General features: G+C 55.1%; 8 protein-coding genes across 14 annotated transcripts in view; 4 read left to right on the forward strand and 4 right to left on the reverse strand.

Annotated features, from left to right (window-relative positions):
• The first annotated feature begins 2,665 nt into the window (after positions 1 to 2,665).
• On the forward strand, positions 2,666 to 63,896 carry DAGLA (diacylglycerol lipase alpha). 2 transcript variants are annotated; one of them, XM_044259428.1, is made up of 20 exons: positions 2,666 to 2,741; positions 38,888 to 39,026; positions 39,415 to 39,626; positions 40,984 to 41,085; positions 41,506 to 41,644; positions 44,959 to 45,046; positions 47,054 to 47,188; positions 47,725 to 47,802; positions 49,610 to 49,734; positions 52,442 to 52,595; positions 53,005 to 53,088; positions 53,195 to 53,272; positions 54,277 to 54,357; positions 55,235 to 55,377; positions 55,695 to 55,763; positions 56,110 to 56,182; positions 57,446 to 57,642; positions 58,295 to 58,424; positions 58,922 to 59,106; positions 60,462 to 63,896. In XM_044259428.1, the coding sequence occupies exons 2-20, from the start codon at positions 38,932 to 38,934 to the stop codon at positions 61,423 to 61,425; spliced, it is 3,132 nt and encodes a 1,043-aa protein (XP_044115363.1). In that variant the 5' UTR covers positions 2,666 to 2,741; positions 38,888 to 38,931; the 3' UTR covers positions 61,426 to 63,896. The 2 variants fall into 2 exon arrangements, with proteins under 2 accessions (XP_044115363.1, XP_044115364.1); XM_044259429.1 differs by lacking the exon at positions 2,666 to 2,741 and adding an exon at positions 4,316 to 4,367.
• A 5,132-nt stretch (positions 63,897 to 69,028) lies between these two features.
• MYRF (myelin regulatory factor) lies at positions 69,029 to 100,723 on the forward strand. 3 transcript variants are annotated; one of them, XM_044259430.1, is made up of 27 exons: positions 69,029 to 69,102; positions 80,992 to 81,079; positions 81,185 to 81,445; positions 83,600 to 83,661; positions 84,536 to 84,815; positions 85,722 to 85,972; positions 86,068 to 86,191; positions 87,854 to 88,049; positions 88,996 to 89,072; positions 89,245 to 89,355; positions 89,700 to 89,790; positions 90,168 to 90,368; positions 90,593 to 90,704; positions 91,219 to 91,328; positions 91,968 to 92,128; positions 92,201 to 92,273; positions 92,544 to 92,632; positions 92,926 to 92,994; positions 93,412 to 93,492; positions 93,643 to 93,731; positions 93,840 to 94,031; positions 94,278 to 94,529; positions 96,063 to 96,165; positions 96,382 to 96,456; positions 96,783 to 96,888; positions 98,356 to 98,430; positions 98,634 to 100,723. In XM_044259430.1, the coding sequence occupies exons 1-27, from the start codon at positions 69,057 to 69,059 to the stop codon at positions 98,712 to 98,714; spliced, it is 3,456 nt and encodes a 1,151-aa protein (XP_044115365.1). In that variant the 5' UTR covers positions 69,029 to 69,056; the 3' UTR covers positions 98,715 to 100,723. The 3 variants fall into 3 exon arrangements, with proteins under 3 accessions (XP_044115365.1, XP_044115366.1, XP_044115367.1); XM_044259431.1 differs by having other exon boundaries at positions 93,646 to 93,731; XM_044259432.1 differs by lacking the exon at positions 93,412 to 93,492.
• A 1,062-nt stretch (positions 100,724 to 101,785) lies between these two features.
• On the reverse strand, positions 101,786 to 104,906 carry TMEM258 (transmembrane protein 258). The gene is made up of 4 exons (XM_044259435.1): positions 104,807 to 104,906; positions 103,194 to 103,303; positions 102,480 to 102,616; positions 101,786 to 101,889 (listed from the first exon to the last, which is right to left on the reverse strand). The coding sequence occupies exons 1-3, from the start codon at positions 104,807 to 104,809 to the stop codon at positions 102,490 to 102,492; spliced, it is 240 nt and encodes a 79-aa protein (XP_044115370.1). The 5' UTR covers positions 104,810 to 104,906; the 3' UTR covers positions 101,786 to 101,889; positions 102,480 to 102,489.
• An 11-nt stretch (positions 104,907 to 104,917) lies between these two features.
• Positions 104,918 to 108,884, forward strand: FEN1 (flap structure-specific endonuclease 1). Its single transcript, XM_044259433.1, has 2 exons — positions 104,918 to 105,256; positions 106,987 to 108,884. Exon 2 carries the CDS (start codon positions 107,008 to 107,010, stop codon positions 108,148 to 108,150), a length of 1,143 nt encoding a protein of 380 aa, XP_044115368.1. The 5' UTR covers positions 104,918 to 105,256; positions 106,987 to 107,007; the 3' UTR covers positions 108,151 to 108,884.
• A 2,590-nt stretch (positions 108,885 to 111,474) lies between these two features.
• Positions 111,475 to 125,512, reverse strand: FADS1 (fatty acid desaturase 1). 2 transcript variants are annotated; one of them, XM_044259437.1, is made up of 12 exons: positions 125,244 to 125,512; positions 123,138 to 123,248; positions 122,184 to 122,381; positions 121,406 to 121,507; positions 121,171 to 121,299; positions 117,839 to 117,899; positions 116,441 to 116,517; positions 115,110 to 115,207; positions 114,812 to 114,908; positions 114,462 to 114,541; positions 114,228 to 114,353; positions 111,475 to 113,883 (listed from the first exon to the last, which is right to left on the reverse strand). In XM_044259437.1, exons 1-12 carry the CDS (start codon positions 125,433 to 125,435, stop codon positions 113,832 to 113,834), a joined length of 1,323 nt encoding a protein of 440 aa, XP_044115372.1. In that variant the 5' UTR covers positions 125,436 to 125,512; the 3' UTR covers positions 111,475 to 113,831. The 2 variants fall into 2 exon arrangements, with proteins under 2 accessions (XP_044115372.1, XP_044115373.1); XM_044259438.1 differs by lacking the exon at positions 125,244 to 125,512 and adding an exon at positions 124,977 to 125,150.
• Positions 125,513 to 204,933: 79,421 nt separating this feature from the next.
• FADS2 (fatty acid desaturase 2) lies at positions 204,934 to 236,226 on the forward strand. The gene is made up of 12 exons (XM_044259436.1): positions 204,934 to 205,249; positions 212,785 to 212,895; positions 214,587 to 214,784; positions 214,896 to 214,997; positions 219,994 to 220,119; positions 227,402 to 227,462; positions 227,870 to 227,946; positions 232,791 to 232,888; positions 233,096 to 233,192; positions 233,459 to 233,538; positions 234,012 to 234,137; positions 234,486 to 236,226. Exons 1-12 carry the CDS (start codon positions 205,043 to 205,045, stop codon positions 234,535 to 234,537), a joined length of 1,335 nt encoding a protein of 444 aa, XP_044115371.1. The 5' UTR covers positions 204,934 to 205,042; the 3' UTR covers positions 234,538 to 236,226.
• A 4,468-nt stretch (positions 236,227 to 240,694) lies between these two features.
• Positions 240,695 to 254,215, reverse strand: FADS3 (fatty acid desaturase 3). Its single transcript, XM_044259439.1, has 12 exons — positions 253,860 to 254,215; positions 246,133 to 246,243; positions 245,416 to 245,613; positions 244,965 to 245,066; positions 244,711 to 244,833; positions 244,384 to 244,444; positions 243,801 to 243,877; positions 243,324 to 243,421; positions 242,824 to 242,920; positions 242,644 to 242,723; positions 242,312 to 242,437; positions 240,695 to 241,027 (listed from the first exon to the last, which is right to left on the reverse strand). The coding sequence occupies exons 1-12, from the start codon at positions 254,064 to 254,066 to the stop codon at positions 240,976 to 240,978; spliced, it is 1,332 nt and encodes a 443-aa protein (XP_044115374.1). The 5' UTR covers positions 254,067 to 254,215; the 3' UTR covers positions 240,695 to 240,975.
• A 5,080-nt stretch (positions 254,216 to 259,295) lies between these two features.
• The window catches only part of RAB3IL1 (RAB3A interacting protein like 1), a 21,088-nt gene continuing 2,497 nt past the window's right edge, over positions 259,296 to 277,886 (reverse strand). The window contains exons 2-11 of one of the 3 annotated variants that reach the window (XM_044259442.1): positions 268,623 to 268,875; positions 268,148 to 268,243; positions 267,975 to 268,052; positions 267,511 to 267,729; positions 266,436 to 266,582; positions 265,816 to 265,944; positions 265,608 to 265,720; positions 263,971 to 264,070; positions 261,163 to 261,229; positions 259,296 to 260,347 (exon numbers count right to left, since the gene is read on the reverse strand). In XM_044259442.1, coding sequence (XP_044115377.1) covers positions 260,265 to 260,347; positions 261,163 to 261,229; positions 263,971 to 264,070; positions 265,608 to 265,720; positions 265,816 to 265,944; positions 266,436 to 266,582; positions 267,511 to 267,729; positions 267,975 to 268,052; positions 268,148 to 268,243; positions 268,623 to 268,875 — 1,285 coding nt within the window. In that variant the 3' untranslated portion in view covers positions 259,296 to 260,264. Of the gene's footprint in view, positions 260,348 to 261,162; positions 261,230 to 263,970; positions 264,071 to 265,607; positions 265,721 to 265,815; positions 265,945 to 266,435; positions 266,583 to 267,510; positions 267,730 to 267,974; positions 268,053 to 268,147; positions 268,244 to 268,622; positions 268,876 to 277,548; positions 277,590 to 277,886 lie in introns of those variants that run through there. The other 2 variants (XM_044259441.1, XM_044259440.1) reach the window with 2 other exon arrangements.

Raw genomic sequence — 277,886 nt, forward strand, 5'->3', positions numbered from 1 at the left:
GGGCATTGGAGCAGAGAAAGTTCAACTTGGCAGCTGGACCAGGCCAGGCCCCTAGGGAATACGTGCTCTGAACCAGACACCTGTTCTGGTATGCTTCTTCCAAAAGGTCCCAGAAGTGAGGGTGGAAATAATGGTGGTGACTCTCGCCATCACCAGAATGCCTTCTGTCTGCTTCCTGTTCAGACAGCTCTGGGTTTTGATTGTCTTTAGAACTGAAGGAAGGAACAGTTCTACCAGGAGGCACCATCATGGCTCCATTGAATTGGAAATTGAGACCGCCACCTGGCCATTTGGGGATCTTAATCAGACACACACACACACACACACACACACACACACGGAGAGGGTGTAGGGGTGGAACCAAGGGTTCCCAAGGAGCACCTCCTACATCATCCTGCCCAGTGGTATTTGCAGATGGAAGCAAGTCGTGATGCTTTACCGCTGGGATCACCAATGGCTACGGCCCCCAAGGATGAAGACAGGTCAGTCCACCAGGAGAAGAGCCCTGACTAAAGGAGACCCAGGAGGGAGGCCAGTGGAACGTGAAATAAGGAGTCAGAGGACAGAAGTCATAAACATCTTCTAGGAGTTTGCAACTGTTGCAAAAATAAAGAGTCCCGCCCCCTCCTTATGTTTTCTTCCTGGTTACTAGGGTCGCTGAGGATGAAATCATTAAGCCCTCCCTCCATTTCTTTTTAAATAGGAATGATCGCAATTAAAAAAATAGTTTTCATGTCTTTCCTTTTCCTTCCCCCCAATATTTATAATAACAGTTAAGTCAAATTTATATTTATATCAAACTTTAATGTACACACAAATCGCCTGGGGATCTTAACCTGCTTAGATCCCTTGAGCCTGAGAGTCTGCATTTCTAACACAGTCCAGATGGAGTCAATGATACACTTCAATCAGGAAAACTGAAAAGACAGGTTGTTGGTGGTTAAATGTACCCTTTAATTCAGTTGTGAGATGCCCAGACGGACTCACTTGAGGAGAGTAGACTTGAGGAGAAACGGACATTGCCTTGAAAATCTTGGACTTGGATCTTAATCATGACCCTGACCATGGAATATTGGAGCTCGTTTGGATAAATGGAAGAAGGGTGTGTGTGTGTGTGTGTGTATGCATGTGAATTTGTGTGCACAGGGCAGCCAAGGGGTGGAGTGTAGTTACTATGATCGACAATGGTCCAAGGTGGACGAATAGGATTCTTTCTTCTGGGAATCTAGAACTTGGAACCAAGACACAGTACATTTGGCAGTTTGGATTCTGATTAATTACAAGGCTCTGGTAAAGGTTCCTAAACTGTTGGTGATACAGTCAGTCCTTATAGCCGCCCTGATTCCTGTCCTTCCTGAGGCTGGGTGTGCGTGTGTGCGCGCGCACGCACAACATTTCCTTGAGTCCTCTCAGGAACCCCACCCCAATATTTGTCCCCCCACCCATCCCATTCTCTCTCTTTCTTTCTTTTTTAACCTAAGCTGGAGTTTGCCTTCAAAATAACAAGTAACACAGAGAAATAGCTTCTGCACTGGACTCAGTCTTCAGACCTGAGTGTCCAGGTCATTTCAGATTCTTCACGCCAGACCCCTTTACAGCTGCTTCTTCTCCACCGTGGCTTTGCACTGAGCCACAATCACCCTGTTTTCCTGGGATGGGAAACACTTTCCAGGGCCCAGGAAACACTTTAGAGGCCTTTCCCCTGCAGAAACACACTACTCCCCTTTCTGCCTCTGAAGAATTTCTACTGGACCTTTGAGACCCAATTGGGTCATCCAGTCCTCCAGACCCAGCTCCCTTCCCCGGGGCTTGCTTACAAGTGTCCCTTGTAAGGAGCTCTCTCTGCTTAGCTCCCACCCACAAACACCTGAACTGCGGCTGTCCCCCCTGTACACTGAGCTTCCTGAGGGCAGGGACTGGCTTCTGCTTCTCTCTGCCCCCTCACTCTCCCCACTCCCCACCCTTATTAGCACACGGGGACCATAGTGCTCCCATCTCAAGAGTAGCTCTGAGGGAAGGTGTGTTAAGTGATTTGCAGCTTGAATGAATGGGTATGTGTGTGTGTGAGGCCAAAAAGGAGGGGAGATTTTCTTCATTTACCAGGAATTCACAATTGACGAAAGGCCCCTTTGGATGCCAGGCAGGATGCTGGGCACTCGGGGGATGAGGAATGGGGGCAGGACACAAGTAATGGAGTGTTCCGACCTCACACGGACCACTCAGTCACCTCGAGAAGGTGGAACCCATCTCTCTCTTTCCTCCCCCTAAATGAACCAGTTCTCCAGTGATCCTACTTGCTTTTTTACCTCTCCCACGCTAAACCCGGTCACGCGGGGCCCGAAGGAGGTGGACCCAGGCGCTCCTTTCCCCGCGTGCTGCACGGCGGGTCCTGCCCCCTCTGGCCGCCTACGGAGCCCCAGCTGCAGTCCGAGCCCAGCGCCCACCGCCCCCACGCCGCGGGCCGGCGCCTGCGGAAGGGCTCGGCTCGCCCCGGCCTCGGCGCCGCTCCCCTCCCTGGCACCAGGGGGCGCTGCCGCCCCACGACCGTCGCCATGGTCACCGCTGGCGGCGGAGAGGGGTTTACGTAAAGGACGCAGCGTCCCCCGGGGGGCGGAGGCGGCCTTCGCGCCGGCGCCGGCGCCCTGCGGAAGCGGCGTTAGTGAATCGGGGCCTTGGGGAGCCCAGGATGGAGGTGGCGGTCGCGGCGGCGGCGGCGGGCCGAGCCCTGCGGAGGGCGGGAGGTAAGGGGGGCAGCGGGCGCGGCACGGCGGGCCGGGCCCCGGGCGCGGGCGCGGTGCGAGCGGCGCCACGGGCTGGGCAGTGTCCAGGGCGCGCGGTGGCCGACCCGACGGGTCCACCGGCAGAGGTGCGGCTGCCACGAGCGCCGGAGGCAGGTGTGAGATCCATGGAGCTCCTGGCACCGGTGCGGGGATGGTGACACCCGTGGCGCGGGCGTGGGCAGCGTGGGGCTGGCACAGGCAGCGTGGTTTCCCTGGCACGGGTGTCAGAAGACTCACCCCCACCCTGGTGTGGTGGTGGCCACCCAGGTGTAAGGCGGGTGCCGCCCTCCGTGCAGGTAGGTGGTGGGCACAGCACTAAGACCGATTCGGGGTGACAGTGGCCAGTTCGTAGGCGTGTGGCGGTGCACCTGGAATGGGTGCTAGGGTGTTGGATGGTTCTGGCCTGACATGGTCTGGCGTGACGGCACTTGGACTTGGAGAATTGGTGTCCTCAGCATGACAGGAGTTCCTGGTGTGACTGTGAGAGATGGCCTTGGCACCCTATGGTGCCGGGAAACTCCGTGGCTTCCAGAGCCTGGTGGTTGGGAAGGGTAAATGTCCATCCTGCCACTTTAGTGATGATGAGGGGCATGGCCTCTGTCACTGGGCCCCACTTTTAATGCCTCTTGGGTACACCGGACTGAGGAAGGAGAAAGGCTGGGAGAAGGTACTGGTGTCCTTTATAATGGATCTGAAAGAGAGATGCCAGGAGGTGCTTCTACCACGAGGAACCAACGGTGACCCAGATGGAAACCTGACCAGGTACTAGCATTGTCCTGGGCTCATGTGTTCATCTGGCTTCAAAGAAGGAGGAAGGGAGGGGATGGTTCTCAACCATGAATACTATACTTGAACATGGGTCACGAGGAATGTGCAGGACTGAGCGGTGACCTGTGTCAGAGCACGGGGAAAGGTGGTACACCATCTGTCTGTCCTGTCCGGACCCGTCTTCACTTTGGGTTGATGGTTCGCTCCGGGGTATCTGAGAGTTGCCTCTCTTCTTTGATGCTTGGAAGCCTTTGGGTCCCGAGGATCGTTGCGGGGCTGGGGGGGGGGTACTTGAAAGATGACACTGCACCCAGTGGGCGTGTGCCAGGATGCATCTGCTCCCACCGGTCTTTTGGGAAGCTTTGGGTGAGGGTCTCACTCAGCGTCACGTGGTGTCTACCTCACAGAGGGGCAATTTGCAGAGCTCCAGGGAAGTCTTTGGATGCGGGAGACATCTTTAGGACTTTGTGGCTCTCTGGGGGGCAGTGGAAACGGGGTAGAAGAATCCATGGGGTGAACTTGGGCCGGGCCTGGGGAAGGCCTTTAGGAGTCCAGAAGAACGATGCAGAGGGTGTGGGAGATTAGGGTGGTCTCGTTTGCTAAGGTGGGCGCTTGGAGACGTTGCTGAGATTCCTTAAAGCTGGCGTGTCGTCTGGTGCACATGGAGCCAGAGGACTGACACTCCTGTCTCAGCTGTGTGACCTTGGGCGGGTGACTTTACTTCTCAGATCCGTGTCACCAAGTGGTCGCGGAGGAGGAAAGGAGATGGTGCTCATGGAAACAGTGAAAGGCTGAGCAAAGGTCAGGGATCCTTACCAGGTAGGGTGGCCAGGGTGGGAGGTGCTGGAAGCGGAGGCCTGGAATGTGACTGGGGAGGAAGGCAGCCGGAAGGTCCAGCGCCTGTCACAGGGAATTAGAGGCCCTGAATGTAAAGGCTCCTGGTGGGGGAAAAGTGGGATCTGTTGACACTGTGAGTCAGCTGCTGAGCTGAAACCAGGCCCCAGGTCTCCCGAGGATGGTCCCGAGCGCGTGGCCGCAGCAGCGGTGCTGTCTGTCCTGCAGGAGCGGCCCGAGCAAGAGGAAGCCCTCGCTTGCGCTGCAGATGCACCTCGTGGCCGCATAGGGCCGGGACGTGTCTGTGGTTCACCGATCTGGGGGACACGTGTGGCAGGGAGACTTGGAAATGTGTGTGTCCTCTCTTGAGAATTTCTTTTGGCTCCGGCTTCTGAGGATGGGGGCAGGGAGCCGTCGCATCAGTGTTCTGGGGGCTGTGGCCAGCAGAAAGCAAAGGGGGTCAGAGCCACAGAGTGGACACAAGGGCTGGGTGGGCCAGCTAGAGAGGCTGGGGCACTGGGGGGGTGCCAGGGGACACGGGGACAAGGAGAAGGGGAATATGGGCACTCTCTGAGGGGTGTGGCGCGGATTCCCCAGGACGTCTCACCCCACATGGCCCCACTTGTCTGAAGGGCCTTCCCACATGGAGAAGGTGAGGGAGGCCGCGGATTGCTTTGCCTCCTGCCGCCTGGTTCCTGACAGCAGACCCCACGGGGTCAGACCCACTGCTCAAGCCCTCCACGCAAGGGACTGTGTTAGCCAGCAACCCAAGCTCCTGCTTGCTCCACGAGGCAGAAGGTTTTTGCCCCACGTCCAGGCTGCAGTGTCAAGCCTCATGGGTAGAAGGAGGCCAGAGCTCCGCCAGACCCGGGATGGTGAGCTGCCTTTTCCACTCTGTGGGACTGGACTCACCCTGCCCCCGTGGCTGCTGGGCAGACACAGGCCTTCCCAGGCTGGTGGGAGGGAGGGGTCCGAGGCCGGTCTCACAGGCTCCAGCGCCCTTGTCTGCCTCCCCTGGGAGTGGCCCACACTTCAGCTCCTGGCCTGGGGAGCTTTCCACTAGGTAAGCCGGTGAGGAGGTATGCCTGGGGCCTCTCCGTTGTGAATATTCAGCACTCACGGTCCTCAGCTCGCCCTCCACGCCTCGGCCCGGCCCGTTGGCTTTGATTTGTGGCTCAGCCTTATGGTCTTGGGCTTTCAGAGCCCTTTGCAGCCGCCCCTTGCCATCTGCTTGCGGTGCTGGGACTCTGCACAGCGGAGCGGGGTGGTAGGAGGGGCAGCTAGGAGACAGGGAGGAGTTGGCGTCTCTTCCCCAAAAGCAGAGCTGAGCTTTCTTCCGAGTCTTCAGGGTCCGAGCCTGTGGGGAGTCCAGCCAGGTCACCAGCCCTTGTCTGGGGGGCACAGATGCTGCTTTTGAGCAGATCCCAGCTGGGTCAGGGGGCCAGTCCCACAGGCGTGGACCTCAAGGGCAAGCAGCTCTCAGGAGCTGAGACGTTTTCAACTCTGGTCCTCAGTGCTGTTTCCATTGCTTTGTCCATGTTTCTCCAAAAGTTGCTTAAGTCAGCTCCTGGCAGCCCTCGTTCCTCAGCTGCCTCATAAATCGTGGTGCCCAGTTCCTCAGCTTCGGGGTGCCAGGGAATCGGGCATCTCTGGACAGAGGATTCTGGACCAGGGCTGAGAGTGCCAGGCCAGCCGGCCATGGCCAAAGGCACCGCCTGTCGCTGGAAGCCACTCCTCCGCCAACCCTCCTGCCAGGGACCCGAGGGGGGCCTCGGGCTGAATCACCTGTTGGCCCGGCGCCCCACCTGAGTGCAGCTTCCCACTGGAACCGCTTTCCGTTACGCGCTAGTGGACTGAGCAAGGAGCGCTGGGGGAGACATCAATGAGCGTGTGGTCAGAGGAAGATAAATCTTTTAGAACCACCAAGCCAGCCTGGGACATTGCCGGATGTGGTTACCTCCCCAGCGGGCGAGGCTGAAAACCGTTTATCTTGATTTTCAAATTTCCTTTCTGATGCCAGCTCTGACTGGGCTGGATCTCTCTGGGGCGGACTGGGGAGTGTGCGTGTAGGTTAGGAAGACCCAGGAGGCGGCCGGCAGGACCCCTGGGGACCCTGGCCATGGAGGTGGAGCGGAGTCTGTGGCCACAGGTGAGGGTGTTTGGCGGCACGCCCCAGCCCCGCCCCAGCCCCGCCACAGCCCCGCCCACAGCCCCGCCCACAGCCAGGGCCCGGTGGCTGAGAGGAGCAGGGGTGGGGCTGCCCGGGATCGCACGTGTGTGGAGCCGCGTGTGTCCGTAGCTGTCTGTGGGAAGTGAGGGCTGAGGGGGTGTGGAGCTGTTGGTGTGGGAACTTGTGGGCTCCTGTGTCTGGCTGGCCCGGTGTCAGTGGGTGTGAGGAGCAGGGCGTTGCTGGTCTCCGCGGAGCAGGAGAGAACAGTGGGAGCAGGGGTGGGGGTGCCTTCCAGCTGGGGGGTGGGTAACGTCCCCGGCTGTGATTCCTCCGGGAGGAGCCTTCTTGCTTCCTCCGTGTTCCTTAGAAGGAAGCCCAAGCTGGAGGTGCGGCTCTTCAGCGCCGGTATGGGCTCCCTCACGCTCGCTCCCGGGCTCCGCGCGAGCTGCCCTGGAAGGCAGTTGGGGATGGTTCGCTTGGGTGGCAGAAGAGAGCCTGGTAGCTGTGAGCATTAAGACTTGGGGCTCTGCAGTCAGCCAGAACCGGATTCGAATCCTGGTTCCTCTCTATACCTCGGTCTTGTCATCTAAGATGGGGACAATAAAACCTTCAACCAGGGTGGTTGGAAGAATTCCACAACCTAGTAATGTCTGGTGAGAGGAAAGATCATGCTGGAAACAAGAACACACACACACACACACACACACACACACAACGCTCTTATAGTCAGAATGTTTTCTACAGAAAAGCAGTTACATCATGATCTGCATACATTAGTACCGAGGAAGATGTCGTAGGTCATGACCTTTTTCTTGATAAGGAGAAGGTAGCTCCACCCAACCCTTGGCGTGGATAGAATCTTGTTTATCTGTCAATAGAATCCTGCACCGGAATAATGTCAGGACCCCTGAGGACAGTTTCCACTTGGAATTCATCAGTAGTCCTCTCTCGAGCACCTGCCGTGATTTGGGTTCAGTGGGGCCACAGAGGAGAATTCAATTTGGCACCCCAGAGCCTGTAAGATACAGACTCTGCCTCCAGGCATTCAAAGCCTATTGAGAAGTTAGGGAGGTGAAGGTCTCTGTGGCAATTCCAGGAGAGGGGCCACTAGGGGTCAAAGGAGAGTGAGGAACTTGAATGAGGGAGGTCAGCAGAGACTTGGGTGGCAATGGCCTTTAATCTGGGCCATCCAGGTGATGGTGGAGGAAGTGGCAGCAATGGGAGATGTGGCTGGAAATGTGAGGCACTGGCGGGCTGTGGTCTGGCTTGAGTGTAGGGCGCACAATATGGAAGCAGGGGAGGCTAGGGTTGGCAAAGTGACTTGGAGCTGGGTCCCCGGGAGCGTGACAGCAGGGGTGTGGGTTGGGTCTGTGGAGGACATGGGGAGGCACCAAAGTGTTCTGAGGGAGAGGGTAGGGGCAGGTAGGTACCCCCCACCCTCCATAGACGTCTGGCAGCAGGTGCCGGGCGGAAGGAGGCCAGCTGGCGCTAGGACAGTTCCCAGGTATGGAGGGCCCTACGGAGGAAAAGGGAAGGACCAGCCTCCCTGATTACGGAGGGGAGATAGAAGCCAAGAGATCTGTCAGTTTGGTCAGTGAGGGTGGCCCCAGGGACGGGCCTGGAGGCCAGGCCGCGGATCAGAGCTGGGCCCCGGAGTCTTGGCCCAGGATGCATTTCCCTACATGTGCCTTTCAGTTGTCTTGATTCCTGTCTGTTCCAGCCTGGGAGCAGGAGGAGAGGCTCTCAGGGACCCCTGTGAGGCTAGTTGTTCTGCCTGCAAGGCTGTTCTCATCCCTGAGGACCCATTGAGGGGGTTCCAGTGTTCCTGGCATTTATTTCCAGGCGTTTGATCATTTTCTCACCAAATTACCCCTTGAAATTTCGCCTGCCTGAGTTCAGCCCAGGAGGTTACTATTCTGGGAAGTTTCATCAAAACCCTTGCAGCGTTTGTGAGTTCTCTGAGCCCGGGGGGGCAGGTGGGAGGAGAGCGGGGCTTGCCTTCACCTTTGTTTCGGGGTCCGCCACTCCCAGCTCCCCGAGATGCTCCTGGCCGCAGAGCCTGCTCTGCCGGGGGCTGGGGAAGGGGAGGCAGGACAGAGCTTCTCATTCATCCCGAGAAAGCCCCTTGTCGTCGCCTCTCCTGAAGCCATTTAATTAATTTATGATTGATGTTCCTGGACTTACTGGAGGTTCATTTATTATTGATGTGCCTTCATTATACCCCATTCACTCTGTACTTTTGAGCACACGGCTGCTCCTGCGGGCCGGCCACATGGCGGGCTGAGCTCTATGGGGCTGCTGCTCTGGTCCTCACGCCCTTCACCCCGGGGACAGAGCCCGGCTTTCGCCAGACTCTCTCAGGTCTGGGGGTCCAAGCAGACCCCAGGGCTTCTGTGTCTGGGAGCCTTTGCTCAGCCACAACGTGGTAGTAATAATAATGGTTTTCATTTTAGGAACCTGGGGGACCGAACGGGGCATGGTGCGTTCTTGCGCACTCTTTCGCCTCTCTGGCTTACAGGAGGCTCAGGGAGGACACGTGGCAGGGAGACGGGGAACCAGGTGTGAGCCCAGGCCCCTCGCCTCCCCTCTCCAATCCCTGCCTCTCCTTTGGGCCCCACAGGGGCCGTTCCACTATGAAGCCTTTCTTCTGCTCCCCTGAACTCCAGTGCCGGCCTAGCTAACAGTGGGGCCCGCAGCCCCTCGAGAGTATGTGTTGTTAAATGTTGGTGGCTTGTCCCCCTGTGTAGCCCATGGCCTCATTGAAGACTAACAATAAGGGCCAGATAGTGCTTCCTGAGCAAAGATGCCAGCCGGCCCGTGCTAAGCACTTGTCATGCATTAGCTCATTTAATCCTCATGACCGCCCCAAGGGGCAGGTGCTGTTAGCCCATTCTGTAAATGAGTTAGCAGCATGCTCTGGGCACTCAGCTAATAGGTGGCGGAACCAGGATTTGGGCCCTGGCAGCCTTGAGATACAGGGCACTAAGTGATGCTTCCCCTGCATTCCCTCTCTCTCCATCTCCTTGGGCCTGCTTGTTTGTGAGACGTCTGTATGTTTATCCAGTGACCACATCGTCCTCCTTCTCACGTCTGGCCTGAAGTGTTGGCCTGCACGGGGGCCAACCCTCCCTTGCTTTGGAGACCAGGAGTGCCCACTCACGTGGGATGGGTGATTTTAGGGAGACAGCAAAGCTTGTGGAGGGCCCTGGGCGGGGATTCTGCTCCTGGCCCAGCTGGGCAACTTCGGGTGAGTCATTCAGCCTCTGAGCCTCAGTTGCCCTGTTTGCATCTTAGCAACGGTGGCATTTCTTCTCTCCCTCACTGGCTGTGCCCATGGTCAAAGGTGATGCAGGGTAGGAAGACGCTGTAGGAATCAGGGGTTGGACTGCTTGTGCGTGAGTTCTGAGAGTGGGCACAAAGGCCAAGAATACATCAGGCCGGACGCAGAAACCCAGGCCAGGGGATCTGTACCCACCTTCTCAGCCGCCCTGGGTGGGCTGATGCGCTCCGTGGCTTGCCGGCTGGCAAGGACTTGCTCCAGGACCCCTGCATGGCCAAGAGCTGGGCGGGAGGTCCCTAGAGTGGGTGCCAGGCCGCAGTGTGGTGTCTCAGTTGGCTGAATAGTCCCTGGGTCCCTGGAGGTGGTCCCTCGAGCACTGGGCCCTTGGGCTGTGTGCAAGTTCATGGGACCCTGCCGGCGGCTCTGGGCCCTCCTACCCCTCTTGTCTGGGTAGCCTGACTAGGTCAATTCAGGCTAGGTTTGGTGAGGGAGGAGGATAGCTTGCCAAGCAGCTGCTGGACTTCCCCTCACCCCTCAAAATATGCGGAAAGCCCGGTGAAGAGGTGAGCCCTGCGTCTGTTCCGGAAAGCGGTGAGGCTGGCTGCCTCCCCATGGCAGGGTTCCCAGGGCGTTGGCTAGGAGTCCGCTGCTTTCTCATCAGCCTGGGGAGCACGGCGCGGGCTGCCAGGGCCCGCAGGGCCTGGAGAGGCGGGCAGAGGTCTGAGACAGTAGGTGGGGGTAAGGCAGGCCTGGCATGGCTGTTGGAGTCTGTGGCCGGGCTGCTGGTGGGTGACGTCCCGCTGCACTTCCCGTTTTGGGGATTACATCAGGCTCCCCGGGGCTCGCCCTTTGGCCAACTCCCACCTCATCCCGGCGCCCACGCAGCCCTGGGATAGCTGTCCGGCTGCAGCTTCGCGCCAGCCGCAGAATCTGCCAGCAGCCCTGGGCCCCGCAGCAGACGGGGCTGTCCGGGCCCGTCCCAGCTCAGCAGCGGGCACCGGTTACCCCGCAGAGGTGGCCTCCCAGTGCGCACCTGCCTGCCGCCACCCTCCGATTCCTTTCATTACCCATCTCTGACTCGTTCCCGCTCTCTCTGTCTCTCTCTCAATTCAGCGTAGCAGAGGCCTGCAAGCGTGGACTTTAGCATAAAGATGGAGCTTTATTTGAGTCCACTACTGCTTGGGCAGGTCACTGGACCTCTGAGCCTCAGTTTCTTCATCTCGAAAACGGGTGCTCTCGTGGAATATGGCACATGGGGCCGCTGTCAGGCCCCAGTGAGCTACCACCTTGGAAGTTCTGCCCGGTGCCAAGAACATTGCATGGACTCAATAAATGTTACCTCCTGTCACTAATCACCATGACTGTTTCGGTGCTTCTCAGTCAACGCAGGTGGGCGCGAAGCTGAGAGGACCCTCCCCTTGCTGAGGCTGCTCCCTTTCTCCTCTGCAGCCGGGCAACCCTAACACGGCTCCTACGATGCAGGCCGGCCCCCTGGGCTTCCGCCTCTCCCCTCCTGCTTCTGGGTCACTTCTCAGGGCTGGCAGTGTCCCACCTTCCCTCTGGCATCTTACCCTGTTCCTGCCCCAATCCTCTTTTAGGCTGGCTCCCATCTCCCCTGCCCTCCCCCTTCCTTTTGTTTCCTCTCCTGTTTGGTTTCCTTTCCCTTGGCACCTGTTCCTTCCGGCCGCTTTTCTTTGTACATCTTTTCCTCCCCCGAGGCCTCTGGGGGAAGAGACCCTCCGACCCTCTTGTGCAGAGTGGCGGCCTCTGAGCCTCTCCAGTTGCGTTCGGCGGTGGAAAGCTGGCCCGGGGGTCCGACTGTGCATCCTGAGGGTGGGGGTCGCGACTCTGCCCCTTCAGCCAAGAGAATTGGCAACCTCGACCAATCCAGACTCCCGTAGCGTCCACCTCCAGGCCTGGGAGCCTGCTGGGCAGACCGCCACTCCCGGGACTGCAGGAGGTCCCTGCTGCCAAAGGGAGCGGATGGGAAGCCCTGGTGAGCCCACCGTATGGGGCCCCAAAGCCCCGACTGAGGCTGGAGGTTCCAGTCCCAGCAAATCCTCTTCGGTTCTAAGGGCAGGAGGCCAGAGTCAACCCCCAGTTCCTGGAGCCAGAAAACCAGGCGCATCTGGAGTCTCTTTCCTTCTGGGAAGTCAAGGAATTTGTCTCAGGAGGTTGCTTTAGTTTCATACCTTTGACAAGAACTTGGTCTTCCTCCACCTCCTTCCCTGTGGCGGAGGCCACGCTGGGGAGAATGGTTTCCCCACTCTGTCCACCGGGGCCCCTGGGACATTTCTCAAGCACCTGCTGCAGGCTGAGCTCGTGCCTGGAGCTGGGGGTAACAAGTTGTCGCCTCGTCCTCAGGGAGTTCCCAGGTTGGGGACTGAACTATAATAGGACAGAGGAATAAAAGCAACGTGAGCACACATTTCCGGCCAGCCCTCTCCGCCGGGTGCCGTACTGAGTGCTTTATGCTTAGTGGTTTGTCGAATGCAAAGACCATTGACAGTGGGCAGTGCCCACTGTCAGGAAGGAGGCCCTCGTATTTTGCAGGAGAGGGGCAGGCCAAGGACCTCAGCTTCCTCAGAGAATTGAAGGGACCCGCTAAGGGCTGTAAATTTGCCACTGGCAGACTGGGACTCAGACCCTCAAATGTCTGGGCTCACCTCGCATCCGTTTGGGGGAGCCTCTGAGCCTTGGGATGAGCGGGCTCCTACAAAAGGAAGGCTCTCGTTGGCCACCCTGTTGCTGGGAGAGCAGCCTCCCCCACCTCCAGGAAGCCCTGTCATTCCCCTCGTGTAGGCCATCGGGGGCTTGCAGCCACGTCCCCGTCAGACCACCCCTGACCCCTCCGGCCTTGGCAGGTGGCTTTGGCACACACAGGATTGTTCCACTCATCCCGCATGCCCCCTGCCAGTAAGGTTAAGCTGTCGCCTTCTCCATGCTGCCTGCCTGCCCTACTGTACCATCTGATAAATGGGCTAATGGAGAGCCCCTGTTCTCTGGAGCCGCCTTCCCCACTTCTTGGCCCCTTTGGAGAGCCCAGCTCCCTCCCTCCCCCGGGTGAACCCTATTCAGCAGGCTTCCAGGCAGCGGGTCACTAAGCCGGCGCCCAGCCCACCACCTGCTCAGTACTTTATAAAAGTTTAACCTTAATGGTGTAACGAACTCCCATCATAAAGCAGCTGGAGCAGTGCATCCTGGGATGCATACATTATAGGAGCCCTCTGAAGTTGTAATTGGAAATGGCAGCAACTGGAAGGTTGAAAGAGGCCGGCCTCGTTGGGCTGAGCCCAGCTGTTCTCTACTTCCTTTCAAAAGGCACACAGAACTGAGTCTGGCTGTGAAAAAAGAACGTCCTCAGACCAAACCGAGTTCCTGGTTCCTCCGCCCCACTTCCCATTTCCTGCCCCCCAACTGTGTCTGCAGAGCCTGTGGGCTTCAGAGGCGGGACCCGCACACAGGCCCTGCGCTCTGGCTCGGTGCCGGTGTGGTGCAGAGGGAACGCAGCTCGGCACACGGCACACACTCGGCGGAGGATGGGGTGGTGCTCAGGTTTGCTGTGTCCCAGGCGGAGCTACCGAGCGACTTCCCCAGTCTTCCAGGTCCCTTCCGTAGAGTGGAGAGTTTGAGCCCACCTGGGTGGTGAGATTTCAGCCAGGAGCCCCCCGGGGAGTCCTGGGACGCAGGGTTAGGAGCTCAGGCTCCGAAGCTGGGCCATCTCTTGCGCTGCGTGGCTTGTGGTACCTGAGAGACCGTAACCCAGTCAGTCATTGGACCTCTCAGCTGCACCTGTAAGATCAGGGAATCACTGACCTACTTCTGGGGACTGTCAGGAGGCTGGTGTGGGATGCTGCTTGTTAACGGCTCAGCGTGACGCTGCCTTAATGGGGGCACACAGATCACCTGGGGAGCTTGCAAACGCAGGCTGGCTGGGGTCCCAGATCTGCTCCGGGGATGCGGCTCATGGACCACACCTTGAGTGTCTGGGACATGGTGTTTGACCCATCGAAGAGCTCCGTGAGAGCTAGCTGGGAGTATCCCCCCAGGCGAAGCGCCCCACCGCCTGTACCTGCTGCCCTCTTGGCTTTAGTTCGGTGCTCCTGAGTGTGGCCCGTGGGCTGTCAGCAGCAGCATCTGGGAGCAAGTTAGCGACACAGAATCTGTGTCCCCGGGGACCCGTGGTTCACTCAGCTCCCGGGTGCTCCTTGTGTTTGCTGTGGTCAGGGAGGCACTGCTGGGGCTCAGTCTCAAGGTCAGGGCTTTTCGGAGTGCGGGCTGGTCCACCCGAGCCTTGGAACGGCCTGGAGTCAGCCATGGTGGGGCTTGCTCCAAATATAGATCCCTAGGCCCTACCCCAGACCAGTCGATTCAGAATTGCTCAGCGGGGCCTGGGAATATGCATTTATCCATGTCCTCACTGGCGTTCCAGGTGAGAGTCCCTGGGACTCGCTGGCTGCCTGACAGTCACTGGGACTCACCGTGGAGAAGAGCAGGGCCCCCCCTCCTGCCTCACCCCTCCACTTTGTACAGGAGGCTTTGCCTTTGCTTGGGGGGTGGAGAAGGAGTGCTAGCTGGGCGCCAGGAGCCTGTCCCACCTGGGGGCCAGGAGCTGCTCTGTTTTGGGCCCAGTGACGGGGTGTTTGCACAGTAAGAAGAGGGGAGCAGCCACTGGTGGGGAGTTGGTCTAATGAACTCACGTATGCCGGGCACATGGTGTGATCTACAACGATGAGGGGCTATGGGGCCAGGACAATGTTTAATGAGGAGAAACGTTCACCTTCTCTACTCTGTGGGAAAAAGTGGCAGGTACAGAAGGATCCCATATTTGGACAGAGGAAAGATTAGACGGATGTTAATAGTTAATCATTTTCCTAGGAGGATCATGGTGACTTCTATTTCTCTCCTTCTATTTTTTTGTTTCTGTTTTCTACAGAGAACATGTATTTGATAATAAGAAGAAAGAAGTAGACACAGATAAGCGTGGGTGGCCCAGGGTCCTCGGGTCACCTTTGCCAGTGACAGGCACAGACTGTCACGACAGTGCTTCTCCCACTGGAGCAACCTGCTGAGGTGACTTCACCATGGTCCCCCTCACCTCCAGGCTGCGACCTCAACACCCCTGCCCCGTCCTTCCCAGTGTTTCTCCCACTTTTTTTTACTTCCTTTCTGCTTCGAGTCTTCCCTGGCAGTGGCAGGCATGGAGGGCCCTTCACGCAAGGGGAGCCGGGAGGGAAGTGCACAGGGGGAGCCCCTCCACCCCCGCCCCCAGCCTGCAAGCCTCTGGCAGAGTTTGCTTTTCATCAGGGGATCACCTAGGAAGGCAGAGTCTGGCACACAGGACGTGTTTGGGAAGTCGTGGTGGAATGGTGGTTTGGATGCGGGTGGGGACTGGACAAGACGCATAGCACGCCCACAGTCTTCTCTGGGCTTAGGGTTTTTGTCTCTAAGATTTGTGGAGGCTTGAGCTCTGCTTTTCCCCAGGCCCTTCTGGCTCCAGCCTGTGGAGAGTCATGCACCTTCCCACTCCTGCCCCCCTGTGCCTGGTTTTCTAAGCAAGTTGTGCTGTCCAGGAAGACCCCACCTGTCTGTCCCAGCTGCCCCGTGAGAGCGTGTGCAGAAGCAGCTGCGCAGGGCCGGGCCTCCAGGACAGGGGCAGCGGCAAGGAGGGGACCCGTGGTGCTGGGGAACAGAGCAGGCCCCAGTACCAGGGGGCACTGGGCAGTCCTGAAGCTGATGGTGGTCTCTTGTGAGCCCCGGGTAGCCCCTTTGCTGCCTGTGGGTCTGGTGTTTGCTTTCCAGCTCCTCCTGGCCCGGGCTGCCTTGATCTCAGTGGCCCCTGCCTGGCTTGGCGGCCGAGACCCGCTTCCATCAGGCCCGGGCAGCGCCGAGTCTCTGGCCCTTTCAGCTGCTGTTTTCCAGTGAGTGGTTCAGGGAGGGGGAGGGTGGGAGAAATCCATTCAAGCCATTTGTTTTAAAGACATTTAAGAAAACCCATGGGGTTTGTGTGGCCACATCTTTTCAGTCTTCTTTCAAAGAAATGGATGGGTTTCTGGGCCTCTCCCACCACCGGCTTGCCTGCCTGGCCAGTGGAAGAGGCCCAAGCTTCAGAAGGAATGGTGGAGAGGGGAAGCCCTGCCAGTGTGGGAAGATCAAAGGGGTGGGGAGTGGGGAGGTAGGGGCAACCTGAACTTGAGCTTCATTTCGCCACCTGTGGAGGGTCACCTGTCCAGGTAACACCAAGGGTGCGCCCGCCCTTCATGCCCTCCTCCTGAGTGTGTTTTTCCTGGCCCAGGGAGCCTGTAGAAATCAGCTTTGTCACCCAGCCAGAGGCAGGAGTTGGGAGCTAATGGTGGTGCTCAGCACACAACCCTGCCAAGGCAGAGGTGAGGGAGGCAGAGCTCTGTGCCCGGCTGGGGTCTGGCCCAGGAACAAGGTGCATTTGCTTCCGGGGTTCTGGGAGGCTTTCTATGGGACAAGAGAGAACAAGTGAGTCTTACTTTCCTGCCTTTTTCTTCCTGGTAGTGATCTGTTCAGCCCCTAGCCCCAGTGGGAAGACCTCTCTGTCCAGAGTGGGGCTGACGGGGTCCCCAGCATCATAACTCATGACCCCTGGCCTGCGTGAGGGTTTCCTAGTTCACTGTGAGCTCCTTGGGAATAAGGCTTGTCACCTCTATGTTCTAATCTAATCTAATCTTTCTAATCTAATCTTTTAGATTTTTAGTTTATTTATTTGAGAAAGAGCAAATGCGTGAGTAGGGGGAGGAGCAGAGAGAGAGGGACAGGCAGACGCCGTGCTGAGCACAGAGTCCACTGTGGGACTCCATCCCATGACCCCGAGATCTTGATGGGAGCTGAAACAAAGAGCTGGGTGCCCAACCCACTGAGCCCCCAGGCACCCCCCAGAATCTCCTTCTTAAGGTCCCGTTGAATGCATCTGAAGCCCCAGCTGGCAGTCCTAGGCCCTGGGTCTGTTCTCCTGCCCTGGTCTTGGAGCCCGCTGAGGCAGTGGGGTAGGGGGAAGACATGCTTAGAACAGCCCGTGTCCCATGCCTCGGGCAGGAGTCCGACTGGAAGGGAATGAGGGAATGGGGTGGACAGCGAGGCACTGGCCAGGATGTGCCCGGGGACAGACCCAGCCCGAAGCTGTCCCAGGCGGACCCCCTCCCCTGCGCTCAGACAGCCTGCAGCCGTGAAGTGGCTGCGAACACCAACCGGTCTGGCTGGTTTGTGGGGACCAGGCCCGGTTTCTTGAGGGACAGGATGTCCTGCTGGGAGCAGCCTTTGTGCCTGTTCTTTCTGGCCTTCCCCTTTCAGGCTCTCCGGCTGGCCCTGTTCTGGCCTGTTCTCCTCCTTGCTCTCTTGGCCCTGTCCTCCTTGAGCTGTGGGGCAGCATGTGGTGGGGGTGCCTGGGCGGGCGTCAGAGACCAGGGCCTCCCAGGCATGAGTGGTTGGGGTGGTGTCTGTGACCCAGGGGCAGTGAGACCCTGGGGGCGCCGAGACCCTGGCAGCAGGATACCCAGTGCCTGGGGGGGACAGGTCCCAGGACAGGAGCCGCAGGGGCGTGACAATCACGCTCCCATCTCTTCCCCTCCCCCTGTGCAGAGGGTAAGGGCCCGGAGGCTGAGGAGGCCTCCGAGCAATGGAGAGGACCAGGCTTTATGGCACAGCTCCTTGGCACTATGACTCCTCCCTGCCACCACCGCGCCGCCAGGCTCCCCTCTCAGGGAACAGGAAATGGGGGTGGGGGAGCCCGGGTGTTCCTCTCGCGCCCTCCACCGGGAGGGGCTGGGCGCCCCACTCCGTAGGTGTCGGCAGAACTGTCACCCGCTGCGGGCGCCCGGCTGGGATTTCCCCGGCTGACTCACCCCGGCCTGGCTGTGCCGCGGCCCAGGCAGGAGTGACTCGTGGAGGTGTCTGAGTAGCGGGGCGGGGTGGGGGGTGTCCTGGGAATAGGGGGTCCTGTACCCCCAGGGAGCGGGAGACCCTAAGCTCTCCATTAAGCACAACGACCGGAACTCCTCCTGACCAGGGAGGACTGGTGAGGCATCTTGGGGTCTGAGCCCCAGCAGGGCTGCTCCCTGCCTCCCTGCAAGGGTCCCCCTCACCGCCCCCCGGGGTGAAATGCCTTTCTCCAGAGAAGAGAGAAGCCATTGATTCCCTCCATCCCCAGGCGCTTCACAGACAGGCGCCCAGGGGAAGAGGGGGACAGTGGGAGGCAGGAAGTCGGGCCAGCGCAGTGACCCAGCCAGGGGCCAAGGACCCTTGGAGAAAGGGAAGAAACTTGTCTCCCCCGCCTCCCACCAGAAGAATTCACAAAAGTCTGTGAGGCCCACAGATGCCCTGGAGCACATCTCGGGGCCCTCCTCGGCCCCAGCTGCTGGAGCCGCCCTCAGCTGAGAGCTGGCAGCGGGCTGGAGGTGTCACAGTTACGGTGTTGGGGGGGCCTGGGGGAGGACTGTGCAGGCAGACAGGCGGAGCGTGCGCCTTGCGAGCAGGCCTGTGGGGGTGGCGGCAGCAGAGCTGCGTAGGGCAGGCTGGCTCGGGGCTGGGGTGGGATGTACTGTTCGGAATGATTGCCCCAGAGTCCCTGCCTTCCTCTTGCTGATGGGAGGAGAGTCACCCCCTGACCTCTCCGGGCTGGTCCCGCGGGGGCTGAGCTGCCAGGGCTGAGGTTCAGTGGGTATCATTTGGGTCCCTGGCACAGCTCAGTCCCTGTGGATGGACTCCTCAGCTCCCTTCTCACTGCCTGGCCTGGTGAGAAGTTGAGCCATTTCTGCTGGCCAGGTGCCACAGGGCAGCCCCAGTGTGTCTGATGAACAGGCCACTTAAACCCCTGCAGGCACGTCCGGCCCCTTTGGCCACACTAATCCCTCCATGAGCAGTCACAGGGCAGGGTGGCCCAGGGAAGGAATGTGGCCTGTGAGCCCAGCCTCCTGAGTGACAGCCTCCTAGGGGTGCACCCAAGAGGGCAGGGCTGCAGTGAGTCTGACTGGCTGTGGCGTGGACAGGCAGAGTGCAGGGGAGGCCAGGCCTGAACCGCTGCGGGCCCTGAAGGCAAGCCCAGCCCTGTAACGGCAGCATTCTCTGAAGGACACAGGAAAGCCCTGCCCTGGAGCCTGCTAAGGACCCGGGAACTGGGCAGCGGGGCAGGGTTCCAGGTTGTGCTCCTGGCCTGTGGCTGACCTCTGTGTTGCCTGGGGCAGGGGATCTGCGTCCTTGGCCCCCACCTTCCTTCCTAAAATGATTGTATGTGACTTGGGCTCAGAAGGTTCCTTCATCGCAGATGTTCTCCTGTCATTTACTAAGCCCCCAGCATTAGAGAACCAGGGAGGGCCCCAGGACCTCCTGGCACCTAGATAGCCAGGTACTTACACAGTGAGGGGCAAGACAGGGATACCCCCACTTCCACCGCGGCCCCTTGGACTCTTTGTCTCCTTCTCCTTCTTCTTCTTCTCTGGGGTGATGAGACAAGTGAGCTGATGGCCCCGAGGTCCTGCAGACAGGTAGTTGGGCTGGAATTGTACTCTTGTCATCACCATTATTGTGGAGTCGCCTCCCTAGAGCCTGCAGGGGAGGCTCCCTGGAGGAGGCAGCATGGCTTGTGTCCTGGGCTGACTTCTTTGCCCCGTGGTCAGATTAAGTAAGTGGCAAGAGGTGGGGGGGGGCAGCCGGGGGCTCCGGGTGGGCAGGAGGGGGGCCCTGGCACCTTTTGGGCTTGGCCAAGCCACCGGCTCCCATCTGCAGAGGGGCGGCCCACCCTTCATGAGTTGGCGGGGAGACCTCAGAACTGAGGAGTGCGTGTCCCCAAACATCTTGTTCACAGCAGATGGCAGCCGCAACTCCCCTTCTCCCTGCAATGCCGGTTGCATTTCCCTTCCCTTTGCTCACCCTGCCTGTTAACTTTGGTGTCTGCTCTCCAAGTTGGGGAGGCAGCCCGCAAGTCCCCGGAGCCGCCTATGACTGTGGGTGCTCAGATCACGGACAGTCTCCAAAGGAGAGGAGATCATAAGTCCGCACTGGCTTGTCAGGGAAGCCAGGCTTGCCCTATTTCACGTGTGCTGAGTCCCTTTGGCCCAATGGGCAGCAGCAGGATCTCAGAGGAGAGAGGGAGCGGGGGCCCGGGGTCTGGCCTGACGTCTCAGGCAGCTGCTGAGCACCAGGCCCTGAGCCAGGTGCCGAGGACACAGGCGGAGGGTGCAGTCCTGCCCTCCGGGAGCTCCCAGCATAGTGAGGACCCAGGGTGCTCACAGGAGGAATGCAGGGACACGGATCAGGTCTGCTCTGGACGTCATAGGCTTCTGGAGGCTTCATAGAGGCTGTGGTGTTTGGGCTAAGCCCTGAAAGGCTGAGGAGTTCCCAGGCGAGCAGTATTAGAAAGGGGATTCTGTGCAAAGGCACAGAAGCATAACGAGCTCTGAGCCCGCAGAATGCTTGGCTGTGGCAAAAGGCTGAGCAGAGGAAGGGTGAGCTGCCTCCTCAGCAGGGGCCATTCAGCCCCAGGGTGGGGTCTGCAAGGGGAAACCTCTCTCCCCCAGCTGCTTGTTGGGTAGGGAGCCCTGTACGGGGATCAGGGGTGGTGCAGGGACTCTGGGACCTGGCTTGCGGCCGTGCTGAGTGGGGGCCTGTGGGAGCAGCCGCATGCTGCTGGAACAGTCACCCCTGGACAAGTCTGCCTTGGAGGCTGAGGCCAGGGGATCACAGAGTGGCTGAGTGGGTATGCCCTTGGAGGCTGAGCTGCCCCGGCTTCCAGAGTGCCGCCCCCTGTTCTGGGACCTGCCCTGGCTCTACCCTACACCCGTGGGGCTCTGGGCACAACCTCCCTGTGTTGAGACCCTCATCTGTGCCAAACTGTGCTCAACATGTTTCCCTCATGGGCCTCGTCCCATTTGCCCTTCCCGAGGGCTGCTCGGGCGGGCGCTGCTCGGCCCGAGGTCCTGAGACTTGTTCCGAGTCCCCCAGCCAGGCTGTGGCCAAGCAGAGGCTCCAGGCCCAGGCCAGCCTGACCCTCCCCAGCACACGTCCTTCTGGGGGATGGTCCCTTTCCCCTAGAGAAGGCTCACGGTACTTGGGGATTGGTGGCCAAGCGTGGTAAGCCCAGTTTCCTGCGGACTTGTGCCCTGCCCGTTGGCCTCTGCTGCCACCCCCCCTCCCCTCACACTCGGGTTTCTCCCTGGGGGCCTGAGCAGCAGTGGGGGCCATCCCGTTGGGCTGCAGGCCTGGCAGATCGGGGGCCTGCGGTGTTTGCTTTGCCCAGCCCTGCACCTGCTGTGTCAGTTACACCTGCTCCCTGTTTGTCCAGGGCTTTGCCCTCCAGGAGGATGGGGTGGAGTGAGGCTGGGAGAGAGTGGCAGGCAGGTGGTCCGCCACTTCTGGGCTCCCGGCTTTTCTGCATGACCCAGGAGGGCCGCCCTGTCCGTAGAAGCCGCGCCCTCTGGGCCCGCTACTGCCCCAGCCAGGCCTGGCCTCGCCCGCGCGGAGCGTGTGACTTGGCCGGGCCAGGCCTGGCGTGCCTGTCGTGCCAGGACAGCAGTGGCAGCTGGACAGGCAGCAAGGAGCAGAAGAGGTCCCCAGAGCCCTTATGTGGGGCACTGGCCTCAGAGTGTGGGGGCGAGGGGTGGCGTCAATGGGACTTTTGTGTGCCTGGGGCAGGAACATGGGGCCCAGGCCAGGAGTATCCTGCACGGGCCATCTGCCCCCCTTCCTTCCTGGAGCTGCTCCTGCTCAGCGGTCCCCGCCCTTCCTCCCCGGGAGGAGAGCTTGCCTGGACTCAGCCAATCCCTGCCCTGCCCTGCCCTTTACCCCTTCTCAGATGAATCAGCCCCAGAAACTTGACCATTTCTTCCTGGGCCCTGGCCTGCCTCTCTGCCTGCCCTCTTGACATCAGGCTTCCAGCATTGTCTCTCGGCTCTGACTGAGCTTTCTGCTCTGTGGGCAGTCACTGCCCACGGGATGTGCTGCTGCCTCCTTGAGGCCACGGGCCTGATCCTTGCGGCCGATGGGAATAGATTAGGTAGACTGAGGCAGGGGGGGTCTGGCATCCCAGGAAAGAGGCCCTTTCATCACTGCAGCTGGGGCCCCAGGGAGAGACTGGCCTTAGCTGGGTAGGAGGCTGGCACCTCCCTCCCGGCAGTCCTGTGTGCAGCCAGCCTACGGAGGGGCTCTGGTCCTGCAGGGGTGCGGAACCTCGGCCTGCCATGGGGCACCTGCTTTGTGCAGTGGCATTTAGCAGACACACTGCTCTGGCCCGTGGTCTCCCCACCACTTGACACCCATCAGATGCGTTGTGCGCGCAAGCAGGCTGTCACCAAGAGGCTGCGCGGCCCCCTCCATGGGTAAAAAGCTCCGTAAACAGAGAGCGGCCCAGCGGGTGTCATCACTCAGGCCTGGGGACAGCCTTCCTAGGTGGGCACAGCTTGCTGGCCAGAGGTTGCCTGGTCACGCCCATCCTGGCCCTTGGGGAGCCGGCCGAGTGCGTGCGGCTCCCAGCTGTGGGGAGCCCAGGGCCTTCTACTGCTGCCTCTGCGCTGGGGAGGATGACCGACGCGGAGCAAGGGCTATGACTTGTTTAAGTCACCGTATCCGCCAGGCCCTGCATAGCCTTCCCTTCAGCAGGACAGGGGTGGTGCTGCCCCAGGACGGACAGTCCTCATACACCACATGCTGTTCCTGCGACAACAGTAACAACCCCTGAAGTGTGTCATGCCGCGCACCTGACCGTCGCTCCTCCCGGCGACTCTGTGGGTCCCGTACCTGGCGACCCCGTTCCCAGGGAAGGAAACCCCGTCTGTGTCGTACTTTACCCCACATCGCTTAGACATTACTGATCCCCCTTTCGCAGGAACCGGGGTCCAAGGGGTGGCGACTTGCCCACATGTACTCATGGTTGGGCCCAGGACCAAGCCTGGGTTCTCGGACACCAGGCTCCACGCTTGTCTCTGGCCCTTGCAGTCTCCACGCTTGTCTCTGGCCCTTGCAGTAAATCGAAGTGTTAATAAATGAGCACATTGATACATAATTAATCCCACCTTGGATCCCTCTGTTCTTTTCTCTCTGGGGAGCTCTGAGCACTTCCCAGACGTGATCTCATGCATCCTCCCGAGGCCTGGAAGAGGTGGAAGGAGGTTCTGGGCAGAGGGGGGTGGCCGAGCTGGCCCAGGGGGCCATGGACCAAGAAACCAGCCCCCTCACCATCCAGGCTGCCCCTGCCTCTGGTCCTTCTGGGGTTGTGCCTGTGTGAGCCAGGAGGAGAGAATCTGGCATAAGGTCCCTGGGGGCAGGGATGTAGAGGCGCAGGGCTCTGTCTTTAAGGGAGGTCATCCCATTGCCGAGGCTTTTCCTAGAGTTTTCCTTCCAGGAAGCTCCCGCTATGTCCTGCTTGCTCTCACACTCCGAAGAAGTGGGCAGAGAGCAGACAAGGGTCATAGGGAGGGAAGCAGGATGAGGACCAATAGGGCAGGCCCTTTACCAAGGGCCTTTACCTTTATCTGCTCCCCCGGTGGCCCGGGAGGCAGCCCCACTCTTGTCTGCGTTGTCTGGAGAGGAACCCAGGCAGAGAGACTTCCTGCGGTCGCTCGGTCACGGGCAAGTCAGCAACTGGTTAGGGTTTGCACTTCGTTCTGGCTGACCTCCCAGGCTGGTACGCTGAAACCGCTGGGCTGTAGTGTGGCCGTTCTGGCCCGTCTCCCTCCCGGGGCGCCGTGAGGGGCTCCAGTACGTCTGAGTCTTCCGAGGGGCTGCGTCCCCAGGCAAGTCCTGGGGAGAGTGGAAATGCCCCTGTCACTCACCTTGTTTTTGGATGAAGATGCTGAGGCTCTTAGAGGGGAAGCCAGAGCCTCCCTTTCCTTCTGGCTGACAACAGGCAGGCTGGTTCCTGGGCTGTAGGCCACAAGGGTCCCACGGGGAAGTCTGGCGCTGGGAGACGGCTTGAGCACCCGTGGAGGTGCCACCTTCCTCCCCGCCGTGTGCTGTGAGGAATTGGGCCCCATACAGAGGGGCCCCTCACAGGGCAGACCCTGGTCATTGCTCTGCTGCGCTCTCTGTGTCCCCTGAGGATACCACCCAACACCCGCTTCTTGCCAGTTTTCTGCATCCGCAAAGTGAAGATGGTACCTTTCTCCCCTGTCTCACCCACGGCGTGGTCGTTGGCTGCCAGGGAGGCCCGGGCCCACCTGCTGCTGCTGGAGGGCCGTTTGGGATGGAGCTTGATTCCCGCAGACGGGGCCAGTGGATGGGGTGGAGCGGGCCTGGGGCTGGAAAGCAGGAGCCCTGGGTTCCCGCCTGGGCTCTGCTCAGCTCCTCCTCTTCCAGCAGCAGGGACTCGGGGGTGGGGGGGCGGGAGGGTCCTGCCTCCTGCAGGTCCTCTGCCCTGGGAGCCACACCTGTGGTGGGGGCAGGTAGTAAAGAGGCTGACAGACTGTAAACCCGAGTGCTGGATGCTGGTGAGTGTCCAGAGCAAAATGCAGGAGGTGATAGAGAGGGGCAGGGATGGGCACACCTGAGCCAGGGCAGAGGAACGAGGTTTGAGCTAAGAACTGAGTGACAGGACAGAGCCAGCCACACAGACATGGCAGGGGGCAGGGGGGATGTCCAGGCAAGGGGAGGCCTGAGGGCCTGGTTGTTGAGACACGGTGCACTTGGCTGTGGGAGGGGCAGAGAGAAGGCCCGATCGCTGGGGGGTGATCTGCAAAGGCGGCCTGGGAAGAGGGGAGGGCCGGCAGGCCCACGGGAGAATCCCTGTCTTCATTTCCTGAGTGGGGAGACTGGAAATGGTGGCGGTTATCCTCTCTCCGAGCCTCTGTTTCCCCTCTTTATGTGGGCTTGGCATCAGCTCTGCCATGGTCCCCCACCTGGGTGACGGCCCCTCTCCCCGTGGTCGTGTTTGTGGTCAGAGACCGGTGGCAGGAGCAGTAAGGAGTTGAAGGTTCGGGGGAAATGCCTCCAAACTCTAGCTCAGTACCTGCCCCCTGAGCAGTGGGAGCAGAGCTGACGACCCCCCTTTGAGCAGGTGCGGGCTGGCGGGCACCTGGGCCTGCCGCCCACCTGAGGGTTAGACCAGGCTGAACTGGAAGTCCAGGAGAGGACATAGATGTTGGGGTGCGGAGGGCTGCCCCAGGCCTGAGTTCGAATGGTGCTCCTCCGGAGTCCGGGAAAGCCAGAGTGCCATCCATCCTTCCCTGTCTGCAGGCCGAGAGGGGCCCCTGGAGTCAGGGTCACCTGGTGTTTGTCCAGTTACATGGACCATCTGGCTGGGGCGTCCTTGACAGCACCCTCTCCCTTGCTGCCCCGTCCCATCTGTCACCACTGCCTGCTGGACCTCAGTGCGGGCCCCCACTTCTCTCCAGCCCCACGCCTGCTATGGCCCGTGTTTGCCTGCTGTTCTCTAAATAAAGCTCAGACCCACTAGGCCCACTGGCCTTTCCACCTCGGGCCTCCTTTTTGCTTCTGTCCCGTTCATCTGGTCTCTGCTTAGTCCTTCCAGGTCCTCCTGAATGGGCCCTCCTGCTGAGGGGCGTCCCCTGGGTCGCTCTCTCCTTGTGGCCTCTTCCCTCTGGCTTGTCCTGCAGACCTCAGCCCCTGCTCCCAGTTCTTAAGGCAGCTGGTCCTCGCCTCCTCACTCAGGCTCTGATGGGTCGCCCCCTAGGAGCACGCGTCATGGAATTTTCCCCGGCTGTATATAAAGATTAGCTTCAGGTCTTTATTTTTTTCTGGCCCATGGGCTCTGAGAAGCCTGGCCCCACGTCAGCCCCGCCGTGTGGCAGGTACTCCGATGACTCGCTGGGTGGATGGGGACCCGCCGCACGCACGCATTTCATTTTAACTAGCTGTCCCCTGTGTTGGCGCTGCCCGGAGCCCACCCCTGGAGCTCCTCCTGCTCCTTCTTCCTCTTTCATCCTCCCTGCCCCGAGCCAGGGAGCCTGGAACCAAACCCTGGCCGTGTGGGAGGGTTGGGGGTTCTCCTAGCTGCTGGACCTGGGGCCACCTCCTGTCCTGTGCTTCTGGGGTGGGCAAGCCAGGGGCTTGGGGCCTGGGCCTTCTCTGTCACGGAGAAGAGGGCTCTCTCATGCCAGCGGCTGGAAGAATGAACAAGGGCCACACTTTCTAGTAAAGCACTACGAGGGCTACTCCAGGAGGCTTCCAGTGTGACGAGGAGTCAGAAACCAAGTGGAGTCTCGGCGTCATAGTGGGACCATCAAGTGGGGGAGGGGCCCCAGGGTCAGGTGGTTTGGGAACCTTCTCTCCTGAGCTTGAGGCCAGAGGCGGGTGGCCTTGGGGCTGAGTCGGCAGCCTGGAGCACCGCATCTCCTTTGCCGGCTGGCCGAGACTTTGGTCTGCTGGGACCTGGTGTCCCTCACTTGCCATGGGAGGCTTGGGCCCGGAAGCCACAGCTGTCTCCCTCAGTGTTGGGGCTTTCCTGTTCCTGGCCAGGGCCCTGCTTCATGTCGGCCGGCTCCCAGGCTGCAAGGATTTTCTAGTCAGACAGGCTCGGTCTAACTGGCAGGGAGGGGGTGCCCGGGAGGCCCCAGAGCCCACGATTCTAGGTCATCTCCTGCAACATCCAGAGGCAGGAATGATATTTATAGCAGCCCGTGGCCACCAAGGGTGGGGAAGTCAGCTGGAGCAGGGACGCGGGCCACCCCCCTTCAGGTCCCCTAGCTCTCCCTGAGTCCCTCACTGCCCACCCCCCACGCCGGAGCCTTTCTGGGACGAGCAGTGAAGGGCTGGGCCTCCTGCGAGCGCAGACACGGTCACCCTGCATCCCCAAGCCCTGGAGGAGATGCGGTGCCACTTTCTGCCCGGCAGGAGCCCCGGCCTCTGCCTGTCTGGTCAGGACCTTGTCGGTCTCCACGGTCCCAGGTGGGCCTCCTGTTAGCACTCAGCGCCTGGCCCTGCTCTTCTCTCTCTGTGCTGTCAGCTCCTTGTTGAGAAGTTCATCCTTGGAGCCCCCAGCGGCTTTGCTGACCTTCCTGGAGCCAGCAGGGGTCAGTGAAAGGCCTGCCTCATCTCTCCCGGTAGCAGGCAGGTCAGGGGGCGGTGGATACCTGCCCCACGCTGGCTGGGAAGAGGCCCTGCCCGATGCCTATTACCTCCCTGCTGTGTCCTTGTGAAGCAGGCTAGAAGGGCAGCGGTCCTAGCCCGGGGTCCCCAGCTCTGTGCAGGGCACACAGCCCCAGCTCCCCCTCCTGCCACACCCAGGGAGCAGGCCAGGAAGCAGAGGCCACCGAAGTGACAGTGTGACAACGTTCAGGCCCCAGGCCCTGAGGGTGAGTCCTCTGGGAAAGAAAGTGACGCCAAACTCTGGAGTCCTGGGTCAAGCCAGCCAGGCCCCGCTCTCTTGGAGCCTTTACCTACCCACGTACAAAGCGGGTGCTCTGGTCCTGCCCAGGGGTGAGCAGACAGAAGAAGGCTGATGCTTCTCAGCTGCCTGATGCGGTCACCCCCGTAGTGGGGGCCTGGGCTCCTCTCCCAGGCTTTCCCCATTTCCAGACTGTTGCCTGCAGCTTCCAGGCCCATCCCCCCAGGCCGGGGGAGAGGCAGGGGCTGCTGCGGTTTCTCCCAGGGAGCCCGGGCATGAAGGAGAAGGTGCTGCAGACAAGACCAGGAGTCCGCAGGAATGGGGGCCTGGGCTCCCCAGCCCTGTCGTGGGCTGATCAAGCAGGGCAAGGGCCCTGAGCTTGCCTAGGGAGGGGCCCCTGAACTGAGGGGGGCCAGCTGGAGGGGAGGAAACCCCTGGGCTTGCTCTGTTCCCAGCGGATGAGAGACAGAGTCAGGAGCAGGAAATGGGCTTGTCCGATGGGCAGAGACGGGCGGGGACAGGGGTTGGGGGGGCCTGGGGGGGGCGGTTGGAGCTTTACAGTCAGTGGTGGCAGCTTTAATCTTATTTAAAGGGCATTTCAGAGCCATAAGATGCTTTTGAGTAGGGGGTTGATTTCATTAAAACTGTTAACTGTAGCTAATTCCAGCAAGCACCTCCTCTGGGACGGCCCCTGCTCTCAGCACTGCCCAGCTGTGTCCTCACAGCAGCCCTGGGGAGGCACTGTGAGCACCGTCCCCGTTTACAAAGGAGGAAGCAGAGGCTTTGTAGTTGATTTGTCCTGGCAAGTGGTCCCTGAAGGTCACAGCTCAGTGGACATCTGAGTGAGTGGAGGACAAAAGCACGTCTCGCCCTGCCCTCCATCCAGGGGCAGAGGACCTTCTGAGCCCCTGCCCCTTCCTGGAGGCCCTGGAAGTAGCTGGGGCTTGGGTCTAGCTCTGTCATGCCATGGGAGCGGGGAGGGGTGTCTGCCAGGGAGCTAGTCAGCTGCAGGTCCCAGTCAGAGCTCCTGCTGCCGTGTTTCCTGTGACACCCCCTTTTGCTCTCAGGGCTCAGGCCAAGCGGACTCTCGTTTGGGCTCCTGCCTGGAGCCCCAAGACCCTCTCCTTGGCGTTCTACACCCCAACCAGGTAGAATTCCAAAAGTCAAGGCCAGAGAGGACCTGAGAGGTCATCCTGTCCATTGCCTCTCGAATGTTTTTAAGCACCGAGACTGTTTTGTTCCAATAAAATGTTACAGGGAACCCCCACATGTAAAGCAGCTAACATCAACTCCGACTGACACAGCACGCCAGCCCCAGGAAGCCCCAGCCCTGCCTATTTGGCCACTTCCCCTTATCTGGGGGTCCCTGAGGGTTTCTAGAGCCCCACTTGGAATAGTATGGACATCCCTTCATTGGACACAGGAGTGGAGGGCCCCTAGGGGCGGGGCCCAGGCCTGGGCCTCTATGCTGTTGAAAGCCCCCCCCACCCCGTCCCTGCCATCCAGGTTCTTTGGGGCAGAAGACGTTGGCTCTTGCTGTCACATACGGGAACCCTGCAGATATCCTCCCCCGGGAAGGAGCTAGTATTACGTTGTCACTCGATGCCTGCCTGCTTCCTTGATGCCCAGGGAATGGTAGAAGTGAAACCCAATCGCCCAGATGGCTGTCCTGTGCCCTAGATGGCCATGCTGCCCACAGAGGCGGCCCCGGCGTGGACCCATGGCCCATGCAGACTCTGGGAGGCCTTGTCCCCAGTGCAGCCCCAACCCTAAGACCCAGCGCACAGCCTGAGGAGGCGCAACAGGACGGTGCCACTTGGGGTTCGCTGGGTGTGGGGCGAGCTGTCGGGCTGGGTGTGGCCCACTGAGCAGTCTCATTAGCAGCCTCACGAGGGGACCTCTAATGAATCAGAAGGTGCTAATTCCTCTCAGAGGTGTTGCCAGCACCCGGGACAGGGAATCTCCTCTCTGGGAAGCTCTGAGAAGCCAGACCTGGGCATTGCTTTGAACTGTCTGGTAGAGGGTACCGTGGGGGGCGGGGGGCTCCCAGCAAGGGGCTTTCACGCAGGCCCTGCGGGAGACCAGACAGGGAGGGGTAGGGGGTGGCCGAGTAGGATGCTGCACTGAGCAGGGGGCCATGAAGAGTGGGCCTCTGCCCCTTGGGGTGTCCTGAGTTTGAGCAGTGGGACGTCCTGAAACCGCACAGAGATGCAGGGAGTTCTAGCAAGAGCACACAAGCACATCCTTGGCTCAGCCCCGTGGTACAAGCTGATGGGATGGAGAGTCCCACCTCCCAGGCTCGTTTCCGGCTAAAGGAGGCGGGGCCAGGGAAGCCTCAGGGGGAGCAGGTGGAGGTCCCAGGAGAGGGAGACCAGGGCAACACGGAGGCTGGCAAGGGTGAGGGAGATGTGGGTCAGCCTGGTAGCCAGGGATAGAGCTGGGCCCCCTCTTTTTAGGGGGGTCGTCTTAGATGGCAGAGAAATTAGCGCCTCTGCCCCACCTCAAGGGGTAGGGGCTCAGTGCAGGGAGGAAAAGGTCTGAGCACTCAGGAGACATGATGGATAGAGGACACGATGGCGACTGGTACTGTCTATGAGCGAGTGCTTTGTGTGTACTCCGTCCCTTCCTCCTTGCGACCCGCTCCGAAGCAGGCCACCTGCACCATCCGTTCTGCAGATGAGAAGTCTGAGGCTCAGAGAAGTGACGGTCACAGACACCTGGAAGGGATGGAATTAGGATTCACTGCAGGGCTGGAGGGAAGGCAGCCGTGGGCTCGTTGGGGGACTATCACCCTCCAGGTCCAAGCATTGGAGGGAGGGAGGGCTCCAGGGAAGCCGGGAAAAGGCGTGTTCCAGCATGCGGGAGGACCACGGGGCAGTTGGGAAAGGCCTCCCACTGGGTGGAAACAAGCCCGGGGCCGAAGCCTGCCAGCGTGAGCCACCCCGCAGCCCAGACACCCCAGTTCCCAGGAGGAACTGGCCCGGGGCTTGGAGACAGCCAGGCAGCGCCATCAGAAGGTGCAACCTGGGCCCCTCCAGGGTACCTTTGTGCCAGGCATAAGAATGAGTGTGGGACAAGGGCCCTTTCCTAATTTCAGTAAAATAAATAGCCTGAAGAAGAACTGAGAAACAGAACCCGGCCTGGCCAGAACCCGGAGGACCCCTTTCACTACTGGAAACGGGTCCTTTGGGCCCTGGCTTCACCTCTAGGAAGGAGGAGCATGGAGAGGACCGTGGGGTGAGAGGAGGACCCGGGCCCTCCCTCCTCATTCCTCAGCAGCTAGTTCCCTCCCTGAGCAACTAGCAGGAGACCAAAGGCCCCAATTGATTCCCAGGGAGCCGGCTGGTGTCAGTGACAGGACCGGTGGCAGATGGCAAGTCCTGTTTGTTGCAGAAGAGCGGAAAATAATTAGCGTCAGGATGAGAGCTGGAGCCTCTGTGATAAATGGAGCCCAGAGGGGGCTCCTCAAGAGGCCTGGGAGCACCGCCTGCAGCTTCCCGGCCTGGCTTGGCCGCTTCCTGAGTGACCTTGGGCAAGTTGCTTAACTTCTCTGGGCCTCGGCTCCCTCATCCTTAAAATGGGGTAAGACGAGCACTTCCCTCATGGGCGTGTTAGAAAGAGCCTTTAAAGGAGGCAGTATTTGTAGTATTTGTGAACTTGCTGTCCTATCTGGCACGAATCAAGTGCTATATAAGGTTAAAAAATAAAATAAAATAAACAGGTGTTGGCGCGCGTGGGTGACTCAGTCAGTTAAGTGTCCAGCTCTTGGTTTCGGCTCAGGTCGTGATCTCGGGATCCTCGCTCAGCCGGGCGTCTGCTTCAGAGCCTCTGCTCTCCCTCCTGGCCACCTCCACCACTCACATGCTCTCTCTCTCTGTGAAATAAATAAATCTTTAAGACAAACAAGCAAGTGTTCAAATACTTGTCGGGGCCGCTTCTGGGCCCAGCCCCAGCCCCAGCCGCGTCTCCGTGGGAAGGGCTCTGGTCGGCAAGCAGGTGGATGTGGCCTCAAAGCCTTACTTGGCCCCCGGCCCCCCGGCTCCATGGATTATGTAATCTTCCTGAGGCTCCGTCTCCCCTCAGGTGACAGAACAGTCGCATGCACCCGCAGAGGAGGCCATCCTGGTGGGGAGGGACGGGGAGGTGTTTGTTAGTCAAAGACTCTGGGGACAGAAGGGACGGGGCAGGGGCGTGCCCCTCCTGCTCCCCACCACACCAGGCACGCTGCCGTGTTAGTCCCAGGACCCATCGTGTGCTGAAACCCAGCCCCAGCCCTGGGCAGGCTCGGCTCTGCCTTCTGCTCGGGCACAGCTGAGGCGTGAAAAGCAACAGCTTTTGGGCCCCTAACTTGGGTAGCACACACCCGGGCCCAGGCTGGTGGCGCACGCGGCCCCCAGCCCACGCGTGCTTTCTCTCTGTCGCCTCCTTTGGCTTCTTCCCCCTTCCCATGCCTTCCAGAGCCCTGCCTCCATGTGGGGCCGCAGACATGGCCTGGAGAAGGGGCATGGGGGGCATGGAAGGACTGTGCAGGTCTCGGTGTCTGTGCATGGGAAGAAGAAGTCGGACAGAAGGAGGAGGAGATTTTTTTTTTTTTTTTCCTTTCAAGTAACTCAAGGAGACTGCTTGAAATCCCAACTCCTTGCTGTGGGATCTTTGGGCAAATGTTGCACGTCCCCGAAACCGTGGTTTCTTCATCTGTGAGGCTGGGGTAACAGCCTGGTGAGGCTGGAATGAGGCCACATTTACAGCGTTCACACTGTGCTCTCTCCCGGCCCCACAGCCTGCTTGCCTCCAGACAGGCCGTGGGGGCCCCCTGGGCTCACGCTGCCACGTCTGCACGGTCGGCCGATACCCACTCTCCCACACGGTGGTGGGGCCGTGAGTCTGCAGCCACACAGGGACCTGGAGACTGCTCTGTGGTTTCCAGGGCCCTGCCACCTCACTCTGTGAGGGGGAGGTTTGAAGCCAGCTTGTGGGTTCAGAAGCGGGCATGTAGTCGAGGCCTGCTCCCCAGAAGCAGCATGGCATGGTTAAGACATGGGCCCTGGAATTAGGCTGTGTGACCCTGGGCAAGTCACTTCACCTCATCCGTAAACCACAGGTAGCAGCAGTACCCGCCTCCCAGAGTTGTTCTGAGGACCGAGTTATGGGTACGAAGGGCTTAGGCCAGGCCCAAGACGTGGTAGGCTACTGACAAATGCTAGAGGAAGTGAACCGACTGGGTCCCCACGTTACGGGTAGGCCGTCTCCTCCCCATCAGCCTGATACATGGGAACCGGCCTGCAGTGTCAGGAAATCAGAACCAGGTTACTGTGTGTCGACCCCCTCCCTCTGCAGGTGCTCTCCAGGACGCCACGTGAGTGAGCAGGAAGGTTAACAAGCTCTCTGACTAGCCACAGAGCTGATAAGGTGGCAGGGTTGGGGTCTGACCACCACCGAAGCCCGTGCTCTGGTCACTGCTAAAGAGGGCACGGGCCATGGTGCCGGCGCAGTTTGGCAAGGCGGTGGCCCATTAGTGAGCCCGTCCCAGCCAGGATGGAGCCTCTCGGGGCCACCAGTCACCTGGCATGGAAGGACCAGGTCAGTCCTCCCCAGGTCAGACACCCTTCCCCACCAAGACTAGAAGAGCTCCAGCCTCCAATTCTGGAATGATCTGAATGGGACCCAGAGAGCCTTGAAGGCTGCAGGTGCCTGTCCCTCTCCCATTTGGAAGCACCTTCCCATTTCAAAGCCCTTTCAAATGGGGAATCCCATTCATTGTTGGGTAGGGAGGGAGTCCTGGGCCCTCCCCTCAGGGAACCAAGGATCAACACACCCAGCAGAGCTCAAAGAGACCTTACAGACTACCCAGTTTCCTTTTTCTCTTCGGCCACCGGGAAGCATGGCTGGTGTCTAGTACTAGTTTTACATATGATTTCTATGAGACCCTTTATGTCTTCTTACCTGTGTGCAACCAATTCCCCCCACCTTCTGTTTTAATTGCCTTAGTTTTTGTGCTGAAGTTGGTTTGTTCTTAAGTTCATACCCTACCTCTTCACTGTTCCTGGTTCCTCTAAGGCACACGCAGCCATTTATTGTGAAATCCGAGTAAACACCAATCTAAGTACAAAACCACACCCTGCCTATTGGTAGCCCAGGCTCCTCATTCTCCAGAAGAGGGAACTGAGGTCTGGGAGGGGGACAGTGACACTCTGGCCTGGAGACACTGCTCTTGGTCGAGGCCTGGCAGCTCTGAATGTGGCTAGGCCTGGCCCCATTGCCAGCCTCAGCAGGCAGGGGTAATTGGAGGGGCCCCAGGCAGGTGGGCTTGGGTCTGAGATCTCCTGTCTTTTGCCTGTTGATTGGCAGACTAGTGGGGCCCCTGCCATGGGAGGTGGAGAGCCAGCCATGGACGGCTCTGTTTGAAACGGAACATGTGGGTGATGCCTTCTTGGGGACAGATCTCACGTGGACTGGCCAGCTTCCGACAGGGTCACGCGTCAGAGCGTGAAGGAGAGCTCTCTCGTGCGGAGCTGGAGTGGGCTGTGCGTGAGGAAGAAGGGCGGGAGCCAGCTCCGGGAACCTGGGACTGTGTGTCCTGGTCTCGACACCACAGGGCAGGATGTATGGGGAAGTCGGGAACCCCAGGCGCCTTTCCGAACCTGCTTCCTCGCCCATGGAAGGGGGCGACAGGGCTGTTTCTGAGCTCCTTCTACCTGACGTTGCTGCGCTGGATGTGAGTCGGGTGGCAGCAGGTATGGCCTGTGCCTCTGGTGACAGGGCTCCCGCTCCTCAGGAGGTGGGGGGGTGGCCTCTGAGCCCAGGGCCTCCTTCTGGAGTAGTCGTGCTGGAGGAGCGCTGGCTGGCCACTTCCTGTGTGGCCGCTGCTGTCCTCAGCTCCTCTAACCCCGTGGCCGTTCTGAGTAAGTACTGTTCTTAGCCTGTCTTAGAAACGAGGAGCGGAGCACAGAGAGGTAAGTGACCTGTCCGAGGTCACATAGCCCGTCAGTCCAGAGCCAGCACTCAGGCACAGTCTGTTTTTAGAGCCTGTGGACTGAGGGCCCTTGTCTTCCTGCCTCCCTGCCTCCCGGCCGTGAGGGTGGAAGGTCATTCGTGTGACCTGAACTCAGGGCACAGGAGGTGCTCACATGATGGTGGGACCCATGGCCCAGACCTGCTGGTTGTCCCTTTCTTCCAGCCTGCATCGTGCATCCTGTCTCCTGTGGGGGCTGGGCTCAGCCCGGCTCCAGTGACCTGGCCCCGCTCCCGTCTCCCACCAGCCCTGGGCCATCCGCAGGGTAGATACAGCAGCCGTGCCCTCCTCCCTCAGCTGGGGGCTCTCGGCACCCTGCTGGTTAGTACCCCTGTGAAGGGGCTCTTCTCCCCAAAACCTACTCCCAGGGCCACCCCCCCAGGGGACCTTAGGATCAGAGGGTGAGGCCCAGCCTGGGGTGCTTTAGCCAAGCAACCCCCAAGGCCTGGGGTGAGGGCAGGTGAGCCCGTCCAGGCTTAAACCTGTTCAGTCCAGCCCTTCCCACCAGCTGGAGCCAGCCGTGGGAATCAGCAGCACCTGGCCAGCCCCCAGCCCCCAGTCACAGAACACCTTGCCAACAAGTCCCCAGAGAGCCCCCCAGGAGCTCGACGATGACAGCCCCGCGGATAGACTGTGTGACCCCAGGCAGTTCCCACTATGGCCCTCTGAGGGGGTGGTGTCATCCCAGGTTTACAGACCAAGAAAGCAAAGCCCCAGATTGTGAGATGGTGCTCAGGGGAGGCACTGGGGTGGGACATTTCCCAAAAAAGCCAAGCATATGTGGGAAGAGGTCTCTGGCCCTTGTGGCTGGAGGGGAGCTGTTGCAGTGGCTTCGTGGGGATGGAGCGGTGGTTTGGGGCTCGCAGCGGCTCAGGAGGAGAAGGGCTGGTTTGAACTAAGTTGTGTTCAAACCCAGGGGCACCGTCAAACAGCGCTGCAAGACCCAGGCCCGTCGGGGCTCTGGTGGAGCCGGAGTGGGGATAGGCATTGAGGAATCAGCAAGGCTACTCTGCAGCCCTGTGCCCAGGGCCACCCTGGGATGAGCTGTCTGGGGGTCCTATAAGGGGCAGCCTGTTCTGCCTGAGAAGAGTGGGGGTTGGGGGTGGGTGCTGCCAGGGACAGGTTCAAAGAGGCCATGACTTGGCTGGCCTGGAAGGATGAGTAGGCCTCTGCCTGGAAGGATGAGTACACAAGGCGTGGAATATTCCAGTGAGGGGTTTTCAGGGAGACAACAAGTTCTGGGGGGAGCTGGGAAGGGAGGGTGGGGCAACAGGAGAGGGGGATAGGGTGCCGCCCTGGCCGGAAGGAGCTGGCTGGCTGGAGGCTGTTTCAAAGTGCTTGTAGCCAACTGTGTCCTGAATCCCCAGGGGTTGGAGAGTATCTTTCTGGCCCGGGACTCAGAGGGGGCCAGGCACCACACAAGGTTGCACAGCCTGCCAACCAGAGACTAAGACCCTTAGCCCATGCCCGAGGGGCTTGGACTTTATCCCGCAGGTTTGGGGAGCCATGGGAGGTTTCTAAAGTAGGAGATAGCATGTGCATTTTTTTTAAAAAAAGACTTTTGTATCCTTAGAAAGAGGAACTCCCCAAATGGCTAACATTTAACTTAGGGGCCTGAACCAGCAGCAGGGAAACGGGGCTTTGTGGATGGGGGCAGAAGGGGACCCCCAAGGACCCCTCTAGTCAAACTATTCACGTGAGGAAGGTCTTGGTACCCCATTCAGACCTGCCTGAGTTGGGGTCTAGCTGGGGGATATGGGGAGCCCCCAGCAGTGCCCCTGTTCCCTCCTGCTAGAGGGGGTACCATGCCTGCCCTGGAGGTGCCCCCGGATGGGGGGAGGCCGTGTGCCCCACAAATGCATTTGTTGGGGGGTTGTCGACCCTGTGCCCCAGGGAGGAGAGCCAAAGGAGGTGCTTTGTGGCAGCCCCAGACCAGGAAGTAGCCTCTGCCTGCCTCCCCCCCCCCCCACATTTCCTCCAGATGAAATCACATCCCAGCAGGGGAACAGGCCCCCATTGTGAAGGGCTGGGGTCTCAGAGAAAGGGCGCCTTTCAGGCCCTTAAAAATAGCAGCCCTGAGATGGATGAGTCCTCATGGAATGGAGTGGCCCATCCTCACCCAGCAGCATGGGCCCTGTCACCCCCATCCCACGCATCCGTGACCTGTCTTTGACCAGCAAGAGCATCTACTGGTCCAGGCGGGGGAGGGGTGGCTGGTCCATGGGGCCGTCCCTGGCGTTATCCAGCACATCTGGGGCCTCTGCAGACGGTGTCCCCTGCAGTCCTCCCCGGAATTTTAGCAGGCGGGGTCGAGTGACATTTTACAGATAAGGAAACTGAGGCACAGATCAGCGGGTGGTGGGGCCCAGGTTCAAAGCCAGGCAGTGTGGGCACCCAGGCCTGTGCCTAGGATTCTGCAGTGGTGCGCTGGCTGCGGGGCTGGGCTGGAGGAGCGGGGTGTGGTGCCCAGGCCTGAAGTGGGGCACCCGGTGGGGTCACATGATCTAGGTGGACACCAGCGCTAACCACGGCTGCTGGCCTCAGGCTGGTCGCCCCCCTGAGCCTGGTCAGAGGCTGCCACTGGCTGTATCTCTCGGGCGTCTTGACCCGTCTCAAGCTGGGTCTGCAGGGCTGGGAGCCAGGCGCTCCCCACCTTCCCGCCAGGGAGCAGAGGGCGGGGCTGTGTGTGCTTGCAGGTGTGGGGCTGAGGAGCATTAGCCAGTCTGGACTCCCAGAAGTGAAGGGGCTGGGGGATGAGGGGCGGGTGCCCATCCAGGGGATTGTGGACAAGATGTTCCGGGTGGGACCTCCAGCCCCCAGCCCCCAGCCCCCAGCCTCTCTCAGGAAGGCACTCCCCTTCAGCCGCCACCGCAGGGGTCCTTCAGATTAAGGGTTTAGAAGGGATTGGAAGAGCTGCACCTGCTGGGACCTCCCCCCCCCCTGACCTCTGGGTCACGTGAGGGGGCCCCCTGGGCCCAGCATTTTTTCAGTAGAGCCACCTGGAGACAGGGAGGGGCTGTAGAGAGACGGGGACTGAAGCACCAGCTGTTGGCAGCTCTGGCCTGCCCCAGCCAGGCTGCCACCGCACCGTGTCCTGGCTTTTTCGGTCCGGGGGTCGCTAGCGCCAGTCAGGGACGCTTGTCAGGGTTGCACCCTGCTGGAGCCCCAGACCCCCGCCCCTGCCCGGCCACTCTACCACGCGGCTCTGGCTCTGGGCTCTTCATCCTTCTCCCCACTTCCCAGAATCCGCGCTCTGACTCCTCCTTGGAGAGAGTGGGATGACATCACTTCCTGAGGGGGGGAGGAGTAGGCACGACCCCGACAGCCTAGCCCGCCAGCCGGCCCGCCAGCCCGCCAGCTCACAGGGAGCAGCCTGGCAGCGGCTGGCTGAAGTGGCCGCACCGGGAGAGCACGACAGAAGCGGGCCGGCCTGGACATGCCGGCTGGCCACCCGGCCCAATGGCCCCTCGTCCAACCTGAGGGCCGTGCCCACCGGCCGGGGGATACTTGGTCACTTGCTTCCCAAGTGATGCTGGTCTCCAAGGACACTCGCTTTCCCCGGAGCCGTCACCGGGGAGAGGAGGACTTGCCACCCGCCTCTGGACCAGGTGCCATGTAAGCCTCTGGGCCTGGGGGCAGCTGCCTAGCAGCGGGGCACCCACCCCTGCAGCAGGGGTTCCTCTGCACAGTCCAGCACAGGGCAGCCCTGGAGCCCCTCACCAGTATCTCCCAGACCAGCTCCCCCTCCCACCCCATGTGGGGAGCCTCTTGGCCTGCAGTGCTCCCTTTGCTCCTAGGGCTCTGGGGTGTGGGGGTCCTGGACTCTTAGGCGGTCCTCCCCGAGCTTGCCTGCGGCTGACTTGAATTCAGCTTTAGAGAGCTCTGAACCAGGCAGCGAAGCGTATGAGGCTCAGGGTAGACACGGGATATGTGGGTCCCAGGAGGATAGGGTATCCTGCAGGACTCACTGCCCTTCCAGCAGAGGGGCTGGGTAGCCCCAGTTGTGCCTCTGACCCTGGGTCCTGGCTGTGTCCCTGCCTACCAAGAGGCATAGCTGTGGCCGGGCATTCTGTCTGGCGAGTGCGAGATCAAGTGCCAGAGCATGGTCCCAGGGCTCCAGCAAAGCAAGAAACTGAAGACCTCATTGAGCACATCTTTCCTGAGCACCAGCTATGTGCTGGGTGCGCTCTCCTGCCTCTGTACTTGCCAGATCCATGTGTACCCTTCCCCCCACCCTCCCCAAGTTCTTCAGCCCTCAACCTGTCTTGTTCAGTTTGTGCTGAGGGACAGGCTGGTGCTTGGTCTGGAAAGCTCCCCTCACACCCCCCCCGCCCCCGCCCAGACTCCACACACTGGGCTGGGTCTCCTGGAGAAGAGGCAACAGGGGAGCTGGGGGATCCCCTGACGCCATGGAGGGGGAGGCAGGCGGGTAAGCCCAAGTCTTTAATGGAACTGAGTAGTTACTATTGTAGTAACCCCCGGGAGAGCTGATCCCAAAGGGCCGGCACCAGGCTTGGGGGCAAGAGAGCCCTCGGGTGAGACTGCAGCCCGTCTCTGGCTGCTGAGGTCCTTTACATTTACAGTGGCTCTGAGCAGCGAATAGGGATGGCTCAGCACTTGCAATGATCTGGAAGCAGCTCGGCTGTGGGGCCTGGGAGAGATGCTTCTGTGCTGGGCACACCTGGCCAGGAGTGCAGTGGCCCCAGGTGCCCCAGTGGCAGCCACAGGGCCCTCCGATGTCTTTCAGGAGGTGAGCACCAGGCCCGCTGAGCCTCTGCAGAGCTGCCAGCCATGCCCGGGATTGTGGTGTTCCGGCGGCGCTGGTCTGTGGGCAGTGATGACCTCGTCCTGCCGGCCATCTTCCTCTTCCTCTTGCACACCACCTGGTGAGTCTTAGGGCCATGCCACAGGCCTGGAGGAAGGCTTTCTAGCCGTCTGACCTGACCCTGTCGTGCTCCCGGCTCCTAGGAGTTGCTGTCTGGAGTACCCATCGCTTAGGGAAATACCCACGTGGAGCGCAGAGACCCTGCCTGGTCCCCTGCTGGACCAGGCACCATCACCAGGCAGGGCTGCCGCCGCTGTCCCCCCATGGCCAGCAGCTGGGCTCCCTGCCCTCGTGTCCCTGTCCCTGGCCACCCATGTCCTCAGAGGCCAGGTGGATGGTGGTCCTGAGCCCGAAGCAGTGCAGCCCCCCCACCTGCCGCGTCCTGCTGGCCAGGGGCCATGGAAGGCACCAGGACTCCCTGGCCCCCTGTCACACGTGCATCTCCCCAGGTTTGTGATCCTGTCTGTGGTGCTCTTCGGCCTGGTCTACAACCCGAACGAGGCCTGCTCCCTGAACCTGGTGGACCACGGCCGCGGCTACCTGGGCATCCTGCTGAGCTGCATGATCGCCGAGATGGCCATCATCTGGCTGAGCATGCGCGGGGGCATCCTCTACACAGAGCCCCGCGAGTCCATGCAGTATGTGCTCTACGTGCGCCTGGGTAAGGGCCGCCCCGGGGGTGGGGGCTGCCCCCCACCCCCCTTCCACCTGCTCCGTCACTCAGCCGGCCAGCATCTGTGGGGCCCACCCGATGGGCCAGGCCCTGGGCCAGCACCAGTGGCCAGCTGAGAGCCAGCAGACTTACCAGGCTTGTGCTCTAGACCGGGGAGGGCAGACTGTAGCCCGAGGGCCACATCCAGCCTGCCGTCTGTTTGTGCAAATAAAGTTTTATTGGCACCCAGCCGCACTCATTCATTGGCGTACTCACTGGTTCTGCGGCAGAGCTGAGTAGTCAGGACAGAGATGAGGACCCACAAAGTCTAAAATATTTTCTCTGGCCCTTGCAGGGGAAGTTGTCAGCCCCTGTTCTAGGCCAAGTGCCTCTCTTCTGCTGCTTTGAAAGCCTCCACCAAAGAGTGCCCCCCCTTCCCTGGAAACCCCTCAGGGATCCGGAGCCGCTCCCTAGAGGGCCTGCCTATGTCCTTTTTCTGGGCTTGGGGTTCAGCTGCTAGTCCCATCTTTCTGAGCGAACACTTCTCTCCTGCTTCCGGGAACTGTGCTAAGCCCTTCCCCTTGTTAGCTGAGGGAGGAGCCGTTACTGGTCTCCCTTTACAGATGAGGATTCTGGGCCATCCCCGCCCTGGCCCAGGGAGGTTAATTAGCGCCCTCAGAGTCACATGGCCAGTGTGCGTGTGCGTGTGCGTGTGTGTGTGTGTGTGTGTGTGAGAGAGAGAGAGAGAGAGAGAGAGCGCGCGCGTGAGCTGAGATTAGAACCCAGGTTGTCTGTCTCCAAAGCCTGGACCTCAGCTGCCTCAGGTGCTGCCTGCGAAGCTGGGGCCTCAAAGGCTGCCTGTGCCCCCGGGGGCCCCCCTGGCCTGCTGGGGCTCCGCTCGCCTCCTGCCCTGAGCGCCGGAGCCTCCTCTGGGAAATAGCAGTCTCCGTGAGACGCACCGTCTCTCATCTCATTCTCCGCGCTCCTGTAACGCAGACGTTGTCACCCCATTTTACAGATGAGGAAGCGGAGGCCCAGGGAGATTAGGTAACTTGCCTAAGATACATCTGATACCAGAGTTCATGGACATAAGTCTAAAATCCCGGAAGAGCAGCGAAATGCCTCTTCATCCTCCGCCTTTCCAGTCCCCTCTCAGGGAGGCGTCAGGGCCGGAGGGCGCCTCAGCTAGGACAGGCGGTGGGTGCGCTCTAGGACAGACTGGTGGTGGGACAGCCACGCCCCCTGGGCCCTCTCTGCCGCGAGGCCTGTGCTGGGGGGGCGGGGTCTGGTGCCCCTGCTGCAGAGGGGCCCTTCCCGGGCAGGCGGCCTGGAGCGCCCTCCAGCCTGCTCCCTGCTCTGCCCGCAGCCATCCTGGTGATCGAGTTCATCTACGCCATCGTGGGCATCGTCTGGCTCACTCAGTACTACACCTCGTGCAACGACCTCACTGCCAAGAATGTCACCCTCGGTATGTCAGCCGGCTCTGGGGCTGGGAGGGACGGGGTCAGCTCGGAGAGGGGGAAGCTCAGGCACATCCCAAGGGAAGCGGTTCCTGGACGGACGCCGGGCGGGGTGGTGGCTGAGGCTGTGGGCTTCTTCCCAGGCCCGGCCTGCCCCCTTAGGGGCACCTGGTGTGGAGGAAGGGTGGGCAGCAGGGGAGGGCCCCTTGGCTCCTCGGTGAGGGAGGAGATTTGCCTGCTCTGTGCCGAGGGTGCGCCTCGGGGTCATGGCTCAGCATGGGACGATCAGGTGGCCAGAGGCCAGGGCCGGGGGCTGCTGAGCCTCGCTCTTGGGCCCCAGAAGCAGACTGATCGGGAGGCAACAGTGCCCCTGAGCCAGGGAGGCTCCCCCAGCACCCGACCTCTTGCTTCCCACTGCTGCCCCGCAGGGATGGTCGTCTGCAACTGGGTGGTCATCCTCAGTGTCTGCATCACCGTCCTCTGCGTCTTCGACCCCACGGGCCGCACCTTCGTCAAGCTGAGAGCCACCAAGAGGCGGCAGCGCAACCTGCGGACCTACAACCTCCGGTGAGCAGGCGGGGTGGGCGGGCGCCCCGCGGAGGTTCAGGGAGGGGCAGCCAGGCTGGCCCTGTGCCTTCGGAACCGCGTGTCGGGCCGCATGCCGGCCTGCGGGAGCCGTGCGCATGTGTTACAGTCCTAGCCTCTCCCAGCCTCAGTTTCCTGGTCTGTAGAGTGGGAATCACAACAGCTCCTGCTCTGACGGCTGCCGTGAGATTCGAATGAGCGCAGAGCGGTTGGTGCTGTGCTCACCATTTGGCACGTGCTCGGCCAGTGGGGCCACTGTGACCATTGGCTCCCCCTTCGGTGCTGCTAACGCCAGCGGTCATTGTAGCAGGAAGCAGGCCTGAACCAGGCCAAGCAGCACGCACCCTCACTGACAGTGGCTCTGTGAGGGGGCTGTTAGTATCACCCCCTTAACACAGACAGAGCAGGAACACGGAGTCGTGTGACTTGCCCCAATGACCCAGCTGGGAAATGGCGGTTCTAGGCCCCAGCCCGGGTGGTCTGGCTTTAGGGCCCTTGCTCCTAACCACTAGGCTGGGTGGTCTCTGGGATGAAGGGGGCTGGAGAAGGTTAATCAAGGAAGGCTTCCTGGAGGGGGTAGGTTTTGCAGTGTTTTGAAGAAAGGGGAATGCTGTGCCTTGGTAAAGAAAAAGAGAGAGGGAATCCAGGGTCACAGTAATTCCTGTTTCGTGAAAGAAAAAGATGGGTGCAGCGCGGAACTTCTCCTGTGACTTAGGCCCTGCCCTGAGCCCTTTCCCACCATCAGTCCGTTCAGTACTTTTGCAGACCCTGGTGCCCTTAGGAGGCCGATTCTATGGACGAGGAGTCTGAGTTCCGGGCAGGGCAGGTCACTTGCCGCAGGTCACGCTGATGGGGAGCAGACCGGCACTCCATCCCCAGGACAGGGGATTTGGGGGACCTCGGTGGGCTGCCCAGGCCCCCAGGCCCAGTGGGAATTCTGCTTTGAGCTCCCCCTAGGCCCTCCACGTCAGCTCAGCGCAGCAGCCAGAGCCACACCCGCGCCTGGGCTGGCCACCTCCCAGCCCAAAATACCAGGTCTCGGAGCCAAGGCCCCAGAGCCCGTCCTCCCAACCAGTGTAGCAGGCCATCACCACCCATCCCGTTTTGCTCATTCTGAGCATACGCCCCCACCTGACCTGGTTTCTGGGCTTCTGGGGCCCTGGGAAAAAAAAAAAAATCTCCCCTGCCTGACTCTGGGTAATTGCCTTTGGGGCCAGGGAAGCTAATGCCTTTGCAGCTGGGGGCTGTCGTTTTAATTAGAAAGTTTTCCTGCGGTTTCGGGCCGTGTGGGGCTAAGTAAGAGGCCTCAGAGCTCACGGGCTCTGACCTGTTGCATTTTCTCCAGCTGTCTGCGGGGGCCGGGAGGGCAGCCTAGGCTGCGGCTGGGTTAATGTGGCTCCTGCTCAGCCTGGTCTCCACGGGCCCTCCCCTGACCCTCTGAAACCAGCAGTGTTTCTAACAAGGACATTTTCACGCCCGCCCGCCCTTCATCCACTTCCAGGTTTGGGGACGGATGCACGCCCCCACCCATGCTGCACTGACAGATTATTTTAGCATCTGGAAGTCAGGAACCTGTTTAAGTCCTGGGCCTTCTCTCCTTTCTGTGAAATCTGGTAGGGGTGGAGAGATGGGTTCTTCCCAGCACTGCTCACTGGGAGCCTTGACCTTGGACTTTGCAGGGGTGTCTGCACTCCCACGGGGGTGCTGGGTCCATGAACTTGTTCTTCAGATTCACTCTCTCTGCCTAGTGTTCTTCTCTGCAGCCTAACTGATGCATCAGGCCAAACCTGGCCCTGGCTCCATCTTCCTCCTGGTGGGCGAATGGGAGAATGCAGGAAAGCCTACAGTCAGCACTGCCCTCAGCTAGAGGCCCAGCAGGAAATACTCTTTGAAAGTTGAAAAGCGCCTTAGATTAATTAGAAAGGGTTAAAGAATGTGATGCTCTGGGATCCCGGCCTGTGGCTTGTCAGCTCACTCTCCCTTCATCAAGCCCCTGGCAGGGGGATGTCGCTTTATGATAAGACTGCCCAAATCTCTGAGAACTGGTAGATCCCAGGAGCACCAGCTCCCTTGTATCCTTCGTACCCTGTCCTAACCCCTTCTCTAGCTCTGGAAAGCCCTGTGGCCTTCCCTGTCCTTGTGGCCCACTTCCATAAGGAAGCAGCCCTTCGCTGCAGAGGGAAGCCAGAGGGCTCAGGAAGGAGGGCCTGGCCTGTCACTCCTGATGGATACTAAGTGCCTTGCAGGCATTTGAGGCCACCCATGCCTTCCCCTCTGGACCACCAAGCAGCAGCAGCAGCAGCAGGGACCAGAGGGAGGGGAGGGCACATGTCACAAAAGCTTGTTCAGTCTGGAAGCTTACATATTTGATGTTGGTTCTCCTAAATTTATACTCAGAACACACTGACTTCAGAGTATCCGGTGGCTTAGTCTGTTAAGTGTCTGCCTTCAGCTCAGGTCATGATCTCAAGGTTCTGGGATTGAGCCCCACATCAGGCTCAGCAGGGAGTCTGCTTCTCCCTCTTCCTCTCCCTCTGCCCCTGCTCATGTATGCGCGCGTTCTCTCTCCCTCAAATAAAAGTAAGTAAAATCTTTAAAAACAAAACAAACGAATACACCAACTTCTGGGCTCCCAGCACTGGAAGGACCTCTGAGGCTAACTGGCCAGCTGCTCCGCCTTGCAGTGCAGTGTCCTGGATACCCCGACCCCCCATCACAGCAGCTAGACACATTGAGGCTGGGGGTGGGAATGGACAGGCGTCAGCCACGCAGATGACCAATGTGGGCCCTTGTCCCCTCTAATGTAACAGATCCAAGGAGTCGGGAGATGCAGAGCCTCACGTGCCCATTAAACTTCCCCCCAATACAGAGAGGGTTGTGTATCTGAAATCCCTTCCGAGGGGAAGCAAGTCTATCTGACAGGTCTGCTCCAGTGACTTGGCCAAGAGGCCCAGCATCCTGCTGTGGGGTCCCAGGGCTTTTAGTTTGAGGCATTGGACACCTGGGCCACAGAGCGATCCCCAGTTTGGGCTCCTACCTATGAAGCCTCCCTGGGGCATGCTGATGTTCAGTCGGCCAGAAGCTGGGAGCGTTGCCAACCACATGCCTTTGTAGGCCAGCAGGGGTCCCCCCCAGGGGACCTTGGCCTGGCCCAGGCCCAGTCCCTCCTAGACCCCCTGCTGGAGAGCCCTTTGGTGGGATCCTCGAACAGGCTGCCCTGCTCCTGTCACAGCTGAGTCGTGTCCCTTTTGGCCTCGCCCCCTGACCTCACACATACCAGCTCTCTCCCCTTGCAGGCACCGCTTAGAGGAGGGCCAGGCCACCAGCTGGTCGCGCCGGCTCAAAGTGTTCCTCTGTTGCACTCGGACGAAGGACTCGCAGTCAGTAAGTACCGGGGGGATTGCCTCCCACCGGCTCGCGTCCTGCTGTCGGCCGCTTAGGAGCCCTGGCTCCTTGGCAGAGCCAGGTGGGGCAGGGCAGCTAGAAGGGCTTGAGCTTGAAGCAGGAGTAAGGGGGGGACCTGACACTCACTGGCCTACCGACTCCCTCCAGCACGGGGAACAGCCACTCCCTGGCTTGGTCAAGGGGATGGAAAGGTTTCAAGACCTTTCATCCACCCCCTTGGAACTTAGTTTAGCAGAGGAGATACTAAAAAATCAGGGTGACCTGAAAGCAAAGAAAAGCAGTATGAACGTTCCCAGCCACAGAGGCCTCTGGAAGGCCCATCGGGGCGGTCAGGTGCGGAGCCCCAGACGTGCACAGCCAGCCCTCCGTACCTGGTGCTTGGAGGAGGGCACGGAGGAGCCCAGTGCTGCTGGAGAAAGGCCAGCTCAGCGGAGGGTGGCCCCTGGGGGGAGGTAGGGCCCTTGGGGTCCTCGACGCAGACCTTCCATGCGCACTGGCAGGGCCCTTAGAGACCATCTAGTGTCCCCCCCACCCCCTGCCCCTCATTTTTCAGATCAGACAGCTGAGGCCCAGAGAGGTGGTGTGACTTGCTCAGCGTCCCACAGCTAGTTAGTGGCAGAGCCAGTGAGGTCAGGAGACCACTCCTCCCTGAGCCAGACAGCAAGTGCCCTCCATGGAAGCCACCGGAAGCCTGAGTGGCTCCTTCCCTCCAGCAGCCCCTGGTGAACTGTAGAGTGAGTAATCAGGTATAAGAAAGTCCTCCTCTCCCCCGAGGTTCCCTGGTGGGCGGGGATCACCCCTATGGGCCTCTCTGGGGGGTGGTCTAGGGGAACATACCCACCCCTCCTGGGCACGTGGCAGACTTGGGGCTGATGTCAGAGTGCTGCAGGGTGGGGTGGCCCAGGACTGGGGTGCCATCAAGCGCTGGGGGTCAGGTGCAGTGCAGAGCACGTTTTGACCACTCTGTGCTCTGTGGCTTAAAATCTGAACTGAGTGCCCAAGTGACAAATCAGGCCCTTCGTGTACAGTTCCGTATTTGTAGATGCAGCCGTGTAGGCCGCTTGCAGGGCGGTCAGCGGAGCCCGGTGGTAGCTAGTGCTATCTGGCCTCGTCAGGCCTTTGAGTTTGCAACCCTGGAGTTTTGTTCTCTTACATGTGCCAGGCACTCACAGGTGAAACCCTGAGAGCGGGAACCACTGGCCATGAGTCTGCACCCAGCACAGCCTTCCCCAACAAGCTAGGGAAGAGGTTTCTGAGGTTGGGAGGAGGCCTGGCCCACTGATGGGCATGGTGGCCTCTGCACGCCACCTGCCTCCTGCCCAGGGCTCAGGCGGGCCCGAGGACCAGGTTTACAGAGAGGCCAGAGGGGCAGCCAGCCCAGTGTCACAGCCTTCTCCAGGCCCATCATGAGGGTCCTCGAGCCTAAAGTTGTGGGCAGATGGGGGAGGGGGACTGCCACCCCAGAGACTCCGCCCCGTAGGAGGCCTTTCAAGGTCACAGCTGGTGGGAGGTGGGAAGAAACTCAGTGTGGGGAGGCGGCAGCCAGGAGCTCAGTTTTGGCTTCTCTGCTAGAGAGACAGGCGGAGGAGAAACAAGCCGGGCCGAGCAGGCCTTGATTCCTAGTGGCTGGGGAAAGAACAGGAAATGGCTCACGTTGGCATCTGTGCATGGTAGGCGGTGATGGTGAGTGCCATAGGAGCTCTGAGGACAGAAGAGGGCCGGGAGGTGGAGGTTCGGTGGCTGTCGCACACAGCTCTGGCCAGGTCTGCAGGGCCCAGAGCCTAGGCTAGGGCCCTCGGGGTCACGGTTGCAGAGGGCCCGGCAGGATTGGGCCCAGCTGGTGCAGAGTAGGTGCCTGGGGCGAGCTGGCACTGAGCCCGGAGCAGAGCCCCAGCCCAGTGGGATTCACGTCCGGTCTCTTGCCCTCTCTCCTGCTGCCCTGCCCCCACCTCCCACCCCCTGCCCCCCACCCCCCGGACCTCACAGGATGCCTACTCCGAAATCGCCTACCTCTTTGCTGAGTTTTTCCGAGACCTCGACATTGTGCCATCTGACATCATCGCCGGCCTGGTGCTGCTCCGGCAGCGGCAGCGGGCCAAGCGCAACGCCGTGCTGGACGAGGTGAGCCCTCCCTCCTGCAGGCCTCTCCCTGCTGCCCTGCTGCTGCTATGCCCACTCCCTGGGGTCCCTCTGGTCACCCCCTGATGCCCCCTCTCCTCCTGGCTCTGGCTTGAGGGCCTTCTCGCTGCTGGGCCAGCCGTGGAGGCTTCTGACCACGGGGCCCTCGTGAATGATGCTCGGTGCCTCGGCCCTCCGCACTTGCCTCCGTCCGCACCCCCCCAGCACCCTGACCCCCACTGGAGTCTCCCAGCATCCTCTCCAAAGCGCGGTACCCTCGGCCTGGGCAGGAAGGTCCCTGGCGCGGGGTAGTAGGGGGGTATTTGATGCTTTCAGTGGAAAGGGAGAAACTGGACATGTGAGGAGACCTCGGATTTGGGGACAATGGCTGGGTCATGGAAGAGCTAGAAACCACACCCTCCTTTGGGTGTTCAGGCCCTTAGGAAGCAACAGAATCAGAGCCCGGGGGGACCTGGACCCCCTATCTCAGCCGTGCCTCCTGGACCTGGGACAGCCACCTTCACACCCTGGTTTTACAGGCGAATAATGACATTTTGACCTTCCTGTCTGGGATGCCAGTGACTAGAAACACCAAGTATCTCGACCTCAAGAACTCGGTGAGTCAGACCCCCCGCACCCCCTCCCTGCCCTGGCTCCTTTTCCCTCTGTGGGGCGGCCTGAGCAGACCACCTGCCGGCCACCCCACAGCATGGGGGGCCCCCTGCAGCTCTCCCCCATCGCCTTCCTCCTCCCCACCCCTTCGCCTCCCCTTCCTCCTGAGGACCGCCCCCGTCACGCTGGTCCCACAGTCAAAAGCCTCGAATCTGCTTCACCACCCTCCGAATGTCTGGCCCTGGCCTCTTAAGATCGTGAGGTTCGGGGTGGGGGGCCGGGGTGAGCTGCTCAGACCGTTGCAGCCTGTTGTCCTGGAAGGCAGCACGACACAACACACTAGTTTCAAGCTCTTTTGAGTGGTGGAACCTTTTCTCAGGCATCTGTACTAGAAACCCGCTGTTCACCGGTCAAGGTGGGACCTGTCCTGTGGCCAGGGGAGCTCTTCCCCACCACAAGGGCACCGTGCTGCCCAGGCTGAAACTGCAGCCGGCGTCCTCAGGAGCAAAGCGATGTAGGGGGACTTCCGCTCCGCCGCTGTCACTGTGACCTTGAGCGAGGCCTCCGTCCCCTCAGAGCATGTTTCTGCATGGGTGATGGTGTGGGCACACCTTCCAGCCAGAGCTCCAGTGGGGAGGAAATGAACCATTCCGAGTCTGGGTCCCCAGTCGGGGACCTACCAGAAAGGATTCCTCCCTTGTATCTAAATCGCCTAGAAAATCCTCCAGTCTCCATCTGTCCCCACTGTCCAGAGTGGGTGTGCGTATCCCCTCCAATCACGGTGCCCGAAGCAGGTGCCCAGCCCAGCCTCGCTTACCCCAGGCACCCCGGGCGCTCTCACCATGTGAAGGGGGAGGGGGTAGAGGCAGGCCAGCGAGCCTTGAGGTGCTGGGCTCCCTGCCTGCCGGCGCCCCACCCTCCAGCCGGAGCCAGAGAGGATAATTACCTTCTCCAGATCATTCCTAAAGAGCAGATAGAGCTGGCCCGGCAATGGTTCCGCCCCTCTGGGCCCTTATTAAGGTGCTCCCTACTTCACTTCAGAAGATGACTAATCACCCTCTAACTTTTACAAGGTGACTAATTCCCCCTAAGTGCAGGAGCCCTCCAGCGTCTGGCACACCCGGGACACAGGAAGCCGCTTTGCCGGGACACCTGTGCCTCCCACCTCCTTCCAGCCCATCGGGCTGATCACAGTAGCCATTGGCCTCAGACACCAGGTGTCAGACTGGCGCCTTTCTCTGCAGAGATCCCGGTCTGCTCCAGACATCCCCGGGGAGCCTGTGACTTGGCCCATCAAACAAGAGTCTCCCCATATTTGCAGACAAAGAACTTGTGGGCCGAGAGGGTGTTAATGGCTTGTCAGGTCCCCCAGCGTCTACAGGTCTACAGCGTCTATAGCGCTGGCCCTGCTGCTCAAGGCCTGGACACCCCCAGCTGGAGGGCTTAGTGCCTCTCAGGGTTAAACTTTCCTTCCCAGGCCTGTGATGCCCTCTCACACCTCCCTCTCGCTTCCCTTCTCTGGAAATCGATCCAGGGCTCCGAGTGTTTTTCTGTCCCCAAATCATTAATTCTGAGGTTGGAGCAGCAGGATGGGTCCCAGGAGGTTCCGTGCCCTGGTTGCATGGAGATAATTAGGGAAATGCAATTATCATCTGAGGGGAGCGGTCCTTCCTCCAAGGCGGGGGCGTGGGGGGCCTGCAGTCCCTGGGGAGGCCAGGAGAGCCACTCCCTCCTCCATCCAGGGGAGCCTTTGGGCCTGGAGGCTGGAGGCTGGAAGGGCAGCAGTGACCGCCTCCGCCTCCTTTCTTCCAGCAAGAGATGCTCCGCTACAAAGAGGTCTGCTACTACATGCTTTTCGCGCTGGCCGCCTACGGGTGGCCCATGTACCTGATGCGGAAGCCTGCCTGTGGGCTCTGCCAGCTGGCGCGGTCCTGCTCGTGAGTACCCCCATCCCGTGCTTCCGGCTGGCCAGCGTGTGCAGACAAGCAGAGGTCCTGAGGTCCTGAGGGCCAGCGTGTGGGAGACTCTCCCCAGACAGACTGTGCCTGCCCAGCCCCCCAGGGTCTGTGGCTTCCGTGGCTTCTCTTCCATGCCACCTCTGGGCCTCAGCCTCTCTCTACTGCTGCATTATCCTTAGGCGGGGAAGAGCATGGGCTTTGGAATCACACAGTGTTTGGTTTGAATCGAGATTTCGTCATTTGCAGCCAGAGGCAAGTTGGTCTACCTCTGCGAGACTCAGTTTCTTTGTCTGTAAAGTGGGGATGGCGATACGTATGTCCTGGAGTTGTTCTGAGAGGAAGGAGTGAGGATTGGAGAGCATCCGGCGTGCTAGCTCCCTTCCCTCCCGTCCTCTACCCCGTCAACCACGCCACCCCCCTCTACCTGTATCTTTCTTTCCAGCTGGTGTCCTGTGCTCAGCTTGCTGAAATAAAGGACATGCCTAGTACAGGCCCAGTTCATGGAGACCTCTGGAAGGGCATCAAAAAGGCCCTTGAGTGAAAGACTTTGACCCTCTTCCCAGGGATTTGGCAAGGCACCTGTCCCAGACCAGCCCACCAACCCCCTCTGGGTGCCGGGAGGACTCTCTGTCTCTCCTAACTGGGCCAGAGAAGGACAAAGCTCTGGAAGGGCCCCTTCCCCGTCCTTGGTGTCTGCACCCTCAGCCCGGCCCAGACAGAAAGAGGACAGCTCCCTGGCTCCCTGGTCTGGAAAGCCTGGCGTTCTGTCTGTGGCGCCCCTGCCCTTGGGGCAGCCACACCCCTCCCGCGGTGCCCTTCCTTTCTGCAGAAAGCTGTGTGGCTCTCGGGACCTTGTTCTCCCCACCCCCCCACCCCCCAGTGACTTGCAGAGCGAGTGGCCGGGGCACCCTGTGCTCCCTCCCACAGCTGGCGTTCCTCGCAGCATCCTTGGGAGTCACTGCTGCTGCCACTGAGAAGCATGTCAGAATGAGTCCCAGACCAGGAGTCTGGGGACCCGGGCTCTGGCGGGCCCTGCTCTTACTGGCAGGCTGGGGACGCGGTCGCTGCGAGCGGTGCCCTTCCTGCCTGCCTAGCGGGTATTTCAGAAGCCAGGCCATCGTGGGCAGGCAGGGCCCTCGGGGGATCTGCAGACAAGGGGTGGGGGGGTCTGACTGCGGTTTGTCAGCTTCTCGAGACTTCGAGGAACAAGAGGACGGGTCCTCGAGCTCAGGTGTCCGTCCCTGAAGGCGGCACGGTGGCGGCCACACGCTGAGAGAGAAGGGGCAGCTGCCTGAGAGCAGGGGTCTGGCCCCCGGCCCCGGGCCGGCCCCCACTTGGCCCTGCAGTCGGTGGAGGCCCCCCACGGGCCCTGCGGTGGTCACCCACTACAGGCCCCGTTGCTTCCCAGACTCGGCTGAACCCTGAGTTTTCCCAGAGGGGCCTCTCCTCATGGGAAGTAGGTAGCAGCCCCTTAGGTGCTGCTTAGGTGAGGACAAAGCTCGCGGCATCCCTGAAATTCAGGATTCTTCTTAAAAAGCTCAGCTGTCCTCTCAAGGCAGCAAGCCCACCCGGGCCTTGAGTTCTGGCTCGGGGCTCCACGACCCATCTGTTGGCCGCTGGCTCCCTCTGGTGGCCTGGGCGCAGCTGCACCCCGAGCAGGGTCCCCTGCTCAGATGCTTTTGGGGGAGGCCTGCTGTGGGCCCGGTGCCCGGACGTGGCTGTACCCCTGGCAGAGTAGGCCCTGCCCTGAGGACCCACTGCCTGGGCCGGGGGGCGCTACAGACAGCACACAGACAAGGACACGGGACCTGTAGGAGCAGAGGGACACTTGGGAGAAATAGAAGCAGGTCGTAGTGTCAGGTCGGGGAACACAGGCTGGGGGCTGGTGGTGCTGGATGGGGTGTCCCGGGCGAATCTCCCCGTGACATACGTGTGAGCAGAGGCCTGAGCGAAGTGAGAAGTCCTGCCGTGCAATCTGGCCTGTGCATCCTTGCAAGGACCCCAGCTCTTACACTGGGCAGGAAGGGCATCACTGCAGGGTTTCCAGTGAAGCGACAGGGCTCGGCTTACGTCTTAGAGGGTTGCCCTGGCTGCCCATTGAGAATGTCGAGACCAGGAGTACATGGGGGAGACCGGGAGGGCCGCCATGACGCTCCGAGGCAGAGATAATGGTGGAGGGGGTGTGTGGGTGCGGGGAAAGTGGCTGGAGTCTGTTCTGAATTGGAAGACAGAGTGAGCCGATGTGTCGACCGACCCACGGGCTGTGGGACGTGAAGTGGGGAGGGGACCTGAAGCCTGCTCCAAGGACAGGGCTGGACAATGAGCAGCAGGGTGCAGGGAACTCCGGGAGCACGAAGGGGTGGGCCGGTGGGGGGGTACTGGGCCCCTGAAAGCTGGGAAGGGAGCATCTGGAGGCCGGGAGCAGTTCAGGCGGTTCGGTTCGGTCACCCAGAGGGTGTAGCTATGACAGAGGAGGAGCCAGGGAAGCCCGGCAGTGAGGGAGGAGCAATCCAGGGGTGAGGCGGAGAGAGCACTGCAGGGAGAGGGAGAGGCCCACCGGGTCCTGTGCCGCCCGGAGGCCAAGTACCGTGAGGGCTGTGGGACTTTTCCAGGGGGGTTCCGGAGAGGCTGACTGGGACAGTTGCTCTTGGGGTCTCTGAGCCCCCTGCCCCCCTCCCCTTGCCAGGTGCTGCCTGTGCCCCACGCGGCCCCGCTTTGCGCCAGGAGTCACCATCGAGGAGGACAACTGCTGTGGCTGCAACGCCATTGCCATCCGGCGCCATTTCCTAGATGAGAACATGACCGCAGTGGACATCGTGTACACCTCCTGCCACGACGCGGTGAGCGGCCACGCCGGGCCTGCGGGCAGGGCTCCCTCACCCCGGCTCTGTCCTCGGCAGGGCCGCGGGGGCACAGCCGGACCCCCTTCCCTCCTCACCCCCTCGGGGGCCAGGCAGTGGTCTCCAACCCCAGACCCAGCCCCGGGGCTTCTCGGCCCAGCCGTCGGGGCAAGGGATGCAGGGACTCAGCAGCGAGGCCCTGGGAAGGGGGCAGCGGTCCCTCCAGATTCCACAGGCAGGACAGCAGCACTCAGGCTGCCGGCGCTGGAGGGGAGCCTAGAGGGAGCCCCAGCAGCCTTGCGGGGGCCCAGAGAGGAGCTGGCTCCTTGGCCAGGAGGCCTGCTTAGGTCACTCTCCGAGTCTGGGCCCATCCCAGGGCCCCTTGACTCATGAGCCCCCCTTATCCTAGGTCTATGAGACCCCTTTCTATGTGGCAGTGGACCATGACAAGAAGAAGGTGGTGATCAGTATCCGGGGAACCCTTTCGCCCAAGGTACGCTGCCTGTGGCTCCCAGCCCAGCCCTCACAGCCCCTGAGGGCTGCCCGCCTTCCTCTTCCTGTCCTCACCCCAGCCCTCGCCTGTCCTCTCTGTCCACAAGGATGCCCTGACGGACCTGACCGGTGACGCCGAGCGCCTCCCCGTGGAGGGGCACCACGGCACCTGGCTGGGACACAAGGTACTCCCCCTTCCGGGCCCCAGAGGCCCCTTGCCTCCTCTCCTACCCTGCCAGCGCACACACCTGTCCTGCTGTCGGGGTGGGTGTCCTCCCTGCTTGCTAGGCCCCCAGGGAGAGGTGGGTCAGAGGAGCCTGCATTCTAGAAGGTCCACTGTGGCCCAGCCACCGGGATCCCCACAGTCCTGCTGGCTCAGGTCCTGTCCCAGAAGAGCCTAAAGAGGCAGATGGGAAAAGATTGGTTTCTGTGAGACGCACAACTCTCCTGAGCCTCAGTCTTGTCATCTGTGATATGGAAATGATGTGATAAAGTGTGCACCAGCCCCCACAGCCAGGTTGTTAGGAGGGCCAAAGAGGAAATGGTTGGGACAGGATTGGTGAGTTTCCAGTCACCATTTTTGCTGGTCCCTAAAAGGCTTCACTCCTGGGGTGCCTAGGCAGGGTGGTTGGTTAAGCCTCTGATTTTTATTTTTAATCTTTTTTTTTTAAGATTTTATTTGTTTATTTGACAGGCAGAGATCATAAGGAGGCAGAGAGGCAGGCAGAGAGAGAGGGGGAAGCAGGCTCCCTGCTGAGCAGAAAGCCTGACCCGGGGCTCGATCCCAGGACCCTGAGATCATGACCTGAGCAGAGGCTTTAACCCACTGAGCCACCCAGGCGCCCCATGTAGAATCTTTTTAAAAAATTTATTTGAGAGAGAGAGAGAGAGCGAGCACACACACATGAGCAGGGGGAGGGGCAGAGGGAGAACTGAAGGCAGATGCTTAACTGACTGAGCCACCAAGTGTCCCCAAGCATCTGATTCTTGTTTCCAGCTCAGGGTCGTGAGACCAAGCCCAATGTCCAGCTCCATGCTCGGCACAGAGTCTGCTTAAGACTCTTTCTCCTTCTCCTTCTGCCCCTACACCCTGCGCGCCCTTGCTTCTCTCACACTCAAATAAGTAATAAATCTTTTCAAAAAAAAAAAAAGGCCTAAAAGATCTCGCTCTCTGTTCCTCCTTACCCAGGGGATGGTCCTCTCGGCTGAGTACATCAAGAAGAAGCTGGAGCAGGAGATGGTCTTGTCCCAGGCGTTCGGGCGAGACCTGGTGAGGCTTCCTCCCTGCCACTGAGCCCTGGCCATGCCCACAATGCCGCCTCCGAGGCAACGCTGGGGGCAGGGTGTGTGCGTGGTGGTGCCCCCCACCGCCACCCACAACGCCCCATAAGCCAGACCCCTACACTGTCCTTGGATGCCTGGCTTCTAGCCCCCTCCTCACTGCTCGGTGACCTCTTCCTCTCTCTCGTACCAGCAGTTCTTGGGCTCCCCTGCCCAGCCCCAGCCAGGTATGACCCCCCTGCTCCATGCTGGGCACTGGAGGTACAGAGATGGTTCTGGGCAGCAGCTTCAAAATACAGAGCAGGCAACAAAGATAAATAATTTCAGAGCCCACAGGAAGGGTGTTGCTCTGGGTAGAGTGATGTGGATCCTACCCCCGACCCAGCCTGCTCCCTGGGAAGGCAGCCCCCATGGCGCTGGCAGCCACCCTTCCCAAAGCCAGGCGGTCCCTGGCGTCAGGAGACCCCAGTCTAGTTGTTGGGGCACAGAGATGGGGGCAGGTGAACCAATGATTGTTCTAGAAGATAATCTCCATAGTACGTACCCTATTACAGTAGAGTACAATCAGCATGTATAAAGGTCTTCCGTGTGTATAGATACAAGCGTCTAGGAGGGAGTGAGCCTCTCCCAGAAAATCAGGAAGGTATCAGGAAGGCCGAACAAGGTTTTGAAGGACGCATAGGAGTTTGTTTGAAGAGTCTCCCCAAGAAGTTGCTCTGAGCGTGTCTAGCTTGGCTCTTCCCCTGCCCCAGGGACCACGCAGCACAGATTCCGTGTCAGGACTCTGGGAAGACCCCTCTGCCCGACTGGTAGCAGCTAGTCCAGCGCGTCCGTGGGGCTGGGCGCTCACCTGTCTCTGTTCCCAGGGCCGAGGAACCAAACATTATGGCCTGATTGTGGTGGGCCACTCCCTGGGTGCGGGCACCGCCGCCATCCTCTCCTTCCTGCTGCGCCCCCAGTACCCTACCCTCAAGTGCTTTGCCTACTCCCCACCAGGGGGCCTGTTGAGGTGAGCCGCCTGGGGCCTGGGAGCTGGCTGGGGTTGATGGGGGCCAAAGACTTGGGAGCTGGCCTGGGCAGTCTGACTTCCGGTGACATGGGGGCCTGGGAATGGCCTGGCAGGTGGAGGGAGGGGTACTCCGTCAGACTCCAGGATCTGTGCCCGGCAAAGCCCCTCACTGGCAGGAAAGGTGTGACCGGGAGCAGGCAGCCCAGCCTGGCCCCTGGGAGCTCCCCAGAGGGCCATGATCCCAACACTAACCCTAGGAGTGCTAGAGCAGGGCTCCCTCACCGCCCCTGCCTCAGCACCCCCGGCTTCCTTTGCAGCGAGGACGCCATGGAGTACTCCAAGGAATTCGTGACGGCTGTGGTTCTGGGCAAAGATCTTGTCCCCAGGCGAGTTGCAAGTCACAAGTCACTCCCTTTCACCATTGTCCCGGCTAGCTGTTCCTGCCTCCTCGGGGCCTTTTCCTCAGATTCCCATCTTCCCCGGGAATCCCAGAGCCCCTAGAGCCCCCAGAGGGGGAGGACAGGTGGCCCCACCCCGCCTGACCTCCCTTACCTGGCTAGGCCCTGCTAAACTGCGGACTCACCCCTGCCCACCCCTCCCACCCCATGACCCCAACGTCGTGGTCTTCTCCCTTCTGTGGCTGCCGTGTGCCTGCCTATCTGCTCCCACACCCCACACCCCTCCCAGTCCCTGGCCCAGCGAGGCTAACACCTGGCTTGCTTCCTTCCCCAGGATCGGCCTCTCCCAGCTGGAAGGCTTCCGCAGACAGCTCCTAGACGTCCTCCAGCGAAGCACCAAGCCCAAAGTGAGCCCCCGCCCCCTGTCCCCCTCCACCCTGCTTGGGCATGCTGGACCCTGGGCATCTGGCTGTCCCTTGGCACAAAGCACAAGAGGGCCCAGCCATGTGAGGCCGGGCCGCGTGTGGCTGGTGTCACGGGAACCCCGGCCCATCAAACTCTTAGCACCTCCAAACCCATCTCGTCTCCCCCACAGCCTATCCTCACACAGAGGGGGGCAGTCGAGGCCCAGAGTGGGTAAGGGACTTGCTTTTGCTCACACAAGCTGTCAGGACTGGGACCCAGGGCTCCTGAGTCCCGACCCCATCACCCGGTGCTGCCCAAGTCAGGAAAAAGCAGGCCCGAGGCTCAGTGCTTCGAGTTCGTGATGGGAAGGCCGCTGCTAGGCCTGCTGCGGTTCTCCAGGCTCCACGGGTCCAGGAGCCACTGCCGGAGGGAGTCTGGGTGCAGTTTGTTCTGAGGCTCTGCTGGGGCTAGAGACAGGCCCAGCCCCGCCTTCTCTCCCATCAGGTCTTCGAGGACACTAGGGGTCTTCCTGTGCCAAGACGGCCTCAGTGTCCCAGGCGGGCGTGGGTGCTGTGGCCAGGTACCCTGAGGCAGGCAGGAAGGGGCCGCCCTGGAGCAGCATGTCCTTTCTGATCCCCGACTCCACCCCACCCATCATCTCTGCCCAGTTTGGGCTGTTCCCAGCCTTGGTGCCCATGACCTTCTGGCAGGCAGCGCCCTGGGCCTGGCACCTGGTGGCAGGGGTGGGCAGGGCAGCAGAAACGTAGGGGGCCAGGTATGCCTGGAGGAGCCTGGTTCTGGGAGGCAGAGCTGCTCCTATCCGACCCAGGCTTGCACACTCATCAGGGCTGGGAGGTGGGTGGCCAGAGGCCACCCCAGATGCAGCCGGGCCTCGTAGGTGCAGCCGGAATGAACTTGGGGTCTGCTCTGTCTCTGACTCAGTGCATGACCTAGAATGAGTCCCTTCCTTTGCTGGACTGTTTCCCCATCCTCTAGATGAAGAGGTGACTGGTCTTCCAGCCCCTTTCTAGCCCTGAAGTTCAACACTGTCCCGTCATCTGTCCTTGGCATCTTTCTGGCCATCGTGGCCACTGTATGCCTCGGCCACTGCCTCCGCAGGTGGGCACTGTTCTTCCCTCTGCCCCATGGCCATTCTGGCTCCCCCCAGTCACCTCTGAGCCCTCTTTCGAGGCCCCTCCTGCCGCTGCTCACCAGCCAGCGCTGCTCAACTCTTTCCCTGTCTCCCCCAACCCTGCCCCACACAGTGGCGAATTATCGTGGGGGCCACCAAATGCATCCCCAAGTCAGAGCTGCCTGAGGAGGTCGAGGTGGCCACCCTTGCCAGCACACGGCTCTGGACCCACCCCAGCGACCTGACCATCGCCTTGTCTGCCAGCACCCCTCTCTACCCTCCTGGCCGCATCATCCACGTGGTCCACAACCACCCAGCAGAGCAGTGCTGGTAGGTGCTGCTTCTGACCCTGGCCAGGGGCATGGGGGACAGAGCTGGCCTTGCTTAGTGACCCCCCACCCCTCGGGGACTGGGGGCAGAGGCGGGGAGATGATGGCCCAGGATGCTCTGGGCCTGCATTGCGCTATCCTTGGGCTCTGCAGGTGAAACAAAAGACCCATCCAGAGCAGGACCCCACCCTTTGTCCTCAGTGCCCTCCGCCATCTCCTGGTGTCCCCCAGGGCAGTTCTCCCCACTTATGGCCCATGTAAAAGCGGATGCCCTTGGGGAGGTCACCCTGAGGCCCCAGCCAGCTCCCACCTCAGTTATGTGCCATCCCCTCTGGGATTAGTTGGCAGCACTCGTGAGCAGGGGTGGGGATGAGAGGGGAGAGGGGAATGGGCCAGCAGTAGCAGACTTCTCCCTCCTCCTGCTCTTGCAGAGGGCGGGGCCTGACTCCTCCCTCCGGCAGCAGAAGGCTTGTGAGCCAGGCCTTGCTCAGGGCGGGGCAGGTGTGGTCCAGGCCTCCAGCAGGTGGTAGGCTATGTAGGGACTGTGGCTGAGGTCCTGGTGAGGCCGAACAGGGAGCCCAGGGACCTGGGGGCCGAAGCCAGGCTAGGCTACCACCCACCCTCAGCCTCCCTCCGGCCCCTGTGCCCCCCAGCTGCTGTGAGCAGGAGGAGCCCACGTACTTTGCCATCTGGGGTGACAACAAAGCCTTCAATGAAGTGATCATCTCACCGGCCATGCTGCACGAGCACCTCCCCTATGTGGTCATGGAGGGGCTCAACAAGGTGAGCCCCCCGGGCAGCCTGGGCAGGGACGCCTCCTCAGAGCCCCGCTGTGCTCTGTGGCCCGGAGCACCTGGGCCGTCCCCGAACGGCAGGCAGGGATGCGGATGCTCAGAGAAGCGAGCCAGAACTCGTCCTCTGGTCCCTGCACCCCTGCTGTCCCCATGGCTGTGTAGGCCCTGTGGTGGGAAGGGGTCAGGGAGACTCCCAGGTATCTGGCCTGACACACGCACAGCTGAGCAGGGGTGCCCTCCGCCATCACCTGGCCACGGAATGGTGACCGTAGTGAAGGAGCACGCCAGCTGTGGTGCGTAGCGTGATGGTGGGGCCAGGCCCAGGCCTTCCTGGTGGAGCGGGGACCTAGGCCGGAGGGGGGCAGGCAGGAGCGGGGCCCAGCCGACCCAACGAGGCTCTGGCCTGGGAGGCCTGGCCTGCTGCCCCACCCCCACATGATTTTCACCCCTCCACCACCGCCACCAGCTTGCCCGACCTGTCCCCAGGTGCTGGAGAACTACAACAAGGGGAAGACGGCCCTGCTATCCGCTGCTAAGGTCATGGTGAGCCCCACTGAGGTGGACTTGACTCCTGAGCTCATCTTCCAGCAGCAGCCGCTGCCAACGGGGCCGCCCATGCCTGCTGGCCTCGCCCTGGAGCTGCCCGCCGCAGACCACCGAAACAGCGTCAGGTGAGTCCTGCCTGCGCCGGCCCAGCCCGCCCCGAGGGTACGCACACCCCAGGGGTGTTCCAGGGCACAAAAGCTTGTGCGCATGTGGATCCCGCACCTGCCCTGGGCCGACAGGTGTCTACAAAGCTCTGCGCACAGGCGAGGGAAGGTTGAACTTGACCCTCTGCTCAGGAGCTCCTGGGCTGCTCCCACGGCCCCCTACTTGCCATCACTGAAGCCCCCAGGGGAGAGTGGTCGCCTGGGGATGCACCGAGCTGGGGCCACAGCCCACAGAAGCATTCACAGCCATCCAGCCCACACAGGTGGACACCCGTGGACTTACAAACACGCACAAAGGTGTGTTCGTGGTGATGCTTACACATGCATACACATACGTGTTCAGAAACCGTAGCTCTGAGCACACGGAGCCGAGGACATACAGGTCAGAGGCCGAGCTACATAGACCAAAGGGCCACTAGGGTGGGCAGCCATGCACGTGAGCATAGACTGCACCTGTGCCCAGACCGAGCCACACGGACACAGACACCTGCACGCTACACACGTAACACCGGGCCCCACGTGCCTGCTCCCGGACCTGCATGTGCTCTGATGGGGGCCGGCTCTGAGGTTGGGAATCTTCCTGGTCCACCCCCTGTGGGGAACTTTCCAGGCCAGGTCACAGATATGGCTGGGAGGCTGCTCCAAAGGGTGGTCGCCACCTCCAGGCCCTTGGTGGGGACACCTGGACATCTCTCCTTACCATTTGTATATTTCCTGTGGCGGCTTGACCATGTCTGCTCAGAGGTGCGGCATCCCCCTCCCCTGCCCCCGCCCCTTCACTTCCCTGTCCGTCCAGCAGAGGGCACTAACCCATGGCAGAGGCGGGAAGAACGTCCCTGTAAGGAAGTGACCTGGGCCACCCGCCCCTTCTCCAAGACACATCAAGGGGCACTGACCCTAAGGGTGTGAGAACCAGTGGGGGCAGCTCTAGGCAGTGCTTTCTCCCTTTCTCCCTCGCCCCTCCTCTCTCTCCCCTTCCACCAACGCCTGGTAGTGACCAGGGGCAGCCAGTCTGGGCCCCAGGCTGCTGTGAGCGAGCGCAGAGTGTCGCAGCAGCGCTCCCGAGCTCTAGGCTCTCAGCGGGGCCTTAGGCCTTCAGTGCCCCCACCCACAGCATCAGTCCTTTTGCCTTCTGTCTTGGGCTCTCGTGAGCTGTTTTTTTTTTTAAAACAAGCATCACATTGTTGAACAACTGAGAAATTAACCTCCTCCCTTCCCCAAGCTCCCTGCAGCCTGGGAGTTGGAGGGTCCCCCCAACCCCCGGGGTCTCTGCCCTTCCTGAGTGTCACAGCCCTGCCCTGCCCTGCCCTCCGTAGGAGCAAGTCCCAGTCCGAGATGAGCCTGGAGGGCTTTTCAGAGGGGCGGCTGCTGTCCCCAGTGGCGCCGCCGGCGGCGGCTGCTCGCCAGGACCCCGTGGAGCTGCTGCTGCTGTCCACCCAGGAGCGGCTGGCGGCGGAGCTGCAGGCCCGGCGGGCGCCCCTGGCCACCATGGAGAGCCTGTCGGACACCGAGTCCCTGTACAGCTTCGACTCCCGCCGCTCGTCCGGCTTCCGCAGCATCCGCGGCTCCCCCAGCCTCCACGCCGTGCTGGAGCGCGACGAGGGTCACCTCTTCTACATCGACCCCGCCATCCCGGAGGAGAACCCGTCCCTCAGCTCGCGCACCGAGCTGCTGGCGGCTGACAGCCTGTCCAAGCACTCCCAGGACACGCAGCCCCTGGAGGCAGCCCTGGGCAGCGGGGGCGTCACCCCCGAGCGGCCCCCCAGCACTGCGGCCAATGAGGACGAGGAGGAGGGGGGCGGCGGCGGCGGCGGGGCGGCCCCCGGGGGAGAGCTGGCCCTGCACAACGGGCGCCTAGGGGACTCGCCCAGCCCTCAGGTGCTGGAGTTCGCGGAGTTCATCGACAGCCTCTTCAACCTCGACAGTAAGAGCAGCTCCTTCCAGGACCTCTACTGCATGGTGGTGCCCGAGAGCCCCACCAGCGACTATGCGGAGGGCCCCAAGTCCCCCAGCCAGCAAGAGATCCTGCTCCGTGCCCAGTTTGAGCCCAACCTGGTGCCCAAGCCCCCGAGGCTCTTCGCTGGCTCCGCAGACCCCTCCTCAGGCATCTCACTGTCTCCCTCCTTCCCGCTCAGCTCCTCGGGCGAGCTCATGGACCTGACGTCCGCGGGGCTCAGCAGCCAGGAGTGCCTGGCCCTGGACAAGGTCCGGACTCCGACCCCCACCAGCCACGGGGCCAGCCCCGCCAAGCGGGACGACCTGGTCATCTCGGCGCGCTAGCACCCCCCGCGTGGCTGCCGGCTGAGACCCCGGGCTGAGCAGGGGGCCCCTTGGGCTCCTGGTGGCTGTCCCCAGGGCCAGGCCGCTTTGAGGAGAGCCCCCCCCCCAGGGGCCAGTTTAGCCTCAGGCACGGGGCGCTGCTGCTGAGCTGGGGGTCTGCAGCCCTACCTCAGCTTAGGACCACCGGAAGGCCGGGATAAGGGTCCTTTAGATGGGGGAGGGATGTGAAGCAGGGAGGAGCCTGGGGTGGCCTGCCGGGTGGGCTGGGCAGCCCTCGGCCCTCTCAGCCTGCTTGTCCCCCACAGGACGGGCAGTGGGCATGCCGACTCCCCATCACTGCCCTCTGGCTGCCCTCCCAGGACCAAGATGGAGAGCAGCCTTCTCCCCACATACTCATATCTGTGGTCCAGGCTGGTGTCTGCCCTGGCCACCCCCCAGATCTGGTGCCTGCTGGCCAGCCCCCTGGGGTGACCCCACGCCAAGGTGGCCCGCAGTGCTGTGTATGTTTACAGATGTTGCTGGGCCGGACTCAGGAGGTTTCCTGGGCTTGCAAGTGCCCCCCACCCCCACCCTATGATGGGTTCTGAGCCAGGGAGGGGAGGGGACCTGTCCCCACAGAGCCCAAGGCAGCCACGGGGCCTAGAGGGGCCTGGAGGAGGGTGGGGTCAAGACTACCCCTTTTCTGCTTGGTGGCCCTCATGCTGATCCCTCTGGCAGTGGGTCCTGGGCACCTGGGCCTGCCCCACCTGCCCATTACTTCCTGTCTTGCCTTCTACCCCAGGGGTCCTGGCTCCTCAAAGGGCAGAAGGCACAGGTACGACCACCGCTGGCTTCAGAGTCAGTGCCCTGGGCAGAAGGAGGACACCCAAGTCCCCCTTCCTTTGAGGGCCCCATGTAACCCCTCTGTATCACCTCGCCCCCGCACCTAGGCAGCCTCAGGCCCTGGGGTCTGAGGCCAGACATGTCCCCACTGCCCTTGGTTCCCCTTCCTCACGGCCTGAGAGCTCCCCCAGTGGAGCTCTCTTCCCCCAACCCTCCACATCCATCCTGTTGGCAGGAAGTGGAGCCAAGAGGAGGGCATTGCAGGATCTAGCTAAAGGGGGAGCAGGAGGGCCAGGGGCTCTGGGGCTTTCCCCCCTTAGCTGGAGGCCTCCTGCTGGGCTGGGGACGCAAGGGGGAGGTGGTGCATGCCGGTGGGGGCCATGTGTGTGTGCATGTGCATGTGAACAGCTCCTGAGGAGGGGGCCGCGGGGGCTCCCACCCACCTGCTTGCTGCCCCTCCCAGCCCACCAAGAACCTAGACTAGGATGGGGGCCTGGGCGGTGGTGGGGGAGGGGGGGATGCACAGGACGAGCTCAGTTTCATACGTTGCCATCCCCCATGTCCCACCTGCTTCTTGGACCCCAGGTTTGGAAAACTGGTGTGTGCCCCGGCGCTGACCGCCTGCTTGTGCCTTCGTCTCCCCGGAGGCAGACTCCCCCATGCTGCCCCACCCCATAGCCGACTGGAGCTGCTAGACTCCCCTGACCAAGATCCACACCCCCCCCAAATCTCATGATCACTGGTATCGGGGGCCTGTGTCCTGACCTCCATCCCACGGAGCTGGGACTGGCCTGGATGCTGCTCTGGGACCCCCCCTGCCCACCGTGACAGATGGAGCCAGAGTCCAGGGAGCTGGGCCTCCCTCCCTCTCTGACACCCCCGTTCACAAGACTCCAGGATGCCCCTGCTGAGGGGCCCACTGCCGGCAGAGCCTGGGCCCAGCAGAAGCAGGATGGAATCAGTGGCTCTTAGAGTTTAGAAAAAAACAAATCGTAAATCAGAGTAAAGTTCCAACAAGCACCTCAGCCAATGGCAGGGAGAGACTTGGTGTCTGGCCTTTTAATTCCTCCTCTGCCAGGGTGGCCCCCGGGACCTCTAAGGGGGCGTGGTAGCCGCCCATGCCCAGGACTGAGCCATCAGGGACAGACTCCCCACCCCCACGGCTGCAGCCACACACGGTTCCAGACCTGGGGCTGGGGCAGGCTTGGACTCAGCCCTGGATGCCGCAGGGTCAGCCCACCCGGAACCTGCCCTCTCCCCGCCACACCCCCTGAAAGAATGGGCCTGCTGCGCCCTCTCCCTTCCTCCCCATGCCACACTTGGGGGCCTCTGAGCCTAGGGTGGCTCAGATGCCCCCTCCCCCAGTCTGCTCCCAGAACGCAGCACAAACTCCCAGCCGTGAGCTGGCCTGTTCTCCCCGGGGTCTGGGTGACCTCCATATGCAATCGGCAGCGAGCAACTGGGCCCAGACACTCAGGCACTGTCCGTGCCATTCTCCCGCAACTTTTTGTACTTACTGTATGAAAGATCCACACTAATATTGCTGTAAAAAGGAGAGACAAATTAATATAGCTTATTCTATAAATATATCTGTATATAAAGGTTTCTGTATATTGTATAGAGCTGTGTATAAACTGCGTGTAGAAGCACGCTGGCTGCCTTGAGTGACCTCTCTTCCCAGCTCGGGGGGCAAGGGTTGGGGGGCCTGCTGCTGAGCTCAGGGGTAGGAGGGACCCCCTGAGACTGGCTCGTGCTGCTGTTGATGCCCTGGTCTAGGACCACACTCTGAGCCATAGTGAGGAACCAGAAGACCCTCAGAGCCCCACACAAATGGGGCAGTCCCTTGTTGAGCCCTGCCCATATGGAAGGTGTACCGGGAGATCCATGTTCATGACCCCATCAGGACCTTGAAAGATGGGACTTGTTAGTCCCTTTCTCCTCCCTGAGGGGTCTGGGGCACAGAGAGGGTAGGTAAGCTGCCCAAGACCACAGAGCCAGCATGTGGGGCGCTGATCTGACAGTTCCCACCCTTCTGCCCAATACTGAGAACCAGAGCAGAGGAGCAAGGACTCCCCTAACACCCCCCGGCAGGGTAGCACTGAAAGGCAGGGGCCACTGGAAACCTTTGCTGAGTGCTTCTTTAGAAGGGTGCAAAAGAGTTGACCAGGTCCACTCAGGGCACCCCAGGGACCCCAGCGCGTGCAGGTTCCAGGACAGTGAGGCCCAAGGAGTTGGGGCAGGCCTTGGGTGGGCGGGGAGCTTTTTGGGCCTCCTGCCCATACCAGGCCAGGCCTGCCCGCCCCCTTCATGCAGCAGGTGGCGCTGTTCCTCCAGCCCAGGGAGATGGCAGCTTGGACCCAGACCCTGAGCCAGACAATTTTTGACTTGACCTTGACCTTCCCCTTCCTCACACTGCCCACCCTCTTACCCCCTCGAGAGTCCCGAGGGACCTTACTTGGTGGCAGGGGGAAGGCGACAGAGCAGTGCCTGGCTTGATCCCCAGCCTCTTTGAACAGAAGAGGCTCAAAGAGGCCAAAGACCTGCTTAAGGTGACTCAGGCTGTGGGGACAGCTGCAGGACTAGAATCCGGGCTGCCTGGCTGAAGACTCTGGCCTCCACCCTCACTTGATGGTTTTCCGAGGTTCTTCCTCAGAAACTCAGTCTCACCGAGTTTGCAAACCGTCCTGTCCAATTCGTGGATCAGAAGCTGAAGAAACCGAGGGCCAGAGAGGTTGTGACTTGCCCAAGGTCACACAGAATGTGTGGGAAAAGGCTCTCATGAGGGCGATTCTGGGAAGGGCTGGAGCAGCGCTGTGCCTCCCGACCCTACGCAGGCCCTGTGGACAGGCCTGTCCACCCTAGCTGGGAGGGAGGTGGGAGGGGGCTTATCCTGCAGGGCTCCCCACAGCCCTCTCACCCAGGTCCAGGGAAGCAGCACCCCCCCCGCCCCCGCCTCACTGCCGCTGGGTTCCCACTCAGCACCCCATGGGCCTTCCTCCCTTCCTCTGCAAAAGGGGTGGGTGCCAGGGCTATGGGAGCCCATGGGGGGTCAGGGGTCCCACAACAGGGAGGCCTGGCCATCCGGCTAGCTGATGAACCCCACCCTCTCCTGGCCTGGCCTCCAGGCTGGTACTCTGTGCCTCCAGTTACCCTCTGTCCCTGCCTCCCTCTCCCCAGTGCTGCCACCTGCTGGCCCTGCTGAGCGCCAGGAACGATCCTGGGATAGAAGAGCAGCACTTACTGATCACTGCCCTGCCATTTTACCTTCGCCAAGAAGCGGGATTAATAGGCTGACTTACAGAGGAGCCCTCCGAGGACGGGAGAGCAGGCCCTGGAGGATGGCTGAGATGACCGCAGGACAGCTGCCCCTGCTCGGCCAGGAAGGAAGTCTTGGTTGTTCACTCCTTATGGCTTGGTGGGGACAGGGTGCAGATGGGGCTCCTCTCTGTGGATGGCTCCCTCAAAGTCCTGGTTATGCACAGTTCCCTTCGGCTCCCTTACCAGTCTAGTTGCCGCCCTGTCCCAGACAGGCTTCCTTCTGGACTTTGAGGGTGGCAACCTCAGCTTCTGGCTGAGGCCCAGAGTCTGGGACTTTAGCCACTCCTCTCCCCCAACCCAGAGATGGGAACCCCCGAGGGAGTCCCTCCTTTGCTCAGTGGCCTAGTGGAATCAGGGGAGATGGTAGGGCCAGAACACCCTTAGCCAGGCCAGCTCCCACCGGATGAACAGGAAGCTCTGTCCCACCCCATCCAAGTTCAAGGCCACCCCAGAGGCCTAATGATCCAACTTAAGGAGTTGGGGTGTTTGGGGACAAAATATGCATGTCCCACTCCACACAGGGGCAATGCTTCGCTCATCACCATGGCCCTCAAATGGTGGGCATTTCAGCACCGTGTGGAACCATGGTGGAAAGACCTGTGGGTAGGTGAAGGCTTATAAAGGAGCTCGTTTTCCAGCTGGTTCCGGGCAACTCCTAAAATAAATTCATTAAAAGAAAAAAAATCACATGGCGTAGGCGGGTGTCTACTTTGTCCACTGGCAGGCCTGACGGGGTGGGGGAGGGGGCAGAGCAGAGAATAACAATTGTCTTAAGGGAGGCTGCGGAGGGCAAAAAAACCTCTGGGGTGTATCAGCGGGAAAAGAATAGGCGTCTCAGTGTGGCCCTCTCCCCCCTTGGCGACCCGGCCCCTGCGGGGGGAGCACCGGCAGCACACACAGCTGGGGCCTCCAGCAAAATCCCATTCTATATATGGAGGAGCAACAGCCCGGAGAGCGGCCCCTGGAGGGACAGAACCTCATTGTGAGGCGCCCGCCGGCCTGGGCGCCCCCTCCCCCAGCCCCAGAACTGTTGTGGCATTGACCCTCCTCAGTGGGCCACCACCGGCCTGCTGACTGGGCCACATCTGGGGCTCAGGCACCGGCCGCCCCTCCCCCAGGGCTGGCCGCTGAGGAAGGGGAGGGCTGCCTGGGTGGGAGCAGCTTCACAGGCTCTCCCCCCGTGCCCACTGAGCAGCCCGGCTCACCCCCCATGCTCCTCTGGGGTGGGGGGGTACTGGCTGGGCAGTGTGGCCCCCTCCGGGCTGCCAGGGTTGCTATCTCGGTCAGCTGGGGGTCCTCCCGCCCCTCTGGGCCTTGCGGTCTCAGTTCCAGTCCTGTCGTCTGTCAAACAGGGGTCAGGTGGGATCAGTTTTCCAGCTCCGACTTGCTTATCCGAGGATCCTGGGAGGCTGTAGCAGCACCACTCCGCAGTGAGATGGTTCGTTGGGTCTGAGATTCCAGAATTCTCTGCTTCCAAAGTTTCAGAGATCTAGGATTCTGCGGTGTGAAGACGCCATTGTCCGTTCCTTTCATGTGTATTTACTTAGAATGAACTGTGTTCCAGCTGGTGGTCTTGGTGTTGAAGCCAGGGCAATGACTAAGCCCGAAAAAACTCTTACCCTCCCAGAGCTTCCAATCTAAAGCCAGAAGGATAATCACAAGAACTGAGTAAAAATCTTTTATGCGGTGAGAAAAAAGGGCAGGTAGGGAGAATTGCTTCAGAGACGTGATGAGTGAGAAGGAGCCAGTCATGCAGGGACAAGCATTTAGACAGATGGAACAGCATGTGGCAGATGTGCGTCTGGCATGTTTGATTGAGGGCAGGGAGGCCTTGGGGGCTGTGACTTAGCAATGGAGAGAAAAGGAGGAGCTGAGGCCAGTGGTACGTTAGGGCAGGGGCAGAGCATAAAAGGCCTCAGAAACCAGGACAAGAGGTTTATATATTGTTTTGAACACGACAGGAAATTACTGGTTTTAGCAAAGGAATGACGTGATCTGATTGACATTTTAAAAAGAGTGATTTGAGGGGTGGCCGAGTGACTTAGCTGGTTAAGTATCCGCCTTCAGCTCAGGTCATGATCTCAGGGTCTGGGCTCGAGCCCCACATTGGGCTCCCTGCTCAGAGGAGAGTATGCTTCTCCCTTTCCTTCTGTCTCTTTCTTCAGCTCGTGCTCTCTCTCTCAAATAAATAAAATCTTTTTTTTTATTATTATATTAAATCACTTTTACTCAGCCAAGTCTTTTTTTTTTTTTTTTAAGATTTTATTTATTTATTTGACAGAGAGAGATCACAAGCAGGCAGAGAGGCAGGCAGTGAGAGAGGAGGAAGCAGGCTCCCTGCTGAGCAGAGAGCCGGATGCGGGCCTCGATCCCAGGACCCTGAGATCATGACCTGAGCCGAAGGCAGCGGCTTAACCCACTGAGCCACCCAGGCACCCTCAAATAAATAAAATCTCTTTTAAAAAAAGAGTGATTTGGGAGGTTCTAGAGGCCATCACTGAGGACAGAGGCGGTGCAGAAGGGCCAAACAGATATGAGGAGGCGCTCCAGAGGTGGGGACAGACGGACAGGGGATGGTGGGTTTATCCTGGGCACACTAGGATAGGAGGTAGAGCCTGTGGGCCTCCCACTACCATACAGGGAAACAGTGACCAAGAGGCTGTCTTTCCGGGTTTGGCCAAGATCTGATTCCGAATGCACGCTTTGACCCCAATTACCTTGAAAGCCTCAGACCCATGCCATCCAAGTTCAATACCGTAGCTGCTCATGGCTATTTACTCTTGAGCTACTGAAAATTAAATACAATTGAAAAGCCAGTTCCTCCGTCTTACCAGCCACATTTCAAGTGCTGGATCACCACATGCGGCTAGTGCGGCCCTACTGGATCAGCCGGTCACCCAGAGAAACATTCCCATCATCAGGCAGAGTCCTACCGGACAGCACAGGACTGCTCATTCCTGAGCCTGAGCCCGTTTCCTCGTCGGCAAAATGCAGGCCATAGTATGTCCTCGGTGGGAGACCTGCCGGCGGTCTGCTCACCAGATGTCTGGGGTCGGGGGCCAGGGGAGGAAATCGCGGGCGTCTTCTGAGAAGCTAAGAGTCAGAAGCCTGCTACCTTCCCGTGCCCAAGGGGAGGGCGAGGACTGCGGCGCGGGGACGAGGCCGCGGACCCCTACCTCGGCCGGGGAAGTCACCCCGTGCCCAGCGCCGCCTGGGGGAGCCGCGCCGTGTCCTGCCCTCCGGGGGCCGCGGCGCCGGCCAGGCCGCCAGGGGGCGCTGGGCGCGGCGGGCGGGGCGCAGGGTGTTGAGGGGCGGAGGGGGGCGGGCGGGGGCCGGGCCAGGGCCGCGCGAGGGGCGAGCGCGGCGGCGGGCCGGGCGGGACCGTGGCCGGAGCTGAGCCGGGACTGTCGCGCGGGCCGCGCCGGCGATGCCGCGCCCCCGGGCCGGGCTGTAGCGGGGCCGCGGCCGAGCGCGCGCCGGGCAGGCCGGCCATGGAGGTGGTGGACGAGACCGAGGCGCTGCAGCGCTTCTTCGAAGGTGAGGGACCGCGGGCCGGCCAGGGAGGGGGTGGAGGAAGGCGACCCTCCTCGTGCTGGGAACCGCCAGCCGAGCTCCCCGGGGACTGGGAACACCAACTCTGCTTCGACCACTTAGGGACTCCCCAGAATGCTTCCTCTGGGCTGGGGCGCTCCGGGCTGGCGGCTGCCTGCGGGGCTGGCTCCCAGGGCTGGGAGGTCCCCGGGAGGTTACTGCTCACCTCCGCTAAAGTTGGGCATCCCCTCCCGGTCCCCCCAGCACGCAGCTTCCTAGGATCCGTGTCCCCTCCCATGCTTGGTCCTTCTTCATGCCTTCCAGGACCTGCAGTGCCCCCTAAAACCTGACGCCTCCCACCCCTAGTGCACTTCCCGCGTTTGGGGACCCTCCACTGTGCTTCCCTGAACCTCATACAGACACAGACTCCCAGACCCCCTTTGAGGCTCGGACCCCAACATGCCTTCTAGGATCTTCCATGCCTTTTAGGCTGGCCCCGCAGCTCCCCAGCATGCCTTCCAGAGGTCGGGCCCCCTGCCTAAAGACTCAGGCCCCTGTGCCCTTTGCAGGTGAGCAGCCTTTGCCCAGCCTGACTTCTAGGAGCTGAGACCTCCCCACTGTGCTTGCCTGAGACTAGGACCCCCTCCAAGCCCATCACCCATCTTCTGCGAGGCTTCTCCCTCCCCCAAGACTGAAATTCCCCTTGAAGCAGCCATCCCTCGCTTACTCTGGGCTTGGAACCCCTCCCCAGCATTCCTCCCTGGGCTGGATTCCCCCCAACCCTGAAATGCTTTCCCTGGGCTAGAACCTTCTCAAAGTCAGCATCCCCGCTGCCAGCCTCCTCCACACTCTGAGACCCTCCCAAAGTGGTGAACTGCATCCTGCCAGCCCTCTGAGGCTACTTGGGGCTGTTCTACCCATACCAGTCCCTGGAGCCAAGCTTCCTCTGGCTGACACCCCCACCCCAGGAGTGACCTCACCCCCTCACCTCGACCTGGATAGGACCCTCGCCAGGACTGGGATCTAAACATCTACACACAATCTACAATGTTTTCTTCTACCCCTGTCCCCTCACCCTCCAACACACACACACACACACACACACACACACACACTGTGGTTTTGGAGGTCAGCTCCTACATCTACCCAGACTCCTGTCCCCTTTACCTGGGTAGCCTCTGCCCCTCCCCTAGGTCTTTCCTCTTCCTCCAGGGTGCTGGACCCTGTCCAGGCTGCTATGTCCCAGCCCACTTAGCTTCTCAGACCCTCCCTGGAACATCTCCGGCCCCTCTTGGGCTCCTCTCCACCAACTTGGGTAGCCAAGCCTCTGACCTCACCCTCTTGCCCCAGTCCCTAAGCCCACAGCCTAGTCCTCAGTGTACACCTGCCCCCAGGGATGGGGTGGTCCACGGGGACATCGCTGGGCTGGGGCTGTTGGGCTACAGGGAGGTGGATCACAGCCCAAGTTTCCAGCCTAGGACCCAGATAGGAGTCCAGGAGGGAGAGAGGAAGGCCTTCCTTTGCCTCAGTGGCTCCCTTTTTGTGCCTTGGTTGGGGCACTTTGTCCACTTCTGGTTGGCTGAATAGATAAGGCCAACTCCTAGCTTCAGGCCTCCTCACTTCAGGGTTCTGGACAGCCCAGCAGACCCAGACCCAAGAAATCAGCCTTGGACTCGATTAAATGGTTGATCCTGGGGCAGTTGGGCCATTTGAGGGTTCTAAGCTGTACCCCCCCATCAGTCCCAAGGGCTCTGGTTCTCCCTAGACACTGTTCATCCTTTATGAATCCTCAAGGGGCCTTGTGGGGGCTGGAGGCCCCTGAGAAGGAGGGAATGGGTGCTGTTTGGGGGGTGTCCTGAGCCCACTAGATTCCCAGGACGGTCATGGACCAGGCCCCCTTGCTTCCTGCAGCTGTCCCCATGCGGCCTGCCCCAGGACCCTGGAACCAGGCAGAGCTCAAGCTCCCCATCTCCTGGGCCAAACTTTCCCTCCTGGCTGTGGGTGGGGGGTGGGCGCTGACGCCACAGCTCAGCCATGCGGCTGGCCTGGCGGGGAGGCTGTGCGGCTCCCTCCAGAGAGATAAGAGGAAACTCAAGAATGTCTGTGGGGAGCAGGGCGGGGGTGTGGGGCTGCCCGCTGAGGCGGGTGGAGGGAGCCTGGGGCTGAAGAAGTGTTCCCAGAGCCCGAGATGAGCTGGAGGGTGGGCTGGGGCTGGGGTTCTAGGAGTCTCTGGGGCCATTTGGGGTGGGGGGGCGGCTGGCAGGGAGCAGATCTGCCGTGGTGTGGGGGGGCCTCCGGGCCAGGCCTTGGTGTCTTCAGGACTGTTAGTGTGAAAGCCAGTGAATGTTGCGAATGTGGGTATGTTGTTCCAGAACTCTCGTCCTTGGGGCTGGGACCTGAGTTCTCATTCTGGTCCTCACTTGACCTTGGTCACTCCCCGTGGACAGTGAGGACAGGGGCAGGGTCTGTGCTTTCAGCTCTGGGCTGGAGATGAAAAAACACTTTGCTGAAGGGCAAGGGCCGAACCAGACCCCTTGTCTGCCATGGCGCATTCTCTTGGAACCCCAGGCCTGTGTCCTGGGTCCTGTCCCGTGCAGTGGGCCAGACTGTGCCCGACCCAGGGGTGGTGGGCTGGGGGCTAAGGCGCTTTGGGCCTCGGGTGGGAGGCTGGGACAGGGCGGCCCCCTCGAGGCTGGTACAGCCGGGCCCCCGTGATCGCCCTGCTAATCCCCTAGAAGGAGACTCCTGCCGCCCGGATCTGTGGGCACAGGGCCTGCAGAGAGGGGACCCTCCAGGCGCGATGCACTGGCTCTCGGCAGGTAATAGGGTCATGGTGGCTGGTATACTCCTCAGCATCCTGACTGGCTGGGGCCTTGGATTCCCGGAGCCCGGTCAGGGACAGGGGCAAGACGGCATCAGAGGAGCCCTGTAGAAGCTTAGAGGTTCTGATGCGGGCTCGGGCCCTGCTGCTGAGAGCTTTGTGACCCTATGCTGAGCTCCCACCCTCTCTGGACCCCTTTCCCTTACCTGCAAGACAGGAGGGGGTGACAAAGGTCTTGATGATGCCTTCGGATCTGATGAGCCTCATCTCCCAGCCCTGGGGAGGAGGGCCGTGTTAGAACATGGGAGGTGGAGGGTGCTGAGCCCTGGTTCCAGGGGCACCTGGGGCCTGGGTGAGCAGCGCCCTGCCCCCCAGAAGGCAGGTGCTGTGGAAGAAGACTTGGAGACCTAGGAGAACGGGGCTTCTAGCAGGTGCTAAAAAGGCCACTGAGAGGTGGGGGACCTCGACTTAGCCTCATGCCCCACCAGGGCATCCACTCCTTCCAGGCCCGATGGTGACTTCCCTACTTTGGCCTCATCTGCCCTCCGGGGTGTAGGCAGGAGGTTGGGACCAGACCAGGCTTCCAATGAGGTTCTTTTTAGCCACCAAAGAAAGGCAAACTCATGGCCTCCTAATACACAGGGGATGTGGGCGGCAGGGCTCCCCACAGCCCCCAGAGCCCCGGCATCCTGATTTGAAAGCCACTGACGGAGGGGCTGGCACTGACCCCCTTTCCCAGGGGGCCAAGACTCCAAGGGAAGGGAGTTAGCCAGCATTAGCCGGAGCTGCCACCAAGCCCCCAGCTCTCTCTTCCGCCACCAGGGCCTTGGGGCAGGAAGGGTGGCCTTCGGTGGGGACCAGCCTGTTGGCTCCAGAGAGCAGGAGGAGGCCGCAGGGGGAGGGCACCCGATGATTTGGAGGAGAGGATGTCCTACCCTGGACAGGAGTCTGGGCCCGAGTTGGGGCATGTGATCGCATGGCACTGGGCCCTACATCAGCCTGTCTGTCTGTCTGTGGTGCCCCAAAGAGTAGGCGCGTGGGGGAAGGCAGCTGGACCACGACTGTGGAGAAGATGGGATGGGGTGCCTTCGGGAGGAGTCCTGTCCCAGCCCGTCCTCCCTGGGTCCAGCTGGAGGGGAAATAGTAGTGTGGGGTCTGACGCATCCCCATGTCCTGAACACCCAGCCCAGGGCACAGGGCGGCATGGGGCTGGGGGGTGTGCGGGAAACGTTTGCAGGGTCAGCAGAGGCAACAGTGGCTATGTGAACAAAGGCGGGGTGGGGGGTGCACCTGAGAAAGCCAGTTCTCTGGGAGGGCCTGGGGTCAGTGCAGGGTGGGGGAGCTAGGGGAGAGGAGAGGGCTGTCTGTCTCCAACCTGCTCGCCGCGAGGCCTCTCCTGAGTCTGGGGGTCTTGGCAGGGTGCCCCTGGCAGGGGTCTTAGGCAGGGCCAAGCAGGGTATTTGGGGGATAGACAGGTGGGTTGCTCTTGGCAGTCCGGCCTCCTCCTGGGGACCTGGCCCCACTCTCTGATTCTCAAGGGCTTACAGGACTGGGGGGGCCCTGGCAGCTGTTGATTGGCTACTGCCCTTGGACTTTGCCCTCTGATAAGAACGGGGAGCAGAAATCATTAACTGGATCATTAACGGGGAGTTGGTCCTGCCCTACCCAGCCTGTCTGCCCTTTCTTCCCGCCTTCTTCCTCCTCACGGCCCACACTGCCCCCCGCCCCCCGCCTGCTTTTGGGCCTCAGTTTCCCTCACAGCCTGGCTGTGTGTATGGGGGGGTTCCTCTTCCCTGTGAAAGTCTTCAGCCCCTGCTGGGTGTGGGTAGCCCCTGGGCTGGGGATCAGGTAAGTCATAGCCTTATGTACTCCCCGGAGTGCTGCCCACAGTCCCTCTGCTGGGCCGATCTCTGCACTTCTTTGTGCCTCTACTTCCTCATCCTGTCCCTGGGGCCTGCCCCCCACTTTGAGGATGTATTGATCAGCGGGGTAGGTCAGTGCCCCACGCTGGGCTGGGGCCTGTGGCTGGTGCTGTGTGCTTTGGGAAATTCCCTCACCCACTCTGGGCTGTTTGGGTCAAGGACTGGGGGGAACCAGCAGCCTTATGGGATGCACTCTGCAGGCAGGGCCTGAGGTTCCTGCAGGTCTGGCCCTGTGGGGCCCTGATGCCTCCAGCTGGGGCCCCACCCTGCCCCTCAGCCATGGGGAGCTTGGGCCAAGCCGGCAGCAGGGGGGACAGGGTCCTTTGTCTTGTTTGCTGCATACACGGGCCAGAGGTTTTTGCATAGGTTGCCTCCTGGGAGTCCCGGGACTCAGTGGAAGGCCAGGTGGTGTCTCATTTCAGGAGAGAAGTGCTGAGGTCCGAGACGAGGGTGGTGGGGCTCCTGTCACAGTTGGGTGTCCGCCTACAGCGGGGCAGGGAGGGGGCCTCTCCTCGAGAGCTGAGGGGTCCTGATCCACCACGGATGGCTGGGCTGGGTGACTTCCATTCAGCCCCGTGACCTCTCTGGACCTTGGAGCCCTCACTCAGATGGTCAAGGCTGTGTGCTGTGTGATGCCGAGTCCTGAGACCCCTGGAGTGCCAAAGCCTGGAGTGGTAGGGGACGGAAGGGCAAAACCCCGGCTTTGGGGGCGGGGGTTGAGTCCAGAGCCTCCACTGACCTGGCCTGCGGAAGCCCCAGGGCATCCTGTCCTCTGCCTGTCTCCAGGCCACATCAGTGGGAGAGCACTGTCTGCGTCTGACCTGGGTCCCTCTAGCCCTCATAAGGTACAATGACAGGCTCAGCCCCTCTGAGGAGTTTGGGGACGCTTGCTCCCTTGGGGCCTTCCCTCACTCTCCTCTTGACCATCTCAGCCCCTGGGCTTTCTTCTCCCTCTGTGGTTCTTCCTTGTAGGGTCTGTAGCCTGGAGTAGGGGTAGCCGAGGGTCTGCGACCCTGAGTTGACTCCGATCTGGAGTGCTGTTGCCCTGGGCCTGCCGCTGGGCCAGTGAGCATTTGTGTGCACGAGAGTTCGAGTCTGGGAGGTGTGCCGACATGAGAATAAGCACAGAGATGCTCAAGCCTCAGGGCCTTTGCACTGGCTCCCACTGCCTGGAATGCTTTTCCCAGATATCCCCGTGGGATACCAGGAGACCCCCCCCCAACTGTCCTGTTGAAAACTGCAGCTCTTCCCGGTTCTCCTGCCCCACCTGCCTCCGCTCTCTGCTTGATTTTCTCCATAGTATTTGTTACCTTCTGAAATGTTATGGAATTTTACCTGCGGGTCTTGTCATCTGACTCTGCCTCCAGAACATCGGCTCCTCGTGGGCAGGAAGTTTGTTTTCTTCATTACCATAGCTCCAGAGCCAAGCATCATGCCCGACACATAGCATATGCTCAGTAATTGTTTGAATGAATGAATGAATGGGCACACGTATGTGTCAGTGTGGGAGGGATATGCCACTGTGTGTGTGTGGGTGTGTACACGATCATGTGTGGGTCAGGGGGAGTGTGCCCCTGTGTCCACACGTCTGTGGGGGACATGCTGGTGTGTGAATCCAGAGGGACATCGGTAACCCGTAGAGACGTGCCCTCGCCCCAGGCTGCAGGGTCTGTACTCCTCCCCTGTGCAGAGGCCTTCCCCAGCTTGTGCGAGGTGGGGATGGGGCCATCGGATGGGAGCTTGCTTGGCCCTGTGACATCAGGGCTGGGGGCCCCCCAGAGCAAACTGAAGATCCCTGGGGACCAATGTGGGTCCCCACAGAACATGTTGCAGCTTCTGGGCTCAGTTCTGGCTTGGGAGCCTCTTGGGGCTCTAACTTCAGCCTTGGGTCGACCTGAGGACAGGGTGGTAGCTGTGTGGGGTCTAGGGGAGGACAGAGCTGTAGCCCGGGAGTGGCCGAAGATTCCAGGTCCCGTGGAGGAGATGGGGTACTTTTGCATTTATGGCAAATAAAGGCGACCATGGCTCAGATTTAAGGACCTGATGGCAATGACTAAGGAGCCATATCCTTGTCATTCAGCCCCCAGCTAACTGGGGACATGATGCAGAGATACAAAGGACAACTTGCAAAGTCAAGCATCTGACCGGAAGGCATTTTGAGTGGGAAGTCTGGTCACAGGTCGAAGCCTGAAGAGGGCATGGCTAGCAGTTATTACATTAATCACAAATCATATTAATAAAGATAGGAAGTTCAAGCCAAAGGAGGTGAGAGCCCACTGTGCCCTGTCCCAGAGTGAACTAGTTTGGAGCACGTCAGTTAGCTCAGGCCACATTGGGAAATAAGTGACAGCACTGGGGACCCGCTGTGATTGAGGGGATCAAGGAGGGGCTGCCGGAGCAGGGAGGCAGCAGTCAAGGGCTTACCCACCGGGGTAGGGGGTGGGGGCCTACAGCTAAGGCTTGGAGGCTGGACTTTGCTGTGGATGTGCCAGAATAACAGCGCGGTACAGGTACGCCCTCCCCCTCAGAGGCTCTCGGGGGCAGATCTGCAGTCAGGTGGAGAGGCATGGGAGAGAAGGGCACAGCCTGGGCAGGAGAGGGGAGGGGAGCCCCAAGAGGATGGAAACAGCGATGACTGTTATTTGAGGGATGGCCTCTGGGGGTGAAGAGCTTTCCTGCCCTGGCGTCGAAGACTCAGGACCACTCTGTGAAGCAGGGATTCCTGCAGCACTTGACAGAGAAGGAAGCTGAGGCACAGAGAGGTCAGGTCACTTGCCAAGGGTTGCACAGCAATGAAGCAGGGCCCACATTAGCAGCTTGGCCTCTTTGACCCTAGGGATCCCTGAGGGCATCATGGGGGGTGCTAGGGTGGGCTGTCCCCTGACCCCCACCATCCTGGCTCCCAGCTGTGGCCTAGAGCCAGGGTGCCCTCAGATTCAGATGCCTGGGGTGGACACTCAGGACCAAATAGGGGGACAGACTTGGGTCTGAGCCCCGTCAGCCCCAGGTTCTGATCAGCTAGGCCTGGCCAGCGTCCTTCGGCCCTGGCCTCCCCTGCCCACAGCCACGTGGCCGACGGGATTTCCGCCATGTTTGGGACATGAATTGACAAGTGCCCCATTGACGGGTGGGGGGGAGGTGTGGGCAGGGCACAAGCCTCCCACTGTGCCGGGTCCCCACCCTCCCCCGTTCCCTGGGACAATGGCCCAGACTCAGCCAGTGGCCACAGCTGGTGGGGGGGTGGTCATAAGCATGAGGAGGGGGAAGGGAGGGGTCCAGGGTGGAGGACCACCTGGGTCCCCACCCGCCTTCATCCTGCGCCTGGCTTATATCCCTTCGGTTCTCCTCCTGCCCAGCTGGGTGGCCTTAAAGCGAGGAGGAGAGAAGAGGGGAGGGGGCTTCCTCTCCATAGCCCCTATCCCATCCTGTCTGGGACAGGGCAGTGTCTGGCTCCTGTTAAAAGCAGGTAATAGAGGCCCTAATTAATCCTCGAGGAGCAGCTGGGGCACAGAGCTCAGCAGGACGGGGCGGTACCTGGAGGGGCCCAGCTTAGCCCTGGGCTCTGTCCCTAACATGGCTGGCTGGAGGTCCCCAGACCCAGGAAGGCCTGATTCTAGTGTCCCGTGTGCCACTTTGCTCATTCATTCCATGAACATTTATTGCGTGCCTACTGTATGCTTAGATGCTTATACCCCAGAGAGGCAGAGCAGGGCTGGCCTCATATCCCAGGTCCCGCACCTGTAAAATCTGGGCAAGGCTGTATCCATTCTGAGCCAGCCTCGTCATCTGTAAAATGGAGAGCACGAAAACCACCTCTCCTGGAGGGTTGTTACAGGAGTGAAATATGAGCCATGTAGAGTATCGGCACAGAGTGGCTACTTGGAGCGTGAGCTGTGGGCAGCGGGTGAGCGGTGGACAGACCCTCCACCCTCCTGTGAGGTCTGTGCTAGCAGCCGAGTGAGGAGCTGGATGAGAAGGAGGCCGCCAGGCACGAGAATGGGAGTCAGAGGGTGCCTCTTGGAGAAACTTACATGCAAGCCCAGTGAATGGGAACGGGCTTCCTCCAGCAGAGGAAACAGCACGTGCAAAGGCCCCAGGACAGGGAGAGTTGCAGGGAACTGGTTAGGAGAGGAGGCTGGAGGGAGCAGGCAGGAGGCTACTGTGGACCTCCGGGAGGGCTCTTGTTATCCTGAGCAGTGGAAATTTGTGGAAGGGTTTGAGGAGGGGGCGGGCTGGGAAGCCGGTTTGTGACCTGGTGGTGCCACTTTCTGACTGTGGGACCTTGGGCAGCCTCCCCACCTCCCAGGGAGATCTTGAGGCTCAGCAGGAGCCACACTTAGCTTCCTGCCTGGCAGGTATCTGTTGTTGTCTTCAGAATGTTCCAGAGCTCTTTCTGGGAGCATTCAAGGACAGGGGACCCCCAAAAGTGTGCTGATGCCTTCCTCCTGGGTTTCTGGGGGCTCTTCTCTGACTCAGGAACCTCTGGGTTCCAGCAAGCCCCCACCCTCACCCTGCCCTCCCAAATATCTGATTAGAAGTTTCCAGTATGGTTTTGGGGGCAGCCTGGGGGCCAGATCCTTTAGGCTGAGCCGTGTGGGGAGAACACCAGGCAGGCCTTGTGGGGTCCCAGAGAACGACAAGATGTGGGCTCAGTGTTCTTCAGGAGGCCCACCAACTTCCCAAACCTGAGACTTCTCCCCCACCCGGCCCCAGTGGTTTTCTCCTCCCTCTTTTGTCCTCCCGGCCTCCCGGCCCCTGGCACGGGAGGGACTCTCCTCCCCTCGACCACATCTGGTTCTCGTTAGGGTCTCCCAGGATGCCTCTGCCTGAGGCCCCCCCATCCCAAGGGAGGTGGGCAAGAGGATTAGGGGTGATTAGGAGCGCTCCTGGCCAGAGGAGGGGGAGGACGGGAGAAGGGGGCCTGGCGTATTATAAATAGCAACACCAGGATTCTGTCACCCCATCATTCACTGTAGATTCCAGGTTCAGTCTCGAAAACCTGCAGCTTCAGCAGCCAGGGCCGGGGTAATGCTCCAGTGCTCCCTCCTTCCCTAGCCCCTGAGGGAACCCCCCCCCCACCCCACACACACACCAGCCCATAACATGGGGCAGCCCAGAATGGCCAGGAAGTCTCATCCACCACCAACCACCCCGTCCCCCTTGGAGTCAGGCCCCTGTGCCTGGGTTTGAATCCTCCTGGCTGTGTTGCCTGGGGCAAGAGACTTGACCTCTCTGAATAGAAGGGATGGTGTTAATGATGTAAAGCACGGAGAATAGTGCCGGGACCTGGTAGGCAGGCTCTCAGTCGCTGGCTTAGTCCGCAGGAGTCCGGCAGACAGAGCCGCTGTCACTATCGGTGTCCTCTTATCATCATCCCCGTTCAGGACGGGGAGGATTAAGCGTCACACTGCACATGAAGAACCCACGGGATGCCTTGCATGTAATAAACTCCTATGGTTGTTAATGTCTTTGGCTCCCGAAGTGCCTGGCATACAGTAGGCATTTAATAAATGGGATCTTCGGGTAACAGGGAAGGATGGGATGGGGACCAGAGTGTAGACGGGGATCTAGAACCTTGATGAGCAGACTGACCATTCCCAGCTTGAGAAGCTTCTCTTGCCCGGGCCACGCTGCGCCCTGGATGGCCACTGGCAGTGCTCAGTGGGTGTCCCTGGTTCCTGGCCTGCTGAGCCAGGGGTGGGGGCCAGCAGGAGGGCCTGTCGCAGGCAGCGCGTGACTCCTAGGAGGGCTTAGCCACTCATTAATCACCTAAGCGGGGCTCAGCATTCTTGAAATGCCGGCTGGGGCCAGGGAGGGGCCTGGGCCAGGGGCTTGTGGGGACCCCAGGGCTCTGGGTCTGTGAAGTGAGGACAGGCATTCTGTTTGCTGAGCACTCATTGTGCGCCGGGCACCTTACATACCTTAACTTGTTTCACAGTCAGCCCTGTAAAGTATTAGCTGTTCATGTCCCCATTTTACTAAAGAGGAGACTGAGGCTCAGAGAGGGTATGTGACCAGCTTAAGGTCACACAGCAGGGAGGACACAACCCAGGATTTGTTCCTGGATCTTCCCGAGCTGTTCCCAGGGCTCCCCTGGGAGAAAGCATGAGGAGCAGCCCCGGGGCTCATGGCTCCAGGGGCCTGTGGGAGGGGTATCTCCTGCCTCAGTGGGGCTGGTCAGCCCAGGTCAGCAGTGTGGGTGGGGCCGTCCTCCATTATCGGGGCTGACGCATCTCCTACGTCAGCCCCCTTATCACCCCGCCCTCCTGCCCCCCCCTGCAAGGTGACCCTGGGAGGGGAAAGGCCAGCGCCTCCCCCTCTCCTCCCCTGCTTATGCCCAAGAGTCCTGGGTGCCTTTTCTGTGAGTCCCTCCCCTTCTTGGGGCTGGGGCCAGCAGGGAGGGCCCAGGAGAGGGCGGTGGAGGAGCGGAGCTCTGGCCACTATCGTTCCTTGCTGTGAAGCCAGGCAAAGCCCTTACCTCTCTGGGCCCGTTTCATGCTTTGGAATACCAGGGCTGGACACCCTAGGTCCTGTTATGGGGGTGACGAGCTCTGCCGGAGGCTGAGCCAAACACTTCTGGTTCTAGTCCCCACTCCCTCGCCATCTGCATTTGGGGCCTGGGTGCAGGAGGCTCCCTGGCCGTATGCCCCCGCCCCCCACGGACATGTGATTCAGTCCAGCCTGGCGTCATGTTCCTGGGGACCTGGCAGCTGGGCTCTGTGGAAGGAGGCAGGGCGGGACAGAGTCACTGAATCTGGGTCCAGGCTTCAAGGGTGGTGGGCAACCGCCGGGCACTCAGTTCTATAAAGTTCCTCAGTTACTCCTTGCGGCTCCCCATAAGACTTGGGAATAATGACCCCATTTTACAGACAAGAGGGAGGACTTGCTCACGTCACAGGAAATGGCCTGTCTGATCTGTGCTCTGGGTTCCTCCCCTCCTCAGAGACACCGGGCAGCCTGGGGGCCAGGGAAGCATCCTTGCGATGCCTCTTGGAGGGCGTCAGGTGATGGGCACTGCCGGTCTCTCCCTGGACACGGATGTGCAGGTGGGGAGGAGCCTGGGGGCATATGTGCTGGAGGCCCTAGCCTGGGGAGAGCTATAGGGCAGGGCCCCGAGACCTAGGGGTGCTCACATCTGGCCCTCCCCTGCAGGCCACGACATCAATGGGGCCCTGGAGCCCTCCAACATAGACACCAGCATCCTGGAGGAGTACATCAGCAAGGAGGACGCCTCTGACCTGTGAGTGGCCCCGCCCCCATTCCCCTCGGCCTCCGCCCTTCACCTGGGGGGTGTGCTCCGGCCCTGGGGTCCTGGCTGGCGCTGAGCTGCTTCCTTTCTCCACAGCTGCTTCCCTGACATCTCTGCTCCAGCCGGTGCAGCCTCCTACCCCCACGGGCCGCCTGCGATCCCCGGCTCCAGCGGGGGCCACCACCTGAGCCCCCCTGGGGGCGGACCGTCCCCGGGTCGCCACGGCTCCCTCCCCGCCCCGAGCTACAGCGCCCCGCTCAACTGCAACAACAATGCTATGGCTAGCGCTCCCAAGCCCTTCCTGGGGGGCTCTGGGCCCCCCATCAAGGCAGAGCCCAAGGCTCCCTATGCCCCAGGGTGAGTGAGGGCGGGGAGGGTGGGAGGCAGGTGTGCGACGGGAGGGGGGCAGGTTCTATGGGCTGAGGAGGTGCTGGCGGTGTCCCGGCCAGCCGTGGTGACCTGGCTGCCTTGTGGGTAGGTAGGGGCGGCTGGGGAGGGGCTCGTGGCTTTGTTCCGAGGCTGTGGGCAGCCCCAGAGGATTCTGAGCAGGGGAGTGATGAGGGCTGATGTAAGCACTCGAAAATTCTCTGACAGCTCTGTAAAGGGGATGGGAGGAGGCAAGCCTAGAGACATGGCTGCTTACCTACATGGATACACGCAGGCACGCACATGTGCACACACACAGGGCACGCAAGGTCCCCTCACCGCCCCGGGCCATCCACTCCTGCGTCTAGCTACTATTTGCTGGGGCTGAGGGCACCGGCCCGACGGCACAGGAGTGGTACCTAAAGCTCCCCCTGCCCAAGCCAGCCTCCCAGGCCCTTTCTGTCCTCTCTCCAAGGAGTCCACACTGGGGACCCGGCTGTGACCACAGGATGGTGGCGGTCAGCAGCCCAGCTAGACTCCAGGGCCGCCCACAGACCTGTGCTCATGAGGACAGGCAGGAACATGGGTCTGCTGGGTTCTGAAGCGGGGCTCGAAGAGGGTTCTGGGTTCCCCAGCGTGCGGCAGGAGCAGGGGACCCTGTAGGGTTAGCTCAAAGTGCTTCCCCTTCGGGATTGTGGAAATAAGGGGAGGAAGCCCAGAGCAAGTGCTGGAGGGGCGGGGGGCACCGGACCTGTCGCCTGGCTTGCTGGGGGAGGGCTGCGGAGGTGAGCTGGGGTGTTAGGGGTGAGCTTTTGCTGCCCAGGGCAGACATCCAGCCGAGGGGCTGTCCCTGAGCCCAGACCCCGAAGGGCAAAGACGGGAGGGAAGAGAACGAACGCGTGAGAAACACCTGCTGGATGCCTACTGCTGTCCCCGCGGTCCCCTACCGCTGTCCCTGCTGTGGCTCTGTTTGTGTAAGCTCATTGAGCCTCTCAAGTAACCAGCTCCTGGGGGGACCCCGGAACCAGCTGGCCTGTGAGTGAGGCTGTGCTGCCCCCCGGCAGGAGCCCAGCGGCACACTGAGGCCATTTCTAAGGGACAGAAGGGGCTTGCCCACAACTGTGCAGAGACCGTGTGCCCCCTGGGAGGGACCCGGGGCCCTGCACCACCCCTGCACCTGCCAGGGTCTGTCCCTCCTGCGGAAGATCGTGCAGGCCTGTTGGGGAGGGACTTATTAATCAATAAATCACCACATCGAGGACGACTGAGCAGCACGAGGAGTTGTGGGGAAGGAACACGAGGTCCCACCGACTTGAGACGTTTCACAGCAGGGACTTTCCACACCGGAAAACCCGATGGCTGCTGTGCAGGGAGCAGACAGGAGATGCTGGACCCAGGACAGAGGCCCCAGGCAGCCCTTAGGGGCTGCTTTTCTGTCATTCTCGCACAGCCCAAGGGGCTGGGCCCATGGCCCATCCAGGGGGGCGTGAGGGCCCTGGAATCAGCCCAGGGGTGTGTCAGTGAGGGCGCGGCTGCCTGGGCATGGAGGTGGGCAGTCTCTCCAGACATGCGACCAGGACAGCCAGAGAGTGGGGTCCCCACCGGGCCGCAGCCTCCCCTCACTGGGAGAACGCAGGGTGTTAATCTCTCACGGTTGAGTTTTTCTTTTGCCTGAACCGCTGATAAAACCTGCAAGAAAAAAATACACCCAGACCTGGTGAGGCTGGCTCCCTGCCCAGCCTGTACCTGCCCCTGGGCGGGGGGGGGGGCGGCCCAGCTCCTTAGAGCCCCAGAGAGCTCTCCCCTAGAGTTTCTAGGAAGTGGGGCTTCAGTGGGTGTAGGAAGGGAGCAGCGGGCCTGACCCTTGCTCCTTGAATCCCTGTGCTGTCCTTGTGTCCTTGAATCCTGTTCCATCATCAGGGACACTGGTTCCTGGTCCCCAAGTGCCCGGGAGGTCTGAGGGGATACAGGTCAGGAGCCCAAAGACCCTACCCCAGACCCTGCCTGGCACCCCAAGATGGCTTGTGCAGAAAACCTCCCCTGGGGGTGAGCAGTGAGGGGACCTCCGGCCTCCAGCGTCTGGGGTCTCGGGGACCGGCCCCACAGACGAGCTGCCTGCCCAACGGCGCCCTCCTCCCCCTGCAGCACACTGCCGGATTCTCCCCCAGACTCGGGCTCCGAGGCCTACTCCCCCCAGCAGGTGAATGGTGAGTCCAGCGGGCACCGCCCTCCCCCTCTGGGGTTTGGGCAAGTGGTTGGGGCGGCCTTATCGGGGAGGGAGGGAGCAAGGGAGGGAGGGGGCCAGCGGCCGCCCAACAGGCCCAGATTATCGCTGGTCAAATACTCCCCGGCGCTGGCTATTGTCTCCCCACTGGCGGGTGGGGGGCCTGGCCCGGCCTCTGAGAACCTGTCCCTGCCGGCGATGCCACCCGCCTGCCCGCCAGCGCCATCATGGACGCACCCTTCGGTGGTAAGTGGACGGCCGGGGAAGGCCGTGGGTACAGCCCGAGTGCAGGCCTGGCTGACCTCCTGGGCCCACCTTCCCTGGTGGGGGAGGGTACCAGGGGTGCTGCGGCCCCCAGGTGGCCAAAAGCAGAAGGATCTCCCCACAGCCCAGAAAGGGGTCAAGAGTTCTGTTTATCTTACCAAAAACATTTCTGGAATGCCTCCTGGGGAACAAAGGGAGCTGGGGGGCTGGCCCCTGGGAGCCCGCTAGAGGGGATGGAAAAGGGCTGCTGCAGGACTGTGCTGGGGGGCCCCCCGAGACTCCTTCCTGAGGCTCAGAGGAGGATCGGGACTGAGAGGGGCCAGGGGAGGACGCTGGGCAGCCAGGCTTGCGGGGAAGGAGCCAGTTAGGACTGCTGGGGGCGGCGGGGGGGGCGGGGTGAGCAGAAGCTAAAGCTGCCCATCCCGCCCCTGGACAGGGGCTTGTCTCCCTGCCGGGGCTTCTAGTGGCCAGCCTCAGGCTGCCTAGCCCGCCTCCCTCCTGGGGCTGGTCTCAGGAGAAGGTGGGAAACCCTGTGCCCAGGGACCTGAGTGACGTAGGTCTCTGATGCCCACCCTCCACCATCTCTCCTGCAGACTCCCATCTCCTGCGCACCATAACCCCTGAGACCCTGTGCCACGTGGGTGTGCCTCCTCGCCTGGAGCACCCGCCTCCACCTCCGGCCCACCTCCCAGGCCCCCCGCCTCCCCCGCCGCCCCCACCTCACTACCCTGTCCTGCCGCGGGACCTGTACATGAAGGCTGAGCCCCCGATGCCCGCCTATGCTGCCATGGGGCAGGGGCTCGTGCCCAGCGATCTGCACCACACTCAGCAGTCCCAGATGCTACACCAGCTGCTGCAGCAGCATGGAGCTGAGTAAGCCTGGGGCAGGTGGGTTTGGGGGGTGGGGACCCGGGCGGGGCAGAGATGGCACTGGGGCCTGGGGGGATCTCTGCCCCCACGAGATGGGGGTAAGCGTGTGCCTATGGAGGTGCTTACTCAGCAGCCCTATAGCTATGGCCACGTGCTTCTGACGACCTTATTTGGTGAGTGTGGCCACCCCCATTGCCCAGATAGGTAAACTGAGGCTCCCAGGGGGAGGAAATGCTTGTCGGGGGCACGGAACTAGGATGGGACAGAGCCAGGACGAACCTCAGGCTGTGCCCTTCCCCAGACACCCGTGACTTTCCAACCTTCTCAGGGAGTCTGGGGGCTCCTGCTCTGACCCCAAACAGTGGAACTGTCCTTTTATCTGTTTGTTTGAGACATCCAGATGTCATGGAAGGTTTAGTTCAGGACAAGGCTCCACAGCCTCCTCCCCAAGAAACTCTCCTTCCCAGCCTTGGCGGCCCGCGCCCCCTGGGGCTTGTTTCCAGCCTCGGAGGCTGCTCTCTGTGGGGCCCCCACTCTCAAGGGTGGCCCTGAGGATGAAACCCCAGGGAAGGGACTGGCTTGTTCATTCCACAAACTATTGGGGGACTCTGTGCACCAGGCCCACAGCTGGGCCTGACGGGGACACACAGACAAGTCAGGTGTGGCTTCTGCCCTCCTGGTTCCATGATCCAGGGAGTAGAGAGGAGTGGCAGAAGCAGGGAATGACCTTACAGAGCGATGCGGGAGCACTGAGGAGGTAAAGCCCAGGGGCTTTTTTGGAGGGGCGTCCTCTGGATTGGGCATATCTTGCTGAAATGGGGTGAAGAGGGGAAGGAGGCTACTGCCGGGGAGGGGAAGGGGCTCAGGAACGAGCCAGCCCCCCATGGCATGCCTCTGTGTCGTCCCCAGGCTCCCCGCACACCCCTCCAAGAAGAGGAAGCACTCCGAATCACCTTCCAACACCCTCAATGCCCAGATGCTGAATGGAATGATCAAACAGGAGCCCGGGACCGCAGCGACACTGCCCCCACACCCAGCTCGAGCCCCATCCCCACCCTGGCCTCCCCAGGGCCCCCTCTCACCAGGGCCCGGCTCCTTGCCCCTCAGCATCGCCCGGGTCCAGACACCGCCTTGGCACCCGCCAGGGGCACCCTCACCAGGTATGTGCCTGGCCTGCCGGAGCTCACAGCGGGCCAGCTCCCCTTGAGGTAGGGGCATGGGGCACAGGGCCCACGTGGTTGCTCCCTCCCTCCAGGTCTCCTGCAGGACAGTGATAGCCTCAGTGGCTCCTACCTGGACCCCAATTACCAGTCCATCAAGTGGCAACCGCATCAGCAGAACAAGTGGGCCACGCTGTATGACGCAAACTACAAGGAGCTGTGAGTGCCCCGCCCCCTCTCCTGCCACCACATCAGGGGCATTCCCACCCCCCACCCCCCAGCGTCAAGGCCCCAGACAGGACCTGGAAGCACACTGGACACCACATGGGCCCCGGTTACGGGAGAGCAGCAGGCTCAGGGCAGAGCTAGGACAGGCCCTCGGGGTTTCGGACTTGTGGGCCTACCCACAGCCTCCTTAAGGAGGTGGTGTCTGTCAGGGAGGGGCCAGTGGGAGCCTAGGGAGGGAGAAGGGGGTGGATGGGTGTTTTCTGGCTCCTCCTCCCCCACTCCTTCTGCATTCCAGGAAGGTAGCAGGAAACTGTGTTGGCAGGGCCCTCCCAGCAGCCCCCTCCCTGGGACAGAGGGCGGAGCGGGTGGGGGAGGACAGGCTGTCCGGGCGGGCATTCCGAGCTCTCCCTCTGTACCCACCCATGCTGGATTCAGCTTCCTGGGACCAGGCCAGCAGCACTGTGGGACCACTCCCCTCATTGCTGCAGAGGTCCCGTGGAGGTGAGGGCAAGGCCCTTTGGACACTGCCAGGCCTGGGCAGGGTGACTGAGAGCAGCCTCCTGGAGCTGGGCGCCCTAGGCTGTGTGGGCAAGAAGCCAGAAGCCCTTGGGGCTGGGAGGGGGATCCAGCTGCTGTCATGGTTGAAGGCTCCCTGGAGGTCGTCTCAGGATCGGGGGAGAGGTCTTTGGGGATCCCACCCTTATGGCCTGGGGAAGATCCCCCCACTCTTCCCACCATGCTTCCCAGGCCAGCCCTGCCATCTTAGGCCCTAAGGCCTGGAAGCTGGCAGCTGGGGCCCCCAGTGTACTTCCTGGGTGTTCCCCTAGGCCGGCAGGTGGGTGGAGCTCCAGGCCTTCTGCAGATGTTAGCCAGGCCCCCAAGCCTCCTCCCCCGAGTTTGGAATCATTCTCTGCCCATCTTCCTTCCAGGGAACCCTGGGCATCAGGAGCACTGCTTGTGCCTAGGGACCTGGGTGAGGATGGGCCCATAGTTGCCCCCTTTCCTGCCACCTGGAGGTCCCCCCCAGAGAATCCACGCTTGGAATCCTTGCCTAGCGACAGATGGGTAGACTGAAGCTGAGTCTCTGTTGCCCAGAGTGCCCCGTCCTCACCTGGGCAGCTGGAGAAGTCAGAGCGAGGACTTCGGGGGCTTGAGCAAGCCAGTGGGCTGGGGCTGGGCCAGTGCCGAGCCGGCGCCTGGTCCCACCGTTTCCATGGCAACCAGCTGTCAGGCCCGTGAAGCTCTGCAGACCATCCCCTCTCACCCGGTCTCCTGCGAGGGAGGGGGCTTCAGGCAGCATTCTGGGAAGGAGCCAAATGTGATGAGGGGCCGCGAAGCCCCCTCCTCAGGAGTTCACTCCCCTTGGGTGGGCCTCAGGGGTCTTGCCCCATGTGCCCCATCACCAGGGTGGGCTGGACTCAGCCACACAGAGGAAAGAATATTGGCCCAAGAGTTGGCAAACTTGAGCTCAGATCCCTTTGGGGACTCAGTTTCCACTTCTGAGAGGTGGGGGGCAGCCCCATGCCTGGTCTGAGGATCCGGGGGATGGCTACCGGATAGGAAACTGCTCTGGAAGGCAGATACTGGAGAGGGACATTCCACGCCTGGCTTTGGCGGGGGGAGCCTCTGGCAAGTACCCTCCCCTGCCCCTAGGCCTATGCTCACCTACCGCGTAGACGCCGACAAGGGCTTCAACTTCTCGGTGGGCGATGACGCGTTCGTGTGCCAGAAGAAGAACCACTTCCAGGTCACGGTGTACATCGGCCTGCTGGGCGAGCCCAAGTACGTCAAGACGCCTGAAGGCCTCAAGCCCCTTGACTGTTTCTACCTGAAACTGCACGGAGTGAAGGCAGGTTTGGGGGCTCAGTGAGGATGGGAGGGGAGTGGAGGGGGAGTTGAAAGACCCCAAAGCAAAGCCCCCTTCCCAGCTGTGCTTCCTGATTCCTTCTCTGCCCAGTGATCCCAAGGCTACACCCCCAGCCCAGATCTTGGGATCATGACCTGAGCCGAAGGCAGAGGCTTTAACCTACTGAGCACCCCAGGCGCCCCTGACACTTGCCATTCTTCCAGAGCACCTGCTGCCTTCCCAGCAAAGCCCTGACTTCTGAGCTTAGCCCACAAAGGCCTTTGGGACTAGCCCTTCCCTGCAGCTCTGCCATCGCTTGTTCCCCAGACCTGTTGTGCCCATTCACAACCCCTGCTCTCCTGAGGCAGCTCCCCTTCTCTGGGACACATGGAGAATGCCCATTCCACCCCTCCTCTCCTGGCAGACTGCTCCTTGGCCTTTCTGTTCTCTCTGCTGCAGTCCTTAGTCCTTGGGGACAACTGTCCTGAGGCTCCTTCCTGGGGTCTTTCTAGCGCCCCTCCCCCAGGAGTGGCTGATTTGGAGCCCGTGAGCTCCCTGGGGACACACAGCTGCCTGTGTTTCCTTCAGGGCAGGGATCCAGGCCGGACCTGGCCTTGGCGCAGCTCAGGCATCACTCATGGAGGGGCTGCAGGAACGTGGGTGTGGGAGAGGGTCTGGGGAGTGTGGGGGTTTGGGTGGGAGCGGGTATTGATGGAGGTCAGCTTGGGGGACGTGTGTGGAGGTGGGGGCCGTGTGTCTGTGGAAGGCGTGAGTGGGTGCGTGCGGAGCTAGGAGAGCAGGTTGACTGTCCCCTCACTGACGGGAGGGCCATGCCTCCACTTCTGGAGGAGCTCTGGCTGGGCCAGGCCTGGGCTGAGCGGCTAACGGGAAGCAGAACCAGGCGGGGACCCTGGCCCTGATGGGTCACCGGCCTTGGCTTCTCCCGCAGCTGGAGGCCCTGAACCAGTCCATCAATATCGAGCAGTCCCAGTCGGACAGGAGCAAGCGGCCCTTTAACCCTGTCACGTGAGTGTCTGACCTTGGGGCTTGGGCGGTGGTTCTAGATGGGCTGTCCAGCCCTGGAGCTGGCCTGGGAGCCTAGGGGGCCATGGTACCTGCCTCCTACGCATTCCTGACTGCGGGCCTGGCTCTTCGAAGCCACCTCCCCACCTCCTGAGTCCCCGCTACTCCTCTGCAGGGTCAACCTACCCCCTGAGCAGGTCACAAAGGTGACCGTGGGGCGCCTGCACTTCAGCGAGACCACGGCCAACAACATGCGCAAGAAGGGCAAACCCAACCCCGACCAGAGGTGAGTGGGCTGCGCCCGGCCCCACCAGGCCCTCCAGGTCTAAGCAGGAGGGGCAGGAAGACGCCGCCCACTGTCGCAGTGTCCCACACACTGACCCGTTGTACAGAAGAGACACCTGAACCTCACACCTAAGGCTAATGGACTTGGCAGCTCCCTGGGGTTCTAGCAGCGGGTCTTGGGAAGCTTCTGACTCTAGTGGGGACTCGGGTTCTTCCACTGGAGGCTAAGGTGTTAATGCCCTCTTCCCGCGGGGGGTGCTGGGAGCCTGGGCACTGTACCCCAGACATGGGATGGGGGCAGGTGGGGCAGGACCCTGGGTGCCTCTAAACCCCTGTGCACCCCAGGTACTTCATGCTGGTGGTGGCCCTCCAGGCCCACGCACAGAACCAGAACTACACGCTGGCTGCCCAGATCTCAGAACGCATCATCGTGAGGGTGAGGGCTCCCTCCTCCCAGGGGATCAAGAGCTGGGAAAAGCAGCACCCAGGAAAAATACCGGGGTTCTGGGGAGACGGGAGCTAGAGCGCTGATCCTGCTGGGCCCTAGCTGGGTGACTTTGGGCAAGTCCCCATCCTCTGAGCCACAGTGTCTCCTTCACAAGGGTGGAGGTGGACAAGGCCTGGGTAGCCTTCTGAGATCTTGCAAGGGACTGAAAGGTGCCACAGTGCCAGGGGCAGTTTAATTTGGGTGTGGTGGGGTGAGGATCCTGGCCTGGAGCTAGAGGGGTGGCTGCATGGTTTCCCCTTTTGCCAGGTCACTGCAGATCCCCCGTCCCCTGGGACTGATCCAACCCCACCCCCAATTTGTGGTAGGCCTCCAACCCCGGCCAGTTTGAGAGTGACAGCGACGTGCTGTGGCAGCGGGCGCAGGTGCCTGACACTGTCTTCCACCATGGTCGTGTGGGCATCAACACGGACAGGCCTGATGAGGCGCTGGTGGTGCACGGCAACGTCAAGGTCATGGGCTCTCTCATGCACCCGTCGGACCTGCGGGCCAAGGAGCACGTGCAGGAGGTGGGGGCGGGGCTGTGGATGAGGGGCAGGAGGCGGGGCCCGTGGAGGGGCGGGGCCAGGTGGAAGGGCAAGTTGGTGAGGGAGGCAGGCCCTAGATTTCTGCGTCACTGGACCCTGGTACTGCAAGATCTCCGCCACACTGTGGAGGAGGCTGCTTCCGTCTTGAGCTCCAGGACCCACGTTGGCTGGGGAGGGGTTCAGTCTCGGTCCTGGTTCCTGCGCAGGTGGACACCACCGAGCAGCTGAAGAGGATCTCGCGCATGCGCCTGGTGCACTACAGATACAAGCCGGAGTTCGCCGCCACGGCAGGCATCGAGGCCACGGCGCCAGAGACGGGTAGGGACCGGCCTGCGCGGACTGGGGCTGGGGTCCAGGACCCGGCAACCTCGGTCCCCAGTCACCCCGCCCACTGTCCCAGCCCGCTGGAGACCCCACTCCCAGGAACCCCTCCCCCTGACTCCCTGGAATTCCTACCCAGGGAATCCTTCCCTCTAGAAACCCGGCCCTCAGCCCTTGGAAAATCGGGCCCCCCACGCCCCCCTCCCCCGGGTGCCGGCTGGCTACCCACCTTGACACCGGAAGTTTCAGAATCCTAGTCCCGGGATCCTGGGCTCCTTAGGTGAATCCTGCCTTCATCTCTGCCCACTTCCACTGGGATCCTTCCTCCCAGGAGTCCACCGTTGCTCCAGTCCGGGGAACCCCACACCGGAACTGGGGAACAGAGCCCCCTGCTCCAGAGCACCTTGGATCCCAAATCTCTGGTCCCCAGAATTTGGCCCTCCGCAAACTGGGCCCCCTCCTTACATGCTGGTTCTGTGGGTGTTCGCCACCCCACCCCCCAATCCCCCAGGTGTCATCGCCCAGGAAGTGAAGGAGATCCTGCCGGAGGCGGTGAAGGACACTGGAGACGTTGTCTTTGCCAATGGGAAAACCATAGAGAACTTCTTGGTGGTGAACAAGGTGTGCGGGGGGGGGGGGGGGTGGGAGGATCCGGGGTGGGCCCCAAGGGCCGGGGTGGGCCAGCCGGAGGGCGTTCCAACTCCAGCTTCGTTCAACACCCGCGCAGGGGGTGAGGGCAACCCGGTCTTCTCTCACGGTGTGTCCAGAGCCTCCTCCCCACCCCTCACGGAAGGGGGTGAGCGTTCGACACTCTGCTTGTGTGGTCCACAGCAAGAGGAAGCTCCCTGGGGGGTTATTTTCCTCCCCTTGGAAAGGAGGTTAAAGATAGTCACTGCCCAGAGCTTCCCAGGTGGCTGTCGCAAAGCTTAAACGTGGCTTATGGTGAGGATGAAGTCCTGTGCTTTGGCCTCGGCTGAATAGTGAGGAGCCCAAGCCTGAGACCCCACGTTCATGAGATCGGAGAGGCCGGCACCTCCGAGAGACAGTGTTCTGACGGGGGTTAGGGGTGGCAAGCGCAGTTCCGGTGGGTCAGATGGCCCAAGCGACAGGGCAGAGGTGGGGGTGCCGCTTGGAGGCAGACAGGGGGAGGCGGGGGCACTGGGGCTGGCCTGGGTAGGAAAGCATCGAGGGCACCCCCCCCCCCACACTCCCCGTCGCCCAGGGCTCCCGGGCACTGACCTTGCCCGTGGCCCGCGGCAGGAGCGCATCTTCATGGAGAACGTGGGGGCCGTGAAGGAGCTGTGCAAGCTCACTGACAACCTGGAGACGCGCATTGACGAGCTGGAGCGCTGGAGCCACAGGCTCGCCAGACTGCGGCGGCTGGACAGCCTCAAGTCCACCGGCAGCTCGGGCGCCTTCAGGTGCGGGCGTGGGCCAGGCAGGGGGACACCCCCTTCCCGGAGGCACCTCTGACCTTGGCCCTCTTGCTGCAGCCACGCGGGAAGCCAGTTCAGCCGAGTGGGCAGTGTCCCCCACAAGAAGAGGCCCCCCAAGGTGGCCAGCAAGGTGAGGCTGGGTGCAGGTGGGAGGCAGGTTGGGCTGGGCCCTCCCTCTCCAGGCTTGCCGACCGCGAGGGCTCCTCTCTTCTCCCAGCTCTGGAGCTCTCTGGCCCTGTTTCTCCTTCCTCTCCCTTCCTCTCCCCGGCCCCCACCCCCCACTGTAGGAGTCAGTAGGCCTTAGCACCCCCACCCCCAGCAGAGCCCACACCAAGTGACATCATGGGCTCCCTAAGTCTGGGCCTTTTCTGCTTCTTCCCCCTTTCCTCTCGGTCCTCAGCCATCTTCTGTGGTCCCAGACCAGGCCTGCATCAGCCAGCGCTTTCTGCAGGGAACCATCATCGCCCTGGTGGTGGTCATGGCCTTCAGGTGACTTGTGCTCTGGGCTCCAGGGGTGGCTGGTGGGGGACTTGAGCTGCCCTTGGGGCCAGGCCTGGAGGAAGAGGAAGACGTGGCTGGGAGACGAGACCTGCCTGAGGTTTCAGGGAGGGAAAAGGGCTGCCTCTTTCTGTCCTGTGACCCTGGGACTGGGAAGACCCGTGGACAGACATCACTCATTCCCGAGCCCAGCCCCTGGAGCCAAGGACCACAGAACCTGCCCAAGGGAGAGGGCCAGGGCCGTGGCTCCAGCTTTAACCGTGGCCCTTTTTTGTGGCTCCCAGCGTGGTGTCCATGTCCACACTGTATGTGCTGAGCCTGCGCACCGAGGAGGACCTGGTAGAAACCGATGGGTATGTCCCTGGAGGCCTGGCTGCCGGCCAAGCTGCCAGGACAGGAGGGCTTTGGTGGGCAGCCCGGGGGCAGAGGAGCCGCGGAAGCTGTCTTCTCTGATAGGGACGGCACCTTGGCTCTCAGCCTGCTGGGGCTTGCAGGGGTGGGTGGGAAGGTCTCCCTGGAGGAGGGGCAGCCACGGTCCCCGCTGAAGCCAACGTTTCTACTCAGTGCTCCTCGAGGTAGCTGGGCCTCTGCGAGTCAGGGGGCATCTGAGGGGCCCAGGTTGGAAGGGGGGAGTCGGCGGGGATGGAAGGCCAGGGCGGGACCCTGGGCTCTATCTGCCCACTTCCACCTCAGCTCCAGGGCTCTCTTTGACCGTGTCTTTTCTCTCCCCTGCACCTGTCCCCCTCTTTTTCCTCTCTGCCGCCCCTTAGCTCTTTTGCCGTGTCCACTTCCTGTCTTCTGGCCCTGCTCCGGCCCCAGCACCCTGGGGGGAGCGAGGCCATGTGCCCATGGTACGTGTCTGGACCAAGTCCCCTCCCTCCTTACCTCTGGCTCCTGGCTCCCTGCCTCTTTTCCGCCATCCCTGTCCACCTCTCTGGGACTCCCAGGCCTCCCTGTCCAGGCTCTTGCAGTCCCTCTGAGCTCAGCCCACCCCTCCCCAGCAGGTCCAGCCAGAGCTTCGGGACCACCCAGCTCCGACAGTCCCCTGTGACCACTGGGGTGCCAGGCACACCACCCTCTCTGCTGCTGGGTGCGTGCCTGCCGTGGGTCTGGAGGGTGGGGATAGGGGCAGGGACCTGTGTTCTGGGAGGGGGCTCAGCTGCCCACCTCTGGCTCATATAGCCTCTGGCTTCCTCAGTTACCACTGGCCTGACCAGCTCGGCCCCGGGTCCGGTCATCCCCACCTTGGACCTGTGCTCCAGCCACCCTTGCCCGGTCGTCTGCTGCTCCTCAGCCACTCCTAGCCCTACCGCAGCCCCTGGTCTTGGCCCCAGCTTTAAACCTGGCCACGGCCTCAGCCCCAGTCCCAGCCCCTCCACCAACAGCTCAGGTATGGCTCTCTCGGCTCCAGGGTTTGCGCTGAAGGGATTTTATATGAGTCCAGAGAAAGGCCCCAGACTCATTGGGGGGAGGGTATCCTGGAGCCCAGAATGAGGCTCTGGAGAAAGGTCGGTGGGTCTCCCTGAAGGGATATAGAGACAGATGGGGGGTCACCCAGAGTCTGGTGAAGTCCTGGAGAAAGCCAGACAGGAGGCAGCCAGGTCCCTCTTCTCAGCTGATCTCATTCTCCCCACAGGCCCCAGCCAGATGGCTTTGCTGCCTGTCACCAACATCAGAGCCAAGTCGTGGAGCCTGTCAGCCAATGGTATTGGCCACTCCAAGCATCCAAAGAGCTCAGAGCCTCTGGCCAGCCCTGCGGTCCCCTTCCCTGGAGGGCAGGGCAAAGCCAAGAACAGCCCCAGCCTTGGTCTCCACGGCCGGACCCGCCGAGGGGTCCCCCAGCCTGGCCTGAGCCCTGCTCAGCCCACTCAGGCCGGGGGCCAGCCAGGTACTTGCCCTACCCGTCCCCCTGCTACCCCCACCATGTCAGCTCAGCCAGCAAAGCTCACTGGTCTGGGCGCATCTCAGCCCGGTCAGCGGAAGGCCCGGCGCAGGACTGTCCACAGACGTTTGCTGGGCAGTGCAAAGTCCCGCCATCAGGCCAGGAGCCTATGTAGCTCTCCTCATTCAGGGCTTACACATCCGTGCAAGGAAGGGATCATCCCCGTAGGTCAGAGGGGGAAACCGGAGCTGGGTCGTGTGGCCGGGCAGCAGCAGACCTGAAATCCCACCCCACGTCTGCCTGATGCCAGGGCCCCGGATGTCACAGAGGAGGCCAGGGGCCTCCCGGGCTTCAGCCCGGTGGCTCTGCTCTTGGTAATGGGCCTCCTTATCAGCTTTCATTTGGTGGTTTTTGTGGCTTAAAGGAAAAAAAAAAAAAAAGCTTTGAAATTGTGACTTGCTGAGATTAAAGTACAAAGTGATAGGTAAACCCCACCGGGGGCTGCTCACTGGGCCAACCATTTCCGGGGCCGCTGCTCTGTGGCTGGCTCTGTACAGGGTGCTTGGGGTGATGAAGACAGACATGCCCTGACCCCAGATGGCTCAGACACCTGAGAACACAGTAGTGTACTAGCGTGACGGGGCACTGAGGGGATGCGCCAGCAGCTTGGTGACTGGGGAGGGCACTTCATCCAGGCTGAGGTGGGGAGGTGATCAGGAAGGCCTCTCTGGAGGAGGTAACATTGGAGCTGAGTCTCTGAAGGACCACAGGAGTTTGCCCAGAAGAGAAATGAGAAGGGGACCTTCCATCTTGTCTTTATCTGGTTATCTGTCGGTGACCCCAAGCGCATACTGGATCCTGCGGGATGGGGGTAGGGGTCTTCGCGCGCCTGGGTTGTGCTTCACGAAGCTGAAAATGTGTCAGGTCCAGCAGATGTTCTGTGGGCCCAGCTTCCCCTTCCTAGGTTGGGGGCGCGGGGAGGGTCAGGCAGCAGCCAGCCCGTAGATGACCAAGAAAGCCTTGTCTCCCTCACCTGCCTTGTCACACCTCAGAACCCCCGGCCCAGCCCGCCATCTGTGGTGGGTTCATCCACAGAAGGCCACAAGCCCTCACGAGTGGGGCACTGGGAGGTGTTAAACACTGGGCTCTTGGGGAAAGAGTCCTGATCTGTGGTGAATACTCCCACTGCGGCTAACTTCCGGCCACCAGCGTCAAGCCGCCAAACTGAACATGGAGAGACGTGTTTGGGCTGTGCGCGGGCTCCCGTATGCCTCTGGCAAGGGATATGAAGACCCATCCCTGCTCCTGGGCTTCGGGTTCTGCCGAGGAGGCAGACCTCAGGCTCATGGGAAGTGGCTCTTCGTAGTGCTGCCAGGGAAAAGGGTGGCGTGACCCTGGCCATTTTGGGGGTTCTGGAAAGAATAACCTGAGAATTAATTTATGCTAAGGTGTGAGTGACTGGATGCGAGCCTGGCAAGGACCGGCTTGGCTGCTGCTTATTCGTATCCCACCTTGTCACCCTCCTCCCTGCCCCCACAGCCTCTCTCCTTGCAGACCCAGTGCCCTCCCTGACCTCCATCCAGGTGCTGGAGACATCAATGTCCATCACTTCCCAGTACTGCGCTCCAGGGGATGCCTGCAGGTGGGCCTTCACCCCAAGGACAGATTCCCTCAGGTGACAGGAGCCCAGGCAGTGCGGAGGAGGCCCGGATGTCCTCCCCATCTTGTCCCCCTCCCGTCCCCCTCCCCCACCCTGCCCCAAGGTGGGGCAGCCCCTTTCCATGGGGGGCTGGGGTATCCAGGCAAGGGGCTCCAGCAGGGTAGCCTTGGGTCTCAGGAGCCATGTTTGCCCCTGCAGGCCTGGAAACTTCACCTACCGCATCCCCGTCAGCAGCAGCACCCCGCTGCACCTCAGCCTGACTCTGCAGATGAAGTGAGTGTCAGCTTGGGGCCTTGCCCACCCAGGGAAGGGGTCTGAGGAGGGATGCTGACTTTATCCCTTGCTCTGGCTGTGCGACCCTGGCAGTCCCTGGGCTCCTCATCTAGAAACTGCTGTTGCGCAGGGGTGTGAAGGCCGTGTGGGATGGTAGATGGGAAAGGGCGGTCTAGGGCCTGACCTGAAGGGCTCATTTTCAAGCTGTGTGAGGACTCGTGGCTTGTTTCGGCAGGGTAGCGAAGGTGGCGTGGGAGGGCTGGCTGGGGGCAGGGCAGGTTGAGGAACTTGGAGCCCCACTTCTCTGCTAACCGGCCTTCCCCCAGCTCTTCGTCTCCCGTGTCTGTGGCGCTGTGCAGCCTGATGTCGAAGGAGGGGCCGTGTGAGGAGGGGGGCTTCCCACAGAGCCTGCACACCCACCAGGACACCCAGGTAGGAGGCACCTGGGAAGCTGTGGGCCAGGCAGGCCCCAGAGCTTCATCGTCCCTGGCACAACTGGGCCCCCAAACAGGTGAAGAGAAGGGGCCTGGAGGCAGAGTGATGGCATCTCCACAAGGGACCCTTTAGGCCATGGGCCTGGGGAGCGGAGCATCTCCCACTCCCTGCCCTGCCCTGCCCAGAGTCCCGGGGAAGAAAACAGTCCCACCAGGACTAACCTGGGATGAACGCAGTGGTGGCAATGGGGAGGGTATTCTAGGGGTCCTTGGCAGGGAGAGCTAACCTTGTCTGTGCTCAGGGTTAGAAGAGCCACCCCAAAAGTCATGTTTAATGAAGACGACACCTGCAGCATTGGGGTCAGCTGGAGAAAGAAAAGAGGCCAGTGTCACAGGAGCTGAAGGGCACGTGCAGAGGTGGGGAGGCCCAGGAAAGTGTGGCCTTCGGGCAGAGGTGAACACGTGGCAGCCTGTCCTGCTAGGAGACAGGAAACAGGAGGAGCCCGGTCCTCAAGCTCAGGCTGGGCAGCGGCATGGTTCAGTCCTCCCGTCCGGAAGACCCCTCAGGCTCCCTTGTGGAGGCCTGCCTCCTGCTCTGAGAACCAAATGCCTGTGATCCTTCCTTTGTCCAGCTCCTCACTGGCCACATGACCCCCTTGGGACCCAAAGTTATGACTCTCCGCACAAGTGAAGGGAACGTCTCCTCACCAGTTTATGTTGGTTCAGCAAAAATGTGTTGGGGTCCCTCTGTCCTAGGCCCTGTGCTGGGCCCAGCTTCGGGGACACCGCGGGAGGCAGGGGTGGACCCAGGCCTTGTCTTGGAAGAATGCACTCCCTAGCTGGGGAGAAAAGATGTGCAGAAAGTAACCTGAGGAGAGGCTGGGGGCGGGGGGGGGGGCGGTGAGAGCGTCCCAAGAGTCCCAAGAGGCGCAGGCGGAGGCTGAAAGGAGGGGGCGAGCCCAGCCAGCCGCTCACACCATGTGGAGCTCAAGCCCAAGTCCACGTATGAGGAGGCCACGTCAAAGTCTCAGCTGGAACACAGGCAAGCCTCAGGCTCCCCTGCAAGGGAGAGAGCACGATAGCGCGGGGACCCGTGTGTCAGTCCCCGCTCTGCCACGCAGTGCCTGTGATTTCAAGCGATAGCTCAGCGTCCTCATCTGTACGCCGCGTCACCTTCTTGGGTTGGAAATACTTTGATGTGCCTGGAGTACAACGGGGAGGGGAGGCAGCAAGAGATGAGGCAGGGCTGCTGTGTACCTGTGGGTGCTCCTCAAAGTCTACATAACGGGGGGCTGCCTCCGCTCCCCAGAGCAGAACGTGCTCCCTCCCCTCTCTCTTCCCAGCTCTGACTCCAGCCTCCCTAACACTTGCCTTGGCGCCCAGGGCTGCAATGACCATGCCCAGGGCTGCTGGTCAGGATAGGGCCACGGGGCTGTCTTCACCCCTCCCTCTCTCCTCTCCCCAGGGCACCTCCCACCAGTGGCCAGTAACGATCCTGTCTTTCCGAGAATTCACCTACCACTTCCGGGTGGCACTGCTGGTGAGTACAGGCTTGCCCTCTGCCCCCAGAGGTCCGGGCTCCTGCATCTCAAGTGTGGGGCTCGGGAAAAGGACATGAGGATTCCCGGAGCACATGGCAAGACTTGGGGTATGGTGACAGGTGATGTGGCGGGGGGCAGGGGAGTGCTTCCTGCCCCGCGCCCCCAGAGCCACCTCACCTGGTCCTGCTGCCCTCTCACCCAGGGTCAGGCCAACTGCAGCGCGGAGGCCCCGGTCTGGCCGGCCACAGACTACTACTTCCATTTCTACCGCCTGTGTGACTGAGCTGCCTTCCCCGAGGTGGCACCACAGCCGGGCTGGGGCCCCGTGCGCCCCTTCCGCACTGGACGCGGCTGTGTTACCCTGGAGCCTGCCACCCGCCCAGCTCTCTGCTGTTCACTGGCACATCCCCTGGAGAGACTGATCTGGGCTTGGCCCTCCCCAGGACTGGGGAAACTGGAAGTCCTCACACTGGAGTTGCTGTTCCTGCTGGTCGCCCCTCACGCGCTGCATGGGGAGCCCGGGAGACCTCCTGGGGCCGGGACAGGACCAGACTGTCTGTGTCTGTCCAGCTCCGGTGGTTGGAGGACTGGCTGCAGGGGCCTTGGAGGCCAGGGTAAGCCTGTGACTGTCTAGAGCCTACCCGCCTACTCTCCCCTCTTGAGACTGTGAGCCGCCCCTCTTCTGGAGTGGGGACCTGCTGCCTTTGACTTGGCCCGAGCCCGAAAAGACTTGGCTGGATCCGTGAGTCCGCGGAGAATATATAGCTCTTACCCTCGAAGCTGCTCCCTGGGGGGTGGCGAAGTGGTGGATTTTTTGGGGTTTGACTGTTACGCTGGACTTGGGACTTTGAAGCTTTAAGTGTGGCCCAGGAGGTCTCTTCTCCCTGGGAGCACTGGCTCCCGAGAGCTTCCAGGGCAACTGAAGCCAGCCCTGGATGGGCTGGAAAGACTGACCATGTGCCTTATGTATACTTAGTGCCTGGCTGAACCAGTGCGGGGGGCCAGGGGGCCCGGTTAGCCTTGGACCCTTGAACCTGGAGTATCCTGGAAGGGAAGTTCCCCGTGAGCCTCCCCCGCCCCCAGTGAGTGTTGCAGCCCCACAGCCTGGGCTCCCAGGAGCTTCCAGAGCTTATAGTCACAGCTGGGACCCATCATTATCTCGGAGCAGAGGAGCGGGAATCCCTGCAAGGCAGCAGGCTGGTCTTGGCTGGTACGTGAGGTCAAATGGCTTTTGCTGTTATTGACGAAGTCATTACTAAAATGCACTTAAGCCGGGGCAGGAGTGGAAGGCTGGAGAAGGAAAGGCTGGAGAAGTACAGAGCTCTCGGGAGACACTTCACCAGACAGGGCCCTGGCTCTGGTCCGCCCCAAGGAGGCTTCAGACACCCATCCTGCTGCCGACCACCCCGACTCTGGCTTCTCCCTCCTCTCTTGTCTGCTGGCGACCTTGTCTCCCTAGATCAAGGGCTCCTATGTTGGGCTCAACGAGCCCACGGCTGGCAGGAGACTCCATCTCCGCCCTCACTCCCTGGAGGTGGAGCAGTGGGCTTGTGTTGGCCGAAGTCTTAACTCAAGTGCCAGTGTTACAGGAACCGTCCTTAGTGGGAGCCTGGGGCGATCTGAGGTCAAAGCCAGGCTCACCGAAGGAGTGTGGGAAGCATTTAGCCACATCTGCACGGGTTCAGTAAGGGGAACAGGAATCACCGCCCCTGCCCCGCTGTATTCTGCCACCTCTTTGGGAACCAGGCCTTACCCCTCTCCGACCTCTCCTTCTCAGCTCTGAATGGGAGACCTTTCTGTGGGGAGTGGAAATCTTTGAGAAGCCTGTGAGGCACAGGCCCCCTTCAGCCACGGGTCTCAAAGCACTTATCCTCAGGGGAATTGGGGGATAGGGACACCCCACCTCCCAGCTCCCTCCCCAGTGTGGCTCCGCTCCCTCATTCTGACATAGGAACTGCATGGCTCCCCACACCATGCAGGGGGCCGGCACTGGGTGGCGGGGGGCAACCCTCCTAAATGCCTTAAAACTGGTGAGCCCCACCCTTTGTAATAGGATTCTGGGGCTTCCTTAGTGAGGGTGCCTGTCTGTGGACTGTGGCCCCTCAGTCCTTAACTGGAAAGTGACCCTCCACTGCCCCCTGGAGCCCTTCTGGACACAGCATAGCCCCAATCTGGTTAGCAGCTGGCTGTTTCCATGCCTGAGGAGGGATCCTCAGTGCGAGGATTGGGGCCAAGCTGGGGCTCCAAGCTGCTTGGGAGGTGGGGGGAGGGTCAACCTTGGACCAAAGTTGCCTTAAGCCCATGAAGGTAAAAGGGCTTCAGGGAAGGGGAGTGGGTCACCTGCTGGAGGCTGACAGCTGCCCGGCTGGCACTGTTAAGTGGGAGTCTTGGCTCCCTTCCCTATGTGGGGTCCGGCAGCCAACTCTCCCTTCCTCTCTCCCTTTTGGCATTTATTCCTGTAGCCACTGGGCTAATCTCCCCCAAGCTTCAAGCTGTACATAGGGCCTCTCAATGCACGAGTCTCTCTGCCCGTATCGTATCCTCTCCCTCCACGAAGGCCTGCATGTGCATAGAGCGCCCCCCCCTCCCAGTTAACCCCCAGCCCCCGTTCCTGAGTGCTGACTCCTCTATTTATCGTGCACCAACTCTGACTCTGCAGTGGGCAGAAGGAAGCAGCCCTGGGCCTGCTTTCTTCCTGCTCCTGTTCTTTTCTTCCGAAGTAAATATACGTATATAAATAAATGTAAAAATATGGCTTTGTATCTGACCTTGCCTCCCCATCTCTTCTTGAGACTGTTGTGGTAGGAGACGGAGTCATCTGTGGGGCTCAGACCAGCTGGACTCTCTGGGGTTCCTGGGCCAGACGGATGCCTTGTATCCCGTTATCCTTCTTAGCTTCATGCTAGGCTTGGGAATAGGACTCAGCAGCCCCCTCCCCTAGCCACATCCCATGGACCTATTGCTGCCCCACCTGGGTTAAAGGAGCCATCCTAGGGTAAAACAACTCTGGGGACTAGCTGAGCCTTGGGAAGGTCCCCAGCACAGAGAAGGGTGGCAGTATTTAGAGGATGGGATTGGCTCAGGGCAGACTTGACTGGTGCGAGTTCCCAGAGAAGTCTGCTCTAAAAACAGCAGATAGGCCTGGCCTCTTCCTATCCACGGAGCTTTAAATTCCAAGGACAGACACCCCTCGCGTACCCGCCTCACCCCTCACAGATAGAGAAAGCAGGGCTTCCCGGCAGCAGGAACCAACTGAAAGGCAGAAGGAAAACAGGAAGGGGTGGGACCGGGGAAGTCACCTGAGGCCTGGCACCACTCCACTGCCCTCCCACCTCTGCGCACCAGACGGGGCGATCACACATCTGCCTTTATTGGGAGCAGTGGATGGGACACTTTCAGCAACAGTAAAAAATTTAATTTACAAAAGCAGGAATTCAGTGAAGCCGCCTGGCTGGAACCTGAAAGAGGAGAAGGAGGTATCAAAATGAGACCGATGACCCTTCTTTCCACATCCTCTTCTCACTGGGCCCTGTGCTCCTGGGGCAAGGGCTGACAGCCCCACTGCTCCGAAGCTGGGCCACCAAAGCCGATTCTCTGTGACCTGTTCGGTGGATTATCTGCAGCAAGGGTTTTGGGTTTTTTTAAAATCACTTAGTCAAGATTTATTTTAATGACTGAAAACATTCAAACTAACCACAGGGTACTCCTTGCGGCCAGATTCTGACCCCCTTTAATCCATTCCCAAGCAGCCTCACCAGGTCAACGGTGTATGATATACAAGGGGGCAAATGTCTAACATGGGAAGACAGTGCCCAGAGCCCTATAAAGTATATCCCAAAGTCCGATCAAGGCCCTGGGAAGTGTGCAGAACTTAGAATCACAACATGGGACACAGATCCTCATTTGGGACAGGGAAAGAGGCACACATGCCTGGTATCCCTCTCCACTCTGCAGTCTGTCACCATTAACCAGTGTTGCACAGGCCCAAAGACCCCGCTACTGGGGATGTGGGAAACTTCTCTAGTGCCCACCCTGTCACAGCTCTTACCCTTGGGAGCTCATACGTAGATGCCAACCCAGAGCAGCAGGAAGAGGACTCCAAAACCCATGAAGAGCGAGGCCACCAAGGAGATGAGGAGCTCTTTGTAGATATCCCGAGTGTATTTGGTGGAGGTAACCTCATAACTGGCAGGATGATTAAGGAGAAGCAAAGGGATGGACTGGGTAGGACAGGAAGCCTGGCCAGTGCAGCGCCAGGAAAAAGGTACACAGTGAGCCTTCCAGAAGGCTTGCCTGGCTCAGGGTAGCCAGGAAGTGGGGCCTGAGAGCTGACCTGACTCTGTTGCTTCATACCAGCCCTCAACCAGCCATGAAGAAAATCAGGCCCAGAGGGGTTAGGTCACTTGCCCCAGGTCACACAGCTAGCGGACAGTGGAACTGACACTAGTCCGCAGATCTGCCGCCTGAGCATTCCCTTCTTTTGCCACTTTTCCAACTTCAGATCCCCTATCCCCAACCTCCAGCCCAGCCAGGTCTTCTGTTCACTATCCTGGAAATCTGAAGAGCAAACTAAGCTCCCCTGAACTTGGGAAATAAGGCCAGCACCTGACCTTGGACATCAACAGCTTTTCTCCAACCTCCTTACTTTCCCCCTATTCCCACACCAGAGCAAAACCGGCAGTGTGCATGTACCCAGCAGTTTCTCCCTCAGTTTCCCCACATTGCTAATTCTGGCCTCACTGGCTGCTCAGTAAAAGGATACACGAAGAACCAGGCCGTAAAGAACATGCCAATGGCCAACAGCACCACGGTCAGATGAGGGAAGACAGCAGGGTTCACTGGGCTGGTGTATCTGCTCATGGCCTCTAGCTCCTAGGGGACGGCATGAGATCAGAGCTATCAAAGAATCCCAGGACTTCAATCTGAGGGGGGTAGTATGAGGTCATCAAGGAGCCTCCTCCTTCTAGGACTGTTAAAGGTCTGTTCCTGCCTGGGAAATATAGAAGTCCTCCAGAACCAACATCAAGCAATTCCATTTGGAAATGATATCAATGGTATCTTAAACTAAAGGTGGAACTTGTGCTTTTTCAATATGAGAGAGGAACGGCAGCTCAGAGTCAGAGGCTGACACAGAAGGTGACTGACTGGTTATCCGTCGGTGGTCCCTAACATTTTTTGAGACCACTGATGACTATGAAAAAAATGTGATAAAAAGTATGGACCCCACCTGGGGTAAACCACAAGCAAGAAAAAGTTTGCCTGTAATTTTAGAAACTCTATGGACCCATGTCTGTAGACACCAAGTTCAGAATTCTGCTGTAATTCAGAGCCTGGGCTGGGACCCAGTCTCAACTTCTACACCTGTCTTCTTCCCACTATGCTATTAATGGAACCTCAGGCTCTACTAGGAATGACTTCGGTTAATAATCTGGCTCTACTGAATAACACGAGTCTCAGTAAAACAGTTATAATAACACCCACTCACAGAGTTGGTGTATGATTTAAGAAAGATGACAAACGTCAAAGCAACTAGCTCACTTCTTGGCATAGAGTAGTCGTTCAAAAAGTGCTTGTTTCCTTCCCAAGCTTACAGGGAAGATTATGAGGTAATGCTTGTGAAGGAGCGCTGTAAACGGTAAAGTTCTGTACAAATGTTGACTTCCATTGTCACTCCCCAGCCAACGCTCCTAATGTCCAGAACATAACAACTCTAGAGAAATAAACTGACCCCATTGTTCTAGGAGACACTGGAATTCAATTCAGTAAACATTTATGGGCTCCCTCCCCCCCAAAATGATAAAGACAATGGCTGCCATTCACTGGGCTTCCAATTGCAGGCCCTGTGTTTGGCACTGGGAATACAAAGATGAATAGACATCATCCCAGAGCTAGAGGCACGTCCGATGGTGGTCACTAGGAGGCGTGGCAGATAACAAAGAAGTCCAGGACATGTGGCAAGAGGTCTGTACGGAGGTTGTGGGAGCTCCCAGGAGAGAGCGGCCAAATCGGCCGTCCACCACCAAGAAGGTTGAGCATCTGCCCTGGGCCTCGTAGGATGAGTAGGAGTTCAACAGGAGGAAGAAGTTTCCACATAAAGATAACAGCTTAATCACAGGCGACACAGATAAAAAGCTCAAGGTATTAAAAATGCACCTCACACGCCTCACCCCTTAAACGTCAAGAGATCAAAACCTCAGCCTAACGAATCCCAGGCAAGGGGCTTCCCTTCCCGCCCCTAAGCCCAAGCCGGAGGGTACAGGAGCCTCCGGCTGTCTGGATCTCGGGCGTCTGAGGCCTTCGCGAGAGAAACCGAGTGTGGAACGGGCCCCAAGGGGTCCTCACAGTCCCGAGCAGAACACCCCTCAACCCCCTCACCATTTTGCCAGGCACGGGGTCATCCGCCGCTCAGCCACCGGAATAACACGTCGGCAGGGGCAGGCGCACTGCTCTGCGGAAGAGGAAGTGCCTCCCCCGCGAGTGGCATTGTGGGATTTGTAGGCCTGTGGGCTTGGGCGTAGAGGGGGCTACGGCCTGTGGGCGCCTGCTGTGGAGCTGGGGCAAGGGTACCCCCGAGCCGCTGAGAGGGTTCGCTCTCCCCGGCGGGACTGTTTGGCCCAAGGGAAACTGGCCGAGGGGGTCGAACCTGACCCCACACTTCCCAGGAGGCTGTGCGCGGCGGCGGTCACGTGACGGGAGCGCGGGCTTTGGAAGACGGCGGAGCGCGACAGGATCCGCTGCGGAGCTGTGCACGGTGCGGAGCTGAGCAGCGTCCTGGGCAGCACCCGACCCAGCGCTACTGTCCAGTCCTCGCGCTCCAAAGGCCAGGTGAGACCCCGTGGGAAGCGGGTCCGAGGGCGGCGGGGTCCACCTCACTCTGGGTGTTGGGGCGGGGGCCGGGGGGCCGTCTGCCGCGCGCGGGGTGGAAGCCAGAGCGCGGGCCCGCCACCTTCCCGCTCTGCGACTCGGACCGGTCGCCTGACCTCCCTTCATGTGTGGAAGGCGGGAGATAGCTTGCACTCTATGGGGCCGTTGGGTATTTTGACCAAGGTCCTGGATGAGAAACATTTTGGAGACTTCACTGGTTTAGACCCCTTTCCCGCCTGCCGCTGTTGGGGGCTGCGGGGGGCTGGCCGGCCGGCAGGCACGGACCCCTCGGTAAGCCTTCTAGCAAAGCAGCCGGCCTGAGGCGGGACCCGACGATCGAGTGGCTTCTGCGGGAGGAGCGGTTCCGGGCACCCGTGTATGGCAGGAGCCAGAGGATGGCGGGAGGAGGGCACGGCTGAGCAGCCGTGAGAAAGGGCAGGGCTTCTCCCGGACTGTGAAGGTAGGTTGGGAAGCAGAGCACGGAGGATCTTGACACCAGGTTGAGTGTTAGGACTTGAGTAGAAGCGGGGATTGTAGCTTTATGATGCTTTAGAAAGAATCCTGAAAAGTGGGAGCAGCGAAAAGGTCTGGTGTCATCTTTCTTGGAGTGTTGGACCACCGGTGGACACACGATGGCTTTATTTATTTTTTAAGATTTTATTTATTTGTTTGAGAGAGAGAGAGAGAGAGCATGAGAGGGGAGAGGGTCAGAGGGAGAAACAGACTCCCTGCTGAGCAGGGAGCCCGATGCGGATGCGGGGCTCGATCCCAGAACCCTGGGATCATGACCTGAGCCCAAGGCAGAGGCTCTAACCCACTGAGCCACCCAGGCGCCCCTCAGGCAGGATTTCTTTGGGAAACGTTATTGCTGCCAAGGCCTTACGGCTGATTGAATGAGGCCCACCCATGCGATGGAGGATAATCTCCTTTGCTTAAAGTTAACTGATGATGTCACAAAATTACCTTCACAACAACACCTGGATTGGTGTTAGAGTAAATAACTGGGCTCCGCAGCCTAGCCGAGTGGGCACATAAAACTAACAGGCACCACTGCTAAGAGGTGGGGAGCCAGAGGAATGAGTTGGGGGTGTTCAGTGACTGGCATAAAGGTACAGAGGAGGAATGTATGAGTTGTCAGTGAGTTGGCAAGAAGATAGATGACTTCTGTTTTTATTTGGCCACTGTGCACATTCAGCTTTGTATTATGGTTGCTTTTGTACTTGTGTCATCTCTGTTTAGCCAGTATTTGCTTGTCCTTTAGGGCTTGGTTCTGTCATTATGGTCCCTGGGCTCCTCAGGCCAGGGTAGGCACTGTCCTCCGGACTCGTGGGGTCCTCGATGCCCACCCCAGTGGTAGCCCTTACTGCGTGCGAGACCTATTGCTGCCTTCTCCATGAAACCTTAAGTCCCTCAACACCAGCAGCATCTTATTCCTCTTAACACCCAGTTTTTTCCTCCGATACCCAGGAAGCCTTACTAGTAATTGAGTGGCCTCACTTGTTAGAGGGTACGTTTTTTTGCTAATGGCAACCTTATCTCGTTCGTGTTTTCATCTTCTGCGGTTCCATATTGGTGTCGTCCTTGTTGGGCTCAGTTTGTTCGGTTGAAGACATGAAGTTGGTGAGATAGCAGCGTGAGCCTTTGCATCCTTTAAATTCCTCCTCTTCTCACTTTACTCCTTTCTTTTTCAGCTGTCCCTCCTCTGTATTGCTATGGGAATTCAAGGCCTGGCCAAACTGATTGCTGATGTGGCCCCTGGTGCCATCCGGGAGAATGACATCAAGAGCTACTTTGGCCGCAAGGTGGCTATTGATGCCTCTATGAGCATTTATCAGTTCCTGATTGCTGTTCGCCAGGGTGGGGACGTGCTGCAGAATGAGGAGGGGGAGACTACCAGCCACCTGATGGGCATGTTCTACCGCACCATCCGCATGATGGAGAACGGCATCAAGCCCGTGTATGTCTTCGACGGCAAGCCGCCGCAGCTCAAGTCGGGTGAGCTGGCCAAACGCAGCGAGCGGCGGGCGGAGGCGGAGAAGCAGCTGCAGCAGGCTCAGGCCGCGGGGGCCGAGGAGGAGGTGGAGAAGTTTACTAAGAGGCTGGTAAAGGTCACCAAGCAGCACAATGACGAGTGCAAGCACCTGCTGAGCCTCATGGGCGTCCCGTACCTTGATGCGCCCAGTGAGGCCGAGGCCAGCTGTGCCGCCCTCGTGAAGGCTGGCAAAGTCTATGCCGCGGCCACCGAGGACATGGATTGCCTGACCTTTGGCAGCCCCGTGCTAATGCGGCACCTGACTGCCAGCGAGGCCAAGAAGCTGCCCATCCAGGAATTCCACCTGAGCCGGATTCTGCAGGAGCTGGGCCTGAGCCAGGAGCAGTTTGTAGATCTGTGCATCCTGCTGGGCAGCGACTACTGCGAGAGCATTCGGGGCATTGGGCCCAGGCGGGCCGTGGGCCTCATCCAGAAGCACAAGAGCATCGAGGAGATTGTGCGGCAGCTTGACCCCAGCAAGTACCCGGTGCCGGAAAACTGGCTCCACAAGGAGGCCCAGCAGCTCTTCCTGGAGCCCGAGGTGCTTGACCCAGAGTCTGTGGAGCTGAAGTGGAGCGAGCCAAACGAAGAGGAGCTCGTCAAGTTCATGTGTGGCGAAAAGCAGTTCTCTGAGGAGCGAATCCGCAGTGGCGTCCGTCGGCTGAGCAAGAGCCGCCAAGGCAGCACCCAGGGTCGCCTGGATGATTTCTTCAAGGTGACTGGCTCTCTCTCTTCAGCTAAGCGCAAGGAGCCAGAGCCCAAGGGATCTGCTAAGAAGAAGGCAAAGACTGGGGCAGCAGGGAAGCTCAAAAGGGGAAAATAAATGTGTTTCCCCTTCTAGCGCCTTGACCCCAGAATGTCTGCCTTCTCGTACCCTCGGGAGCTAGCGCTAGAGAGACCGCTGGGGGCGGGGAGGGGATTGCATTGCTTCTCTAGCTCTAGGCTTCTCAGTAGTGCTTTTCCCTTTTGTACTTGATCTGATGACAGGAACGCCACAGAGCTACTTTGTTTTCTTCTTTTTTAGCTCAGGAGAGTGTGTCCCGCTCAAAACAGCTCTCAGGCAATCTAAGGGACACTGAATCTATTGTTAATGAAGAGGGAGTGGGAGATAAACCATAGACCCAGCCGACTGGACAAAAATGATTTCCTGGCTGGCCACCTGGTGGCTGACAGGAGTGGGTGGTGGCCCCAGACTGCGCTCATCTCTGGTTCAGCCTTGACCCACCCTGTGGGACAGTCATCAGGAAGACTGAGCCTTAGCAGTTGGGGAGAGCTGCGGAGAACTAAGAGGGCAGGGAGAGCTGGAGTCCCTGGAGTTGGCAAGAAGGGTCCGATTACTGTGTGTCCTGGGGTGGGGGCAGAAACTTGAACTTGTTATGTAACTTGAGTCTTCACAGTGGTTATTTAGAGGCGAAAGATGGTGAAATTCTAATGTCCTCTCTGAGGCAATCAGCAGAGTTGAGACTTCGGGATAAGATGCTATTTTCATGTGCTGTATTTGTTTTTGTTTTAAAGATACAAGAAAAGAGTCAATAAAATTATAAAAACAAACCAGAATGTCATGTTCTCTGACAGCGTTTGAGAACATCTCGAGTGTCCCCAGGCTTCAGGCAGTATAATGTTCTTTTCGCGCTGAAGAGAACACTCCGGAAGTACGGTTACAAGAGGTTTGAGAATGGCCACAAGGTGGCGCCACACCCCACAGAATGGCTAAGGCAGCTTTGGCCGTACTTAGGCCATTTGGACAAAGGCCTAGTTTAACTTAACCAGGAAAGAAATTTGAATAAATTGAATGGCTTTCTGGTTTCCCACCTACTGTGTGAGAGAAAGGAGCACCTTTGAGAAAGCCTCACAGTTTTGATCGGCTATTTAATCAGCATCTGAGCATTTTCCTTACCAGTTTATAAATTGTGAAAAAACTACACTTCAGAGATTACTTTTGTGTTTCTTTTGTTGACATCAAATTCAGGTTGCTGTTTCCCATGGAGATGGAATGTTTTAACAGTTTTATAATCCTGATAAAACTTGGTGGGGAAATTTCTAATTTTTTAGCATTCCTGTCACTACCATTTGAAGTTAACAGGCACACTTACGCAATCTGAAATTTAAACTGCCAATATTCTAACAGATTTAGCAGGTAGAAGACTAAAGACTGGTGGTCTTCAAAATTTCTCACGGGGGGCGCCTAGGTGGCTCAGTTGGTTGGACGACTGCCTTCGGTTCAGGTCATGATCCTGGAGTCCGGGGATCGAGTCCCACATCAGGCTCCCAGCTCCACGGGGAGTCTGCTTCTCCCTCTGACCTTCTCCTCGCTCATGTTCTCTCTCACTGTCTCTCTCTCAAATAAATAAAATCTTTAGAAAAAAGAAAATTTCTCAGGGGGCAACGTATTTTTCGAGTGCAATCTTCGTGGAACCTCAGGATATGAGCTTCTCTGGTTGGAGGAGGAGTGGGACATAGTCTCCCCAGCAGTACTCTCATAACTAGGGGACTCCCAAACGACTGGTGTAGACGGAAAGTTCTATTCTGAGGGCAGGGATCTTGGTTCTGGTTACTGCTGTATCCATTGTTGGATGGAAAGGGTTTTCTGACTGGACCAAGCCATGCAACTTTTGGGAGCACCAAGTAGTCTAAGTCTGTGGTAATGATGATGGGGCCCAGGGGCGGAAAAAATTTCTTAGGGAGTGAGTGATGGCCTCGGTGCTGTAGCTTTAGTTAAGGGCTTGTATCCTGTGGTGGTCAGACATGTAGAGTGGTTTTCCTGTCTTCTCAGTTTTTTTGTTTTTTAAGATTTTTATTTATTTATTGGAGAGAGAAGGAGCACAATCAGGGGAAGCTGTAGAAGCAGAGGGAGAAGCAGGCCCCCCACTGAGCAGGGAGCTGGACGTGGGACTCCATCATGACAGGAGTCGAAGGCAGACTGAGCCACCCAAGTGCCCCATGGTGTTTTCTTTTTATTTTTTTTAAATTATTTTTTATTTTAAGATTTTATTTATTTATTTATTTGACAGAGAGAGAGAGAGAGATCACAATTAGGCAGAGAGGCAGGCAGAGAGAGAGGAGGAAGCAGGCTCACTGCTGAGCAGAGAGCCCGATGTGGGGCTCGATCCCAGGACTCTGAGATCATGACCTGGGCCAAAAGCAGTGGCTTAACCCACTGAGCCACCCAGGCGCCCCTGGTGTTTTCTTTTTAAAAAGATTTATTTCAGGGCACCTGGGTGGCTCAGTGGGTTAAGCGACTGCCTTTGGCTCAGGTCATGATGCCAGAGTCCCAGGATCGAGTCCTGCATTGGGCTCCCATCCCAGCTCCACGGGGAGTCTGCTTCTCCCTCTGAGTTTCTCTCCTCTCATGCTGTCTCTCAAATAAATAAAATCTGTTTTAAAAAAGGTTTATTTCAGACAGAGCGCATGTGTGCATGAGCAGGGTAGAGGAGGGCCAGAGGGAGAAGCAGACTGTTCACTGAGGGGGGAGCCTGATGGGGGGCGGGGGTTGATCCCAGGACTCCGTGATCATGACCTGAGCCAAAGGCAGATGTTGAACCAGATGCCACCCAGATGCCCCTCCTCCTGTTTTTTCAAGCTGAGTTGTCTGTGGTCTTTTCTAGTTGATTAACTACTGCACACTGCAGGCAAGACCAGTTCTGCAAATTTTTACCTAGCACGTTCCAATGCTCTTGCTCAAAGGGAGCTGTCCTAGCAAGACTGCGGTTAAAAAGGCATTGTAGTCCAGCTCTGAAGCACTGCACCTGCAGAGAAAGATTCAGGCAAAACAAGAGACTTTTAGGGACCCTCTGTATTGAGACTAGAAACTAGAGCAAAAGGGTGAGGGTGTTGCCTCATGAAAGGAGACGCGTGTGCCCCTGACTAGTGTTTGTGGGCAGTGAGCACTTGAACATAGGGGGTTCCTGAGAAGGGGCTGGCTTGCTATCTCCTTGCCATGGTCTACCTGTGCCTTGGTGTCCCTTCGGAGGGTCCTGCTGCTCCTCTGCCCACAGGCTTCGTGCAAAGGAGAGTCCGTTTGGGAACTCCTGGTCAGAAAGTTCCAGCCACGGAGGTAGGTAGTAACTTACAGCACAGGCACAGGGAGTCCCATTGACATGTGCAGAAGAAAATCGTGGATTACGACAAGTGAATAGAATAGCCTTCATTTGGTCAAAATTAACTTTATTTTTCAGCTTTACCTCATCTGGATGTGATAACAAAATTAGCACACACAAAAAGGATGCAGATGTGGGGACCAGTTAAAGAAAGTGTTTCCGGTAACGTGGTAGGAAGATGAGAATAACAAAGATAAACACGTAGGTTGGAATATTCTAAGACACTGAGTTCAGATGTTAGTTTTGCCACAATCTGTGACTGGAGGTGACTTGTCCTCTTTAAGCTTGTTTTCTCATGTCATTGCTTGGATTTGAGATCACTCATCGCACTGTTAAAACAGTCTGAGGCTTTTTGTCGCTGGTGTGTCCCTCTGTGGCCGTGTAGACCACGCTAGTCTAGGTTAAGGAGAGAAGGCCACAGTGGTTGAAATGCGTTGAGGACCTGGGCTCGGCTCAGTAAGCCGTGCTGGGTCTGCCCCGGCTGGCAGCCAGGTGGCTGGACGGGCTGGTGACAGCACTCCCTACCCCTTGGGGAGCAGGGACCAGAGGGATGGGGCAGGATCAGCACCTGTTCTCAGTGGAAGGAAGCCACTGAAAGTAGAACTTTTCAGTCCTGCTTCTAGTCTTTCTACCCAGGTTGTTTCAAACCAAGTCCTGCGCAAATGGAGAAGAGCTGAACTCTTCTGCACCCTGTCCTGCCCTCGCGTTGTCTCTTTAGTCTGTGTTTTGACAAACCGCTCAAGTCATCCCTGCGGCCTTTCCACGGGGGTGTTCTAACCCCACGCAGCTCACTTTCAGATGACCTTTGTTCTCTCCCACAACTAAACACAGGCTCAACTCAGCTATGGCTCTGCTTTTTCCTTCTAGTTTGAGTTTTCCTCCTTTCCGGATCCAAAATGCGCAATATGCTTAGAGCAGGTGCTGTGGGACAGGTAAATCACTCGCCGTCACCTGCGAGGGGAAGCTGTGACTGTGGAGCGGAGCAGCGGCTGCGAATGCAGAGGACAAGCCCTGGGCCTTAAGGCAAAGACTATTGGGCACGTTCTTTTGTTTGCTTTAGACACGGGTTAAATTGTTACCTTTTGAGAACCAGAAGATTTTTGCAAAAGACTGTATTTCAGTATTAGGCGGGGAGGCCTTTAAGAGATTATCTTAAATTCCTACCTGGTGTCCAGGTGAGAAGACACTTGAAGAGATCATACTTCACAAACTGTTTTTCTTCCTATCTCTGCTTTAGGACTGTGAGGTGATTATATTTAATTCACTGTTCCTACTCAGAAGCACTACATTGCTTCTTCTGAGAACTTTCTAAGAAATTAAAAAGAAATTGCTTCTTAATTTCTAATTAAGAAATCTAGAAAATTTCTTAGCAACCCCTATATTCTTTAGGACTGAATTTTGTGTTTTCCTCCTGACTGATAATTTAGCGTCTCCCAGTGTGGTCACTTGTGCTGACTGCTTTATTAAACGCGGATTTACAGGGAGGAAGACAGAGGGAAACCACTGGGAACCTCCATTTGTTTCTAGGGAGGAGATGAAGTTGTCCCGTCTGTTCAGCTGTTTGTGGCTAAGAATCAAGAACTGGACTCTACATCCCAAAAGTGTGTTGCTCCTTGGGTGGTGATTATAAGAGATGACCCCAAGGTGGAGGGGATTTTGAATGACCACTTAACTCTCCTTGCTATTTTGGCCAGACCTAGGACCTAATGCTCCCCAGGTGGGACATAAGCTCAAAATCAATAATGCCAGGAGCCTTCAAAGTCAGATGTCTCCAGCAACACAGTCCTGGCTTTGCTCTGCCTGCTTCTAGAAGTGGGAAAATTGCTTCTCCAGGAGCCTGAGGCAGACCTAGGTCCCACCTAGCTGTAGAGTGAGCGGAGCCTCCCAGGCAGCGCACGACACCAGGCCTCAAATAGAAGTCTTGCTCAGAAGGTTCAGCGGCTCCGTCTTCTCAGACAGTAGTGGGCGGGGAAGGCACTGAGAAGTGGACCAGGGAGATGGGCTCACCCCTATCCTAGCTGGAATTTTAATGCTAAATCTCTTACTGATTTTTGGGCTTGGTAGGTCCCCCCTATTCTTCCAACACCCTCAGACTCCCTCTTTGCTCACCAAGCATCATTTTCTGCCAAACTGGAAAAAGGAAAGGAAACTTACATCTCTGCCCCAATAGCTCCACCCCTCCCTCCAGGGGCCGTGCATGTCTTTGGGTCTTATGTCTGTGCCTGGAAGATAAAGGGGAGGGGTTTGAGTTGAGCCTTTATCTCCTCAAACCCACCCCCCTGAATATTATAATTACAGTGGCATTTTCCCTCAAGCTCCCCTCTGCCTTGGTGCCAGAAAAATCATCTCCCAGATGGGCTTGTATTATCACTGAAGACCGGCATCTCTTCCAGATGGGGCGGCTGTTCTACTGGTGGAGATAGGCATCTAGCCAGAGCTGCCCAGACTCCTTCAGTGAGCTGTGGGGGCGACATGGGAGCAGGAAGTGAAAGAGAGCAGAGCCAGGGCCGAAAGCCAAACAAGCCACCCTAAACCATGGAGTAGTGAGGCTCTTCTAGGGGAACGGAGGCCGATCTCCACGGCCTATGGCCCCTTTCCTACCCTTTGCTTCTGAGAAATAGCTTGGGCCATGGCACTGGGAACAAAGGCTTGCCTTGGCTACAGGACCAACAGAGCATCCCGCCTCTTGTCCATTCCAGAAGACGGGGAAAGCTGCCTGTTGCTCCCCCCCCCCACATCACCCGCCCCATCGCCTGCCCTCTTTTCCACGCTACCAGCCATGTTCCCAGGCTCAGGTACTCACTAGACAATGTCGGCGAAGGCTGAGAGCAGGGGCTTGGACTGGTACTCTATGCCGTGCTTGGCACACAGGGACTGCACCAGGGGAGCCACTTTATGGTAATTGTGTCGAGGCATTGTGGGGAAAAGACTTCAGGGAGAACGGGACAGTCAGTGGCTTTACTCCAGTCTTTCAACCTCCCCACTTTCCCCGCAGGGACCCTCCCAAGGACCCTGCTTCTCAGGTCTCCCTACTTACTGGTGCTCTATCTGGAAGTTGAGATGGCCACTGAACCAGTCATTGAAGGCAGACTTGTGGACATTACACGTTGCACGGAGCTGGGGGAAGAGGGCGGGGGAGAGTGTGGCTCTGGGTACCAGATGGAAAGGCCAACGCAACCTTCTCCAGGCAAAGCTGGCTGAGAAGAGGGAGTGTGGGACCGTCCCTGGTCACGCCACGTGATGGCAGGAGTGAAGCTTCAAGCCAATGAGGCAGTGCTGTTTGGGGACTTTTGTCGTTAACTGCCCCAGCCCCTTGCCTGCATCGGGGCCCACTCACCCTTTTCATGAGTTGTGTCATCCCAGGTCTTCCGGGTGACCGTCCCTTACCTGGATGGAGACCCAGTCCATGTTCCGGTCGTGATCAATGTGCATGGGGATATGGTTCATCTGTGTGACCCACACAAACCAGTGGCTTTCCAGGAACCTGGCGGATACGGCACACAGACAAAGACAGTACAAGTCAGACTTCTTTTCCCTCCGGTAACAGCTCTGGCCTGGACATCTTCCCGGGCCAACACCCGAGACACCCCTGGTGCCTAAAGCCCCAGCGCGGCCCCCAGACCAGACTCGTTTCTCCCACAGATTGGCCTTTCTCTGCCATGGCTCCTTCCCTAGCAAATAGTACCTGACCACGAAGAAAAGGCCCAGAACGCCTTTCAGGCCCAGGAACGGCCCGTAGGTCAGGAAGAGGCGGGCGTAGAAGGTGATCATCCAGGCCAAGTCCTGCAGCGAGGGGCAGACAGCACCACGACTGGCACAAAGCACTTCCTCCTCTCCCTTTCGTTTCGCCCGTTGGCCTGGTACAGCCCCTCTGTCAGGGACCCAGACTGGAACACTGTCCCTGGCAGCTTCTCTCCATCGACCCAGTCCTGCAATATCTCGTGCCGCCACACCTTCCCTCCATTCCTTGCAGTGGCCTCCAGTCCGCCCTGCCTGTTTCCTTCCCAGGCGCCAAGGCCTCCGGGCTCTCCTGGCCTCCAGCTCCTCCCAGCCCGTCAACGTTCTTTATCCCTGCATCGAGCTGCCAAATCAGTCTCCCCGGATGGCGGCTCGGTCTGGGCCGGTGCCCTGCTCCAGCCTCCTTCGGCATCACAGCTCTCCCCTGACATGAGTCCACAACACGTCCAAGTGGCCGAAACTGCCCCTCACTTCCCAGCTTCTCTGCTCAGAGCCCATCCTCCCCCGACCCCACGTCTGCCCACCCTCCAAGGCCAGCTGCAGAAGGGACTTCGCGAAGCCTCTTCTGATGCCTCTCATGTAGCCAGGAGCGGGCAGGGCTACTTTAGAATCCCAGAACCTTCTGCATTTACCTCTTCCCCACCTGAAAGCCTGGCTCCTGGCTTTATGCCAAGCACAAGAACCTCAGGAGGTACCAGCTGAATGAAACAGGCCGTGGGGTTGCGGGGGGCTGTGCCTGGGGGGCTCAGTCAGCTGGGCACCGACTCTTGGCTTCGGCTCAGCTCATGATCTCAGGGTCGTGGGCCTGAGCCTGGAGGTCCGTGCTCAGCACCAAATCTACTTGAGAGATAATCTCCCGCTCCCTCTGCCCTTTCCCCTGCCTGTGCGTGCTCTCTCTCTTGCTTTCTCATGAATGAATGAATAAAATCTTAAAAAAGGAAAAAAAAAAAAAAAAGAAATAGGGGTTTGGGAGTTAGGCTGTCTGCTGAGTCCTGCCTGTGCGTGCTCTCTCTCTTGCTTTCTCATGAATGAATGAATAAAATCTTAAAAAAGGAAAAAAAAAAAAAAAGAAATAGGGGTTTGGGAGTTAGGCTGTCTGCTGAGTCCAGGTCGTACGCCTAGAGACAAGGAAGGTCTGTGTTCGGTTGGTTCTATTAACTTTGCTCTACGTTAGGCCTGGAGTAAATTTCTGTGAGCTTTCCTCTGGAGAACCCCCATTCCCTTCCCTCAGGATTCTGAACACAAAGGATGTGGAACTTGGGGGCCATGGATACTCACCACCCACTTCTTCCGCTGGATAACAAAATAGAAAATATACCACTGGAAGTAGAGAGGCAGCAAGGCTGGGGGCCCAACTGGGAAGGAAATGGGAGACAGGGAGGGGGTGTGAGCAGCAGGAGGGCAGTTTTGCACCAGAGGGGTGGCCTCTGGCCTGGGGCTGCCCCCTGCCACCTCTTCCTGTACCCCCTTCCAGCTGCCTTGGCTTTCCTCGCTCCACTGCAACCGGCAGGCCCCGAAGGTGGGCATGAATGCAAGTCTGAAGAAGGTAAGACCTCCCAAGAGGATGCCAGGAGAGTGAAGGTGGGAGGGACATTCTCTTCCAGGGGAACCAGGCGGCTGGGGAAACTCCACGCACAGAACCCGCCCTGCTGCCTGTCCTCGCGCTCACCCGCCCTGTGTTCCCTGCGGCTCTGCCGAGCAGGTAAAGGGAGGGGAGCAGGGGGCCCTGCTGAGGCTTCATGGGCTGAAAGCTGACTTCTTCGGACTAGGAAAATGACCTGGCACCGCCCAACCCGAAGCCCTGGAGGGCAGGCCTGGGAAGGAAGGGGCAGACGGGCTTCTCAGAACGCTGGGAGTCGAAGAAGGGGTCCCCAACGAATGCTGTGCCATTTCCTTTTCTGTATCCCTTCTCTGCACGGTCCTCACGCTCCCTATAACCGCCGCAGGACTGTGTTCACCTCCGGCTCCTCTATCCTGATGGGCCACGGATTGTAAAATTCTTCCAGACGTTTCTGCTCTACCCTTCGACCCCGTCCCCCTTTCTCCAGGAATGATAGTTCATAATAGGCAGTTAGTTAGGATAAATTCCTTTGAACTAAAATGGGATCAGTGGAATCCTCCTTTCCCTTCCTTTAAAAATTTGAATTTTTATGGGAAATAGAAAACTCAAATTTTAGGCAAGATGAAGACTTTGAAAAGCAAGGAATATAGAGCATTCTTCAGAGAGAGCTTAAGACAACCACAGAAATGTCCTCCTTTTCAGCTCTAACAGCCTCTCCACTTCCTTCTGAGGGCAGTCCTCCGACAGCCACGTCTGCCTTTATCCCCCTGGGTGCTGGGCTGCTCCACGGACTCGTCTCGGCCCAAGTCTGTTTCTCAGGGTCTAAGGTTTACTCTAGATGGCTGCCCCGGACCACACAGTGCTCCTATGGAAGAACTCCTTGGCCCTGGCTACACATGACTCTTGACCAAACATCAGCCTGGAAACTTTGCTCAGCTGAGATGGTAATCTGCTCCCGCGCAGAGAGGAACCCAGTCAGAGACAGGGTGCTTCCTCCAGTCTTTACTGGAAATACCATAATCCTTCAGAAAGTCATTTCTTCCTCACATCCCTTCCGCGACCCCATCCCGAGAGAGTCCCCTGTGCCGGATGCGCACTCAGGAAGAAACACTCACTCAGGAAGAAGTACTTGTGCTGGTGGTTGTACGGCATGTACTTTCTCTTCTGCTTCCCAAGCTGTGAGGAAAAGCGCAAAGAAATCAGTAACCGCAGACCAGTCACCCCATTCCCCTCCCGCTGTGAGCCTGGCTTTTCCCTGCTCAAGAGTTTGGGCCTACTCCAGGGTGAGCTTGTGGCTGCTGTTAAGACTGCTCCAGCGGGCCGGGCCTTGCCATTCCCTTTCCGGAATGGGCCAGGCGCACACACCATGGCCTACAGCTCCGTGGTCGCTGCCCACACGAGGCAGGAGCACAACAGTCTGCAGGTCCTCAGGACACCTCATGTTCATTGGAACTTATGTCATAAGGTTTCCAGGCCTCTCCGCATCCTCGCCCTTTCCCCACCTAGTACTTTCTTTTTTTTTTTTTTTTTTTTTAAGATTTGTTTACTTATTTTAAAGAGTGAGCAGGGAGCGGGGACAGGGAGAGAATCCCAAGCAGACTCCCCACCAAGCACAGAGCCTGATTGGGGGCTTGATCCCAGGACCCTGAGATCATGACCTGAGCCAAAATCAAGAGTTGGACACTCGGCCAACTGAGCTGACCATAGACAACCATTTATAACCCTACACAGGCCAGTATTCCCTCTATATCCATCCATCCAGACCCTCTTGTGGTCTCTTGACTACAACTTGAACTTTATAAAATCCCTTGAATGCCAAGTTCGGCAAATGTTCATGGAAAGGAACAGAACTTGACAATCTGAAGGTTCTGGCAAGGCTTTTCCCAAAGGGTAGTGATTTCTTGCAAGCCTGGCTGCTGTAGAGATGAGCTAGTGCAGTCAAGTCAGTCAGCCTGAACGCCTAGCATGGGCGCACAAAATCATGACAGCAAAGCTCTGCTGTCTCACTTGATGGCTCCTTCTGCCCCTCTTGTTCCAGTAAGTTCTGGCACCTGGATGACCCAGAGCACAGGAGGCCCTGTACTCCTGAGTGCAACGCCAGCTCCTCTTTCTTCTGTGCAAGGACCTTGGGCTAGACGAAGCATTCTCTCTGTATTAACTGATTGAATGCAATAAGTATTTACTGAGCACCTATTATGTTCCAGGCCCTATTCTAGTGCTGAAGATATAGAGGTGAATAACACGAACGTTCTTACTCTCATGGAGCTTGTGATTTGAGGAGAGGAAGCTGGTGACCAGCATGTGAACAGAACTCAAGGTAATTACAGATTACAAACAGGAAGACAGGACAAAGCGAGGGAGCGGTGTCCTGGCTCCGCTGGTCAGATATGGTCTCTCTGAGGTGTTGCCCTCGGAACTGACACCTGAATGATAAGGGGCCGGCAAAGCAGAAATTCAGGGCAAGAGCATTCAATGCAGGCGGAACAGCTAGCACAAAAGCGTGGGATGTTTAAGGGAGAAGAGGGACAAGGGACAAATTTTATTCCCGTGGTGATGGGAAGCCACTGGAGGGCTTTCGACAGCTGTAGCATTATTGGCTTTGCACTTCGAAGGGCTCACTCTGCCTGTGGGAGCCAAGAATGAACTGCAGGGGGGAGGTAGAGTTGCAGGGAGAGCAGTGAAGAGGCTGGAACAGGAATCAGGGTCCAAGATGGACAGGGGTGGAGATGGGAAGCCGTGGAGCTGGGAGAAGTCAGTGCACTTGGTGTGTTTTGGAGACAGTATTAACAAGGCTTGCTGATGATCTGGATGTTGGGGTGAGGTTCACCCCATCCCTTAAGGGGAAAACTAGAAGAGGAGCCCCTGTCTTGTTTGTGGGGGTGAGTGGGAAGACCACTGGCCTGTTTTGGAACTGTTATGGAAGGGAGTCCTGTCCGCTGCTGCCTCCTTGAATGGCAGATGCTGTTATGATCCTTATAACTGCCCTGTCGTGTTTCAACTCTTGGACAGAGCCAGAAAGTCTGTGCTTAGGGTGAGGCGTCCCCTGCATTTTCTTGTTCCCCCAGAGACTCGGGAGGCACTCGGGAGGCACTGGATGCCCTGGGGCCGGCCTGGGGATCAGCATCCAGAGGGGCCGAAGCAAAGGCCATGCAGCTCCAGCCAAGGCACTTACTAATAGGCAGCCCATCTTCCGGCTCAGAACTAGACAGAAAAATGTCTGTTGATCCCACATCACTTAATATATTTAGTGTCTGCAAATGGGAATTTCTTGAAAACCTCAGTACCCAGAAGCAATAAAGGCAGTAGTGTGAGAAGGTTCTTTTCCACTTAAATTCCCACTTTTTTTTTTTTTTTTTAAACCCTGTAGAGTGACAGTAGCAGTGCTACCAACAGCTGATGCTCTAACAAATTCCCCACACAGGTGGGTCCAGGGCTGGCTGACCAGCCTCGTACTTGTTGACCACAACACAGTGTCGGACGTGTACAAACCAAGTCCTTGCTTAAAAGGTAGGACCATTAGGACATTATGGACAGGTGGGGCATAAGCCTCCAACAAGGGGCTCCTGGTGCCAGGACAGCCAATGCTGTAAAAGCCTTTCCACAGAGGCCTTCTCCTGGCCAGAGGGGGAGGACCGCCAGCCGACCCTGCACTCACTCGTGCCTGGAATGGAGCAGTCCTGAACGGCTGAATTCCAGGCTCGCTGAAGTCTCATACAGCGGGGGAGCGGGACCTGGTGGGACTCAGACCGCAGCCTAGAGCCTGGGCACAAAGGCTTTTAAAGTAACTTTAACCAACAACTCTGCTGGCCATTCAAAGCCTCCTGTTGCCTTCTGTTCACCGAAAGTTCTCCAGCTCTCGACCCTCAGGCATTCGTCCTTAAGTAGCTGCACTGCAGTTTTTGCTCATGACTCCAGGGAATAACTCAGACCCGACACTGACCACCCTGCAAGTCGGGCTGGGGTCAGATGGGTGGGAAGAATTACCGAGTGAATGAATGTTCCAGGCACTGGGCGTCAAAGAAGAGTAAGACGGTGGGTCCAGCCCTTGATGGGGAAGACTGCACACACAGTAGGATATCAAAGTTGCAAGGGGCAGGGGTGGAGGGGTGGGGGTGACTACCCGGGGTAGGAGTGTCTAAAAAGCATCCCCAAGGAGGACCACCCATTCAACTGGCAAGAGATTTGCACAGTAATCTGATCATCGTTTGGATCCTTTGCAGCATGAGGTGCCTTTATGCAATAACCGTTGGCTTGCACTCACCAGGAAGAACAGATGACTCTGTCCTGGGCAGCTTCTTTACTGCCTGCTGCTTCCCACAACTGCCTGGGAGCCAGCCGGGCCCCAGCGCCTCACCCCCACTGACAGTATTGTGAGCATTTCCCCAGAGCCCTCTCTTCCGTCTGGCTGCCATTCTCCCAAGACCTTCCCACTGATATTTCCACTCACCTCCACAGAGAGGATCTTCCCCAGGGCAAAGAAGAAGGGGTGCATGTTGATGTCCGGGTCTTTGCCGAAGCAGTTGGGCTTGGCGTGGTGCTGGAAGTGCATGTGGTTCCACCAACTGGCAGGGGCCCCCTACAGAAAATCAGGGACAAGAGTATGAACACCTAGCATTCCCCCATCCCCCCAAGGTAATCCTTCATTGACTGGAGTTTCAAGAGCCCCTCCCCAGCCCATTGACCTTCAGGTGGCCAATCACGAAATGATGTAGCAGGTGGTTCCAGGTAGAGGTGCTGAAGACAGACAGGTGCCCAAAGTCATGCTGTAGCCAGCCGGCCTGGGCCTGAGTGAGAAAGGTTAGCGCTGAGGGCAGCCCACTAGCCCGGGCTCCCTCTCAAAGACCTCCGCGGCTCCTCTGCCTCAGCCCCTTCCTTTGTCCGCCTTAGCCCTGCGATTGCCACAGTACCTCGAGCATGTCGGGAAAGGAGTCAGGAAGCCTGGGTCCTAACTCTAGCTCTGCCACTAACTCATACGAGAGATGGGGCAAATCACTATCCTTTCCCTATTCTTCAGTTTCCCTAGAGGAGTTCCCATAGAACTCTCCAGAGTCCTGGGACTTATGATGGAGTGAATACCCAGACTACAAAAAAGGACAGAGAGACAAACTCAGAGGCGAGTGGCAGGCTTGGCAAATGGGTTCTGATAATTAGGGCCCAAGTTTTATGAGTGTGTTGGGCAATGTAGTAGTGAGGAAAAAGCCAAACTTTTTGAAAAATCAGAATTTTGACTCTTGGCACACTTGGGCTACCCTTGGGTGAGCAAAACGAGGGCGCACATGTGGCCAAGGAATGAATAAAAGGCACAGATGATAAGATGTCTTTGTGCACTAACTCTCCCCCACATCCTCAGCTGCTCTGGTCACAGGGCTGGGCTCCTTGGCCTTCTGAGGCGCACAAGGAGCTTCCTTTCCCCAAGGATGCTGAGCACGGCTGTGCTCTCGACGAGCCAAGAGCTCTCACTTGAACTGTGCTGAGCAGCACTGCACAGAGGAGGAAGGGCACCAGGGAGGTCCCAAAGACCCAAAGAGTGAGCCAGGCGGCTACATCCAGCAGCAGGATGTGCAAGAGGTTCAACAGGAAGAAGACATGGTTGGCCTTCATGAGCCCCATCCGCTCCACTGTGGACCGTAGCTCTCGAAACTCATCAATCAGCTCTTTCTGCGGAAGAGTGGAGAGGGAGGGGCTGTTATTCTTTCCGGATGTAACCCAGCACTGCTGGAGACAAGGGGCCGCTTCGGCTCCAGCACCCCCTACCCCCAGATAGCTACGGCAAGTCCATAATCCTAGGTAAAGCTACCAGGACACGGAGGGAAGAGGACAGGTGCTGTGGGCTCAGGTCTAAGAGCACGTGGTCTTTGGAGTTCAAGACTTGCTTCAGATCCCTGCTCCGCCGTTTACTAACACTGATTCTTGGCCACATGGCTCCCCCTCCCTGAGCCCCAGTTTTCTCATCCGTAAATGTGTGCAGGTTATACGGGGTTACAGCGGACACGGAGTTAAGTGTTTGATGAGTCTTGATGAGGATAGTGGTGGTAGCCTTGCGAGAGCCACGCACTTCAAAGCCCTGCTCCCTTAGACCTGTGTCCCAGTGACTGGGAGAAGCAGGTACCTCAAAATTTCACAAGAACTGCTGACTGTGGGGGTACATGGGTGGCTCAGGAGGTGAAGCATCCGCCTTCAGCTCAGGTCTTGGTCCCGGAGTCCCAGGATCGGGCCCTGCATCAGGCTCCCTGCTCAGTGGGGAATCTCCTCTCTCTGCCCCTCATCCCACTCCGGCTCTCTCTCTCTCAAATAAAACAAATCTTAAAAAACAAAACAAAACACTACAGACTGTGATCAACTGTGATCTTATCTAGGCTTCCCTTCTCCCTGCTACCCTTCAACAACCAAAGTGTCTCCAAACAGCAGTCTCACATTTTTAGTGGGCTCAAAGCTGGGCTGCTCTGGAGACAGTTCTCCAATCAGGAGAGAGTTCATATACTTCCTCACAAGGCCCTTGTTGATGTGGAACGCCACAAAGGGATCCTGCAAAGACAGGAGAAGACACAGCAATTAGGAAGCCCGTCGGGGGCTCCCCGGGATCCTGGAGGGCTCACACCAGAGGCCATCCTCCTAATTTAGCAAGGAGGCTGTATCCAGGTTCAAAGAGACAGCACTTCCCTCCAGTCAGCTGTCCTTTGAGGGTGCTTAAGACCTTTCCCAGGTGTGCACAGCTCAGGAACACCCAGCATGTGTTCTAGTGAAAAGGGCACCACAGCAAGGAATAGGAAGTGTGGGTAGGGGGACCACAGAAAGACCTCTCTGGGCTGTCCTGTCCTCTAGGAGAGTCTATGAACAGCTTTTGCACAAGATTTTAAGATCTAGGTGAGAAATAACTAGAAGGGGTGGGTGGGGCTAGATTTTTGTTTTTACCTATGGGACTTTTAACAGACCTTCTCTGAGCGAGCGTTCTTCATAAAATGTGATTAGGAAGACTCCCTACCTCCGAACTGGGACTTTCTGCATTTGTCCTCTTTCTCTCTGCCGCTGTACCTTGTAGGGTTCCATATTTCCCCTAAGACTCCGACCCCCGCCCTGCCCCAGAGTGGCTCATTTTGGTTCTGTGAGGTGGGCTAGGTCAGCGGCCCCAGGCCTTAGAGACGCGTAGGCTGCACTAGAGACTGGAGCCGGGGCGGAGCCGGCGGCCGGTGGCACCACACATCTGGACCAATCGCTATCCCCGTTGCGGCCGGCCCCAGCCCCCGCCCCAAATCACACGGCGTGAGGACCCCGCGTCCGTGCCTCCCTCATTTGCGCATGCGTTAGCTCACGCCTTCCCTCCACTCCGCAGCCCCCGCTTCCGAGTGGTCACTCGGGGTGACCACTATAAGCTCTGGCGTTGCCCGTCCCCCGCCTCCGCCCGGCCGCCTCGCAGGGAGATTTGCGAGCCCTCAGGCCAATACGTCTATGCTCCCTTGCGACATAACGGGGACTCTGGTGGGCCCAGGCACTCTCCCGGATGGCAAAGGCAGAGGGTAGGCACAGCGGAAGTGGTCATGCCGCTGGGCTGGGGAACGATATTGGGGGAGGGGACGCGGCGCAGCAAAGTCTCTACAGGGTCCCACGAGGTGATCGCCTGCTCTCCAACCACGGCAGAAGAAGCCAGTTGCCTTACGTCCGAGAGCAGGTGGTCTAGAAAGGGAAGAGCAAGACTGGGTCTGGATGGCGCGCTGACCTCCATAGTGAGGCCAGAAAGGATGCGAACCACAGCCCGGGAGTGCAAACAGCTGTCCGCCGCGGCGAATAGCTGGAGACCCCCTGGCCTGCGGCCGAGTGACCTTCCACCCTGATTCGGGTTTTCGAATTCGGGAGCTGACGCAGGCTCCCCCACCTTCTGCACGCCGCTCCCTGACCCACTGTGCACCAGCAGTGGTTAGTCCTCTCCGGGCGGTGAGGCCCCTCCTTCACCCTGTACCGGGGTTCCCACCGCAGCGGGCACCTGGCGGCTTCCCGCCTCGGCCCCGTCCCCGAGAACGCTTCCCTCCCGCTTCCCTTCGCAAGCGGGCACGCGCAGCCTAGGCGCCCGCTGCGCTTCCTTCCCACCCGCCGAGACAGGTGGAGACTCCCTCTTCCTGCCGCTGACCCCTCTCCTCCCTCGGCCTCAGCCGCGCCGCCGTTCCCGGCTCCCTGCATGCTGCCTTTCCTCCCTGCTTGTCCTGCTCTGGGGTCTGCCTACGTCTGGCGACCAAGGACGCGGCCAGAGACGGAACGCACGCGCGCGGGCGGCGCAGTCCTTTGTGTGGGCACGTTGCCGGCCTCCATCTCCACTGTCCTGATTCTGGCCTGTTTCCGCCGCTATTCTCCTGCCCTTGCATCCCGTGCTAAGTCGTGGCCAACGGGTATGCTGGGCCCCTTCTGGCTCTTCCCCGAAGGAGTTGTGAGCTCGTCCCTGGGTGCCAAACTTCCTGCCTCGCGCACTGGACCTCCGGCGGCAGCCGCCCGGCCCCGCCCACTCCCGTGTCGCGGTCCGGCAGCGCTCACCGTTGCATCCTGTCCCGCGTAGTGGCTGATGACCCGGGAGCCCCCGGGGTGCCGGCGGGAGAACTCGCTGATGTTGTACACCTTCCGGTCGATCACGAGCCACCGCTCCTTCTCGCGCCCGGAGCGCTGCGCCACCTCGTCCCACGTGAAGTAGCGCCGGGCCGGCGCCTGGGTGGGGGTCTCGGAGTCCATCCGGGCAGCGGCGGTCAGGCGCGCGCGCTGCAGGCCGGTGCGGTAGCACGCGCCGGCTTCGCGTGCGCGGGGATCCGGCCGGCCTGCGCGCGCCGGGTTTTCAGCACCCGCGGCGCGGACCACGGAGCCCTGCTGCGCGCGCTCCCATTGGTCGAGCGGCGTGGCGCGGGGAGCGAGCCCCCGCCTTCCCGCCCGGCCCGCGGGGTAGGTGGGGGCGGGCGCGCCCACTCGCGGGCTCGGTGGGGTTTTTCGCGGCTGGGTTCAGTTTCCCGACTCGCGGCTATGGCTCCCGGGGGCCCAGCGGGCTGGATCGCAGTCTCTGCGGCGCGTGGGTGGGTGGGGAGGGGCTGTCGAGGTTGCCCCGGAGGACTGGTCCGTAGGCCCCTGGTGCGCCCTTGCTTGTCCATCTGTTAAACCACCGAGGCGCTCCTGGTTGTGGGCCCGGAAACAACAGTGTGAGAACCGTTGGCGGTTATAATTATGGTTAATTGGGTTTGGGGCACGTTAATGCTTTATTTTGCCCAAAATAACGTTGAAAATGCCCCCACAATTTTACCTTTTTACCTTTGTTTTTACCTCTGTTTACCTTTTTTGTTTTAATTTTTGGTCTGTTTTGAATTAACTGGGATCCTTAAATAAAAGGATGTCTTCAGCATCTCCTGACTTCAGGGAGGTTGTGTGTGGAGAATCTGGGTCTTCAAGCCGAGGCATTCCTACTTTGTCCTGGAAACACCCCAGAGCCATAGGAGAAGCTATGGAACAAGGTCATTTATATTTTTCTTTAATACTTTCAATTTTTTATTATGAGCATGTCTTTGCCTTCAGGAAAAAATGTTTATTGTTTTAAAATGCCACTTGTAGGATGATTCTTTGATTAAACCCACCTTCCTAAAATCCCTTTTAAGTAGAGGGATTTGGGGCTCAGACCTCTGGGCTTTAAGAAGGAGTGAGGAAGCAGCCAGAGTTTACTGCTAAATTCTCTATGTTGCAGTATGGAGAGACCCAGAGTTTACTGCTAAATTTTCTCTTATTTATTCAACAAGCACACTATAAATCACTTACTATGTGCCAGGCATTTAGTGTCTTACAAACAAGACTTCATGTAATTCTCAAAACAACCCACTGAGGTAGAAACTAGTATTAACCTTACAGACACAGGAGACCTCGTGTGGTTTGTCACACAGCTAGCAAGGGGCAAGGCGGAAATTCAAACCAGCCTGCGCTTTGAACCCCTAAGCTCTGCTGTCGGTCCTCTGAGGACACTAGTATTTGGGTCTCTGATGGGATTCTGCAGCCAAGAGAAAGAAAGCAGAGCCTTGTCCCATGAACTGAGCTTCCAGGAGTCAGGGAAAAGTATGACTGGATTTCTGGTAGAAAAGGACCTTAATCCATTCAATCCAAATATCTCTTTTTATAGATAAGAGGACTAAGTTTCCGGGGAAGGGACTTCCTAAGTGCCTGTGAGGAAGCTCAGATGTCCTGGCTTCTGGTTAAAATTCCGGGGCCCTGCACCTTGTTCTAGAATGATAGACAGCTGCCCCTCTGTTCATCAGTTTTCCTTTTTATAAAACAAATCTTGCCCAGCAGCTTGGCAGTTTGTAACCAAAGGTATATAATGATTTGTACTCTTCAATCAAGTAATTTCACTCTTGGGAAAGTGAGGAGTGGGAAACTATGAAGGTGTTTATTGCTAATTTAGTAGTAAAGATTGGAAACAGCTACAAATCCCTGATTTGTAGAAAAGTAAGAAAACCCTCATGGGGCGCCTGGGTGGCTCAGTGGGTTAAGCCTCTGCCTTTGGCTCAGGTCATGGCTCAGGTCCTGGGATCTAGCCCTGAATCTGGCTTTCTGCTCAGCAGGAAGCCTGCTCTCCCTGCACCCCCGCCCCGCCCTTTCTCTGCCTGCCTCTCTGCTGCTTGTGATCTCTCTCTCTGTCAAATAAATGAATAAAATCTTAAAAAAAAAGAAAAGAAAACCCTCAGGCTCACTGGGATATATCGGCACAATGAGGAATTACAGAGTGCTTGGGTGGCTCAGTGGGTTGAGCCTCTGGGTCCTGGGATCGAGCCCCACATCGGGCTCTCTGCCTAGCGGGAGCCTGCTTCCCCCACTCTCTCTGCCTGCCTCTCTGCCTACTTGTGATCTCTCTCTCTCTGTTGAATAAATACATAAAATCTTGAAAAAAAAATGACCATGATGTGAACTATGTTTGGTGTGAACTATGTATGATGTGAACTATGTTTATAGGTAGAAAGTACTTTGCAGTGAAAAGAGCAGAACCCAGAGTAGTGTATACTCACTAATTAAAGTTATGTAACAATCCCATGAGTATTAAACAACAGAGGAGAAGAATCTGCCAAAGGTGAAAACATTTCATAATTTAACATTCTTTGTTTTTCTGTAAAGTTGCTTAATCTCACTGAAGAAGAAGGAAGACCTTGTTACAACCATTAGTCTTGTAGTGAAGTCTCATATACTTCTAGTGGGAATGTAAATTGATGAAACTTTCTGGAGAACTAGTTTGGCAACTTTATTTAGTACCTTAAAAGTATTTCCAGTAATTTCATGTTTTGGGATATAGCCAAAGGGAATTTTTCCCTTATGCTGTGTCTTTTATTCCCATGACCTATTCATTGCATAACTGGAAGCCTGTCTACCCACTTGCCCTCACCCATTTTACCCCCCATCCCCAGCCTCCTCCCCTCTGGCCATTACCAGTTGGCTCTCTATATTTATAGATCAGATTCTGCTTTAAGGAAATCTTTTGGGGAGAAATATTTATAACCAAAAAATATCCATTGAAGCAGTATTTATGACGGCAAAAAATGGCAACCACGTATATGCCTGTCAGTGGAATATGAAGCAGACGTTAAAAGTAATGCAATGAAATTTTACTGGCTGAGGAGATAATCATCACTCTAGAAAAAGACTAGTAGGAAATGATAATAGTAACTATTTCTGGATGAGTGGAACAAAGTCATTGATATTTTCTTTAATACTTTATATATTTTTTATTATGAGCAAGTATTACTTTTGCCTTCAGAAAAAAATGTTTATTGTTTAAAATGCCACTTTTAGGGTGATTCTTTGATGAAACCCACCTTCCTAAAACCATTCATCAAGTGTTTCGTTAACATTTGTGGAGTATCTGCTCTTTGTCAGTTATTTGAATAGGTACTGGGAATATAAAGTCCAGTATCATCCAGATCATGCCTAGTTTAAGGCCACTGGAGAAGAAAGACAAATTAGGGATTAGCAGTCAAGAGGGTAGATGCAAATTGCTCCTTTTCCTAATTCTCAACATTAAGAAGTTTGTATGATCTAGATTTGCCTTCGTGTTTCTTTCCTTTGCAAGTGTTCTCATGTTTGTGTCCTGTATTTTGGCTACTTCTTTAACTAGATTCTAATCCGGGGGAGGGACTATGAACTCTGTTTCAGGCTACCTGGTATATTCAAAGTACCCTAGTTTGGGGTTCTGTGCGGAATCAATACATTTGTTGAAATAACTGATTGTCTTCGCCTGAAAAAAATAACAGGTTAGCAGGCATATAAACCAGCAGGCGGATACCCTATTGCCCTCTCATTTGCCTGAGCTCCTACTCCTACATACAAGACCATGGAGATTGTAAAAAATCCATTCCCAGGCCTGACCCAGGGGCTAACTGGACAAATCCTTTGCCTACTGGCTTCTGCTGATCCCATTAACTTGCTTTATCCAGGAAATGAATCATATGTGTATTTCCAGATTGGGACTTGGGAGTACTCCTCTAACCATCAGGCTAAAATGACTAAGGAAATAGAGAAATCAGCTGAAGGCCCTAAGGCCAGTTCCCATCAGACCATGTTTCAGTAACATGACTGCGAAAGGCCATTGGAACCGCCTAAGGTGTGTGTTCAGATTTTGCCATGTTTTGTCAAGAGTCACAAATGTCATAGACAGTGGACTGAGTCCTTCACAAAATCAACAAGTGGAGGAGAAAGTGTGTCGGCTGTGCTTGGCTCCTCTGTGGCCTTTTGTCTATTGACATTGCCTCAGACCTTTAACGATGAAAGCCATCTTCTTAGTGGTTGGCTTGCTGTGAAGTTAGGTAATTTTGGGGGACGCAGTGAACAATACCTTACAGTAGATGCTAATTAAGTGAACTGAATCAGTCCTTGTGTTACAAAAAATCATTTGTAATAGCTAACTTATATCAAATATTACATCAGTAAAACATCATGATGTATACTGCTTGAACCAAAGAGAAAGAGTCCCAAGATCACATTTTCTTTTTTTTAAAGATTTTATTTATTTATTTGACACAGAGAGAGAGATCACAAATAGGCAGAGAGGCAGGCAGAGACAGAGAAAGGGGGAAGCAGGCTCCCCGCTGAGCAGAGAACCCGATGTGGGGCTCAATCCCAGGACCCTGAGATCATGACCTGAGCTGAAGGCAAGGCTTAACCCACTGAGCCACCCAGGTGCTCCGAGATCACACTTTTCTTAGAGGCACAGGGATGTCTAGAAAGAATATTCTTTCAGTTTACCGCATTCTAAGAACATGGGAGTGGGGTTGGGGGGTCAGGGACCCACGGAGGATGAACTCATGGAATTTTCTAAGTGGATCTTGTGACTGTCTAGAGTATAAGCACCTGACAGATAGATACATTAAACCCACTCTTAAATAGGTAAGGCTACTGAGATCCAAAGAGCTGCAGTCACACATAGAAAAATTGGAGATCTGGAGCTGGAATGTACCCTTAGACCTAATTATAACTTTAGTTCCTAAATGGTAGGTTCAATGAATGTGTGTGATATAAGGCCATCCGGGTTCAGAGAAGACGTGGCGGGGTCAGCAGGGTTGTCCTTCCTTGTCTGGAGTGCCTTTTTCCTCACAGGCCCTCTGGCTTGCCTTTGTGAAATGGGAGAAGGCAGGTCTAAAAGGTAGGTCCCAGAGCTTCAGATTCCCCCCAGGGAATTGATCTACACTGCCCCTGGGCATCCAGGTCAGCTTTTTGCTGGTCTTTTAATGCCATGCTTTACAATACAAAGGATCTCTATTTTGGGGTGTCTGGGTGGCTCAGTCAGTGAAGCATTTGGCTTCAGTTCAGGTCACGGTTCCAGGTTCCTGGGATCGAGCCCCACATCGGGCTTCCTGCTCAGCAGGGGGCCTGCTTATCCCTCTCCCTCTGCTGCTTCTGTTGCTGTCTCTCTCTCTCTCTGTCAAATAAATAAAATCTTAAAAAAAACAAAATAAAATTAAAGAGAAAGACTAAGCTTAGAGTCATGATGACAAGATTGTTTGCGTCAGCGTAGCAAGCCATCATATGCATACACCCTAATATATACAGTCTTTTCCCTGTTGTTGGACATTCATTTAGAAGTTGTGGCTTGTATAAATATGCCAGTGATGAACTTTTGTTTGAAATCCAAACATATTTGTTTATATTATGAGCATCAGGATAACTTCTGTGCAATTAGGAGATCAAATGATAAAGATCATTTTAAGGCCCTTTTTATTGTGAGATAGTTTGTCATCAAAGTCTCTGTATCGAGAACTTACTATGTGTTCTTTGGTTTCGCTGCAGCTGTTGTCTGTAGAACAGGAGAGAAGCTGCTCTCAGACCTGCCTCCCCACCAATCCTGAGAGCTTCTCACGTACAGGAATGAAGCAGGACAAGCCTGGTCTCTCCTAGGAGTCTCCCGGTCCCCTTACCATCTATCCCAGTAATGGTGATCCCCGACTACAGTCAAATTCTATCCTAATGCCTTTCCGAGTTAGACAATAATCCATCAAGTTCCAATAGCACGTAGCCAGGAAGGGAGGCAATGGTAGAATAGAAAAGATAAAGACGGGGGTTTGAAAGACCTTGGACCCTGTCCTCTACTCATGTACTGCTGTGTAATGTTGGTCATCAGGTCAACTACTCCGGCCTCAAGAGTCCTTGTCTAAGGTGAAGAAGCCAGGTGCCTTCCGGCTCTAGGAGTCTAGGCTTTTTTTTTTTTTTAATTAAAGATTTTATTTATTTATTTGACAGACAGAGATCACAGGTAGGCAGAGAAGCAGGCAGATAGAGAGGAAGGGAAGCAGGCCCCCTGCTGAGCAGAGAGCCCGATGCGGGACTCGATCCCAGGACCCTGAGATCATGACCCGAGCCGAAGGCAGCGGCTTAACCCACTGAGCCACCCATATGCCCCCAACACTTTATTTTATTTACTGAACCAAAACAAAAGCTTTCATCCCAAAAGGCTAACTATGGAAACCCAGAGAGCATAAGCAGAGTGAACAGCAGAAGGGACTGGAGAAGCAGGCTCTCTACTGAATAGGGAGCCGCATGTGGGATTCAAGCCCAAGACTCTGGGATCATGACCTGAGCTGAAGGCTGACCCTCAATTGACTGAGCCACACAAACACCCCATGGAGAGCATTGCTCATTAAATTTATATGTGTTCAGCATCTGAGTGGCTCCGTTGGGTAAGCGTCTGCCTTCCACTCAGGTCATGATCTCAGGGTCCTGAGCCCTCATTGGGCTTCTTGCTTAGTGGAGAGCCTGCTTCTCCCTCTGCCTCTCCCTGTCTCTGGAAAATAAAGAAAATCTTTGAAATGAAATGAAATGAAATAAATTTGTATGTGTAGCCCAGAGTACTTTTTGGAGCTTCTACTCATATATCCAGTATCTTCTTTCCACTTCCCCTGGGATGTCCTAGCATCATATCCAGATTAAGATGTCTGGGTCCAAACTTTCCATCTCCCACTGTACCTCCCAAACCTGTCTTTTCAATCACTGTAAAAGCTCTTTTCACTCAGTGAACAAGGTAAAGACCTGGGACTCATTTTTAAGACCTGGGACTCATTTTTGAACCTTCACTCCCCATGAGTCCCCATGGTTGATCCATCCCAAGTCCTGCCTGCTGTCCCTCCAGAAATATCACAAATCTCCTCCCTTTCCTCAATCTCCAGGGTCTCTGCTTTATCCAAGCTATTGTCACTTGTTCGGATTTCTGTAATAGTCTCCTAACTAGCCTTCCTGCTTTATTCACGTTTGACTCCCTCCCATCCATTCACTGAATAGCTTGAAGGATCTTTAAGAATTTAAGATCATGTCAATTTCCTGCTTAAAACCTGCCATTGGTTTCCCATAGCCCTTGAAATAAAATTCCTACCCCTGTGGCCCCTTGCCTATCTCTCCAGTCCTATCCGATGGCTTTCTTCCCTCACCAAGTACTCTATAGCCATAGTGACCTATCTCTGAAACATGCTAAGTGCATTCCTTCATTAGAGCTTTTGCATATGGCTATGCCTTCTGCCTGTAGTGGGACCCCCCCGCCCCCACTGTTCCTCACATGTTTGTCTCCTCAACCATCTGTTCCCAATATCAATTTCATTTCTTCAAATGCACCTTCCATGATTCCCACTCTTTCTAAAAAAGGTGGTTTCCCCATTCTGCCTATTGCTGCTTTCTCATGATTTTAACATCATCTGTTTTCTTCTCATACAGCTTGTAATTTTTTAATTTAATTTTTTAAATAATTGATTTAAATTTTTTATAATTTATTATAATATTTATAATTTATTTAAGATTTTATTTGAGAGAGAGAGAGTGTTTGAGAGAGGAGGGGTAGGGGCAGAAGGGGAGAGAGAGAGAATCTCAAGCAGACTTCATGCTGAGCAGGGCTTGATCCCAGGACCCCAGGATCACCACATGAGCCAAAGGCTGACACTTAACTGACTGAGCCACCTAGGTGCCCCTAATTTATTTAATTTTTTAAAAAATGTTTATTTATTTCATTATTTTAGAGACAGAGAACTGGGGAGGTGAGGCAGGGAGGACAGAGGGAGAGAATCTTTAAGCAGACTCCACTATGATCTTGGAGCCCAGCTTGGGGCTAGATCCCATGACCCTAGGGGCTAAATCAGGACCCAAGGTGAAACCAAGAGTCAGACACTCAACCAACTGAGACCCCCAGGTGGCCCTATTTATTTAATTTGTAAGTAGGCTCCATGCCCCATGCAGAGCCCAATGTGGGGCTTGAACTCATTACCCTGAGACCAAGACCTAAGCTGAGGTCAAGAGTTGGATGCCCAACCAACTGAGCCACCCAGGTGCTCCCAGATTTGCAATTATCTTATTCTTTTTTTTTTTTTTTTGCCAATTTTCTATCTCCCTGACTGTATTATAAACTTCATGAGGGAGAGGCTTTGTCTTGCTCACTGTGGTATCCCTAATATGTACTCAATACAATTAGTTGGGTGAATGAATAAAATCAGTAAGAAAAAAATAAACCAAAATGAGTGACACCAACAGGAGGTCATAAAAAAATGTATGGAGAGCTAATAAACATGAAAGGGTACTCTGTCCCATAATTAAAAGAGGGGGTGCGCTTGTATCAGATTGGCAAAATTTAGAGGTTTGGCTTATCTCTAAGACTTGGCTAGAGTTTGAAAAAACATAAAATGGTAAATTAGTGCAGTGTTGTTTTTTATTAAGATTTATTTATTTATTTGACAGAGTGAGAGAGATTACAAGTAGGCAGAGAGGCAGGCAGAGAGAGAGGGGGAAGCAGGCTCCCTGCTGAGCAGAGAGCCCGATGTGGGGCTCGATCCCAGAACCACAGGATCATGACCTGAGCCAAAGGCAGTCTTTAACCTACTGAGCCACCCAGGCACCCCTAGTGCAATGTTTTTAAATAGCATTTGGCAAATATCTATCAAGTCGTGAAGGCATATATCCATTGACCTAGGAATAATAGAGATAGACTTGCATAGAATGCAAATAAAATGTTAGAGTATTCATTGTAGTCATTTTTTTGTAATAGTAATAATAGGGTATAATTATAACTTTATAATTAATTATATAATTATATTAATTATGTAACTATATTAATTGTAATTTTTTAGTACTTGCTGTGTTCCAGGAACTGTTCTAAGCATCTCACATATAGTATCTCATATAACTCCATGAAGTGGTTGTTTTCATTATATCACATTTTTTTAAAAAGATTTTTTTATTTATTCATTTGACAGACAAAGGTCACAAATAGAGAGGCAGGCAGAGAGGCACGGAGGAAGCAGGCTCCCTGGTGAGCAGAGAGCCCGATGGGGCTCAATCCCAGGACTCTGAGATCATGACCTGAGCTGAAGGCAGAGGCTTAACCCACTGAGCCACCCAGGTGCCCCTATATCCCATTTTTTAAGTGAGGAAATCAGCTGGTAAATTCCCCCAAGGAGCAACAGCCAGTAGTGGCACAACTAGGAATTTAACCTAGGGCTGCACATTTAATCATTAATGCTACACTACCATTTCAAACAACTAAATGTCTATTAAAGTAGGGAACAAGTTACATAAATATGGCATTTGAAATTCTACACCGTATGGCCCTCTCACCATAAACAGCCATAAAGCTGGACAAAATATATGAAGTGATTGTTTTTGGACATTGTACAATAGGCAGTGCAAGGTTGTGATGCCCAAGAGAAAGGAGATATACAAAGGGGACCCCACTGTCTCTCTGGCTTTCTGCCTGATGATACTTTCTGGTGCTGTAGTGAGGTGGAATCCAAGCAGAACACAGCAAAGATTTATTTTAACATTTGAAACATGAGACAGCTGGGGTTTGTGGGTCATGCTATTAGACAGAATTCAGAAATCTGCATATGAGTCTTAAGTTTTTAGGCAAATACTAAAGACTTAATGTACAGGGTGAGACTTCACAAGTCTGACAGAGAACAGCTACTTGGTCTCATAGTACAGGGGACTCCTACTAGCCAGAGTCAAGAGACCTCCCTAAATATTCTGTGCATTCAGCTGAGCACCCAGAAAGGCCATGCTTTAGGAGTAGCAGTACTTTGCCCTAAGCTATGTCATTCTATACCTTTCCAACAAAGTTGTTTATTAAAGATTTTGTGTATTTATTTGAGAGTGAGAGAGATCACAGAAGAAGAGGCAGAGGTAGAAGCTGACTTGCTGCTGAGCAGAGAACCCACTGCAGGGCTCGATTCCAGGACCACAAGACCACGACTCAAACTGAAAGCAGACACTTAACTAACTGAACCACCTAAGTGCCTCTCCAATAAAGTTTAAAAATAAGCCTCAAAAGAATCAGGTTTTCCTGCCAGTAAATTATCTGTTGATTAGGAGATGATACAACAAGGGTGCCTAGCTGGCTCTGTCAGTAGAACATGGGACTCTTTGTAAAGAGTTCAAGCCCCGTCTTGGGCATGGAGCCTACTTAAAAAAAAAAAATTACAAAAAGAGCATCTTTTAAAGGAAGGCAACTAAATCCTGAAACTAAAAATAATTTAGCATTCACAAAGTTCAACATAAAATTGAAAATTTCTGTACATGAAAAAATCAGAAAAATGTGACCCACAACCAGGTTTTTTTTTTTTTAATGGAAAATAGAAACAGACCCATAGATGACAAATGTTGTAAATGGAAGACAAGAACTTTTAAACAGCTACTAAAAATATACTTAAGGGCTTAAAGGAAAAGATTTCCATACTGCGTAAGCTGATGGAAAAGCTTACTAAAGAAATAGAAACAATAAAAAAAAAGAAATAGAAATTTGGGAACTGAGAAATATAGTTTCTGAAATATAAATTCAAGGGGGAGAATTAATAGCAGATAGAAACTACAGAAGGAAAAAATCAGTGAAATTGAAGACAGAAACAGGAATTATCCAGAGTGATGCTCACAGAGGGGAAAAATAAACAGGAAAACAAAAAAAGCAATAATCATTAAACAGTATCAAATGGTCTAACATATATAAAGCAGTCCTACAATAAAAGGAGGAAAAGATTAAGGTAGAAGAAAATAATTAAAGAAATAATGACTGAAGTGTTTCCAAATTAAAAAAAAAAAAACAATTCACAGATCCTACAAGCTCAGTGAACACCAAGCAGGAAAAGGTACAAAGAAAATGACACCCAGACAAAAACATAGTCAAATTCCTAAAAGTAAAAAATAAAATCCTGGGGCGCCTGGGTGGCTCAGTGGGTTAAGCAGCTGCCTTCGGCTCAGGTCATGATCTCAGGGTCCTGGGATCAAGTCCCGCATCGGGCTCTCTGCTCAGCAGGGAGCCTGCTTCCCTCTCTCTCTCTGCCTGCCTCTCTGTCTACTTGTGATCTCTCTCTGTCGAATAAATAAATAAAATCTTAAAAAAAAATAAAATCCTGAAGGTACCTAGAGGAGAAAGTATGCATTACAGATAGGAGAACAATAATATGAATTATCACTGATTTTTCACCAGAAATAATGGTACCCAGAGGACATTGGCAAAAATACTGTTAACCTAGGAATCTATACCCAGTGAAAATATTTTTTTAAATTAACATATAATGTATTATTAGCCCCAGGGGTACAGGTCTATGAATTGCCAGGTTTACATACTTCACAGCACTCACCATAGCACATACCCTCCCCAATGTCCATAACTCCACCACTCTCTCCCTGCACCCCTCCCCCACTGGCAACTTTCAGTTTGTTTTGTGAGATTAAGAGTCTCTTAAGGTTTTTCTCCCTCCCAATTCCATCTTGTTTCATTTATTCTTTTCTTACCCTCCAAACCCCCCAGGTTGCATCTCCACTTCTTCATATCAGGGAGATCATATGATAGTTGTTTTTCTCCAATTGACTTATTTCGCTAAGCACGATACCCTCTAGTTCCATCCATGTTGTCGCAAAAGGCAAGATTTCATTTCTTTTGATGGCTGCATAGTATTCCATTGTATATATATACCACCTCTTCTTTATCCATTCATCTGTTGATGGACATCTAGGTTCTTTCCATAGTATGGCTATTGTGGACATTGCTGCTATAAACATTCGGGTGCACGTGCCCCTTCGGATCACTACATTTGTATCTTTAGGGTAAATACCCAGTAGTGCAATTGCTGGGTCGTAAGGTAGCTCTATTTTCAACTTTTCGAGGAACTTCCATGCTGTTTTCCAGAGTGGTTGCCCCAGCTTGCATTCCCACCAAGAGCGTAGGAGGGTTCCCCTTTCTCCACATCCTTGCCAGCCTCTGTCATTTCCTGACTTGTTAATTTTAGTCACTCTGGCAAAAGGTTGTATCTCATTGTGGTTTTGATTTGTATTTCCCTGAAGCTGAGTGATGTGGAGCATTTTTTCATGTGTCTATTGGCCATCTGGATGTCTTTTTTGCAGAAATGTCTGTTCATGTCTTCTGCCTATTTCCTGATTGGATTATTTGTTCTTTGGGTGTTGAGTTTGATAAGCTCTTTATAGATTTTGGATACTAGATGTTTATCTGACATGTCATTTGCAAATATTTTCTCCCATTCTGTCAGTTGTCTTTTGGTTTTGTTAACTGTTTCCTTTGCTGTGCAAAAACTTTTGATCTTGATGAAGTCCCAATAGTTCATTTCTACCCTTGCTTCCCTTGCCTTTGGCAATGTTCCTAGAAAGAAGTTTCTGTGGCTGAGGTCGAAGAGGTTGCTGCCTGTGTTCTCCTCAAGGATTTTGATGGATTCCTTTCTTACATTGAGGTCCTTCATCCATTTTGAATCTATTTTCATGTGTGGTGTAAGGAAATGGTCCAGTTTCATTTTTCAGCATGTGGCTGTCCAATTTTCCCAACACCATTTGTTGAAAAGACTGTCTTAATTCCATTGGACATTCTTTCCTGCTTTGTCAAAGATTAGTTGACCATAGAGTTGAGGGTCTATTTCTGGGTTCTCTATTCTATTCCATTGATCTATGTGTCTTTTTTTGTGCCAGTACCATACTGTCTTGATGATGACAGCTTTGTAATAGAGCTGGAAGTCTGGAATTCTTTGGCTTTCTATTTCAATATTCCTCTGGCTATTTGAGGTCTTTTCTGGTGCCATACAAATTTTAGGATTATTTGTTCCATTTCTTTGAAAAAATGGATGGGATTTTGATAGGGATTGCATTAAATGTATAGATTGCTTTAGGTAGAATAGACATTTTCACAAAGTTTTTTCTTCCAATCCATGAATGTGGGACATTTTTCCATTTCTTTGTGTCTTCCTTAATCTCTTCCATGAGTACTTCATAGTTTTCTAAGTACAGATTCTTTGCCTCTTTGGTTAGGTTTATTCCTAGGTATCTTACAGTTTTCGGTGCAATTGTAAATGGGATTGACTCTTTAATTTCTCTTTCTTCTGTCTTGTTGTTGGTGTAAAGAAATGCAAGTGATTTCTGTGCATTGATTTTATATCCTGACACTTTATTGAATTCCTGTACAAGTTCTAGTAGTTTTGGATTGGAGTCTTTTGGGTTTTCCACATATACTATCATATCATCTGCAAAGAGTGATAGTTTGGCTTCTTCTCGGCCAATTTGGATGACTTGAATTTCTTTTTGTTGTCTGATTGCTGAGACTAGGACTTCTAGTACTATGTTGAATAGCAGTGGTGATAATGGACATCCCTGCCGTGTGCCTGACCTCAGTGGAAAAGTTCTCAGTATTTCTCCATTGAGAATGATATTTGCAGTGGGTTTTTCATAGATGGCTTTGATGATAGTGAGGTATGTATCCTCTATCCCTATAGTTTGCAGAGTTTTGATCAGGAAAGGAAGCTGTACTTTGTCAAATGCTTTTTTGGCATCTATTGAGAGTATCATATGGTTTTTGTTCTTTCTTTTATTAATGTATTGTATCACATTGATTGATTTGTGGATGTTGAACCAACCTTGCAGCCCTGAAATAAATCCCATGTGGTCATGATTAATAATCTTTTTAATGTACTGTTGGATCCTATTGGCTAGTATTTTGGTGAGAATTTTTGCATCTGTGTTCATCAAGGATATTGGTCTGTAGTTCTCTTTTTTGATGGGATCCTTGTCTGGGTTTGGGATCAAGATAATATTGGCCTCATAAAATGAGTTTGGAAGTTTTACATCCATTTCTATTTTTTGGAACAGTTTCAGGAGAATAGGAATTAGTTCTTTCAATGTTTGGTAGAATTCCCCTGGGAAGCCATCTGGCTCTGGGCTCTTGTTTGTTGGGAGATTTTTGATGACTGCTTCAATTTCCCTACTGGTTATGGGTCTGTTCAGGTTTTCTATTTCTTCCTGGTTCAGTTGTGGTAGTTTACATGTCTCTAGGAATGCGTCCATTTCTTCCAGATTGTCAAATTTGTTGGGGTAGAATTGCTCATAATATGTTCTTATGATTGTTTGTATTTCTTTGGTGTTGGTTGTGATCACTCCTCTTTCATTCATGATTTTATTAATTTGGGTCCTTTCTCTTTTCTTTTTGATAAGTCCGGCCAGGGATTTATCAATATGATTAATTCTTTCAAAGAACCAGCTCCAGTTTTGTTGATTTGGTTTATTTTCTTTCTTTCTTTCTTTCTTTTTTTGTTTCTATTTCATTGAGTTCTGCTCTGATCTTTATTATTTCATTTCTCCTGCTGGGTTTAGGCTTTCTTTGTTGTTCTTTCTCCAGATCCTTTAAGTGTAGGGTTAGGTCGTGTATTTGAGACCTTTCTTGTTTCTTGAGAAAGGCTTGTTCCACTATATATTTTCCTCTCAGGACTGCCTCTGCTGTGTCCCACAGATTTTGAGTAGTTGTGTTTTCATTACCATTTGTTTCCATGAATTTTTTCAATTCTTCTTTAATTTCCTGGTTGACCCATTCATTCATTAGAAGGATGTTCTTTAGTCTTCATGTATTTGGATTCTTTTCCAAATTTCCTCTTGTGATTGAGTTCTAGCTTCAGAGGATTGTGGTCTGAAAATATGATCAGGGAATGATCCCAATCTTTTGATACCAGTTGAGACCTGATTTATGACCCAGGATGTGATCTATTCTGAAGCATGTTCCATGTGCACTAAAGAAGGATGTGTATTCTGTTGCTTTGGGATGGAATGTTCTGTATATATCTGTGACATCCATCTGGTCCAGTGTGTCATTTAAGGCCTTTATTTCCTTGTTGATCTTTTGCTTGGATGATCTGTCCATTTCAGTGAGGGGGTGTTAAAGTCCCCTACTATTATTGTATTATTGTTGATGTGTTTCTTTGATTTTGTTATTAATTGGTTTATGTAGTTGACTGCTCCCATGTTAAGGGCATGGATATTTAAAATTGTTAGATCTTCTTGTTGGACAGACCCTTTGAGTATGATATAGTGTCCTTCCTCATCTCTTATAGTCTTTGGCTTAAAATCTAATTTATCTGATATAAGGATTGCCACCCCAGCTTTCTTTTAATGCCCATTATCATGGTAAATTGTTTTCCACCCCCTCACTTTAAATCTGGAGGTGTCTTTGGGTCTAAAACGACTTTCTTGTAGACAGCATATTGATGGGTTTTGTTTTTTTAATCCATTCGGATACCCTGTGTCTTTTGATTGGGGCACTTAGCCTATTTACATCAGGGTAACTATTGAAAGATATGAATTTAATGCCATTGTATTGCCTGTAAGGTGACTGTTACTGTATATTTTCTCTGTTCCTTTCTGGTCTACTACTCTTAGGCTCTCTCTTTGCTTAGAGGACCCCTTTCAATAGTTCCTGTAGAGTTGGTTTGGTGTTTACAAATTCTTTTAGTTTTTGTTTGTCTTGGAAGATTTTTATCTCTCCTTCTGTTTTCAATGATAGCCTAGCTGGATATAGTATTCTTGGCTAAATATTTTTCTTGTTTAGTGCTCTGAATATATCATGCCAGTTCTTTCTGGCCTGCCAGGTCTCTGTGGATAAGTCTGTTGCCAATCTAATATTTTTCCCATTGTATGTTACAGACTTCTTGTTCCGGGCTGCTGTCAGGATTTTCTCTTTGTTGCTAAGACTTGTAAATTTTACTATTAGATGACGGGGTGTGGACTTATTTTTATTGATTTTGAGGGGGGTTCTCTGTGCCTCCTGGATTTTGATGCTTGTTCCCTTTGCCGTATTAGGGAAATTCTCTACTATAATTCTCTCCAATATACCTTCTGCTCACCTCTCTCTTTCTTCTTCTTCTGGAATCCCAATTATTCTAATGTTGTTTCATCTTATGGTATCACTTATCTCTCGAATTCTCCCCTTGTGGTCCAGTAGTTGTTTGTCTCTCTTTTGCTCAGCTTCATTATTCTCTGTCATTTGGTCTTCTTTATCACTAATTCTCTCTTCTGCCTCATTTATTCTAGCAGTGAGAGCCTCCATTTTTTATTGTACCTCATTAATAGCTTTTTAAAATTTCAACTTGGTTAGATTTTAGTTCTTTTATTTCTCCATACGGTTTCTCTAATATCTTCCATACCTTTTTCGAGCCCAGGTAGAGCCTTGAGAATTGACATTCTGAATTCTAGATCTGACATATTACCAATGTCCATATTGGTTAGGTCCCTGGGCTTCAGTACTGCCTCTTGTGCTTTTTTTTTGTGGTGAGTTTTTCTGCCTTGTTGTTTTATCCAGATAAGAATATATGAAGGAATGAAAGAAATACTAAAAGGGTGGCAAAGACCCCAGTAAAATGTGCTTTAACAAAAAAAAAAAAAAAAAGAGACCCCAAATCATGGAGGGAAGAAAGGGGTAAAAAGAAGTTCAGAAAAAAAATTAGAAATAAAAGAAAAAAAATTATATATATTAGACTGGTGAATAGAACAGGGTCACCCACTTAATTCTGGGAGTATTTTGATCTCTTAGAGGAAACTACCTCCCAAAATTTTAAAGAATGAAAAACATATATAAGGGTAAACATGATGAAGGAATGGAATATGACTATAAAGATGAAAAATGCTTTTTTAAAATTTCTAAAAATGGAGTTGATAAGATACGTTGGTTGGGAGAATAAAGAAAAAGAAAATGGAGAGAATTTGCTCAGGCTGGAGACTAGAACATAGCCCTGTGCTAGATTTAGGGTATATTTTGATCTATTAGAAGAAGTTGTATCCCAAATTTTTTTTAGGAAAAAAAATAAAACAACCCTATGTGTGTACAAAAAATAAAGTGAGATATAATAAAGGATAAAATATGACTATAATAATGAAGGTTCAAAAAAATTTTTTGAAAGGTATTGTTAAGACAAACTAGTTAAAAAACGTTAAAAGAGGAAAGGGTAAAAGTTTAAAAAAAATTTAGAAGAAGAAAAAAAATAAAAAAAATAATTAACTTTGCAAAACTAAAGAATCATGGAGAGAAGGCCATGAATTCCATGCTTTGCTTTCTCCTCCTCTGGAATTCTGCTGTTCTCCTTGGTAAGTGAACTTAGTCATGGCTGGTTTCTTGCTGATCTTCTTGGGAAGGGGCCTGTTGCAGTGATTCTCAAGTGTCTTTGCCTGAGGTGGAATTGCACTGCCCTTACCAGGGGCCAGGCTAAGTAATCTGCTCGGGTTCACTTTCGGGAGCTTTTGTTCCCTGAACGCTTTCTATAGAGTTCCGGAGGATGGGAATAAAAATGGCGGCCTCCCAATCTCCGGCCCAGAGGAGCTGAGAGCTGGGGGCCCCACTCCTCAGTGCGCCTTCGGAGAAAAGCGCTCAATCACTTCCATCCCCCTGGCCTCTGGCCGCGCTCCGTGCTCACCCAGCCTTAGACCAAGTGTCTCTGTCTCTGGCACACAGTCCTGCCTGGTGTCTCTGAACCCCACAGATCCCTGCGCTCTTCCAGCAGATTCTCCCCGGGTCTTGTGGGATCCCCGCTCACAGAGCAGTGGCCTATGCCATGGGTCAAAATTTAAGATAACCCCTAGTTGAGAGCTCACTCCTTGGCTCTGTCTCTGTAGCTGGTTTCCCCACTCTAATACCTGTGAGCTCTGTCACCCCCAATCCTTCTGTGACCCCACATGACCCGAGACCATGCTGTCCCCACATGGGCTTCACCCTGGCTTAGCCTCTGGAGCAATGTCCCTCTGTAGAGCAGACTTTTAAAAGTTCTGATTTTGTGCTGCATTGCTCTGCCGCTTGCCGGGAGCCGGCCCTTCCCCCCGCGGTCTATCTTCCCATTGCTTTGGATTCACTTCTTGACCAGTCCTACCTTTCAGAAAGTGGTCAATTTTTTGTTTCTAGAATTGCTACTCTTCTCTTTGATCTCCTGTTGGATTTGTAGGTGTTCAGAATGGTTTGATAAGCTATCTAGCTGATCTCCTGCTACCTGATGTCATCTCAGCCTGCTACTTCTCTGCCATCTTGACTCCTCCCCCACCCAGTGAAAATATTTTTGAAAAACGAAGACCAATAGTGGTGGTGGTTGTGGGGGTGTTTAAGGGATATAAGGGAACTCTCTATTTTTTACTCAATTTTGCTGTGAACCTAAAACTACAAGCAATCTATTAAAAAAAATGAAGGCAAAATAAAAATATTTTCAGACAAAAAGGCTGAGGGAATTCACCAGTAGGACTTCATTACAAAAAAAAAAAATAGTAAAGCAGGTTTTTCAGGTTGAGAGAAAAGGATGCAAGATGAAAATGGGAATGTAAAGCACCAGAAATGGTGCATGTGTGGGTAGATAAAAAATTTTTCTCATTTATTGTTTCTATCAAAAGATAACTGTTTAAAGAAAAAAATATAATACTGTATTGTGAGGTTTATAACAATGTAAGATTATTGCACTACATGTGAAGAGATACAATATTAATTAATGATAGACTGCTAAGCTATATACAAATGTATATTGTATTTCTTTACACAACCTTTAAAAGAAAAAAGTATATCTAAAAACCTAGTGGAAGAGATAAAATGAAATACAAAAAGAAAAAAAGTAAGAAAAGGATAAAGGAACAAAATATAGAAGAGACAAAGAGAAAACAAATAATGAAAGGATAGACTTAACTCAGTCATATCAATAGTTACACTATATGTAAATGGACCATATATTCCAGATCATCAAACTGAACAAAAGACCAAGACTCAGTTATGTACAAGAGTGCATTTTGAATATACTAACACAGATAAGTAAAAGAATGGAAAAAGATATGCCATGCAAATTCTACTCATAAGAAAGCTGGAGTGGCTATATTAATTGATAGCAGATAAAATAAATTGTGAAATTAAGAGTGCTGCTAGAGGGATTTTCTTAATAAACAATTCATCAAGAAGAAATAAAAACCCAAAAATTATATATATAAATATATATTTTATGTATTTTTATATATACACACTTAATAATATATGTAATAATGTAAATGTCTAATAAGTATTTCAAACTGAGTGTTAGAAATGGAATTTGGGGGGCACCTGGTTTGTTCAGTCTGCTGAGCATCCAACTCTTGATTTTGACTCAGGTCATGATCTCAAGCTCATAAATTTAAGCCCCAAGTTGAACCCTGCATTGGGCTCTGCACTCAGTGGGGAGTCTTCTTGAGATTCTCTCTCTCCCTCTTCTATGCCCCTCCCCCTTAAAATAAATAAATAAATCTTTTTGAAAGTGGAATTTTTTATTTTTTCAAACCTACAGCTGCTCCACTGCCCCATCTCAGTAAATGGTGTCATTATCTACCTAGTTCTTAAGCCAAAGTCCACGAGTTTACTTTAATTTCTCTTACTCCTTCACCACCACCATCACCACCACCACCACCACACTTCCCTGGTACATCCAATTCATTCGTAGGTCTTAATTGTACCTCCAGAAGATTTTGAATTTATCCACTTCCCTACATCTTTATCCCTTCTGTCCTTATTAAAGCCACTTCTATCTTCTGCCTGGAGTTCTCCAGTACTCTCCAAATCTGGCTCTATGTTTCCAATCTTCCCACTTTACAATCCATTCTTTAAACATAGGCCAAATTAATTGTCTTAAAAAAAGTCAGATCATTCCTCTCCCCTGCTTGATATCCTCCAGTCATTTCTCAGTGTACTTGAAATATAAACACTTGCCAAAACTTTTAAGATCTTGAGTGTTCTGGGGACTGCTTCCCTCTCAAACCCCATTTGCATCTGGTTCTCATGCAGTTACTATATATTTTGGCCACACGGTTCCTTTTGTAGCCTAGACGCTCCAAATTCACCACCCTTTTGTTCTCTCTTCTTGGAATGCTCTCCCCTCAACATCTTATAATGTGGCTCCTTCTTACTCAGCTCTTAGCTTAAATAAATGTGCTTACCTCAAAAAGGTCTTCCTGACCTTCCTGCAATGTTCCAGATTAGATAAGAGACTGGCAAAAAGAGAACACACATGCACACACATTCAGAGACACACAGTTCTACTTTAAATTCCTAATTTATGTAGCCTATGATACAGGATTTGTAGGAAATGATGTAGATGTAGAGTGGAGATCCCATCTGTCTCAACTTTTCACTTGTTCCCCGATCCCACTGCACAAGGAAGGTCCTGCCAGAATTGAGAAGAAAACCAGATTCTTGCCACATCACTGCTTTTTTAAACTCAGTCTTACGTCACCAAGTGGGAAGGCTACACTAACAATCTATGTGCTTCCATTTAAGGGCATCTTTATACACACTGGTCTGCTAGTTCCTAACCATATTCTGTACCAGCAAGATTGCATCCTCCTCTAGGGGATGAGCCACATCTCTGCTTCCAGCTCTCTAATACTGCATATAACCCGTCTCCCTTTGGCACCCTATCTCTTCCTACCCTCTGTCAGTTGCTCTCTGTTACCTGGTTTTTGTTTCTTCATAGCACTTTTTTCTCTCTGAAGTTAGTTCTTTGTTATCTGTCTCCCTAACTAAAACATAAAGAACACAAGAGTGAGACTTTTTTCTTTCTTGTACACAGCTCTGCTTTCGACATGTAGAACAGTACTCACGATATAGTAGGTATTCAATAAATATTTGTGGAATGAAGGGGGGTTACCTCCTACATTCCATCTTCCCACTCTCTAATTTCCTTCTTCCCATGGCCAGTCAACCTCCTGGCTGTTCACTGCCTTGAGATAAAGCCTAACTCCTTAACATAACTTGCAAAGCCCTTTGTGAGCTATTCCTTCTTGCCCTTTAAGCCCCATTTCCTCTCTCTTCTTGCCTGAAATTCTCCCTTCCATTCCTCCAGCTCTTGACTAGTCTCTGTGTTCCAGACCTACTGAACTTCTTTCAGATCCTCATAACTGCCAAGTTCTTTCTCACTTCTGTGCCTTCAGCAGTCTCTTCTCACTTCCAGAAACATTTTGCTATCATACCTCAATCCCTTTTCACCTACCTTTATGGCTCTCAGGTCAGTCTAGATCCTATTATCTCCTTATAAACTCACTATCTTGTGACTATTGTGTAGTGCTGTGTCTCCTCCATACTGGGATCTCCATGAGACTAGAGCTATTCCATTTAATTATACATGTGTTTATACACACACACATGTATCTTGAGGAAAGCTCACAGTGCTACTAAAGGAGGTTGCTTCTAGGTGGACAGGATAAGCTTTTTTAAAAAAATGTTTTTAAATGCTTGTCTTTAAAAATTGTTTATCTGTATTTTCTGATTTTTAAGATGAACATTTCTTATAATACTGTTATAAATAACATAATTTCAAGACATAACTATAAAGCTACACTAATTATAACAGGGTAGCATTGGCAAAATAATAGACAAATTAGATCAATGGAACACAATAGAGTCTAGAAATAGACCCACACAAATACAGTCACTGGCTTTTGACAGAGAATCAAAGGAATACATTGGAGAAAAGATAGTTCTCAAACAAATGATGTTGCTACAACTGGACATCAATATACCAAAAAAAAAAATTCTAGACACAGACCTTAGACCCTTAACAAAAAATAACTTAAAATGGATAATAGACTTAAATGTAAAATACAAAACTATAAAAATCCTAGAAAATAAAATAAAATAAAAATCCTAGAAAATAACAGGAGAAAATCTCAATGACTTTAGGTTTGGTGATGGAATTTATATCACCAAAGGCATGATCCATGAAAGGAATAACTGATAAAGTGGACTTTATTAAAATTAAAAAGTTATGCTCTATAGAGGACACTGTCAAGAAAATGAGAAGACAAGCCACAGACTGGGAGAAATTATTTACAAAAGACATATCTGATAGAGGACTATTATCAGAGGACTATTATCTAAAATATACAGAGGGGCACTTGGCTCAGTCAGTTAAGAGTCAGACTCTTAATTTTGGCTCAGGTCATAATCTTAGGGTCGTGAAATGGAGCCCTGCATCAGTTTCTACACATAGCACAGAGTCTGCTTGTCCCTCTCCCTCTATTCCTGCCCCAGTTCATGCATGTGTGAACACTCTCTATCTCTAAAACCAATCGGTCTTTTAAAAAAAATAAAATATACAGAGAACTCTTACAATTAAAAAATTAAAAAAGAATGGGAGAAAATATTTGTATTTATGTATTACCATATATATGATAAGGGGTTATTATCCAAAATATGTAAGGAACTCATACAGCTCAAGAGCAAAAAACCACATAATCCAATTTAAAAATGGGTAAGGACCTGAATAAACATTCTTCCAAAGAAGATATACCAATGGCCAACAGGTATGTGAACAGGTGCACAACATCACTTGTCATCAGGGAAATGCAAATCAAAACCACAATGAGATACTACTTCACCTGTTGGGATGTCTGTTATCAAAAAGACAAGACATATCAAGTGTTGTTGAGGATGTGGAGAAAGAGGAACCCTTGTGCTCTGTTGGTGGGAATGTAAGTTGGTACAGCCACTATGGGAACCAATATGGAGGTTTTTCAAAAAATTAAAAATAAAACTACTATTTGACTCAGCAGTTCCACTTTGGGTATATGTTCAGAGGAAATGAAATCACTACCTTGAAGAGACAATCTCACACCAATGTTCATTGCAGCATTATTCACAATAGCCAAGATGTGGAAATAACCTAAGTGTGTATTGATGGATGAATGGATAAAAAATGTGGTATATGCAATATAATATTATTCAGCCACAAAAAGGAAATCTTGCCATTTTCAACTTTATGGATGGACCTTGAGGGCATTATTCTAAGTTAAATAAGTCAGAGGAAAAAAAAGAAAGAAGTCAGAGAAAGGCAAATGCTGTACAAGTTCACTTATATGTGGAATCTAAAAAACCAAACTCACAGAAACAGAAAGCAGATTGGTGGGAAGATGGGGATAATGGGTAATTGTAGTCAAAAGTAAGAAATTCATCCAGTTGTAAGGTGAATAAGTTTAGGGGCTCTTACGTACAGCATAGTGGCTATAGTCAACAATACTATATTGTATCCTGAGAGTTGCTGAGAAAGTAGATCTTAAATGTCCTTACCATACATACACACAAAAAGGTAAATATATGAGATGATGGATGTGTTAACCAACCTTATTCTGGTAATCATTTTGCAGTATATATGTATATCACATCATCAATATGTACATCTTGAACTTATACAACATCATATGTCAAACCTATCCCATGAAGCTGGAAAAAAATAAGAAAACAACTTGATTTAAAAATGGGCAAAAGAAAAAAAATGGGCAAAAGACTTTACCAGACACCAGAGAAGATCTACGGATGGCAAGTTAGCATATGAAAAGATGCTCAACATTGTATGATGTTGCAATTAGAGAATTTCAAATTAAAACAACGAGATATCATTTCACACCTACTAGAATGGCAAAAATCCAAAACACTGATAGTACAAAAATGCTGGCAATGATGCACAGCTACAGGAATTCCTATTCATTGCTTGGTGGAAATGCAAAATGGTATAGCCACTTTGAAAGACAGTTTGGCAGTCTTTTACAAAACTAAACATAGTCTTACCACACAATCCAAGCATTGCACTCGTCGGTATTTACTCAACTGAGTTGAAAACTTATGTCTACACAAAAATCTGCAACCAGTGTTTACAGTGCTAAAACAAATGCTTGGGGGTGCCTGGGTGGCTCAGTAGGTTAAGCCTCTGCCTTTGGATCATGTCATGATCTCAGGGTCCTGGGATCGAGCCCTGCATTGGGCTCTCTGCTCAGCAGGGAGCCTGCTTCCCTGTCTCTCTCTCTGCCTGCCTCTCTGCCTACTTGTGATCTCTGTCTGTCGAATAAATAAATAAATAAAAGTCTTTAAAAAAAAGTTTGGCTTTATTCATAATTACCAAAACCTGAAAGTGACTGAGATGTCCTTCATTAGGTGAATGGACAAACCAATCATGGTCCATCCAGACAATGGATTTCTTTCTTTTTTTTTTTTTTAAAGTATTAAAAAGAATGAGGTTCAAACCACAAAAAGACATGGAGGAAACTTAAATGTATATTGCCAAGTGAAAGAACCAGTCTTAGTCTCTTCAGGCTAATATAACAGAAATACCACAGACTGGGTATCTTTTAAATAACAGAAATTTATGTCTCATATGGAGGCTGGGAAGTCCAAGATCAAAGTGCTAACAGAGTGGGTATCTAGTGAGGGGTCCACTTCCTAGATGCTGTCTTTTTGCTTTCACCTCCATGGCAGTAGAGTGGAGTGTTTCTTTTAGAGGGTCCCATTCATTTTTCTATCCCATTTATGAAGGGTGCACCCTTATGACTCATGACCTTATCACCTCCCAAAGGCCTCATCTCCAAATACTATCACATTGGGGATATAGGTCCAACATAATGAATTTTGAGGGAGACACGAGGATTCAGTTCATTGCATAAAAGGTATATGATTCCAATTATATGACATTATGGAAAAGGCAAAATTATGGATTTTTTTTCTGAAATATCCGTGGTTTCCAGGGCTTTAGTGGGGGCAGTGAGGGATGAACAGGTGGAGCACAGAGGATTTTTAGGGAATGAAGCAATTCTGTATGATACCATCATGGTAGATACATGTCATTACACATTTGTCCAAACCATAGAATGTACAGCCCTTAGAGTGAAACCTAAACTATGGACTTTGGGTGATAAAACTATGGACTTTGGGTGATAATGAGGTGTCAATACAGGTTAATCAGTTGTAACAAATGTACCACTGGTGGGGGATGTTGATAGTGGGAGAGGCTGTGTGCATGTAGGACACAGGTTATGTGGGAACTCTCTGCACTTTCTGCTTAATTTGTTGTGTGCCTAAAACTGCTCTGAAGAATAAAGTCTATTTAAAAAATAAAGAACTTAAAAATAAAAAAAACCATCTGTTCCATAGCAGAGGTAATACCATTAGGGGTCCAACCTGGACCATCTCTGTAGTATCCACTTTTTTTTTTCTTTTCAAATTTTTGTTTAAATTCTAGTTAGGTAACATACAGTGCAATATTAGTTTCAGGAATAGAACTCAGTGATTCATCACTTGCGTAGAACACCCAGTGCTCATCACAAATGCCCTCCATAATTCTTTCCACTATAATATAGTGCTGTCTCCTTCCTGGGATAGAAACCCATCCCCCACCCAGCTTCCTCCATCAGCCCTCAGTTTGTTCTCTATAGTTAAAAGTTTCTTTTGGTTTGTTTCCTTCTCTGTCTCTTTACTCCCCACCATAGTACCCACTTTTTTTTTTTTAGATTTATTTATTTCAGAGAGAGAGAGAGAGAGAGAGAGAGCCAGTCTCAGTGGTGAGAGGGGCAGAGGAGGAGAGAGAAGGAGAATAAGTATCCCAAGCAGACTCCACACCCAGCTTGGAGCCTGACAAGGGGCCTGATCCCACAACCCCAAGATCATGAAGTGAGCTGAAATCATGAGTTGGATGCTTAACTGACGGAGCCACCCAGGCACCCCTGTAGTACCCACTTCTTAACTCTAGGGCTTTGAGCAAGTCATGGAACTGCTCGAGGGCTTTGTTTCGGTTCTACTTGAAAATGAGGAAATGATTGAAATCTGTTCCTGAGCTTTTGATTTTTTCATCAAGAAGTAAATTTAAAACAGAAATCAATGTCGGGTTATCAACTTCATTTTGTCAAATACATTTTTTAACACTTTATCTACTGTTACCATTTCATTATTAAAAAACCAGTACAAAAAAATTAGGGCTTAATTTTTACTTATTTTTTACCTTTTTAAGATGTAACTTTTAAACAAAAGGTAATTATTTAAGTTGAATACCTTTAGTTTTATGGAGAGCTCTATATTTTCCTTTATTTTTCTGAGTTTTCCATTAATTGCTGCAAACTTTATCATATCTGGTACCAGTTTCTGGACCCGCACTTGGACTGACTACATATCTTCCAACCCTAATAATCTGTGACTTTATGCACAAGTAGATTTTGTGTTGCAGAGATGTCCACAGTAGATATCTTCAGTGTGGGTCCTAAGCTAGACAGTGAAGAATAATTGTCAGCATGGAAACCTGCTCCCTAGACATATTAATGCTTATATTTAAAACAACCCTATATTGGGGCACCTGGGTGGCTTAGTGGGTTAAAGCCTCTACCTTCGGCTCAGGTCATGATCCCAGGGTCCTGGGATTGAGCCCCACATCGGGCTCTCTGCTGGGCAGGGAGCCTGCTTCTTCCTCTCTCTCTCTCTCTCTCTGCCTGCTTCTCTGCCTACTTGTGATCTCTGTCAAATCAATAAATAAAATCTTTTATTTATTTTTTAAAAGATTTTATTTATATATAAAATATATTTTATTTATATATATTTATATACATAAATATATTTATATATTGATATAATATATAAAATATTATATCACTATAATATTTTCACCATATTATAGTGAAATTTGCAAAAATACAAAGATAAAGAGAGAATCCTGAAAGCAGCTTGGAAAAAGTCCTTTACAAGGGTAGACACATAAGGCTGGCAACATACCTGTCCATAGGGACCTGGCAGGCCAAAAAGAACTGGCATGATATATCCAATGTGCTAAATGGGAAAAATATGCAGCCAAGAATACTTTATCTAGCAAGGCGGTCATTTAGAATAAGAGAGATAGAGTTTCCAAGATAAACAAAAACTAAAGAAGTTTGTGAACACTAAACCAGCTCTGAAAGAAGTATTAAAGGGGACCCTTTGAGTGGGAAAGAAAAACCAAAAGTAACAGAGACTAGAAATGAACAGAGACAATCAACAGGCACAGTGACTTTACAAGTAACACAATGGCACTAAACTCATATCTTTCAACATTTACTCTAAATGTAAATGGACTAAATGCTCCAATCAAAAGACACAGGATATCAGAACGGATAAAACAAGACTCATCAATATGCTGATTACAGGAGACTTATTTTTGACCCAAAGTCTCTTCCAGATTGAAAATGATGGGGTGGAGAACCATTTGTCACTAATGGACATCAAAAGAAAGCTGGAGTAGCCATACTTATATCAGACAAACTAGGTTTTAAACCAAAGACTGTAATAAAAGATGAAGAAGGACACTATAACATAATAAAGGGGTCTATCTAGCAAGAAGATCTTACAATTGTAAATATTTATGCCCCTAACTTGGGAGCAACCAAATATATAAACCAGTCAATAATGAACTTAAAAATACTCATTGATAATAATGCAATAATTATAGGGGACTCTAGCACCCCATTCACAGCAATGGACAGATCATCTAAGCTTATCAACAGGGAAGCAAGGGTTTTAAATGACTCACTGGACCAGATGGATTTAACAGTTATATTCAGAGCATTTTACCCTAAAGCAGCAGAATACACATTCTTTTCGAGTGCACATGGAACATTTTCCAGAATAGATTACATGCTGGGTCACAAATCAGGCCTCAACTGGTACAAAAAGATTGAGATCATACCATGCATGCTTTCAGACCACAATGTTATGAAACTAGAAGTCAACTACAAGAAAAAATTTGGAAAGACCAGAAATACGTGGAGATTAAAGAATATACTAGTAAAGAAAGAATGGGTCAAAAAAAAAAAAAAGAACAAATGGGTCAGTCAGGAAATTAAAGAAGAATTAAAAAATACTTGGAAGCAAATGAAAATGAAAACATGACAGTCCAAAGCATTTGAGATGCAGCAAAGGCAGTCCTAAGAGGGTTATAGCAATACAGCCCTTTCTCAAGAAGCAAGAAAAGTGTCAAATACACAATCTAACCTTACACCTAAAGGAGTTGGGAAAAGAATAGAGCATAAATCCAGCAGGATAAAGGAAATAATGAATATTTGAGTAGAAATCAATGACACAAATTTTTAAAAACCCAGTAGAACAGATCAATGAAACTAAAAGCTGGTTCTTTGAAAGAATTAACAAAATTGATAAACACCTAGCCAGCCTTATATCAAGAAAAGAGAAAGGACACAAATAAATCAAATCATGAATGAAAGAGGAAAGATCACAACCAACACTGCAGAAATACAAACAATTATAAGAGAATATTGTGAGCAATTATATGCCAACAAATTAGGCAATATGGAAAAAAATGGATGCATTCCTAGAAACATATAAACGATCAAAACTGAAACAGGAAGAAATAGAAAATCTGAACAGACCCAGAAGCAGCAAAGAAATTGAATCAAGGGACGCCTGGGTGACTCAGTTGGTTGGACGACTGCCTTCGGCTCAGGTCATGATCCCGGAGTCTCGGGATCAAGTCCCGCATCAGGCTCCCAGCTCCATGGGGAGTCTGCTTCGCTCTCTGACCTTCTCCTCACTCATGCTCTCTCTCACTGTCTCTCTCTCAAATAAATAAATAAAATCTTAAAAAAAAAAGAAATTGAATCAATAATCAAAAATCTCCCAACAAACAAGAGTCCAGGGCCAGATGGCTTCCCAGAGGAATTCTACCAAACCCTTAAAAAATAATTAATACCTATTCTCCTAAACTGTTCCAAAAGATAGAAATGGAAGGAAAACTTTCAGACTCATTCTATGAGGCCAGCATTACCTTGATCCCAAAACTAGACAAAGACTCCACTAAATAGGAGAAGTGCAGACTAATATCCCTGATGAACATGGATGCAAAAATTCTCACCAATATACTAGCTAACTGGATCCAACAGTACATTAAAAGGATTATTTGCCACAATCAGGTGGGATTCATTCCTGGAATGTAGGGGTGGTTCAAAATCTGCAAATCAATCAATGTGAAACACCACATTAATAAAAGAAAGGATAAGAATCATGATCCTGTCAATATGCAGAAAAGGAAAATACAGTATGCTTTCTTGATAAAAAAAAAACCCTCAAGAAGTAGGGTTAGAAGGAACATACCTCAATATCATAAAGGCCACATATGAAAGACCCACAGCAAATTTTATTCTCACTGGAGAAAAACTGAGATTTTCTCCTAAGGTCAGGAACATGACAGGGATGTCTACTCTCACCACTGTTGTTCAACTTAGTACTGGAAGTCTTACCCTCAGCAATCAGACAACAAAAAGAAGTAAAAAGCATCCTATTTGGAAAGGAAGAAGTCAAACTTACACTCTTCTCGGACAACATGATATTCTATATAGAAAACCCAAAAGACTCCACCAAAAAATTGCTAGAACTGTTACAGGAATTCAGCAAAGTTGCAGGATATAAAATCAATGCACAGAAGTCTGTTGCATTTCTCTACACCAATAATGAAGCATCTGAAAGAGAAATCAAGGAACTGACCCCATATACAATTGCACCAACACCCAAGAGATACTTAGGAATAAATCTAACCAAAGAGGTAAGAGATCTGTATCTAGAAAACTATAGAACACTTATGAAAGAAATTGAGGAAGAAATGGAAAAGAAATGGAAAAACATTCCATACTCATGGATTGGAAGGACAAATACTGTTAAAATGTCTATACTACCCAAAGCAATATACACATTCAAGACAATCATTATCAAAATAACAGCATTTTTCACAGAGCTGGAACAAACAATTCTTAAACAATATATTTTTAAAGGCTTTTATTTATTTATTTCTCAGAGAGAGAGAGAGAGAGTATAAACAGGGGGAGCATCAGAGGGAGAGGAAGAAGCAGACTCCTCTGTTGAGCAAGAAGCCGGATGTGGGACTCCATCCCAGGACCCTGAGATCATGACCTGAACCAAAGGCAGATACTTAACCCACTGAGAAACCCAGTTGTCCCTGGAACAAAAAATCTTAAAATTTGTATGGAACCAGAAAAGACCCGGAATAGCCAAAGTAATGTGAAAAAGAAAACCAAAGCAGGTAGCACCACAATTTTGGACATCAAGCTGTATTAAAAAGCTGTGATCACCAAGACAGCATGGTATTGGCACAAAAGCAGATACATAGATCAGTGGAATAGAATAGAGAACCCAGAAATGGACCCCCAACTGTATGGTCAAATAACCTTCAACAAAGCAGGAAAGAATATCCAATGGAAAAAAAGACAGTCTCTTCAATAAATGGTGCTGGGAATATTGGACAGCCACATGTAGAAGAACGAAACTAGACCATTCCCTTTACACCATACACAAAGATAAACTCAAAATGGGTGAAATACCTCAATGTGAGACAGAAATCCATCAAAATCCTGGAGGAGAATACAGGCAGTAACCTCTTTGACCTGAACCATAGCAACTTCTTACCAGACATGTCTCCAGAAGCAGGGGAAACAAAAACAAAAATGAACTTCTTGGGACTTCAAGATAAAAAGCTTCTGCACAGCAAAGGAAACAGTCAACAAAGCTAAAAGACAACTGACAGAATGGGAAAAGATATTTGCAAATGACATATCAGATAAAGGGCTAGTATCCAAAATCCATAAAGAACTTAGCAAACTCAACACCCCAAAACCAAATTTCAGTTAAGAAATGGGCAGAAGACCTGAATAGACATTTCTCCAAAGAAGACATCCAGATGGCTAACAGACATGTGAGAAAAATGCTCTGCATCAGTCATCATCAGGGAAATACAAATCAAAACCAAACTGAGATACCACCACACACCAGTCAGAATGGCTAAAATTAACAAATTAGGCAATGACAGATGTTGGCGAGGATGTAGAGAATGGGAAACCCTCCTACACTGTTGGTGGGAATACAAAGTGTTGCAGTCACTCTGGAAAACAATATGGAGAGTCTTCAAAAAGTTAAAAATAGAGGTGCCTGGGTGGCACAACTGGTTAAGTGTCTGCCTTCAGCTCAGGTCATGATCCCAGGGCCCTGGGATTGAGCCCTGTGTGGGGCTAGCCTGCTCAGCTTCTCCCTCTCCCTCTGCCCCTCCCCCCGACTTGTGCTCTCTCTCACTTGCATGCTCTCTATCTCTCTCTCTATCAAATAAATAAAATCTTGAAAATAGAGCTACACTACCACCCAATAATTGCTGTATGAGGTATTTATCCACAGAATATAAAAATAGTGATTTGAAGGAGCACATGCACCCTAATGTTTATAGCAGCAATGTCCACAATAGCCAAACTATGGGAAGAGCCCAGATATCCAATGATAGATGAATGGATTAAAAAAGACGTGAGATGTTTTATATATATATAAAATATATATATATTTTATATTTTTTATCCATTTTATATCCATTATATATATATATATATCCATATGGAGATATATATATCCATTGGATATAGATATAGATATAGACATAGATATAGATATATCTATTGGATATATCATATATATATAATATATCACATCTTTTTTATCCATTTTTTATCCATTCATCTGTCAGTGGATATATATATAAATAAATATATATTTATATATATAAAATACATATGTGTGAGAATATATATATATTGAAATATTACTCAGCCATCAAAAAGAATGAAATGCTGCCATTTGCAACGATGTGGATGGAACTAGAGTAGACTATGCTAAGTGAAATAAGTCAGAGAAAGACAAACACCAAATGATTTTACTCTTATGGAGAATTTAAGAAACAAAATAGATGAACGTAGAGGAAGGAAAGGAAAAATAAAATAAGATAAAAACAGAGAGGGAGGCAAAGCATAAGATACTCTTAACTCTAGAGAACAGACTGAGGGCTGCTAGAGAGGAGGTGGGTGGGGAGATGGCGTTCCTGGGGGATGGGCATTAAGGAGGGCACAAGATGTCAGGAACACTGGATGGCATATGCAACTGATGAATCACTAAATTGTACCCCTGAATTTAATAGTACACTATATGTTAACTAATTTGAATTGAAATAAAATCTAAAAAAAAAAGAAAGAAAATATTCTATGGGCCAACAAGGCAGCTCTCAACCAGGATTGCTCAGTGGAGTGAATGTCTAGAATGGCCCCGGTGACATGCCTGGCAGTTGGCAGACTGTCTGGATGAGGGAATCTTCACATATCTGGAAGTCGGCTCACTGCCAAGTGGCAGGACAGCCTCATACTTCCCATCATGCAGGTACACATGTGATGACAGAAGAGCTCCCAGCAGTGAAAAAAGGTATAACCCAATGCAACCTCTGCCTTCATTTGTTCGCTAATGGCTGATGAAACTCTGACCAAAGTAAATTAAATCTCAATTAAATCAAAGAAAATGGCTAAGACTGGACTTAAGGGGTCTGAAAAAGTAGACTCCACATCTTGGAGGAAAGAGCCATAAAGTCACATTGTAGCAGGGTATATGTTCAGGTATGAGAAGGGTTAGTGGTATTATTTTTTTTTTTTGCCTTGGAGTTTTTTTTTTTTCCCAATTTATTTAGTATATGTGCTGCCGAAGCGAGCACTTTCCCAATTTATTTATTTTCAGAAAAACATAATCTGTTTTTCACTGCACCCAGTGCTCCATGCAAGCCGTGCCCTCTATAATACCCACCACCTGGTACCCCAACCTCCCCCCCCCCAGGTTAGTGGTATTTTTTGCAGTGTTCCATAGGTATGTTTGTGGATATAAGTGCCTGTGTGTATGTGTGTATGCTTTTTGCTATTTTTTACATAAATGGTAGTATACTGATATATGGCTTTTTACAAATATTTAAAACCTGTTTTACAAACCTTGTTGTCTATCAAAACGGAAGTTTATATTTTAGATGGTAAAGCCAGAATGTAGTCAAACAATTTGACCAGAGGAGTGCCTGGCTGGCTCAGTCAGAAGAGCATCACTCTTGATCTCAGGGTCATGAGTTTGAGCCTCATGTTGGGCGTAGAGATCATGTAAACAAACAAACAAACAAACAAACAAAAAACAACCGGTTTGACAGGAGAGTTGTTCTCTCTTTATGTCAAATAGTAGGAAGCTCAAATGGAAGGATTTGTAACCTACAGCAGAGGACAGAACAGATGGAACTGTAGTTTTATATGCCACTTTTGCCTGAGCTGATTTGTCAGCTAATCAAGGATCCTACTATAGCTCTCTGAGATTGGAAAGTCATCTTCTCACAGAAGTACCCAGAGAGTGTCTGAATAATCAATCAAAGCACTTTCTGGTCCAAGGATTTCCTTCAGGGTGTCCAGTTCACTAAAGCTGATTCCTTCTCGAAAGAACAGTTATTTTTTAAAAGTTATCCTTTATCTAAGAGGGGGCTTGTATTGTTCTTTGGGTCCCACATGACACCTTCAGAAGGCCTTCCCACCTGTTTTAAAGGAGTACTCCATTTCAACTTCTAGCTCCTCCCCCTTTCTAGTTTTCTTCTTCTAGGTAACACAATCTCCACCCAATATACTATATTTTCATCTCTTTGTCCTCCACCTATACCTAGTCTAGGAGGGCAGGGATTTTCTCTTGTTTACGCCTGTGCCCCTGGCCCTCAGCACAGTGACACATAGAAAGCCCTTGATCAATATTTATGGAATAAGTGAAAAAGAGTAACTATTTCCAAATGTTGGTTGCCTTTCCAAGTCCCAATTGCCTTGTATTTAAGATGGAGGTTTTCAGCACCTCCATCATTCGATTTCCATGTGGAGTAAACAAGTTCTGTATGGACAATAGTTTGTGAATCCAGAAAGACCTCCGTTGCTCTTGCCTTCACATACACGAGGGCATAAATGTTTCTAACAGTGAGTAGCACTTCTCTTGGGACATCTGAACTTTGATGTGAATTAAAACCTTGCAAAAAAAGGCTTGCCTTTTGTGAGGTTACTCTGGACATCCATTGCAACGTAGTGAACTGAATACATGTCTATCTCCACACACTCCTCATCCCCATCTTGATATTCCATTAACGTTAGAAAAATAAACAGAAAGTTAAACTCAGAAAACTGAGGAGAACAGGATGGACTTTCAGTAGACAGGGGATTTCATGAATTTCTGGAAGATATAAAGTAGCTAGAAATGTCCTGATGGATGAAATGGAGCCAAGAATAAGCATAACCTATAACCCAAAGCATAACCATTCATCCCAAAGCAACACAGGCAAACCAACAAGCCCTACCAGGGCACACAGATGGACTAGTCAGGAGAGAGGCTTTGTGGGGGAAGAGGAAATTACCCACTGGCTACTAGGATAATCAACTTTACCCTCATTAATAAATGTAAAATGTCAATTAAGGAAGAAGACAACGAGCATGGAAAAGAAAGACAAACCATTCCTGCACAGAGACCAAAACTAGGTCATTCACTCGGTCCTGGGACAGACTTCTTAGACGGGGAAAGAAGATGGACAACAGGGAAAGAGGAAATAAAGGAATGAGAGGAAACACTTTATTAAGCACATATGTCTCCTCTTGGGGAACAGAGAATGGCCGACAATCTACTGGCACAGGAGTAGGGCTGGGGGAAGAGGATTCAGGATGGCTGGTGGGCTTTCATTAATCTTTGATGCACCTTCCCATGTTGCTCCCAGCCTCATTCATACTTGCAGGGATGGGGGAAGGCTTCACAGAGGGTGTTTGACAGGTTCTTAGATGGTTAATTTTATGTATCAATTTGTCTGTGCCATGGTGTCCAGATATTTGGTTAAATGCTATTTTGGATGTTTTTGTGAGGTTGTATTTGGGGTGAGATTAACATTTAAATCAGTGGATTTGAAGTGAGGCACATTGCTCTCCATAATGTGGGTAGGTCTCATCCAATCAGTTGAAGGCTTTAATGAAACAAAAGACTGACTTCCCCTAAGCAAAAGGGAATTCTGCCCAAAGGGGGCCTTCAGGCTTGAACTGCAACATTAGCTCTTCTATGGGTCTCCAACCTGCCCACTCTGCAGATTCTGGAGGTACCAGCCTTCAGTATCACATGAAATAATTCTTTTAAATAATCTCTTTCTATATATGTATATACACACCCATTCTGTTCTGTTTCTTTGGAGAGTTCTGATTCACCCAGTATGTCTGCCCCTCTCCAGGGGCTCTCCTAGCCCATTTTACTTATAGAAAGGATGGGTATTTGCTGGTAGATACCAGAGGGGCAACCATGGACTAAGTTGAGATAGTTATTCTATGCCAAGGAGGAAGCAATCAAGCCAGAGAATTGTTCATCACAACAGAGATAGTTTGAGAACAAGAGGAAGGTAAGCACTGAAGTCTCATCTCTGCCACTTTCTAACTTAAGGCCTGAGGCACTGCACTAGCCTGAGCATTGGGGATGTTGTGATGAGCACAACTCTAAGGAAGAAAGCATTAAAGATTAAAGTCATAACTGATTTATCTTTTTTTAATATTTTTTAAAAAGATTTTTATTTATTTATTTGACAGAGATCACAAGTAGGCAGAGAGGCAGGCAGAGAGGGAGAGAGGAAGAAGCAGGCTCCCAACTGAACAGAGAGCCTGATGTGGGGCTCAATCCTAGGACCCTGAGATCATGACCTGAGCTGAAGGCAGAGGCTTAACCCACTGAGCCACCCAGGTGACCCTTAACTGATTTATCTTAAGTGTGCAAAATGCTGTCAAGGAGTGGTGGGGGTGCTCAGGGTGCTGAGGGGACTGTGACCAGTTGGGAGGTCAGGGAGGCTTTCTCTGAGGATGTGATATTTAGCTATGATTCAAAGGAGGGGTAGGAGTCATTTGGGAGTGGGGAGAACCTTCCAGGCAGAGAGAACAGTATGTAGAAAAGCCCAGGCTGGGAGGAAGTTTGCAGAGCTGAGAAGTCCTGCACGGTTGGAGGGAAGTAGGTGAAGGAGAGGTTGATGGAGCTAACTAACATTGGAGAGGTGGGCAGGGGAGATGAGTAGAATCTTGTAAGGCAACATAAGGAATGTGGGCACTACATTAAGGTACATGGAAAATGATCACGCAGCGTTCACTAGGAGAGTGACCTGATTATGCTTTCAGCTACCTTTTCTGTCTCTCCTTCCACAACTCCAATAACATGTATGTGAGAATGGTTGATATTTCCACAGGTAACAGGGGTTCTACTCATGTTTTGTCAGTCTTTTTTCTCTCTTTCCTCATTTTGGACAACTTCTATGGCTATGTCTTCAAGTTCACTGATCTTTTCTTCTGCAGTGTCCAATCAACTGTTTATCCCATCCAGAGTGGTTTTTGACTTAGATATTGTAGTTGTCATCTCCAGATGGGTCTTTTTTATGTCTTTCTTTTCTCTTCTCATCTTGTTCCTGTCCCCCTCTAGTTTCTTAAACATATGGAATTTATATGATATGATTTTTATGCTAGCTCCTTCCTGTCTTTGTCTGCTAATTCCATTAGCTCTGTAAATACTAGATCTATTTTCCTCCAGGATATGGGGAACATTTGCTGCTTTTTTGCATATCTAGTAACATCTGATTGGCACAGACATTGTCAAATTTACAATGATGGATGATGGATTTTCTTTCACTTACATAGTGCTGACCTTTGTTCTGGAGCGCAGTTAGTTACTTGGAATCCATTTGATCCTTTTGAAACTTGCTTTTAAGCTTTGTTGAGGCAGATCCATAGCAGCCTTTAATCTAGGGCTAATGAATTTCCACCACTAAGTTGCTACCCTGGGCATTGTGAGGTCTCCTCTTTCGTCTGCTGGAAATATTCCCAGTGCTGTGTGTGCTTTAGGAATGATTTTGCTTATAGCTTTGTGGTGGTTCCTTCCCTGGACAAATGGCTTCCTCTCATGTGTGTTCTGGTCAATGCTCAGCCAGACTGGAGGAGATTCTCCTGCATTTCCCTGTGCAGTCCTCCTACCTAACATGGGACTTTCTTGTGACTTAATCCAGATGAGTTTAGGATAAAAACTGTGGTATTTCTTCCCCTCTCCTATTCAGAGATCTTGGCCTGGCACCCTGGCAAATAGCTCTTACTGTCCTTGATCCTCTGCTCACTTTCCTATTTCATCTAGAGGGTATGGGTTTCTGGGAATGAGATACCATGGTGAATGGACATTTTTTTAACCTGGAATTATACTGCTTACATAAAACAACAGAAAATGGCATTTTAGGTAATCCCCATCTGAAGAGGTCTCCTCTGCAGCTTTGTCCTGAAATTATCCCCTGAACCAAAACCCATAACCTGACTTTTGACTTGGGGTCCTTTGGCTCTATAATAACACAAGGGAATCTGGTTTTCTGATCTGCCTTAACTAAAATCCAAGGAATTCAGTCAACTGAACCTATCCAAGTATCATATTTTAAAACAAACCTCTCCAGAGGAATCTTCTGGGTTTTTTTCCCTCCTTTTTTCTGTAGCAGTGATAGAGCCAGTGATGGGAGACCCGGCCGCCCCACATACTCTGGAGCACCAAGACTTAGGGCACAAGGTTTCAGACTGATGTGTCAGAAACTTCTAGAGATAGATTTTTAAGGAAAATTAGTGGAGGGTTTATCTGTCCTAGAAGGCTAAATCTCTTGCTGTCCTAGCGAGGGCATCAGGGACTTGATTAAAAACAAGGGAAGGAGGACCCACCACGCCCAGCCCATTCAAGGCAAAGCCCTTTTATTTTCTTTATTCCTTTTTTAAATTAAAGTAAAATTCACATAACTTAAAATTAACCAGTTTAAAGCGTACAGTGCAGGGACAGTACATTCCCAAGGTTGTGCACTTGTCACCTCTAGTTCCCAGCTATTTTCATAACCCCAAAAGGAAATTGCATACCCAGTAAGCAGCCACGCCCATCCCCCCACTTGATCGCAAGCCCTGTTTTGCACAGGATTTCTAAGTGCCAGGGTTGGCATTAAGAATATTTTTTCCTGGGGCACCTCGGTGGCTCAGTCAGTTAAACATCTGACTGTAGATTTCGGTTCAGTTCATGATCGCAGGGTGGTGAGATCAAGCCCTGAGTTGAGTTCTATTCTGAGCATGGGGCCTATTTAAGATTCTTTCTCTCCCCTCCCCCTTTTGGGATTGCCAAGTGCCACTACCCTTTTGGAGTTCTCTGCCTCTGAGATGCTTCCACTGGAGCATCGTGATGGCTAGGAATGAGTGGAAAGCCTGCACCTGGGCCATGCTTCTTCTCCTGTGGCCTGCACAGCCTCAGAGGTAGTGCACCCCCGCCCCAGCCCATCCAAGAGGCACAGCTATGGGATAGTCACTGGGCTCCCCTGACTGTCCCCTGCTGTGTGGGAAAACTCCCTCCCATGTCCTTAGGGCACCCACCCGGGCTTTCACATTACCGGTCACAGTGGGTTCTGAGTTTCCCTGGGGTGTGGTCTGTGAACTCTATAAGCAGATGCTGAAGCTTGAAGACAAGCTGGTTCTGGGATCCCTGGCTGGAGAAGAGAGGCTCCAGGAGGTGGGCTCGGCTGGAGCCTGTTTCTGTAATGCTGATGAAGAGTAGATTTTTGGGGTCTGGGGAAGTCTCCCAGGGTCAGGAAGCCATGATTTATTCAGAAGACATGATTTGCTGGGCTTCATAGGCTGTGGGAGAAGGAGCATGGGTCTCTTAGGGACAGGGGAGTGAAGCAGAAGGGTGGCAGGTTTGGCTGGATCCAGGGTCAGAGCATTTTCGCAGTGAGTTTTGGAGTTCTCCTCTGATTAGAGTCTCAAGTCTTGTCAAAATTCAGTTTTAACCTCCTTGCTATTTTCTGGCAGGGAAGCCATAGCCCACAAACGACTGATTAGCCAGAACTCTCAGTAAGGCTCTGTCACGAGCCTGTCACTGAGAGGCGTTTTGCTTTTCAGAATGAATGCAGGGGGTGGATGTCATCAGGGACTGTGGAAATCCTTCCCAAGCCTTGGGCTAACCTCTGGAGGTTATCTCTGGAAGGAAAAGAGGAAAGGGGAGCCAGCAGCCCTGATGACCAGTGGGCTTTGGTTTGCCCTCACTCTCTCTCACCCCCCAAACCCCTACCTCCAACCCCACTTCCTCTTCCCTGACAATGGACTTCTGAAGAAATGTGCAGCTTTTTTGTTCAACCAGAGATAGGTCGGCCTTGTCATTTGTTCTGGTAGTTTCTCCTGCAGTTTTGTGTAATGCGCCCCATCTCCTGGGAGGAACAGAAGCGAGCAGACAGCGAAGGCAGGCGCACAGCACCACGCGGGTGGGAGAAGGGGAGGACATCTGAGAACTTAGATCTCAGAACTCAGAACGGAAGCCGGGCCGGGGTCGGGAGGCAAGATGGGAGTGATAAGGAAGGAGCTAGTCAGAGGACCGCCCCGTCAGTAAGCCACCGCTGGAGATTGGGACTTTTTTCTAATGGAAACGAAAAGTCAGGAACAGTCTTAAGTTAGAGAGGAGCATACTTGGACTTGCCTTGGAGGACCTCTGGCTGCCGCGTGAGCATGGCTGGTGGTCTGGGTGGCGTGGTGGTGGCGGAGTGGAGCAGAATGGACCGGCAGGCCTTAATGTTGAGGGAACTTGGCAATCCAGGCAAGGCTGTCTAGTCAGCGTTTGGGGAGAGAGGTCTGGTTAGATCTGGGTGGTAAGAGAAGGCAACGAACAGCTGAGCTGCCTCAGGGACAACAGGACAAGCGAACAGGGGCTCCTGGGACAGAGCCCTGAGGCAGGTCTACAGCCAGGTGCTGGGCTGAGGAAGGGGAGCCGGAAGAAGAGGCGGAGAAGAGGCGGCCAGAAAGGAAGGTGGAAAAGCAAGTCTTGGCAGCCGAGGCAACTTCGCCTTTCCAAAAGGAGAAAGTAGGCAAAGGTACTAGAACCTTCCAAGAGGCCGTGAACAGCCTTTTGCAACCTGGAACCACAGATAGTGTTGGTGAGAGTGGCAGGTGGCACAGAAAGACACAGACATAACGAGCTGGGAGGTAAGGAGTGCAGAAAAGCCGACCCTTAGGAAGTTGGTCTGTGAAGTCAAGGCAATAGGGCTCCACTTGGGCGTATGGAGTCGGGGGGTGGGGGTTACAGACACGAGAGACTTCAGCATGCTTGTATGTTTATGGGAAGGACCAAATAGAGAGCAGGAGATTAACCATTCCCCACTGAGGACATTGGGTGTTTCCAGTTCCACTCTGATAATAGGAGGGACAGCCGTGTGTACACCTTCTTGTGCCCTTGTCCAGCTGTGTCCTTAGAATAAAATCCTAGAAGGGAAACCACTGGGTCAAAACCTACATACATTTTATTTATTTTTAAAGATTTTTATTTATTTATCTGACAGAGATCACAAGTAGGCAGAGAGGCAGGCAGAGAGAGAGGAGGAAGCAGGCTCCCTGCCCAGCAGGGAGCCCGATGTGGGGCTCGAACCCAGGACCCTGAAGCCATGACCTGAGCTGAAGGCAGAGGCTTTAACGCACTGAGCCACACAGGCACCCCCCTACACACTTTCTAAATTTCATTATATATTATCAAGTTTCCCTCCACAAACTGAACTGATTTAGGCAAGTGTGTATTGGTAATGACATTCTCACAAACTTTGAATATTATGTTTTAAGTCTTTCCCAATATGACTGAACAAAAGTATTTCTTGTTGCTATTTATTTTAAGATTTTATTTATTTATTTATTTGACAGAGAGGTGGGGGGATCATGAGCAGGGGGAGCAGCAGGCAGAGGGAGAAGCAGGCTCCCTGCGGAGCAGAAAGCCCGACATAGAGCTTGATCCCAGGACCCTTGATCCCAGTCAGCTTGAACTGACTGAGCCATCCAGGTGCCCTCCTTGTTGCTATTTTATATTGCATTTCTTTGGTTACTAATGAGGTTGAGCATCTTTTCCTACATCAGTGATGGTTTTTATTTTCTGAATTATCTGTTCATGTCCATTGTCCATTTTTCTATCAGGATGGTAGTCTTGTTTTTTTACTAATTTGTAAGAACTCTCTACTAAAGATTGCAACATATTTTTACCTGTAAATGTGTTGCATGTCAGTTACTTTTACTTACAGCTTTTCATAACAAAGTTGGAAATCATTTTGTAGACAGCTCTTTTGTTCTCTTACCCTTGGTCTAGAACCTGTTGCTCTTGTTCAGCCCTACAGTGTTTTGGCAACCTCTCCTTCTGGCTGGCAAGAGTTTTGCCATATTTCCTTTTTTTTTTTTTTTTCCTCTTCTTCTCTTGGCCTGCACTTGTCTTCTTCCCTAAGCCTCACTGGGATCCACGGAGTTTGCAGATGGGAAGAGAGCCAACAGGCCTTTTGTGCTATTTCCTTTGGCGGGGGGGTCTTTGAACCTTTTCTGGGGCAAGCAGGCCCTGAGAGTTTGCTTGCCTTGGACTTGGCTGGACACGTTCTCTGTGATAGACTGGCAGAAACACATGCTGTTTAGTCATCAGGGCAAGGTCCCAATAGCAAAATTTCAAGTGCCAGTGAAACTCCAACCTGTGCTCAACAGCCCCTGGGGAAAGTCCTGCCATCTTGGACCCTTCCTCCTACACCACATGTTCATTGTTTTTATTCTCTCAGGTCTCAGGAGGTGGGTGTCACCTGTCAGGTTCTCCTGTTGCCACTTTGCAATTCTTAACTGCTTTCCTTTCTCTCTGTCCTTCGCCCAGTCTTTTTTATGACCTCAGTTTGGATTACAGACCGAGATTACTGGTTATCAGAAAATAGGATAAAATGTGTTGGCGGGGGGATGCCTGGATGGTTCAGTCAGTTAAGTGTCTGTCATCCATTAAGGTCATGCTCCTGGGGTCCTGGGATTGAGCCCTGCATTGGGCTCCCTGCTCGGTGGGGAGTCGGCTTCCCACTCAAGACATAGACAACATAGTTGTCTACTTCTCCTCCCCCGCTCATTCTCTCTCTCTCTCTCTCTCCCATAAATAAATTTTTAAAAATGTGTTGGAGGGAAAAGTTGTCAGAAATAGCATGTGGAAGAAGAGGGAAAGAAATGTTCACCTTATTTAATGGCAAAAAATGTCAAGCCTCTTAATAGTAGCCAGGAGTAGACAAATAATGGACCCTCCTAGGCCCACCTCCCACCTTCAGCAATTCACAGCCAGCTCCCTTTTATCCCATATATTTCTCCATAGTATTCTGAAGCAAATAACCGACATCATAATACGTCATCTTCTGCAAATATTTTGTTATGTATCTCTTACAGATAAAAAAAAAAAACAAGACCGGGGTACCTGAGTGGCTCAATGGGTTAAGCCTCTGCCTTCGGCTCAGGTCATGATCTCAGGGTCCTGGGATCGAGCCCCACATTGGGCTCTCTGCTCAGTGGGGAGCCTGCTTTCCCTCCCCCACCCTCTCTGCCTGCCTCTCTGCCTACTTGTGATCTCTCTCTGTACGTCAAATAAATAAATAAAATCTTAGAAAAAAAAAAAAACCAAGACCATTATCGCACACCTAAATAAACATTATCACTAAGAGATGGCAGTGGTTAAGTGGCTGGAACTTAAAATAACGTGGGTTTTCTTATTCTAATTTGCTGTGTAAGACCTCAGGCAAGACAGTTAACTTTTCCATACCTTAGTAGTTACTTACCCATAGAAATAGGAGCACTTGCTTCAAATTAATAATATGGGTTGTATTTACAGAAGGGCTTTCTTTGCTAAAAATAAATTTTTTTTTAAGTAGCTTTATGTTTTAAGCTCTCTAGGTAATTTTATCTGGCATTTTCTTTATATTACCAAGGTGGGGAAAGGTAAGGGCTATTTTTCAGATAGAGAAACTGAGGGCTGAAGTGGTCGAGCCCCTTGTTCATGGTTCTGGGTAGAGCCAGAGTTAGAAGGGGCTCTCGTGGGGGGGGGCATAAAAAGAGGACACCTCAGCCCTCCCCCTCTTAGTGCACCCTGAGGAGAACTGGAAGGGTAAGGGGCAGCCCTCTGGGGCATGACCTGCAGTGCCCTCTGCTGACAGGATGGGCAGGGTTGGCTCACGTTCTTCCCAGGGCAAGACTTGGGCCGCCCACACCTCCCAAACCTGATAGATTGAGCACATAACCAATAACACCCATTGAACACAAAATTTAAAGACAGCAACAAAAGAAGGGGAAGAAAAAGAGCACAAAGAACCTTGACATTGAATGCTAACATGAAGTTTGGGGGCAGGAAGGTCCAAACTCCTTTTGCAGCTGAGACCAAGGTCTAGAGAAAAGTGAGGTCACTGCAGTACATGGTCAGCTAGGCCTGACTAGGCCTCCCCACTGGGTCGCTCCAGCCTCCAAGGCAGCTGGCTCTCTTCTGGGCCAACAGAGGTGATTTGAAATCACCAAAAGAATGGGAGAGGATCTCTTCAGTGTCCATGTTCCCAGAAGTTGTTAAGATGCCAATCGAGGGGCGCCTGGGTGGCTCAGTGGGTTAAAGCCTCTGCCTTCGGCTCAGGTCATGATCCCAGGGTTCTGGGATCGAGCCCCGAGTCAGGCTCTCTGCTCTGCAGGGAGGCTGCTTTCTCCTCTCTCTCTCTCTCTGCCTGCCTCTCTGCCTACTTGTGATCTCTGTCTGTCAAATAAATAAATAAAATCTTAAAAAAAAAAAAGATGCCAATCTAACCATCTGCGTGGTCTGGGGCATGGGAAAGGGGCGATTCATCCTAAACACTCTGGTGACCTGCATCTTTGGCAATCCTGCTAGGAGCCTTTTCAGCAGGCTCCCCCGAGATCCTTCCCTCCCCCCAAATCCCTGGCCTCTGAAAGGCAGAGAGGTGAGTTTTCAACTCATCCTAAAGGACAGCGTCTTTGACATTGAATGAGGGTTTCTGCTTTGTCTGATATTAATACTGCCTTTTTCATTTTGCATTTGCATTTGCCATCCCATTAATTTTTAACCTTTTGGGATAATTTCATTTTAGGTGAGTCTCCTATGATCCACCTAGAATTGGACTGTCATTTTTATTGCATTTCGAGTCTTTGTCTTTTTATTAGGGGAACTTAAATCATGGACAATTATTGCCCAAACTGGTTTATATGTGGTCTACCTCCTCCAAAACCCATAACCCCAGTCTAATCATGAGAAAAACATCAGATCAGGGCGCCTGGGTGGCTCAGTGGGTTAAAGCTTCTGCCTTCGGCTCAGGTCATGATCCCAGGGTCCTGGGATCGAGCCCCACGTTGGGCTCTCTGCTGGGCAGGGAGCCTCCTTCCTCCTCTCTCTCCGCCTGCCTCTCTGCCTACTTGTTATCTTTCTCTGTCAAATAATAAAAATCTTTAAAAAAAAAAAAGAAATAAATCAGATAAATTCCAGTTTCGGGACATTCTACAAAATATCTGACCAAGGGATGCCTCAGTGGCTCAGTTGAATAGGTATCTGACTCTTGATCTCTGCTCAAGGCTCGATCTCAGTGCTGTGAGTTCAAACTCCATGTTGGGCTCCGTGCTGGGCATGGAGCTACTTAATTTAAAAAATATATATATTTCTTAAATATATGTATATATATGTGTACATATACATATATGCGTGTGTGTGTGTGTGTAACCAGTACTTCTCAAAACTGTCAAGGTCATCAAAAACAAGGAAAGTCTGAGATATCATTACAGCCAATAAAGGCCTAAGGTGACATGATGACTAAATGTAATGTGGCTGCCTGAACAAGATTCTTGAATAGAAAAAGGGCATTAAGTTAAAACTAGGAATCTGTGTAAAGTATGGATTTCAGTTTCTTTTCATTTTTTTGTTGTTGTTGTGTTTGCCTTAAAGCTTTCCCACAGAACCAAAACAAAACAAAACTCTAGGCCCAAATGGCTTCACTAGAAAATTCTACCTAACACTTAAGGAAAAGATCTTCTCAATTCTACACAAAATCTTCCAGAAAATAGGAAATGAGGAAATGCTTCCCATGTTAAAAAAACAAAACAAAACAAAAACTGTAAAAGAATCATAAACCTAAATGTAAGAGCTGAAATGATAAAAATCTAGAACAAACACAGGACAAAATCCTGGTGACTGAGTTAGGAAAGGATTTCTTGATTATACAAGATAGCAGGAGCTCTAAAAGAAAACAATTAACAAATTGGACTTCATTACGATAAAAATGTTTTCTCTTCAGAGGCACCTGGGAACCATAGGGGGTTGAATGCCGGACTCTTGGCTTCTGCTCAAGTCATGATCTCCAGGTCACAAAATGGAGCCCTAAGCCGTGCTCTGTTCTCCGCCAGGAGTCTGCTTGTACTTCTTCCCCTCCTTCTGCCCCTCTTCTCGCTCACGCTCTCTCTCTCAAATAAATAAATCTTTTCCTCTTAAAAATATTTTATTTATTTATTTGAGAAAGAGAGAGAACACAAGGAGAGAGGAGGGACAGAGGGAAGGGAGAAGCAGGCTCCCCACTGAGCAGGGAGCAAGACACAGGGCTTGATCCCAGGACCCTGGGGTCATGACCTGAGGTGAAGGCAGACATTTAACCGACTGAGTCACCCAGGCATCCCAATAAATAAATCTTTAAAAAAATATTTTCTTTTCAAATGACAAGGATCATCAAATTAAATGTGGAGTCACAGGCTGAGGGGACATGTCTGTGTGATATTATCCATACACATAATATGTAAAGAACTCATATATATCACTTAGAGGAAGATAAAAAGCCAATGAAATATTGGGACAATATTGGCAAAATATTACAACAGACACCGCACCAAAGGTTAGAGATATGTGGCAATATGTTTAGGTTAGAGATATGTGGCAAATAACATCATTAGTCACTGGGAAAAATGCAAAATAAAACCACAATGAGATAGCTAACGTTGAAGACAGAAATATCAAGTTTTGGCAGGATGCGGAGCAGCTAGAACTCTTATGCACTACTGGTGGGAATGCAAATGGCCCAGTCACTTCAGAAGACAGTTTGGAGGTTCTTAGCAAGTTGAGCATTGATTGACCATATGACCCAGCAATTACACTCTTGGGTAATGCCCAAGAAAGAAGAAAACATTCGTCTGTATAAAGACTTGGATAGAATGTTCATAGCGGTGTTATTGACAAGAGCCCCAAACTGGAAACAGTCCAAATGCCTAGTACCTGGTGAATGGAGAAACTGAGTGTGAGTTAGCCACGCAGTGGAGTACTACTCAGCAGTGAAAAGAAAACAGCTACTGCTATTGGGCAAAGGGATGGGTGAATCTCAAAAGTGTTATGCTTAATGAAAGAGGTTGGACACAAAGAATTATATACTGCACGATTGCATTTATGGGAAATTCTAGGAAAGACAGAACAACAGTGATAGAAAGCACATAGTCGTTGCCAGAGGCCAGAGGGTAGGAGGAAAGGTTTTGACTATAAAACACCTTGCAGGGCGCCTGGGTGGCTCAGTGGGTTAAGCCGCTGCCTTCGGCTCAGGTCATGATCTCAGGGTCCTGGGATCGAGTCCCGCATCGGGCTCTCTGCTCGGCGGGGAGCCTGCTTCCCTCTCTCTCTCTCTGCCTGCCTCTCCGTCTACTTGTGATCTCTCTCTGTCAAATAAATAAATAAAAATCTTTAAAAAAAAAAAACACCTTGCAGAAACTATAGAATATGTGGAAATGTTTCATAATAAGATTATGTCAGTGGTTACATTACTGTACATATTTGTCAAAACACAAAATTGTTCACTTAAAAATAGTGAACTTTATTGCACGTAATTTTCCTTCAGTGAAGCTGACATAAGAAATCGGCAAAAAGCATTTTCAGATGTGTTTAGTAGTAGTGCCAAATTTTTCCTTGTCCTTATTGTGTCACAAAAGTTCTGTCTTGGGGTGCCTGGGTGGCTCAGTCAGTCTGTTGAGCATCTGCCTTCGGCTTGGGTCGTGATCCCAGAGTCCTGGGATTGAGCCCTGCATCTGGCTCCCTGCTCAGCGGGAAGCCTGCTTCTCCCTCTCCCACTCCTTCTGCTTGTGTTATCTCTCTGTCTCTGTCTCTCTCTGTCAAATAAATAAATAAAATCTTAAAAAAAAGTTTTATCTCTTGGGGTGCCTGGGTGGCACAGTTAGGTAAGCATCCAACTCTTGGTTTTGGCTCAGGCCATGATCTCAGGATTGGGAGATCCAGTGCCATGTTGGGCTCCGCTCTGAGAAAGGAGTCCACTTGAGGGTCTCTGCCTCGTGCTCCCTTGCCACGCCCCCCAACTCCCTCTCTCTCAAAAATAAATAAATAAATAAGTAAAGTCCCTGTTTTTTTTTAGTTCTATCTCTTTGTGATGAATGGGGCATTTAGCCCTGCCAGGATGATGACTTATTTTCTTGCTTATCCATTTACATGAAGACCCCCAATGTGATCAGGAACAAACCATAGCTTGCAGTTTAATGGGACTCTTGCTGAATCTTCTGTTTTTTTTTAAAAAAAAAAAAAAGACTTTATTTATTTATTTGACAGAGAGAGAAAGAGAGAGACCACGAGAGAGGGAATACAAGCAGGGGGAGTGGGAGAGGAAGAAGCAGACTCTCCAGAGAGCAGGGAGCCTGATGCGGGGCTTGCTCCCAGGATCCTGGGATCATGACCCAAGCTGAAGGCAGACACCCAATGACTGAGCCATCCACGCGCCCCTGAATCTTCTGATGGCAGTGTTCTACTTCTAAGAATCAGGACTGCTAACCTCACATTGCTCAGAGTTCCAGGATTTGGACCTACAAATTTCCCAAGTTGGGTCACTGGGCCTGGTGGTCAACAAGGCCTCTTGCATTTCTACCACTTGATTCTTGGAGCCATGTATTCTACCTATAGGGAACATAGCTTTTTATAAAGGTTATGGATTGAGGATATATACTGCCTCTTGGGGAATGGTAACCCATTTTTGGAAAGTATTGTCTACAAGGTGATAACTCAGCCATGCCTTCAAAAAGCTGTTCCAGGGGCGCCTGGGTGGCTCAGTGGGTTTAAGCCTTCGGCTCAGGTCATGATCCCAGGGTCCTGGGATCGAGTCCCGCATCGGGCTCTCTGCTCAGCTTCCCCCTCTCTCTCTGCCTTCCTCTATGCCTACTTGTGATCTCTGTCAAGTAAATAAATAAAATCTTAAAAAAAAAAAAGCTGTTCCATCACTCTGTCAGGCCACCAGCTTCTAGGTGTTGCTGTATGTGATAGGGCCAGTGGATTCCATAATCATGTACCCATTGCCACACCTCCTTTGCTCTCATGGATGTTCCTTAGTTCCATATCAGATAATGTGAGGGCTTGTGGTAGTGAATGGGACCTGTCAGCCCTCAGATAATACTGCTGGGTGAGACCCTATTGGTAGAAAAGTTTTTGATAAATGTGTCAATTATAGTCAAGATAAATTGCTGACAGGTTTAAGGTTGAAGAAGTCCAATGTAATCAACTTGCCACCAAGGGGCAGGTTGGGGTCCTCAAGGGATAGCACCCTATCCAGGGCTCAGCTTTGGTCTCTGTTGAGTAGTATGCTGGGTAAATATTTAATGACCTGTTCTCTGAGCAGGGGTGGGGTGGGAGCTGATCTGTAGCATCTGCTAATTTTCATGTCATAAGTACTCCCACCATAGCCATTTCAACCTACCAGCATTATGTCAACTGACTCACAAAATTCCTGAAGAGTAAACAGGTGGCTCTCCCAAACCAGGTCGGATATTCAACAGTGACATTAGAGGGTAAGGAGTGAGCCCACACTGATGAACTCATGTGTACCTCCACCTTGGCCACCATGGCTACTCTGTTCATGCACAGCGGTCTCAGCCCTGGAATGGGGATAACATGCGATGCAAAGATATTCATACTTTGTACTTACCACCACAGGATTCCTATCCTCCAGACCCCATGACCAACCAGCCAAGCCATCATCACCATCCATGAGTTTACATACATTCTTAACCAAGGCCCCTTCCCTTTCCACACGTGAAGTTATGCCCATTGGGAGGACCAAAAATGGAGAAGTCCATTTTTGCTTTGCACCCACATATCAAGCCTACCTATATGTGAATCTAGTTGGCCATTTTTCTTCTCCATCCGCGGTCACAAAGAACTGAGCTTGTAGTCATACATGTGAGCTAAGGAGAGATACTAGTATAATAGTCCCAGATGACATGGGAATCTGGGCATTTGGCTCATTCAGCTTTTTTGCACCCTCTGGTCTGTCTTACAGTGTGTTGCTGCTTGACCCACATGACCTTGTGACCCAATGGCTCTGACAGCAGCCAGATCATGATGGGCAGTCTGGCCACATAATTATTTGATGTCCCATGGTCAGTTATTCCATCTCTACCAGGAACCAAAGCATGCCAGGAGCTCGTTTTCAAACTCTTTGCTGAAGACAGCATAGCCTTGTTTCAGAGCTCTGGGGTTTATGATGTGATTTTCCTTTTGGAATTTGACATCGGCTTCACTTATCTTTTCAGAGCACAGAAAATGCTAATATTATGTTAGAGGTCTGCCAGTATTTATGAACCAAGCAGTAGGGCTTCCTGCATTTCAGCCTGGACCTATTGTAGAAAAATTTCCCTCTACTGACCCCCACTTAAAACTAGCCTGCCTTCTGTGTCACACAACAAATGGGTCAGAGTAGTATTCCCAAACATAGAATGTACAGCTTCCAGATTCTGAAGAGTCCTACCAGCCATTAGACTTCCTGTTTCAAGGTTAGGGATGCAATGTATCCTTTACTCTTTTTTTTACTTTGAAGAGGATGTCCTAAAATAATGCAAGATCCCTAAAAATATCACCAATATAGTTGGTCTTTCATTTTTTAATAGCCTTTATTTTTCAGAGAAGTTTTAGATTTACAGCAAAATTGAGCAGAAGGTACAGAAATTTCCCATGTAGCCCTGGTCCCACACATGTCCCTCCCAATATCAACATCCCTCACCGAGAGGGACATTTGTTACAGTTGAGGAACCCATACTGACACATGATAATCATCCGAAGCCCATAGTTTACATTAGGGTTCACTCTTGGTGTTGTACATTCAGTGGTCTTGGACAGATGTGTAATGACGTATTCACCATTGTAGTGTCATACAGAATAGTGTCACTGCCCTTAAAACCCTCTGTACTGTGCCTAGTCATCCCTCCCTTCCTACCAAGCCCTGGAAACTACTTATCTTTTTACCATCTCCATAGTATTGCCTTTTCCAAGTGTCATATAGTTGGAATCATGCAGGAGGTCACCTTTTCAGATTGGCTTCTTTCACTGAGTACTATGCATGTAAAATTCCATGTCTTTATGGCATGATAGCTCATTTCTTTTTAGCACTGAAGAGTATTCCATTGTCTGAATTTTTTTTTAAAGAGTTTTTATTTATTTATTTGACAGACAGAGATCACAAGTAGGCAGAGAGGCAGGCAGAGAGAGAGGAGGAAGCAGGCTCCCCGTGGAGCAGAAAGCCCGATGCGGGACTCAATCCCTGGACGCTGGGACCATGACCTGAGCCAAAGGCAGAGGCTTTAACCCACTGAGCCACCCAGGCGCCCCTGTCTGAATGTTTATATATCCATTCGTCTGCTGAAAGATACCCTATTGTTTCCAAGCTTGGACAATTATGAGATATATTGCTTTAATATCTGTCTACCTGGTTTGTGTGTGTGGCATGTAGACATAAGTTTTTAACTGGGACGTTGATTCTTCGTAGGATTTATTTTCCATCCTTGGACACAAATATATCTTGTCAAGACTCTAATATACTTTTCACTTTTGTTCATTGATACAGTGGATCAATGAGGTATTCTGCAGAATATACAGATTTTCCAAATCCTGTCAGTCGTCTTCATGACAGAGGAAAGAGCATTAACACAGCCCTGGGACAAGACCATAATGGACGCTGTTGCTCATCCCTTGTGAATGTGAGCAGCTTTCCGTATTCCTTCCAGATAGGACTGAAAAGAACTTATTTGCCGTATCAATGACTATATACCATGTACCTGAATGGGAAAGACTCCCCAAAGTTGATTTGAATTGAAGCAACAGGACTGAGAGTTTGTCTTGCTACCAGCCACCTGATTGGGTGAGTCAGCTCAGCTCCCTTCAGGTGAGGACAGTTCTTACGGAAGGGTTCAGCTATGAGCAGACAAGACTCCCTACAGCTCGGGGATGGGGGTCTTGGACCTGGAGAGGAAAAATCCAGACAGCATCTCATATCATCCACTTTAGGTATTAGTTAAACAAGTGAGGGTGTTGAGTAGGTGGGGGAGTTGGGAGAGATAGCTAGGGTTGGAGATAGAAAGGTGGGAATCCTTGTCACACAGATGTCACCTGTAATCAGCTGTGAAATTAGATGAGCTCACCAAGAGCGTGGAAGTAGATTAAAACAAGAGAAGGGGAACCAAGGACTAAGCCCTGGGGCCCACCAACATTAAAAAAGGAGGGCAGGAATCTTTGTCCTTTTGTTCATTTATGTATCCTTAGAACACAGTAAGTGCCCAATAAATATTTGTTGATTATGCTAAATAAAGTTCAGGAAAAAAAATGTTAGAGATGGAAGAGAGATTCAAAATCATGTCATGTATCTGGGAGGAATTAATATGTGTGATAAACTTAATGTTTGTGTCTTTCCCACCCCCGCCACCCAATTCATATGTTGAAAACTTAATCCCAATGTAACAGTATTTATAATGAGATCTTTGGGAGGTAATCAAGTCATGAGGGTGGGGACCTGGTCTGTTGGGATTAGTGCCCCCCCCTTAAAGATTTTATTTATTTATTTGTCAGAGAGAGAGTGCAAGCAGGGGAGGCAGCAGGCAGAGGGAGAAGCAAGCTCCCCACTGAACAAGGAGCCCAATGTGGGACTCAATCCCAGGACCCTGAGATCATGACCTGAGCTGAAGCCAGATGCTTAACTGACAGAGCCACCCAGCAGCCTGGGCTTAGTGCCCTTATAAGAAGAGACGCCAGAGAGCTTGAACTGCCTCCCCCTGCCCACCCCACTCCGGCACCCAGGGATTATCGTGGAAGACACAGCAAGAAGGCGACCCTATCTGCAAACCAGGAAGAACATCCTCTCCAGAATCCCATCACACTGGCACCCTGATCTCAGACTTCCAGTCTTCAGAACTTGAGAAAACAAATTTCTGCAGTCTGTGGTGTTCTGTTATGGCGCCCTGAGCTGTATTATGTAGCCGGAAAGAAAATCTCAGTAGGGAGAACAAACAAAATTATCAACAACCAAGAACAATCAAGTGTAATTCCAGGCCAGGTCCCGTAGTAAACAAGTTCCAAAGAGCAAGACACTGGTGATCAGAGGGCCTGATGACCATCCCTGCTCTGCCACAGGTTTGTCATGTCATCTTGGGCAAAACACTGCCACCTCTGCCCCGACCTTCACTCGTGCTCAAACCAAAATGGCTGAACTGTATGAGTTTTGTGAATGCATACTATGAGAATTTTAAAATACAGAAGTAGTTCATGTTCATTTAAAAAATTTTAACCATCACAGAGAGACGTGGGGTAGAAGGTGAACATTCCCTGTGTCGTTCTGTCTGCAGAGTTAACCACAGTTCCCCGGGTAGCATAGAGCCTCCCAGACTTTTTTTTTCTCCCGCCACAGCCCTGCTCAAAGTTTCACCCCTTCATGCAGGTCCCGTATTATCCTGCTAGTTTCCCCCTTGGCGCTCTGCGTGGGCAGACAGAGGCTAAGAGAAGCAGTTGCTTCTGTGGACCAGTCATGGAGGCAGCCATTCTGAGCATCACACGCTTCCAAGCAGGAAACCCCTGAACAGCCATTTCCAGAACTGCTCAACCCAGGACCCAGCTGACAAAGAGAGTAAGTGCGGGTGGGATCCTTCCATGGGTGGGGAAAGAGCCAGAACGAACAGCTTCAAGGACAATTCTGAATGCATTTTGTCATTTAATTGTTTTAATTGAGGTACACCATACAGACAGTAAAACGCACATATCTTAGCATACAGTTTGAAGATTATTACACACACACACACACACACACACACACCTATGCAAGTACCACCCAGATAAGGAACATTTCTAATAGCCTGGAATTTCCCTAGGTCCCGTAGTGGGCCGTCCCCGAGCCCCGGGTAATCACTCTTCTGACTTGTATCCCTGTCCTCATGCTGGCTGTTCTTGGATTCCATCTAAGCAGACTCTCACAGCACATAGTATTTTATGCCTACCTGCTTTTGATCATCGTTGTGTCGGTGAAATTCCTCCAAGTGGCTATTCCTCTTACTGTTGAATAGTATCCCATTGGAGGACTATATCACAATCTGTTTATGCTTTCTACAACTGACCAACATTTGCTGTATTTCCTATTTGGGGCTATTACGAGTACAGCTACCCTGCCTGTACTTGTATATGTTTTTTCAGATTCTATCTGTGTGTGTGTGTGTGTGTGTGTGCACTTAACGCATGAGGACGAGAGAGAGCCAGAGAGAGAGAGGCATGCAAGCAAGTGGAGGGGGAGGTGCAGAGGGAGAAGCAGATGCCCCACTGAGTAGGGAGCCCGATGCAGGTCTCGATCCCAGGACCCTAAGGTGAAGGCAGACACTTAACAAGACTGAGCCACCCAGGTGCCCTTTGTAGGTGTTTTTTGATGGGCCACATGCTCGTTTCTCTGATGGATCTCCCTACCAGTGGATTTGCTCCCCTGTGGTTGTTCCTTAAGGAAATGTTCAGGGGATCTGCGGGGATCTGCGCTGGCCATGGATGCTGAGGCCTCCGAAGGAGCTGTGGAAGGGTGAGATCTGTGCTCAACACGGTCATCCCACTCTCAAAGGGGCAGCAGCCAGAGGCTAACCTGAAGAGCTCCAGGATGGCACAGAGGTTATCTTGCTCCAACCCTGCCGCCAGGAGCGAGAGTGAGTGGCCCATTCCAAGGTCAGCGGTTCTCTGACTTCCCTGGCTGTTTATCTGTTATGCCCCGTGACTCAACCCCACGGCTCACTGAGTGATTTGGGGGAGTGAGTTCACATCCTAGAGCTGCCGACTGCCTCACTAGGCTCAGGCCAGGGTCCGTTCCTGCCTAGGGAAGGACTTTGAGTTTTCAGGAATGAGCCCTGATCAGCAGGAAGCCTGGGGACAAATCAGCAGCCCCAGCCCCAGCAGACCAGAACTCCTGAGCCGTTCACCCCGTGGTACCACCACGGCCGGCGAATCAGAGTCTGCAAACAAGGGAGGCAGTAATCTCCCCAGGAAGCAGATGGAGATAGCCTTCCACACCCCGCACCTCCCAGCCTGCCAGGCTCAGTCTGGGACACCTGAGGCCTCTAGCTGCAGCCCTCGAGAGCACTTTGCACAAGCAGACACATCATGACGTCATTGAAGTTGGCCCGGAAACAGATTTCAGGGACCATTCTGCTTACTGTCCTCGGATTGAGAGCAACCCATGCAGCCCCTGGGCCCGCAGCACAGTCCCTGGGGTTCTTACAAAGGAGGCAGGAGGAGGGGGGAGACAGGAGTCACCATCAGCCAGATCCTGGAGCCTATGCCCCTGCCTGACCAGCAACTGCCCTCGGGAACCACAGTTCATTCAGGGCTAAGATGGGCTGACAGTTCCCATTCCCGTGTATGCCCAGAGTTATTTTGAGACTTCCCTAATCATTGCTGTTCACTGGAAAGAGTAGATATGGCTCTATAATATATAAAATATGATATCAGCAATTGTTTACGGTCAGAGTGAGGGAATGATCATTGACCTGGCGTCCACCCGGGCCTCAATGTCACCACCTCCCCACCCCTGACCTCCCCAACCCACACCATGGCCCTCGCCTTCCCAGGCTGAGAGCCTGTGGCTGTGGCATCTGCTTCAGCCCATTGGAGGAGGGAACGGTCCTGAGAGCAGGTGTGCGAGCCAGACAGGAAAGCATGTCCCCTTCAGGGCCTTGAGTCAGAAGGTTACTAAATCCACAATTATTATTATCTTTGTTTGTAGATGAAGAAACCGATGGTTAGAGGTCAAGCAATGAAATCAGGATTGCACAGTCGTGAGCAGAATGGAAGCCAGGGTCCTCCTCCCAAGTTCCGCCTCTTTCCACGGTCTCTCCTGAGCAGCATCGATCCCGATCCCGATGTGGGCTGACCTGGGCAGAGGGGCACATGAGGCCCTAAGAGCAGGTCTGAGATTCCTGAGCTGATGTGCACTGGAAGAGCTTCTCAGCCGGGCTCCCTGGTCCGGGCTGTGCCACCTCCCCAGCCTTCTGCTGACCTGTACCAGTCCCCCAAGCCAGCCAGCCTTCTCCACCTTCTAGGCCCTTTCCAAAGGCTGCTGCCTCCAAGAAGCCATCTCTGATTGCCCCGGCAATTTGAATCACCCCTTTTCTGATCTCTTGGGGTTTTTGTCTTGTGTTGTGTTTAAAGAAAGAACAAGGGTCAGAGGTTATTGAGCTCATTCACGAGGGTACCAGCAAGACACTCAAGGTGGCTCCCAGGAGAATTTAAAGAAGAAATTTCTATAGGCATTGTTAGAATAAGTTTGGTGGGGGTGTTGGTATTGTCTTCCAGGGCGAAAATCCTTAACCTTTGGAATGATCTTTTCTACCTGAAATCATTTGCACTCTGTTTGACAAGAGGCAACACATTAACATGGCACTTTATAGACCCAGAGCCGTCTAGCCGTCCTCAACAGAAAGTCAGATACTGGTGTGGACTCTTAGATCAGGAGTCAGCAACCAGCAGCCTGTGGCCCAAATTTGCCCCTCCACTTGTTTTTATAAGTCAGGTTGTAACGGAACCCAGCCACGCTCCTCGGTGTGTGTGTTACCCACCAGGGCCTCTGCACCAAATTGGCAGGACTGAGCGCTCTCATCGTTGTGACAGAGATCAGATGACCTGCAAAGCAGAGACCATTTACCAGCTGGCCCTTTACAGGAAGAGTTCACTGACCCCTAATCTCTCAGTGGATTTCTTTTATTCCTTTTCAGATTTTTTTCGTGGTGGTAAAACACACATAACGTTTAATGTCGTGACCTTTTTTTTTTTTTTTTTTGAAAAAACAGACTGAGAGAGAGCATGAGAGGAAAGGTCAGAGGGAGAAGCAGACTCCCCATGGAGCTGGAAGGCTGATGCAGGACTTGATCCCAGCACTCTGGGATTATGACCTGAGCTGAACACGGTTGCTTAACCGACGGAGCCACCCAGGTGTCCCAATGTCGTGACCATTTTTAATTGTACAGTTCCATGGTATTAAATACGTATTGTTGTGTGTGACCATCGCACTGTCCGTCACCACAACATTTTAATCTTTCCAAACTGAAGCTCTGTCCCCATGAAACAGGGCCATGGCCCCCCAGGCCCCTCCTCCCCAGCCCCTGGCTGCCACTTTCCTACTCTCTGTCTCTATGAACCCGACTAGTCTACTAGCCTCACGTAAGTGGAACTGCACAATATTTACCTTCTTGTGACTAGCCCTTTTTTAAAAAAAGATGAGAGAGGGGGAGCCTGGGTGGCTCAATGGGTTAAGCCTCTGCCTTCGGCTGGGGTCATGATCTCAGGGTCCTGGGATTGAGCCCCACATCGGGCTCTCTGCTCAGTGGGGAGCCTGCTTCCCTTCCTTTCTCTCTGCCTGTCTCTCTGCCTACTTGTGATCTCTGTCTGTCAAATACATAAATAAAATCTTAAAAAAAAATGAGAAAGAATGGGTGGGGGTGGGGCAGAGGGAGAAGCAGACTCCCCGCTGAGCAGAGAGCCCGATGCGGGACTCAGTCCTAGGACCCTGAGATCATGACCTGAGCCAAAGGCAGACGCTTAACTGATTGAGCCACCCAGGCGCCCCTGTGATGACCTTGTTCCACTTAGCATAATGTCTTCAAGGTTCATCTACAATGCAGTGTGGGTTAGGCTTTCCTCCCTTTGTCAGGCTGAATAATATTCTACCGTGTGAACAGACTATGTCTTGCTTATCTGTTCCTCTGTCAGTGCACGCATGGGTTCCTTCCGTGTCTTAGCCACCGTGAATAAGGCTGCTGTGAACAGGGCTATACAGTGTATCTCCGAGGCCCCACTTTTGGATACTAAGCCAAAAGTAGACCTGCTGGGTTCTATAGGGTATTCTATCTTTAGCTTTTTGAGAAACTGCTGTATTATCTTCCATAGTAATGACACCTTTTCCCGTTTCCACCAAAAAGTATTTTGATTTCTCCACATCCTTGACAACACTTGTGATTTTCTGTTTTTTGTTTTTTTTGTTTTTTGATAGCAGCAGTCCTCCGAGTCTCCTCGGTGTCTGGGCCTACCCCTGGCTTCTCTGACCCCAGGCACCCTGTCCTTTGAGTCACTTGTGTCCTCAGGGTGAGATGGTCACATCCTCACCCTGAGGACACAGAGGCAGAGACAATCATTTTGTAATCCCTACAGTGACCAGCACACTTGTCATCTGGAATGATCCCTGGTGGCCGGGAGCTTTCACTCTACGGGAGGAAATAAATCCCTCCTCAGAAAGCCGACCCCAAGGGTGTCTCCTCTGATTCCCATCTCACCCTCCCCTGCGAGCTGGCCTCCCATTGTGCCCCCGAGGCTCTGGGGCATTCTCTCACTGGGCCAGCATCGGCAGCATTTTATCTTCTCCACCAGAATGTGGATCCTGAGGAGCACAGTTACCTCTTCCTCATCATTGCTGACACCCCAGTGCACCTGCCAGCAGATAGGAGGAGAGGAAATGGGGGGGGGCAGGGAATGAACACAAAGGAAATATTGTGTCCAAGGACTGTTCCAGATGTTCTGCTTCCCCTCTGGCTGCATAGTGTCTCAGGACATAGCCTCACAGAGCCCAGCCCTAGTGCCCATGGTAATGCGATGACCTTGACTCCTCTCTCCTTGTGTCCCCTCTCCTTGTTCTCTTGGATGATGCTGTGGCCCTCCAGATGCTTCTTCGCACCCCTAGAGGTTCTGGACAAGTGTGGTGGCCACCTCAGCTGCTCCTGCTGTCACTCGGCCCTTGGAAAGGGGTCACTCAGCAGATCTGGGAGGTGAGGGGAAGAGAACCTGCCAGTGGAACTCCAAGGAGCGAGCTCATCCCGGGATGAGTCCCCCCACTCAAGAGGCTTTTCAATCCAGCATGGCCTCCTCCCCCTTGGGGGCAGGAGACGTCAGGACCCACAACCTGAATGACCATGCTGTGCCACCGTACATGGAGGAAGAGACAAAATGAAGCAGTCTTTCCCAGAAGGGTCCCAGGCTTCAGGAACAGGGGCGCAGAGGGGACTGGGGCCGTGGGTCTCCAATAAAGGCAGGTTGGAGGGACCGAGTAAGTGGCAGTCATGGCTGAGCCATGAGAGGGAAGCTGAGGGAGAACAGCTGACTTCAGCAGTTTTCCAAAACTGCCTGGGCATCAGAACCGTCTGGAAGCCATGTTTCTTCCCCTACCATGGTGGTTCTGCCCTGGAAAAGGCAGAAGCAAGAATGCCCCAGCGTGGGCACACCATTCCTTCTGGGTGTGGGTTGCTGACGTACTTCCCAGGTCTATGAGCCTGGCAGAGGCCACAGTGCTGACTTTTCCTGAAACACTGAGCTGTGGGATTCTCAAGGTAAGGAGGATCTTAGGGACCTCATTGCTTAGCTAGCACATGGAGGTTCTCAGAAGGAAAGGCTTTCTTAAGGTGGCATAGCAAATTAATGTCAGAGCTCGGTTGTAGGGAACCACCCCCACACCAAACTCAAGTCTGGCTGAGGATCAGCACAAGTTAGGGCTTGAGGAGATATGAACATTCCTCCTTGGAGGGCCCACAGCAGGGGGTAGATGGGCCCAATATACCAAGGGTCTGTGCCCTCTCACCCAATGAAACCATGGCCTCTCATCTCTGATCCCTTTCACACCATAAGGTAGTTTTAGGGAACATTTAGATAGGCAAACAATGGAGGCGGGTGGCACTCTTCCCAGACTGGCATTCTCTGGGCCATAAGGGCAGGGAGGAATGCCCAACTGTAGGTTTTGCTCTAAGGGATCTGGACTAAGCCTGGGGTATTTCAGGTCAAAGACTGTGTTTGCTTTATGGGCACCAATTTGCTGCCCTCTGTACTGCCTTCTGGAACCCCAGGGACCTTGGGAAAACCTCTTTCTTGCAGTCTTGCCATAGGATCTGCATAGAATGGTTCAGGTCTCTGCAACAGCCCCTGGGGTCTTTCAGCAGAATCAAGCCCACTGGCCTTGTCAAGACCCTTGGTGGACATGTTGGTGGCAGGAGCATGTCAGTTGGGGGCTGGAGGCAGGCCCAGCCACTGCCTGGCTGATGACTCTGAAAGAGTAATTCTGGAAGCACCTGTGCACCGGGGACTTTGACATTGTCTTTCCAAAGATAGCCTTGGTCATCTAGGCAACTCCCAGAGCTGAAGATGGTCAATCCTCCTGCCTGTCCACCCCCAACTTAGCATTAATGGAAAACACTCTTTGAAAGAGAAGGGGTCTTTCCTTTAGGGGGTCACCAGGAGGCATTGGAGAACAGGCAATAAGAGAAAGATCTTGGAGCCAGGGAGTCTGGAGACCTGGGACCCAACCCTTGCCAGATGACCTTGAAACAAGTCAGTCTCAGGCTCATGTTGTAGAATGAGGAGGAAGCCCACTGGCCTGGTTAACTACAGATGCTTGTGAAGTCAGTGGAAATGCGTTATAAGGAGAAGCACCCTCCATATGGCAGGGAACACCTCTGCCCTCATCTCTGGCTTGTTTCCAGTCACAGTCTACCCACCTCTGCCCTGGCACCACTGCCAGGCTTCCTGTTGACCCTTGATGTGGAGCATCAGACAACACTGTGAAAATAAGAAAAGGGAACAGGGCTCTCAAGTCTAATACATCAAATCTGAGCTCATGCTTTCCTTCCGTTTCTGCTGCTTCTTGAGTCTTCTCCACCCAAGGAACAGAATCTCCCATCAAGGAAGCCACAGGAACCAGCAATGCCTGGACATCCATTCTAGTAGATTCCAAGACCGTGGCTCACTTTTCCCTCCACGGGGCCTGCTGGAAGTGAGCCAAGCAAAAAGGCATGATTTTCAGCGCATCACCGCCCCCCACACCAGGGAAAGGAACCCCAGCAACTGGGACGTCAGTGCTCTTTAGCGAAGGATGGAGCTCAGAAAGGAAGGGGGCAGAATCACCCAATGGGGGTGTGTTTCTGGGGGTGGGGGATAGAGGCTTGTTTGGGGAAAGGAGACGAAGAAGGGGAGGGGGTGGAGGCCCCAGGTGACAAACTCCAGGGTCTAGGCAATAAGGAGCAAAAGAGCAAAGAGAGTAGATGGGAAGGATCGTCCCCTTACCCGACATGAACCCTACAGCCCCTTTATCCGACGTGAACCTTAACAGTGAAGGCCTGCTTAAACCTTCAGGATTTGGTTTGGGGAGGACAAGAGGGCCAATATCTGCAGCTGGTAGAGAAATGGCCAACTTACCCTTCCCAGGGTACTGATCACCCCGGGGGTAAGAGCCCCGCTGTTCCGCAGACTTTGTTTCCCAGCAGGATACACCTTGCCTGGTCCTTACCTGCCTTGCCAGTGCACTCTGGAGTGGGCTGTGCCCCCCATGTGGGCTGGCTTGTCCAGCTGGTGCCTTTCTCCAGAGCACCCTGCTCCCTGCTGCTCCCATGGAGGCCCTTCCATCAGGTCTCGTTCACAGGACATGCTACTAACTACTGGAAAGTGTAGGAATTTGGGTTATTCAGTCCTTTTACAAGGTTGTGCCACCGTCACCTCTCTCCACTTCCAAAATATTTTCATCTTCCCAAAAGGAAACCCTGTACCCAAATAAGCCATCACCATCTCCATCCTGCCCCTTTTTAGACCCTGGCAAGCAAGAGTCTGCTTTCTGCCTCTTTGAATTTTCCTTTCTGGCTGAATAATATCCCATTGTGGGGACCTACTGTGCTCTGTCATCCGTTCCTGGATATTTGGGCTGCTTCAACCTCTCACTGCTATGAGCATTCCTGTTTGAGTATTTGCTTGAATGCCTATTTTCCGTCCATTTGGGTGGGTATCTAGGAGTGAATGGCTGGTCCATGTGGTCATTCAATGGCTAATTTTCTGAGGAATTATTAGTTTGTGTTTGATGTCTTCCTTACCCTCAGATGTCCATACCTGGCCGTCCAACATGGTAGCTGCTGTGCCTGTGCGGTTGTTTCCATTTCAATCAGGTAAAATTAAATGAAGTTCAAGATTTAGATCTTTGGGCAAATGAGATTGTGTTTGCTGGGAGTGTCGGTGCTGGGTTCCAGGTTCAGGTCTCTAATGTGTATGTGATAACTGGAATTATAGCAGCACGGCACCAAGAGCAAGAGGTCAAGGGAATCACAGGGATTATGGCCTTAGGACTGATAAGCTGCTGAACTCACACTAGTAATAACTATAGCTGGACTTCTCAGTCAGGGTCGAGATGGCAGAGGAGTAGCAGACTGAGATGACATCAGGTCCCAGGAGTTCAGCTAGATAGTTATCAAACCACTCCGAACACCTACAAACCCAACAGGAGACTGAAGAGAAGAAGAGCAGCAATTATAGAAACAGAAAATTGACCACTTTCTGAAAGGTAGGACGTGCGGAGAAGTGAATCCGAAGCGATAGGAAGATAGTCCTCAGGGGGAGGGGTTGACTCCCAGCAAGCGGTGGAGTGGCGGAGCACAAAATTCAAACTTTTAAAAGTCTGCTCCATGGGGAGACATCGCTCCAGAGGCTAAGCAGGGGTGGAGCCCTCACAGGGACAGTGTGGTCCCAGGTCCCACAGGGTCACAGAAGGATTGGGGGTGTCTGAGTGTAGCAGAGCTCCTGGGGTATCAGAGTGGGGAAGCCAGCTACAGAGACAGAGCCGAGGAGTGAGCTCTCAGCTCGGGGTTACCTTAAACTGTGATCTGTCCCTCTATAAGCAGGGACCCCACAAGTGGCACATCTGGGGAGACTCACCTTCCTTCTCTGGATGCAGGAATCTGCTGGGTTTGGAGACTCCAAACAGGCCTATGTGCCAGAGACAGAGACACTCAGTCACAAGCCAGGTGAACTTGGAGTGTAGCTGGAGACCAGGGAGACGGGAGTGATTGAGTGCTTTTCTCCAAGGGTACACTGAGGAGTGGGGCCCTGAGCTCTCGGCTCCTCTGGGCCTGAGATTGGGAGGCCGCCATTTTCATTTCCGTCCTCCAGAGCTCCATGGACAGGCTTCAGGGAACAAAAACTTCCCAGAGTGAACTCGAACAGATTACTCAGCCTGGCCCCTGGCAAGGGTGGTACAATTCCGCCTCAGGCAAAGACATTTGAGAATCAGGGGTACAGGCCCCTCCCCCAGAAGATCAGCAAGAAATCCAGCTAAAATCAAGTTCACTGATCAATACTACCCTTTTAGTATTTTATTCTCTTGTTCATATATTCTTATCTGGATAAAATGATAAGATGGAAAAACTCACCACAAAAAAAGAACAGGAGGCAGTACCAAAGGCCAGGGACCTAATGAATATAGACATTGGTAATATGTCAGATCTAGAGTTCAGAATGACGATTCTTAAGGTGCTAGCTGGGCTACAAAAAAAGTATGGAAGGTATTCGAGGAACCCTGTCTGGAGAAGTAAAAGCCCCTTCTGGAGAAATAAAAGAACTAAAATCTAGCCAAGCTGAAATTTAAAAAGCTATTAATGAGGTGCAATAAAAAATGGAGGCTCTTACTGCTAGGATAAATGAGGCAAAAGAGAGAATTAGTGATATAGAAGATCAAATGATGGAAAATAAAGAAGCTGAGCAAAAGAGAGACAAACAACTACTGGGCCACCAGGGGAGAATTTGAAAGATAAGTGATACCATAAGATGAAACAATATTAGAATAATTGGGATTCCAGAAAAAGAGAGAGGGAGGCAGAAGGTATATTGGAGCGAATTATAGTAGAGAATTTTTCTAACATAACAAAGGGAACAAGCATCGAAATGCAGAAGGCACAGAGAACCCCCCTCAAAATCAATAAAAATAGGTCCACACCCCATCATCTAATAATAAAACCTCCAAATTTTAGTGACAAAGAGAAAATCCTGAAAGTTGCTCAGGACAAGAAGTCTGTAACATACAATGGTAAAAATACTAGATTGGCAACAGAGTTATCCACAGACACCTAGCAGGCCAAAAAGAACTGGCATGATATATTCAGAGCACTAAACAAGAAAAATATTTAGCCAAGATTACTATATCCAGCTAGGGTATCATTGAAAACAGAAGGAGAGATAAAAAGCTTCCAGGACAAACAAAAACTAAAAAAATTCGTAAACAGCAAACCAGCCCTACAGAAAATATTGAAAGGGGTCCTCTAAGCAAAGAGAGAGCCTAAAAGTAGTAGACCAAAAAGGAACAGAGAAAATATACAGTAACAGTCACCTTACAGGCAATACAATGGCACCAAATTCATATATCTCAATAGTTACTCTGAATGTAAAGGGGCTAAATGCCCCAATTAAAAGACACAGGGTATCATAATGGATAAAATAACAATACCTACCAATATGCCGTTCTACAAGCATTTTAGACCCAAAGACACCTCCAGATTTAAAGTGAGGGGGTGGAAAACAATTTACCATGATAATGGACATCAAAAGAAAGCTGGGGTGGCAATCCTTATATCAGATAAATTAGATTTTAAGCCAAAGACTATAAGAGATGAGGAAGGACACTGTATCATACTCAAAGGGTCTGTCCAACAAGAAGATCTAACAATTTTAAATATCCATGCCCCTAACATGGGAACAGCCAACTACATAAACCAATTAATAACAAAATCAAAGAAACATATCAACAATAATACAATAATAGTAGGGTACTTTAACACCCTCCTCACTGAAAAGGACAGATTATCCAAGCAAAAGATCAACAAGGAAATAAAGGCCTTAAATGACACACTGGACCAGATGGACATCACAGATATATTCAGAACATTCTATCCCAAAGCAACAGAATACACATTCTTCTCTAGTACACATGGAACATTCTTCAGAGTAGATCACATCCTGGGTCACAAATCAGGTCTCAACTGGTACCAAAAGATTGGGATCATTCCCTGAATATTTTCAGACCACAATCCTCTGAAGCTAGAACTCAATCACAAGAGGAAATTTGGAAAGAACACAAATACATGGAGACTAAACAGCATCCTACTAGAGAATGAATGGGTCAACCAGGAAATTAAAGAAGAATTGAAAAAATTCATGGAAACAAATGATAATGAAAACACAATTGTTCAAAATCTGTGGGACACAGCAAAGGCAGTCCTGAGAGGGAAGTATAGAGTGATACAAGCCTTTCTCAAGAAACAAGAAAGGTCTCAAATACACAACCTAACTCGATACCTAAAGGAGTTGGAGAAAGAACAGCATAGAAAGCCTAAACCCAGCAGGGGAAGAGAAATAATAAAGATCAGAGCAAAAATCAATGAAATAGAAACCAAAAAAATAGTAGAACAAATCAATAAAACTAGGAGCTGGTTCTCTGAAAGACTTAGTAAGATTGGTCAATCTTATTAAGATTGCCTAGAAAGCCTAACTCCTGCTGGGTTTAGGCTTTCTATACTGTTCTTTGATAAGTCTGACCCCTGACCAGACTTATCAAAGAGAGAAGAGAAAGGACCCAAATAAATAAAATCATGAATGAAAAAGGAGAGATCACAACCAACACCAAAGAAATACAAACAATTGTAAGAACATATTATGAGCAACAATGCGCCAGTAATTTGACAATCTGGAAGAAATGGATGCATTCTTAGCGATCTATAAACTACCACAACTGAACCAGGAAGAAATAGAAAACCTGAACAGACCCATAACCAGTAGGGAGATTGAAGCAGTCATCAAAAATCTCGCAACAAACAAGGGCCCAGCACCAGAAGACTTCCCAGGGGAATTCTACCAATCATTTAAAGAAGAGCTAATACCTAGTCTCCTGAAACTGTTCCAAAAAATAGAAATGGAGGGGAAACTTCAAACTCATTTTATGAGGCCAGCATTACCTTGATCGCAAAACCAAAGACCCCATCAAAAAAGAGAATTACAGACCAATATCCTTGATGAACACAGATGTGAAAATTCTCACCAAAATACTAGCCAGTAGGATCCAACAGTACATTAAAAGGATTATTCACCACGACCAAGTGGGATTTATTCCTGGGCTGCAAGCCTGGTTCAACATCCACAAATCAATGTGGTACAATACATTAATAAAAGAAAGAACAAGAACTATCTGATACTCTCAATAGATGCTGAAAAAGCATTTGACAAAGTACAGCATCCTTTCATGATCAAAACTCTTTAATACAGGGTACATACCTCACTATCATCAAAGCCATCAGTGAAAAACCCACCACAAATATCATTCTCAATGGAGAAATGCTGAGAAATTTTCTGCTAAGGTCAGGCACACGGCAGGGATGTCCATTATCACCACTGCTATTCAACATAGTACTAGAAGTCCTAGCCTCAGCAATCAGACAACAAAAAGAAATTAAAGGGATCCAAATTGGCCAAGAAGAAGTCAAACTATCACTCTTTGCCTATGATATGATACTATATGTGGAAAACCCAAAAGACTCCACTTCAAATCGGCTAGAGCTTGTACAGGAATTCAGTAAAATGTCAGGATATAAAATCAATGCACAGAAATCACTTGCTTTTCTTTACACCAACAACAAGACAGAAGAAAGAGAAATTAAAGAGTCAATCCCATTTACAATTGCACCCCAAACCATAAGATACCTAGGAATAAACCTAACCAAAGAGGCAAAGAATCTATACTAATCTATACTCAGAAAACTATAAAGAACTATAAAGAAATTGAGGAAGAAACAAGAAATGGAAAAGTGTTTCATGCTCATGGTTTGGAAGAGCAAATATTGTGAAAAATGTCTGTGCAATCTAAGGCAATCTACATGTTTAATGCAATTCTTATCAAAATACCATCAATCTTTTTCAAAGAAATGGAACAAATAATCCTAAGATTTATATGGAACCAGAAAAGACCTCGAATAGCCAGAGGAATGTTGAAAAAGAAAGCCAAAGTTGGAGACATCAGAATTCCAGACTTCAAGCTCTATTACAAAGCTGTCATCATCAAGACAGTATGGTACTGGCACAAAAACAGACACATAGATCAATGGAAAAGAATAGAGAAACCCAGAAATAGACCCTCAACTCGATGGTCAACTAATCTTTGACAAAGCAGGAAAGAATGTCCAATGGAATAAAGACAGTCTCTTAAACAAATGGTGTTAGGAAAATTGGACAGCCACATGCTGAAAAATGGAACTGGACCATTTCCTTATGCAGCACATGAAAATAGACTCAAAATGGATGAAGGACCTCAGTGTAAGAAAGGAATCCATTAAAATCCTTGAGGAGAACTCAGGCAGCAACCTCTTTGACCTCAGCTGTAGCAATTTCTTCCTAGAAACATTGCCAAAGGCAAGGGAAGCAAGGGTAAAAATGAACTACCGGGACTTCATCAAGATCAAAAGTTTTTGCACAGCAAAGGAAATAGTCAACAAAACCAAAAGACAACTGACAGAATGGGAGAAGATATTTGCAAATGACATATCAGATAAAGGTCTAGCATCCAAAATATATAAAGAGCTTATCAAACTCAACACCCAAAGAACAAATAATCTAATTAAGAAATGGGCAGAGGACATGAACAGACATTTCTGCAAAAAAGACATCCAGATGGCCAATAGACACATGAAAAAGTGCTCCACATCACTCGGCATTAGGGAAATAAAAATCAAAACCACAATAAGATACCACCTCACACCAGTCAGAATGGCTAACATTAACAAGTCAGGAAACAACAGATGTTGGCGAGGATGTGGAGAAAGGGGAACCCTCCTACACTGTTGGTGGGAATGCAAGCTGGTATAGCCACTCTGGAAAACAGCATGGATGTTCCTCAAAAAGTTGAAAATAGAGCTACCCTATGACCCAGCAATCACAGTACTGGGCATTTACCCTAAAGATACAAATGTAGTGACCCAAAGGGCCACATGCACCCAATTGTTTATAGCAGCAATGTCCACAATAGCCAAAGAACCTAGATGTCCATCAACAGATGAATGGATAAAGAAGAGGTGGTATATATATATATACAATGGAATACTATGCAGCCATCAAAAGATATGAACTCTTGCCATTTGTGATGACGTGGATGGAACTAGAGGGTATTATGCTGAGCGAAATAAGTCAATCAGAGAAAGAGAATTATAATATGATCTCCCTGATATGAGGAATATGAGAGGTGAAGTGGTGGGTTTGGGTGGTAGGGAAGGATAAAATGAAACAAGATGGGATTGGGAAGGAGACAAACCATAAGAAACTTAATCTTACAACATCTTACAAAACTCAATCTTACAAAACAGAGGGTTGCCTGGGGTGTGGAGAGGGTGGTGGGGTTATGGACATTGGGAAGGAGGGTATGTGTTGTGGTGAGCGCTCTGAAATGTGTAGGCACGACGATTCACAGATCTGTACCCCTGGGGCAAATGAGACATAATATGTTTTTTAAAAGTTTTGTTTTTTTTTTAAAGAATTTAGATCTTTGCTTACACTGGGCTGGTTTCAAGAGCTCAGTAGCCTCCATGTGATCAGCAGTGACTAAAGTTCCGTTATTCCAAAAAGTGCCACGGGACATTGCGGCTGTACACGTAAGATCCCTCTGTGGGAAGGAGCAAATCCATCAGGTTTACCGCAGCGTACCCAAGGCCTAGGGAAGTGCCAGGCTGGTAGGATTGTTATCTGAGGGACGCAAGGAGGGAGGGAGAGAGAGAGGTTTGTTGTCAGAGTCTTTTTTTTTTTTTTAACCAAAGAGGAACCTGTTTATTTTTACTTAAATAAAATATATCATAAACATATCATAAACATAAACATATCATAAAATAAACATAAAATATATTTATTTTATGCTTAAGAATTAAATTCTTAAAAATACTTTTTTGACAAAAGTCATTTCTTTATTTCTTCTTGTCAGGAAAGCCATAAGGGAGGCAGGAAAAGAAGGACTTTTCTGTTTGTGCAGCTGAACAGGCTCGGGGAGTGAAATGACATGTCGAGTGTCACGGAACTGGGACAGATCACAGCCCTGCCCCCTCTCTTTCCCCCACTTGTCAGTCACTTGTCAGGCATCTGGACAGATGTGGGCAGTGGTGGGCAGCCCCGGGGGCTGGAAAACCCCAAAAGGCCACTGGCTCTAGAGGAATGAGGGCATTCCAGTCACCATGTGACAAGGGCTCTGAAGGAAGGAAAACTGAGTGCTGGACAATAGGGCAGGAGGGAGTGGTCACACCAAACTTCTCTGAACTATGACCTTTGACTCCGATGAAGGCAGGGGGAGACGAGAAACATTTTCCCCCCCCTAAATATTTAATTTATTTATTTGACAGAGAGATCACAACCAGGCAGAGAGGCAGGCAAGGGGCAGGGAAGCAGGCTCCCTGCTGAGCAGAGAGCCCAATGTGGGGCTCAACCCCAGGACCCTGGGATCAGACTTGAGTCAAAGGCAGAGGCTTAACCCACTGAGCCACCCAGGCACCCCAGGAGGAACATTTTTAGGCAAAGCCAGAAGTTTGGGCCAAGGCCATGACACAGGAAAGAACTTGACTTTTCAAAACCAGAAAGCAATCATGGAGTGAGACCTTTGGGCCATTCTAAGTACCATGGAAAAGGTTTTAAACAGGCGAGTGCTGGGACCCGAAGGATATTTTAGGATCGCTCTGGCTGAATGTGTCGGGAGAGTCAGGAGGTTCTGTGCCAGGAGGGAGAGGAAGTCTGGAAATAGCGCTGTGCACAGGAGCTCCTTGTGTGGCGGGACACGGGGTGAGGAGGGAATTTAGCTGGTGGCTTGTGTGCCATTCCAGAAACTGGTATGGGAGCAGGCACTTGGCTCATGAGAGCTAACCAGTCTGTACCACGCCTCTGAAACTGGCAGCTTCTCAAGACGGCCGAGGAGTGACGTGTGGACAGATCAGGGCTTTGGAGGAGAGCAGTCTGATGCTGAAGAATGGCGGGCATTAGAAGGACCCCAGGCGCCCGTGAGGTCCCCATCTGCAGGGTGCTTAGGAGTTTGGGATTTGTACCTGGGTATAAGTGGATTTCACTGTCCCATTGCATCTTTCTATAGAACCACAGTATGTTGGGCCCAAACCCTTTCTTCGTTATTGTACCCTCAAGAGCCCGTTTAGACATCGCCCTTCCCCCAGTCCTAATCCCACTTAAAAGCTGAATGCTGCAGATAGCTGATTACCTACTGTCTCTGTATTCGTGTTTATATATAGAAAGAGCAAGATTCTGGGGGCGTCTGGATGGCTCAGTCAGTTAAACCTCTGCCGTGGGCTCAGGTCATGATCTCAGGGTCCTGGGGTCGAGTCCCATATCGGGTTCCCTGCTCAGCAGGGAGTCTGCTTCCCCCCCCACCCCGCCTGCCTCTCTGCCTACTTGTGATCTCTCTCTCTCTGTGCCAAATAAATAAATAAATAAAACCTTTTTAAAAAATTAAAAAAAAAAAGATTCTCTTTCCCTCTGTCCCTCCCCCACCATAAAAAAAAAAAAAAAGAGCAAGATCCTTTTTGTCCCTCCCCCAAGAAGCAATTTTTGCCCCCTTGGCTGTGCTCCTGCCCCGTTGAGCATGGATGCTGGAAATCAGAGTCTCCCCAGTCCTTACAGGGCCCACAGAGGGTATCTCCTGTGACTTAACCCACATGTCCACTTTTTTCTTTTTTAAGATTTCATTTACTTATTTGAGAGAGAGAGCGAGCGAGAGAGAGAGCACACAAGCAGGGGCAAAGGGAGAGGGAGAAGCAGACTCCTTTGCCCAGCAGGGATCCTGACTCAGAACTCGAACCCAGGACCCCGGGACTACGGCCTGGGCAGAAGGTAGATGCTTCACGGACTGGGTCATCCAGACGCCCCATCCACACGTCCACTTTTGCTTCCCGGAAGAACAACCTTTGCTGAGATCACCTCAGCTCAGCCAGTGCTTCGGGAAACCCTGTGCTTCCCAAGGTCACAACCTTCCCAGACTCTCAGAGTAGCAGAAGCCTTGAGAGCTAAACCCACAGGGTACCATAAACCTCACCATTGTCGCAAGCCCCGGTGGTGTCTCAGGAAGGCGGTTCAAGCCCTTCTCCTCTCTGTATCTTGCTGGGTTTCTGGGCCCCGAGGCCCACGTGCCCTTAGTCTCAGACAGAGCTCCTAAAAACCATCCTTTAACTACGCTAAGCAAGACGCCACTCTCTCCAGCCCTCTGTCTGCCCCAGGACTCCCAAAGTGTGTTCCTTCAAGAGCCCTTTGCCCGGCTACTGATGCCGCTGAATCCAGCTCAGGCTCTGCAGGTCTCCCCACATGGGCGGAGAGTTTACAAGATGCCCCCCTCAACAAGGCTCACCTTATGTCCCTGACAGCACCCCATTTTACAGATAAGAAACCAGGAGCCAGAGAGGGTCGGGCTAAAAGGAAGTTCACAGAGCAAGGCTCTGAGGTCTATTCTCTTCTTCCTGCACCAAAAGGGGTCTCAGCCGCTGTGCAGACGCATTGGGGCACAGGGTCTGTGCCCCTGGTTCCTCGGGCGCCACAGACCCCCTCTAAGGGGCCTCCCCATGTCAGCACCTGTCCGCAAATCATTACCTGGTGGAGCTAAAGGCAATACGGGAAGTGAAAGCAAACTTTTGGAAATGTTTATAGGAACTCTGTGGAGAAGTTTTATGCCTACTAACTCTGATAATAAAAAAGTCCGGCCTTAGACAGTGGGGTTTTTTTAGTTTGTTTGTTTTTTGTTTTAAGTGCCTTTTTTTTTTTTTTTCCTAATGATTCACTTTTACCGTATTTTACTGAAGGGTCCGTCTGCGATGGATGGGAATTTTTTTTTTTTTTTTAAAAGCTGGTCCTTGGGCACCTGGGTGGCTCAGTTGGTTAAGCAATTATCTTCAGCTCCGGTCATGCTCCTGGAATCCCGGGATTGAGTCCCGCATCGGGTTGCCAGCTCCACGGGGAGTCTGCTCTTCCCTCGGATCTTCTCCCCTCTCATGCTCTCTCTCACTCTCTCTCTCTCTCTCTCAAATAAATAAATAAATAATATATATAAAAAGGTGGTCCTTCACCACCAATCACTTGAGAAGCGCAGGGTAGAGGCTGCGTGCCTGCCACCTCCCATACAAGGCACGGAAGGTCTTCGACCTCAGGATTAAAGAAAGACGACTCACATGGGGCTGTTGGTCTGGACTCACTGGTGGACGGAGCCCAAAGGTCTCTCTTTTTAGCCCTGAGCAGACGTACCTCAAGGTCAGTGAAACCTAGCTTCTGGGGGTTCCCGGTCTCCCCGGCCCTCCTACAGCGACAGTGGGCGCTTTCTTGTGCCTTTCACGGGGGGCTCGTCCACTCCGACATTTGATAGAGCAGATGGCAGTCTTATTTCATGGACTCATCCCTCCTCCCCAATTCAGCAGACGGGGAATCCAACAGCCAGAAGGAGAATTTGTTTATTTTCCTGTCTCCAGTGCCTCGGAGGAGGCACCTGTCACAGAGTAAGCCGCCGGGCTTGATCAGAGAGCTCCTGAGTGGCGGAGCCAGCCCTTCCTGCCTTCAGAGTATAACAAACCTACCCCCCCAAATCCAGCGCCCACGTGACCAATACCCTGGAGGGAAGGAAGTTCTGAGGAATGTAGTGCAGCTTGGCTCAGGGGACACACGGTGAAGCCATCACCACCCTTCTAAATGCTGAATGAATGAACGAAGTGACTTGCCCATGGGCACACGGCAAGCACCGGAGAGGAGAAGGTGGGATGGGAGGGGTGGTCTTCTGGCCCAAAGGCATGGCCCTGTGCTTCCTTGAGGAGGGGACCTGGCCGCTGGGCTCCGTGATGGGGTTACCAGACATGACACCGCACTGCTCTGACATCCTTCCCTGAAGCTCCCCCTGGAGTGGGCCCACACGTGTGGTGAGCACGTGCAATGTGTGCCCCACGCCTGGGCTTCCACTCGGAGCCAGAGTCTGCGCCCCCCCGCCCCCAGAGTCAACAGGTCTCAGATGTATGACGGACGATGCTGGTTGTGGGAGCACAGAGCAGGGATCTTCCCACTTGGCCACAGTGACAGTGACTCAAAAGCCAGATCCTGAGGTCCTGCAGGAGATGCAGGCAGGCAAGGTCGGGGAGGGCGAGCCCAGGAGAGGGAGGCAGGCGCTGGATCTCAGAGGACCTGACATGCCATCAGTGGAACTCTGGCAGAGAGACCCATCTGGCTAGCCTCGGATGGTACCTGCTGGAGGGCAGAGGAAACACACTGCAGATACACTCGGAGGTGGCGCTCAGCTGGCACCTAGGGATCTTTTAGAGGAGGAGAGGGTGTAGGCTTGAACTTGAGTTGCCTGAAGCAATGCTGGGTTGGAGAGTTTGTACTTTGGAATTAGACCTGAAAGTCAAATCCCAATTATGCCAGTTTCTTAACTTCACTGGGCTTTGATTTCCTCAACTATAAAATGGGGATGGTACGATCACACCCATTTGTGCATTTCCTCCTTTAAATCATCTGATGTTAGTGCACCAACCAGGTGTGTGCAGTGAGCCAGAGGCTGGGGCTGGGGACCGGGGAGTCGGCTAAGGCCCCCGCAAGTCCTCACTCCAAGTGGTGTGATGCCTCCAACCCTGGGTCGCTGCAAGGTGAGGGGACAGAGCCCAGATGCAGCAAAGGGTGAGGGCAGGAGGAGCCTTCAGAGCCCCGGCTCTGACACTTCAGAGCTCCTGGACTCCATAAGCATCACATACAAATGCATGTGTAGGATCTGTGGTGGTGAATCGGGTCCCGCCATGTTTTTTGTCTTGGTTGTTGCTGTTATTGAGATCATACACGAAAGGCACTGATGGCTGAGTCAGAAAACCTGAATTTCTCGGTTGGCTACTAATCTGCTCCGTGCCCTTGGTCAAGCCCCTTGTCCTTTCTGGGCCTTAGCCATTTCGTTGGTATAATGAGGTCCTTCCGGCTCTAAAGACCATGATATGATGGAACGAGCAAATGTACTTGAACTTACGAACTTGAAAGCAGAACCTAAGGTCTCGAGGGCTGCTCTTCCACCTGGCGGAGGACCACTCAGCCCTAAGACACTGCTGGCTGGCTCACTCTGAGCCTGGCAGGAGTGGGCTCTCAACGAGTAGCTGTTGCATAAATGAATCAATGGTTTTAGGTTTCATTGTTTTGGATGCTCCTCGCATCAAGGCAGTGTAATTTGGTGCAAAGAGCAAGAGCCAAATCCTATCTCTGCTTAGAAGCTATGGGATCTTGGGCAAGTTCCTTAAGCCCTCTGAGCCTTTGTGTCTTTGGGGTTCTTGCAGACTTGTTAAGAGGATTAAAACAGGTAATGGGTTCAAGAGATTTAACACAGGGTTTAGCGTATAGTAAAACTCAAGAAACATCAGTTATCAGCACTGGTAGCCAGAGAAACAGGTATTGACTGCCACTTCTGATTGAATAACAACAGAAATAAGATAATCCCTGGGGCACCTGGTGGCTCAGTTAAGCATCTGCCTGCGGTTCAGGTTGTGATCCCTGGGTCCTGGGATCGAGTCCTGCATCCAGATCCCTGCTCCACAGGAAATGTACTACTCCCTGTCCCTCTGTGTGCTCTCTGTCAAATAAATAAATATAATCTTTTTTTTTTTAAAGAATAAGTCCCTTATATTGGGTATATTACTTCATAAACTGTCAAGTGTTTTTAGTTTTTATTGTATTTATCTGATTTTTATTTTTATAATCCTGTGAGGTAGTTATTACCTCCATTTGACAGATGGGGAAACTGAGGCTCAAAGAAAGAGTGACTTGGTCAAGGAAGGTCACACAGCTAGTAGGGGCCAGAGCTTGGACTAGAATCCAGGCTTCCTTTTTAAAAAATTATGAAGTCATCTCTATCCCCAGTGTGGGACTTGAACTCATGATCTGGAGATCAAAAGTCGCATGCTTCACTGACTGAGCCAGCCGCGTGCCCTGAATCCAGACCTTCTAATCCTGTATTCTCTGGGGTCTGGCTTGTGGTCCATCAGGCCACTGATGAGAGACACACGGTAAAAGTGCACACGATGATCTTGTCTCCTGTGAGAATCAGAGATTCGACACACCCCACCCAGCCCAGGTTCCCCAAGTACGTATTCCACAGAAGGCATTGCCTGTTCATTCTCCCCCTGCTTTCCCGCTCTGTAAAGTAAGCCTTCTTTTTATACGTATCATTGGGTTCGTTCTTCTGCGGTCTCAAGGAGATTCTAGGACTTACTGAACAAGTCTGACTCCCCCCCATTTATCCTTCCTTATTCCTTCTTTCAATCTGCAGACCAGGGAGGACACCTTTTGCACGAACAACATCCATCTTCCTCGTCATCAGCTGGTTTCGTGATCAGAAATACGTGGGACATTCCTACAATGACTTTGCACAAAAATAAGGCAATATCTCCCTAGCGTCCTCGCCTCTGCTTTTATAGCCATTTGGGTTGCAGCTGCAGACAAGACCAACGCCTTGGGGAAGATTATTAATACTTACATGCGTTCCTTCCTCACCCCACCCCTGCTTAAGTCACACGGCAACAAGAACCCATGGGTGGGAGTCTCACTCAGCAAAACGACATAGCCATGGCGCAAGCGGTGGCAAGTGTCTCCACCCGGACAGCGGCAGTGGCAACAGAATAAAAGGGACAGATGGGAAGCACTGTCGGAGGTAGAATCTGATGAACACAATGGCTTTTCTTTGCAAAGGTGGGAAGCAAGAGAAGAGAAGTAAAAGACATTCTGAGATTCTGAGCCCAAGTGACAGGAAGCAAAGTGGTGTCATTAATAGAAATGATTAATTAATGGAAATTAAAGTTAATTGATAGAAATTAATAGAAATTAATAGAACTTACAATTTCTATTAATATAAAATTCTGCTTATATTCATTTCTATTAATAGAAGAGGAATTAATAGAAATTAAAAGGAAGGGCTGACGTTCAGAAGGGAAGATGGCAAACTCACTTTTGCATCAAAAACAGTGAAGGTGAGGGGTGCCTGGGTGGCTCAGTGGTTTAAGCCTCTGCCTTCAGCTCAGGTCATGATCTCAGGGTCCTGGGATCAAGCCCCACATCGGGCTCTCTGCTCAGCGGGGAGCCTGCTTCCCCCTCTCTCTCTGCCTGCCTCTCTGCCTACTTGTGATCTCTCTCTGCCTATCAAATAAATAAATAAAAATCTAAAAAAAAAAAAAAAACAGTGAAGGTGAGACCTGACTAGGTCCAAAGGACACATCTGCTGAGACATTAATTCTTGACTTTGGGAGTTTTTGTTGAGTCTGTGGTGCTAGTGGGACTTTCAGATTTGCCTGTATGGGAAGTCAGTGGATGTAGATTTGAGAACAAAGTCATCTCCGATGTGGTCACATCCCGAATGGGGCCCCCAAAGGAGAAACTATTCAGTGAGCTAAGGGCCAAGAACATTTAGAGGGGAGGAGGAGAAGGAAGATGAGAAAATGGAGACAAAAACGGATGTGGTCCAACAGTAGAATTGGGTGTGTGTTGCCAAAGAACCCAGAGTGGCTGGCATGGCAAGAGGAAAGGATGTCAGCTTGCCAGAAGTCTCTGTGAGGTCTGAGAAAATGTGATTGGACTTGCTAGAGACCCTTCAGAGAGGGTTCTAGAAGGTTTGATGGGAGCAGGACCTAGACTCAGTCTGCTATCTGCTGGCTGAGGGGGCCAGTGTCTGTGTCCACATCTGCAAAGATGGAATCAAAATAACCACTTTTGGCCTTGCTGCGGAATGAGATCCAGAAGAAGAAAGCTCAGAACTCCTTTGAATGGCTCCTTTGTTCTGGGGATCATGCCAAGTGCCGTTGTCCACCGTATGAGAGTCCTTTGGACACCCTAACGTGACAGGCCGACAACGAGAGATCGTTACCACCACTCTGAAAACTGAAGATTATAATGATCACAGAAATGAATGGGAGACAGGAAGGACACCCAGAGAGGGTTGAGTATTCATTCACAAAACCTGAAAACACGTGGACTGTGAAAAATAAGAACCACGGCTTGGGCACCTGGGTGGCCCAGTAGGTTAAGTGTTTGCCTTTGGCTCAGGTCGTGATCCCAGGGTTCCGGGATTGAGTCTCACCATTGTGCTACTTGCTCAGCAGGGAGTCTGCTTCTCCCTCTCCCTCTGCCTGCCACTCTGCCTACTTGTGCGCGCGCTCTCTCTCTCTCTTTCTCTGTCAAATAAATAAATAAATAAAATCTTTTTTTTTAAATGTTTAAAAAAAAAGATGAGTGGTGCCTTGGCCATCTTTATCAACCAGGGAAAGGAAGAGCTGGACGGCATCAGAAGGAGTGTATGCTTCTGCCACTGGCCCTCCGCCTCTGCGGGGCTGTGTCAGAACCCTGTCCCCTGTCCTCACCACCCCCACCCCAGCGTGTCTGCCCCTCCACGCTGCAGTCATTTTCCACATTCACTCTCCCTCTGAAGAACCAGTCTCTTCACTCCCGTGAGCCCGCCCTACCACCAGCAGAGAGCCCCTGTGAGCACAGACCCAAAGCAGCCTCCCACCCCCTCCCAGTCGTTCCTTGGGGACTGGTGGCAACTGGTTGCATGGGCTTCGCCCTCAGGCCCTTTCTCCTAAGTCACCACCCCCTCACTCTGCCCAGCCTTTCGCCCACTTGGCTGGCAGGGAGGACCTGGGCGCCCTGCCACCCTGGCTCTTCTCTTGTTCCTGATAAAGAACAACGATCACAGTGAGGTCCTGGCAGAATCCCCAGGAAGCTGCTGTCCTGGGGAGGAGGGATTCTTTGGGGGCAGGGGAAAACCATGGGAACCTCAACCCTCTCAGAGATCACCCCTTTTCCTAAGTGGCTCCGGGATCCGCCAGGTACTGGGGGGTTTTCTCTAGGGGAACAGTCTCATCGGCCCCTCCAAGTAGTGACAGCAATAAATAACAGAGCAAGAGAAGGGCAGATGAGGACGAGGCGGCGTCTGCTTGCCATGGGCTCCCTCTGGCTTCAGGTGTTCCTCTAGTCTCTTCTGGACTGCCACGGGGTCCCCCCACCCTGGCCTCCCACACGGTATCCCAGCCTGAGCTTGCCTCCCGAGGTCTCTTCTGGATCTGGGCATAGCCAACATTTCTGCCTAATGAATCTCCCCGCCTCCCCCACGATAAAGTTCTCCGTCCTTTGCAAAGCATGCAAGCCTTTTCCCAATTTGAACCCAGCTCGTGGCAGGTCTTCCGAGAACTGTGGCTGACCCCATTCCCCTCTGTTCTTCCTCATCCATCCATCCATCCATCCACTCAATCATTCACACACTCATTCATGTTTTCGGCAAATGCCTTTCTGCCCCTACTCTGGGAGGCGTTATGATAGGATCTGCTGGGCACCCCACACTCTGGCTGGTCCCCCCTTCGTGCCCAGCCTCAGCTGGACTCACTGCCTTTTAGACTCGGCACCTTCTCATGGTCTGCTCCTAGCCCGCAAGTCTCCTCCATGAGAGAGTCCCCAATTCTCCCGTTTGGATTATCACTCCCGAGTTCCCTGACCTTTTACATTTTTTCACTAACGTTATCTATATATTTGTGACAAGCCCACTTTTGGAAAAAAAAAAAATCACAGTCTTGCTTACTGTTTCAATCGCTTCTCGGACTTTTGGCTAAGATCAAGTGCTGCTTACTGTTTCAGTACACCTTTAGCGGACATAAAAGTCAGTACTCACCCCCGGGGGTCCTTGTTTCATCCTCTTTTACCCCGTGAGCCCAGCTTTCTGGCTCGGATGTCTGCTGCTTCTCTTTAAAGCCACAGCGGCCTTGTTCTCTTCCCGTTGTAGTTCATGACATGGACGAAGTACACTTAGAACCGCTCCCAGGACCGCTACTTAGGAGGCTGACCACCGTGACAATGGCACGAAGGGGACCCCGTGTGGCCTCCACTGTCCCACGCCCCGCTCCCGTCCCCACCAGCTGCTAGAGTAATCTTCCTACCAGCCCTGCTTTAGGTTGCTGCCCAGCAAAGTTTCCTACATGGCTCCTCTCCACCGACCTCATTAGGAGAGAGGCAGGGTGATGTCTGGAAGGTTCCCGGCTGTGCGAGTGGCTAGCCACAAGCACCTGCCTCGTTCGTCTTTCTTCAACCTCGGTCTCTCCAGGTTATAGTTCAATAGAACAACGTGGGTCCTCTTTGTCCTCGAACACAGGCCTGCTCTGCTCGCCCCATAAGAAGCCCGTGAGAGACAAGATGTTAGGGCAGCAAAGGCAACTGTATCCGAGAAAGCCAGCTAACCGAGAAGAGGGTAGACCGATGTCCCGAAAAACCATCTTCCCGTCTCGGTGCCATGAGGAGTGTTTAGAGAGGGAGGGAAACAGGAAAAAGAAAGTGCCACCAAGGCTTGAACAATCAATCACGTGTCTTCAATAAACCTGTGCCAGGTTCTTTAAGTTCCCTAAGGAACTCTAAACAGAATTGGTTACCCTAAACTTATCATGGGCTTAGGGAGTAACACGTGAGAACATGCTGATTAATGTACTTCATGCAATGTGTTCTGTCTTAACTCAGTGTTCCTGTTAAAACCTAAAGGTCAGCTCGTTCCTGCAACAGAGCTTACAGCCCTCAAACAGGTGGACTGTGCAGTAACAAGGGAGAAAGAAGTGTTCAGGGCACAATCAATTCAAGATGGAGTTAGCCCTGCTACCCATTCACCTCACAGGGTTGGGCTGAGAAGCTAATGGGGGGGGGGGTGTGCCGGCACTCGGGGACCTAGAAATCATCCCACTGAAATAGGAGGGCCGCTTATGAACTCCTGATTCCCGAGGCTGTCCTCACCCCCCACCTCCCTCTGTTCATCCTTAAATTCCACTTAGCCTCAGTCCATCTTCAGGATCAGGGATCGGGGCACTAACTCCCCAGCCAGCTCCGTCCAGCTGGAGTCTGGGGACCTGCCTCTCCAACCTAGCCATTCAATGCCTCCATCTTTATTTCCTGGAGTCTGTCAGGTACTACTGTCCACTGCGTCGTGTGGGGTCGGTCCTGTATGGCTTCCCTGTCCGGTCGCCCAACTAGCCTGTGTACAGGGCAAGGACCGTGTCCCGCCCGTCGCCGCGCCTCCTCCCCTCTCCCCCCACCACCATGGCGCCTAGCACAAAGAAGCAGAGCCGAGGTCCTGCAATTCTTTCTTCGGAGAGCGCCTGATCACAGGGTTCAGAGCCCTGGACGAGTCCGAGGCCGTCTCGTTTGTCCAGGGAGGCTGCAGGACAGCGCCAATGGGCAGAGCCCGGACAATGCGGAGACTCCCGCGTCCCGATTCCGGCGGGCCGGGGAAGGGCGTCACCCGGGTGGCCCGTGAACGTTCCTATGTCAGGTGCATGCCCCGGAGCGCGCGGCGCCCAGCCTCCGCCCCCGCTCCTCTGGGATCTCCTACAGCGCCCCGGGGCTCGAGCGGGGCCGTTGCGGGGGGCGGGGTAGGACGGGGAAGGGAGGAGGTCCGACACGTAGCGGCCTCCCGGCTGGGCTAGACTCTGCGCGGGCGCGCGGGCGGGGGAGCTGGGGACCGCCGCTCCAGCCCGCTGGCCTTCGAAAGATCCTCCTGGGCCAATGGCAGGCGGGGCGACGCGCCCGGATTGGTGCAGGCGCTCTGCTGATCACTGTGGAAACCCGGGCGGCGGGGAACGCGGGAGGATGCGGAGCCGTGGGCGGGGGGAGCCGGAGGGGCCGACAGAGTAGGCGTCCAGGTCCTGAGCGACCCCGGAGTTTTTCCAGGAGGGAAAAGTCCACGGCGGGCTGGTGGGAGGAGGGAGGGGCGGAGGGAGGGGCGGAGGAAAGGGACCGCTTGGGGGCACTGGGAAGCCGGAGAGAGTCGGAGGCAAGGCAGGGGAGACTGCCTAGCTCGGGCGAGGAGGCTGGGGGAGGGGGCGCCGGGGGAGGGGGAGTAGGAGAAGACAAAAGCCGAAAGCCAGGAGGGCCCGGGCCGCACACTCGAGCTGCGGGCGTGGAGGCCACAGTGCACGCGGCATCCCGGTCAGCAGGCAGCATGGGGAAAGGGGGGAACCAGGGCGAGGGGGCCACAGAGCGCGGGGCGCCCATGCCCACCTTCAGCTGGGAGGAGATTCAGAAGCACAACCTGCGCACGGACAAGTGGCTCGTCATCGACCGCAAGGTCTACAACATCACCAAATGGTCCAGCCGGCACCCAGGGGGCCAGCGGGTCATCGGGCACTACGCGGGGGAAGATGCTACGGTAAGGGCGTGGGGGCTCTGCTGCCACCTTTCTGTGCCGCAGGCCGGAGTCAGAAGCCACGGATCTCGGGGCTCCAAACCAGACCTCCAACGCTGAATGGAGCGTGGGGCATCCAGGAGGCAAGGAAAGCGCGTCTCCTGCGCTCGTCTCCCGCCCCAAATCCTCCTCCTTTAGGACAGCGGGGGCCCCCTGGCTAGCGGGGTCGGATTTTGGAGCCCGGGAGGCAGGAGCGCGGCGGAGATCCAAGCGGTGGCGAGCAGGGTCTGCCGCGCGCGCTAAGGAAACACACCTCCCATCCTTCCGCCGGGTTCTCGTGGAGCCGGGTACTCCCCAAAGGGGGCGCTTGGGCCCCAGGAGTCTGGCAGCCCCAGCGTGGAAGATGGCCGCTCCTGGGCGCCGTGGACCGGAGCGGGAGACGGGCCAGGTGTGGGACTCCGCGCGCGTCCCTCACTCTCCAGCCAGAGTAGGGGGCGGGGAAGATAGAGGCCTGTCGCTGCGGCCCTGAGAAGGTCCGCAATGGCTGCCGCGCACAGACCGCCCGGGAGCTGCTGTTCTCATGCTCTCAGGGACTACCAGCACCCACCCCAAGGCTCGGTTCTTGGGCTTCGGGGTGGGGAATTGGAAGGAGGGTTTGCAAAGCCCGGGCGAGGGCGGGGGGGCAGCAGCGTGTTTTTAGCAGCACTAGGCTGGCTTGGCAACAGGTCCCGCCTGGCCGGGGTTACTCTCGGACCTTGCAACTACTCAATGGTCCTCTGTTTCTAAATCCTGCCAGGAATGCCCTTCCCTCATCTGCACTCCTGAAGGTACTGGGTGCAGAGCGGCCCACGGTACCCACACCAGAAGGCCCCCTCGGCCCCTCCTGATCCCCAAGTCCGCAATCCTGGCATCTCTTGAAGATGCTTCTGGAGCCCAGAGGGTGGGAACTGGAGAGAGGGAGCCCAAGGGAGTCCAGGAGGGAAGAAAGGGGCCTCTTGGAGGCAGGAAGTTGGAAGCCACTGGGGAGGGGTGAGTAGGGGAGAGGCCCTGGCACAGGACGCCTATTGTGCTGACCAGTAGGGGGCTTTTGCAGTCCTAGCTGTATGGGCCCCTGCCCTACCGTGGAACTTTGGATCTCCCTACCTCTTCCAAGTCTTCTTGGGACAGGCCTACCCAGGCAGGCCAGACCAGGCAGTTACAGTCTTGGCTGGGAATGGCTTACGGCTTTGGTAAGCGGGGTCCAGCCATGTGCAAGCTTGAGAAAGTGGTCATCGTGAGATGGTGCCTACAGCTTCTGGGCTCATCTGGTTTTACCTGCTTGCTCGGGAACACTGCCTCAGCCTTGGGGGCTTGACGGCCCACCACAACTTATCAGGCATACGGTTTTCAGACCATCTGTGTTGCGTCCCGTGGCTCTTCCCGCGACAGTTTGTGGAAGCTGGGTAAGGGCAATTCTCAAACAAGAGACCTGACTCCTGGTCGAGGTCTTCCTACTGTGAAATACATTCTCTGATGTGGAGAAAATCTGTACTGTGTGGCAGAGTGCTTCCTAAGCCATGAGGAAGCACTAGAAACATGGCTTCTTGTCCCTCGTCCATCTGGCAAGTGAAGAAGGTGAGGACTATGGAAAGTGAGCAACAAGGAATCAGGTGGAAAAAAGTGGAGATTTATGCCGATTTTATGTGTTCTGGGACGCATTGCACAGCCCTTATCCCCAAAGCTCACCACTTTCTAAGATGAGGCTTTTAGGGCCTGGCATGGGCTAACTGGGGATATGGCGCTCTAACATGGAGTAGGCAACTAGATTCTCCTCTCTTTGCTGTCTGGGACCAGGGCAGGGAAAGGCCATGGGCAGCACAAGGTTGTACGGGAAGACGGCTCCAAGAGGCAGGGATAGGCGAGGAATCAGCAGACCTTTGTCACAGGCCGTGGGGCAGGTGGCTTTGCCCCTCTGAGTACGGATTTCTTCCTCAAAGCTTGGGGACAGAGTATTCAGGCCATGCAAGTCGGGGAGGGATGGGTCAGCAGATGAGAGTTCGGATCCCCGGGAGCTCCCAGTGCACTGTTTTGAGCCCATCCCAGTGCAGTAACAGCCTCCTAAGAGGCGGGAAGTCAAGGAAGCCATTCTTGGGACAATTCAGGACCCCAGTAAGGGGTTTTCCTGATTCTGAGGAAAAGGCCTCGAAAGTCAAGACCACCTCTTCCCAAAAGGGTGACCTAGCCAAGGGCAGTTGTCATTTGGTGCTTCTGCAGAAGTAAGAACTTCGCCCTGCCTGTAAGAATACAGGGGCTTAATTTTTTCAACTCACAAAACACATTCATGCCCGTTAGTGCGGCCCGCCCTCGAACAGACCTGCAGGTATCTCTCCTTGCTCTTAGGTTTAAAAACCTTGCTCAAGTTTGAAAAACTTGCTCCAGTGGCTGCGCTCAGCCCTAAGCTCAGGATCTACCAAGCCCTCTGGCTCACCTTCCCTTTCCCCTGGGTCTTCCTTTCTCTTTCCCTCCCTTCCTTCCTTTTCCACCTCTCCTGCCCTCTGGCACTTCTCTGCTCTCCCCATTGGCAGAGGGAGCCCTCCGAGTCCCAGGATGTCTGCTTTTCAAGGCAGATGCAGAACTTTCCCCACTTGGGGCTTTTAATCTTCAGCTACGATTCATGACCCATTTATTTAGTGTCTCCGCATCTCTGAGCCTGGCCCTGGGCGTTAAATTGAACAATTCAGACCCTGACTGCATCTGGTGGGTTTGCTTCCCTCCTTCCTCTCACGCTGGGGCTTGACGCTAGACCCTCTACTTCTAGGTCTATTCTCCAGCTTTTCCTGCCCCGTCCGCATCAGTCGCCTCTCGGAACCCAGGGAAGGCGAGAAGAGGTCAAGGTTCTATCTATCTGCGGACCTGCTCCCATGTTGTTCTTAGGAAAAGGCGACCAATTGAAAACAGAACAAACCTCCCTCCTCTTTAGACAGGGTTGGGGGAGGGGGTTGTGGTGTTTGGAGGCAGAGGACTTAGGTTTTTATCCCAGCTTTACGAATTCATAGGCAAGGCGTTGCCACCAGGCTCCAGGGGGCTGTCTCCAACTTTAGGGGGTGAGGGATCTTAATGGGGGGTGCCTTAGCCTCCTGTGTGTGTATGTGAATGTTCCCGGCACACAGGCTCCGGACTTCAGGAAATCAGAGACAAGAGTGTGATGACAAGTTGAGTGACCCCATTTTCGCCAAAGGAAAAGGCATTGACTGTGCCTCTGTTTGTGCCTGGAGGACAGCTGTACTTTCTGAGCTGGATTAAGGCAGGGCAGTCCCATTCTCCCGGGCTACATCCTCAGGAGAGCACCCGTTCACCCTCCTCCCACTACTTATCACTTGTGAGGGTCCCTTCAGTCTCTGTGGGACCCATGAAGGTGCTTACGTTCTGTGCAGTCAGGCCCTTCCCATCCCTGGGGCCTCGCATGTGCCAGATATTAGCTGAGATGCTCTGCCGCAGCCTCTATTGCTTCTTTCCCTGGGATGGCGCACAGTCCAGCAGCTCAGCCGTGGAGAGGACGTCAGGGACTCTGTCTCTAGCTGAGAACTCAAGGAGCTTCTTCAGCTTCTCCCTCTTTAACCCCTTGTTCTGCAAAGTCCCGGTTCCCAGGACCGTTCCCTGCAGCCCGGAGAGCCCTCGGGGTGCTCCTCCCATGTTCCCCGGGTCCCACAGTCTCAGCGGGTCTCCACTTGATGCCGTGGGGCTGGGTCTGGGGAAGGGGTCCTTCAGGCAGAAGTTGGCTGGCGTTGGCGCTGGGTGGGGCGGAAGCAGGAAGTGCAGCACACGATATCTTCCATTCTGGAATCTTCCGCCGTTCCTCCCGCAGCCTGCCCTCTGCACCCGCAACACACGCACCTGCCCGCCTGAGGACTGTTCCAGTCTGCTGCTCCTTTCTCTTCACCCTTGGCCCAGGGCTTCCAGAAAGCCTTTGGCCTCTCTTCCTCTCAAGTGAGGACAGATGCTGGTCCAATTCTTGCTCCAAAGTCAACATTTGGATTGGCCCCATCTTACTTCGCATGGTGACCTCCTGATCCAGCCAGACACTTGAACAACCCAGCAGTTCCTGGGAACCTTCTGTAGGAGTGGGAGGTTCTTTTATGACTCTTTGAAGGGGAAGATGCCAAAAGTGCTCAACTCTCAGCGGGAAGGAAGCTCGTTTTGACTGAGACGTGTGTATCAGCATTGGAAAACTCTAGAAGTAGGCACACGGGCAGTGAGATGGTGGGCTGGCAGCTTCGCCTCCCTCCGTCTCTTTCTGTCTCTAGAATAGGACCTGCCTTGGAGTTCGGTAAGGATTAGTGGCTTATGCACCCAAAGCCCGTGGCTCGGTGGCAAGCCCTACGTGTCTCAGGATGTGGCAACTCTGCCACCACCGCAGTGGGGGCTGGAGAGGTTGAAGAGTTCTGTTGTCTCAGGAGCGTAAGCCAGGTTGCACAAAGGAGCGCAACAAGGGTATGAACATGATTGAAGCGTGGGTGTTTCTTGGGGCTAGAGGGAGCCGACCGGACCCTCACGTTCACTTGTGAGCTCTCCTTAGGCTTCCTCGTAGGCCCGGGAGTTGCTGTGGCCCTTCCCTTGTGGAGCTCATTGACGTCTAGAGGGGAGAGAATGACATATACGGAAGTAAGTCATACAGCTTGTGAATTGGTAACTGTTACGAAGAAGGCAAAACCGGGCAATGTCCAAGAGAGAGCGTGGGGCTGGAGGGTGGTTGGGAAAAGCCAGCCACAGGCCACTATGGGAGCAGGGCTCCCAGGCGGGAGAAGCGCCGAGCAAAGGCCCCGGCATGAGCACGAGCTTGGGGGGTTCAGAGGTGGCCTTCACCTGGCCTGCTCAGAACGCCGTCAGACCTACCATGGACAGCCAGACACGCTCAGTGCTTGGCTTCCTCAGCTGGAGGAGGCGTGTGGTGCCACAGCCCTGGAGTCAGGTGAACTTTGGATTTGATCCTGGCTCTGCACTTGGAGCAGAGAATGTTCCCTGCTTGTGCTCCAGGGTCTTCATCCACACCGCAGGCCCTGGGCCTTCTGGAACATAAACGAGGCTCCTGACTCGTTCCCTGTCACATGGGGAGGTGAGAGGCCACCTGAGAGCCTTCCAGAAATGGCCAAGGAATGGTGTGGGCTGGGACAGGAGTCTGTCTGTCTGTCCATCGGCTCCACCAAGCTCCCCAGTCCCAGTCCAGGCGGGGGCTTGAGGGCATGACCTGGATCTGGGGGTGGGGTGGCAGGGGCTGGAGTGGGCAGTGGGTGCTGGCTGAGAAATGAGTCACTTGCAGACTTGAATTTTACCTCCCAGTGAGGAGTAGAGAGGTGGTTTAGTTATCAGACATAGCAGTTGGCTCTCAAGAAACTGCCTTACCAAAGGCTTCCCGTCGTTTCTGGAAAGCCGTGGTCTGATGGGGGGAGGAGCAATGAAGGAGCTTCTGTAGGCTCTGCCTCTGGAAGGCAGTCCGGCTCACCACCGCACCGCTGACACCAGGCCCTGCCTTGGATACTGCTGGAGGGCCTTTCCCCAGGGCCTCTGGGCTCAGTGGGGCTGGGAAGGGCCTCACTTAGCAGAGGTCGCTGAGGCCGGGGTGGGATCAGCTGGCCCAGAGGACAGAGCTGGTTTGCACCAGCCATTGCCTGCCCTGAGCCCCAGAAGGGCCTCACATCTCTTCTCTGAAAATATACTTGATCTGATCCTTTGCCTCCCTCCCGTAGGGGGGCACGGACATGTTTTTAAAACTGTACAAATTGTTTTGTTGGTCTGTTTTAGACACAAATAGAATAAAGACCAGGTAAAAAGACTCAATGCCAGGCATGCAGTAAGGAATTGGGAGAGGCCTGGCGATCACAGTCGGGAGATACTTTGGTGGGGAGTTTAAACATGCTTACGAGTTGTGGGTACTTTCCTGGTTCATCGCTCATTTTAAAAAAATTTGAAGATTTCCAAACATGCAGAACTGTTGAAAGAGTAAGGGAACACCTGCATTTCTTCATCCAAGATGCACTAATCTCAACATCTTGCCATACTTGCATCCCCCTTCTTTGTATATTTCTTTTTTTTTTTTTTGTATGTGATTTTCTTTTGCCGAATCCCATGAAAATAAGTCATCTCAGTTATGCCATCTCGTCCCTCAGTTCTTCACCCCCTGCTCCTAAGAATGGGGACATTCTCTAACATCATCACCATACCTTTGTTGTGATGAAGAAAATGAACAGTAAGTCCTTCCTATGACCAGATACCTGGTCTGTATTCAAATTTTACGATTCAGCCCCAAAAAGGTCTTGTGGAACAGCTGGGTCTTTATTTTCCCCCCCTCCAAATAGGAGCCTTTCAAATCAAACATTACATTTCATTTCTTTTCTTTTCTTTTTAAGATTTTATTTATTTATCTGACAGACAGAGATCACAAGTAGGCAGAGGGGCAGGCAGAGAGAGAGAAGGGGGAGCAGGCTCTCCACTGAGCAGGGAGCCTGATGCGGGATTGGATCTCAGGACCCTGAGATCATGACCCGAGCCAAAGGCAAAGGCTTAACTCACTGAGCCACCCAGGGGCCCCAAGTATTGCCTGTCTTATAATCTTCTTGTTTTATCTTTTTCAGTTTTTTAAAAGCTAAATATCTCCTCCCAACACACACACACGCGCGCACACACACACTTTTTCCCCCACGATGTTGCTGTTTCTTCTGGTTTCTCATGGTATCATTTGACTTTGTTCTCTATCTTGCAGTGTGTCAACATTTGGCTCACTGCACGGTAAGTGTTTGCCGCTAGGACATCATACCCATGATGCCAGCTCATCCCCAATGAAAATGCCATGTTTGTTAAGGAGATGACTTATGTAATAATATAGATTTAATATAGAATATAATATAATGATTTTAGTAACGCAAATAGAAAAAAACCCAGAAGGAAACCAGCTAAAACATTAGCCAGTGTTACTTGCTCTCTGGGTGGTTATCTATTTTCCTCTTGGTTCTTGTGTACATTCTCTAAACTTGCCTAAATCATGCATGTTATAACTTTATCATTGGAGTTATAATAATAATAATATTATTATACCATATTTTTAAAAATTTTTTAAAGATTTTATTTATTTGAGAAAGAGAGCAAGAGAATGAGATTAAGCATGGTGGGGGAGGGGTAGAGGGAGAAGGAGACTCCCCGCTGAGTGGGGATCCCCGATGCGGGGCTTGATCCCAGCACCCCAGGATTATGACCTGAGTTGAAGGCAGACGTTTAACAGATTGAGCCACCCAGGCACCCCTATTTTTTTTTTAATTTTAAAAGCCACAGTTGGGTCCCAGCCCGTGCATCTCCCTTCAGAGGTGTGTTTTTCTGACTCCCCTGGAGGCGTCCTGAATGTCTGCACACACCCCTTCAGTGTGCTCAGGGTGGAGACCGGGCACCGAGGGATCTGCTGAGATGAGGCCGGAGAGAGCATCTGGGCCAGGTCCTGGAAGGCCTTGATCAGGGTCCAAGTGGGGACACGGAGAGCTGCTGCTGGTTAGCCCTGAGGTCTCCCACTCACCGCCTGCTCTCCGCCTCCCCAGGACGCCTTCCTCGCCTTCCACCGTGACCTTGACTTTGTGCGCAAGTTCATGAAGCCTCTGCTGATTGGAGAGCTGGCCCCGGAGGAGCCCAGCCAGGACCATGGCAAGAACGTGAGTGTGCCCAGACCAAGGAAGGAAGGGAGGGCTTGCGGGGAAAGGGGGTGCCTGCCTAAAGACAGAGAGTGCCAGCTGTGGGCCACGGGATCCCCCGCCCAATACCAGGGGTCAGGCAGGACTCCAGGACTCCTCCGCGAGCCCCTTCCCTTTCCGCCAGCCAGCCTGGGCTGGCCCCTCGCTTGGGGTGATTCGTTCCCAGCCTCCTCACCTCCTGGGTCTCAGTAGTTAGGCTGGGCCCAGAGTCTTCAGTTCTGATCCAGTCCTGCTGTTTTCTCTCTCCTTCCTTGGGAAATAGAGCCCATTCTGTGTGCCAGAGGCCAGCCTCCCCTCCCCCGGCTCTCCCTGCTCCTGGCCCTCCCCTTTCTCCCCAGAGCGGATAGGGGAGGTTGTCTTCACCCCTCCCTGGAGCTGACCTGGGGTTCCATCCTGCTCCCTCCACCCGGGGCTCTGTCCTCCGCCCTCCCCAGCTCCCCTGCAGGCAGGCAGCTTCTCTCCTCTCTTCTGGGTCCTGTGGGCTCCCTCCTTCCCGACCTTGCTTCTCTGGCCCTACCTGCTTTCCCCACTTTCCCTACTTAAATGGGTGTCAGGCACTCTTCTGATCCTTTGCCACTTACCACCCAGCCTCCCAAACCTGGCTCCCTCCACCCATACGGCACCCCACCCCTTTCAAAGCACCTCTTCCCCCCACCTGCCCGACCCCTGCCTCCCAGCAGCTTCCTTTCTCCCAGCCATGCTCCTGTCTCTGGAATCGCCCCCGACTCCACCTGGGCCTCCCCGGCCCCCCATCCCCAGGACCCACTGAGCTGTCCTGCCTCCCTGAGCTCTGTAGGGGCAGGGATGTTGTCCAATGGTGGGTCCCCCCACCACGACCCCTGAGACTCCACAGAGTGCCAGAGCAAGTAGGGGCAGAGGCGGGTGGTGCAAAAGTGTGAGCTTGTGTGTATGTGTGTGTGTTATACATACTTACCCTGAGCACAAATTTTACCATTTTAGCCCATTTTAGATGCACAGTTCAGTGGCTTTGGGACACATCACATGGTTCTGCAAACTTTTACCACCATCCACTTCCAGGACTTACTCATCACCCCAAATGATAACTGTCCCTGTGAAACATTAACTCCCCATTAGACATCCGCCCGTGCCCTGCAGCCCTGGGAACCATTGCTCCACTTTCCGTCTGGCACTTGCCTACTCCCAGTGGCTCCGCGGTGTGGAATCATACAGTATTTGTCCCGTTATGTCCGGCTTAATGTCACGGAGCGCGAGGTCTGCAAGGTCCATCCCTGCGGCAGCGGCCGTCGGGCTCTCCTGCGTCTCAGAGGCCGAATCAGACTTGGTCGTGCAGAGAGGCCACATCCAGGCCGGCCAGGCGTCCACGGATGCGTACGTGGTTTGCTCGTGCCGTGTGCCGTGGCAGTAACGCCGCTGTGAACATGGTGTGCAAAATACCAGCTTTCGAGTCGGAGCCTTTCTCTGCCACCGACCTGGCTGGGGCCGAACACGTGATGTACGGCGCCGGGGAGGCCCGGGCAGAGGGCTTGGGCGTGGTGCACCGTGGCCGGGCTTCCTCGGGTCACAGGCCTGTGGGGGGCCCCTCTTGGCCACCATTTCCCCCGGCAAGAAGACGTTGGTCCCCTCCAGCGCAGCCGGGTGGCTGACACCTCCCCTGTGCTCTTGTTCCCCAGTCCCAGATCACCGAGGACTTCCGGGCCCTGAGGAAGGCGGCCGAGGACATGAACCTGTTCAAGAGCAACCACCTGTTCTTCCTCGTCCTGCTGGCCCACATCATCGTCATGGAGAGCATTGCCTGGTTCATCATCTTTTACTTTGGCAATGGCTGGATTCCAACCGTCATCACGGCCTTTGTCCTTGCTACCTCTCAGGTGAGGCGTGGCGTCCGGTGAGGGACCGGTGAGGTCCCCCCACTGCCCCCACCCGCTCGCAGAGGCCGGGACGTGGGAAAGCTGGTGTCCTGAAAGCGCCTCTCTCCGCAGGCCCAAGCCGGATGGCTGCAACATGATTACGGCCACCTGTCTGTTTACAAGAAGTCCACCTGGAACCACTTTGTCCACAAGTTCATCATCGGCCACTTAAAGGTAAATACCAGCAGCCCTAGGCGCCTGCCCATCAGTTAGCGGCTGGCACGGCCTCAGCTCACTCTGCCCGGGGCCAGGTGTCCTCTCCGGTCAGCGTCGGTGGCCGCAGAGTGCCACGGCATGCCCGGGAGCCAGGCCTTCCTGCCGGGCTGCGCTGGGCTCTGGGACTTGGCGAGCCCTCCCCACCTCCCCCCTTCCCGGCCCGGCTCCGATCCTATTAGGCGGAGAAGCAGGGTACTGGTTGTGAGGACAGGCCTGTGCCGCTCTTGTGTGTTGGCTCCGTTGATGATGTTATTTAGTGTTTACTCTTTATCTAAAAACGTATCTTAAAAATCCCTATTAGCCTGAAAGGGAGATGCTGTCAGGGAAGTCTCTAGATAAGAGACAACGATCCGCTGAGCCACAGGACCAGAGTTGTTTTTTTTTTTTTTTTAAAGATTTTATTTATTTATTTGAGAGAGAGAGACAGTGAGAGAGAGCATGAGCGAGGAGAAGGTCAGAGAGCGAAGCAGACTCCCCATGGAGCTGGGAGCCTGATGTGGGACTCGATCCCGGGACTCCAGGATCACGCCCTGAGCCGAAGGCAGTCGTCCAACCAACTGAGCCACCCAGGCGTCCCAGAGTTGTTTAAGCTCATGGGGAAGTAGTTCCCCTCACACCCCCTCCCCGGCCCCCGCCGATGAGGAGGTCACCCCACAACGTGTTACAGCAAGGCAAGTCCGTAAGAAGACAGGTTGGCCTTGCCAGCGACCTTGTGCTCACCCGATTGGCCCATCTCCTTGATTTTGGAAGTAAGTCCTTGCCAGCTCCTCTGAAACATCTCGTTCCCCAACTCGGCCCTTTCCCAGCAGCACCCAGCTACTGTCCTAAGAAAGGCTGTGTCCTAAAGAATCCCATCCCGCCTCACCCCGGCTTGGGAAGAGCTAACTTGTCTGGGTTAAGCGGGTCCCCCCCAACCTGCCCCATGACCCAGATCCCAGGGAGCCCGTGGCCGGCCGGCTGTGGATCTGGAGGGGGGCAAACTCCAGCTGAGCTAATAACCAGTCGCCGGCAGCTTGCCTGGCCCTGAGCCTGTGGAGTCCTGAGAACCTGGTTTCTTTCCAGAAGTACAGGGGTGAAGGCAGAGGGCGCGCACAGTGGAACGCTTTGTTTCATTTCATCCTCTTGTCTGCTGGATGAAACCCTCCTCAGTGTTGGAAAGTAACATTTCACTCCCGACCCGACCCACGGTATCCCCACCCGTTTAACAAAGATGGGCTGTGTCCTGTTTCCAGATTCTGGATGGCAGCTGAGAGGGCCTTTCCCTCCTGACGTCCCTCAGTTTTTGCAGGGCTCAGCTCTCGTGTTGGATGGAGGATAAGGCCAGGACAGAGGACTGGCCTCCCTGGAGAATGTGGGCTCATGATGTCAGAGCTGTAGAGTGGGCGGAGGACAGGGTCCTTGGGCTCGGAGGTTCTGCACTCACGGCTGGCTGGTCCTCCCCTTGGCTTTGTCCTCCTTGCTGTGTGTAAGCCGGGGCTCAGCCATGCAGCTCAGCCCGGGGTGCCCCAGAGCCAGGAGCCTCACAGCCGGCAGAAACCGCTCCGGCACCCCACAGTCACACAGCTGCGGACAAGTCTTGTAGATCTGTCTGCTCTCCTGGTTCCCTTTGTTGGGAAGAAAGAGGGCCGGCTTCAGGGAGGGCCCCAGAGGCCCTGCTCCCTTGAGTGGTTTAGCACAAGCTGGTAGGGAGCAGAGAACAGGGTGCTGTGTACCTTGAGGGGCCGGGACCTGCTTCCTACCTGCAGCCTGAGCCACTGCGGGATTCCAGCATGGGCTCTCCCTATCCCGACTTCTGGTCTCTTCCGGCGGACATTTCTTCCAGAGGATGACCCTGTACAAAGAGCTCTGAGCCATCATACCTCTTTCATCGTTGGGCATTGCACGCCAGATAAAATGCATAACACAAGGCCAGCACCGTCCAGACTCCACTCTGGCTTCAGAAACCAGGAGACCGCCAGCCTTTCCATGCATCGTCTTGGGCCACCAAGGGCCGGGGACTAGGCTGGGGCAAGTGAGGCACTCGCCCGGGCACAAAATTTTGGGGGAGACCAAAAAGACTCGGCAATCAAGATGAAGACCATTCTAATGTGTTATTTATTTATTTACTTATTTATTTTAAAGATTTTTATTTATTTATTTGATAGAGATCACAAGTAGGCAGAGAGGCAGGCAGAGAGAGAGAGGAGAGGAAGCAGGCTCCCCGCTGAGCAGAGAGCCCGACTCGGGGCTCGATCCCAGGACCCTGAGATCATGACCCGAGCCGAAAGCAGAGGCTTAACCCGCTGAGCCACCCCCCTAATGTGTTAAAAAAAAAAAAAAAAAAAAAAGTTAATGCCAAAGAAAATCTACAGAGAACAAAATAGCAACATTTTGAATAAAGATCAGGGCTGGGCCATATGGGAACCTGAGGCAGAAGGAAGAATCTGTGGCCCTATATTTGCGTTTGTGTGTATTCTTTTTTTAACGGTGAGTTAGTCTTTTTCCTCAGAACATGAAAGTTAGTTGAGAAGTATTTAAGAGTTGGGAAGCCAGATGGATAAAAAGTCCCAACATTAAAAGAAAGTATATTATTTGTACCGAGACAAAATTTATTATTATTTTACTTTGGTTTAACTTAGTTAAAAATTATTTAAGGGGCGCCCGGGTGGCCGAATCAGGCATCCAACTCTTGGTTTCAGCTCAGATCATGATCTCAGGGTCGGGAGATCGAGCCCCATGCTGGGCTCTATGCTGGGTACGGAGCCTGCTTAAAATTCTCCTCCCTCTCCCTCTGCCCTTCCCCCACTAAATTTTTTTTTTTTTTTTTTTAGTTTTTAAATTAAGATTGACAGTTGGTGGGGAGAAATCATCCAACTTGGCAATTCTCTCATTTGAAAATGAGACAAATCATAAAGTCAGGTAGAAAGCATTGCTGATGTGTTTGGGACCATTCGAGCCAAGAGTACCCGTGTTTCTTCTTCCCCTTGAGCTCTGACAGGGTGCAGCCCAGGAGTTTGGGGCTTGATCCTGGGTCTCCGGCTCCACCAAGGGGACTTTGGCTTCTGGAGCAGTCCACACAACCCCTGCCCTGGCCCCCAAGCCCTCGCCCAGCCTCTTCCCTCTGTCAGGAGAATAACCCTCACTCTCACTCTGCCTGGCCCCATCCTCCAGGTTCTCTTGTCTTTCCTGGCCCCAACTCAGTGTGCCCGGGGGCCCCTATTCTGCCTCGACAGGCAAGGGCTTGCCTCGGGACCCCTGCTTCATCCCCAGGGCTGCTCCTTATCCCAGGCCCAGCAGGACTTCTGGGTGGAAAGACTAAGTAGGGCTCTGCCTAGTGAAGGAAGGGAGAAAATCCCAGCAGAGGACTAGCTCTGTCCAGAAAGAGCCAGACAGCCTCCCCTCGCTGACTTACCCGCTGGGGCGTTCACAGCTCACCTCTCTTTCCTTCTTTCATTCATTTCACGAACATCCCTGGGTCGGTGTATTTTAAACATCGCCGTACTCCTAACATGCCTTGCCCCTCAATTTCTTTGTGCTGGAGACTTTCCATGTGACCTTTCCCAGGAGTCGGGCTCGTTCTGGCTGGAAAGGTGAATGTGTCGTCTGTTCCTCAGTCCTCTGAGCCCTCGCTTGCTGACATTTTTGTTTTGTTGCTGTTTTTCCGCTCTGATGGGTTTTGAGACGCACGTGCTTATTGGCGGAGGCCACAGCAGTGCCCGTCCATGCATCTCTGAGTCCAAAGACCGTGTTTGGGCCAAAAGTATCTTCCATGTAAGATGTTTGTTTTAGCAGTTAGTTCTCCCTGTGTGATGGCCAGACCCTTGGCCTAAGCGTTGATCGATCAAGATGTAGTTCACCAGTAGAGTGAAATCAGAAGGGTCCCATTTCCTTCTATGGCCACAGGACAACTTGGGGGACAGGCATGCCTCCCACGTGTGCCAAGAGCTTGCGTTGGTGAGACAGAACTTTATGACCTTGAAATAAATACCCAGGCAGTGCTTCTTGTCTCCTAGGCTCATGGTTTTATATTTTCATGTTAGAACCTGGGAGCTCTTCCCTGTTCCTGCCCGCGATGGTGTGTTAAGCCTTCCTGTGGCCTTCCGGGGGGGACCTCCCTGAGTCCTCACCGCTCAGGGCAGCAAGACCCATCTGGATGTTGGGGTGTCTCCTGCCAACTGCTTATAGAATATTCACAGATTTATGCAACTGTTGTCCTAATCGATGTGGGAACAACTTTGTCACCCCCAAAAGAAGCTTCACCCCTCTTAGCTGCTGCCTCCCCATGTCCTCATCCTTCCCACGTGTCCCCAACCCCAGGCCGAGGCAACCACTGACCTCGCTATCTCTAGATTCTCTAGTCTGGACATTTCCTCTAAATGGAGTCACGTCCGTGTTCTTTGTGTCTGGCTTCCGTTCCCTCAGCATGAAGTTTTCAAGGCTCATCTACAGTGTGGCGGGTGCCTCCTACCTTTCTCCTACCACCTACCTTGCTGCGGCCCAACCGTTTCCACCTGTTGGTCACTTTGAACAATGGGAACGTGCGTGTACAATGTTGTGTGGCCACGTTTTCAGTTCTCTTGGGTACACACCTGGGAACACAATCCTGGGCCACGGAGCAGAGACCCCTTCTTCCCGTTCCTGAAACAGAAGTGTTTCTGCTCGTAGAACACGGCCCTCGGGGTTGTGTGGAGGCAGAGGTGGGGGGGGGTGGGGCTCACACCGGCACTCGCTGCGCTGTGGCTCACTGTGGGGGGGAAACAGGCCCGGAGGGACAGCCTGGCTTGGCTCCCTTCACACGCCCCAGCCTCAGGGCGGGCAGGGCGGCATTCGGAGGCTGGGGGGGGGGGCGGGGATGAGGGGCCGAGGCCCTGTGTATGACGGTGGGTGGAGTCGGTTCTGAGTCTTGGCGGTACTGGGGACGGGTCCCCCAGAGAACTGTGCCGCTCATCCTGTGTGTCCCCCACCCCCACCCCAGGGTGCGTCCGCCAACTGGTGGAACCATCGTCACTTCCAGCATCACGCCAAGCCCAACATCTTCCACAAGGACCCCGATGTGAACATGCTGCACGTGTTCGTCCTGGGCGAGTCGCAGCCCATTGAGGTAGGCCAAAGGGTCAGCGTTGATGTGGAGATGGGGAAAGTGTGCCTCCTGGGCAGGAACCCGGGAAGGAATCCTGTGGGCTGCAGAGTCATCCGAACACGTCTGCACCTGGTGTCTACCTGGAAATCCTTCTCGGGCGCCCTGGATGATTCAAACTGGAATTTCTGGATGATTCAAGCTGGAATTTCGATGGAATGACCTTATGCATAAATAATGAGCCCTAGGTGCCTTTCTCCTTCCCGTGAGCTGGGGAAGAACACTTCCTAGCTGGTTTCTTCCTGGGGGTCAGGAAGCTCTCGTCCCGGTTCAGCAGGCAGGCACAGGTCCAAGCCTTGAACGTGGTCCCCAAAACCCGCTCAAGGAAACCTTGCTGAAAGAGTCACAGTCCTCGATGGCAAGAGGGACCTAGCTTGGACTGGTCCAACCTGCTTCCCCAGACGTGACAAAGGGAGTCTCTGTGGAAGGGGGGCATGTTTCAGGATCCTATGGTTCAGTAGCCAGCCTAGGGCGAGGCCCCGATCTGACAGTGAGGTCGTTTACTTCCCCTATAGGACACGGTCTTATTTTTATGTTAGCTCAATTTTTTAAAATAAATTTTTTAAAGATATTTTTTATTTATTTGACACAGAGAGAGAGAGATCACAAGTAGGCAGAGAGATGGGGGAAAACAGGCTCCCCGCTGAGCAGAGAGCCTGATGCGGGGCTCAATCCAGGACCCTGAGATCATGACCTGAGCTGAAGGCAGAGGCTTTAACCCACTAAGCCACCCAGGCGCCCCCAATTTTTATTATAAATAGAGAACTTACCTGTGACACACATTTAAATATCAGAGAAGTATACAAAATTACGAAGTGAATCTGCTATTACCTCCATCCTCCCCCTTTGCCCCAAATCCCATTCCCCTGAGGATAGCCCGCAGGACATAAATCCTTCGAGATTGCTTTTATGTACACATTCATTTTGTTTTTATTTATTTATTTATTTATTTATTTTTTAAAGATTTTATTTATTTGAGAGGGAGAGTGCATGTGCGTGTGCAATCAAGGGGAGGGTCAGAGGGAGAGGGAGAGACAGACTCCCTGCCAAGCAGGGAGCCAGACACGGGGCTCGATCCTAGGACCCTGGGATCACGACCTGAGCCGAAGACAGACGCTTAACCACATGAGCCACCCAGGAACCCCAGCACATATGTATTTTAAAAACTAAAATTCAGGGCACCTGGATGGCTCAGTGGGTTAAAGCCTCTGCCTTTGGCTCAGGTTATGATCTCAGGATCCTGGGATCAAGCCCTGTGTCAGGCCCTCTGCTCAGCAAGGAGCCTGTCTTTCTGCCTGCCTCTCTGCCTACTTGTGATCGCTTGCTCTCTGTCAAATAAATAAATAAAATCTTTAAAAAAAAAATTAAAACTTAGACATTCTGTTCTGTAACTTGCCACCTTACCAGACCTGGACCTCTCTCGGGAGTCCAGCTGCGTTGGTCTTTGCCTGGGTCTGTCTGGTGCTCCGGTGTATTTCTAAACCATGATCTAACCCATGTTATTTTGTAAGATAGGAAACCTGTTGCTAATTCTGTTTCTTTTTAATCAAAGCACCCCCCAATGCATTTAAAGAATGCCCTCATTTAAACACATTTTTTTCTTTTTCTTTTTTTTTTGAAAGTAGAGTCCCTATGGGACCGCCCCTATGTTAGGGTTTAATTTACCAAAAATTCTACCTGTACTTTGCTTTTCGGAAGTTTGGTGATGAAGTAAGCCCAAGTTTAGAAGATCCTGCTGCTTTTGTGCAGCTCTTAGTCATCCTAGTGCTGGGCACAGAGGAGGGGCTCCGGAGGGGCTCAGTAAGCCCCTGTCAGACGAGGCCCATTGAGGCAGGAGCAGGGCCTCGGATTCCCACCTGTGCTGTATTCCCGACACTGTTGGCATCCGAGGCTTGGAACGAGGCTAGGGGAGGGCCTGTTCTTTCAGTTCTGGCTTGCACCTTGCCTTTCCCATCTCAGTTCCATCCAAGAGAATATCTGAGTCAAAACGCAGGTTTTCTGCAACATTGTCGATCGTAGAGGAAATTAGCCAACACGCCGTGCTTGGGAAGCCAGCAGCCTCGCTGACCAGGCAGGGATTATATTCTCTTCCAAAGTATGTGCTGCTTGCCTCCTCCTTCTAGCAAGAGGCTCGCTAGCCTCGGTTAGTGGTGTCCAGATAATGCAGCTAATTAACTGGGGGCCTTCTGATGAGCGAAGACAAGGCTTCCCTTTCTGTGTGAGGCTCCAAGTTGGAGAGCTGGTGGCTGTCCTCTGCCAGATGTCGTCTGCGTCCCTAGCAACAGAAACCTAGTCTCACAAGCTCTGCTGGCAGGAAGGCTCTCCGCTCTGCGCTCCGGGCCGCGAAGCCTTCTTCCAACACCTTCCCCCTACACACCTCTTGAATGTCCGCTTTGAGGCCAGTGCTGGGTGCGAGATTTCTCAAAAATCTGGTTATCCCGTTGTTAGTAGCATTTGAAAGACCACAGCTGGGACCACAGTACCCCATGGACATCCTCTCCTCTTACACACGTGTGAGGGAAAAGGCCAGATTATTTGCTTTGTTCCTGGTCGAGCAGTGTCCCCAAGGGCGTGCTCCCGCCCCTGCCAGCAGTGGGTCCGATGGCCATGTCTTTTGCCAGGCCCATTTGGAACACCACAGCAGGGCCCCCCACCTGGCCCCACATCACCAGACTTTGGGCCTGTTGAGCAAGCCTCTGGCCTCCAGAGCAAGGAGGTCAGGCCTCTTATCTCCAAGCCCAGGTAAACAAACCAGCTCCAAAGGGCTAGGGAGAAATTAAGTAGAATGATCTCAGCACTGAAGCCCCTTTCCTTGTGAGTTCTCTGCCTTTTGGTCTCATTTATGACTTCTGGGAGGATTTTGTTTGTTTTATGTAACAAGAGGTATTCACTTTGGTGTTTTTGTTTTTGCCACCTGCTGATTCTTTTAATTTCTTTCATGCTTAGAAAGGTTTTTTTTTTTTTTTTTAGACTTTATTTTTAAGTAGTTTCTCCACCTACTGTGGGGCCCGTACTCACAACCTGGAGATCAAGAGTTCCACGCTCTACCGACCGAGCCAGACAGGGGCCCCAAGAAAGTTGTTCATATGTATTATTTTCAGTGTTTTGCGGCTTCGCTTTTGAACTAACTTTGGCCAGAAGGGCAGTGGGTAGGTTGGTGTCCGCCTTTCACGTTTCTGAAGTCAGCCAAGTTCCCCAGCACCCCTGTCAGGGTGCACGGCCCCACCTGTGCTGGGGGCACCCCCTGAGCCCCGCGCCTAGGCTGGGCGGTCAGCCTCACACAGGGGCGCCGTCTGCGAGCCCCGGGCAGCCCTCCATCCACCCTGGCCGGCAGTTCTCACGCTCTGTCAGTAAGGCCTGTTCCTCAAGCCTCTTTTTTCTTCTCTTAGAAGAGTTTTATACTTTTCTTCATGCATCTCGTGGGTGTTTCTTTCCAGTTCAGTCCTGGGTCGATCCTGCTTTGGTTATGGGGATCGGTGTTTCTCCAGTGTTTCGGGAAGCCGTTGATTCTGGATGGTTCGCTTCTGCCCAGCTGGTGTCCACTCAGGCCTCTCTGGGACTCTAGTTGTCTTTCAGCTGATTCTTTGGAGATTCCTGGGTAGACAGTTACATCCTTGAAAATAACGAAAAGGTGCTCTTTCTCATAGCTCCATCCTTTTATTTCTGGAGCTTCCAGAACAGTCTTAAACAGAGGTGAAGTAAGTGGCAGGCTTCGCCCCTCCTTTTATCTACCTGTCACAGCCCAGAGGAGAACGGGGTGCCATTACCCTCGTGGCACTGAGGCCGGCTTTCAGAACCTAAGTGTCTGTGCCTCCCCACCCCAGATCCTACCTTTCCACCCATGTGGGACGCTCTCTCTGCCCCACCGCTTGTCTGCAGCCGACCGTCCTAGCTGCCTGCTTCAGGCAGACCTTTGTGATCTGGCCAAGGGGACCAGTCCTCCCTTGGAACAACCAGGGTCCTCCTCTCAGGGCCTATGGGCCGGGGGCCTTGTCATTCTGTGCATGCCCAGCCTGGTCACGTAGCTCATTTCTCTCTGTGAGTTTGCAGGTTCCCAGAGGCAGGGACTGGGCTTGGTGACAACTCCCCTCCCCCAACCTTGAAGGGACAAGGAAGGCCCTTGTCACTCCTCAGACATTTTGTTCCAAAGCTGGAAAGTCCCCGGCACATGCCCTTGGCATGCACTCCAGCTGCGATCCCAGCCCGGCCCGGGGTCTGTGGAGAGGCAGGGCCCAAGAGGGCCAGCCCAGCCTGGGCAGAGGAGTGGGGACCTCTGGGAAACCGGGGCCACCAGGGCTGGCAGGGCGCCCCCTCCCTTGGCCCTGGTTTGCCTCCCCTGTGAGTCTCTGCCTGAGGATGTGTCAAAGGGAGCCATCGGTCTCGACCACGACGAGCCACCCTGTCCGAGTGAAAGCATGCTCTGTCTTCCCTGAGTCTCGCCTAGGACAGCCCTGCCACCCGACCTGCCACCCGAGCTTTCTCGGGAGACAAAGGAGGTGCGGGGAGGAGGGCAGACTCTGACTAAGTCCGCACACCCAGCACTGTGCCAGGCCTGGCATGTGGGACGTCATGTCACCTTTGCTTAACCATGAACGAGGGGCTACCAACACGCCCATTTCAGAGATGGAAGGCCCAAGGCCGAGAGATGTGAGCTAACTTGCTGGAGGTTCCAGTGGGAAAAGGCAGCACCACCACCCAAAACCAGGCTGTCTTGCTCCAAGCCGGGGCTTCTGGGTCCTGCAGGAACCTGCCCGGGGCCACCACCTGCTGGACCCTAGGGAACGGGCCTGTTGGGTCACTCCGGCTTTCCAATGACTTGAGATGCCGAGAACCCTACCCCCAGCTCAGTACGTTCTAGACCCCTCTTCCACCCCTCCCTGCACCCATGACTTACGTGATTAGATGTTGGCAGAGAGCCGAGCCAGCAAGTTAGCCACAAACTGGTGCCGTGGGCCAGCCAGGCCCCGACAGGTGGCCTTGCAGTCTGAGCCCCACCTGAAGTCACTGAGAAGGGAACAGACGTGCAGTGATGGTCTAGTGTGTCACCACACACGGCCATGTGTGTCTCTGTGACCGCAGCTCTGTGACGTTCTGTCCCTGAAGGACTGTGATGCCCACGTCATTGGCCGGTCCCCCAGTGGCCCTGGGAAGTGCCCATCAGACCCCTTAGGACCCACAGCTCATGGCGGGGCAGAGGAGGGGGGAGTGTGTGTGAAGCCCACAGCCCAAGTATTGAACTGGGTTTGAGGCCCGAGGCCCTGCCTCCCGGAGCCTGGGAGCCGCCAGGGTCCAACAGAGAGGCCCGGGGACCTGGTAGCTCCTGCAGGACCATCTGCAACATGGAGGCCAGGGGCAGCCAGGCAAGCATCAGCGTATGTGATCTGTTGCTCTCCAGGGGTCACCATAAATCAGTGGGAACGGCGTGCCTACTACGGAAACACAACTTCAGATGAATTCCCTGGTACCCCCCGCCCAACCCCAGCAGCCTAGGCACCTCCGAGTCCTACGGGGACTCTCTGGTCTGCCCACCTGACTGGGCCGCCCTTAGTGTTCTCTTCCCAAGAGTCTAACCAACCCGAGAGGGTCCTTGGGGCCTCGGGCAACCTCCTGGGGTGACCCGTGGGCAGAGCTGGGGCAGGGAGGGCTCCTGTTTGGGGCCGAGAAGCTGCAGACAGAGGCTGGGCTTGCGGGTCTGTTTCCTGGCTTCTGAGAGGAGGTCAGGGCAGGATCCAGGGGCCTGGTCTGTAGACCACCTGCTCCCTGGAACCCCAGGCCACAGTGTTCCCCACCTGACGGGCCGCTGGGGGTGGAGGGGTGCCCCTCCACTCCCTCTTCTGAGAAATCTTCCAAGGCCGGTCTCGGGCCCAGCCTTAGTGACCATCCTTGTGCCAATGGCCACATTTTCTGGGGATGAGTGAGACCCCTGCCAAGGCACAGGAGGCTGCACGGGACAAACGGGTCAGTTCTAGTGGTGCTTCAGCCTGACGGGCCGTCACCGTGGCCGCTGGTGCCAAGAGGTCCCTCCCAGCCAGGGCTCCTCCTGTCAGGTGTCGTGGGCTCCCCCTGCGATTTTAACAGTCGTTTCCCTCTTTGCTCTCACCTGCAGACAGGTCATCGTCTTAGCCAACATCCGGGGTCTCTCCATCCATGCTTCCATCTCCCTGAGTACAATACGTAGGAATGAACCCTCGCAAATGGCTGGATCTGGGGAATAGCAAGGGAGGGGCCGTGTCCCAGGGGCCAGCCCCCGGCGCTTATGCCTGTGTTCTCATCGGCTCCTCTAAACCACCAGTGATTTGGGTGCCATCTGGGGTGGGGGTGCGGGGGCTCTGTGATCTTGCAGCTGATCTTGGCAGATCTTGGCACCAAAAGCAAGAACAGGGGCCACTCTTTGAGCAACATCTTACGGTCTCAGTCCCCAAGGAGCGAGGTGGGCTGGTCTGCAGAGGGCTGGACCCTAGCACTCAAGGGCTCCAGGGACCCCGTGGGGCAGGGGATCCCCTACAAGCCCATGCTCAGCATGGCCTGATCGGCTTTGGGCAGTGAGGACCCCCCAGGCCCCAGCGTGGCCCTCCTTGCTCTGACCGTCTGGGCATCAGGGTCCCCAGGGTGGGTCCCCAGCCTGTCAGCACCCTCGACTGAGAGTTACCTGCCTGAGAGAAGTGATTAGCTTTGGAAAATTGCTGGAGGCTCTATGGGGAAAATGCTCCCAGCCCGGTGACTGATAGCAACTCCCCGGGCCCTTATCTGCATTCTCCCGGCAGCTGTCGTCCCCAGGGGGCTCCCCAGCGTGCTCCGGGGGCTTCTCTCACTCTCAAAGGGCTGCAGACTGGAGCCAAGGAGCTCCCTCGGTGGGGCCCGGTGGGGCCCCGTATGAGCTGTTCATTTGTGCCTTCGCCGCACAAACATTTATTTATTAGCGCCTGTCATGGGGGCTCTGAGTCAGCTTTCTTGGGCTCAGATCCCAGCTGGGCGCATTTCTCGTGTGGCTTTGAGCGGTGATTTGACCCTGAGCCCCAGCCTTGCAGGCTGGCAGAGGAGGCCGGGAGCTGGGGCCGAGGAAAGGGTGGCCGGTGCTGGCCGGGGCAGCTGGGAGCCAGAGGGCCGGAGCGGCCCAGCCTGGGGGCCCAGGGTGCAGACTGACGGGACAGGAGCCGAGATGGCAGAGCAGGTTGGGGCGGGCAGGGGGGCCGGCGGCTGGGGCCTGAGGGGGGCTGGGTGCTCACCCTCTCTTTTCTTTCCTCAGTACGGCAAGAAGAAACTCAAATACCTGCCTTACAATCACCAGCACGAGTACTTCTTCCTGAGTGAGTGCTGGGGGCCCCCTCGAAGCACACTCCACAACGGCCATCTGTCTCCCCACCAACCACCTGCCGCCCCTTCAGACCCAGGAATCGCCCCTAAGCCTGTTCGAGCACGAAGGGCCGCCCCTCCCCGAGGACTGCTTCTGGCCTGTGGTGTAGATGGGACCCAGAGGCACAGGGTCCCACACTCAAGGGCCCCCCATTGCCGAGAGGGGTGGGGGAGGGGCGCTGGCTGGGGGAGGGGGTCGTGTGCTCCCAGCCCCCGCTCAGGCCCAGTTCGCTGCCTCTGCCTGCGAGATGCAGAGCTGGGCCCCCGTTCAGTGCTCACCGGGCTCCCCCTGACTGACTGGTCCGGCGTGGCGGGGCAGGACAGATCAGGGCGTGTGTAAGCGCCTCTGCTCTCCCCACAGTCGGGCCGCCGCTGCTCATCCCCGTGTACTTCCAGTACCAGATCATCATGACCATGATCGCACGCCACGACTGGGTGGTGAGTCAGGGGGTACGGCTGGCCCGGGCTGTGGGGGGGCAGGGGCAGGTGGGCCTGGGGATCGGCTCGGTTCCCCCCGGGCGCTGCATCACTCTCAGTAAGGGAACATGCTCTGGGGTGGCCAGGAGCCAGGGAGGCCACAGCCCTCCACGTTCCCCCGCTACCCACACACCGTGGGGCCAGTGAGGGGCCGTGGCCTTTGCCGAGCTCCCTCAGAAAGCTGGGCCCATCTGTCCGCCACTCCAGCCATTGCCTCCCACGTACCCGTGTCCTGTGCGGCCCCGAGAGCCCATGGGCCGGGACCACAGCGCTCCACATGCTCAAGGGAGGGCAGCTGGGCAGTCGCTGGACTGACAGGTGGGTTTGTTTGCTCAAGCTGCCCACCAAGGCCGCCCTGTCCCACCACAGCGCTCACAGCTCTGGAGGCCCGAAGTCCCAGACGAGGTGCTGTCGGTGCGGGTCCTTCTGAGGGTGGTTAAGGAGGACCAGGGCCAGGCTAGAGTCCTCGGCTGCTGGGCGGCTGGGTCTTCTGCCTGTGTCTCGGCGTCACTGTCCCCATGAGCATCTGTGTCTGCGTCCGGGGTCCCTTTTCTTAAGAACGCCGGTCGCAGTAGACTAGGGCTGCAGCTTAGTGAATTACATCGGCCATGACCCTGTCTCCAAATAAGGTCACTCGAGGCCTTGGGATTAGGGCTTCAACATGTGCATTTTAGGGGACACAATCCAGCCTGTAACACCAGGTTTGGAGTCACCAGATTCTGTGTCCAGAGAGTGAGTGCGAGGGGCACGTTCCCGTCCTTGGCATTATGTGTGCAGGGGCGGGATTCGGCATAAAAGGTGGATGGAATGACCTGGATGGAGCAGTCAGCCATGGGCGGAGCCTGCTTGTGGGACAATGGGTTTTGTGGGGACAGGGACAGGGCCTCCCTGTCCTGGACACCCAGTGGAGGGTCCCTTAGGTATTGCGGGTCTTTTTTTTCTTTTTAAAATCCAGTTTCATCAATGAAAATATTGAGACTCTGAGAGCTTGGGACTTACCCAGGGTGACACCAGGGTCGAGCGCTAGGACCTAGGCCGTGTCCCGTACTGTTCCCCCACTTCAGCCACCAACCTCTCTCGAATAACACCAACCTCCCTCGTATTTCTGGAGCGTCTGCAGGGCTTCCATGTACTTTGCTTTGTCCTCTCTCGTTGGAACTGTGGGCAAACTGGCCCCTCCTAATGATTCTGCTGGTGTTCTAGAAGTCTCCACAAGCCCTGTATTGGTAGAACCTGTACCACCCACTTCTAGGACACGATATTTTTCCAGAAGTGAGCGTTTCTTCTGTACTTCCTGTGTCCCAGCATGGCCCCCCACGTTATGACTTTTAACCCTGGCTTAAGAGCACAATGACACGGGCCGCAGAGACGGAGTTTCTGTGTCAGCCGTGCCATGGGAATTTGAACCCAGATCTCTCACCTATGGTAACTGCTGTTCCCACGGGGCTCCCCGGGCCCTGGAAGGAGCCACACAGCTGAAGAGGAGCTCAAGCCTGGCCTGGTGGGCTTTCGTGGAAATCCACTGCTGGACGGATTTCCATCAGCTTTTGTGGCAGGTGACTCCTGCCTGAATATAGACTTTTTTTTTTTTTTTTTTAAAGCTGTGTTTATTCCCCAAGGGACAAAGCACTCACTAAGGACAGTGCAGGGAAGGAGAGAAGACTACGTGCCTGCCTGGGATCGGGTGGCAGACTCGGAGATTTGATAGGGCCCCAGCTCGGTGGTGGGGAGACAGGGCAGCCCTGCTTTTGCCCCTGCTGGGGAGCAGGTCTCCAGCTGGGTGGGAGGGACGAGCCTCCAGCCTTGGGCTCCTTCTCCGAAACAGCGGACTGCAGTCCGTGCGCGGGGCTGGGGATTCAGGGCAGATGAGTTCCAGGGCCACCGCCGCAGGCGTCCAAGACTGCGTGGGGCAGAGGTGGGTCCGGCGCTGGGCTTTTCTTTGGTTTTTGTTTGTTTGTTTGTTTTTAAGGTTTTATTTATTTATTTGACAGAGAGAGAGAGAGAGACAGCGAGAGAGGGAACATAAGCAGGAAGAGTGGGAGAGGGAGAAGCAGGCTTCCCCGCTGAGTAGGGGGCCCGATGTGGGGGCTCCATCCCAAGATCCTGGGATCCTGACCTGAGCCGAAGGCTTAACGACTGAGCCACCCAGGCGCCCCCGGGCTTTTCTGATTTAAGGTAACAGAGAGCTTAGGTGCCAAGTGCCGCCCTGGCTTGGGGCCATAGTCCTCAACGGGAGCAACTCTCTTGGGCCAGCCGGCAAAACCTAAAGACCTGTTTGATGGTCACAACACAGGGGAGATGGAGCGCTCCTGGCAATCGGGCATCTGGGGGGCACCTCGCGGGGGATCCTGCCGAGTATCGGGTCAGGCACGGCACAGCCCCCAACGGTGAGAGCTGTTCCAGGCCCAGATGCCAGGTGTGGTGAGTACAGGGGCTGATGCACTGTGAGAGCCTCAAGGACGGAGGTGTTTACCGTCCTGGCAGTGCTGGGTGCTGGCCACATCCTGGAGATACTTCCCAGCCTCCCTCTCTGGAGGGTCTCTGTGTCTGACACCACGACCTCTCTCCCCTGAAACCCTCCCTGTCAGCTTCCACATCCCACCTCTGCTGGTTCTCCTCCACCTCTCTGTTCCCCCATATTGCTTCACACCCTACCCCTGCAGCCGGTGGTCCCGTGGTCATGGGTCCTGCACGAGAAGAAATAAGCATCTTCCCCCGTGGAAGTTCCTTCTGCCGCCCTAGGTGCACACACAAATGAAACGAAGGGGAATGTGGTGCACAGTAGGAGCAAACCTGTCACACTTCCTTCTCCAGCCCCCTCAGAGAGCCCTCGCTGGATCCCAGGTCATGCCCCGGGGCCTATTGCCAAACCTCCAGACTCTCCCTTCCCCTGGATCGCCTTCTCAGCTGATAGCACCCATGAGGGGACGAGCATGGATTCCTCACGACTAAGCTGTCCCCAGATGCAACTGCCCCGGCCTCCTAGATCGTTCTGGAATCTCTATCGCCTCCTCGGAGCTGTGGGCCCTGCTCTCCGTCTCCATCATTTCGTGTCTGGCTTCCCGAAATAACCTAATCTCTCCATCTCCAGTTGGCAGACCTCTATTTTAAGATTTGAATGTGACTGCTTTCTTTTGGCATGTAAAGCTCGCGGCGGTTTTCCGTTGGCTGGGAGGTAGAGGTCAGTGTCCTGAGGCAGACACGGCCTGGCCGAATCCCCCTCCCCCTGGCGAGCACATGCGACACAGGATCTGCACGTATACCCAGCCCCCTGCCCGTTCGCCTCCGCTCATTGCACCGCAGTCTTGCCTATCTGGGCTTTTTTTCCATACCGTCATTCTGCAAATGTGTCGCACCGTTCTTGACCTCTGACGTAGCCCAGCCCAGTTCAGGCACCACCTCCCAACGAGGGCCTTTCCTAAATCCGAACATCACATCAGGACCACTCACGTGCTCCCCCTGCTGCTGTCCCCTTCCGTATGATATGGAAGGGATCTCTGTCTAAGCCTGTCCTTCCACACACCAGGCTCCCGAAGGAGCTGCTTTGGCTCCTAGCACCCAGCTCTGCCCGCGGGTAGAGAGGAGGCAGGCACGGGATTCGTGGAGCTTGACTGCACATAGACTTGAGGATAAGTTTGTCAAGCAGAAGGGGGGCAGGGGGTGGTGTGTGGACAGGAGGCCCAGGTGGAAGTGAGGCCGGGTGCATGTGGGTCCAGAGGCTGTCCGCATAGGGGTGCGTGGGCTGGCATGTGGGGGTGGGATTTCATCCAGTATCCTCTAGTGGGGAAGGAGGTGGGTGGGGGCTTTGAGGATGGCAGTGTCACGGTCCATGTTAGGCACAGAGGCCCAGCTGAGTACTCACATGGGCAGCCCAACCCAGGGCCTGTGCTTGGATCACTACCCTGCTGGGACTCTGGGGAGGAAAAGTCATGGGGGAGAGGAAACCATGCAAAGGCCCTGAGGCAGAAATAAGCTGGGTCAGGGTGGCTCAAGAGAGAGCCGTTCCGGAGCCCACCGAGCTCTGTGGGAAAGGCGGGTTCTGCTTGGGGCTAAGAAGGAGGCTCTGGTTGCTATGGTAGCCGAGGGCGAGCTGGAGACCCATGGGAGACTCTGGGTATGGCCCAGTGGAGGCACTCAGACTTGGGATGCAGAGAGGAGATAGGGACCCCCTCCTCAGAGCGCCTGCCCGTGGGGTTGCTGTGGAGGGGCGGGCGGCAGGGCTGCTGAGGGAAGCGCTCACCCAGGTGAGGGAAGACCTGTAAGTTCAGGATCCCATGGCCACCCCAGAGAGGGGCAGGAAGAGAGAGGGGACAGGAGGAGAACTGGGCATGGGAGGGGGACCAGCATGTCAGAGATGGCTGGGGGGCCCTTATGGAGAGGCTGGGCGGTGGCGCTGGCCTTTGCCCTGCTAAGAAGGAGATTCCCAGGTGTTGATGCGTTAGGAGACAGCGAAGGGCAGGGGCTAAGTGGTGGGGGTGGGGCGGTCTGTGTACCTTCAGAATCCCTGGGACCACGAAAGGGCTGCTCCTGGCTGACACCTGGTCCCTGCCCTGTTTCCCTGACGCAAAGCCCCAGCGTCCTCCTGCTGCTCAGACACTCAGCATTTCCCCAGAAGCAAAGACAGTCACCAACCCTGTGCAAGCAAGCGTCACATGCTCCGTGGACCTGGAGCCCAGCTTCCTCGAGGCCCGCTGGGGGTTCTTGGACACGTTTGCCTCGAGGGGCATGTGAGGGGCTGTGTGCACATGGGTGGTCAGGACGCGGAGCCAGGGTGGGTAGCGGATCAAATCCCATTCTCTCTGCAGGACTTGGCCTGGGCCTTAAGCTACTACGCTCGGTTCTTCATCACCTACATCCCTTTCTATGGTATCCTGGGGACCGTCATTTTCCTCAGCTTCATCAGGTACCTGCTGCTTGGCCTTGACAGGGCTTTGACACGGGGACCCCTGGGGAAGGGCTCCGAGCTCCCTGCTTCCTGCCCTGGGCCTCCCGGCCTGGCCTCTTGGTGCACCTGCGGGGCCGCTGGGGCTAGGGGAGAAGGTCTGTTCCCACCTGGCCGGACTCCGTGGCCACTCCCATGGCTCCTGCGCTGAGCTCTGTTGTCTTCCAGGTTCCTGGAAAGCCACTGGTTTGTGTGGGTCACGCAGATGAACCACATCGTCATGGAGATTGACCACGAGCCCTACCGTGACTGGTTCAGCAACCAGGTGAGGGCAGCCGGAGCTGGACACTAGGGCCCCGTGGAGCCTGTGGGTCCGTCTCCCCACCTCCAGCCCTTGGCTGCTCTGTGGGCCCAGGGCCACGCTGGGCTTCCCTGCCTGTAACCTTCCACGGGGAGGGACCAGCGGGGAATCTGGAGGAGCCAAGGTCTCCAGGCCTGGCGGCACGACAGGCAGGGGTCGGGCCTCTCGGGAAAGAGATGGAGCCCTCATTCTCCCATCTGCTCTTGGGGTCTCACCCCTCCTCTCCGCAGCTGGCAGCCACCTGCAACGTGGAGCAGTCCTTTTTCAATGACTGGTTCAGCGGACACCTCAACTTCCAGATCGAGCACCAGTGAGCACGGGCGGGCGGGCAGGCTGGGAAGGTGGGGGGCCCTGGAGGAGGGAGGAGGTCACCAGCCCTGTCTGGGCGTGGGCAGCGCATGGGGGCTACCTCCCTCCCCACCCTGGCCAGGCCTCCCAAGCATCAGGCCTGGAGCCTGGTTCTGCAGCCCACCCACTGAGGTCGGGGGAGGGGCTCACCAGCCGATGGACAGCCACCCTTCCCAAGCGGCCCCAGCTTTGTAACCATAGAGAGCTCACCACTGTCTCTTGAACCTTCGAGCCTAGCAGGGCAGGGAGACCAATCCCTTCATTGACAAGGAAACTGAGGCACGGCTCTTCCCCACCCCCTGTGCGCCAGCCTCGGTGGGGGGGACACACACAAGGAGAGCCGCAGACGGGGTCTCCCCCACCCTGACTGCTGCTGTCTGTGCGGGCTGTGAGTAGGAGGCAGGAACGTCCTCACTCTGTCCCCGCTGTCCCCAGCCTCTTCCCCACCATGCCCCGGCACAACTTCCACAAGGTCGCGCCGCTGGTGAAGTCTCTGTGCGCCAAGCATGGCATCAAGTACCAGGAGAAGCCGCTGCTGAGGGCCCTGCAGGACATCATTAGGTAAGGGGGGGCATCTGCGGCTGCTGGAGCCCCTGGAGGTCCCTGGGGCTCAGCGAACGGAGAGGTGGGCAGCTGAGACTGGCCATGGTGAGACTAATGGCCACCAGAGGGCGCAAGCCCCTGGGGCCCAAGTGTCCCCACCAGGGCCCCTCCCTTACTAGGAAGGACCCGGCTTCCGCTCTGGCTGGATGGGGACCCTCCCTTGGTCCTCCCTCTGGCTATCCCCCTGGGATCCCTGAGCAGACAACCCTGTAGTCCCTCTGAGAGCCAAGAAGCACCGCCCACCCCCCAGTGTAGCCTCCCCAGCGCCCCCCTTCCTGGGCCCTGACGGTCCCCTCCTCTTCTCAGGTCCCTGAAGAAGTCCGGGGAGCTGTGGCTGGACGCCTACCTCCACAAATGAAGCAGCAGCCCTGGGGCTGCCCACGGGGAAGGGGGAGCAGGTGGGAGTGCTGGCCACAGGGAGGGGGGCTTTTGTTCCGAGGGGTTCCACAAGGCTGGGGTACATGCTGGTTCGGGAATCCCATTTTTGGTCTATCTCCTGTTTTCCTCCGCTTTCCTTGCACTTCTGTGTCCGACACCCTCCCTCATGGGGCTGTCCTCTATCAGATGGCCCTTCACCTGCTCCCTCCCACCCCCAGGAGCCAAGAGAGGTGCTCTGTCCCGGCCCCCAACTTCTGTCCCCAAACTTTTGCCAGGCCAGAGGTCCACAGAGACGGCCTATAACACCCCTTTCCTGCTGCCTGGTCTCTAGGCCTCACAACTCCTTGTCTCCCTCAGATACTTCTGAGGTCCATGGCGGGTGGGGGTCCTCATTGGGCACCACGGCTCCCTGGCCTGTAGGCCTGGCCCCACTGTCAGCGTCCCCATCACTGGTGTTAGGGGGCGTGTGCGCCTGGTGCCCCCGGCTCCCTCGCAGCCTGCACTGGGACCTGGGCCTCCCTGCTGCCACCCCTTCTCTTCAGATGCCCAGGGTCCTGACCCTGATCCTGGCTCCCTTTGCCGGCAGCGCAGCCAGCTCAGACCTCGGGGCCCAGGCAAGTGTCCTTGCCCCGCAGGAGCCCTCTGACCCGGGGCTTGTGCTGTTCCATCCCACCACTGCCACGTCTCCCCAGCTCCACAGCCTGGGCCCCGGGGGCCAAGGGGGCCACCCTGAAAGTGGGCTTGGCCAGATCAGAGGATCAGCTGGCCTGTCGGCTCAGCCCTGCCCCCTTCGTCCCCCAACATCCCCTTCAGCGGTTTGTCCAGGCTAGGCGATCGGACCTTTCTCCAAGGTGCTCTGTTACCTGCCAGGCAGTGCCCACCAGTCTCTAGCTGCTTGGCCAAGTGGCCTTGAGCCCTTCAAGCTGCCGGAGGGCGCCTCACACAGCCCAGCTCCACGCGGGGGCTGCTAGTGGGGACGTGCTCACACTGTCTTCTGCTTTCGCCTGTCCTCTGGATTTTTAACCTTTTGTTACAGAGACGTTCTGACGGGGTCGGGGGGGAGCTGCGACAACAGGGCTGGGCCTTGTCACAACCTTCTACCAGCTGCCTCTTTAGGCCCCTGTGGTGGGCTGAGCCCGGCTCACTCATGGAGGCCACAGGGACCCCAACTGTGGGAGCTGCTGAGGCCGCTGCTTTTGAGAAGGCAGTAGGGGCCCGGGGGGAGGCAGTCCCAGAGGACGTGACCCTACAGATCTGGGGGTTTGGGAGGGAGACATGATGAAGGTCAAGTGAAAACTGCAACAAGGAGTTTGGGGCCGGAAGCCAGGCAGCCAAGGGGATGGGGAGAGAGCGGGAGGGAGGGACTCAGGGCTGCTGCGTTGGGAAATCTAACCCACTAACCAATATTTAGCTTCAGGGGAGGGGAGCAGAACAAGCTCAGCGGGGGCGTCTATGGGAGAGAGCTGTAGTCCCCCAGCTCCCCCGCCAGGGGGAGATGCATCTTGTGCGACGGACCTGCAGGTTGCCATGGCGACCCAGTGGCGAACACAGGCCCCAGGAGCTCTCCTTCCAGGGACACAGAATGGATCTATAGGGAACTGATGTTAATTTTTACCATATCGCTCCCCCACCCCTACATTTTTTGGAAATAAAAGTAATTTTATTCTCACTTTCTGCACGTTAATGCTAGGCGGGCTGTCAGGATGGAGGAAGGGGCTTTGTAGCCAGGGGACCAGGGAGAAGACTCATGCTGGTAGAGACAGGCTTTTTGCTGTCCCTTCCCCAACTGCGGTGGCCCTACCCCCATCCCCTGCTGCCTCCCCTCAGGAGAGAACTTCTCTCCCCTTCCACTGAAGTGCGTACACACAAACCCAACTCCAGATGTGGCCACTGGAGCCAAAGGAAGTTTCCTGGAAGGTCTCTGGAGGGCAGCAAGGAGGAGCTGGCCCAGGGCCACCTTCCTGACCTCCCCATTCCGCATCTCTGACCCCAGTTCCTCCTGGGAGCAGCTGTCTGCTCACAACCTCACCAGCTGACTGGCCTGTTGCCAGACTCCCGTTCCCCCATTTTCTGGTCAGTGGACAGAGTGCTGGCGAGCAAAGAGAATCTCAGAAGGGAGTTTAGAAAGCCCTGGAGACCTACGCTTCCGTCTTGTGGTCCCCACACCCTGGGGAGACGCCTATGCCATCTCAGTTCAGCCCACCAGCTCACAGGCATCGGCAGACAGAGTCCTGGGTCTGTCCTACCATCAAGCCTGGGAAGTCCGGAGGGCTGTGCCAGGAGCCTCCCGCTGTACCAGCAGCCCAAATGCTGCTCTGCTCCTCTGCCTCCGGGTTGGCTCAGCCGGCAGGTCAAGCTAGGTGTGTCCGGGAAGGGTTCAGCATAGCCAGCGCCCGGCCTTGCCTCTCCTCCCAGCAGGGCTGCAGAGGCCCCAGAGTAGACCCTTGTGGCCTTCGTGTTTTCCCTGGGACCCCCATATCGTGCCCAGGGACAGCCAGCTATCCTGGGTAGGGTGGAGGTAGTTCCCCAATGGGTCCAGGGATTCGGCAGTGGGATCCAAGGTTGCAGAAGGAGCCCTGAACCAGAAGACAGAGACCCACTGAGTGGCCTTGGGTGAGTCCTCTGGCCTGGCTCTCTGGGCGGGTCCCACCATTGATTCACCAAAGGCACCAGGCTAGAGTGAGGCTGTCACTCTCCCCGCCTGTGAGCCCTTGGCCCGGACCTTCCAGTAGAGAGGACTTTGAGGCTGAGAGACCATGAGGTACACACCTTCCATTCTTCTTACCTGTGCCTGTGTTCCGCCTCCTGCCTGGGCTGGGCGTGGTACCCTGTCCCCCAGGATGGGACAGTACAGGCTCCCAGGGATGGGGAGGGTCACCGGGAGGACCGATGGTCTAGGTGGACACTGTGGCTCTGAAGGCACAGCTGAATGTGGGCTCGGGTCAGGGGGCGCTGGGATCTTTGCTGTGTCTTTTTCCCACCACGCCGTCTGTGTGCTAAAATATTATTACGCTGGTGGCAAGAAGCTGGGAACACCTGTACCTGCTCTATGCTGAATCCCTTCTGTCCACATACTCCGTGGAGGGTCTTGCCCAACACGGAATCATGGGTTTCCCTACCCCCGCACCTCCCCCACAAAGTCATGAGTCCCTGACTTGTAAGGTCCTGAGTGATCACAAGACCCGAAGCTTCCATTCTTGGGGGAGGCTGGGACCAGAAGGGAAAGGGCTGGCTGGAGGCCATGTATGTGGTGGCGGCCAGATCCCTGCTCCTCACCCAAACTCCGCCAGCCCATCGCCTTCACTCCCTCAAGGGAAGGGCTGTTTCCCAGAACTAGATGTCCCCTGACACCATCATGTCACATGTCAGACCACTCCCAAAAGGCCCAGCAGCTGGCCAGAGGGGCAGAGACAGTGGAGGGAGCCTTGGGGAGCTGAGAGTCCGCTCAGCATGGTGGATGGCCCGAGCATGTGCAGGGCCCTGGGGCCCGGAGGAAGGGTTGACAGAGTGGCCTGGGCTGTGTGTGGACCTGGAGCCCCCCAGCAGACCTGGCAAGTTGCTGAGGCATCTGGTGGGACACTCGGGAACCCTCTTGGTCCTTTGGGAGGAGCGAGAAGAACATTTGTGACGAGGGGCTGGGTGGAGGTGGCTGGCAGCCCTGGACTCCCACTGCCCTTGGGAGTCGCCAACCACTGCTCCAGAGACAGTGCCTTGCGCCAATCAGGACTCTTTCACTGTCCAGCTGCTCCGTCCCTGGAGAGATGTGCCCCTTTGGATGGGATGCAGCTTCTCAAAGAGACCCTGGTCTGATGCCTGGCCTGGAAATGATAAGCTGTGGGTCTCAGGGAGTGCCTACAACCTCTAAGGAAGAAACTGAGGCCCGAGGGGAAGGCATGGCTCAGGTCTAGAACTCCAGGTTTCTTTTCGCTGCATTTGACGTTTCTTTTCAGACTAGCCCAAGCCAAATCACCCCGTTCAAGAGCAAATGTCCAGGAGAATTAAGGTCAGGTCCTGAGAGCTTGGAAAGGGCCAAGCGGAAGAGGCAGCCAGGCACTCCCAGACCTGCCGGGGCAGTGTGTGTGTGTGTATGTGTGTGTGTGTGTGTGTGTGTTAGGCCCCGTGAAAGGTCTGTGACCTGGCCTATCACATACGAGTTCCTTCATAACCCAGACCAGCCATTCACCATTACAGGCAGGGCTGGCTCTTGTGAATCTGCTTTCCCACCACCTGCTGGGGATGCCCACAGGAGACTCCGTCCGTGCTGGCTGACGGAAGGAATAAATCAGCGAGTCCCGGCTGCCTGCAGCCTTTCTGCTTTTCCTCTGCGCTCAAGACTGAGTGTACACCATCAGGAAGGGATCCTGGGTTTCTTGGAGGCTCCCTCAAGGCCCTTCCTTCCCTCCTTTTACAAAGCTGGCCCACACTGCCTAGAGTTTTTTGTTTCAGGACTCTGGAAAAGAACTCCTGATGGAGAAGGGGAGCTCAGCTCAGGAGAGGGGTGATGACCTGCGCACATGCGGGACATAGTGGGGCAAGGGCCAAGACATCCCGCCAGTGGATTTTAGGCAGTAAGGGGAGATCCAGATCCGTTGGCTACTTGAGGCCTGGCGGCTTCCACGACGATCCTCTGAGCAAGTCACTAGGCCACCCCTGATTTGAAGAGGGAGCGCGCGCTCCCCGAGGCCACCACTAGGGGCAGCGCGGAGCGGGGCCTGCCCCACAACGGTGCAGGTACTCCGGACGCCCCTAGGTGGCGTCCCAGGCTCAGCATTCCTTAAGGCAGGGAGGTGCTGCCCCCAACCAAGTAAGGGGTGTTGACAATTCCCCTAAGTGCACGAGCAATCAGGGCAACTGCAGGAACCGCCCTGGCTGTTCAGGAGGTGGAAGGAATGCCAACCCAGGGCTCACACGGCACCCGGAGTCAGCAGCATTTCCACAGGTGGCCACAGGAAGGGGATCTCCCAGCAGAGGGAACAGCCCGGGGAAGGGACCCTGAATGTGCGGTCTGCTCTAGACATACAGAGTTTGCTTTCAAGGCAGGAAGTACCTCTCAAGAAACAAACTGGGTCAGAGACAGCCGCCGGCTTGTCCCAGGTGAGAGCAGGTGGGGCCCCAGGGTGTTGGACTGCACGTGTGCATTTTTTAAAATTTCTGAACCTGTTGCCAAGCCCTATGCAAAGAACCTTCCACACAGCATCCCCTTTTACCTTCCATCACCCTAGGTCACACTACCGCTCAGAGAGGTTGAATAACTTCCCACAAAGTCATATAGCCATGACTCCCAGCAAAGGCATGATCCCTCCCCCCACCAGGGTTTTCCTGACCAGAGAAGTGGGGGCGGGAGTCGCATGGCGGGGGGCAGGTGTTCCTGGGAAAGGACTGGATAAGACCTCCAGGACGTGTGCCCCTTGACCTCCTGAAGAGAACCCAGCCCAGGACAACGGCAGCTCTGACAATTGGACGGGCGATCCTGCGGCAGATGGGGGTGGGGTCAGGGGACTCCAGCTCCCCCTCCAGAAAGGCCCTCAGAGAAATCCTAGCTTCGCATTTCATTTTCTTTAAGCTGCTGATGCCAAGCAGGCACCTGGTCCCAGGCAGGTGTGCGAGAAAGCCTGTGTTCCCCCTTGGGGGCCACTGAGCGCAGTCAGGCTGCACCCCACCAGCCAGATGCCAAGTGCGGGACCAGTGGGTGGTCCTAGGAGACCCCTCAACAAGGAGGCTGCAGGAGGAGGCCAGGGCACGTCTGGGCCATGCTGGCTCCCCCTTCCTGTGCTCAGGGGGCGCTTTGGACATGGCCTTCCGCCCTGAGCCCTGGTCTGCTGGACAGGCCCCGGTCCCACTGTGCAGACCCACTGTGCAGAGGAGTCCAGTGAGGGGAGCCCAACGTGACTGCCGGAGGTTGCTGGTGAGTGGGCCAAGAACACCAAGGGAGGGCCCAGGCCCACAGAGAGAGCTGAGCCTGGGGCAGCTGCCAGCTCCCCAACCCCTGGCAGAGGGGACCTCTGGAAGCCATCATTCACTGGCACCCCCCGATTGTCATCTCCCAGCACCCCAATGGCCCAAGGGCCTGACGCCTCTTAGGAAGTCTGGGGCAAACTCCAGCCCCAAGAGCCTTATAGAGTCAATACTCCATCATGTATCTGGGTTTGTTTTTATATAAAAATAACAGTTTTCCCTAAATTTTTGCTCTAGGAAAACATGCCATGCTGTGTGGCTTTATGTACCATCCCCCTAGCCCTGGTCCTGTTTGGCCAAGAGCCATGGCCTTAGGGCTGCCAAGCACACAGGTGAGGGGGCTGAGGTGAGGACAGCAGATCCAGAAGGGTGGGCAGGGCCCCCTAGGCCAGGTGGGGAGGGGGGCGGATGGGGCAAGTCTGCCTGGACCAGCTTGGTGGCAGCCGGGCCCGGGGTGCTGCCCTCACTGGTGGAGGTAGGCTTCCAGCCAGACGTCGCCAGACTTCTTCAGTGACCTAGGAAACAGGGGGGGTGGGCTGTTGACTGCAAGATACTACCCCCAGCCCCCAGGACAGTGAGGGTGAATGAATGGACTTGTCCCCATTCCTCTGGGACAGGCTGCTGGGGTGGGGGTGGTGCAGCCAGGTAACCGGGAGAGGAAGCTCGACTCTCCTTCACTGGAGTAGAATCTAGACATTGCCTGGGAGCAGACGGGGCACCAAGGCCAAGTCCAGACCGCAGTCAGCACGGGCCCATCCCTCGTTCCCCCCAACTCTCTCTTTTGTCACCTTCTGCTGGGCCCTGCGATCCTGGGACCCATTTCTAAGTCAAGGAGCCTGCCACCTGCCCTCCCTCCCCACCCCGAGCCTGACGGCAGACAGAGCAGCCAGAAGCAGCCACAACTCGCAGGGAAACTCTATGCCCAGGGCAGGCGCTCAGAGCCAGGGGCCGGGAAGGGTCGTTCAGGAGAAGCCACAGGAGGTCCGACCCCAGCATGGAAGGAAGGGCCTCAGAGTCCAGGGAACAGCGTGCGGCAGAGCACAGAGGGCGCAGAGCTCTCTGCAGAATCTGACCACGGTTCCCCACGGCCAAGGCGACCTGCGGGGCCAACTCCCCCATCCCTCGCCTGGACAGCTACAGGAACCTCTGCTCTGCTTCTTCCTGCTTCGAATCGAGCCCTGGTCAGGGCATCTCTCCAGAACCCCAGCCCTGCGTGTCCCTCCTCCACTCCCGTCGGCACACTCTTGCCTCACGGCCTTGGCGCGGCTGTTCCCTTGCCCCACATAGTCTCCCCTGTCACACTTGTCCCCATGGCCAGCCCTCCCCTCCCCTCCCCATCCCTGCTCACATGGCCGCTTCTCAATACCACGCTCCCTGTCACCCTATCAGAAACCCGCGAGTCCTACCTGGCACTCCCGTCCCCTCACCCATCCCCATTCTTAGGCTTTAGGTTTTCTTTTGCCAAAGCGTATCTTCTCTTCCTATGTCCTCTGTACTTTACTTATTTTAACTGCTTCCTGTGGCCCCTACTAGGATGTCAGCTCCAGGAAGGCGGGGATCTCAGTCTGTTCTGCTCAGAGACAGGGATGCAGGACAGGGCCTGGGCCCACGACAGGTGCCCCCTAAACCCGGTGGTGTGAGAGAGCCCCGGGAAGGGAGGGAGGGCACAGACTGAGGACAGAGAGGCTGATCGGAAAAGCCTCAAGTGCCAGCTCTTGAAGAGGGACCCGTATGGGCTCTGAGAGCCAGGTGTCCGGGAAGGCGCCCGAGGGGAGCTGCCGTGCATGGGGGGTCCTTACCCAACGATGTCCACCAGGGCTGTCAGGAAGGGCTTCACCTCGTAGTTGAGGCCGTGCTTGGCACACAGTGCCTTGACCAGCGGGGCCACCCTGCGGTAGTTGTGCCTCGGCATCGTGGGGAAGAGGCTGGTGGGGAGAGCGTGGGTTGGCACCTGAAGTGGGGGGTGCCAGAGGGAGCCCCCTTCCCCACCCATCCCCTCCCAGGCCCCCAGGGAGTCCAGGGCTTATGTCTTGGTCTCCCCAGGGAAAGACTGGACACAGGGGCCCCTGGCCAGCCCCCCCGGGCTCAGGACTCACTCCCACCCCCGTGGGGCCTCCAGGGCCCCACTCACTGGTGCTCGATCTGGAAGTTGAGGTGGCCGCTGAACCAGTCAATGAAGAGCGAGGGCTCCACGTTGCAGGTGGCCGCCAGCTGCCAGAAACAGGTGGGGCACCGCTGAGAGGTGGGCACAGGGCCCTGCCCTGGGAGCCCCACCAGGAGCCCCCGGCCAGGTCACACCCCTGCAGCCCACCTGAGAGCTGGCCCAGTCCCGGTGCTTCTCATGGCCAATCTCCTTGGGGATGTGATTCATCTGCGTGATCCACACGAACCAGTGGCTCTCCAGGACCCTAAGAAGGGAGGCTCAGGCACTGCCCGTGTCTAGCTCACCGCTTAGATCAGGCCTGGGCCTCAGCATCCTCATCTGTGCCCTGGGACTGCTATAACCCCTCCTCCACTGGTGTCTGAGGAAGCTGAGCGAAGCAGGGGCCATGGCTCGGCGGAGCCCGGAGCAGCCCAGCGCACAAGGATGGCCGTCCATGGGGCCGCTTGTAAGCCGGGCCACGGCCTCCAGACCCGCCGCCCCTGGGACCCTGCCACTCGTGCTCCTCAGTCACCCCAGGCAGGCAGCCCCGCTGTCCCCATACTGCAGATGGGAACGTGGAGGCTCTGAGCATGGAGGGCTGTGGCCAGGGTCCCCTGCCGCCTGCGTGTGGCCTCTCCAACTCCCTGCCCTTCAGAGTCTGGCCATACCTGACAGCAACGAAGAGGAGCAGGGCCCCAGGGAGGCCGTAGAAGGGGGCGTAGCATAGGAAGAAGCGGGAGTAGAAGCTGGCGGCCCACAGCAGGTCCTGCAGAGGAGGGGAGAGGAGCACAGAGCCCCTGAGACAGTCGGGAGTGGGAGCTGGGGTACCCACCCCCTCCTGCTGGCTGTGCCTCAGCAAGGTTTTCCCAGCAAGGTAGAGGGCCAGGGTCCTGGCCCTGCCAGCCTTGTGGGGCTAACTCTGGAGGAGAAGGTGTCATGGAGGGACCCCTCCCTGGGAGACACAGAGCTGGCAGAGTCGGCCCAGGGGGTCCCCGCTTCCAGGTAGGGCACCCTGACCCGGACAGACCCCCAGCACGTCCTGTGGACACTTGCACGTGCACCCCTCGTGCCCCCCCACCACCACCGCCGGCTTCCCTGGGAGACCTGTGCCGAGCCCGCTCCGCGCCCCGACCGCCCCCGCTCACCGTCCACTGCATGCACACCAGCATGTAGGCCAGATTTTCCACCTCGAAGTTCACCAGGGTGAGCAGCGGTGGGCCGACTGCAAGGGGGAAGAGGGGGGTCAGGAGCAACAGGGCTGGGCTGCCAAGCAGGAGAGGCCGAGGGAGTGGGGGAGCGAGGCGCTGTTACCCCGGGAATGCCCGTGCTACCGGGTGCCGGTCCCCTCCAGGTACCCAACCCCATGTCACCCACGAGTCTTCTGCAGGCCGGGGCCAGGTTCCCAGCCTCAAGCGGGCCTCCCCACCGACTGCCCCGTGCTCTAGGGCTCCGGAGCCCCGTGCTGTGAGTGCAGGAAGGAACTCTGAACGCCCAGGCCGAGGCTGCTGCTGGCGAGGGGAGAGTCAGCCCTGGCTGCAGGTGGTGGTGGGCGGCGGTGGTTGAGGGGATGGGGGGGTAGAGACTGGGGCGGGAGAGGCCAGCAGGGGCCATAGGAAGGTGGCTTTAACAAGTGGGACCCCACCATGGGAGGCGGCGGAAGCTGTCGAGAGGGTCGGCAGGCCCGGCCCCGCTGCGCCCCCATCTCAGGGCCAATGCACGCCCACTCACTCAGGAAGAAGTACAGGTGCTGGCGATGGTAGGGCAGGTACCGGCGCTTCTTTTTGCCGTACTGTGGAGACGGTGAGGGCTGGGGGTTGGCTGGGGCCAAGGCAGCCCTAGGTTCCAGCCATTGGGCCCATCCCCCCCTCCCTGGAGGGCTGGCAAGTGGGGAAGGGGGGCCCCTTGAGCAGTGGCTCAGCCTGGATTGGGGGGGGAGCTTCGTCAGGGGCCAGGCCTGGGCCACAATGAGGGACTCAGTGGCCACAGTCCCTCCCCCCCACCCCCCACCACCAAGCCGCAGGGCCAGCGGGGTGAGTCCATGTTCTTCCCACGCACCTCAACGGACGACTCCCCCAGGAGGAAGACGGGCGCCACGGTCACATCTGGGTCTTTGTGGAAGATGTTGGGCTTGGCATGGTGCTGGAAGTGGCGGAAGTTCCACCAGTGGGCCGAGAAGCCCTGTCGGGGATGAGGGAGCGCTCAGGGCCGGGGCGAGGCCGGGCGCAGCCCCGCGCCTGCACACTCAGGCAGAGCCGGGGAGACACCCCCAGCTCTGCCCGTGGCTCCCCGCCGCCTGCCTCCACGCTCACCTTCAGCTGCCCCATCACAAACTGCTGGGCCACGTGGTTCCACTGGGACTTCCTGAAGACCGACGTGTGGCCCAGGTCATGCTGCAGACACCAGCACTGAGCCTGGGGACCGAGGCGGGGTCAGGAGGCGGTGACCCAGGACCCGACACCCCAGGGGTCCCTCCCAGCTCCCAGGGCACCCCCACAGTTATTGCTGCATTTTAAGACCCCGTGGGCCATCTTCCTCTTTTTGACAGATGAGGACAGCTGAGCGTCAGGAGGCCTGGGGACTTGGAAGTCTGTCACCGAGCTTGTTTAACACGCAGCTTGACCTACAGATACACGCCTCTTGGGGACTCTGCAGCTCGTTCATTCATGTATTCACTCAGCAAATACATCCAGAGTGCCCTCGGGTGCCGGGCCCTGTATCTACTAGATAGCTTGGGTGGCGGCAAGACAGCGCTGGAGTCACCTGGGAGGTGGCCAGGACAAGGGCGGCAAGGGTGCTGGGCACCCAGCCCGGGCCGAAGAGGTAGACGAGAAGCCAAGCGAGCACCTCCATGGCCAGGATGTGGCCCAGCAGGAGAGCGAAGAAGGCGGGCTTGGCCTCAAACAGCTCCATGTCCTCGGCCGCCTGGCGTAGGGCGCGGAAGTCCTCCACCAGCTGGGCCTGCCACGGTGGGAGGGCTGGTGGGCTACAGAAGCGAGGCCCCAGTGATCTCCGGGAGTCCCCCCACAGCGACTCATGCCACAGCCAGTCCCGGGGCCAGGCCCATGGGGTGCAGCTGAAGGAACGGAGGGGAGAGCTCCAGCCCGGGGTCTGAGCTGGGGAGGCAGCTGGTGGCAAAGGCTGACCCCACAAAAGGTGTGTGACACGTGAGAAGCAGAGAAAGCCAGAGCAGGGAAGACCCTTAAAGTCCAGTGCATCCAAACCCTCAGTGTAGATGGGGATACTGGGCCCAGAGCAGGAAACACAGCAGATGCTGCAGCCCGGCCAGCCCCACAACCCCGGGCTCCTGCAGGCGCCCTTCTGCCTCCATCGCCAGCTACCTGCCCAGGAAGGGATGGCTGACCCAGCCTTGGCCCCCAGGGGCCCCTGGGAGGAATGTGGACGGAGCTGCTACTGGTGATGCCCCCACCCTCTTAGCCCCACTATTGGCAGCTTGGCCTCCACCAGGGCCCCGCTCACGTCCTGGGGTCCATCCTGGCTGGGCTCCTCTGGGGCCAGCTCTCCAATCAACAGGGGCTGCAGGAACTTGCGCACAAAATTGAGGTCCTGGTGGAAGGCGCGGAAGGCATCCTGAAGGAGAGCCAACAGTCAGGGGGACAGCCAGCCCGCTGCAGCGGTCCCCAGAGGCAGCATGGGTGGGAGGGCCGGGGATGGAAGGGCAGGGCTCTGTGGATGGAGAGGCAGCTGGTGGATCTGCGGTCACATAAACGGGCCACATGGGTCAGCCTTGCCCACTGGCCTGGCCAAGTCCTCCCCAGGACCTGGGTGTCCCGCTGGAAGCCAGGCTGCAGCTGCTTTCCCCAGCACTGGCGGTGGGGGGGGGAGGGGCGCGGTGGGGAGGGGCTCGCCAAAAATCAGGCAAGGGCCACACAGACTGAGTTCTTAGGTTTGCAAGAAAGAGACTCAAATGGTTAAGCTCATTTGATTTTAAAAGCAGAAGGAGAAAATATTTTTTTTTTAAAAGCAAATTAAATAAACATCACATACTCCCATGGCTCTCTGAAACCGCTGGGGATGGGAATGGGGCGGGGCACAATATAACAGGGGTTAGAGGCCAGAACAGCAAAGCGCTAGGGACTGGGACCAGCGGGGAAGCCGGCCCAGGGGCTTCTGGAACGTGAGCAAACCGGACTGGGCTCCCTTAGTCTTGCCAATCGAGTCCTGGTGCAACGGGCTTGTCCTCGCTCTCAGCTCTTCGCTGGCTTTTCACCCTTGAACTCGCAGAGGCTATCTCTGAAGGAACTAGCCCTCGCCACCCGCTTGCCCTGACTGGCAAGAACAAGCAGGGATGGGGGTGAGGGGCTGTCCCCGCGGGGCCTGGGACAGGGGCCTGCTGGCTGCCAAAGGAAACAGCTCTCAAGAACGCTGAGAACGGGGCCTCCCATTGTTCTCTTGCTAACAAGCCTTCCAGCTTCTGGGGGACGTTCAAACGGAAGGCTGGGCCCCTCTACTTGCTACTGGACATCCCGCGCGGTCCTGCGGGGAGGAAACACTTCAGGCCCCTCCAGCCCCCACTTAGAAGCCACACCTGCGGGATCCACCCAAGGGTCCCTTTTCCTGCCGAATGCTTGCTTGCTGGCCCGGGGCAACCTAGAGACCTCTGGCGGGTGGGGGTGGGGCCCAGGAGGGTCCAGCTTCTGGAATAACCTAGGTCCTGGGGAATATGACTTGGGGCCCTTCCCTGAGCTCCTACGCAGGGAGAGAGCTGTATCGTGTAGACCTCCCCGCTCTCCGAGATGATCGTGACTTTGGAGGGAGGAGGTGGAGGGGAGACTGGCCCCACCGGAAGCTGCCTGGCCCCGGAGCCTCCTGGGGAGCTGCGAGGGTAGACAGCTCTGGGGCTCAGCTGACCCCACCCACTGTGACCTTGAGCAAGGCTACCCTCCTGCGGGGACCAGGCAAAAGAGGGCAAGACTCCAGCGCCTTTCAGGCATGATGCGCACTCACCCGGCCGAGCCACCATGGGCAGCGTCCACCTCCACCACCTTCTCATCTCCGCCCCCATGAAACGCGGACTCCCCCCGCCCCCCGCCCCCCAGACCCCGGCAGCCACCACTCTGCAGTCTATGAATTCGACTACTCGTGGGACCTCTGATAAGAGGGATCAAACATATTTATCCGTCCTCTCGTGGCTGACCTGCCACTCAGCCTCAGGCCCTCAAGCTTCATCCCTGTTGGAGCAGGTGGCGGAATTCCCTTCCTTTCCGACGCTGATGAGCACGGACTCTGAGTCCCTCTTGCTTCCTCTGAAACTCCCCCGGCTGCACGTGGCTGCAGCCCCAGGATTTCTTCATTCCTCTTTCAGCCCCTTCTTCTCCCCCATCCTGTATTCTGGGGTGACCCTGGTGCCCACCAGACCCCCAGATCTCCTGAGGAGCCATGGGAGCTCCCTCCTGACGCTGTCCCTGGGTCCCGATTCACCCAGGCCAGGCTTGGGGATGCGCTGGGGGCGAGGGCCACCAGAGGGACTTCCAGCCTGATCTATCCCCTGGCATGACAGGGGCTGGTTAGGCCCCGAAGGGCCGGTGAGAAAATCCCGCAGCCCACAGACAAGGGTCCGGCTGACGGGGGACAGAATGGGCAGGGTGGTGGCTGATCCGTGGGAAGCAGGTCGGCACCACTGAGCCTGTTTTTTTTTTTTTTTTTTAAGATTTTATTTAATTATTTGAGATGGGGTGAGGAGAAAGAATCTGAAGCCGACGCCACACAGTGTGGAGCGCGATGCAGGGCTCGATCCAACAAATACCAGATTACAACCTGAGCTGAAACCAAGAGTCGGACACCCAACAGACTGAGCCGCCCAGGTGCCCCGAGCTGTTCTTGTGCTCAGTCCCAACAAGGTGGGTCACTGGCCTTGGGCCAAAGCCTGATGCACCAGCAGACAGCTTTTGCTGGAACCCATGTGGGGGGGCCATGTGAGCAGACCCTCCCTGGGCCACTGCTTAAGGACCCAGGGGCTGGGCAGAAGACTCAGAGAGGTCAAGCCACTTACAAAGGTCACACAGCTCCATCTGATGGAGATTGGATTCTGATTGGATCAGAATGCAAAACTGTGCTTGGGGCCACTCAACAGTAAGCCCCAGGGTAGCCACTCCTGGGTGGGGTGGGGGGAGGCAGTGGGTCTTGTGGCGGGGGCAGTGAGGTAGAAAGTGGCTCTCACCACAAAGCTGGCCACCATCCCACAGAGCCAAGGACCTGGCTTCTTGGAGGCTGGACTGTGAGGCACAGGAGAGGGTTCCTGGCGCTTCTTGGGCTGTATTGCCTGAGTTTCAGGGCACTGTGGGGGGCCCCACCCTCCTCCACCCCTGTGCCCTGGGAAACATCCTACGATCCTCCCCCACTGGCAGAGCAGGCGCTGGATAGCAGGTGTGAGTAAGTGGACAAGAGTCCACAAGGCAGGGATAAGAACCATTTTACTGGAACAGAGGCTTGGAGTGGTAGGGACCCCCGCCCAGGCCAGAGTCCATCACGGCCCAGTGGGGATTCCAACCCAAGTAGATCTGTGGTATCCATGCTCTCCGAGCTCCTGCCCTGCCCCCACAGCTCCTCGTGAGCCCCCAGTAGCAGTCGGCCAACAAGCGGGAGTGGGGGGTTCCGTGCCAGGCTGCTGGGGACCAGCGATCATGAACTGAGCTGTGAAACCACAAACAAGATCGCACACACACACACCCATTTTGTATTTCAACAGTACAGCAGAAACCACCAGTGCCCACCTCATGGGGCTGCCGGGACGACGGATCTGGGCACGTAGAAGTGCACTGAGAAGGGCCTGGCATCCAGCTCCGGCCGAGTCCCGCACTGGCCCGATGTGCCCTTCTCCTGAGCCCACTGGAATTTAGTGCCTCCCAGGGCGGGCCTGTGGGAGTGAGGCAGGGGAGTGGTGTGCACCCCAACATTCAAATCCTGGCCAGCCTGAAGCTGGACACATAGTGGAGTTAGGCAAGCATTTCTGGTCACTCCCCAAAGATATGGGAATGTTCCAGATCAGGAAGGGAATGGAGCAGGGCTGCTGGGGGCTCACGTGGTCTGAATCTGTCCATGCAGCCTCCTTAAGCCTCTGTTGAATTGTGACAATGGTGGGTAGGGGGGGTAAGCCTGACGGGATACCCCAGGAATCCTTCCGTCCCTCCTCTCCCTGGTGGGAAGATAAAGGAGGCCCTCAGGCCCAGCCTGCGTGCTCCTTCCCATGCCCCCCACCTGCCTCATCGGGGCCGGTGGGGAAGTAGTACCAGGGTCCCTGTTTTATAGACGAGGACACATAGAGACAGAGGCCAAAGGGCACACAGCTCTGAACATGGCCCGTGCAACCCCCACCCGTGCAGGCCAGCCTGGCACAAGGACCAACCCTCCCAGAGAGCCACTCCTGGTGCCCCCAGAGACTGGCCAGTACCCACATTAGGGCTCTGCCCAGCGCCCTTGGCTTCACAAGTGCCCAGCGCCCCAAAGGGGCCAGGCCCTCTGACACGTGGTCCTTTCTCAGCCACCGCCCCCTCCAGCTCCCTCCGGGAGCTCTGGCTCTCCCTAGCCGCTTCATGGGAAAGCACGATGCTTGCGTGCCCTCGGGAAGAAACGCGGAGGGCCACCAGGCGGGTGGGGCCACGTCCCTCCGTAGGCACTGTGTTCCTGCCCAGCACGCCCCCAGGGCAGGAGCCAGGCACTGCAACTACCCTGGGAAGGAGCCTGAGTGGGTGGGGACCCTGCAGAAACCAAGGCAGTGCCCAGGGAGGTCACCCTTCATGCGGAGTCCCCGCAGGCGGCCAGCGTGCTGGGTGGGAGCAGTGTGGGCTCTGGAGCCAGGTCCTCTGCGTTCCTGCCCGGCCCCCTCTAAACCCACCCCCCCAGAGCTTCCTCTCTGCCCACCTCCCCCCAGCTCCAACCCAGACACAAGCCCCACTCTCCAAGCCCAAGGATTCTTTGAGGGTTGCAAAAAGGTCCCTGCACGTCACCCACATCCAGCCTGTCTTCTCATCTGTGAAATGGGTCAACATGCATACGTGCCTTGGTTGGGTTGTTGTCTGAACACCCCTAAAGCTAACTCCTATACCACCCACCCACCCCACTCTGGTGCTCCTGGCCCCCCAGCAGCTCCTGCCTTCTGTTCTGGCCATGCCTGGCCTTCTGAGCCCAGGTGACTGGCCACCTCTTCTGAGTGACCTCAGCTGGGAGAAGGTAGGTCCCCACTATCTCTTCCCTTAGCCTCCTGCCCTTCTCCTGGAGGGCTCTGCCTTCCCCTCCCCATTAAGGATCCTTCTAAATGTATCTCAGATTTCCCTGGCTTCCCCACTCTGGCCTCCAAGATCCCCTTAGAATAAAGCAAAGTTCTGCTTTCAGGGACACAGACGCCCAGTGGGAGCCAGCTCCCACCACCTCTGGACCTCACTGCCTGCCCCTCTCTCCTCTGCTCCACTCCAGCCCCGCTGGCTTCCTTGCTGATTTCCTTGAGCACCTTCCCACCTCTGAGCCTCTGCTCTAGCTCGACCCTCTGCCAAGGAACTTTATCCTTGCAATGTTTCATTCATGGCTGTATTTTTAGAGGTTGAAGCACAGTTTGGTGGCTGCGATATGCTCACTGAGGATCTGCGGGTGGGTTTAATGAGTCAGTAAGTGAAGAATAAATGAATGGAAAAAAACCAGTTAAGTCACAGGGCAGCATGTGGTTAAGAGGATGGGCTACGGATTCACATCTCAGACCCTGCCACTGAACATCACGTCACTTTCTTTTTTTGAACCTCAGTTTTCCCATCTGTACAGTGGGAAAAATCACTAAGAGTACCTGCCTCACATGGGAATCCTGAGGGTTAAAAGAGTATCTATAAAGGAAATGCTGAGCTTGGAGCCCAGCACACAGTAGGTACTCGGTGCCCAGCCCCGGTATACTTCTGACCAGCAGCAGCCGGCTCTTGCCCCTCCGTGGCTGGCTCCACTAGTCTCAAGCTGCCTCTGACTCTTAGGCAAACCTGGCTCGGGGCCCAGATCACTCTCCCCAGGGTACCCAGCTTTGTATCCCAGGATGGCCACAGGCTGACTTCATGGCACAGGAACTCTGGGAATTTCCTGGCAGGAAGGCTTCTGCTGCCTGGACACGAGAACAGCTGATGGATGGGGCGCTGGGGCTACGGAGAGGTGGCCGGGGGAGCACAGCCCAGCAGGACAGCTATGCCACCCCTACCTGTGCTGCAGGGCCTGGAACGGGGTGCCCAGGGCCTGGACTTGACCACACACAGCACTGGGCTGCTCACATCTGTTATCTGTGCTGTGGGCCCCACAGAGACCAAGGTTGGGGTCCCCCCCAGGCACCTCAGAACCTCTTTGGTCCAAACAGCCCAGGTTATTTCTGGCAACTCCGGCCTGGTGTTTGGAGCCCTGAGAAAGCTAAGATGGCCTCAAAGCAACTCCTTCCTGTCGCAGGCGTGGACAGAGCCAGACAAGGCCGAGTGGCCCAGGGGCGGCTATGCCACGGCTAGTCCCCTGCCCTGTGTGGTCTGCAGGGCACGCTCGCACTTACTGGCCACACGTACCGACCAGGAGCGACTACGTGGCAGCCCTAGGGCCACAAGGTTGAGAAGGCACAGTCCTGCCCGCAGCCGGCTCACTGGCTGGCCCAGCTCTCCCCACTTTACAGATGAAGAAACTGAGGCTCAGAGGAGTAACACCTGGTTCAAGGTCAATCTGAGTCTCTGATGGGAGATCGCTTTTTGGAAATGGGAAACGGAACTTACTGGCGACTGAACCAACGCGAAAACTGTCAGATGGAGGTCTCGGGTGGAGGGCTAACTGTCTGATGGGGTTCCCATGAGGGAGGCCCCCAGTACCGGCCTGGGCTCCAAGCAGGAACAAGTAATTCAGAAATGCTCTGTGTCACCCTTCCTCTCAGCTGCCTCCATCCTGACCCTCAGCTCCAAGGTTGGGGTGGCCTTGAGGGGGGGCCAGAACCCTGACATTTCATCCCCAACCTCTCCCCTGGCAGAAACACACACGCATACGACCATGCACACAAACGCATACAGTGCTCACACGCATACAGGCCCGTGCGTGGTCACGCGCTTGTGGGCCCCCAGTCAGCTTCAATGCCATGGCCACCATCTGGCCCACGGACAAGGCTTTCTGTCAGGTTCTCAACTTCCAGGAGGCTTCTGACTCTAAAACCTCAGGTTCTTGGGGTGGACGTAGGGAAGAGAGACCTTCTCCCTTACAGAGTCCATGGGGATTGTCCAAACCAGCAGCCCTGGTAAACAGGGATACTGACCTCCTGGGACAGAACAGTTTCTTCTGCCGCTTAAGAGTTCTGCCAGTTAGGGATTCATCTCCTGATATCTGGAAGATTCCTGGTACCCTGAGTGGCCAGCCTAGAATTTTAGATGGTCAAGGCAGAGCATATCATGGCCTCGACTCCTTGTCTCGGGATGGGGCCTGCTGGACTCCAGAAAGGGGCTGGTGAGAAAGGGGGCTCCCTACAACAGGCTGTTCTACCACTGGACTCTGGCCAGGCAGTCCGAGTGGACCGGGCCACATCCCTCCTTGGCAAGACATGTCTAGACATGGGCTGGGAAGGGGAAGTCAGGGTCCCCCAGGACCAGCCTATTCCTGGGATGACCGTGCTTTCCAAGGAGGCCCACCCAGCCTGGCTGGCAAAGTTCTCCCACGTGCAGCTGCCAGCCCAGGAGAGGTGAGTCACTGCCCCTCAGAGCAGTTTACAGCGGCTCTCAGGAAAGCCACAGACCTCTGGGCCCTGCCCAGGCTTTGCTGCCCAGCCCCCAGCCTCTGATGGCACATCCTTGCAGTCTGGGAGGTGGTGGTGGGGAACCCCACCCTACCCCTGGCACTCAGCAAAAGGAACCTGGCCTGGGGGACCCAGATCCGAGAGGAGAAGCTCAGGGCCCAGGGAGGGCTCCTTGGCCATGACACACCCACCTCTGAGAGCCCCTCACTCCTGCACATACCCGCTGCACCCAGCCCAGCCCTGTTCCATGGCCCGATGTGCAGGTCCTCCATGCCGGGGACGTGGCCTCCTTACTCCACATCGGGCCCTGGCTTGTCCATCCCAATTCTGGGTCCCAGAACGGGGGATCAAAGGTCAGCGAAGAGCAGAAAGGATGCCAGACCCCGCAAGTGGAGAGGGTCCCAGTGCCCACGACCAGGCCCCAGCGAGCGGCAGGCTCCACCCGGCCAGCGGTGGGCTTCCTTACCGTGGCGTCCTCAGCACCGTGGTGGCCAATGAGGCGGCTGCCCCCGGGGTGCCGCTGTGCCCAGCGGCTGATGTCGTAGACGCGACGCTCGATGACCAGCCACTTGTCGCCCGGCAGGTTGTGCTGGCGGATCTGCTCCCAGCGGAAGGTGGGCAGCGGCGCCCCCGGAGGCGCGGGCCCCTCGCCGGGCTCCCCGACGCCGCCCATGGCTGCGTGCGAATGCCCTCGGGCCCCCGGTACCTTGGCGACGTCTGCCAGAGACCCCGAGGGGAGCGCGTCGCGGTCCCGGGGGCGTCCTCCGGCGCCACCGGCTCCTCCGCGGCCCCGCCCTGCCGCTGCGGCCGCCGTACGAGCGTGCGCCTGCCCGGCTCCCGGCGCAGGGAACTTTTCCCTCCCTTATAACCGCGCTGACAGCGCCCGCCTCGCCTCCTCCCCTCGCCCGGCCCCGCCGGCCCACCCCGAGCCCGCTCCAATCCCCGCGCGGCGCCTCGGCCTCCATTGGCTGCGCCGCGCTCCGGGCCGGCGAGGGCGGTGTCCAGGCGGGCCCACCCCGGCCGCGGGGGCCGCGGCCACCACGCCCGGCGCTGCCCCGGGGCGCCGTCCGCGGCGGGCTCCCGGCTCCCGGCGGGCGGGGCGGGGTGCACTGGAGAGGGACCGGGACTTTATACACCCTTGACCTGTGCGGCTGTGCCCTCGGGGCCCAGGTCTGTGCCGGCGGGGCTTGGAGCCACAGTCTGCGCGCACGGGGCTTCCAGCCACGCGTCCTGGAACGTTCAGTCCCGAGCGCTCGGAGGTGGGAACGCCGCCTCGGGGTGACCGTAAGCAGCTCTCAAACGATCGGCCCCCCAGCTCAGCGCAGCGAGGCCGCCGTCGGGGCTGAGAGACCGGCCGCACCAACCCGCCCGGCGCGGGGCCGTCTGCGGGGGCCGTGGTCTTTCTGCGGCTGGGGCTGCAGGGTGGGGATGTGGAAGGGGAGCAGGGGCACCCGAATCCGTAGCGGGCAGCTGTCGTCCTCTGGCTGCCCTGGTGGGTGGCTTGCCTGGTACAGCACCCTCCCCCACTTTTACCTAAATAAATTCAAGTCCTTTTGAGAGTGTAAGGTGCTCCCCAAACTACTTTTTATGTGTTTTTGAGATAAAGACACCTGTTCCTAGAAGCGAAGCGTTCACAAATGATGTGGAGTGCAGTCAGGGCAAGGTTCTGCTGCGGGGCATCAGGTGAGCCCTGCAGCATCGCCGGGGAGCCTGTTAAGGCAGGAGCGCTGCCCTCAGCCCCAGGGTGGGATTCAGCAGGGCTGGTTTGGGGGCAGAGAACTGTGCTTGGAACAGGTTCGCAGGGGAGATTGCCGCTGGGCTGGTTCTGGGAATGCACTTGGAGAACACTAAGTATGTTTCTCTGATGTGCTAACCTTTTATCTTGGTTTAACAATTTGTAGGAAATCATTAAAGCCAGTGTTTGTGGGGCAGGAGGACTGGGGTGCCAAGAAAGGTTGAAGTGGCCTCTGGATTCTCCTTGGTACCAAGAGACTTCTATTTGGTTGCCAGGACAACCGGTAAGGCCTTGCTGTCACCATGGCCCTGGGCTGCCTAATCACTGAAGTGCCCTTGAACCCCCTCCCTGAGCATGTTGGAGGGGGGGCGGTACAGGTGTGTGTGGCTGGTGGCTGAGGTGGGCGGCGACTGCAGATACCCCAGCTGCCACCATGTCTGCAGGTGAGCACAAAGATAGAGAGGGTAGGCTCTTACCGGAACTGAACCGCCTGCCCCAATCTCCAGCCCCTGCACAATGGGCGTGGCCCCCACCCCAGCTTCAGCAGCCCTCAGTGTTCAGATGCTCACCCCTGCCACCTTCCCTGGGTCCCAACCTGGTTCTCAACCACGTGCAAGGTGGCTGGGGGAGTGGAGTGGGTCGGAACCTCCACCTGCCCCAGCCGATGAAGGCCTGCACAGGGCCCCCCAGGAGGTAAAGCAAGGACAGAACTTGGGGCCACAGAGCCATGCCTCCAGGCACTCAACCCTGGCAAGGAGACAGGGATGGCTGAGTTCTCTGGCCGTCTGTTGTTATGTTCCTGTAAGGCCTGAACTGTGTGTCTCTTTCTTGGAGTGAAACCAACAGCTGCCCACACGATTTCTCTGCAGGCCTCAGGGCCTTCCATAGGTGGCTTTACCCCTCCAGGCTTCGACCCAGTGGACCTTGCAACTCTCCTAAAATCAGGGGCCCTGGGAGAACCTGAGACTCTATTATCCCCCTCCCCACCCCCTCCCTGTCAGGGCACTGGGACCACTTGGAAAGGGAGAGGCTCCACTTGACATTCCTGAGCTGCCATTGGGTCCCTGCCAGGCTTCAGCCTTGGGCAAGGGGAGGGGAGAGCTAACCAAAAGGCAGGAGAGGGTGGTCTGGGCAGCTGGAGCATTTTGCAGGGAGGGTGCCTGCTTGGGGTTGAGCCCCTCCAACCCGCATCTGGCCCCTGGCCCAGAGCTTCTCCGGGACTGTGAGCTGACACGCAGGCCTCTTGTGGGACCCACTCAAGTCTCCACCCCCCGTAGAACCACTAGCCAAGGTCGTGGAGCCGAGTGATGCTTGTGCAGGCCAGCGAGGCTCGGGCAAGAGGCAGAGGTGCAGCAAGAAATAGCCCAGTTTGGGGGAGCGTGAGGGGAAAGTTCTGGGCCTACCAGAAAGAGAAGCCCTAAAGCCCAGGCCTGGGTTCTGCGAGTTTTATGACTTGATTTTGAGTTAAAGCTCACCACATGATGGGCTTGGTTAGTAGGCCCTGGACACAGCTTTTCACCGTGTGAAGGGGCCCGGGGCCACAGAATGACAGAAGAGCGGTGGCCTGACCAGCCACGACAGTCCCTCCCCAGAGGCATCACTGCGGCGCGTGGCGGGGCTCCCCGAAGGGCCCCTTGGTACAAGGCAGCTGCTCGGAAGTGGCCAAGAAGCAAATGAACGGATGCTCGAGGGCATTAGGCATCGGAAAAATGTACCTCGAAACCACGGTGAGCGATCACCCCACGGCCATCAGGATGGCCGTGATCCAGAAACACCCACGTGACACATGTGGGCGAGGATGTGGTGAAACCAGAGCCAGAGTGCGCCGCTAGCTGGACCGTGAGATGGCACACCCTCCACGGAAGACGGTCTGGAGTTTTCCTCAGAAAACTGAAGACAGAATGGTGGCCTGTCACCCGGCAAACCCACCTCTCAGTGAATATCCGAAGGAATTGAGAGCAGGGCCTCGAAGAAATCCCCGCACTCCCGTGTCCGTCATGGCATGGTCCACACTAGGCCACAGGTGGAAGCAGGCGCGTGTCCAACAGGGGACGCATGGGTAAAGCAAGCGTGGCTCATACAGACCATGGCAGGAAGTTCAGATGCTAAATTGTGCTTTTTACCCCAATAAGATAAATGGAAAAGGAGTGGGGGAGGGGCTGCAAAGGGCATGTGGTCTAATCTTCCCAACTCACAGAGGGGCAAACTGAGGCCCCGACAGGAGCCTAGCTGTTGCCCAGGTACCCAGTCCCAGCAACATTCCATCAGGATGCACTTTGCAGATGGGAAAATACGACATGGCAGGGCACAGAGGAAAGCCCCCTCAAGGGCTTGGGCTCGTGGCCGTGGTTGTTGCCCGCCTTTAAGAGGTGACCCCATATGCTGGCAGCACTTAGTCATCTAGAAAATTCACTTAAGAGGACCAACCCCTGTCCTGCTGATGTCAGTTAACCCTGCTCTCCCAACTCCGAGAACCAAAGCCCTGAGCCCCTCCCTCCAGAGAGCCCCCCCAGTCCGCTACCCCCAGAAGCCTGAAGAATGGCGGTGAGGGCAGATGTAAGTGGGTAAAAACGTGGGGAACAGACGTGAGGAAAATCCAACTTGGCCTCTGCCTGAGACTCGGTTTCTACATCTCTGAAAAATGGAAGGGCCTAATCCCATGTCAGGCCCAAGGCCGGTGTTCAGCGGAAGGGTCCTGGATCTGAGCTCTGGAGCTGGGATCCTGCCATTCCCATGCTAGCCCACGTGACCTCTCAGTGCCTTGGGGCATAGAGCTGCACAATGGAGAAACAGAATGGCTCTGAGGTTTAAGTGCATTGGTTCGCTTCAAGGGCATGGCTTGTTTAAAGGCCCTGGGGCCAATGGCGGTGCTCAGATATCAGCCACCATTGGGAGGTCCTGAAGCCAGATCATGAGTCCCTGGGTCCCTGACAAGCACCTCACCCGAGTATCTCCGCTGTTGTGTGCCCACCACAGCCCCACGGGCCTGACGAGCAATCCTTTCCCGGGGGCAGGGCGAACAAATCCGGGCTGTGGGACGCTCTGTTCTGGCTCCTGAAACTTGGCCTGCTTTCTCCTTGGCCCTGGGGGTGGCTCATCCAGAGGCAGGAAAGCTTCGAAGCCCAGGCCTTCATGCTCTTGCTCCCCCAGCTGACCCAGGACTGACAAAGGGAAGGGCAGAAAGAGGCAGGTATGTAGGAGAGGATGTTGGGGTAACCCTGTGTAACGTGGCCACACACGTCCTCCCCTGCCCCCCCTCACTGATTTCTGTGCTCCACACAGCCCCCCGGGGGACGAGGGTGGACGTCTGTCAGAGAACTGACCAGTGGGTATCCGCTGTAGAGGCGGGAGAGGGAGGGAATTCAAGTCACAGATGGGAGCGGGAGCCGGAAGGAGAGGCAGTGGGGGAAAAGAGGGGGAATCTGTGAGGCAGTAGACAAAAGCAAAAAGGCTGGAGAGAGGGATAAGGTTGGGTGGCCTTGACAGAGGCCCGGCTGGCTCACAATCAGCCTGAGGCCTCAGGCCAGTAGGGACCCCCTCACCAGCCCCAGAACACATTGACTCAGAAGTTGCTATGCTCCCCTCCTGCCCGAGACCCCCACGGGCTTTGACCACAGCCGTACAGGCGGCGGGGGGGGGGGATCTGGCGTCACAAGATACCACCCCAGGTCCACCCCGGGACTCCTGGCCCTTGCTAAGAATCTGTCGGTGAGCAGGCCTGGGAAGGCCAGAGCCACCACATCTGTCCTTGCCCGTGCCGCTGGCAGACATCACCAGTAAATCCTGCCACCGTCCGGCACTCGCAAGGCAGCCTTCTGGTTTTGACTCTAAACTCCAACCTCCTGTTAGACAGACACAGGGAGACCAGCAGGGGATCTGCCCAAGGTGCCCCCAAGACAGCGTGAGAGGCAGGCTCAGCACCGTTGCTCCCCGCTCAGCGGGCCTCTCCGCAGGGGAGAGGAAGCCAGGCTCGGCCCTGCTAACCCACATCCTCAAGGACCGCCGGAGAGGCCTCGAGGGGTGCTCCCCACAGCAATCCCTGCAGGATTTGGGCCTAATCCCAAGCACGAGGGCTGGCTGGGGAAGGATTTGGTTTCATTCCTTCAGCTGCCCTAGCCTTGGCCCGAACCCCAGGGCGCAGGAGTGAAGGCGCGTGGCTGCCCAGCCTCGACCAACAAAGCCTTCCTTTATTAAATAGAGATCGTGTTACATTCCATTCAAAGGAGGAAATCAGCTGTGGTGAGGGATGTGTCCAGGTTGGATCCCGGTCCCCAGTGGGCTTTGAGGGGTGAGGAAGGGGGCCTGGGTCCTGCCCACCCTACCCTGGTCCTGTGTGCAGGGCTTGGCGGCCTCGGCCCCCGTCGTCTAGATGGCCACCCACGGCCGAACACAGACACGGGTATCCTGAGGCCCTGTCTGAGTTTTACTTTGGGAGAAAAGTATCCTAATCCTTCCAGTGGTGGTGGGGGCAGGGCCTCCTGGAGCACGGGGCTCAGATGGGGGGAGGGGGGTCAAGTGCAAGGAGGAGGGACCCTGATCCATCTTAAGAACAGTTTGGGGACAGTTCTCAAGCAGATACAGGTTGGTGTGCAAGTCCCTGACAGCCCCTTGGGGCCCCACCACCCCCATAGATGCTGGAGGCAGAGGGCCCTCTGGGGCCAGTCCAGGGAGGCTGCTTGGGAATAGGTGAGGGGTGGCCACCAGGGGGTGCTGGTGGCCCAGAGCTTGGGACCAGAGGTGGGGGGGCGGTGGGCAGGAATACCCGGGAGGTCAGGCCACCCAGGTGGGTGTCAGGCCCCTTTCTGAGGACGTGGCAGCAACAAGGCACCTGCAAGCAGCAGCTCCCAGGCCTACCCCAGGTACCCCCCTCCCAAGGGCTGAGCCCAAGTATAGGTCCAATCTCCTTGGTCTTTGGTGCTTCTTGAAAGTCTCCTGGTGTCTGTGAAGACAAGGGTCCGCTCACAAGGTCCTGTCTGTCCCAGGATAAAGGTCTGGGACCAGCTCAGCAAGGTGTCTACGGCCTGGCCATTTGTCCATCTGGTTCAGCTTCTGGCTCAGGGCCGGCTCCAGCACCCTGTCTTCCTGGGCAGGTGTTGGCTGCTGCTCAGAGCCCCCCTCTAGGCCCCGGACTATGCCCTAGGCCTCCTGGGGGAAGAAGCCAAGCTTGGCCAGCGACATCTCCTTCCGCAGCCTCGTGATCTCCCAAAACATCGGCTCAGCTGCAGGTGGAAAGAAGATGAACAGCTCAGGGACAGGGTACCCTCGAGCAGATGGCCTGGCCCCTCTCCCCTGGCTTTGGGCAGGGCAGCTGGCAGGCACCCAGGGCTCCCCAGTTCCCCAGCAGAGATGACCTCAGTGGTGCCCTGACCTCACTACGGCTCCACACGGAAGCCTTGCACACTTGAGTGCTGAACACACCCCCTGCCACGCTGGGGGCCACAGCCCGACACCGACGTGCACAAACACACCGCCACACATTTGCTGGGCTCCATACGCTTCCCAGCCCTGTCTCCCCGGGGGCTCAGAGACCCTGAGTGGTCAGCAGAGCCACGGGGTCAGTCTGAGGTCCCCTGCAAGGCCTTGACGCCTGAGCTGGGGAAGAGAGGCTCAGACTCCAAACGGGCAAGTCTGGTGGAGAAGCGGGACACTAGGCCTTGCAGAACAGGGGCAGAGGGGACAACAGGTGGATGGAGAACCTACCAGGCGGACAAGGGTGAAGTGGGAGACAGCAGCTGGTGTCAAATGACTATGAGGTATACCCCCAGTGGGGAGGAGGAGATCTACAAGGGACACCCACCCCATCGTGGAGGGCTTCCAATGCCAGGCCGGTAACAGGGAGCAGTCCCCTCGAGCCCCGGGGCCTGGGAGAAATTTCTGGTTGGGAGAAGGCAGCGGGACCTGGCAGAGGCTGGCAGAGTCCTCCCCTCTGTCCTCTGTCTGGGCCACAAAGCACCTAGGTCCACCCCCAACACCACTGCAGGCACGCCCACTCCCTCCCATGGGCCAGCACCGCCGGCCACCAGGGGGCGCTCACCTTCCTGCCGCACCAGGCCTTGCTGGATATAGCGGATATAAGTGAAGAAGTTGCACACCGCGGTGATCTGGGGGCAGAAGCAGGGAGGCTGTGACCCGCCAGCCTCCACAAAAGGGGTCCCCCCCCACAAGCCAGGGCAGACCAGAGACCAGAGACCAGAGACCAGAGCGGGAAACCCCACATCCCATCAGAGCCAGATAATGCTCTCTGAGCTGAACAGGGCTGGGCTCTAAAATTTTACTACTGGGTGGCTCTGTCCGTTAAGCATCTGCCTTCAGCTCACTCATAGCCTCGGGGTCCTGGGATCAAGCCCCACATCGGGCTCCCTGCTCAGCAGGAGAGTCTGCTTCTCCCCTTCTGTCTGTCCCTCCCCCTGCTGCTGTGCTCTCTTTCTCTCTCTCTTCCTCTTTCAAGTAAGTCAATCAAATCTTTTAAAAAATACATAAATAAAATTTAATTACGAACAGCGTTATTAGAACTCCTCCCAATAAAAAAAAAAAAAAACAAAAACCAGCAGCAACTAACATTTCACCCAGCACAAGCATCCCGTGAGGCAGACATGCTTATCGTCCCCAGTTTACACACGGGGAAAACAGAGAGACTAAGAACAAAGCTACTGGACCACAATTACAGAGGCCACGAAGACAGTAAGTGGCTGAACTCGAAGGTGAAACCAGGAGGCCTGTGGTAGAATTCATGCTCATCCTGAGGGACCTGCCTGCTCCAGGGGCTCAAGGACCTGGCCGCCAGGCCTTGGCCTGGTGCTCCTGGTAATGCCAGGATAGGCAGGGGGATCAGAAGCTGCTCACCGAGGCTGCTCTGCATCCCCAGGCCTGAAGCCCCTCGCCTGGCCTGAGGCCTGCTCCATGCCAGGCCCTGTACTGGGCACCACAGACCCTAAGTTGGCTCAGATGTGGGCCCTTCCACAAAGACTCTCCTACTGTAAGAAAGGGTGCTGCTGGCGCCCTTCTCCCCATGGCTGAGAGTGTCGGCCACTAAGAACTCATGGGTGCCCCTCTGTACCCCCTAACCTGGCACACCACAGCCAATGACTGGTGTAAAAAAGGTCAGCTCCCTTGCCTCCGGGCAGAACTCCCCCTGGGCTGCAGAGGTCCCACGGATCAGGCTGCAGTCAGACTCCAGCCGAGGCCATGCCCTCTTCTGTTTCCTCATGCCCACATTCTGCTTCCCTCACTCCTCCTAAGAATGGTGTAAAATCCTCATCTCAGGCTCAGCTTTTAGGGAACCCAACCGGAGACAGAAGGTGGCCAGCAGCTGTGGCCAAAACTGTACCTACTCAATGCCCAGGGTTCCAGGGGAGGGACGCCAAACATGTGGGGGCCCGGGGGTCCAGAGTTACAGGGAGGGGACCCTCAAACACACAGAAATCCCTGCCAGGAGGACAAAGCATGTGCAGAAGCTTGGTGGCCCGGGCCAGTGTGAGAGAGGGGCGCCCCAGTCAGGGGACCAAGCCCATGTGGCTCAGGAGGGGCTATGAGGAGGTGGGGCAGAGGTTGGTGCTGGAGAGGCCTGTGTGCCAGGCCATGGAGTTTCCCAGCAGCCAGTGGGCCCCCACCGCAGGCTGGTGAGCGAGGAGGGGCCGGGAGCAGTGGGGTTCTCTCCCTAGGGCTATGCTTCAGGGATGGAAACCTCTTCTCCCTACAGGGGTCTCTTCGAGGTGGGGACTCCTTCCTAAGATTTCACACTGTTTCATCTCCCATCCCAGCTCTGCACACAGGCAGAGACACACAGGCCTGGAAGAAACAAAGTTCTACAGTGTTTTTTTAGTTTTTACATCTACAGATATGGTTTTGCCAGGCACAGAATGGCTGACGAGCCTCCTTCTATGGAGTCCTGGTGGCGATCCAAAAAAAGGCCCCTGGAAAGGGCTCTGGGCACAGAGATGCAGGGCAGAGGCTGCAGGGAAGGAGCACCGGGCTCAGAATGGGGAGGCCCCAGGTCTAGGTCATGCCCCTCCTTTCTACGGCACAGACTCCCATCAGCAAACGGAGCTCTGCTCGCTGCTGTGGGATGCACTTGGACGACACACTGGACATCCTGCGGAAGCTCGGTGGGCCCAGACAAGCTGCCCAGCAACGGGGCCATCTGCCCACTTCGATCCCTTTGAACAGCCTCTAATAGGTCAAGGACAGGAGATGGTTCTCTCCCTTATCCCCCAGCTCGGTGAGGTCCCCTGACCCAGCCTGGGCCACTCGGCAGGTGAGGATGGGAGCGGGGATTCCCGGAGGACTTGCGGCACCCTCCACTACAGGCAGGCTCGAGTGACAGAGAGACCTCAGCACCTTCTCAAAAGTCTAGGGCCAGAGCCTGAGCTGGGAGGTGGGAGCCTGGAATTTAAACCTGAATCCTAGTGTCACTCCCATGATTAGGTTTCGGCAAGCAAAGAGGCACCGCGATCCACCCTGCCCCCAGCCTGAGGGACTGGGTCCTGCCAACAGCCATGGGACCTCAGAAGAGGACCACTGTTTCCAGAAAGGAGGCAGCCAGCCTATTCCTTGACTGCAGCCCCTGCGCCAGACACCCAGCTAAGCTGTGCTGACTCTTGCCCCAGGGAGACCATAATAGTAAAAGGAGGTGGTTTTAAGCCACTAAGTTTATGGTAATTGGTTCTGTAGTAATGACAAACTAATTCACCAGTCTTGGCTGTGTGGCCTGAGTCGGTCTCCGCACCTCTCTGAGCCCTGTGCCCTGCTCTGCAGATCAAGGTTGGGCTCCTAGGCCTGGGGCGCTGAGTCCCAGCCCAGGGTGCCCCTAGAAAGCCCAAGACCCTCCCACTGGATGACTCACCCTGGCCCGGGAAGATGGCGAGATGTAGTAGTGGTTCTCAGAGTCCCCAAGCCGGATTCGGTGGCGACAGGCACGAGCCAGCCCGCTCAGGGCACAGGTTCTAGGGGAAAGCAGAGGGGGCTGTGGGGGCTGGCGGGGGCTCGCCCACCCAGCTCATGCAGGGAGGATGGCAGGCAGAAGGATGCACCAAGGGAGGGAGAGGCAAGGGGACCTGGGGGAGGGGCATCCTCTCCCCGAACCCCAGCTTTCCCAGGAGCCAGGGAAGGAGGCAGCAGCCTCAGAAGACCCTGGGAGAGACCTCTGACCTATGTTGGATCTCACCCCTGAACCCCTCACCTTGCCCCTAGGGGGCAGGAGAGCTCAGTGCACCTCATGTAAGGTATACCAAAGCTCCACTCGCTGCAGCCCCTCAAAATACCCCCTACTTTACTGGGACCCTCAGACTCAGTCCCGCCCTCCCCAACTAAACAGGAGTCCACTGTCTCCTCCACTTGGTCACCAGGTCCTCAGGCTAGGTCGTGCCAGCAGGGCTTTTGGCTTGAATCCCCTCAGCTCCTCCAACCAGCCCCTTGCCTCCCCTCTCCCCTTCTCCACCTTATAGCCAGTGTCTCCTCCAAAGCCCACATCAAGCCCATCATCTTTCCCCGCTCCTTTCCTACTGCCCAGGAAACCATTGGAGACTTTGGAGCAGAGGAAGGTCAAGTAGGCACCTGGGCTGCGGGACTTATCAGTGCCTTTGTTGCCTCCATGTTCACTGTGACTCTGATTGGACCTGGCAACCCTCTTTTTAGGAAACATCTATTGATGACTATGAAATGCTGGCTAGTGAGTCAAAGCCCAAACTTCATCCAAGACCCTTTATACTCCGACCTCAAACACTCTGCAGTCTCAGCCCTATCTCCCTCCCCACCCCATTGCTCTGCTCATAAACCCAGTGATGTTTCCATTAACACCCTGGCTTCTCGTATCTTCACTCCTTTTGTTCCCTCTGCCTGAAGGGCCCTTCCCTACTCGGCAAACTGCTGTTCGTCCTTCAAAACCTGGCTCAAAGGTGCCCCTGTGTGACAAGGCTCGCCCTGTGGGGCTTCCCTGGCAGGTCACACCCTGGGCTGCTGAGGGCAAGGGCTCCCCGCCTCTGCCCCCGCTCTACCCTGGCTATCTGGTTCTGCTGCGAGCCCTGCTCAATGGCAGCTGAACCGCAGGAAGGACGAGAAGCCAAGGGCAGCCTGGTTATATATCAGCACAAGGAGTGAAGAGCCGACATCACTTACATGGCAGTTGGGGCCCAGAATCCACTGTGGGAGAGAGGGTGGGGGTGGGAGAGGGATGACGGCCAGGCCAGCCAGGGAGAGGGAGACGCCCGGGAGGGCCTGGAGGTGCAGGACGGGAATCTATGACTAGAGGCAGGAATTTGTGCCAGCGTTGCCTCCTTACCCTGCCAGAGGTTAGCCGGCGTGCCCCTGCGCTCCACCCCAGCCAGGCCTGTGAGCCACACTCCCACCCCCCTCCCTGGGTCCCACCCCAGGACCCCCCGGACAAGGGCTGAGGCTCAGTCCCTGGTTACCCCCTGGGCAGGGCACGAGGCGAGGCGTGGCCTTCTCAAGCAGGCAGCAGAGGGTGAAGGGCACTAAGCTTACTTGGTGCTGCCATACTCAACCGCGGCCACCTTCACCGTGGGTGGTGTCTGCGCAGCCACGGGCTCGATGGTGAGCGTGTTGTCCTCCACGGCGGCCCGGACCAGCGCCGAGAGCTGCGACAAAGCAGGGTGGCAGGCCAGGCCATGAGCGGCCGGCCTCGGCCTGCAGGGCTGGGCCCCGGGGCCGGCTGCCCTCCACCCCACCGCACCTCCTGCATGGTGAAGTCCAGACAGGGGCCCACGTCCTCCCGGTACACCCTTTCGAGGAAGGGGCAGGTCTTGTCCAGGGTGGGTGATTCCCGCCAGGCCTGGAACTCTGCGAACAGGGTGGTGTCCACCTGTGGGGGAAGGTGAGCCAGAGGGGGCCAGTCAAGGCGCTGGAGGGGGCCCCACTCGCCCCCCCGTGGCAGGGACAGGTGGAGCCAAAGGAGGTGGGGACCAGGGCAGGCCTGCCAGAGGGTCTGTCCCCAAGGGCCCAAGCAGGGCAGCAGAGCTCCAAGGAAGAAGTGCCTTCTTCCCTTTGCCCCCAGCGGCTCAGAACCCAAACTTCCGTAGCTAGGTGTGCTTTTAGCTTCCTGGCTCTACAAGGTCACAGACGGGTCCAGGGCCTCGTCAGCAAGACCCTCTGCCTCCTGTAGGAGGAAAAGCTGAAGATGGGCCCCGCGGGTCCCCCCCGCACACAGACACATGCACACGGAGAGAACACACATGGGGCCACTAACTGCGGGGGAGGGGTGGAGACGACAGACTGGCCACCCTGGGCGCATGCGGTGTGAGTGAGGCCGGGCGTGGTGAGGGCAGAGGGGCGGCCCCTCTCCCCAGCCATTACCTGTCGGGAAAAGGAGAGAGAGGTAGTGGAGGTAGGGGCCGCGGGCGGCTCCCCAGGCAGGAGCTGCCAGGCCGGCTCGTAGGTGAGGTGAACAGCTTTGCTGGGGACCACGCAGAGGAGCAGGGAGAGGAGGGGGGGCAGCCCGGGCTGGGAGGGGCGGGGCAGACAGACAGACAGGTGCACAGAGACAGACGGGAGGAAGGAGATGTTAGTGTTATGGTCAGAAGCTGAGAACTCGGAAGTGGGGGCGAGGCCTCCTTGGCATCTCCTCCCTGGAAACCCCAGAGACAGGGGGCAGGATGGAGCTGGGGGCTGCCTTGGCGTCAGAGACCACAGGACCCCGAGTCCCACGTGGCCCTTGTAGGGCATGCTGGGTGCAGCCTGGAGCTGAGCCCCTGACACCTGGGCTTGTCAGTCCCCATGACCCCAGGAGGCCATACTTATGTGAGGAAAGGTGAGGCTCCGGCAGGGCCCTTCACGTGTCCAGGAACCCATGGCCAAGGACACCACTGCCTAGCCTGGACCAAAGACCCCAGCTGAGGCTGGGGGGCACAGGGACAGGTCCCAAAGTCTCTGCCTGTCTAGGCACCCTCACCAGAAGGTGCTGAGGACCCTCGAGTCCAGGGATGTCACAAACTAGACCTCAGGGTTGCGGACATGTAGGGCCCGAGCAGCCTGTCCTCAGAGGCGCAGCAGTGGCCTCCCTAGGTCCAGGGAAGGTGCCTTCCCAAAGAACTCCCCCATCTTCCCCCAGCCCAGGCAACGCCCTCAGGCCCCAGGCCAGCCTCAGGTGCCCAGAATACCACCTACAGCTTGGCTGGGTGTGGACGGGCTAGCAGGCCCTCCTGGGAGATGTGAGGGGTACCCGCATTGCACCCAGAGCCTGAAGGCCAAACCTCGTATCACAAAAAGGCTGCCCAGCCCTCCCAGACAGAGGAAACCGAGGCCCAGAGATGGCAGCACAGGCTCCCAGTCACACTGCAAGGCGTCAGGTCTCCCTATGGGACCCCATGGCGTGCTGAAGCCGGACACTGCCTCTGTCTCCTGTGTCTGCTGGCCACCTGTGACCCCTCACCTCTTTGCCCTCCTTGTCCGGGGTGAGGGTGTGTCCAGCCGCGGGGCACACAGCGGGGCAGAGGGTGCTGCTGGTGCTCTTATGACGTAAGTGGCCCTTGCGGGGTCCGGCCTTGCTGGGGCTGAGCAGCTGCGGGTGGAGTTCGCGGTTGGGGGAGGCTGGTGTGGACGTGAGGACCAGCGTCTTCAAGGCGGTCACCTCCGCCTGCAGCATGTCAATCTGGCCGGGAAGAGGTAGCCGTCCAGTCCAGTCCAGGGCTAATGTCACTGCGGCTACCAGCCGCCGGCCACCCTGGCTCAGGACGGCCTGTCCCAGTGGTGACTAGGACCGAACCCCCCTGCCCCCTTACCCCTGAAACAGCCTTTGAGGGCCTGAGAAACCCATCTTACAGATGGAGAAACTGAGGCTTGCTGTATGCCAGGGCTCTGTGAGATGCACCTGTCTGGGAGCTGGCCGGGCCTCACCTTGCCCCGCGCCTCCTTCAGCTGCTTTTCCGACGCTGCCTGCTTCATGTTGGCTTCCCGCACCATCTTGTGGGCTTCCTGGGAAGAAGGCAGGCTGTGCGTGAGCGGTGAGGGCCAGCACGCGCCTGGCGGACCCGTTCCCCGACCCATCCCCGGCGGGCCGGCCGCGGTACCTCGAACAGGCTGGCCGTCAGCTCCTCCAGCTCCCGTTCCAGCTGCTCCCGCACCTTGGACAGCCGCTCGCACTCCTCATCCTTCAGCTTCAGCTCCTGCGGGGTCCAGGGCGGGCGGCCATCAGCCTGGCATGCGGGGTGGGAGGGGACCCAAGCCCACCAATCGGGCTCCACTGCCAGGGTCCTCTTCCGCGGGCCTCTGAGCCCCAGCCTCCCTTCCTCTGTCGCCCTACAGCTTAGGATGCGGTTCCCACTTGGCTGCCGCGCGATGTCGAAACCCCAACCGTCAGCCTCTCTGAGAGCTCAGAACGGGCCGTCAGAGCAGTCCAACAGCTGGAAATCCTTCAGAAGTCACCAGAACTGGTTTCTCCTCTGTGCTGCCCTCATGCTCGGCACGGCCTCCGTGCGGGTGCTCAGGGAGAGCGCACGGCCCCTGCAGGGGGGCCCCTTGTCCCCGCCACCCTCGGAGCCCCACCTTCTGGGCTTTGTGCAGCTCGTCCTTCAGGAACTCGGAGCCCTTCTCCCGGATCTCCATGGAAGAGCTTCGCAGGCGCAACACGTCCAGCTGGGCGGCCGCGGGGCCCTCCTCGCCTTGGGCCTCCTCCCCTCCAGGGCTCTCTGCCAGGCCTCCTGGGGACTCCCTGTGGCTTCTGCAGGGGCCCACACTCTTCCAGGGGACGGGGACAGCTTCGAGGGGCGGCGGGTGGCCCTCGTCTGGGTGGGGCTGGCTGTGGGGCAAACAGCAAGTCCAAGGTGGGGGCCCTGAGACCCAGAACTGAGCCGAGGGACCGACCCTGAACCACTCGCCTGCCACTTGGGGCTTGGTCTGGGCCCATCTGTAAAACACGTACACTACTGCGAGGCTGTCACTCTGCTGTCCCACAGACAGAGGGACCAAACGCGGGGTCTCCTGGGGGCCAGGTCAGGGCGCCCTCCTCGCTGACAACCACCCTCTCAGGCCTAGAGCCTAGGGCTGGGCCTGGTATACAGTAGGCGCTCAGTTTGGGTTTGTCCAGCAGGAGACTTGAAAATGTGTCAGTGCTGAGAATCTGAGTCTCCATTTCTACAAAGTGGGGACAGTCCTCTGGGCCCTACCTCTGGGGTCACCCAGTGGATCTGATGTGCATAAAACCTTAGCACACAGGGGGCTCCTGGGTGGCTCAGTCATTAAGCGTCTGCCGTGGGCTCAGACCTTGATCCCGGGGTCTAGGGATCTAGCCCCCAGTCTAGCTCCCTGCTCAGTGGGGTGACTTGCTTCTCCCTCTCCTCTGGCCCCTCCCCTCACTTGTGCTCATAGCAGGGACTCTTTCTCAAATAAATAAATAAAATCTTAAAACAAAAACCTCCGCACTGGGTGATTGGGTTATGGACACTGCGGAGGGTTTGTGCTATGGTGAGTGCTGTGAAGTGTATAAGCCTGACGATTCACAGACCTGTACCCCTGGGGCCAATAATACATTATATGTTAATAAAAAATAAAATTTAAAGGAAAAAACCCTCTGCACACAGGAGGCACTTAAATGGGAACAGCCTTCTTGGCTACTGTTCATGCAAATTTTATGCAAATTACATCCCACTCCGGGTGGGCAGGAGAGGAAGGGCCCAGCCAGGGCCCACAGAGCTGAGGAAGGAAGATTCTGCCACATGGCCCAGGCAAGGCAGACTGTCTTCCTGCTCCCTGAGCCTTGTGGGGGACAGTCCCGGCTCTCCGCTGCTCTGCCCTGTGACGACCTCAGGCAAACACCCATCTCTGGGCCTGGGGACCCTTCTCTCCCTGAAGTCAAAGACCCTACAGCTGTGGCCAGCAGCCTCCGTGCCACCCCCATCCATCCACACCCCCCACCCTGCAAGAGACCCTGCGGAGGGAGGGAGGGAGGCAGGAAGGGAGAGGGCTCGGGGCGCAGCAGCGGTTTGTGCCAAGACAGCACCTCCGGACTCGCTCACTCAGCAGAAGCTGGCGGGCCCCTGAGCCAGCAGCTTCGGGGCGTGATAAGGGGGTGGGGAAGCGGAGGGGAGGGGGCTCCCGGGGCCCACACAGGAGGGAGGAAAGCCAGGGCCAAGGGGTCATGGGACTCAGGCTAACTCAGGCACAAGCGTGAAAGGCATGACTGGGGATCGGTCCCTCCTCCCTGTCATCTGGACTCTGAGACAGTCATCAAGCAGCCCCTGAGTTCCGGTTCCTTCCAGGTAGCACAAAGTTGCTGGGGACCCAGGGGACCCCTAGCAACGAGCCTATTCCCAACCCTTCTTCACGTGGCCCCGTGCCTGCGCCCAGCCCGGCCTGCCTTCTGCTTTGGGACTGGCACAGAGTGTGGCCTCATGGTTGCTTGGCTGGGTCCTGCCTGGCAGGGACCCGGGGCTCTGACAGATAAAGTGGGAAAACACATCTACCACCCCATCAACAGTGACTATGCTGGACAGGGATCCTTCCTAATACCTTTGTGTGTGGGGGGGGGGTGGTTCTCGTTGGCAAGGGGTCCCTAAGGCATGAGCAGGGGCTGTGGCAGTGGTATGGCAGCCCTGGGCTAGGGTCTGCACCTGGGGGTCTCACCCTGGGCCATAAGCCCCCTGGGCTGCTGCGTGCCTGTCTCCTCATTTACAGCTCTCAGCAGCATTCATGGGACAGTCCCCGTCCTACAGACAAGGGATGGGGTCTCAGAGAAGAGCAGAACGGGCCCGGGCTCGTAGGGCTGCTCAGAGGCGCTGGCCAGACAGCAGGGACTTCTACAGTCCAGGCCCAAAGTGCCTCCCCGGCCGGTAGGGGGCGGTGTGAGGGCACAGTCCGGGCATCTGCTTCAGGACCCAGGGCTGCGAGGCTCAGGCGGGCCTGGGAGACTCCTCCTCCGCGGCAGCAGGGAAATCTGACCCAATTCTGGCCCGACTGACTTCTCAGATTCTGCTCCCGCCCAGAAACTGCCTCCCAGGAGGGCAGGCTGGGGCTGGGGGAGCGGAGGCTGAGAGCAGAGGCCAGAGTCGGGCCGGGCCAGGGTCCACACCAGGCTCTGAGCTGGGGTCCACACCAGACTCTGGGAATGTCACTGCAATTCTCTGAAGCCACCTGTGGGACGGGAGTAAAAGCCTGGAGGAGGTGGACTAAGAACCAGGTGAAGAAGTCACGGGATCCAGCACCCAGGAAAGACCGTCTGCAGCCACACTGCCGTGCCTGTCCAGGCGCTGGGTCCCGCAGCCCAAACTGCAGGCCCAGGGAGGTCTTCTGGCTGAGAATCTGGAGGCCTGGGGCCCAGGGCCATTTCCTCAGGTGAGAGAGGATGGCCCTCGTCACTTGGGCTGGCCAGGGGCAGCGGACCCCAGCTCAGGGACTGCCCGCTTCAACAGGACGAGCAAGAACTGTGAACCAAGGAGGGGGGCAACCAGCAGGGATGGCCCGGGACAGGGCAGGATCCCAGGTTTTAGACAACCAGCCCTGGTGTCTTTTCCTCTGTAAGGACCACCCCAGACATCACCCTCGCCCCTGCTGAGGAGAAAAAGACCTCCAGCCCCTCCCATGAAGACCACCAGAGTGGTCACTGACTCTCCTGTTGGTCCCAAGGTCATGGCTGGGGTTACGCCCAGACCGTCCTCCAACAGGCTCTCACTTCAGCCCACTGCTGGGAAGGATGAGCCCAATTTTGCAGCCAGAGGAAATGATGGCCTCCCTACATCTCCCCTCCCCAGTGTAAAATCCCAACTTGAAAATCCTGATGGCAGAAAACATGGGAAGAGAAGGACCGCATGGACATTACCAACTGCCCAATGCCTGGGCCAGGGGTTCAGGAAAGATGGGGTCTCCCTGTACTGGGAGGGAAGCTTGAATCTGTAGGCCCTCCCCTCACGCTTCAGAGCTGTGAGGCGACTCAGAAATTTCAGAGAAAGGAGGGACCCCAGGCCCCATAGGTCCAGCCCAAGCCAGAGCCCTCTATTTTCACATACTCAGCATCCCAGATCAAGTGCTGGAAAACCTCGACAGGAATGCCCGTGGGGCTGCGGAACTCCCTCCTTGGATGAGCATGGACTACTACTTCAGTTCTTCTGCCCTGCATCCCCTCCCCACTCCTCAGTCCAGGTCCACGGCCCTCAGCCCCCCATTCCCTGCAGAAACAGAGTCCAGAGTCCAGAGTCCAGAATATGCTCCACGGAGGGCCCGTTACAGGACCCACGGCCACTGGGAAGAGATTAGAGGCAGGAGACAGTAAGAGTCAAGGTCAGAGGAAAGTGGGAGCACCCAACATCCCCCATCCTGAAGCAGGCTCTGCTGTCTAGAGCCCACGACAGTTTAGACAGGAAAGGCCCCACTGGGTCACTTCCCCAGGAAACACACATGGGGGGCAGGGAGCAGCAACCACAATGCTCACCCCCCAATCCTGCCCTAGAAGGGCCAGCAGGGCTTTTGTCCCCATCCACAAAAAGAGGCAAGCTGAGAATGAGGACCCCTGGATCCAATGGTCCCAGTAATCCCCACTGGGCCAGAAGGGCCTGACCAGGATCCGGCATACTCTTTCCATCTCTAGCCCACCCACCTGCCATGAGTCTCTCTGCCCTTGAATCTCTCCCCACTGGTCCGCTGGCCAGCACCCAGGTCACCTCTTTGAACTAAAGATCCCTGTGTTAATGGGCATGATGGGTTCATTAGAGAAGATGGAAGGAACTAGTTAGGGAAGCTCTGAAATGGGGTGGAGTGGGGAGAGGCTGGGAGGGCACACTGGGAGCACTCACCCTCTACCCGGGGCCAACAGGGCGGCTGTCACTGATCTGGTCTATGGGGCGGTGCCACGGCACAGGAGCCCCATTCAGACTCATGGCCCTGCACGCACAGGCATTCTGGTAAGCCCTGAGGCTGACAGCCGAGGGACTCCTCCTATCCAGGGGCCCCGAGGAGTCCCAGCAAAGGCTTCACGCATCGGCTCCTGCAAGCCGGGCGAAGAGGACAGAGAGGGGCTACGTCTTCACCTCTGAACCCTCACAATGTCGCTGCAGGGATATGCTTCCCCGAGCAGGTCCGGACAATGAGGCGCCTGGTGTTCAGAGAGGGATGGAGACCTGACCGGAACACGCAGCAAAGAAGAGGCAGGGTGGGAACAGAACCCAGAGTCCCGGCACTACTGCATCATGTGACCTGTCACCCGGAGAAATCCAGACGGGAGGAAAGGGATGAATGGTGGTTTTGGAGAAGTGAGGCAGGACGCAGATGGGGTTTGAGGAAGTTTGAGCCTGGGGAGGAGCGGGGGGGGGGGGGGATGGTGGGGGTTCCATCCAAGGCTGTTGCATAAGCCAGGCAGGTCTTGGGCTCAGGAGAGATGTGTGGAGGCGACAGACACACAAAAGACTGACGGGGGAATCGGGGGACTCGTGGCAGGAACTGGGGGCTGGAAAGGGTGATAGGGAAAAAAAAAAAAAAAGGCAACAAAACTACAGTAATTAACTAACATAATGAAATGGTGCCTGCCATGGGAACAGGGAACTGGGAAGGAGGCATGTCCTATACAGGTCTCTAGGTGGCTGGGGGGAGGTACCGGGCCGGAGGGAGCAGCTGCAGTCTGAGGGAGCACTGGGGGAGGAGTAACAGAGGAGCCTAGGACCACAGAGCCAGCTGGAGGACCAAGGAGCAGCCACCCCAGGGCTGGGAAGGAGAGTTCTAGAATGGGACAACAGTGTCCTATATGTCCCACATGGGAACAGAACATCAGACTAGCGAGCAGAGCAGGACCCTGGGGTTGGACGGTGCGGTGGAAGCAGGTAAATCTGGACCACTCCAGCAAGGGGGACCTGGCTGCAGTATGGAAGGAAGGGAGGCTAGAACACCTGAATCAGGTGGACGGGGCTGAGCAAGCCTCTCCTTGTGGGAGCCCCAGCCCAGCCCAGCCCAGCCCTGGGTCTCCACGGAGAGCCAGCACCAGGCCTGGGAGCGTAGGAGCTCACTCTGCACACACAGCACCTGCCTCACAGCCAACTGCTCAGTCCTAGAAGGGCCCGACCTCTCGAAAATCCAGCACATACAGAGCAAGCATCTCTCATGTGCTAGACACCCCAACAGCCCCGACCCACCCAATCTGCATGACCACACAGATTTGAGTCGCACTGTCCCTGAGCCCCCTGCTGACCACCACCCCGTTGGGCACAAATCTGGGGCAGAGGTGGGGAGAGTCGAGGACAAGCAGGATTCTCATGAGGGTCTGATAGTTAGGGTAGGATAGATAGTTAGATCAAGGAGGGCTTCCAGGAAGAGAGGTGCGCAAATGCTGGGAGAGGTGCACAAATGTTTCCCAGGCAGGAGACCCACCCTCCTTCCATACTCCAGATGAAGTCTGAGCCTGTGAGCCCCTGTGACTTAGGCCCGACAGACAGGAGCTTGAAAATCCAAGTCCCTCAGAAACCAGAGCAGTTAAGTGACCTGCTCAAGATCACACAGCCCGTCTGCAGCCCCAGGGCTCCCCAGCATCCCGCTCATTCCAAAGATGCAGTCCTCCATCCCTGCGAGGGTAGGGGAATCTCATTTCATTCCTGAGCAGTCCATCCAGCCTGGCTCTCTCTAGAGATAGGTAATGATTAGCTCCGTCTATCAGAGAGGGAAATGGAGACCAGGGGAGAAAACTAGCCCAGAACTCAATTTCTGGCTTTTGCTGACCAAGTCCCAAGTACCTAGCACTGTGTTAGCAGCAGAGACGCAAGAAGTGAGTCTCAGGGCAGGCCTGGCATCCAAGACTACGGGCATGAAAAGCTCTGGGCGATGGGGAAGGGATCATCCCAATTTGGGGGGAACTGCCTCTGAGTTCAGCATTCAGGGCTCCTGAGCAAGAAGTCCCAAGGAAGAGGGCCCACTTGAGCTCCTGCAGAGTCCTACCACTGCCACCCACCCCAGGGGAGCAGCCTTGGGTCCACGGCCAAGGTGGGGTGAACGGGCACCAGGGCGTAACCATTAGCGGCAACCATCCCTCACCTACAGATAAGAAAGGAAGGTGAGGAAGGAAGCCCCAGAGACACCTACCGCTTAGCCAGGGCCACGGACCCCTGATCCCAGACTCCTCATACTCTAGAATGAAGGACCAAATATGCACCTACCCAGACTGACTGAGCCCCTGGGGGCCAGAAGCCTAAGCAGCTCAGTTAGACTTACATGGACAAGTAGGACCCCAAGCAGGGTCCCTTCTGGCTCCTGCTGGAGTCTGGGTGAGCTCCTAGGACTTGAGGCGTCCAGTGGATGTTGGCAGCTTGGCCCCTGATCCTTCAATCCCTGCCTCTAATATCCGATTGGGGGAAATCCACAAAAATGCAGTGCTCAGGGTAACCCCAAAAGTCGGCCTCTCACTCCTAGGTGTCCAGCTCCTCCTTCTGCCCCTCATGCTTTCCATCTGCATTTATAAAGCGCCTACTAGGTGCTCTATACCTGGCTAGGCCCTGGGGTTAGGCTAGGGCCCAGGAGTCTAAATGTACATACGGGAAGTGAGTTATAGGGGCGCCTCAGTGGGTGAGTCGGTTAAGTGTCTGCCGTTGGCTCAGGTCATGATCCCAGGGTCCCCTGGTATCATCATGGGATCCTCGCATCCAGCTCCCTGCCCAGCAGGAAGTCTGCTTCTCTCTCTCTCCCTCTGCCCCTCCCCGCTGCTTATGCTAGCTCTCTCTTTCTCTCAAATAAAAAAATAAAATCCTTGGGCGCCTGGGTGGCTCAGTGGGTTAAGCCGCTGCCTTCGGCTCAGGTCACGATCTCAGAGTCCTGGGATCGAGTCCCGCATCGGGCTCTCTGCTCGGCAGGGAGCCTGCTTCCCCCTCTCTCTCTCTCTGCCTGCCTCTCTGCCTACTTGTGATTTCTCTCTGTCAAATAAATAAATAAAATCTTTAAAAAAAATAAAATAAAATAAAATCCTTAAAAAAGAAAAAAAAAAAAAAGAAATGAGTCATACTGAGGATCATGTGGGGGTCAGCTTGGCTGGTTCATCCAGAAGTCTCTTGAGAATATGGCCGGGAGGCTGGACTGGGGTGGGGGGAGGGGGGTCTTCTCCAGGACCCTGAGTCTTTTTGACCCTGTTCTTAAAGAGGACCTACTGGGCTCCCAGCTCTGTTTGTCTGGCCCCAACCTGGATGCCTGCAGGGAAGGGCACTCAGGGCATGGATCAGCCCCCAACCCCTCCTACCCCAACCTACTCATTTCACCCAGAGACCCAGAGAAGTGAGGACATACTCTTAAGATCACACAGCAACTCAGTGACTTTCACCTGGGTGACCCCCAACACACGGGGTCACAAGCTTCTTCCAGACCGGGCTGCACGTTACACAGTTAACCCCACGCAAGACTGTGCTAACCCCATCAGGTCCCACACAACCACTTTCTCCCTGAACTGTCTTCTTCAGGGGTGGGGAAGGACTTCTTCAAAGAACAGGCTCTGCTTCACCTTTCACCCTTTAAGGGGCATGCCTCTCCACACCTCACCCCTACCTGGAGCCCCTTCTCTCAGCATCCCCTGCTGGGGACAAAGCCCACTACTCCCTAGCATCTCAGCCCAAGCTTTGCTAGGGGCCATGGAGTCCAGAGGATCCAGCAGGCATCAGAAACCTCTCCAGCCAGCCGGCACCACCTCCTCCCTCCAGCAGGCCTGCCCTCACTCCCCAGCTCTGGCTGGGAAAGAGCCCCATCCCGGGACTCCCCCCACCCCCCAGCTAGCCCAGTTCTTTACAGGAACACAACCCACCCCACACTGGCCGCAGCTCTTCCAGGACCTGGCCTTTCCAGGCCATGGGGAAGAGGAAGTGTTTGCCCAAGTCCCTGAGAAGACCACAACCTTCCTGCACGAACAGGGCAGGGGACCCACACCACGTCGGCCAAGCAACGGGGATCACCCCCGAGAGCCAATAATCGGTAATAGGGGCTGAGGCCACTAAACCAGGACCTGGGGCGGTGCTGCCCTCCTTCAGACTGCAGGGAGGTCCTACCGCACACCTCTGAGCCGGCTGATCCACGAGCCCCAGATGGAGGTTCATCAACTAACTAACGACCTTGGCAGAGACCCAGCCCCCTTTTCCAATTGCACTGCTTCCCAAGGGTTCATCCAGGCTGGGGCTGGGCGGGGGGGCGGGGGGGGGGACTCCTCCAGGTGCACACCCCACACTTACTCCGGCCTGCAAGCCACCCCCACTCCGCCCGCCCCCTTCTCACTCGCGCTCCAGATGAGCCAGGAGTTGGCGCCCGCACGCCGAGAAGGTCCACCGCCCACCCCTTCACACTCCGCACCCAAGACAGCACCCCCGAGCCCTCCCCGCGGGGCGTCCTTCCACCTCCGCAGCGAGTTAGCTCGCGCGTCCCGGTGCTGCAGGGCGCCCCTCCGCCGCCGGCCGGGAGCACACGCGGCGGGGACACCCCCACCCCCCAGCCCCGGAGGCCGCCGCGGTGCGGGGACCGCGCGCGGACCTACCCGCTCCACATCCCGGCGCCGCCGCGAGCTCCCTGCGCCGCCCCGCGCCGCGTCCCCGCCCGCCGCCTGTCAGGCCCGCCCGCAGCCCCCACCGGCCCCAGCCCGCCCCGGCCCCCTCCCTTCCCGGCGGGTCACGTGGCCGAGGGGGTGGCCCGAGGACACGTGCCCGGCCCCGCCCCTCCGCCCCGGGACCGTGCGGCGGCGGGAGCGGGGGAGGAGCCCGCGGCCCGCGCGCCCTGCGGCTGACTCTTCTCTGGTCCCCAGGCGCCCCGGCGCGGCGCCTCCCGAGCCCTCAGCCACCGCTGCTCTGGAACCTTGGCCGAGCGGTCGGAGCCCGC

Source organism: Neovison vison, chromosome 7, assembly GCF_020171115.1.
Source record: "Neovison vison isolate M4711 chromosome 7, ASM_NN_V1, whole genome shotgun sequence".
Taxonomy (NCBI): domain Eukaryota; kingdom Metazoa; phylum Chordata; class Mammalia; order Carnivora; family Mustelidae; genus Neogale; species Neogale vison.

Excerpts from the sequence above, each read along its gene's own strand:
- DAGLA (XM_044259428.1), top strand. The coding sequence starts at position 38,932 with ATGCCCGGGATTGTGGTGTTCCGGCGGCGCTGGTCTGTGGGCAGTGAT. Across the intron at positions 39,027-39,414 it reads TTCCTCTTGCACACCACCTG|GTTTGTGATCCTGTCTGTGG; the intron begins GTGAGTCTTAGG and ends GCATCTCCCCAG. Across the intron at positions 55,764-56,109 it reads GGCAAAGATCTTGTCCCCAG|GATCGGCCTCTCCCAGCTGG; the intron begins GCGAGTTGCAAG and ends TTCCTTCCCCAG.
- MYRF (XM_044259430.1), top strand. The coding sequence starts at position 69,057 with ATGGAGGTGGTGGACGAGACCGAGGCGCTGCAGCGCTTCTTCGAAG. Across the intron at positions 93,732-93,839 it reads ACCACCCTCTCTGCTGCTGG|TTACCACTGGCCTGACCAGC; the intron begins GTGCGTGCCTGC and ends TGGCTTCCTCAG. Across the intron at positions 96,889-98,355 it reads ACACCCACCAGGACACCCAG|GGCACCTCCCACCAGTGGCC; the intron begins GTAGGAGGCACC and ends TCCTCTCCCCAG.
- TMEM258 (XM_044259435.1), bottom strand. Across the intron at positions 102,617-103,193 it reads TTTACGGCCTGGTTCTTCGT|TTATGAGGTTACCTCCACCA; the intron begins GTATCCTTTTAC and ends TCATCCTGCCAG.
- FEN1 (XM_044259433.1), top strand. The coding sequence starts at position 107,008 with ATGGGAATTCAAGGCCTGGCCAAACTGATTGCTGATGTGGCCCCTGGT.
- FADS1 (XM_044259437.1), bottom strand. The coding sequence starts at position 125,435 with ATGGACTCCGAGACCCCCACCCAGGCGCCGGCCCGGCGCTACTTCACG. Across the intron at positions 123,249-125,243 it reads ACGCGGGACAGGATGCAACG|GATCCCTTTGTGGCGTTCCA; the intron begins GTGAGCGCTGCC and ends CTGTCTTTGCAG. Across the intron at positions 113,884-114,227 it reads GCCTTCGCCGACATTGTCTA|CTCACTGAAGGAGTCTGGGC; the intron begins GTGAGTACCTGA and ends TCGCCCCCACAG.
- FADS2 (XM_044259436.1), top strand. The coding sequence starts at position 205,043 with ATGGGGAAAGGGGGGAACCAGGGCGAGGGGGCCACAGAGCGCGGGGCG. Across the intron at positions 227,947-232,790 it reads TCGCACGCCACGACTGGGTG|GACTTGGCCTGGGCCTTAAG; the intron begins GTGAGTCAGGGG and ends TTCTCTCTGCAG. Across the intron at positions 233,193-233,458 it reads GTGACTGGTTCAGCAACCAG|CTGGCAGCCACCTGCAACGT; the intron begins GTGAGGGCAGCC and ends TCCTCTCCGCAG.
- FADS3 (XM_044259439.1), bottom strand. The coding sequence starts at position 254,066 with ATGGGCGGCGTCGGGGAGCCCGGCGAGGGGCCCGCGCCTCCGGGGGCG. Across the intron at positions 246,244-253,859 it reads ACGGTGCTGAGGACGCCACG|GATGCCTTCCGCGCCTTCCA; the intron begins GTAAGGAAGCCC and ends GCTCTCCTTCAG. Across the intron at positions 242,724-242,823 it reads GGGACTGGGCCAGCTCTCAG|CTGGCGGCCACCTGCAACGT; the intron begins GTGGGCTGCAGG and ends TGTTTCTGGCAG.